Genomic DNA, 270,997 nt, shown 5'->3' with positions numbered 1-270,997 from the left:
GCTTACGCCGTAGCTTCTGCGTCGATTTAACGCGGGACCATAATTTAGGCTTTAGGGCGCGCTCCCGCCGCGCGCTCCCGCTTTTCCATGGGATTGATGGTCCTTGCTGTTGGAGCCATAGACGTATATCCGTATGTCTATGGGAGCTGCTGCTCTGCAGTCCTCCAGGTGGACACAGCCGGAGTTTAACCTGTGAAAAGCCGCTGCAAGCCGACACTCGCACTCTTCCCCACAGCACCTTTGTCATGGGTAAGTTAATGGCTGATTTTTATATAGAAAATCAACACAGACATACATTTACATATTGTATGTTTATAAACTTGGGCTTCAGTGCATGACGTTGACTCTGCAGTGATGGTATGATAACGATAGACTAAAGTAATAGATTCATTTACAGATCACACATTTATAATGTCATCTACACTGCAAAAACTCAAAATCTTAACAAGAATATTTGTCTTATTTCTAGTTAAATGTCTTATTTTTAGTCAAAAAATCTCATTACACTTACTGTAAAACAAGACTCATCACTGGAAAAAACAATTTTCATCTGTTTCAAGTAGATTTTCACTTAAAATAAGTAGAAAAATCTGCCAGTGGAACAAGATTTTTTTTGCTTGTAATGAGAGGATACATCTTGTCCCACTGGGAGATTTTTCTACTTATTTCAAGTGAAAATTTACTTGAAACAGGTGAAAATGGTCAAATAACAAGTTATTTTTCTGGTAATGACTCTTGTTTTAAGTGTAATGAGATTTTTTGACTAAAAATTAGACATTTTAACTAGAAATAAGACAAATATTCCTGGTAAGATTTTGAGTTTTTGCAGTGTATGGTCTGTAGACCCTCCTGTCTCTTGAAAAAGCTCACTACTATGAGATTGTACACACACATCACTCAGTGCTGCACAAACATTTAATTGTGACAATTTATGTACCAGGTGCTCATTGCTACCTGAATATACTCGAGCGACTTAAATTCAGATGGTTACTTAAACAGGACTTGTGGACTTTTATTTATTTATTTATTTAATTTTTAATTATTGTAATTGATAGATCAAGTTTGATTATTAACAGATGCTATTGGCCTACACTTCACAGCTTGGCTTACACTTCACAGCTCTGCAAGTATTATACTATACATATACTATACATTCACTAAGACTCATATATTAGTAACGCTTGTTTCCAAGTGCACAACATACTGTGGGGATTTGATTGCATGTTTACAAGTTGTAATGCTCTTATTAAGCTTTTCTGCTACTCTTTTAATCAGAAGCCAAGGAAGAGGTGATAATCTTCCCAGCAACTTGTTCTAGTTATGTAAACCTAAGACTGAAGAGGTGATGATATGCAGAGACACTCAGGCAGGCAGGACAGTGGGTCCAAATTAGCATGAATGAAAATCTGATACTTGCTATAAATCACTGCTGCTCATGTTTATGTTTGTTCTCAACGTGTAGCAAGTTTTTCCTTCCACATTTATTATTAGTTTGTTTATTTTTCATATGGTTGGGGTTAAGGTTAGGGTTTCACAAGCCATGAGCCCATGATTACTTGTTGGCCCAAAATACCTGATTTTGAAACAATCGATATATAAAATATGTTGAAAGTAACAGTTACTTGTTAGTTAGCTCTGATTTCAGTCCCAGGATCCACCTATTTCCAAGATTCCAAGGAGATAGTCTTGAAATTGTACTTTAACATTTTTATTTATTTTTTTATTACCTATTCATTTTAGAAACTTGATGTTGATATTTTTACCTAAATATTGATTCAAAAATAAGTTGGTGGATATTGAATATTCACAAAATGTCCATAGTGGCTAGGTGCGTGTTTTTGAAAAATGGGTTTTTAACGTGTGACCTGAGCTCTGTGGCGTCCCTCCTGCAACCAGCTGTTGCTGTCTGTCTGCAGGATGAGTCTTCTCCACTCTGGGTCTTCTTCTTTGCTGTGTGGGCGAGGTTATAAATAAGAGGCCAGAGCCTTTTTGCATGTGTGTTGTTTAACCAGCTGCTGGGGAGGGTTGCTTAAGTCCTGTGACTGCAGGTGTACTCCGTGGCGTCTAAATGTTGTTGGCTGGTTTGTTCTTCCCACCTGGCACTTACCACACAGCTTTAACATCAAGCATGCAAGTGTTTGTGTTGTGTCAGTGTCACCTGTCTACTCTTTTATTTGTGAAATATCTCAGACTAAAGAAGATGTAGCAACAAAGATTATTCTGCTTCTATTTGTGATATGGATTAAAGTTGAAAGTTGTTATGTGTTCCCTTTTCTGAAATTCCCAGCATCAAAAACACTAGCTTTGATAGCCAGAATTTTAGCTTTAGGAGAGACTCTGAATGGGAGCTTGAATCAGAGTGAAAGAAAATATGCACTAAGGAAAAAAAAACTAGGGAAAAAGTGAAAGGACTGGGATTCTGAGGTTTTCATCTCAGTTGTAATCTTTGAGCAGTTTGCACAAATTATAACCTTCAGTTGCATGTGTGTGAATGTGACTGTGCGAGTACACCCTCGTTTAGACAGAGAGAAGCGGGAAAGTGCCCTGACTTTGCCAGGGACATCACCAGAACTTAAATTGTCGTACAAAGGTTTATGCATTGACTTCTTGATATTCAGAGCATTTTACAGATTAAGGCGTCTCTACTGTGTCACGGGTAGTGTTTCCATTACTACTAAAACTCTGCAAACCTAAATATCACAAAGAAAAACCTGTAATGGAAACACCTAGAATTCGAAAAAACTATCAAATGATGTAAAAATGTCTATGCCCTTTTAAGGTGGTTTTTCAGATGTATCAATGATCTAGTTTATCTAAAAAATGTAAAGAAAATGCTTTCTTGACATTTACACTTCTCTGACATCACTGGATGTCATGTAGTCAGTCAACCCAAAGCCATTAAAAGCTAGTTACCAGCTGTTTTTGTCCTCATTTATATATATAATAGATATAATCGTGCTGTAACACTACTTAATCATTATGCATTACTGTGTTACATAAGGACTTTGTTTTTGAATAATAATTTGAATGATCATTTACTGTCTTCGTCTTCTGTTGGCAATGTTTCGCCACAGCGGCATTCAGAGTCACAATAATATGTCCAAAACTAAAGATGTTTTCGTCCACTTTCATCAAAGTTGAGATCTTCTTTTTCTCTGATTTGAACAGATGTCATGCAGGTCAAGATAGTTATGGAGATCCAGAGAGAGAACTAGAAGAGCTATGCTCATGAAAAGAAAAAAAGTTCAATGGAGACACCAGCCCCCCGCAGCTGTACCTTTGTCCTTAATTCAGAATTATAGCTCTTGTTTTGCAGAAACAAGTGTAATGGAAATCCACCTACATACAATACACAATACTTGTACAGTACTTGTAAAAAAACAAACACACATAACCAATTATTTTAATGGAATAAATCTACTCAAAATGGTTTTCATCCACACTGCTATATTTTAAATCAGGTCATAGCATGTGGTAATGTTGTGACGACGGTTAAAAGCATCAATCTTTACTTATTTAGTTTTTTACAAAACTCATTGTTTTTAAGTCCCCTCATAGACTCTATGTGAAAATGGGTATAGCTACCTACTGTCAGATATAACTACATGCCTTAGTGCAATACCACATGGCCACTAGGTGCTGACTCCAGAACATCTGACTCCAGTTAGTGAATTTCACTCCTTCTGATTTCAATAATATTAAGTCTAAAAGATTTGTTTGTGGTGCAGTAAAAGGGACCAAATTAAATCTGTTGAGCAGTTTTTTGGAAGCTATTTACTTTGTGTTGGAGAGTCCTTTTTAGTTGACGCTAGCTACCCATCAGGCACTGGAAACAGAGCAATCAGCTGCTGCAAATGTAAAAACAGTCACTCATTCAGCCTGTCTCAAAAGCAGCTATGCATTATGACACACTCACTGACTAGCATACTCATGCTGGCCATCAGTCAGCTTCACGGAGTGACCAAAACAGCTCCTAGTGATTTATGACATTGTCAGGCGACTGTCAGCGTCAGCTCCAGAGGAGGATGTGAGGAGTCACTGGGCCGTTTCGTCTCTCCAAGCTTAGAACTGTCACTGTGGTGAATCACAGAGTACCAGAGGGTAATATGATGCCAACTGAATTTGTATGTGGCACAGCAGTTTTGTTGCAATAATGTTAGCCTCAAATCAAATGCTGAAAGGTTTTTGGTGTCATGGGATTTGGCATGCCTGTGTGCACGTTTGCAAATTAAACCAGAATATACTGCTTTACAAAGTGGAATTGTGATTAGTTAAATTTCAACTAGGGAAGCCAGGCTTCCCAGGGTGTGTGGAACATTCTGCAGTTAATATGGGAGCAGATCCAAAGGGCGAAAAGAGAGAGAGGTGACCTGCATGTTGTGTGGCTGGACCTTGCCAACGCATACGGGTCTGTCCCCCACCAACTCATTGAGTTCGCCCTGGACTTCTTATTATCCCAGTCTGCATTAGAGTCCTGGTAACCAAGCACTTTGGAGATCTCCAGATGTGCTGCACCCACCAGGACGTTACAACAGGCTGGCAACGGCTGGAATTAGGCATTGCCATGGGATGCTCAATCTCACCCATCCTGTTTGTCACAGCCTTCGAGATCATCCTCATAGGGGCTAAGAAGATGGTCGGAGGAGTGAAACTGCCTTCAGGGCAAAGGCTACCAGCAGTGAGAGGCTCCATGGACGATATCACCACCCCACTCCAGACAGCAGCATGCACAGCAAGATTGCTGAAGAGGATAGACGAGCTTGTGGGCTGGGCGAGGATGAAGCTCAAACCTCCAAAATCACCAGGCTGTCTATCAGGAAAGGAGTCAGAAGCGATAGCACCATCTTTGTCGCAGGTGGTGAGAACATCCCTGTTACAGCCCTTGGCATCAATAAGACTGCGTTGAGTTCAACTGGTACAATTCTTTTATTTCTCCATCGAGTACCGTGAAACTAAAAAACAAATATAACAAATTATCAATATTTGCACATGTTAAAACACTTAAGTTTACACATTTAACACTTTAATACATTTACGTTTACATTTTCTTTAAAACCTACACACATACCTCGCTTCGCCTACCAAGGGTGCAAACTTTCCATATCTAAGCAGTGACTGGCAACAGGTACCCAAACCAAACTGCACTTGAAAGAAAAACAACAAAAAAAAACACTTCACATGAATCATGCTAGAAGCAAGCAAAACAAACCAAAACAGCATGGTAGACAAATTAAAACTTACTTGCTTCTCTGCTACCCTTTCCTCCCTGCTCAAGCTGACCTGCTCTCCAAGTGAATGTGGCCATCACAGGTGTGTGGCAATTAGCATTTATAAACTCCAGTGGTGAACCCAGGAACATGCATGATGTATACCAAACCAGCTCAGCTGGCCACTAACAATCCCATTGCTGGCAGACCAACCTGTTCGTAGCCTGGGTCGTACCTACACAGCAGAGCTCTCTGACAGGCAGATGGGGGAGACGGTGAGGAAGCAGCTCGCAGATGGCCTGGCCAGGATCAATCGAAGCCAACTTCCCAGGAAGTACAAAGTATGGTGCTACCAGTTCATATTGTACCAACGGGTCATGTGGCCACTGAAGATGGGTGAAATCCCCTCCTCAGTGGTAAGCAAGATGGACGGGCTGGCAAACTCGTTCATCAGTAAGTGGCTGAGACTACCAAAATGCCTGTCAGAGGTAGGCATCTTTGGTAGGAACATGCTACAACTACCACTGCTATCAGCGCAGGTTACAAGCAGGAGAAGGTGCCGAAGAGACCTGTCCACTTTGCAACACCGTCAACGCAAGCCTCCAGCACATCCTGTCAGGCTGCAGAACAGCGCTGTCCCAAGGCCGCTACAGATGGCGACACGACCAAGTCCTGAAAAAACTGGTGGAGGTTTCAGAGACATGCAGAAAGGAGGCAAACAGCAGACCTTCCGCTCCAGGCAGACATCCTATCCAGTTTGCAAGGGCTGGAGAAGCTGTCAAACCGCCCCACCAGCGAGATACAGCAAGACCTCCTCTCACTGGGAAAAGAGTGGACCATGAGGGTCGACCTGGGGAAGCAACTCCAGTTCCCCAGGGCGATTGTGGAAACATTGCTGTGGCCAAACCTAGTCATGTGGTCAGAGGCTCGCAAGACAGTCCTTCTGGTCGAACTCACTGTCCCATGGGAAGGAGGTTTGGAGGCTGCGTACGAGTGGAAGCAAGCCAAGTACTCAGACCTGGCGGCAGAGTGCAGGGAGGCTGGATGGAAAGCTGTCATCTGCCCTGTGGAAGTGGGGTGTAGGGGCTTCGTGGGTTCCTCAACTGCTCGCCTACTCCGTGACATGGGATGCACAGGAGCGGGGCATCGGAAAGCCATGGAAGAGCTGGCTGAGGAAGCGGAGAAAGGAGGAAGGAGGAAGGAGGAGGAAGCAGAAGAGCTGGGGGACTAACACCTAGGGCATCAGCAGGGGGTGGCAGGGAGAGATCCCTGCCATCGCTCCGCCACCATGAGACGTACTGGGGTTAAAGGAGCGAAACGTTAATGAATGGTGGTCCCCAGCTGATGACCGGTTTAGGCCCACAGAGGTTTTCAGTGAGGTGTCACAGCACACCTGTTCAAAGGCACTGGAGGAGGTGCGTCAGGCAGCAATGCCCAGCAGGAATACCAACACCTGTATCTGATATGTTTAGAACCTAAAAATAAACCTTATTATTCAAAAGCCCGATGGAGGAGAAGTGGGACAAACAGGTGGTTCCTGTCACATTGACAGCAAACTTTTTTCTTTTTTTTTTAGTTCTTGCACACACAGACACGCATTAATAATTGATGTAGCTTTAAAGTGTCAGTTTTTCCTCTTCGAAGAGAGTAAAAATGTTTCCTTGATTTTCAGAACTGATCACTTCAGGTCTATTTCCCAGGCTCTTTCAGACTGGATTTAAAAATCTGTTTTGTTTGTGAGAGGTCACTTTAGAAACAACAGGTTTTCTAGCCAGTGACTTCTTTGTCTACTGACCACAAATTATATATGAAGACACACAAACAGAGAGGAATGGAAACCTCACATAGTTTTTAAGGCTTCAGCCTCATGTTTGGTTTTGTTTTTGTCACCTTGTTCAAAATAACTGCAGCACCTTTCCTGATAAGTTACTAAACTATTTTCACTCCGAACTTGTCACATTCAGATACGTTGTAAGAACCAGTTAGCACAGTATAATGTTACAACATGCAGTGTAGTCAAGTGAAACTTAGTCCCACTGTTGGGACCCACCCAGGAAAGGGAAGGAGAAACGTGACATGACACTAAAATTGTCATTTTATCCCACATCGACAGGTTAGTTGTTTTTTCACCAACCAAAAACGTATAATATAAAAAACAAAACTCAGGTCAAACTGTTGGATTCTTAGTCCTAAGTCAATAAGATGTTGTTAAAGAATGTATTTAAACTCACAAAGGGTGGAAAGTGTGCATTACTAGATGTTGCAAAAATACAGTGGCAGAAAAATGTAAGAGTACACTTTAGGATTAAAATGTTTTCTGCTTCAAATAACCATAAATGATAACTGTAACTCATTGTACGTTACTGGATACGTAGAAGATCGTAGAACTGGTGGAAATAGCAAATAGGGGTTAGGAACTGCTCGAACCTCCTTTCTCGGCTTATGGTTCGGACTGAACACTTGCAAAAGGCAGATTTTCTTTTGCTGAAGTCATTATATGAGGGGTTTAGTTTGCTGCTACGGGTCATTGTTCTGTTGCATCACCCAGCTTCTGCAAAAACGTCAAATGGCAGACAGCCACTCTGAAACTCTACCGAATGACATTTTGGTTAAACCTCGGAATTCATTTTCTCTTCCCTGATGGGATGTGTTCCAGGGCCCGAGACAGTGAAGCAAGCCCAAATCATGATAGTCCTTCCACCATGCTGTACTGATTATTTATGTCTTTGTTTTAATTGTTAGTAAATTGTGTTCGTATTTGCACCACGCATAGTTTTATGTATTCTTCCTGAGCAGTTCAACTTCAGTTTCACCAAAACATTTTTGCAGGAGTGTTGCACTACCACGATGCTCTTTGGCAAACTTTGACAGGCAGCGATGTTTTTTCCTGTTAGCTGCAGTGGCGTCTTCCATGGTATTCTGCCATTCTGGTTCTACAGTATCATATCCTTTCAAGGGAAATTTCATTCTTCTTATTTTTTATTTATCTTACCCTTTATAGCAGAATAAACATTGCACCCAGTTTCCAGCCTGCAGCCGTACGACCTTCTAACCCTACTTGTTGTAGGAAATGCATACATAGCTACAGAATGGTGATGAGGTGCTAGGAGCCTCAACAGGGTTTGGGGTGATGCATGCCCACAGTGTTGAGGATGCTGGAGGTAAAAATAGAAGGCGGAAAGCTGCAAGTACATTTGTTTCCATCACCACCTGGGATTAACAGCTTCTAAACAGTCCCTTGCATTGAGGGAATTTAGCAGAGTGCACAAACACATGAACACATACTTTTAAAAGAAAAAAAGAGAGTACTGGTGCAGAATCACTTACAACAATTACAATTTACACTTGGTTTCTGCTGTAACTGATTTAAAGTAGTCCTAACTCACACAGATTTGTCTTTAAAAAGCATGCAGTTGATGAAATAAAAAAAAATCTATCTCCATAAAATGTAACAATATCTTTTTTGATGTATGTGACAGGCACATTGAAAGGTGCTAAAAGGTGCAGCTGTCTGTTTTTACAGGGAACCCATTTGTCACTGATGACAAATAGACACCAGACCAAACCCCTAGAAGATGTTTATAGATGCCACGCAGCCGGCGCATGCTTTAATCTCCCAACGTGGAAGACAAAATCAATTTATGATATCCTGCACATTTCAATTCGAATCATTTTAGCTGTATTTATTTATTTATATTATATATTTATAAAAATGACAACTGTCATCTCAAGGCACTCGAACAATAAAGTTCAACTCACTCCAGAGTACTCAATTTAATATAAAGCTAATAAAATAATAATAATAATTTATTTGATAAGGAAGCCAGCAGATTGCATCAAAACATTTCTTCAAAACAATCCCCCATTCTGAACAAGCACCAGACGGCTGTGGAAAGAAAAGAAAAATCCCCTTTAACAGGAAGAAACCTCTGGCAGGACCAGACTCAGGAAGGGCGTCCATCTGCCTCGACCGGTTGGGGTTTTGAGAGGACAGGAGGGAGGAGAGAACAGATCAGAGCACCTGCCGGGAAGAAGGAACACAGGTTAATAACGACAACAATAGTGTCATTAATACAGTTGAAGTAGAAGAGACCAGTGCAGGAGAGGTGCATTATGGGAGGTCCCCCAGCAGTCTAGGCTAAAAGGAGCACAACTAAGGGAAGTTTCAGGGTTACCTAAGCCATCCTTAACCATAAGCCTTATCAAAAAGAAGGGTTTTAAGCTTAATCTTAAAAGGTAGAGAGGGTGTCTGCTTCCTGAACACTGGCAGCTGGTTTCAAAGGATAGCTGAAGCCTCTACCCTCCCATTCTACTTTTAGAAACTTTACAAAACAACCACCAAGTAACCCTGCTGTCTGAGAGCGAAGAAACACAGGTTAATAACAATAACAATGATGTCATTAATAGAGTTGGAGTAAAAAAGAACAGACATACACTGCATGCAGTTGGTGTGAAGCTAACCTACCTACGGGATTAAGTAGTGAAAAAAGTTGGGAATGAGAGATAAAACCTCACCCACTGATTGCCTGACAATGGCCGGGTTTCCCAGATCAGTTAAGTAGTTCTTAACAGCGAAAGACTTCTTTCAAACCTTCTTAAGGAGCCTGTGAAAGAAAATCGCGATTCCCAGAGTCGCTCTTAGCTTAAGTATGTCTTTCATTAAGAAGGAAATGAAAGATGCTGCTGACCCAGTCTTTACAACCATCTTAGTGAACAAAGACTCACAGATCCAGCCGCGTCAGGCAAATCAATATTACACCAAGCAATGAGATATTAAAACAATGCACCCCGCACAAATTTTGATCTATTTTATACTTTAGATTTATATTGTTTAGCATTTATTGGTGACAGCAAAGGGGGGAAAAAAAGAAAAATAAGGAATAACAAGTGTGTTCCTGTATATGCTTTATGCATTACGCACAAATAAAACGATCATCATGAATATCATTTATTTGATAATTTGGCTGCTATACAGCATGTTCTCTCTGCAAATCAACCGCGTCGCCGTGCGCGAAGCAGAACTGTTTTTATGAACGCATTTCGTGCGTCAGCACTTCAGTCCCCTGGACGTGCTGTCGGACCGGGCTGTCCAGGCAGCCGGGACACCGATCCTGCCCGAGCCCGAGCCCGAGCACCTACATGTGTGATGACAGGGAAGCAGCAGCTGAAAGAACGGGATCCTTTGAATCGTTCATTACAGTCTCAAATATAATCAATGGTGTCGGTTTATATTAAAGAATCTTTTTGCCCAGAAGAAAAAAGAGCGAAGACAACGACCCATAACTATTTTCTTCTCTTGAAAAAACCCACCTGCACCGCGGGGTTTAGGATAAAAAGACGCTACAGAGTCGGGATGCAGCTGCATCAGAAGAGTAGTGGAATGCGTGGCGGGGATGATCTCTGCAATCTGAAGCCCTCTATAATTGTAAAAAGAATTTCACTTATCACGGGTTCTTTTTGGAACATAACCCCTGCGAAAAACCAGGGATTGCTGTAATTCCACGTTGCGATTTGCGAAACTCGCCTTCTCTTGGCTCATGTTTTTGAACGCACACACACGCCCACCACGTTTCCTCCCGGTCTCTGCGTGTGGGGAAAAAAAGCCTCACTGTAGCCAGAAATAACGGAGTAACGCACCGTTTGGATGAAAAAGGGTCATTGAATTATATTTATCATCTTAATTTTTTATTATAACGCACAGGCAGCAGGGAATTAGTGCGTTAGGTAGCAGTGCTGCATGTGAAAATGCGCTGATAGTGATCGGTGATCGATTTGCCTGGCATCGATTGATTTGGTTTCAGAACCGGACAGCTGCTCCAAAGAGCTTCTGAAAGAGCGAAACTAAAGGACGGTGTTAAGAAGTCATCTGGGAAACACCCGTATCTTAGGATTCTCTCTTAGTTCAAACCTTCTTTGAACCTCTCTTAAATCCTTAAGAGAGGTTGGATCTGGGAAACCCGGCCAATGTCTGTTGTCCAAAGCTCAAATAAACACCGGTCCATTTCAGTGAACCTCTGCAGGAAAGCACAGAATTGTCAGGTTTTACGGGGACATTTCTAATTCTGCTGAGTGACCGTGTTTGTGGGTGTATTAGAGGTGTTCATTCAGAAAAAGACTACAGATGAGGGAGAAGAAAGCATTTTTCACAGCTTTTTATAGCCCTGACCCCCATGCACTTTCTTCGACTGGCGGAAACACATCGTTTGAGCACAGCACAGTAAGAGGAAATGATGAAATAACACACAGCCAGATGGCAGTATCTCTCCGCAGATAAATACATCGCCGCACACACTTCGAATTGAGTGGGAATACTTTTGTGTGTGACACTTTCTTATTGAATACGCTTCTACAAGCAGCTCAGAGCTTCGTCAATTCATAATAATGATCTGACAAAGAAGCACAGGAGGGGGAGGGGCAGTTATTTAAAATAAAGTCTTAATAGTCCTGATTTCTTATGCATGATGTGCTTGATAAGCAATGCATTTGGAGGCAGAGAGAGAGGGACAGGGATAAGACAAGGGCAGCGAGACCTTTACAGTGACAAGTTGAATCAACAGCTTCTCTCCTCTGGCTAGAACACGCTTGCTCTGCTCAGGCTTAATACCACAGACATGCTGTCGCACAAACACGTGCACCCCAACCCCCTCTTCTTGATTGTTCCTCCTTTTCTCTGTCGTTCTTTGTCCTTCCGTGACTTTTTCCAAATTTGTCTCATAAACCCACTAGATATACCTTTGGCTTGGTGTCAGCTGAGGCCAAAGCAGAGAGCATTCAAATCTCAGATTCATTATGATGAGTAAGTTGCTCTCTTGTGGGGTAAAACGCATCTGTTATTTCTTTCTTTTCTGTACTTGGTGCTGCTTGCTTGTGTAAAGTGCATTTTCATCAAAAAAGGCTCATTTGAACATCGTTAACACATTAGTTGGCATAAAATCCTGGTCATAGAACCAGTTAATGCAGATAAACTAGCAAATAACTGACTCACAAAACTTACATGACATTTATGAAGTTCAATAGGTGAGAACTGATCATTACCAAAATATTCATTATGATAATTATTCATCCACTGTAACGGACGGATGTTCAGGGAAAAAAGTTTGTTCAAGACTGACCTCTGACAATTTGTAATGTCTATATTTTGTTTAAAACACTAAAAGCTAAACATTTTGATGGTAGCAAAAACAGCTGTCAGAAAAACTAACAATAAAACATATTAACTGTTGCCAATGCGTCAGTACTTAATTTACATAATTATTGAAGGGACTCGAACCAGAGTCCCTCAGATTTGAATCTTGTAAACCGTACTTAGGTTGGAGCTCCATCTAGTTTAAATGAGTCGGGATAAATCCCAAAATATTGAGTGTGTTTTTGTACACAATTTGTTTTAGTTTTGTTCTATTTTGTTTTATTTTATTGCTTTTTTTTTTAACTTTAAATCATCTTTTTTATTTCCACTTTTTGATGTTTTAATGTCTCTGTAAAGCACTTTGAATCACCTTGTTGATAAATTGTGCTATACAAATAAACTTGCCTTGCCTTGCAAGAACGCGTAAATGCGTCAGTAATGAGGTGATGCATGCTAAAGCTAAAAACAAACCCAGTCACATTTCATCTCCCATTAATCCTGCTCTCCAGTGGACTCTTGGCAAGAGTTTCAACCGTCATTACATTTATTGCTGCAGCCATTCCATTCACGTGTATAGCAAATATTCTGCTCCAAATATGTTATCTCCTACTACACTTACTATTATTTATTTATTATTTATTTTTAGATAAACAGTATTTTACATTTTGTCCTTTTTTTTAGAAAGCCATTAAGAATGTTAATGATGTGTCCCACTGTTGAGCTGAATCTCAGGAATGGATCCCAACTACACTTCCCAGAGTGCACCAGTAGCAGCAAGCAGGCTGCTGGTCACCTATCAGTCATTATCACAGATTTTGAGCACCTGAAAAAGGCTGGGGGAAGCTCAGTTAGTCAAACAAACAAACTTCAGAGTCCTATTGTCCTATTGTGTCCTATTGTGACCAACCAACCTAAAGAAAAATAAAAGTTTGAATTGGAAATTGGAATTGAGTTGTCCTTGCGTCATTTGGAGGGAAAAAGAGGTGGACTTGACACTTGAAAATAAAATACTTTCTGGCTGGAGCAGATAGTCAGCACTTCCTCTGATTGCATCTTGCATGGCCAGTTTGAAGTGGAGAGACAGGATCTTCTTCTGAAATTCAGCACCTGCATCCTCAGCTTCCTGTTCTCTACCTTTTGGACCAACAATTGACGAGCCAACTTTTGGTTCTTGGTCCGAGATGCTTTTGATCTCTGATCTTCCAGCTAAAGTCTGTTTGGAGTCCTGGAGAACAGGTACGGCAACAAGTCAACCATCACTGTGGAAATCCTTGAAGAACTGGAGAAGATGCCAGAAGTGAAGAGGAACCAGCCAAGAAAGGTCATTGACCTCATACAGTCAGTGGAGAAGGCCCTAGCGGATCACACAGAGTTAGGAAACTCTGGAGCCATAAAGAACCCACTGGTAATCAGATCCATTGAAAGTAAGTTGCCTGACTTTATTAAGAGACTGACGTTCATGTTTGAACCCAGAAATAACGTCACATCAGACAACCACTTTGACATGCTCTTGAAGTTCCTGAAAAGTCAAGAAGAAATACTAGAGAGACTCGAACAGCTCAGGACTATGGAGAAGACAGAGACATCAGATTGTTTAAACAAGAAGTATGAGAGAAAGGTGGCCTCAACAAAAAACACAAAGAAAGAAGAGCTCGATGAGGTATGTGGTGATAATGGGCACAACAACAACATCTTCTTCTGTAGAAGGTTCAAAAGAATTAAGCTACCTGAAAAGAAAGCTGTGTTGAGAAAGCTGGGAGCATGCAGAAAATGTCTCGGATGCTATGGTGAAGATGGATACTGCAGAGACTCTTTCCTATGCAGAAACAAAGACTGTAAAAGGGGAGGCGGTGCCCTAGACCACCATTTCTTCCTCTGCCCAAAAGGAGGAAAAAGAGGTGAAGAGAGAGAGAGAGAGAGAGAGAGAGTGGAAAAGACAGCAAAGGGGAAAGCAAACTAACGGAGGACAAGAGCAGATCTTATCTGAACTTTCCCCAGAAATGGCAGATCGATGCAGAAAGGCTTTCAGTAACACCAACAAAACCACAGTGACACTGGTGCTTCAGGCCAGTCTGAGCTACTGCAGAGAAATGGGCTCTCTGAACTTCCTGTCATGATGTTGATGCAAGTCACTGCAAACGCAGGGCAGAAAATTGGGACTTTAATTGACCTTGCTTGAGATACAAACTACATCACCCATAAGGCTGCTGAAAGACTGAGATTAAGAAGTGAGAAGATAACTGTAGTTGTGCATGGAGTTGGTGGAATGACCATGAAGGTGAAGACACAAAGGTATATCCTCAAAGTCAGAGTCAAGACTCCTAAAGGAACAGAGAGAGCTAAATGAAATGGTCTGCTACGGCTTGGATGAAATCGCCAGAGTGCATCAAGTAATTAAACCTGAGCAGTTGAAAAAATTCTTCCCAGAAGTCAGACTTAAAGAATTGGAAAGGCCATAAGAGATTGAACTTCTCATTAGCCACGAGAGGGAAGACTCGGGTCCATTGGGGAAGACAGTGGGTGGAGCACATCCCGACTTGTTTGAAGAAGTGGAGGTTGCAGCATATGAGTCGAAAACACACTTTGGTCGCTCCATGAGGAGAGCAGCTGTCAAATATCAAGAAATCAGAAGTCAAACAACTGACAATACCCAGTTACAGCAGGAGGATATGGCTCAGACCAAATTTACAGCTGCCACAAACTGTAAGTTCCTTGAGTGGAGGCACTGGTACAGCATCGGAGCTGCATGTGAGCCAAGATGTGGAGGATGCCGATGCGGAAACTGTCCACCAGGAGAAAAAGAAATGACCCTGGCGGAGGAGAGGGAGCTTGAGATCACTAAAGGAGGCCTCACCTAAGAAGGGGGATGCTCATACACCATCTCCACTGGGATGCAAAGTATCCTTGGACGGTAGATCCAGCCTCTATTGCAAATAACAAAGGTGCAGTCCAGGCTTGTTTCTTAAGGATGGAAAAGCAACTGAGCAGAGAACCAGACTGGAAAGTCGCATATGTGAGGATGTTAACTTTTGTTTCTGTCTTTAAAGGTTTACAACCTATTGTGATAAAGTGACCAACCAACCTAAAGAAAAATAAAAGTTTGAGTTGGAAATTGGAATTTGAGTTGTCCTTGCGTCCTTTGGAGGGAAAAAGAGGTGGATTTGACAGTTTGTTTTTTTTATTTATTTTTTTCCAACGCATCACTGACAACTTGATTCAGCAGAAAGGTACAGTAGGTCTTTTCGCTGTTGCTGCCTTTTTTTTGTCTTTTTTTTTGTAACAATATAAGATCCAACAAGACTGTTACTGTTTCAAATTTCATCGAAGCTGATACAGAATGGTGGGACGGGCCTGATCCAAACACTTGAGCTCAGCAATGGGAGCAGACTGGCACCTTTGGTACATGAAATCCATACATCTGGGCTACCTATTACCACTATGATTGGATATGTATTTTTTCTGCAATAAATAAGTGTAGTTTCATTCATACAAGTGACACGTGATTCACTTTCACCAGCCTGAGCGATGGCAAACAACAGAACAGCAAGATGATGCAAGAGGAAACACGCCAGTCAATCCTCCAAATGTGCAAACACAAAGAAAAACAAGGTGGCGACAGATATTTAGGTGGAAAATGATAACAATGATCAAAGTGAAAATACAGTAGACAAAAACACTATCACATCACAGTGTTATTAATCAGTTAATCTGTGCATTGAATATTTTGGTGTATTGAAGCCAGTAAATTCATGAACATGAATGCTTTTCAGTTTCAACATAACAATAAATACCAACAACAGCCAGCATTCATCTACAGATAAGATTTCAACTATGATGCCTGAAAAAATTGCCTAATAATGTTACGTACTTTGTCCAAAAATACATTTAACTCACGTAGTGTAGGGTAGAAATATGCTAATTGAATTTTACCTGCTAATGATTGGCCAGATGGAGGTGACCCAGTTGCTGAAAAAGCTCTGGAGGAATGAGCTGCGTGGACTTTGCCTGCCAGTCTGAGTGAAAGAGAAACGTCACTCTTTGACATGAACAGGTCAAGCATACACAGAAGATATTCTTACTACTACTTCTCAGTAGCTGCCGTCTGTATGATGTTTCAGGCAGCACCCCCTCCTCTTCCATTTCATACATGTTTTCTATATCTCTTATCTTCTGTCTCTTATGTAGTTTTAACCCCCTTTAAACCCCAAATATTCTAGAAAATATGCCCCATGAGGAAGATCCACGAGTGTCTCTGCCATGTTCCTGTGACGGATAGAGCAGTTCAGTGGGATGTCTACTGACTCATAAAGTGTATCATATTGTGTGGTTGTAGCTTTCTTCCTGTGATTACCAGTATGAGGTTATCACATATCAGAGGTTCCTTTAAAATACCTTTTTTTTTTTCTTAATTGGTGTCTGAAAGTCATCCTCATGGCAAAAGTGGTATTTGTATCTATTAACAGTCATAGTTGTGAAATTATTCTGAAATATCAAAAGTGAGACATTAGAAACTCATCTCCTTCATTAACTGCCACTTTGTTAAATATATAAATGTATTTTATCGGTTATTTGAAATCAGATTTTACTGCTAAACATTTCCACAGTGAACTTCCTCTTCACCCTCTAACCACCAAGAATCCTGCTTTTTACCTTTGCAGTCACAGCTTAAGCCAACCCTGCCACCAGTCTTGTGCAGCTCTACTTCTGCTGCTGTTGTTGAGGCTTGATTTGGATTTTCTTGACAATGGTTTTCTTGTCATTTTCAGTCAAAGTTAAGATGATGCAAAAAGCAAAAGCAGTTTTCTCTGACATTTTTTCAGTTGACTTAAACAAAATCATAGTATTGGATAACTAACACTGTATGAGAAACGTTTTTGTTGTCGTTAAGGTCGCACAATTTGATTAATGGTTAACCCTGTAATACTTGATGTATCATATTTGATACATACATACTGAGACCTCTGCGCCACTCGCAGAATAAAAAAAACAAACAAGATTTATAAAACGAAAACATCTAAGAAATAAAAAGAAAAAAGAGTTAATTAGAAAAGTGTTAAAGCCAAAATTGGAGGTGTTTTTAATTTCAATAATAGGAAGCTACTAAAATTTGGACACACCTTCTCATTCAAACAAATGGGGAAGTGTGTCCAAACCTTTCGTCTGTACTGTGTATATATAAACATATTTAATCTATTTCATAGATGATTTGTATAGTATGTATAGAATGATGATGTTGAGTAATAGAGACTATATAAATACAATTTAATTGAATTAAGTGGCTCAAATCACACTGGACCAGGTTAGGAGGCATTCTGGGAGAACTCTGGTTTACTTTAAGAACAGACGCATGGAAATACAATACAATTAGGCTTATTTTAATACAAAATAACTGATTAATAATACAGCTAAATAAGCATGTTAAGTTTAAAAAGTAAATGAAATACTTTGAATAGTTACTTTGAAACATGTTAACACCGACACTGCATACTTGAATTCACTGAGAGTGTCTGCCTCCCTCCCTCACCCTGCTCTCATCATATTTGGTCTCACTCCCCCTCACTGGCAAACATAGCGGTCAACACTTCAGGCTGTCCATGAGGGAAACAACAGACACAGAGAGACAGAAAAAAAGAAAACAGAAAGAGAGAGTGAGAGAGAGAGAGACATAGGCTCTTTGTGGACCGGCTGAGGACCTGACGAATGCTCATCAGTCCTCAGTGACTCAGCTGTGAACGAGCGTTTGAGCAGAATGGATTTCATTCTGGTTCAGCAGCCACCGAACAGGCGCAGCAGCTCTGTGGATGTTTGTCCCTGCGTCTGGGTTATTTCAGAAAACGCAGCGGTTGTGATGATCGGGGAAGGCAGCAAACAGAAAGGAAGATGGTAACGTGTGCTCTCTTCACTCTTATTCTTGTTTAGACTTTTTCCTTTTTGGGTTTTGTCTTCTGTGGTTGTTCGTAACAAGACTCGATGTTGTTTCATGTATAAAGTCTAAAATATGTGTTTATAAAGTAACGCCCCAGGCTGAATCTTTGCTGCTGTGTTTTCATCTTTCTGGTAACTTTGTGTTTTATTAATATATAAGATTTTGCACATCATGTGTTGTAACGTTTCAGGTGTCAGGAATTTTAGCTGATATATTATTTCCTTTTATTTTTCTCTCTGTGAGATCAAAGAGTAGGGAAAAAGACTTTAAGCCTGTCCTTGAGCTGTTAAAGGCTGAATAGTAGTATGATTAGTTTGAAAAATATTTTTTCTTCCCCTCATGATATATATTTGTAAGTGAATTACTTTTTGAATTTAAAAAGTTAACGAAGAGATTTTAAATTAATTTGCAAGACGGTGAAGGTCATAATACACGCGTGACTGCTTTAAACATACCTGAAGTGATTCACACATGTAGTTTCACCTCATAACATGCAGAGGACATGACAGTTGCAGCCCTGTCTCCTTTTTAAAATAGTAGCACATAGGCATTTATTTATTACGTCCTGACAAGTAAACCCTTATGCCTTAACATCCAAATACTCAGACTACATGCAGCATTTCTCCCATAGCTTACTCTGGCTGCTGCTCTGTCCCAGTTAGTTTGACTCAAGGTGAAGGTCTCAGGTTACGGCGCATCAAGGCAGGTTTCACAAACACGCCACTGTTTTCAATCTGCACGTAAGATGTGAGTCATACTATCATGCAGAGGGTTATCTTTTAGCAAAAGGGAATTAAATCTGGGCTTAAATATTTTCCCGGTTTTATCCAGTCTGCTCAGAGTCTGAATCCTTGTATCCAAATGAAAAAAATTCCTGCTTGAATGTGTCTTCTGTGTTTTTACACCTACGCGCGTTGCAGAGAGGGTGTGGCACATTTGTACATAAAGTTAATTTTCTTTGGCACCGACTGGCTGTTAGGTTGTTATGTAGGAAGCTGAATTTTGAAATGCCCGCCCAGCTCTGCAGTAGGTTTGATTTGGCAAAGCTCTGGGTGTACATTTATGCATGTGTGAATTTTTCCCGCCCTCTGCCGCCGCATATTTGCCATGCCGTTTAAACCAGGTTCCATTACCCTGACTATTCCTGTTTTTTTTTTTGCTTGTTTGTTTTTTTGGAGTGACCTCAGCGTCCTGTGTGGACCAGGTTGACACAGACCACCTTTTTCTCCCCAGCAAAAAGACATCTTGTCCTGTCCCGGTGACTCAGTGGAAAATACACAACAGTCAGTTCAACAACTCTGCTTAGAAAAACTACAAATCATCTGATGCCTTTTACCTGAGAAACTCACTCCCATGCGTCTACTTAACGTGTTGACCGAGCTGATGCTGCTCTGTGGCAGCTGTTCAAAGTATTTAACTCTGATGGCTGCGGACAACTGCAAAGTGTTCGTTTTTAGTCCTCGGGAAAATCACAGTGATCCTTCCCTGCTTGCTTTGAAGATCCAATGTTACAGGTTTAAACTTTGTTTTATCTATTCAATCAAAGATGCTCATGTTACCACACATGAATATATTCAAAAGCCCTGTAGCACCCTATAATGTAATAATTTCCTGAAAATGTAATAACGCCTGAAAATGTAATAAAATTTGCACTTAACTCAATCGAAAATGTAACAAAACCCAATAATGTAATAACTTCACCAATAATGTAATAAAATATCCTGACTGATATTGTAATAACATTTTTACCGATAATGTAATACCTTATTACATTATTGGGAATTTATTACATGGTACTCAAAGTCTGCAATTTAACCCAATAGTCATTCTGGTGTTTCAAATCCAGTGTATATAACATTCTTAGATACTTAAAACACAAAATATATAAGTGTTTCATGTTTTACTGTTAAGGTTGATAGACGTGGGCGTGTTTTCACCTGTTTGTCCTGCATGTAAGTGATTGTTTTTAGTTGTTTGTCATGAAATCTGCCAGTGTGAGTTACATTTAGCACAGCTGTGGGCTAATTACAGATGAATGTGTCAGTGAAAGCTAAGCCCCACTTTGATATAATAACATGTTTCACACACACACACAGCATAGGCATATCAACCCGGTCATGATTATTTTAGAGATGTGCTCAAAGTCTCAGTTCATTCATAATTCCCTGAGGTTTTTTTAATGACTTAAACACAGGCCTTGCCGCCTCCTGACTGCTACTTTACAGCCACTTTCAAGCCACTTTGCTGATTAAGGCCATGATGATTAGTGTTTTCCTCCCACTAGCTCAGATTCGCTGATCCCCGTGGAGCTACTAAATGTACTGTCTGATCATGTCACGGCTCATGACTGACATCTGTGTAAAATGGTTTGCACCTTTGCTCAGGTGTGTTGGAATATTGACGGACAAATATGTTGAACCGAAGAAAAGACATATGAAGATAAGACTTTCATGAGGTACCGTATTTTCCGCACTATAAGGCGCACCTAAAAGCCTTTAATTTTCTCAAAAACCGGCAGTGCACCTTATAATGCAGTGCGCCTTGTATATGATCATTACGGTCATTTCTGTTACTGTAGTCAGGGGGATTGTAGCTACTGTAGTTGGTGTCGCCAAAGTAACGGCTCTAAAAACGTCAGAATTGGTCACAGACGTTCAAGACAACAGCAGCGACGCTGACTCGCATAATGGCGACTTTGACGAGACGGAGCAAAGCTGGTTTTTATTTTGTTAATAAAGTTTGACATACGGTACTTTTCTTCTTGGTTTTTTTTTTTTGCATTTGCTGTAGGATTTTGTAGCATTTCCTGTAGCGCAGCTCCATCAGGTAGAAACGTAACTCAACCCCAGCCACTATAGTACGGTATTTTACCATATATTTAGTGCGCCTTATAATGCGGTGCGCCTTATATATGGAAAAAGTTTTAAAATACGTCATTCATTGAAGGTGCGCCTTATAATCCGGTGTGCCTAATAGTGCGTAAAATACGGGTACAAAGAGAGTGCAGCTTTCAGGCTTAAAGCTGAGGCATTTTATCTACTTAATCCATTTACTCAGAAAAAATAGAGCAGTTCTGGCAAAAGGTGGAGTCTGCTACCTTTTAACTGAGTAATCCGTCTCCCCTTTTCCAAATTGTAAAAAGCACAAACGATGAATTATTTATAAAAATATTTGAGTGTCATAGAGTGTATTTTTATCTCGTATCCTTGCTTTGGTTGTTGTTAAAGGCAGAAAAATGGAAGAGAGTCACAAACAAAACAGCCTGTACAAAACAGGCCAGTTAAGGATAATAGCTTAATGGGTTTTATCAACACAAAAGAAACAGTTAAGATAATGATCAAATGAAGCAAGAAATTTTAAGGTGGACTGGCAACTGGACAGCATGTAACCTGCCTCTAACCCTGGGACAGCTGGGACAGACTTCAACACCCCTATTACTTGAATAGGATTGAAGCTAGCTTGAAAATGAATGAATGATTGAATGAATGAATGAAAATGTGATTTATAAGTGAGTACTTTAAATGCATTTCCAACATTTTCAACAAGTTGTCTCCTCTTTCTTTCCGCTGAGGTCATGGATCAGTGCAGTCAGATCTAATTGGAAGGTCAGCAGATCAATTCCTTGCCTCAGCGTGTATTGAAGTGCCTTTGGGCAGTACGCTGAACTCAGCATGTCCCCCAGTGGAGAATGAATAAAATCACTTCTGTTTATAGAGTCAATATAGAATAGAAATGACATAGTCTGGGGGTGTCTGTGTTAATGGGTAAATGAGAACTACTTTGTAAAGTATTTTTTTTAGAGAGAAGGTTAAAAAGGTGTTATATAAATGAAAGGTCATTATTAACACCAGGCATTTTTAGATCCCGTACTGTTGCTGGTGTGATACACGGCTGTGTTTTATTGATTGTTCTGTGGTTTGTCACCATCACTGCACTGTTTCTGTTCTAAGTAATTGTTGAACAAGTGAATTTTGCTTAAAATGACGCCTCTGTCAGTGATAGATCACGTTTGCATGAGCTGTTGACATTTTCCGTGCGTGACTCATCGGAGCAGCAGACAGGAGTCCTCCTCCGAAGTGATCAGTGTATATTCAAGATGCAACGCTGTCATTCTGTGTTTTTTTAAAGTCTTGCATGGTTTAAAACTGACATCGATTGGAAAGAAGAAGGAAATCATTTGAATTGAAGCACAGCTAATACACTTTCAGCTTTCCTTTTCACTTTTTCATGTAGATTTTATTTGTTTAGCTGTTATTCGTGTACAGCTTCTCTTCTCTTCTCTTCTCTTCACTTTGACTGAGTAATCAATGACATCTGGCTGGAAATGTGTCTACACTGTAGGGATTAAAAAGTCGCCTCTAAGGCCGCGTTCAGACTGCCAGCCAATATCCGATTTTTAGCCCATCCAGATTGAAACTGGATGACTCTTTTGAAGTCTGAACAGTCCCAAACCGCATGAGATCCGATTTTTGCAAACCAGATGGAAACCACCTCCAGGAGGTAGTTTCATATCCGATCCATATCTCATTTGGGCAGATGCGTCTCAGTCTGAACAGCTCCAAACACTCAGATCGGATATGACTGTCCCAGACGCTCCAAACCACCAGTTGTGGAGCTACTCATCCTTTCACAGAGAGCATGTACAATCTCTGATGTCACGTCAAAAACTATTATTTGTAGTTTAAGTGTTGCAAATTCACATTAAAAATCATGTTTTAATAGCAGAAAAAAAGACCGCATTTCCACGTACGGTGCGGGTCGCCACGTACCCTAGCGTGTAACGCGGAACCATAAATCAGCCTTCAGTCGCGCTGTGAGCCTGAACCTGCAGCCCGTCAGCCCCTCTCCTCCTAGGAGGAGAGGTTATGGAGCGGGGCTGCCAGTTGTTCATTGCTGGTTCGTTTTGTTAACTCTGAGCTTTGTTGGTTGGTTTGTTAGTTTGCTGGTGGTTTTGTTCTGAACACTTTTCTCTGTTTCTCATTTTGCTGGGACGTCGGGTCCCTCCCTCCGCCGATCACACAACTTTTGCGGTGCGTTCATTGTTATGTCTAAAAATGATGCGCAGTGCCGACCCAATCAGAAACGGTACAGATATTTTGGGATTTTTTTATATATAAAAAAAATACATGACTTCACACAATACACGCGTTGGGTGACGCCTCCGCTCCGACGTCGTTGCTACGGCAACCCGTCAGATCAGTCAATGATGTGGCACAGTCTGAACAGAGCCAGATCCGATTTGGACACTTGCTAAAAACACTGTGGACAGTGGACAGCCCTGAAAATCGGATATGAGAAGGAATCAGATATGAATCAGATTTGTCTGCAGTCGGAACGCGGCCAAAGAATATGCCCTTTTTTTGCAGCTTCATATTCTGCTCAGGCAAAATAACAAGCAACTTTTTTTGCTTTTCCCATTAGCGGATCATCATATTTCACCTATTGATTGGGCATAGCTTTTGCCCTTCCTGTCATAAATGTCAATAAATGTCATAAATCTTGTGACCTCTATAGTCGTCACATGATACATGGATGTTTAAGCCTACTCACGAAACAGCTCCCAATTCTATAGAAAAATGCTTATTTCAAGTGAAGACTTTCTTTTTATCTTTGAAAAACACTAAAAAATAAACTGGAGCCCTTTCCTCCCCCTTTTTTTCTTATTACACTCCCCCTGACCAATACTGACAAAAGTTTAATTTTATTGGCTTCACTCGTTGATCTGATTGGTAAGTGTCAAACATCTTGACTGTTTAGAGGCAGATTGTTGCCTGTCTAGTATTTTCAAATTGTCCAAAAACTATTTTCAAGTGGTGTCCAAAGACAATGTCCCAGATTCAGGTACCATATGGTACACATGGTTAAAAAAATCAAGCCTATTGAGGACACATAATTAACATTTGTGGAGCTGGTAATTATGAATTGGAGAAAGCTTGGGCATGTTATCATGCTGTTGTAGAAGTGTGGAGGTCAAAACTGGTTCAGATGATGAACTTTACGTCACACAGGCCTCATGGGGCTTTATGAGAAGGCACAATCAAAGCTGCGTATTTGAGAGGCAACAGGAAAACCATTATCGGTTAAATTGTTTGTGTAATCCAGAAAGGAATCTGAGTGTTCTACCTCAGATGAAAAGCAGACATAAACACAGGAAATTGTTTCTTTACATGCTTGTTTAAAGGCTGCATCTGTCAAGACCTTGAAGTTTGGCCAAATTACAACAAGCGTGATTATTGTGTTTTCACATATTTCTCAGGCATTTTGTTTACATAATGCTAGTTAAACTATATATTTTAGAGCTTGTTATTTCCACTCAATTCATAATCAGGGAACATGTACTGTTGTAACGGAAATAATAGCCAATAAAGTTGGCCATGATGATGGCTAATATTTGCTGTTTCTGTCTCTCCTTCGTTCTAAAATCCAGATTAACATATCTATATAACTAGAATAGATAGTCCAAAGCATATTAGAAGCAGTAAAAAAAACGAATGATTCTGAACTGTATTACTTAATGTTGCTATGTTCTTGTAACGGCATAGTTGACGTTACCCTGATGACCTACATTCTGGTTCTTAAAAGAGACCCGTGTAATTGCAACGCCCCAGTTCATCTACAGAGGCTGTCCCGTCTCCATATATATTTCCTGCCAATCTTCACCAGATACTATCAGATCAAGAGGCTGAATGGAAAATAAAACCATACCAAAACAAGTGGTGTCACTTGATAGGGGGTTAAATTTCTCCAAAAGTAAGTCTGCCTTCCCACTTTTGTTAACAAGTCAGGCTCTGCATCAAAAATAAACATACTTACCAACTGGTTGAACATAAATGGGTTTGGTAGCCACAGCTAGATTTCACATATGACAACTGTATTTTCTAGCACTTGATCAATTATTTAAATTCCCAAATGTATGCATACATAGGGATGTGTTTTTTTTTTTTGAGTGACAGCAGTATTGCAATCTATAGTATGAACTTTAGCTCATCACTTTTCCTCATCAGAACTTGGCATTTACGCTGTAAATAAAGATGTAATAGAGCATAATAAGTCTTATTTTAAAGATAACATGGCTTGTTATGCTTTTAAATGTGCCAATAGACCAACTGAACCACATCTGGGTTTGTGTGGAAAGGTCAGATGATGAAACTTATGAAAGCAGCCGGCAGCAGCTACCGTTGTCCGCTGTGGCCCTGGTATCACCTAGAACAGCGATATCCTCCGGTCGAGACCCTTCAGGGTGGCCAGGATCCTTCACTGGCAAAGGTAGCCAGCAGTCTACCTTTGCCTGGATCTCGGTGAGTCAAAGGCCACAATTGAAGTCAGTTAGAGCTTTCAGATTCGGATGTAATCATTTCAAATGTTGTTTCAGATCAGAATGACAGTAATGGAATCCAGCGGCATGGTTAGGACAGCCTTGGATAAGTAGGCATGTTCCATCAAGTTGCCATGCTCTGTCATTCCAGTTCTTATTATACAGTGTAAAAAACAAACCAAAAAAAAAAACACGAAACATGCAGGGTGCATGTTTCGTGTTTTTTTTTTTCTTATTGTCAATTATTCATATTATTGAGGACTTCCTTGCCCACGTTGGAGCCATCTTGGCATCAGGAATGTTCAAGGACTATTTCTGTTTCATAACGATACCCGACATAGATATTCAAACTGTCTTCGGCTCCAGCACGGAGACATCCTATCCACAGTAACGTGAGCTTGCTCACTTATTTCAGTGGGTGAGTGACAGAGATCCATGTGTTTATATCGAGCTGTGTGAATCTACAGGAACAGTATTCTGTCCAGGACAGAGAGGCAGGTCCATACAGCTCACTAGCATACTGCATACTGGAGGCAGACTAACAAGTAAACACATAACTGAAAAAAGATCACTTTAATAAGCTGCTGAAGAAGTGGAATGCCTTTGCTAGCAGACATACGGCATATCCTGCTTCTCAGGTTATCCGCAGCGTGAAAAGTTACAATGTGCTACTTTTCCCATAAACGTATCACTAATGCTAGTATTCCCAGGCCAGTATCTCTTAAAAATTGACGTATTTAAGATTGATAAAAAAAAAGCCTTTTTTCCCTTAAGGAAAACATTTATTTTGGAAATTATGAGCTGACTTCAACCATCCTTGATAGGCCTCAATACTGTTTCCATAATTAACCTCATTCCCCTTATCGCGATGACCGTTACTGAATATTGCCCCAGTGGGGTGTGGCGGGAACTGACCGGAAAGATCTGAGTCACATGTTGCTGTTGCCGGGGCTTCACTGCTGGAGAGGCAATCATTTTTAGATGATAATGCAGGGGGATGAGGGGATGACATTCAAGAGAGGGTTGACGAGCAGAGAAAAAATGAGAACAGGCAGATAGAGAAAGCAAGCCTGAAGGCACTTAATGCATAGAACAAGCCTGGTAAACAGTTCACATATGCAAGTCTTAAGACCTCATGTAGAACAAAAAAACACCACATTACAGAGGAAGAGATGTACATCAGACAGTGAAGCGGTAGTGAGCAAGTGTTGATGGGAGATTATTCATTACACCCTCATGTCTCTTTATATTGATGTCTGTGTTTTTTCATCCCTCCAGCTCTGAGTCCCTGAATAACGGAGAACCAATTCACTAAAACATTTCTAATACCATGTTTTGTACTTGTTAGTTTTTGCTTAGCAAGTTCGGATCATGAGAACATACTTTGGAGGACCTGAGGATAAATTAAAACTGCTAGTTAAAGGAAATAGGCATACTTTGCAGTCCCAAATCTACACAAGCCTCTACAGCATCCTCAACATAATGAAGAGAGCAAGAATAGTTTCTAAAACCCCAGTACAGATTTTAAACCATGCTTGGTTTTTGAACTTGGCTGCAAATGAGAACATTTTGCAGAAAACACAACAAACTACTAAATTACACTAAATATGAATAATCTTTCTACTAGTCACTAATTTCCACTAATTAGTGCTTTATGTGTGTGTGTTTTTATAAATCTTATACACGAAATGACACTAAAGACTTTCCTGGAGAAAAAAAAAGCTATGTTCACATTATGTATCAACTTTTCCTGAAGTTATGTCCTCTCTGAGCCTCAGCCACGCATGTACATCCATCAACCATCCGAGGTCCACTGCTGTGGCCTTTACTGGGCTAAATAAAGCAGGGGGCCTAAAAGTGGGCTGGGGGGCATGAGTTCAGGTCAAAGGGAATGTAAAACTATATACCAGAAGCCAGGCTAACCTTGGGACCAGCCATCACATGGCGTTTACATGCATATTTGTTCTCGGACTCTGTAAGTAATGATGAACTCTGTGTGTTTGTGTTTGTGTATCCATTCTCACCACAGTTAAAGTTGAGGACAACGCCTGTCCTCAACAGCTAGAGGAGACTGACTCACTGCACCAGTCCAGTCATGTATACTTTTTTTTAGAAACTTTATCATTCCAGCTGGGCCCCAGAAATGTTTAAGTGGCAGCCGTGGTGAGAGCTGGTCGAATTCTCTGAAATGAGACAAAAATTTGATTTATTTTTTAATGTCCTATGTTACTGACTTTAACCTAGAAAAAAAAACAACAACCCTGAATTGTCATTTATGAAAGAAAAGCCAATAATTCTGTAATTTCATCAGGCTGCTACAGTTCAAAGTAATGCTTGATTATTCTTCAAGCATATTGGATTTATATAATAAAAAAAAATAATAATAAAAAAAAATGTAAAAAAAAAAAAAAAAAGCATATTGGATTTATTCATAAAGATATGACCACATGAGTTTTAGCACCATCGATGAGCAGCGACATGCAGCTGACTCTGGATCCTACAGTTATTTTTAGCCTCTTAGCATTTGTAAGTTTTACAGTGTTGGCCATGCTCACTGTGATGATGCTTTTTTGAGTGTTGCACTAGGAAAAGACTATATTATTATTATTATTTCTCTTTTTTTCAATTATTCATCTGGAACTGATGTTTTCCTGTTCATCTGAAGATTAGAGGGGATTTCAATAAATGTTTTCCCTTTGTTTTACCTCTATAGCTTACATTTAGTGACACTTACACATAATACCTGTCACATTGATTTTTACTAATCAAAACAAATTGCATTAAAGATGAGAAATGCAGAATGTAGCTCAAAGTTAGAAGTCAGATTACTAAGGTTATAAAACAACTTCATTACCTCTTTTTGGATAAAATGGAAAATGTTTGCGGTGCCTTCAGTCAGTTTGTAGTTTTGAGCAGCTGAAGGTGAATACATTTCAGATTACATGAATTACTGGAGTTCAATTCAAGTTTAAGAATGTAAGTTCTTGTCCAAGTGGCATCTGTATATAATTTAGATTTAGTCTACCTTGTAATTAGGGAGCAGAGCTTTTTTTTTTTTTTAATCCTTGCTTTTTTTCTCTTTTCCTTGCAGAACCTTGATTCTGTGGAAGGTTCGGTCCAGAACCTTCTGTCAGTGCTGTACCCGCCCTTTGAAGCCACCGCCTCCACTCTGCTCAGCCAGCTTTTCCAAATCGTTGACAGTCGTTATCAGGGGGATGCTCTCCGCTGTTTCCTGGACTTTTTGATCCCAGCCAAGCACATCTTAGATACTGTGCAGCAGGCTGCATGTGTAAGTCATGATCTGGTACAGTAGAGTTGTGTGTTGAGTTCTGAATACACACGTTTTTTTTTAAATTAAAGTCTTTACCTTCAGATTATAAAGGGGTATACTTTGTTTCCCTTTAGGCTCAGTACCCTGACGTGCTTTTCCGCTTTGAGGGCTGGCCCCTGTGTTTACGGGACCAAGTTGTCGTCCACCTCGCTCCCATCAACCCCCTGCGACTTCAGCCTGGTGACTTTTATCTCCAGGTGGCACCGTTCTGTAACCAATCAGCTCGCATCCTGATCTGCAGCCTCCTGGAAGAAGAGGGAGTAGGTGTAGGAGTCGTAGAGGAGACTCCAGTTCCTGAGACGTCCTATCCTTGCCTATTCAGACATGACTACTTAGATGGGATCAATCACGGCCGGCGTGGAACAGCTCTCAGCCAATGCCTGCTCGCCACTGAGCAAGGTTTGGTAAGATTACCATGGGAACGGGTGGCGGTGCCTGAGTTTGTGGACATCCCAAGGAGTGCTTGGAGTAGTATGGCCTCTGCTCCTCCACCGCATCCCCCTCTACCACCTCCGCTTCCTTCTTCTCCACCTCTTCCTTATTCTCCAGAAAATTGTTCATCCAGTAAATCTTCTGCTCGTTCCCCTCCAAACGAATCTGCATCTAAACAGTATCCCGTGACTGTTCAGAACTTGACTTTAACATCTTCCTCACACCCATCTGCCTTCTCTGTGCAGACGAGGATATGTCCAGCAAAGCACGGCATTGCTGTGTCCCTCTGTTTGGTGGATACTGCCACTGGTTCCTCATCACAACTGGTCAAAGTTAAAGAAACTGAAAAAGAACACAAGCCAATAGGCTGGGTATCACCTAATACATGGGACAGCCGCTTTAATGGGATGGATTTAAATACGGTCAAAGAAACAAGCACTGTTTCAGATACCTGCTCCTCTGCGAGTGGTAATATAACTGAAAGCAAAGGTCAGAAAAAAAGGATTTCTGAAAATACACTGCAAGATGAATGTCAATATACAAAAGTACATGATGTGAGCAGAAGCTGTCCTGCAGCTGTTGCTGTTGCAGATGGGGAATATATTGATGTATTGCAGGCCAGCATGCTTTTCGGTAAAGATCAGTCACTCAGTAAAGAACAATCTGATTTGAAAGTGCAACCACGTGTTCAAACTGAAGCACAACTTCAGAAATATCCGGCCGCACAACTACCACATCACACACAGCCACAAGCACACGTACAGTCTTTAAAATCCCAAAGCCACCTTAGATCTGCGGCACCTGTGTCATTAAGTCACATGTCTGCAGAAGCGGGATCCCCATCCACTCGCCACCATTCCCAAACACATCCGTCTGTATCGGACTCCCTGGAGCACCCTGTGTGTGCCCGCACTATTCACTCCTCTGAGAAGCCCTGCACCCCCTGCATGAGAAGGCGACAGGGCGCAAAAGTAACAAAAGCTCAAGAGCTGAAATGTCGATACAGAGACTCCTATCAGGCTGCTCTACAAAACCCTGTCACCTTTAAAACACAAAAAGTTGTAGGGAATATGTTAGCTGTTGTAGAAGAGGATAGTGGATTGGCACAGTGTGATGACAGACATGAACCTCTGAGGACAGAAACAGGTGATCCATGGTGCCATGCTCCTGGAATATGGTGTGATCCTGGAGTGCAAAACCAGTCTACTCTTCCTGTCACTGAAGACATTTGTAAGGAGTCTGGAGAAATAAACTTATTTCCACAAAGGAAACCAGAGGATGCAAACTCTGCTCCCTGTACGGGCTACAGGGGGGTGAGTACGTTACAGGCTGTTAGGCCACCAGATCACATATTCAAGAGGACTAATGTACCGTTCACGGACGCACCGGCTGTTAGATCTTATGGCAGCTCCCATAATGTGAATACAACAAATCCAGCAGCAGAAGAAAGGAAAAGCGCTATTAAAACTCCAAGCACAAATGGTCCTAAACATTCAGATGACTCTACCAAAGTCCATGGAGTCCCAATTAGTTCAAGTGAACTTTTACGAATACAGATGACCTTCAAGCCTCATGACAAGCACAGAAACGTTGAGTCTTTGCCGGCGTTGCCAAATAAACGGGACACCATCGACAGAAGATGTTCATCTCTCTCCACAGCGGTGGTGAACACCTCAGAAAAGTGTGAACTGGTGATTGTGGAAGGCCAAAATGTTAGGAGAAAAGAAAACAGTGACTGCTGTGCAAAGATTCCTCAGCTGCATGTGGTAAAATGTAAAAACAGCACAGCCTTTGGGCTGGTTTCACCCAAGATCAACAGGAAGAAGAACCCAGGTACAGATTTCTTAGGCTGACTTATATTTTGATATTTTTATTTTAATCAATTCCACTCTAACAATATGAAAAAAACAACCTCTTAACAGTTGCAGAGCAGGCTGAGGGCGCTTCTATAACAAGTGGGGATGGTCATCAAATGGAGAACCTGTCACTGAGTGATCCACCTCCCATGGCAGAGACACAGAGGATGTCCCAGAGGGCTTCTGCTCGACCAAGACCCGACTACCTCCCCCTGGACTCAAGAGACCCCACAGCCCACCCTCTCTATCTAGGAGTAGCATCTCTCACTGGTAATTTGAGATATAGTAACTCAGAAACTTCTGAGCCATGCACAAGCTCAGTAACAGGGGTACACATTATTACATTGCATTTAGGACACCATACTAGGGCTGGGTATCGATTCAAATGTCAAGAATCGATTCGATTCCGATTCTTAAGATTTCAGAATCGATTATCACGATTTGATTCGATCCGATTCGATATTGATTTGGCTTAGTGTTATTTAAAATGTTTTTTTGAGCTGTTGCCTGAATTATATGACTGTAAAATAACTAGTGAAATAATAATTTCACAATAATTATTGTGAAATAACTAAGAAATAAATAACTCAAACAGGCCTTTCAATATCCATTTAAAGTGCAAAAAAAGAGAGAAATTGCAACAGCTCATGCAGTAAACAAATCATTTTAGCTAATCTAATTTATTCTGCCACCACGCACACATATTGCCATGAAGCACCTGGCCTTTTTCAGAAGTGTCATGACAAACTGTGTGTCCGACTACTGGGATTAAAGTCCACCGGATAAAAATGTAATGATGGAAAAAATAAATAAATAAATAAATAAATAAAAATAAAATAATAAAAAATAAAAAATCGATCTTTAGACATAAGAATCGATTTTTAGGAATTAATATGAGAATTGATTTAGAAATGGAAAATCGATTTTTTCAACACAGCCCTACACCATACAGTATATGGAAATCTGTCATTTGTTGGTGTGAATCATCCCCAAAAAATAAATAAAGGTGGTGATTCTCAACGTTTTCCCATCTCTACTTTCTCTAACCCCTCCAGGCTGCAGAGACAGGGCAGGCAGGGCAATAGTTGAACTCTATGGAGACCACCAGGGATGGGGATCAGCTGTAACAAGCCAGGATCTCCTCCAGATGTTTCTCTACTTCCACTCTATTACCAGGTAGGGAAACAAATAAGTGAACATCAGGAGACAGCTTTTCCATTGTGTTGTCATCTATCTTCTGTTGTAGAAAATGCAAAGCACTGATTTAAGTGTTTTTGTCCAGTGTTGGGAAGCCGGAGTCATGTAATTGAACAAGAAAATAAAAGGAGATTTGTTCAAAATTGGTCATTACAAGAAATATATTACGTTTCAATATATTTGTTTTGGTTTAAGAAATCCATGAATCCCATTGCTTTGCACCATTTTGGAGCTTTTTCTGGGCTTATTTCAAGGCAGGAACTGTCCATAACAGTGTAAAATTCCAAAACAATGACTATAGAGCTGTAGTCCATCGGAAAAGACCAGAAAGGTTCTCCAGCCTTACTGTGGCGTAAAGCTTGTTTACCAAAGCTGAAAGGGTATTTTTACAGACTTTTTAGAAAAACAACCCAATGTCACATTCCATATGAAATAATTAGAGCAGTTCATTTACATTTTAGCAGAGCAAGTAGGAGCCTGTACAGTCTATTATGTTTCAAAAGTAATATTCCCAAAACATGTTATTTCTGTGTCTAGGAAAGAAATCAGAGAAGCAGGCATGACAACCCAATGTCACATCCCATATGAAATAATTAGAGGAGTTAATTTACATTTCAGCAAAGCAAGTAGGAGCCTGTACAGTCTATTATGTTTCAAAAGTAATTTTCCCAAAACATGTTATTTCTGTGTCTAGGAAAGAAATCAGAGAAGCAGGCATGACGCTCATTTTTGACGCGAGGAGGAGAAATCCTCAACCACAGTTTTATAAAGCTTTGATTGCCCTTCAGGTAAGAAGCACACATTCTTCCGACTCAACAGACGGCAGAAAATCTGAGTTTATTCGTGTTAATGTCTGGTGGTTTGAGTGCTGATGTTACTGACTTAAAATTATAAATAAAATGTCAGGATAAAAGGTTACATATGATACAAAATACAAATAACTGATCCAGGTGTACTCATTCAACAGATGATTCTCTCTCTATAAAATATATTTTTTTCCTTAAATGTTTTATTTGTAATCTAAGCTTTAGCACATAAAGTAACAAAAGAGAAAAGGTTATTTTAATTAAAGCCGCAGATTACTTTATACTACTTCATGTGTTAAGTTTCCAGTGTTGATAAAAGTCACCATTTGTTTTCAAGTTTTAAAGGTTGGATTTATTTTTCTGTGATCAATAAAAAGTTGCAACTAAAACCCAAACTCTGTGGTTGAATCAAAGAGAGCTTTTGTCACAGAGTGGTGGATTTAGGACCCAAATGCAGGAGAGACGCAGAGGCAGGAGTTCCAAAAAACAGTAATTTATTAAGTAAAAACCAAACACAAACGTTGCAGAGCACGGTTAACACAAACAGAAGAGCTTACCACAAGAGAAAACCAGAAAACCTGACAGGACACAAGGAAGGTGGAAACAGTACTGACCAGCAGAGAGCAAGGGAAAGACAAGACCAGATATACACAGAAGGGTTGATGAGACACAGTTGCACACGATCAGGGCAGATGGGAACAAGGGAAGTCAAGACATTACTTAGACAGGGCATGGGATTTCAAAATAAAACAGGAACTTATATACTAAAACTGTGAAGAAACGTGACTTTAACTAAAAAAAACAGCTTCATGAAGTGTTAACCTGTTTCAGGAGCGATGTCCCTCTGCAGCGAGTAGTTTGGTACTGCTGGTGGACAAAGAGAACCACATTCGCCCAGAAAGATGTCCTGGGATACAGGTCAGCTTTTTCACTCATGTTTAAAAGACACTGAATGTGCAAACATGTCTCTATTTGTGTTTTATATGAATGGGGATGATTCAAAATGGTTCCTGAGCTTCATTAACCCTTTTGATTAAAGTGGGTTTTATGCATGAAGGCAAATGCATTTCAGAAAGCAGTAAATTTGGATTGAACAATGAATATGCTGCACAAGTTAAACAGTTAAAAAGGACTTGTGGATTTTACTGTTAATCTGACATGCGTTATTTTGAGGCAGACTGATATGGTGACGTCGATGAAAGCCTTGCTCAAACTGGTAGACGTGAGTCAGTTGAGCCCTCGTCTGGATGGCTCTCCATCTCAAAGCCGCTGTGACTGGATGGACCTGCATCAGGTGACACACTCTCATTACCTGTTTACCTGTTTACCTGTTTACCTGCTCCTGCTTGACTCTGCATGACCTCAGAGCAAAAATAGCTTCTTCGTGGGTTCACAACTTAAACGCCGCCAAATCATTTCTTCTTTAGAAACTCTTCCCATTTGTCAATGATCTTCACGAGGCGTCCAATCTGCTGCTGAGAGCCGTTAGTAAGTTAGAGGAAGCACAGAGGACAGACACAGTTCAGGTAACCTAATGCTGCCAATCAGCTGATTTATTTATTCATCTATTTATTCAAAGCTTGAAAATTGTTTTTCCCATTGTATATAATTACTTATATGGCTATATGAATATTTTTTTAGCTGTCAAGATCGGTGAAGGCATGTTGAAGTAACAGGAAATAACAAGTTCATACTGTCTGAGGGAGATACTGCATCATTTAATTACTTTTTTTTAATGAATTTATTTTTGGCCTAAGCAGGCTGTGCAGCAATGCATGATAGACCAGAGGACTCTAATGAGAGATGTTTTGGAGGACAGCCGGTTGGTCAGCCTGCAGAGAGAGGGCGGAGCCATGCTGGCAAGGCTCAGGAAGGAGAGTGACTTGAAATACCCTCTCTGCGAGGACCTTAGGTAGAAACACCAAACAATCTGCTCTCACATCCATCAGTTATGGCCACAGAAGATTACAGTTGTTTGATTCTGGATGTTTACATCACGTGATTCTTATTGTAATTTTACATGATTAACAATATCAGTTCATAGAGCAAATCACAGTATTTTTTTAATGAAAATGTTTCAATATCACATTTAAGTGGTGGAACACATAATAAAAGAAATTTGATTTTTCTATTTAGCGAGGGGTTTATTTGAGTATCTCCAGCACTACTCTTTTTTTTTTTTTTTTACATAACCTTAAAATTATCCAGTAAGTCATATAAAGGAATATTTAAAACTAATTTTGTTACTTTTTTCCTGAACATTCAGCCTTCTTTTTCCCTCCGTACAGTGATGCGGTGGACTCGGTGACGAGCCTGTACAACCATGTGGAGGAGCAGGCTCACGTCCTGGTGCAGAGGACCAACATGTCGCTGGAACACCTGGAGTATCTACAGCAGATCAGACAGATGGAGGCCCACTTCATGGAGGTTCATTACACTTACTAACTATAAAACGGCATGTGTTGTTTGGATTAGTCTTTTTTCAAATATCAAACATCTTAAAACTGTTTGTGAGTTAATGAAGGTTTAGTTTATCTGCTCTATATGTGTATGATGATAGAATTTCATTGTTTGTTATTGCAATATATGTTTGGACTCAAGTAAAATGAAACACAATGTTTTCTTCTTTAAAATCACATTAAATAATTAATTTGTAGAAGTATTGATGGTATTCATTGGCTTATTTATTTCGCGTACTTGCACTTTTACTACACTTGTATTGCACTTGTATTACATATCAGTCTGATACTGATGGAAGGATATTTGCAGTCTGTTGCTTGTTTCTCCTACAATTGAGGTATTTTCTATAAAACATCAAATAAGTTATATTTCTATTTAGAGAATGAATCAAATTTACACATGTCAGAAAACATACTGTATTAACATAAAAAAATGTAACATACAAGCTACAAGGAAGAAATATAAAGTGGGAGAAGAAGAAAACTGACATGCTTAATTTTTCCGGCACATTGACATTCCTTATTAAAAATAAAAACGTAAATAAGTCATTCTAGATAACACAGTGTAAGAGAAATTAATAAAAGTATGCAACATGTATGTTTTTATAAAACAGCACTGTTGTGGGTCTTCCCTCCTCAGATCCAGCAGTGGTTTAAAGTAGAAGGAGAGCACCACCTGCTGGAGGCTGGATCAGTAGAGGACTCTGGAGAAAGGATGGAGCAGATCCTTAACAGCTTTACTGCTTTCCTGATTGAAGCTAACGTGAGTTTTAGTTTGTGTTTTCTCTGTGTACTTATTTGTGTTTTTCCATCCGACCAAGCCTTCTGGATGCCCTCCTTTCCCCCTGCAGGACCGCAGGCACCATGCGATGTTGCTAGTGTCTGAGGCCGAAAGGCTGCAGCGGAGCGGGCCCTCCTACCCAGAGACGGAGGCTTTCAGGACCTTAGTCTGCTCCTTTAAATCGGGCCTGGAGGACTTCCTTCGCAGGGCAGAGGCATGCGGTCGAGAGCTGCAGATCATGGTGAACGTGTGTGACTTTTGTGAGCAGGTAAGATGGGTACTAAACTTTAAGTCCAACCCTGCTTCTTCTTTTATAGCATTTGCAATGTTGTTGCACTATAGCAAATGTTTTCTGTTGTCAACCTTTTTAACTAGTTGTAAATATCTTTTGCAAACAGGCCACAATGCTGGCCAGTGAATGCGATGATTACCTCAATCACAGCCAGTCCAGAATCCTCACAATGCAAGACCCAACAAGTGACCTGCAAAACAATGAAACAAACACCCAGCAAGACCACAACCAAGACTCCAACATAGACGCTGCATCTATGTGTCAGTCTGATATCCACGCAGCATTCGGCTCAGATCCTAACAAGAGTGTTTCAACATCGACTGACGGCTTCATTCTCCAGGCGTTCCAAGAAAGGTTCCTCCACTTCAGCCTGGAGAGATTCCAGGAAGTGAAGGGTCAAGCCAGCACCCTCCGGGGCTCTCGAGGGATGCGAGTCTGGAACGTGGCTTGGCTGAGATGTCAGGAGGCCCGGCAGCAGCTCCAGGAGAAGCTGGAGGATGTGGATGAGTTCCATCATCAACAAATTAACTCTAACAGGTGGTGTGAAGGTCATTTCGTGGATGTGGTGAGCGCAGACGTCCAAACATCACCACCTGGTGGACAGAGTTTGGTGGTGCAGTCAAACCCTGGGCCTCGACACCCGCAGTGGGAAGGGATCGTGTCAGGAACTGTGGATTTAAAGAAAAGGAGGCCACCCCTGGGTGGCAACAGTCCCAATCCAAAATCTATGGTCTACTGTGAGGTTATCATCAAACCTGAGGAGAACCGTAATGCTAGAACTAAGCAGGAGTCAAGGTCCACTCCACAGTCACCTCAGAGGTAACGCTGCTTATTTGTTGCTCTATTGTTCCTTTTCATTAAGGATTCAGCTCAGCGAGATCATTCCCTGGAATTGTCAGGGCTTGTGACACACTGATGTCTGAAAAATTAGAAATGATGTTAGCGATCCACAATTCAATTCAATTCGATTTTATTTACGTATATAGCGTCTAATACAACAGATGATGTCTCAAGACGCTTTCCAGAGATCCAGAACATGAACATAAACATAAACATAAACATAAACCCCCGAGCAATTATTACATAAACAATGGCAGGTAAAAACTCCCATAGTGGGAGAAAAGCCTTAAGCCAAACAGTGGCAAGGAAAAACTCCCCTTAAATCCTCCAATAACATGTTGCATATTATTTTGCTCTATCTTGCTCTACAGATATGATACTGTTATACAAGCAATTACATTTCTATTGTATATTACATTACCAGCTTTGTGAATTGCTTTATTTAAAGGGGACCTAATCATGGCATCTCATACCTATTTTAAACAGGCCTTGACAGGCCTTCTTAAAAACAAGCTTTTGATTGTTTTTGCTAAATAAATTAGAAATTCAGCCTCTAAACCATGTCTTTAGCATCCCAGTCTCTAACCTCATTATCTATGTGGGATTCTGAGTGGGCGGGGCTATGATAATGAGGCACTGTGCTGATTGGCTGCCTGATACACGCCGATACACGGCTACGTGGTTTCACGCATCGGAGGCCAACCTATGTAAATCGCTCCGTCGTTACGTAACGACGGGAGCAGAATCTGAACGGCTCGTAGATCCACATCACACTGGACGGCTCATCCAGGCGGCTGTACAGACACTGCAAAATTTGGTTCCTTTCCTCATTCTCTGAGTTGGCAGGCTGAGGGGAGACCACTTTATATATGTTAAAGCAATAAAAAAACTTGTTTTCCATTATAGGTCCCCTTTAATATTAAATAAAATGTTTTATGTTTGGTTCTGTAAACACAGATACACTTCAATGAGGGGCCATGCAGCACAAAAGACGCACTCCGGAAACGTATTTAATTCTGGTGTCTTTTTGTGTGATTTTGAATAGGTCAGTGAGGAAGACAGAAAGGCAGCCAAGAAAGAGACAAATGAGCAGAGCGAGAAGTGAGAGGGATGCGCTGTCTCAGTCCCACACTGTGGGCTGCCAGTGGTTTCCATGGGGCCGTGCTCTTGGAGCGAGGTCAGTGAGCCAGGATTCATGCACCACTAAGGCTCCAACAGCTGGCTCTTCCACTCCTCCAGAGCAACAAGTGCGACCACCGTCATCGTGTTCCCACCACGGCCAGCCTTCATGTCGGATCCTCCAGGAAGCTCAGAAGTTTCAGATTTCCCGCCACGGCAGTTTCTGCTCAGAGGACTCGTGTTTGAGCGACCGAGGGGCTGTAGGTGGCAACAACAATGCGAGCTGCAAACACTCCAGCTTGCCCATCGGGAAATATGAGGGAGTGTTTCGGTCTTCAAGGCCTCAGGAGAGTGCCAGCAGCGCCCTGTAAGTTTATTATGCTGTATGAGGATAAGGGCTGGCTTTCCTTACTGGCAAAATGATCTGACTCTTCAGACATTCACTATTGAAAATCGTTTTTTGATACTGTGCCTTTAAATTTTGCAACTGTTGTGACTCTTAAATGCATTTCTGGACTGTTTTCTGTCTCTAAGCTGACAATGAAGAAACACAGGTATTGCCTCTTTCCTTCTTCTTTCTTTTTTCTCATTTGAGTCATGGGCATTTTAAATAACAGGGTTCTTTCATTTCTAAAAGGGCAAATACCACTGCTCATCGCATCCGTCTGTGTGTTAAAGGTGTTGTTTTCTAATTGCTTAGTGAAATATGATGTTTGGCACAGATGCATCATGATCATTGTTTTTTTTTTCAGTTTACGCCTGTATTATATTTTTTCTGCCAGTTGGCCATTATGTGTGTTTGTGAATGCATACACAGTATATATGTATTTACTTTTAACTAGAATTTCAATGTGTAATGCATGTATCACACCCTCTTTGGCGATCATGGACACTGACAAGACTTCTGCAAAGTACTTGATAACTTTTGTAAAAGAAAAAAAAGCTGTGGTTTCTCATGAAAGTTTATAACAAAAATATCTAGTATGGTGGAAAATCTTCATATCATGCTTTCGCATTTGTTTGATCTAGAGAATCAGACAGCATTTCTCTTGAAAAAAATATGGCCTTCATGAAGTTACCTTTAATTTTGACCCACAGCCACAAATACTGCACTACTTGTACCACAAGCATCAGAATTTTACGATATACATACCAAGTATCCTTTTATATGAGCTGGATTTAGCGAACAATGTCTGGACATATTTCTGCGTTCTTAAATGAAAAGTTGCACACAAGGAGTAATTTATAAGTAATTTATAAATATATAAGTGCATAAGTAATGCAATCAATCAAAATGTTAGTTAGTTATTCCCAAATATTATTAACTAATAAATGAAAAATGTATTTGAATACTAAAGTGTGGTGTCACTGAGTGTTTGACCTGAATGGCTTGTTGCTGGTGTTTTGGTGTCACCAGGCGGCTGCAGCGTGTCATGGATGAGCTGGTGTTCACAGAAAGGGACTATGCACGCTCACTGGGTTACATCCTGACTCACTACCTCCCCCTGATGGACAGGCTGGACATCCCCCAGGACCTCAGGGGAAAGCGAGGGATCATTTTTGGCAACTTGGAAAAGCTTTACGACTTTCACAGCCATTACTTCCTGCCGGAGCTGGAGGCGTGTGAGAGGGAGCCGGCCATGGTGGCCCGCTGCTTCCTCAGACATGTGAGGAAAAACTTTAATCAGCTTGTCACAGTTGTGCATGTAGTTTAAACTGATGTGTGTTGTAGTGTCATTTGGTAATGTAAAAATGCCTAATGTGTTTTAATTTTGCATAAAAATTAATGCTTTCTCTGAACTTCCTGCAGAGTGAAAGTTTTGGCCTGTACGCTTTGTACAGCAAAAACAAACCTCAGTCAGATGCTCTGATCCTCCACCGCCGCCATGACATCTTCAAGGTCAGTATTTATTTGTCTTTGCATCTTTTCATCTGTTTATATCCATTAACTGAACCATATGACTGTACACTACAAAACCTCCATGGCGTTTAAAAAAAATCTCTGTTAATTTACAATAACATTATAAACCCTCTCTTTGCACACATCTCCTTGAAAGTAAGCAATACAACAGAGAAACATTTACATGATCTCAACATTTTTGGTGATTTTTCACATCAGTAACGACTTCTCATTACTTGAACACTGTGGCATCCTTAACTTCAACATTAAATTGTAATTTTTGCATGTAACACACTTTATAGGTCCGATGGACAAACATGTCATGGACTCCTAGGACATGTCCCCTCCCGAAAACTAATTGAAGTTAATTTTTAATGCTGTATGACATCTGAGAGAATACCGGTATATGTTGTGTCTGCTGTTCTTGTCTTTCTGATCATTGAAAAGATGAACCATTTCCTGTATTAATCACCATAATTCATATTAAAAAACAAAAAACTTATTTAAATTTGAACTGAATTTGGAGAATCACATAAAAACCTGGACAAAGCCTTACGCTTTTTTATCAGAAGTAAAAATGAACGTACATTAAAGTACTGTTTTGTGTTGGGGGTCATTTTTCTGTGCAACAGACTAATCCAATTTATAATACCTTTCTTAATCCCTGATGGGAAATGAATTGACGATGTTTGGTGTCTTTAATATCTTTCACACAAGCAGAGATCTGACCAGCTCATCCACATTTATAAAGATATCCTCATCAATGGGATTGTGGTGTCCAAGACATTTTAGCAGTTCCCATGTTTTTGCAAACTGAATCATCCCAGTTTACTAGATAATCTTCTTTTCTCCGGACAGAGGAAGCAGCAGGAGCTGGGGGACATGATGGACCTTTCATCTTATCTGCTGAGGCCCATTCAGAGGATCAGCAAGTACAGCCTCCTGTTGCAGGACATGCTGGCTTTAACCAGATCATGCAGACGAAAAGCTATGATTCAGGACTCAATGTCTGCACCTGACGTATGTGCACAACGTGTATGTGACTTGTCTGCGAGTAGCGAGATGGAGAGAGAGCTGGCCGAGATCCAGGCTGCTGCCGATCTGGTTCGGTTTCAGATGCGTCACGGCAATGATTTGCTTACCATGGATGCTATCCAGGACTGTGATGTAAGATCTTAAGATGTTAAATCAGTTACATTTGAATCCCAGTTGTCATATGAACTAATAGCCGTGTAATTCCTCTCTGACAGGTTAATTTAAAAGAACAGGGGCAGCTGATTCGCCAGGATGAATTCACAGTTGTCTTTAGAAAGAAGAAATGTGTCCGTCGTATCTTCCTCTTTGAAGATTTGATTCTCTTCAGTAAACCCAAGAAGACAGACGTTGGAAATGATGTCTATGTCTACAAGCAGTCTTTCAAGGTTTGCCTCCAGAGTTTGTGTTTTCATTATATTGATCAGGATGAGTGAGGTGATGAGTCTCCGCCATGCACCTTGGGATGGGCAGATTCCTCCACTAAATTAAGTTTTTTGTTTTTAAATATAAAAAGCATCCAATAAAAAAAGAGTAAATATTGATGTTGTTTTATCAAAATGAAGAGAGCTTCATGTAAACAGAACAGCTCCCAGTTACATTTCCCTTTCATTTCTTCCTCTATTTACTGAAGTCTGAGATTCTGCTGCTGCTGTATGGAGGATTTTTTGTGCCAAAATTAAATAAATAAATCATTAATTAATTAAAATGGGAATTAAATATATCATTAATTAATTAAATGTGTCATTAATTAATTAAAATTAGAATGAAATATGTCATTAATTAATAAAAAATACAATTCATTTTAAGTAAAAACATATTTGTTATATATTTATATATTTATTATTTCAGCATTTAATTAATTAATGACATATTTCATTCAAATTTTAATTAATTAATGACACATTTAATTAATTAATGATATATTTCATTCCCATTTTAATTAATTAATGATGTATTTATTTAATTTTGGCACAAAAAATCCTCCATACTGCTGGGGTTGGGCTCATAAAATATAATTTTCTCTTTTCACATCTTCCACCTGCTACAGCATTTTTCTGTGTCTTTCATTGTATTTTTCAGACAAATGACATAGGGATGACCCATAACTCTGCTGTGAGCGGTCTCTGTTTTGAGATCTGGTTCAGAAGAAGGAAAAGTGAGGATACTTACACCCTGAAGGCCTCAAGCATGGAGGTGAAGAAAGCCTGGACCACAGACCTGGAGAGGATACTGTGGGATCAGGCAGCTCACAGTCGAGGTTGTCACAACAATGTTTCGCCATTTTTGAAGCACCACCTAGACTCTTAACAAAATACTTTACATTGGACATATTGTGTTTCCCAGAACTGCGTTTGCAGGAGAGGGTGTTCATGGGAATGGGCCACAAACCTTTCATGGATATTCAGCCTAGTGATGCTGCAATTTCTGACCGATCCGTCAGCTGTGTCCTGTCTGGGAGAAGTAAGGAGCTACACACACAACATTTCAAACCGGTACAAGCAGTACTCGAGTTGAGGGGGGATAAGGGGGGGATGGCATCCCCCCCTGAAATAAAAACGGTCAAAATCATCCCCCCTGTAAAACTGTCATCCCCCCTTTCCATCCCTTATGTCATTTCATCAATGAATGTGGTTTTACTGTTATTTCAACATTTAGAGTCATCGCCAGAAAAATAACACCAGAAAAATAACTTCTTTGACAATTTTCACCTGTTTCAAGTAAATTTTCACTTTAAATAACTAGGAAAATCTGCCACTGGGACAAGATTTATCTTCTTATAAGCAAAAAAATCTTGCTCCACTGGCAGATTTATCTACTTATTTTAAGTGAAAATCTACTTCAAACAGGTGAAAATTGTTGTTTTTTCCAGTGATGAGTCTTACAGAAGGCTGCATTTAACTGCTGCTATGTCATTTCTGCAGCTGCTATTATTTGTAATATATTATATTATTTGTAATCAGCACAAATTATCTGTCATCATATGATAAAATCCACCATCCCCCCTGAATTCTTTTTACAACTCGAGTACTGGGTACAAGCTAATGCTTTGTTTAAAAGGCCTTTTTGAGACCTGTTGATGGAAAACTTAAAATTCCCCCCAAAATAGTTTATTTCTCAGCCTTACAGAAAAAGAGAAAGACTAAATTACTTTTTGAATATTCATGATTCCCTTATGATTAAAAAGTATTAGAAAGTATATAGAGGAGAGATATGCAAATGCACACACACATCCCATCAGGTAGGAATGGGTTAAACCTTTACAGATAATACTGAAGGGAAGTCCAGCAGGACCTCACATGACCATTCAGGGTTTGTTTACCTTCCATTCTTCGCCACTGTTGTAGCGAGGCTCATTACTTAAGCTGTGAGTTTAACCCTTACCCTTTGACACTTTTGTAAATAACAACCTGTCTTCATTGATCATAATGCTGCAGGATTGATTTTACACTAGACTGCTTACGTTTCGTTAGTCCTAGTAATCTTATCGTCTCTTTAACTTTGGTAATAATTACCAGTCACTAAAGGCAGTTTCTTTTTTTTTACTTTTGCCAAAACTAATTTTAACATAACAAGGGAACTACAACAGTCCTCATTTCTCACTAAAGCAGCTCATTTCAGTGTGGTTGATGACGTCTATCTATGTGTGTCGTCAGTCCCTGTGGCGTGTTGTTCACACAGGGGTTTAGAGCATCCCCGACCGCAGTCCATCGGCTCCGGCAGCACGGCCTCCACCACCCTCAGCCAGTCGTCGTCCTCTTCTGGCCTTGGCTCGCTGCCTCCTGCCGGTTACCATGGGAACCCACCACAGACAGTTGACACCAACCCAGCTGTAATTGACAATGAAATCAACGATCATCATCTTCAGCAGCACAATTGTCGTCGCTATGAACACTGGAAAACCCGCTGTCCTCTGAGTGAGTGCATTTTGGGGTTTGGGGTAGTTTTTTACCAAATGATGACCTTGACACTGAAAAAAACGTATTAAATTGATATCATGAATGAAAATTCAACTTATATCAACTTTAATATGAATGAATATGAAATGAATTGAACCTGTTATGTTTGTACTAAAGTGGATAGCAGTGAGTCTTCTGGGGAAAGCGTGAATCCCTTCACCATCTCAGACCGCAGCTGCCTGTCGGCCATCGGTGGAGAGGTGGTGGACGACTCGTCTGTTGTATCCCAGAGTTCAGAGAAAGAATCACCACTTTGCAGGACCCCAAGCGAGAGGAAAAATGGCTCCCCAGCAGGAACAGGAAAAAAGCCAGGCGTCCCCCTGAAACCACCACATCTGGCTAAATCTCAGGTTATAAGAGCACATATCTGCTTTTTGAGGATGTCATAATTTTGCTGAGACCATGTTATTGTTGTATTTTTTTATATTGTTTAAATCAGATCCTCCAAGATTGTGTACCTTTCTTCCCTGTCTGATTTGTGTAATTTATGTGTCTCATCTACATTCCAACAAGGGACATTAAATAGTTAATTTCCTTTCGAGGATTAATACATTATTTTGAAAATATGAATTTAATTGAATTAGATAAATTACCCTATATATTTATAAAACCAGATGATAAACTTATAAAATGTATACATTAAAATAATCATGTCTTTGTATTACAGGTCAATGAAATAATAATAGGGAAATCTACAGAAGTCTAACACTGGATCTTCAGCAGAAGGTAAACGACCTACATATTTCTATGTAAGTAAGTGTACATATTTCTGAAATTAAAGACCGATGCCAAATCAAGGGGAACATCATGATCTAATGTGGCGATCCATACAAAAGGGAAAAGCCAAGAGAAGTTGCTTGTTTTGGTTTTGAAGCTATTCTTTTATTAAGCATTACATTTAAATATACAGTAAATGTTTATTTTCAACTATGCTTCTTTCTAACATTTATTTGGATTCTGCTTTTTGATGCTATTCCTGCTATTTTTATTTTAGCATAATGAAAGAGTAATTTTTGCTTTAAATTTTGTTGCAGATGAACAGTCAACAAGTTTAGCTGCAGTCACCGCACCGACGAAAGGATTACCTGGATGAAAATGTTTTTCTCTGGACTTCGGACAGCCATCACTTTTATTTTTTTTTTCATTACTAATAATGTCATCTGTACTGCTTTTGTGAGTTATTTTACATTTAAGTTTTGGGATTTTCTAGTTTTCTTGTACATCTTGTGCAGCTTTAATTTGAAGGGATCAAACAGGAAAAGCTTTTATTTATCCTGTCATGACAACAATCACCAGGACCAGCTTCTCTTTCAGTCCAGAGTGTTTTGTGCTCCTTTTTTATTAGTCCAAGCATCCCTTAAAGAAGTGCAACTACACTGAGTATAAAAGTAATGGTGTTCAAGACAGTTCATGTAAGGAGCTGTAAACTGGCCAAGAGCTCAGGACAATGAAGACTTGAAGACCTGATGGCTGGCCATGAACCGAGTCGCCCGGATTATATTCAGACAGAATAGTAAAATTATCTAATATATTGTTTATAATATACAGTTTATAAACATGACTTCTTTTCATACACCGTTATGTTTTGTTTTTAATTTTTTCTACTGTTCTGCTTATACATTTTATTTTTAATCTTTTTTACTCTGTATAGTTGTGACACTGTTGTTGATTTATTTGAAGGGACAAACAACCTGTGTGTTTCATTCATTCTTATGCTGCTGTTTATATGATTAAAGGTCTATTCATAGAGTTTGCTACAATCTGTAATCAATATTTGAGAAGATGCAACACAAAGTACAGTGTATAACCTTATACAGGATTGAGGGTGAAAACCACTTACTGTCATTAAGGGTCCACGTCTACTGATCAAGGTACCAGCTTCACATTTATGGAGATGACATTTGGAAAAATGTATTTTCCAGATTATTTGAATGTTTTTTTGTATTTTCTTGAAGGTAACTTACAGTAAAGTGCCACTTTGTATAAGCTTTGTGATTTGATTTGATTTTCTCTTCAAAATGGAAATTATACGGATAATGGCATCCAGGGCCATTATATTCTCTTTGATGTTTTATTTTAAAGTCACTGACTTTAAAGCCAATCATTGTGTTTGCTATTTTCTATCCATGTCTTTATTGTTTCCTTGCTTTTGTCTTTTATTAAAGAAAAATTATGTTGTTAAATCAATCCTCAGTCTCTTGTACACCAACTTCTTGCTACAACTGGATCGATACTTGTATATTTATGACATAGCCAAGAGTTAAATGGGGAGGCCATGGCCCCTCATTTTGTGTTTATTGACACTTGTGCAATATCAATAATAAAATTGTACAAACTTTTCACAATGTAGCAGAAACACACTTTGCTCTACACATGAAAAGTTCAAATTGTCTTGGTTTAACTTTAGGGACCCAATCTGCATTATCACTTACATAGAATGACTTGGGTCTGTCCAGATGTTTTGGTTTTGGGTTCATGACTTCTTCCCACTTCACTCAGAGGTGTTGATTGTTGATGGAAATGAGGATGTAACACCAGACTGGTGGTAGTTCACTTCCATATTACACAAACATTTCTCAGACGTATAGCTTCTGACACGTATTGCAAAAGAGTCCTTGTCAGCACTTCGGGTGCTTTTCGAGTCATGGAATTGACTTAAAAAAAAAAAAAAAACCTGAAAGCTCAATATACAGTGCCTTGCGAACGTATTTGGCCCCCTTGAACTTTGTGACCTTTTGCCACATTTCAGGCTTCAAACAAAGATATAAAACTGTAATCTTTTGTGAAGAATCAACAACAAGTGGGACACAATCATGAAGTGGAACGAAATGTATTGGATATTTCAAACTTTTTTAACAAATAAAAAAAAATGAAAAATTGGGCGTGCAAAATTATTCAGCCCCCTTAAATTAATACTTTGTAGCGCCACCTTTTGCTGCGATTACAGCTGTAAGTCACTTGGGGTTTGTCTCCATCAGTTTTGCACATCGAGAGACTGAATTTTTTGCCCATTCCTCCTTGCAAAACAGCTCGAGCTCAGTGAGGTTGGATGGAGAGCGTTTATGAACAGCAGTTTTCAGTTCTTTCCACAAGTTCTCGATTGGATTCAGGTTTGGACTTTGACTTGGCCATTCTAACACCTGGATATATTTTTTTGTGAACCATTCCATTGTAGATTTTGCTTTATGTTTTGGATCATTGTCTTGTTGGAAGACAAATCTCCGTCCCAGTCTCAGGTCTTTTGTAGACTCCATCAGGTTTTCTTCCAGAGTGGTCCTGTATTTGGCTCCATCCATCTTCCCATCAATGTTAACCATCTTCCCTGTCCCTGCTGAAGAAAAGCAGCCCCAAACGATGATGCTGCCACCACCATGTTTGACAGTGGGGATGGTGTGTTGAGGGGGATGAGCTGTGTTGCTTTTACGCCAAACATAACGTCTTGCATTGTTGCCAAAAAGTTCGATTTTGGTCTCATCTGACCAGAGCACCTTCTTCCACATGTTTGGTGTGTCTCCCAGGTGGCTTGTGGCAAACTTTAAACGACACTTTATATGGATATCTTTAAGAAATGGCTTTGTTCTTGCCACTCTTCCATAAAGGCCAGAATTGTGCAGTATACGACTGATTGTTGTCGTATGGACAGAGTCTCCCACCTCAGCTGTAGGTGACCTCTGACCTCTGCAGTTCATCCAGAGTGATCATGGGCCTCTTGGCTGCATCTCTGATCAGTCTTCTCCTTGTATGAGCTGAAAGTGAAGACTCGGGACGGCCAGGTCTTGGTAGATTTGCAGTGGTCTGATACTCCTTCCATTTCAACATTATCGCTTGCACAGTGCTCCTTGGGATGTTTAAAGCTTGGGAAATCTTTTTGTATCCAAATCCAGCTTTAAACTTCTCCACAACAGTATCTCGGACCTGCCTGGTGTGTTCCTTGTTCTTCATGATGCTCCCTGCACTTTAAACGGACCTCTGAGACGATCACAGTGCAGGTGCATTTATACGGAGACGTGATTACACACAGGTGGATTCCATTTATCATCATTAGTCATTTAGGTCAACACTGGATCATTCAGAGATCCTCACTGAACTTCTGGACAGAGTTTGCTGCACTGAAAGTAAAGGGGGTGAAAAATTTTGCACGCCCACTTTTTCAGTTTTTTATTTGTTAAAAAAGTTTGTAATATCCGATACATTTCATTCCACTTCATGATTGTGTCCCACTTGTTGTTGATTCTTCACAAAAAAATACAGTTTTATATCTTTATGTTTGAAGCCTGAAATGTGGCCAAATACTTTTGCAAGGCCCTGTAAATCAGGAAAACAATAAAATCAGGCATTTGTTTTCTTTCTTTGTAATGTTGCCTGATTTCACTATCAAAACAGCATACATAGATAGATAGATAGATAGATAGATAGATAGATAGATAGATAGATAGATAGATAGATAGATAGATAGATAGATAGATAGATAGATAGATAGATAGATAGATAGATAGATAGATAGATAGATAGATAGATAGATTTGTGGGATAAGCCATCCTGGTCACACATTGCTGTGGGATGGCATCCCATTTTTCAACCAGCAATTGTCGCAACGTCAGCCAGTTTACTTGTTTTTTTGAGCTGACAGTGTTTGTATTCAGCAGAACTTTTTTTTTTTTGCATCTTTAGTTGCCACATCCAAACTGATGGATAAAAAGGAAGGAGTGTTGTAAGTCTGTCTGCTTTCCATGACTAAAAACAGAATTACTGATGTGGGGACTAGACGGGGGGAGTGTGGGGGTCCCGGTCAGGTTTCACATGCTACAAATATCCCTCACTAGCTGTTACACTGCCGGGTCTTTGGCAGCAAGCGCAGCCTGCACACGCGGAACGAGGGACAAGACCTTCACTGCAGAAATGAGTCAAGGTAAGAAAGAAGAAAAGTTCATTCTCATATTGTGGTACTGGCAGTTATGTTTTGTATGTGCACTATACTTTGTTCAACTGAAAATGATAGTTTCCTGCAAACACAAACTTTTTTGAAATATCTGACTTAGAGTCAAGAGAAAGGTGAGCAGGAAGGTGGATGACATTAGATATCTCTGATCTTGCACATTTATAACACTGTCCACTGAAGAATGTCTTCCGGCTGATTTCTGCTATCTCAACCATGCAAAAACTGAGGTCATTGATTTTTAATGAAGTTGTCAAGCTATGATGCCCACTTTTTTGCTTATGTCTTTTGCTTATGTCATAAAAAAAGCTTTTTTAAGGACAACTCAACTAAAACCTTTAACCTCTACTCTGTCCAGTAACTTAAGTTCTAGAGAATTTCCACTCAAAAATTTCAGATATAATTTATTCCATTGCTCCCACTAAGGTGAAGGTTGTCTCTGATAAGAAGAAATCTCTGTGGGGAAATGCTGAAGTAAAAAAAGGAAGTCTGAAAAAGCCAAACGGAGGTGGCAAGAGACTGGATTCCACATTCACTATGATATCTATAAAGAGAGAATTCACAGATATAATTCAAAACTGAGGAATGCAAGGGAATCCTTCTTTTCTGAAATTATCAACAAAAACATCAATAACAGTTGTGCCTTGTTTGCGTCAGTGTCAGTAGCATCTGAGCTCCACTCTACAACGGCCTGCAATGAATTTGCCAACTTTTTTGCTGAGACAATCCAGAAGATTAGAAAATCAGTCAGTGCATCAATATCAAGTCCGGTAACGGTGCTGTCTTCAATCAAAACCAAATTGGACAAAATGACACAATTTTACCAATTCAACTCCAAAAATCCTAAACTAATCCTCCTGTTGTTTGGATATTTTACCCACAGCTTTCTTCAAGAAAGTTTTACATGTCATGGCATCTGAGCTGATTCAAATAGTAAACTCATCCCCTTTTTTTAGACGTCTTCCCCCAGACCTTGGAGACGGCAGTCATCAAACCACTGTTGAAAAAGAAAAGTTGGACAAATTGCCCATCTCAAATCTCAGTTAGATACTTTCTTAGCTCTGACCAACCCCTTTGACATCTTCCTGTCCGCCTTTCGTGCTCACCACAGCACTGAGACTGCCTTTGTCAAGGTGTTCAATGACATTCACATAAATACAGACTGTGGAAGAACCACAGTGGTGGTATTATTAGACCTCTGCGCGGCATTTGACACCATTGACCATAGTATATTACTAGAGCAACTAGAAAATTGGGTGTGACTTTTTGGCACAATACTTGACTGGTTTGAGTCTTACTGAAAGGACAGGGACTGCTTTGTGTCAATAGGTAACTACATCAGAATCAACAAAAAATACATGTGGAGTTCCCCAAGGTTCTTTCCTCAGACTCCTTCTATTTAACATCTACTAGCTCAGATAATAATAAACAACAATATAAGTTGCCATAACTGCACATATGGCACACAACTTTACATTACAATCTCACCAGGTGAGTCTGCCTAAAAAGTCAATGAGACAGCTACAGCTAATCCAGAGACAGCTACAACTAATCCAGCTAATCCTGCTGCTCGAGTTCTCATTAAAACTAAAAAGGTGACCACATTACTCCAGTTCTGAGATCTTTACACTGGCTGGCTCTGTACCTCAGAGAATAGGTATTAAAGTACATCTGCTAGTTTATAAATAACTTAATGGTTTAGGACCAAAATACATGAGAGACTTGTTCTTGCCATATCAACCATCCAGACCTCTCAGGTCTTCTGGTCCAGGTCTGCTCTGTGTCCCCAGAACCAGAACCAAACATGGAGAAGCAGCTTTCAGATTTTATGCTCCACAGAATTGGAAAAAACTGAATTAGTTAGACCCTTCTGAATTTATATTTAAGCAATGTTAATTTCAGTACTACAATGTAATTCCAGTTTAAGTCTAACTTTTCTCGATTATGTCACTGCACTATAAAACATAATTCATTATGTAAAGTACCTTCAATTGCCTTTAGTGCTGAAATGTGCTATCCGCATAAACTTGCCTTGCCTTTCTTTTCTTTCTCTCCATATGCAGTTTTGGACATTGAGCGCTGTGATCTGAACTTTAACAGCAACAGCAACAGCCATCACACAGAGCTATATGGAGAGGAACGTCTGATTGTCAGGAGGGGACAGCCCTTTGAGATTATCTTACACCTGTCATCTGGCAGCAGTGACAAAGTGGATGAAAGCAGCTTCACATTCATCGTTGAAACGGGTACTCCTCAAGACAAACATTTTTGGGTGCAGGTTGTGCGAATCAACAGTTTGATGCATGCAATTATAAATTCATCTGAAGTCATTCATCTGAATCTATATTTACTATTGGTGCCCATCTGTGTCTCTCCAGGTCCATTACCCAGAAAGGAATCTGACACAAAGGTTTCCTTTAGTCCTCAAAGCTCCACAGTGGACACTGAGTGGAGCGCTTCTGTCACTAATGTTTTCCCTGGACACACAATTACCGTGTCCATCAGTTCCTCTCCTAATGCCCCCATTGGGGTATATTCTCTGACTTTGGACCAGCAGGGACAAAAGACCAGTTTAGGGCAGTTCATCCTGCTTTTCAATGCTTGGTGCTCCAGTAAGTTTTTCTCCAATTGATTTAGAGCCAACATTTTTTTTTATTAATTTGTTTTTCTTATGTTAAAAATGTCACTCTTCTTGAATGTGCTGCGATCCATTTGTGTTCCCATTCCAACAATTTGTCTAATTTTGGTGTTTTGTCTCTGCTGACTAACAGAGGATGCTGTTTACATGAGGAGCAAGGAAAAGAGACAGGAATACGTTCTAGCACAACAGGGTCAGATCTACAAAGGATCATCTAAACGAATCAAAGGGAAACCCTGGAACTTTGGACAGGTTAACACAAGCTTTTACCTATACATACATTTTCACAGATTAATTAAATTGTTGGATTTCAAACCTCGAGTTCCCTTTAATCACATGTAACTTTATTCAAATATTATTATTTTTTAAATATTTAGATTTAAATGTACTATACGTTTTCCCTTGTACTCTAGTGATCTCCTGCCCACTCTTCTTTTTATTTGCAGTTTAGTTCAGGAATACTGGATATCTGTTTCAAAATTCTGGATGACAACCCCAAATTTGTGTCTGATGCTGATGCGGATGTCTCTGGCAGGAGAAATCCCATCTACGTGACCAGGGTGCTGAGTGCTATGGTAATGATAACTGATGAAATGCAATGGTAAGGTGTAATTAGAACGCTTTTAATGATGCAATACACAGCTCCTCCGTAATGTTAAAATGCATTCAAGTCATCCATCCATCCATCCATCCATCCATCCATTTTCTTTGCTCATTTTATCCTGGACAGGATCACAGGGGTCTGCTGGAGCTTTTCCCAGCCCTAACAGGCGAGAGGCAGGGTTCACCTGGACAGGTCGCTAGTCTATCACAGGGCCACATATAGAGACAGACACATTCAGGCCAAGAAAAAGAAAAAGAATTAAAAATATTTAGAAGAAACATTGCTTATATGAAAGACTTCAGGCATTCAAAGATACTAATAAATAGATGAAAATCTGCCGATGCAGCCTTGATCCTCTTCAGTTTAATATGTGAGGTGGAAACCGGAGGTTCCTGTCCAAGGATCTCAGTGCCATCGAGGACTCGCATCAGGGACTGTAGAGGACCAATTGTTGCCGCCAATCAATGCCGAAGGGTTCAAAAGTTATTTCCAAAAATGTTATAAACCATTCAAAAATGAATATATGCTGAAATAAAGAATATTCAAAAGAGGAAAACATTTAATATAGCTGTTGATCTCCCCAGGAGTGAAAACAAAATCCCCCCCAATCAGATGATATGCTCAGAGAAATTTCAGAAAAAAAAAGAAAGAAAGAAAACTCAAGCTAAATGTTAAGTTATTGATAAGTAAGGCTTGTTTTCAAAAGTTGTTTGGAGAAAAATGTCTTCTCTCTTAAAAAAAGAAACATAAAAACACAGCACTAAGTTTCATCTGAGCAGACATGGCTTCTGGCGCAAAATCATTAGGCTCAAATTTTTAAGCCATATCCAATAAAATGACAAAGGCCCTAAAACATTTAAACAATTTAAACGTGCAAAGGAATTAATGCAGCTGAGGCAGTAAGATATGATTAAGTTGTCACTCTCAGACACCCAAAGCTTATTTTTTTGTTGTGTTGTTTTGTTTTTGTCCTCTTGTTTTATTGATGGTCTCCTCCTTATTCATTTGTTTATGTCCACAGATCAATGACTGCAATGACCGAGGTGTGTTGGTTGGAAACTGGAGTGGTGATTTTTCGGATGGGGCTCATCCTGGAACGTGGCTCGGCAGTGCGAACATCCTGCGGCAGTGGGCCGAAAGTGGTCCGGTCCGCTACGGACAGTGTTGGGTTTTTGCTGCAGTTGCATGCACAGGTTGGACCACAGCATTCGTGTTCTGCATAACTGCATTAGAACTGATTTTCTGTGGATTCAGACATTCATGTAGTTTTCATATATCTTTATTTGATGTATCCATCAAAAGCAACCACAGAAACAATAACAGTACTTGTATTAGCTCTTATATTAGACTCGTAAAACTTTGCCAAGAGTAACATCCTTAATACCATCTACACTGTCAACAATAGCCACATTTAATCAAAAACCTGAATTTAGGCTCTTATCTCACAGCTCTGTTTAGCATATAATATAATATCGTCATTGTTTATTTTCTGATGACAGACATTATCTCAAGTATGTGCTTCAGTGTGATGGTGTGATGTTCAGTGTCTTTTCTCCTCCTCCTTCAGTGTCCCGTGCTCTGGGCATCCCGTGTCGAGTGGTTACTAACTTTGGATCAGCACATGATACTGACGCCAACCTGGTGATAGAGAAGCTGTATGATGAAAATGGTGAGAGGTTACATAGCGGGGATTCAGTATGGTGAGTATTCAATCAAGATGATCACAATGGCACCACACAAGCAACATTGTACACATTAATCAGTCTGTCAGTTCTTCCTGTTATACATATTTACTATTATTCATACACAATAGGTTAAAATAAGCATGCTGCAGCCCTCGTACTTTTCCTTTTCCAGGAACTTCCATGTTTGGGTGGATAGCTGGATGACTCGTCCAGACTTGGGGGACGAATATGATGGATGGCAGACCAGTGACCCAACCCCACAAGAGACAAGTGACGGTAATACAGAAAACGAGGACACAATCAGGGGAAAAAAGCCAGTCACCCAGATAGTATTCCAAAGATGGGTCGCAATGTGCTCCATGAACAGTATTCGACTGCAGTAGTGACAACATGTATGAGTTTGTTGTTCTGTTTTCATTGATATGATTATTTTTACAACACCTGACACATTAATTTGACCTCTTCAGGGCAAAAAATACATCATTTCATGACTATAATTCTTAAAACTAGCAAACTAGTCTAAAATAGTACTCAAATTTCTCTGATACAAAGCTTTTTAATTTCTTGGAAATCACTTTTTTGAGGTTTAAACTGGTGTATTGTGGTGAGAAATGTCAATATGACGTTTCACAGTTTAGAGCATCATTTATGCTACTGCCTCTCATTTTGGCATTGTATGCTGTCACTTTTTTGATTGAATCCCTGTCTGGATGTGTGATGCTGTTAGGTGTTTTCTGCTGTGGTCCAGCCTCAGTGAAGGCCATCAGGGAAGGAGAGTTGACCCTGAAATATGACGCACCTTTCATTTTTGCTGAGGTAAGCACAGATGTTTTCTGCAAGTGTACTGACTAATTAGTTTCATTCACAATCCAAGTCAATGATTGTAGTTATTGGCATAAAAGCAATACTAGTGTGATTAATATCTTGTGTGGTTTAAAACCAAGTAGTTGTTTTTCTACTCTTTATTGCCTGTTTAATATTAAAGTATTTGTATGTGATTCAGGTTAATGCAGATGTCGCGGAGTTGGTGCGTCTGTCGAACGGAGAGTTTGTGCAGTTTGATGGATCAACTAAATCTGTTGGATGTTTTATCAGCACCAAAGCTGTTGGCTTAAATGAAAGACATGACATCACACACCAGTACAAGTATCGAGAAGGTACTGCATGTACATACACTTGCCTAACTCCAAACCAGAAGCTATTAGGCTATTTTAATGCCAATTGGCTCAATATTTTTATTAAAATGTCATTGTCATTACTCTTTCAATTAGCTTTGACATATTTGTACTCTGGACCTGCATATGATTATTTTCCGTCTAATGGTAACATCTATGTTACATACATGTCCTCATATTGCTTTTCCTCTTCAGTAAAAAGAAGTAGTCTGGTGTCTCTGGATTTCACTTTGATTTCCAGGGGCAGAAGAAGCTACCGCTGGACACCATATAGCATACAACCAGTCAGAAAAACAAAATGTGTGATCTAGGCAGAGGAACCACCAGACTAAGTAAAAAAAAAAAAAAAACAATGTTAAAAAGGGCATGCAGGGAGACAGGAAAGCTGGTGAATGACTATTTTGCAAAAATACTTTTTTATACCAGGTGTTAAGAGCAATTCTCATCTATCTCGGTTCTTTTAAACAGTAGCTCTTGGACACTTCCGTATGAGCCATTGCATAAAGCCTCTCCTTTGACTTCAAACCTGTTACAGTTGGTTCAGTTCGTTCCATAATAGTGAAAATGCCTGTAAATAGCAGACGTACAGTAGCTGACCCATTTCACAAGAGATAATCTGAAGTGAATGGGTGGACAGTTTTGCACGCTGCAGAGATAAAGAGGACATACAATCAACTAATTGTCAGGTCCAGACTGACACCCTCAGCAACTTGGTAAAATCTGCTGGATATTAACAAAAGACAGAGACATCAGTTCAGGTTAAAAAAACTTGCGAGGAGAAAGGTCAGAGAACGTACAGTCACAATCCTCCAAACGTCTCTGCCTCCTCTCCTCTTTTTATTAATTTGGGAACGCCCTGGTTACAGCATAAAGCATAAAGTTAAGGCTGCTCATGCAAAGTGGGAAATTATTAGTTCACAATAGAAGAATACTAGCAGTCAGTTAATATCTTCAGTTCAAGATGCAGTCAGGCCTCCCCTTCCGCTGGCTGTTGCTTCCCTGCTTGAAAGAACGCTTTCACACACACACACACACACACACACACACACTAATGCTTGGTAAGAGGATGTGCGCTACTCCTACATTCCTCTGCGGTGATGTGAAACTTGCAGCTTCTGTTTCTCAGCAGCTTCAGTTAACACGTATAAAGCAATAAGCATAAGATTAAAAAAGTTATGGCATTATCATGAAACATGATAACTTCAACATGTATCTATATTTATATACATAATTATTCCAACACTAATTCAGTTTGAAAATATGCATTCCTTTTTGTCTGGAATAGTGTAAATTGAAAAAATTTAAATAAATCAAGCTTCAGGGTTTTTTTTTAGGTTTTTTAGGTTTTTTATTACTTTTTAGGGTCTGAGGAGGAGAGACGGGTGTATGAGAAAGCCAAGCACCACAACAAACTAGAGAAAAGAGGGGAAAAGCCAGGGCTTCATCTCAAGGTTTGTTTTTTTTGTTTTTTAATGTTCATTCATACACATGGAGCAGAGCAAATTACATATTGTAATATTTGTGAGACTTGGTTCACAGGATGCTTACAGCAAACTGTAAGCACTTTAATGACGATGATTAAATCATAAGCTTTGATTCCTCATGCATATTCTTTCCTCATATTAAAAAGCTTTTTTCAGAATTGAATGCTCAAACATATTTAAGAGTAAACTGTTTATATTTGTCTTGTTTTATCAAATGTTTTAAGTTTATTATTTAGATTTTTCTTACCGTTTCGATGCTTGAAGAATTAAACAAAACAAAATCATCTTTGAATTCTCATTTCAGATCAAACTGGCTGAAAACATGATCGTGGGTTCAACCTTCGAGGTGTTCGCTGTCCTCACCAACAACTGCATGGACGTGAGATCCTGCACCTTTCTCTTCTTTGCCACAGCGGTGGGCTACAACGGAAAACTAGGAGACAGATGTGGATTTTCATCAGACAGGGTGGAGGTGCCATCTGGAGAAGGTTTGAACTGAGTTTAATGTGAACTTTTATCTCTCTGCTTTGAATCAAGAGCATATCTCCATACATGTATATTCTGTATTTGTGTGTGTTTTCCAGAAAGGCGTCTTTCCCTTCAATTAGACTATGACAGTTATGGACCAGTTATCACCTCTGACGGACTTATTCAGCTGTCAGCCATTTCCATCGACAAGCAGACCATAGAGTACTGTAAAGTCGAGAAGACTATTGTGTTAGACGAACCGGATATAGAGATCAAGGTAAGAATGATCAAGATATATTACAATCCATAATGAATAAATTCTCTTTTATGCCAAGAGGGGAAAAAAATGACTTTGACAAGCAGGAATTCCCTAACGTAAGATTAGCATTTATTCATTGATATTTTTTCCAAATATTCTATCTGATTCTCTATTATCTATTATCTATTCTAACTGATTTTGATAGCTTAGTTGTTTTTTTTTTTACCTTGTCTAGACTCTACACACATATTAATGATTGATACCATGCAGGTAAAAACCAAAGGCATATATATGTGTATTATTGCTATATTTAATATATATACATATACATACATTTGATAGCTTAGTTTAAAGATTTACTAAAGCTGTTTGGAGGTCAAAGGGGATTTCAGCTTCAAGTTCATGTTTCAGCTCAAGCCATTCTCCCATAATCAATAATGATCCAGTGCATTATATTCAGTCACTTGCACCATACCCAGCCAACTTTATTCATAAAGCACTGTAAACATGCTTTAATGCACTTTAAAAATGTTGTGCCATATCATACATTCTACAAATAATATAATGTCCCACTTCAGCTTCCCCTTTGAATCACATGAATAAAATAATATCAATTTAAAAAAGAAAAAATGAAAATGAATGAAAGCACAAATCATTCAATTTAGAACTACTGTTTTGTAGTTTTGGTGAAGAAAAAGTCAAATGGGATGTTAAAATGTGTATAGACACAAATATCCGTGTTTATGTATAATTAAAATGTGAGGAAATCAAAGGTTTTCAGCATACAAATCATATTCAGATCAGTTCAATTCATCTGCACCCGACCAGTTCACAACAGATGTCATCTCAAAGAAACACAGGAAGAAAACAAATATACAACAGTCCAATTATTGTTCATCCAAATTCAACATAATGCATTCTAAGCCAGTTCTGATTTCAGTCACTCCAGGTTCAACAATTCAGATAATGCAAATTTGTTGGGGGGAAAAAAAACGTTATATTCAACTTAAATAGGTTTAAATTGGATAAACTTCATTTGCAGAGGTGGCAACTTATTTTGGAATATAAATATAGACTAATGTAAAAGGCTTGGTGAATCTGTGAAAGTAAATTATGGTTTTCACTTTCAAATCTTTTGATATATATAATTCGTAGATGTTTTCATAGTTTACCCTGGTAACTGTATAGATTAGCGAAGATCGGGACTCACAAGTCAGATCTGTTCAATAGGAATGTATAATGTAAATACTCTATCAGAAAGATTGATATGAGATATATTAGATCTGATAGTTTCTGTGAAATAAAAAATAAATGAATAAAAACTTAATGGGATTTAGGCCAGCAGTGTGAACCGAAGACTGCAGGTGCAAATGCCTCTTTCACATCCTTCAGACAATTTATTTCCTTAAAGCATTTATCTGTGAGCCTTATAACATAAATCTTGTCATTTACTGTATGCTCTTCCACTTCCAAGAATACAAACAACTGAAAATATTTAAACAAGTGAAAGAAGCGTTTATAAAGTTTCAGACTGCTTTTCTTTGACTCTGCTTCTCCAATGTCAGGAGTGAAGCCTGAAATATGAATCTGAATGTTTTTTTCTTTATTTCAAGGACACTGTGGCGTTGTATTACTGTATCATCTCTTACATAAAGTCTATTCTCTGCAGCTGGAGGGGGAAGCAGCAGTTAACCAGCCCATGACAGTAGAGCTGACCATGCTAAACTCCTTACCAGAACCGCTGCAGGACTGCAGCTTCACCATAGAGGTTACTGACGTCACAGATGGCAAACCCATAACAGAAAAGTACGTTATTTCACTTGTTATGGGAAGGTTTTTTCAATTTAATGGTTTCTGTTGATGGATTCGCGTTGCATTTTTTCAGGAGTTTGATGTACAGGGTGCCATCAGTAGAGTAATTAAATTCGATGTAGCATCCAGACCACGTATGAATAGTCAGATTTGATATGATGCTGCTCGCTTTAACATCTGCGTGATTCTTGCAGAGTTGGAACTGTGGGCGCCAAAGAAGAAGTCAAGGCGAGCATCACATTCATACCTACCACTGCTGGCCCTGGTGCTCTCTTTGTGAACTTTGATAGTGACAAACTCAACAACATCAAGAGCTTCATGGACTTTATCGTGAAACAATGATCCAACAAAGACGGTAATAACACTAACAACATTTTGCTTTGAGCAGCGTAGATGACTAACAATTTAATGATCTAAACTGCCCCAGGTACGTGGAATTACAACCTTTGGGTAATTTTGTTTAAAAACCCACTTGTGTGCTATGTCAATGTACAGTAGTTAGCTACAACAAAGCAAATACTGTTGCTCCAAACGAAAGACGCTCTGAAACGGTTCTTAAATATACAGTAAATGATTGATTAAAGTTTTGTTGAAATCTGTATAGACTACAGAATTGTGATTATAAACAAGTGGACATTGTTGTCCCTCTAAAATCATGTTTTTAATGCCTCCCTATTTTGTATGAGGAAAATACAGTAAATGTTTAAATTGTATAAAATAAAATGTTAACCTTTTCTCTTTTTTTAAGCCCAGCGTTTGTTGTTTTGTGAGTGTTGCAAACCTACAGACTGAAAGTGAATTTTGCCACATAAGGTGATTTCCTGCAGGTTTGGGCATTTAGTAAGGATGCTTCTTGAACGTTTTGGGCATGTCCAGCTAGTAAAATGCTGTGAGGTAAACCCAGGACATAACGCAGAGATTATATCTCTCACCTGGGGAACCCCTCTGTATTTCAGAGGCGACTGCAGAGAAGGAGGTCTGAGCCTCTCTGCTTAGGCTACAACCTGAACGTGTATCAATAAAATGTAAAGCAAGCTAGCTTGAAACTGTTCAATACTGTCAGAACATTTTTGATTTCAACACAATATTGAGAGTAAACCACAGCGGCATCAACATCATTGTTAGAGGTGAATAACAATGTCTGACCAAGTGTGTTCCTCGACTGGTTCTCCACAAGGATGTGTTTTGTCACGTCCGTTTTTCATCCTTTACACAAATATGTGTTGCAGAAGATTTATTTTAAAATATGCACATGACTGTTGTCACTTTGCTGAATGACAATGAAACCTGTCACCGTCAAATTGTACGTGACTTTGTCCAGTGGTGTGATGTATCCTTCCTGCAGATGAACATTTCTAAAACTAAAGACATGCTGATTTTAGAAAAAAAAAACACAAGAAATGACAACTATAAAAGTTTGGATAGTGGAATGCAAATACAATATATCTTGGTACAGTTATTGACAGTAAACTGTCATGAGGCAAATTGTGAGGCAGTTTAAAAAAAGTGTAACCGTCTTTTTCCCCCTGAGTAAACATTCATCTTTTTATATCCACAAAACACTGACTTTTTTTTTTTTTTTTTTTTTTTTTTAAATTGAGCTTTTATTGAATCGTTTTCATCCTTTTACATAGTGTCTTGGTTTGGAAATCTGTCTCTTAAAAATAAGAATAGTCTGAACCAGATAGTGAAGTGGTCTAGTAAGATAACAAGAGAGCAGCAGATGAATTTGGACATGCTGTTTTCCAGACAGATATAAAAGCTGTCTGGATCTATTTTAAAAGACATCTCTCATCCACTACAGGACCAGTTCCAGCTACTTCAGTGGGGACGCAGAAATAGAGTACCACAATGCAAAACCAAATGTTTTAAACATAGTTTTATACCTAGTACTATAACCGTCCTAAATAAATAGATACGTTTTTTGCCTTTTATGTTGCGATTATGGTTTATGTTCATGTTGTATGCATGTACTGATGGTGTCTTGTTGCTGGACTCGTTAGACCATCTTATTGCAAGGCAAATTTACCTTCAGGTACAATAAAGTTGAACTGAACAAAGAGACAAGAGGATGCACTTAATAGATAAAATAGATAGATAGATAATCAACTTTGCGCAACACCCAAATAAAACCTGCTTGTGAAATGTCATTTTGTCGATTACTGGCCCCAAACTATTGTATTTCAATATATGGAAAAAAAGAAAACTTGGTTTTGCAGTGCACTTAAAAACCCATTTTTATTGAGGAATCACAGTTTTTTTAAAATCATATGTGAGACAGCATTTTCTTTTTTGTGATCATTTCATTTGTTTGACATAAAAGTATTGCAACTTACAGTCCAGTGTCACTGATGTCAACTCTCAGGACTGCTTCACCTGAATCTGACATGGAGGCGCTAATGATGACATAGTCACCCTCATAAGAAACGCAGGCCTTGTCAGCCTTTCCTCTGGCAAACTTTTTTTCATTTCCATTATACATAAGGTTATAGAGATCGAAGTCACAGCTTGTTCCTTTGTTAAAGATCCCCACTGCACACCAGTTGCAGTACAGGATCCGGTCGTAAGGCACGGAGAACATGACTGCGGCGATGTGGCTGCAGTCATTCAAGTCGGCGTTAAAAAGGTCATAGGTGAAGACGCCGACAGAGCCAGTTGCGGTGCCGGTGGTCTTGTTGAACAGCGCACGCACGACCGAGCAGGGGCCGACCATGTCTGGCAAAGGGACCTCGCAGTGGCCACTGTCTGTGAACACCCTGTAGGCGGAGATGCAGCTGATGAAATGGGTCAAGTAAATGTTGCAAGTTGTGATGCAAGCAGATGAAAAACTACCACAAGGACTAAACACAGTTTCAAAAGACTTCAGCAGTGATTTAATTTGTAGTTAAGACAGACCACATGTCCAAACAACTAATGTTTTTAAGCAGTGTTTTCTTGAGCTAAAGTTTGTTGAACCATCTGTAGTGTTATATTGAAAATAAATGAACAGGAGAAAGCCGTTTTAATTTTTTTTTTTAAATGCTTAAAAAAAAAGTTAAATATTTCAACAATTTAACATTATAACTTGTAAAACTGTTTCAGTTATGCTTAAATTTATCTTATTACAAAGACAAAAGAAAAACACAATAAAGGCAGTTTATCACCTTGGGTTGGACAGAGTGTAGCCGTTTGAATTGTTGTGGATCTCCACAGCGCAGTGGCGATGAGGCATTGTGATGACAAGATGGGAGGTGGCAGGACAGTTACTGTGAACTCTTAACAGACAAAACATGATCAGATTAACATATGAAGAAGAAGAATTTTGATCAAGTAATCAGACTTTGTTATCAGTTACTCTGGACTAGCAACTGGGGAAACGGCTTGATTAGCTCCCACCCCATAGAAAGACCAATATTTTATAGAAATACATTAATAAAAATTTTAGTCTCACAATTTGGTTGGCCAATTATTGGCCAGATTTTTAATAGTCGGCATCAGATGTACAAAATCCCATGATCAGCCAACCGCAATATTAAAACCACCCAATGTTCAGAAATAGAATTACTCTACAAGCAAAAGACTATTTCATGTGACCTCCACCAGAACTACAGATTAAACTGTTTGAATAGTAGTCTCCATAAAAAGATCACATAGAGATGTCTACAGACATTAATAGAGTCAGACTCCTGTATTTTTTTTGTTTGTGGACAAGAAAATATATATGCATGTCCTGTAAATTTTGATAAAACAACAAGAGTATAGGCTTTCTAAGAGTTTTACGCAGTCATACATATTATCACTCAAAGAGTCATGTAAGCAACCACAACTCTTTTAAAGATCACATGAGCACTTACCTTTGTATGATATTCAAGGGTTGTTTTTTTGTTTTGTTTTTTAAAGAAAGTAAGTGAGGAAAGCCACAACTAACAACTTTGAATGGACTAACTGTTGCTCAAAGTTTGAAGAGGATTACAAGAGGGACGTCACATTGCACACAAGCCCCTTTCACACCAGACTTTATTGACTCAGGTAATCAGGACCTTTAGGCTCCAGCTGACTCCTTCCTTATCACATGCTCAGTATCAGCTTCCTGCACCTCTGTGCTGCCTGGCATTTGCAGCCACTTATCACAGGGACCAAACTGGACTAAAATAATTAAATCAGCATGTGGCTTTGTTGCAGTATTTTGTTTTAATTCTTTAGAATGGGTTTTAAGTTCTCAGAAGGCTTAGGAGACACTCGTCTTCCATCTCTACAGGTTAAAGTTACGAAACAGCCATCTCAGCGTGAGCACATACAGAAAAGACTCATATTAGTTTAACATTTCTGATCCATTGCAGCTGTATTGTATTGAGGACCTTTAAGGATAGTCTGTTTTGACAATCAGAATGGTCAGTCAGATGTCAAGCAGTTGCAAAAACTTGCTCAGCACTTGGCATAGATAAATTAAGTGAATGAAATCAATACCAAATCCTTTTGAACAGCTAAATCAATCAAGTAATCTTAGAAATCCTAACAGTGGCAGCTGTTTACTGACTCAAAAAAGAAATTAATGGCTTTTTCAGTTTTATGTTTTATATTAGGTATTTTGCTTTAATCTATTATCAAGGTCTGTCTTAATGCAAATTATTGGTTTTCTTCACTACAATATGATAATAATGGCTGCAGGACAGTATTAGAGGACATAAGACACACCAGGAGTAGGGAGAAAACCCAAGTGACATGACATTTCAATGAAGGAAAGCACAAATGCAACCCCTCACGGTAGAATGTATTTGTTTTACAATGGTGATCAGCTAACGTCACACAGGTGTAGGGAGTAATCACTGGCAAGCACCGTTTCTTCTTCTTGTTGCTCTTGTCATTTCTGGTAGTTGGCATGTAGTTTAATGGAGCATTACTGCCACCATCTGCTGTCAACTGTGGATCAGATTTTGGCTCACAGTCCACACCTTACCTGCTCTACTGATTCCTCTGTCTGACATGCCTCACACATCCCACCTAAGTGTTTCCAAACTATTTTCTGTGTTTTATTCAGTGCACAATGCCCCTTAATCATGTTAAAGCAACCTCCCCTTTCATGACCCCTGACCGTGTTTCTTGTTTATTGAGTCTAACCTACCGTAAGAGGCCTACCTTTCATCTCTCTCTCTCTCACCCTCCTTCCTGGCCACAATTGGTTTTGCTCTCTCCCAAAAGAAACAACTAATTTTTCCTCTAAATTTGTAGAATTATCATGCATTTCTGTTTCTCCTGTATCTTGAGTCCTTTGTGCCAATTCATCCACCTTTTCAATGCCATTTAACCTTACAAGTGGTGGATCCCACAGAAATGTTATCTGCCCCCTAAGTTTTGTTATTCTAATGACTGACCGAAGGACTTTATTTAAAACCGTATGTCTTGAGGACTGTTTGAATGGGAGAACGGTCAGCTTAAGACGGAATAAGAATCATTTATTCATCTTTCCTTGTTATGTTATATTTTGTATTGTACTATGTTTATTCCCTACATTACATACTGTTTAGAAATATGGGGGAGTGCATATTTTACCCATACTAAACCGATCTTTATTCTTCAAAAAAGAGCGGTAAGGATTATCACAAAATCAAATTATAGAGAACCATCAAATGAATTATCTATTAAATTAAGGGCATTTAAATTCATGGATTTAGTGGAATACAAAATAGCATTGATAATGTACAAAGTGTTCAACAGATTGTTACCTAGTAAAATTGTAAGCATGTTTAAAATAAGGGTAAGTAGATATGAGCAAACATATGATTGAAAAACCAAAGTCTAGGACTAAAATTAAAGATCAATGTATTACTGTAAGGGGTGTAAATATATGGAATGCACTTGATGAAAAATTTAAGATGTGCCAGTCGATTCATGCATTCAAACGTTTGTTTAAGTTTAATGTGTTTGAAAAATATGAAGGATCCAGTAGATGATACTATTACGAAATTATGTTCGGGATTGTGTAAACAATGTGATTTTTTTTTTTTTTGTATTATGTTTTGTATGTTGCGATCTGAAAAAGTTGATCATGTGAGAAGGGTAGGCGTAAATAAGCAATAGCTTCAGCCTATTCCTTTTCGGTTAGGTCTCTTTTTTTTTATGTGAACTAATGCTTTCAGTTGGTGTCTACATTATGAATGACCTGACCGAAATAAATATATTTTCATTCATTCATTCATTCATTTCATTCATTCATTCATTCATGTTCTTTCCGCCCATTGTATTGATATCATCAACACTGTAGAGATAACTGAATTATTATGCTGATCCTTTTTCTGGTATGTCTGCCCCAAAACCTGTTCCTCCAGTCTCTGCTTTCGTGGTATCGTTTGTTTAAATCAAAGTAAAATCTTTATCATTGTTCCCCGCATGGTGTTGAAATGCACATGAAAGGTCTACTCCATCCTTTTCTTGCCTTCTCATCTCTAACAAATGCCAGTTCACCGCTGGCCTTATGGGGGCCATAACTGGATAAACCACTAGGGACTCGATCTTAAATACATCAAATAGCTTTGCACCAGTGATTTTCAACCACTAGTGGGCAATGGGAAATCGCCATGTGTGCTGTGGGAAACTATCAAATTAAACTTAAGTGGTATATATATATATATATATATATATATATATATATATATACATATATAAAAGCAACAAAAAGTTGCTGCTTAGGTTTAGTGACAAGCCGAGTAATTAAATGAGGACTATGATAGCAAGAGGTGGCGGAGAAAAAGCAGTGCAACTTTGAATGATAGTGTGCTGCAGGATTTGTTTTTTTTTTATTCATTTTATTATATTTTTATTCATTCCTTTTTTATTTTTACCGTGTCATGAAAAAACATATTTATATATTATTTCTCTACTTAGCTTTATTTGATGTCCTGTAACATTCCTATGTTCAATTAAAATGTTTCCCTTTTAAATGAACAGCAGTAGTTAGGAACCAGTTGCTAATAGTAATATAGGAAGCAAAATTGTAGAAAGCGTGATATATTATATGATTAAACAGGAAATAGTAAGCCACGAACCCTAAATAAAGTTTGCTTTTTGTTTGTGAGTTCACAATGTTAAAGGAACAGAGTTAAAACAACCATTGTTTATTGTTAGATGGCAAGGGCTTTAATGCTTTTTTATGTGCACGTCATGGGGTCCTTGATAGCTCAGTGGGTTGAGCGGGAGCCATTTACAGAGGCTACTGCCCTTAGGAGGAAGCGCAGGTTTGAGTCCCGGCCCAAATAAAGGCCACTAGTGACACAAAAAACCAATCGTGCTGACACATATTCCAGTTGAACTCAAAGCAGCTTTGATTCTTATTGTTTTAGTCAAGAAACATTTAGTTCAATTCCAATTCTATTTAAATATTATTTATTTATACCCAAAGAGAAGTTAACTGTTGCAGTAATAATTTAAGTCTCTACAGTGGCTCTTTGAAGAGACTTCTCCCCTTTTTAGGGATACTCACTTGGTAGCAAAAGTTGACTTGAAGGTAAACTTTGTGTATGTAGGCATTATGGAAATACTTGTTAAAAACTATCTTTTGTTTTCTAAGGTTCCCAAGTTTAATTCAGTTTCTTTACAGTCCAACCTCATTGAATAAAATATTTCCTTTTTTATAATTAATAACTTCAGGTGTTGTTAGTTCAGATCTGACGGCCTCATCAGAGTTATGTTCTCACTTGAGAAAGCTGCGCTCCTTGTTAACAACACCATTAACAGACCTTTATTAATATGGGAGCGATTCAGTATTTTGTGTTTTTTTGCTGTTCAGTATTTTGCTATGTTGTATGTTCAACATTTATTTAATGCATGTTTATTGTGTTTTTGTTTTGCATAATTAGTCCAGTAGTCAGTCTTATTGTTTCAGTCTATTTCAGTTGCAGCTATATGCTTTTATTTTGAAAGGTCGTGTGCAACTTGAGCACAGCTGATTTTACTTAATTTGATTAGAGCAGAGTCAGAAGTTAGTGGGCACCGGGGAAGATGTGTGGTTTTTACCAGCTTCATTGTCCGCTTCAGGACAGAATCAGAGCAAGCATTTCGACATCATGCTGTATTGTTCTGGAAGAGGTTTAATAAATGCCACAGAACGTTGCTGCCTGTCTAGACAATCACCTCATTCCATCCTGTGGTTTCTGTCTGATCTGCACAAGAAACGTTTACCTGATGCCTCACAGTGCCACACTTGAATTTGCGGTTGCTGACAAAATAGCCAGTGCAATTACTAAACACAAAGAATCTTAATTGTGACCACAGAAAAACACAATATTGGTATTATCACTGTGAAATTGCGTGTTTACACATTATGTACATTAAGCAAAGTTGACACAGTGTTAGAATTATTTTGTCTCTTTTTTTTAATATAAGTCTAATATTTATGCGGATCATTATAAGGCGCAATATCAACGAATGTGTCTGTTTTCATACAATAAGGTGCACCGGGTTATAAGGCGCAAGATAAAACATACCGTATTTTCACGACCATAAGGCGCATATATACGTCTTATATTTTTTTGAAAAAAAGGCGCCGCACCCAATGGCGCAGTGCGCCCAATGTGTGTTGTTTTTGTAAGGCGGACAAAGTTGAGGCCTCCATGAGAACGACCAGCTGGTTTTTTCCACGCATCACCATCGCTGTTGATCTGTGACTCTATACGTGCCCATCTCACAGCCGATGTGAATAAAGAAGTGAAACAAATTAACGCTGCGCTTGCTGTTATCCCGGGAGGTGTCAGGACTCAGCTCGCCGGGCTTCATCCGCAGCCCAATCGCGCTGAGACCAGGAGAACAGCTAGAGAGTATGGTTACTGTTATCTAAAAAAATAAATAAATAAATAATTGGCAGCATGGTGGCTTGGTGGTTAGCACTGTTGCCTCACAGCAAGAAGGTCCCCTGTTCGACTCCCAGGCCCGGCAGGGGCCTTTCTGTGTGGAGTTTGCATGTTCTCCCCGTGCTTGCGTGGGTTTCCTCCGGGTACTCCGGTTTCCTCCCACAGTCCAAAAACATGCATATTAGGTTAATTGGTGATTCTGAAATTGCCCGTAGGTATGAGTGTGCATGGTTTGTGTGTATTATTATAATTATAAAGAATAATTTAAAATCAAACTGAATATGTAAACTGCATGTGCTCACTAATCGAATCTGTGTATGTGTTGAAACTAAGGTGCATTCTTCTGTCTTTTCACTGAAAGTACCATGCTGTACCAGGCACGAGATAAGAGAGGCCCCCAGCAATAAACTAAGGGGGGCCCCAAGCCACCCCTACTTTCTCAAGTGTAATAAAACATTTTCTCAAGACAGAGACCGGCAGATCTGGCGGGACGATTGACCAAGCAGGCTGCAGGAGCGCTGCTCTGCCGATCTCCCTCATGAGGCCTACTTTAATTCTATCCCAGTCTTGTGTCTTTTTATTTACCTTTTCCAGCTCAATTAAAGAACCCGGGGTGATTGAATTCGATCACAACAATTTGGGGGCGTCGTCCGGGATTGAGATCAGGAAAGAGGTAATTATGAAAAACAAAAAAACAGCTTGGTGCGAAAAAAGGCGAGGACACGGCCCGCGCGGCAAATTCAGGGTAAGCAGACCGTTTATCTGCATTGGATATACTCAAATCAAGACCGTGTCCAAAGTCTTAAGTAAACACCCAGCTGCTGAATTTAAGAACTGTTAAATTTAAGGAATGATAACGGCTGAATTTAATAACTGCTAAATTTAAGGAATGATAACTGCTGAATTAAGAATTGCTAAATTTAAGGAATGACAACTGCTAAATTTAATGAAAAAAGGACAAAAAACTGGAATAGAAGTTAAGAGGAATATTTGTTAAGGGTTTAAGTCCCAGGATGTTATTAGAAAGGGTTTATTAACGGTTAGAGTCCGAGGATGTCGGGGTTAGGCCCTTTAGAGGGACAGGATTATGGGAGAATCCTGTTACCGTAGATATTCTGAAGTCTCGGGCGTGGCTGCCCCCCCGTGACGTCGACGGGCGCACGGATTTTGCTGGGTTGGAATCCCGGGATTGAGACCACCCAAATTCTAAGAAGCTGCCAAAGAAACTTAAAAAAAAAAAAAAAAAGTTGATGGTATGCATTGAGGATGGAATAGGATTTTGGAAACTGTAGAGATGTTTTAAAAAGCCCAAGAAACTTTAAATGTTGAGGGAATTTGGCTTTGTGAAGATATTATAAGACCTAAGTTGACATGAGCCTGAAAAACAGATATAGAGATGGTAATATTGTGGAATATATGTAAAAAAATTAAGCAGTGGCTGCTGGCCTGGGTATGAGAAAGGAGGGGCTGCGCTTGTGGGTGAAGCGCCTGCATTTACGTGTGTGCTGGTGTGTGTATGTGTGTATGTGTGTGTGACAGAGACTGCGTGTGTATGTGTGTGAGAGAGAGGGAGAGAGAGATGTGAGAGATAATGTGTGTGTGTGCCTTTGTGTATTGTAGCCTATGTTATGTTCATGGAATTTTGTAGATATATTCTGTCATTTTAAGAGAAAGAAAAGTATGATTTAATTGACTTCGTAGTTGGTTTTAAAATCGGAGATTGGTTAGACAGAAAAGTTGCAGGTTCAGATGCCATGGTCGTAAAAGTCCTCTGTCAGATCATGACCTGCTTTGATCGTTAGCAGATTTTATGGTGCTTGGAGATGCAGAGAAGCAGAGATGCAGACTGTTGCTCTGATGGAAGGAGGAGGGGCTGTTTGGGTCTTTCGGCAGCACAGATAACCAGTAAAGCTTTAAAAAAGCTAGAGATTATGTTGATAATAATCTTATTTAGGGGTTGAATAGGTGACAAATTTTAGAATATATTTGGATATTATAAGATAAAATGTTAAGAAGTAAAGGTTTAAATTCATATGAGCCTCTCTCTGTTGACTTGGTTAAAATAATATGAACAATGAGCTTCTTTAAATGATACATTCTGTGTCTATAAAGGAGACTTTTTATCTGTTAAAAATACATGAGCTTCAGCTTCTCTGGTGACATTTTTTAAGATAACATTAACAATGAGCTTCCTTAAATGATGCATTCTGTGTCTAATAAAGAAGACTTTTTTATTTGATGAGCTTCGAGAGAGGACTTTTTGGGAGTTTGTTTGTTTAGGTCAAGAACGTTTGTCTGTGTACTGGAGCGCCCCCCCTCAGCGAAATATGGTGAATTGGTTAGGGGCGGCTCACATTCCTTAACTTTCAAGTGATATTAACGTCTTAGTTGATATAAAGTGTTGATGAATACAGATTTTGGAACCTGTGATAGTGGGATGATGTAATTCTGTCTGTAATTTGTATAGTTGAGGTTACTCTCATTTTTTGGGAAGTGGAAGTGCTTTTGCAAGTTTTATTTTATTTAGGAAAAGGACCAGATTGAAATGATAAATTACAGATATGGGTTAGTTTTACAATGTTATTTAGGACTATACTACGGTTATTAATATTAGGACAGTCAGTGGATAATTTACTTTTACATTTTTGAACAGGGTTTGTCACTTTCTGTTTACTGTAACTGTTGTTGAGAGAGGAAAAATAAATATGAGTAGGGCTTGTCTATAATAGTTTGCTTTATGTTTTGATTCACACCATTATCCTTGTTTAATTACCGGTAGGTTGTTCAGGATAACTCAAGTTTCCTTTTATATTGTGTTTATTTTCATGTAATAACTTTTTATAAATAACCTGCGGTTAGGTCTTATTATATCTTTTAGTATAGTTTGGTAGATTTTATAAGATTATTTTCTATTGACAAGCATTAGTTAGTCCTCCATTAGTGAATCAAGGACTTTTTAAATAAATTTGGATTAATATGAACGAGAAAGAAACCTAAGGACGCAAGAGAAATTTACTAGGGAATTTAAAGGAGTGATAACTGAAAAGCCACTAGGATAAGACAAGAGGGTCGGAAAAGATAACGAAGGAATGTAGGGGTACGGTACAGACCAGTCTTCACTAAACCATGTCGTAAACATGTCGGGTGAAACAGAAACAAAAAAAAAAAAAAAAGAGGGGAAACTTTCAGCGCCAGGCGCGGGGTCAGTGGGGTGAGGTCAAGCCAAGAGGTACTGGTAGTAAAATCAGGCATTAAACACACACAAATTTTATGAACCACCCTGAGCACCCAACCCCCACATTACCAATACGCACACATAAGGATGGGTGGACTAAAGGGGAGGGGCCCGGGGGTTTGGCGAGGGGGTTGCCATAGAGACCCAGGAGACACACGCCCCACAAAGAGACACCAAGGGACTGGCTGCTTTGGAGAAAAAACAGACTTTACCATTCACACGCCCCCTCAGGATGAGGGTGAGGCGTAAGCCCTGAGCTCCCTGTGACCTGATGGGGACAGACCAACTGATCATGTTGGGGGTGATGATTCAGTGTGGTCCCGATGGTTTGACGCTGACCTTTCTGGACGGGGGACACGGAGACAGTCAACCATCTGAGTGGACATTGCATGTTATCTCCTCAGCCAGGTCTGGCTGCAGCAGTACAGTATGTTGGACTTTGTTTGAACCAGAAACATTGGTTACTCCTGGCCTGATATACGGTCTATCAACAGTGGCGCCCCTGAGTCGACACCTGGTGTCCTTACGCTTGTTCCCCCAATCCTTTACATATCACATTATTTTACGATACACCTAATGGTAACATGATGCCTTGCACTCACATTATGACACGACTAAGGTGGTATGAAATTATTAAAAGGCTTGCCCTCATGTATCATTGGTTTTGCGTCTAGGCCATCAGGCTTAATGCCTCCAAAGCAAAATTATTATTACCACCCAATAGTTGTACGACATGGTGAAACAACTAGGCGTTAGGATTTAGAGTTTTTCTGTAACAGGATCATCAACAAGTGATCCTGTTTCAAAAGGGGGAGTAAGGTTGGTAATTATGTGACGTGTAAACACGACCCTACATGTATACAGCATGTAGCAGTTAAAAGAAATTAATCAAAAAGAAATTAAGAAAATGAAGCATCAAATATTTTGTACACACACGACGGATAGCACAGGGGGAAAACCACACAAGTGCATGCAAAGAATCGTTCGTGACGATAAAGTCAGGGAAGACTTAGTGAAAACACCATTTGACAAAGCGATTAATTTGTTTGTAGACGGATACTGTTTTAGATACTGGAACGAAGGGTTACAATTAGCATATGCGATAGTAAACGAGGAAGACGAAACATGGGTAACAGTAGATGCTAGAAGGAAAGTAGGAATTAGAATCAGAATCAGAATCAGATTTATTAGTCAAGTTTGAACATTTCCCAAGGAATTTGACTCCGGTTATTTAGTTTTCCACTCAGATTTAAAAGTAGCAACAGTAAATAACAAATGTACAGTAGATAAAAGTGTGGTACGTATTAAAATATATACGATTAAAAAGTGAAAGGTGCAACAGTATAGAGGTAGACATGGTAAAGACAGCTCTTAATAAGAAATATAAATAGTAAGTGGCCTTGAGATGGGAAACGGAGATTGGAATGAGTAGAATGAAACCTGAGACAACCTGATATATTGTACAAGCATTATGGGAGTAGTTATTGTCTTTAAGGTAAAGAATACCAGAATGGGCAAACAGATGGCGATTAGGTGAATTAAATTCAGTCCAGGAATGGCACGAGTAATTTTTCTTTTCTTTTTTGTAAAAGGTCAGATTTTTAGATAGCTGGGATAAGTATTACAGTAAATAATAGTACAGGAATTTAGATGTTGTCCAAACAAAGGTTTATAAAGAATAAGAAGAGCAGAGCGTGGAAGCAGGCGTCTCGGTTTGAAAAGCAGATAGACATTTTTTAGATTCTTAGATATTTAGTTTTGCAAAAATGATTTATATGACGATTAGAGTTTAGACAGTCATCAATGAGGACTCCAAGGAACTTTGTAGAGTTTACTTTCTTGATTTCTTTATCATTTATTTTGATCTGAAAGGCCAGATTTTCCGTATTCTTTTGTTCTTTATTGCAACTGAATGATATATAATTTGTTTATTAATATTAATAGAGGTTTTGTTCATTTTTGATCCAAATATCCACCTTAGAAAGCACATTGTTAAGGAGCTTTTGAATTTCATGAATGTTGTTATGTGATACAAGAAAGGTTGTTTCATTGAGCATTCCTAGAAAACATGTTAGTGTTTAGCCCCGGAGGCAGATCATTTTCAACTTTATTCTGTACGAAGATATGTCTTTATGTAACTTTCAATAGTGAACTACGGAGGAGTTTAATAAGAAGGAATATGATTTTCAGTTATTGTAATAATTCATTTGATCATCAACCAGTATTTTGGGGCAAATATGCCATAGTTTCATGAGAGTGAATGATTTTTACTTTTTGTTACGTAGAAATGTCACTTTTCTATAAAGGAAATGTTAATCGTGTGGACAATACTAAGTATCCCCTCAACGCGTAAAGGATTTAACAGAGTAATTTGCATGTCTGGATTGTTGACGTGGGTGTACATACAGGGCCCAAAGGGAAAGAAATCAGTAATGTTCATAAATAAGCAATTATTGCTCCACACCTATCTGTAGGAAATTGTAGGATAATGTATTGAATCATCTGGAGTTGAGTATTGTGGAGTGGGTGACATCAGGAAGGCGTTTGGGAAACGCTGGATGGGACATGCGAATATGAAGACTAAATTGGCAAAAATCTGTGCACAGACCAAAATGACTTGGGTGAATGCGGGCCACGGACTGACCCGTACGAACTACAGACTGGACGATTTTTTCTAGGGCCGCAGAATGCGCCCTACTTGAAGGAGACTGACGAATAACAATTTGGTCAGAAAGCTCACTTCTCCGAACTGCAAAGTTTGGTCTCTGCTTACTCCAAACAGGTCGGAGACGGACGGACAGACACGGACCTCACAGACAGAATGGGTTCCCCTGTGAGTCATCAAGAGACAGTGGTCGGAGCCAAGGTGGACAGGACCCAGAACGGACCTCCCACGTCATCCGACTCCACAGGAAAGGTGACACGTGGTGTCAACGATCGCAGTGGGCAACACCGGACCCCCCCATGAAGATTAGGACCCCAGATCCGGCTGGATCATCAGCGTTTATAAAAGACCTGAGCTTTCAAGAAATGGGGCAGAATAATCCCCTGAGCCGGTCCACCGGGTGTTCAGAATAGTCTACCTCTGACCCTGAAGAGGAACAATAAAGAAGAAAGAAGATACATAGGGTGATCTCTGATTAGAGATCAAAAGGGGGAATATTATAATTATAAAGAATAATTTAAAATCAAACTGAATATGTAAACTGCATGTGCTCACTAATCGAATCTGTGTATGTGTTGAAACTAAGGTGCATTCTTCTGTCTTTTCACTGAAAGTACCATGCTGTACCAGGCACGAGATAAGAGAGGCCCCCAGCAATAAACTAAGGGGGGCCCCAAGCCACCCCTACTTTCTCAAGTGTAATAAAACATTTTCTCAAGACAGAGACCGGCAGATCTGGCGGGACGATTGACCAAGCAGGCTGCAGGAGCGCTGCTCTGCCGATCTCCCTCATGAGGCCTACTTTAATTCTATCCCAGTCTTGTGTCTTTTTATTTACCTTTTCCAGCTCAATTAAAGAACCCGGGGTGATTGAATTCGATCACAACAGTATATATGTGGCCCTGGTAATTAATCATTCGGGATATCCCGATCAAACCAGCGACGCGCGGAGAACGTGATGACGCAATTAGCGTTATTTCCGCTTCTTCTTCCTGAATCCAAATTCAAAACAAATGCTGCTTCGCACAACTTTTCGCTCACCTTCTTGTAAATCTCGCTATCCCCGTACTTTCTACCGTCTAGAAATGCCAAAATGTTCATATCCTTCATTACATTTATGAAGTGATTAGTCTCCTCCTGACTCCAAAAGTGTGGCGTGGTCTTGCGTTTCTCCATGTTTAGAAGTACTTCCTGGAATCAAAAGACCAAGATTCCTTGCGAACAGAGCATGCGCAGAAAACAAATTCATGTTCCGTTTGATCAGGATATTCCGTTTGGTGTTTACATGACCAAATATTCGGGGTTTAAAAAGAGTAACCCAGGGGTCATATTCGGGTTTTTAAAAACAAGAATATGAGCAAATTCGGGTTATTCAAAGGGGTTATTGTGTTTACATGGCCGTGCAAATTCGGGTTATTGCCAATATTCGGGTTTTAAAAGGGTTATTGACTGCATGTAAACGCAGTCATTCAACCATTTTAATTGGATTATGATATAGATTTTGAAAATTGGCTTTGCACTAAAAACCTAAAGTTGGTTTGATGTCTAATTATACTAAGTAACATGGACTACATGTTGGATGATGGTTGCTTCCTGATCAATATTTACCCCATACTTTCATCATGAACACATTAGCTTGCTCAGCAACTAGACTTTAGTTTTCTTTACAATAATGTCTCTTGATAGTAAAGCTGACCCTCTGCAATGCTCAAGAATTTTAACCACCATTTTGAGCCCATAATATTCATCATTATTCACATTTAAACAAATTTCGAGATTCACAACGCTGGACTGCATAGAAATGTAACACAAACTGAAAACCTTTACAATAATTAGCATGAAACTGGCACATGTGACATTTTAAGAAGTGACTTTAATGTTTCATGAAATACAATAAGATACAATTAGATGGATTTCATTCCTCCAGCTCATCTTCATAATCAGAGCGTAATTGTCGGAACTGCAGAGGATCAAAGATGGCAGCAAAATAATCCATGTTGCTGAGTCCATACACCGTGCAGCAGCTCAGTGAACTGCGGGACATTTTCATGTCACAGGCTATGGACCAGACGCCAGTTTCATCATTGTAGAACTCCACGTCATCCACGGTGCCAATGCCGTTGTAACCTCCCACAACAAAAAGGCGGTCATCGATCACGGAGATGCCGAAGTTGCTGCGGGGCATCAGCATGGAGGGCACGCTCTCCCAGGTGTTGGTGAGGGGATCATAGGCCTCAGCGGTTTGGAGACGCTGAACTCCATTGAAACCACCAACCTACATGAGAAAATATGATGAAAAATCACTATATTAGAAATAAATTATGAATAAAGTATTAGAAATAAACTATATTTATAATACAGAGGACATTTTATAATACAGTCCTTGTGTTTCATAACATAGGTTTCTGTTTTAACTGCTTTTTTTCTTTTTTTTTTTTTTACTAAACTAGTGTTGAGTCTAATGCAAGTGTCGTTATTCACATTAAGATAAAATTGTTATTGTACAAAAGGTGAGATTTTCGTTTTGTTCTTTGTGAATATCAGCAACACTAATGATACGTACTGCAAATATTTTGTTTTCATAGACGATGACCCCGATTCCACTGCGCCTGCTGTTCATGGAGGCGATCAGGGTCCATTGGTCGGTGACTGGGTCGTAAAACTCAGCAGTTGACAGACAAGCCCTCCCATTGAAGCCGCCGCAAATGTACACCTACAGGAAATTAAAGTGAAGACAAATGTTCAATGTCATCTTACTGCGAAAAATTATAAATCTAATCAGCTACAGTTGGCAAAAAATAGGGAAATAATGTGCATGTGTATGATGCTGCATTGAGGTGGGGTCAATGTTTAAATACTTAAAAAGTGAAATCCCTGCCACCCACCCTTCCAAGGAAGGTCGCGCAACTGGCCTCACTCCTCTGGTCATTCATGGATGCAATTGCAGTCCACTGGTTTGTTGAAGGCTCATAGCACTCAGCAGTATCCAGTCGTATGTCTCCATTGAACCCGCCCAAGGCATATATCTGCCCATCCAAAACAGTTACACTGACAAAGCAGCGGCTGGAGTGCATTGGGGACATCTCCTGCCACGTCTGTGTGCCCAAATCAAACCTATGAACAGAGCTGAAGTGCATGACACTGTCAAAGCCTCCAACACAATAAACTGATCCATCAAGGAAGACAGCGCCGTGGTAGGCCCGGGGAGTTCTCTGTGTACAGGCTACATTGGCCCAGCGGTCGGTGCGGGCATCGTATGCCTCGATGATGTTGGTGGGGTTCCCGCTGGTCCAGCCTCCTATGCACAACAGCATGGAAGGGGGGACGCGAGGATGGGCCAAGCTCTTGAAAATAATTGATTTGTTGGAAATGTGTTTCACGTGGTCAAGGATGAGTTCCTGGGTCTGGAGGGCAATATCTTGATACTCCAGATTGGACATCACAACTTTGTTTTCAGTAATGTTGGTTAAGGACTCGCGTCTCATCAAAGCCAGTCTAACCTGCAGACAGACATAAAAAAGAATTAAGCTCTTGAAGCAGCTCATAAATCTCCCTCAGTGTGATAAAACAGAAAACATACATGCACAGCCATTACACCTTTAAAAAAAAAGAGGCCATGACAATAAAATCTTACCTCAGCTGGGATTATTATTAAACTGTAATATCTTAAGTAGCAAAACAGTAGACAAAAATGTTAAGCCACAATGAAGTACACCTCTAGTGGTATAAAGTGGTATTACAGGACGTGCTGGACTGCCTCCACTCAGTACTTAAACTTAAACTTAAACTTAAACTTTATTTATTTGTATAGCACCAACTCATGCAGTGTAAGTGCAACTCATGGTGCTTTACATACAAAAATAAAATAACAATCAAAAGTACAATTTAAAACTACCCATACGACCCCACCCCCCACCCCCCACACATACACACACCCTCACTCACACTCATACACATGTGCATACACTCGCACGCCCACACACACACACACACAGTAAGTGGACTGGTGACATGGCTTAGCACTAACGATCCAGGTGAGGAAAACACTACCTATGGGTGGCCGTCCACACCGATAGGCTCCACCGGCCATGACCACAAGGAGCATCGCCACAGAGACCCCCCCAACCCGGACAGACCAGGACAGACCCCACACAGAAGGTGGAGTCCCACCCCCAGCTACCCAGGCCTGAGGGACCCCCATGACGACACCCCCATGGGCGGAGCAGACACACCTCTCAGTGTGGACGACCCCCCTGAGGAAACACTGGAGCTAAAAACTAAAGGATTAAAAGAAAGTAAAAAAATGCCTAAAAAGTGTAAAATTTTAGAACAATCTATACAAAACTTAAGATGAATAATAAATAACATAAAATACAAAGTCACTAAAATGGATTAAAGGTTTAAAGATAATAAAAAAGATTTAAAAAAAAACACAATATACAATACAATAAATAGCTGAAAAGACTAGATAAATGAGATCAGATAAAAGCCAAGCTAAAAAAAAAAAGTAGTGGCTTTTAGTGTCTTTGTGCCTCCATGTGGTCAGATGTGGTATTGCTACTTACTTTGTAACAATACCACATCTGGTATTACAAAATTTAAGGTTTTTAAAACAAAAAAAAAGTTTCCCGTCAATAAGTTGTGGCATTCATGTCAATACTGTCATAAAGGTCTTCAGTGAGAAAGTTGTCTCTAGACGCTTTCCAGAGACCCATACCCAGAACATGACCCCCGAGCAGTTATTACATAAACAATGGCAGGTAAAAACTCCCCTAGTGGGAGAAAAACCTTAAGCCAAACAGTGACAAGGAAAAACTCCCCTTTAGGAGGAAGAAACCTTGAGCAGGACCAGGCTCATAAGGGGGGACCCTCCTGCCGAGGGCCAGACTGGGGGTCAGGGACGGCAACAGCACAGCAGGCAGGTGGAAGCAGCAACGGGATGACCTGGGGTGGGGACCGCAGGCCAGCATGCAGCTCCCGAAGCTCCGGCCCAATCATCAAGTCCCAGGTTAGGTGCAGGGGCGGGAAAAGGTGAAAAGGGGCAGGGCCAGGGAGAGGAGTCTTGAGGGACGAACCTTCTCCCCCGCCCAAAAAGGGGCCATTACCCTGCCCCCCTCACTCCCACACTGCAGGATCCGGTGTTTTGCATTCAGAGATGCTCTTCGCCACCGGCAGAGGATGCTGCAACATGGACAAAAGAGAAAAAAGAGAAGAGAAGGGGGGGCCAGCACAAGAAACTACAGGAGCAACTCTAACACACTAGAGTTTACACTACCTAGAGATTTACCAACACCAGCTAGAGGTTTACTAAACACTAACTATAGGCTTTACTAAACAGAAATGTTTTAAGTTTAGTTTTAAAGGTGGAGGTGGTGTCAGCCTCCTTAACCCAGATTGGAAGTTGGTTCCATAGTAGTGGTGCCTGATAGCAGAACGCCCGCCCTACAAATCTACATTTTGATACTCTAGGAACTACGAGTAAACCTGCACTCTGAGAACGGAGAGCTCTGACAGGAACATAAGGCACTATCTGGTCCTGCAAATAAAGCGGAGCGAAGCCGTTTTGGGCTTTATATGCAAGTAATACAATTTTTAATTGGATTCTGAATTTTACGGGTAACCAATGGAGCGACGCCAACACTGGAGAGACGTGGTCTCTCCTGCTAATTCCTGTCAGTACTCGTGCTGCTGCATTTTGGATCATGATAAACATCATCTTTTCAGAATGTAATCTCATCAGAGGATTATGAAACGTTATCATTTGTTTATAAATTCTGAACTTAAGGATTATTAAGCCATGGTTCAATCATGTGATATTTTTCATCTGATCACCTTTACTTTTAAATCAATGCAATTATCTATCACAAATTTTAGGAAATTTAGTCCAGGTGTTCCAGAGATATGGCATTAACAAGAACGTGATGAACGGACTCAATTACACAACACCTCCTGCACCAGCTGTCGCCAGCACGCTTTGCATAAGGACATGTGACTTCGGCCAAGAATAACCTTGTGAAAACAATCTCATCAAAATGTGAAAAGTAAATGCATTCCAGTTACTTACCTTGGACAAAAGCTGTGGGGCATATTCTCTGCGCTCCTCAGGTGCAAAGCCAATCCAGACAAGGATGGCCATGTACACACTCTCCTCCTGCTTCACAATGAGCTGATCACTCTCAATAAGTTTGACAAGCTGTTCCACAGAAAGGAAGAGAAACTCATCGGAGGTGGCGAACACCTCCTCAAAATGACTCAGCATGAAATGGAAGGATTTGTTTCTCAGTTCAGGGTAGTAGTAGATGTCTAAGAACAACCAGATCCCGATGCAGTTCTGTGGGGTTAGTTTCTTCTCCAAGAACTCGCTGCAGGCTTGTAAAATACCTGTTACATTGAAGCGATCGGCTGCTATAAAAATAACTTGCACATTGTCAATTGTCACGGGAACAACGCCAGTGTAGGCGAATTCAATAAAGAGCTCCATCATTTCAGGTGACACATCAGGAATGTCAAAGATCTGACAGTCTGGGGATGACCAGTGGGTAAAGAGAGTCCTGTGAAGCAAGAATAAAGCAAAGGATTCATCTATACATACCTTGTCAAGGCAAAGTGTAATAAAATGTAGAATGGAAATAATTTTAAACAACTGCAAAACTGCAATAAATCTGCATCCTTGTTCATATTGCTGGTCCATATTTTCAATCTACATTGTTTCTTCAGCATTAATTAACATTAATTCCTCAGTATTAGTTAACTTGTTTCCTTTATTCTAGTATGGTATAGTATAGTATAATACTAGTCAATATTAATGAAAACCACCAGCTCTATCTCATTTTAATGTATAAATTGACTAGGATCCTACAACTGACCTGAAGTACGAGCTGCAGCTGCACAGGAAGACCTTGTGCACCAGGAATTCAACGTTGTCCACTCTGATCACGGCGTCACAGAGCTGCTGCTCCAGACGGAGCTTATTAAACACCGAAAAGTTTTCACTCATCTTTCGTCTTCGAGTTGTTAAAAGGTTTTGCTTATCCCTCTCCTGATTCTCGACCAGTTTCAGAATGCTGCCGATGTGAAGTTGTACGAAACAATGAACGATTCTAGAATGAATCCCTGTGACATCACAGTGACTTGTTCTAAACAAACAACACTACTGTGACACGTATTGTACATGGAGTGCAACATTTATCCAACAGTTTAACTCTCCTGGTTTGTGTTGACAGGAGTCCAAAGATGATTTTTCAAATCCACAGTGGAAGAATTAACACCTGAACAATGTTGGTCATAATCACAGATGTATGAAAACACTCAAGCGTGTTCTTGAAGATACTGCACAGTAAAACATGGGCTCTCTGTGGGATTTATTTCTCTTTGTTTTATACACAAACAGCTCAGAAAGTGAACTATCCTTATAGATTTTAGTCGCTGGAAAATAAGTAAAAAGGGAATACAGTATGTAGACAAAAGTGTATAAAGTAACGTCGCAACTTAGCTTAACTTAGCTTTAATGAAGTTTAAGGGCCCTTTACTGTTCAAGGGCTTTGTTTAATGAAATACTATTAACCATCAATCACCAGGATTGTTTTCACACAGCGGTGCGCAAACCCAACTCTAAATAAGCATTGACATAAGTAAATGCTTTTTTAGAGTTGGATTGTAATCATATTTCTCGTTTTCAACAGCCTCAGTTCTGCAATTTTTGCCTTTTTAAATGAACACCAGTAGTTAGGAACTGGTTGCTAAAAGTAAATATAGGAAGCAAAATTGTAGAAAGTGTGATATATTACATGATCAAACAGGAAATAATAAGCCAAGAACCCTAAATAAATTGAGCTTTTTGTTTGTGAGTTCACAATGTTAAAGGGACAGTCCAGATTTAAAACAACCATTGTCTATTGTTAGCTGGCAAGGACATTAATGTTTTTTTATGTGCTATTTGTACAGGCATCGCCGTCCTTTTTATGGCATCTCATCATAAGTGTGTGCAAACAGAAAATACACGTCATGGGGTCCTTGATAGCTCAGTGGGTTGAGCGGGAGCCATTTACAGAGGCTACTGCCCTTTAGGAAGAAGCGCAGGTTTGAGTCCCGGCCTATCACTCTTTCCTGCATGTCTTCTCATCTCTCTATATACCCATTTCCTGTCAAATAAAGGCCACTAGTGACACAAAAAACCAATCATACAAAGTGCTGACACATATTCCAGTTGAACTCAAAGCAGCTTTGATTCTTATTATTTTAGTCAAGAAACATTTAGTTCAATTCCAATTCTATTTAAATATTATTTATTTATATCCAAAGAGAAATTAACTGTTGCAGTAATCCTTTAAGTCTCTACAGTGGCTCTTTGAAGAGACTTCTCTCCTTTTTAGGGATACTCATTTGGTAGCAAAAGTTGACTTGAAGGTAAACTTTGTGTATGTAGGCATTATGGAAATACTTGTTAAAAACTTTATTTTGTTTTCTAAGGTTCCCAAGTTTAATTCAGTTTCTTTACAGTCCAACCTCATTGAATAAAATATTTCCTTTTTTATAATTAATAACTTCAGGTGTTGCTAGTTCAGATCTGACGGCCTCATCAGAGTTATGTTCTCAAACTTGAGAAAGCTGCGCTCCTTGTTAACAACACCATTAACGGACCTTTATTAATGTGGGAGCTATTCAGTATTTTGTGTTTTTTGCTGTTCAGTATTTTGCTATGTTGTATGTTCAACATCTATTTAATGTATGTTTATTGTGTTTTTGTTTTGCATAATTAGTCCAGTCAGTCTGATTGTTTCAGTCTATTCCAGTTGCAGCTATATGCTTTTATTTGAAAGGTCGTGTGCAACTTGAGCACAGCTGATTTTACTTAATTTGATTAGAGCAGAGTCAGAAGTTAGTGGGCACCGGGGAAGATGTGTGGTTTTTACCAGCTTCAGTGTCCCCTTCAGGACAGAATCAGAGGAAGCATTTTGACATCATGCTGTATTGTTCTGGACGAGGTTTAATAAATGCCACAGAACGTTGCTGCCTGTCTAGAATTATCACCTCATTCCATCCTGTGGTTTCTGTCTGATCTGCACAAGAAACGTTTACCTGATGCCTCACAGTGCCACACTTGAATTGGTGGTTGCTGACAAAATAGCCAGTGCAATTACTAAACACAAAGGGCCAAATCCACAAAAGGATTGCGCGGCTTTTGCGTCCGCTAAACCGGTGCAAATGAGACAAAAAGAGAGCGTCTAATTCACAAAGCACCCGCAAAGGTCGAATTGCACCACAAACTGCGCTGCCAAGCAAATAGTGTCATGGTGCGCCTGTGCCATTTGCATGCATGTAAATTAGGTAATATTCATACATTCGGCGCAGAATTGCCACGTTTCTATGCAAATAAGCCTCATTGCAAAAACCGTCTTATTCACAAAGGCCAGCGCTATTTGCCACACGCAAAAATAGTGGAGCAAATACCGTCTTTCAGAAGCGTGTATTAACTGCGCGCAAACTCACTCCTCACTCCCCCTCTGTCTCTGTTTCTCTCTCTCTTCAATATCATTCAAGCCTGTGTGTTACTGAATGATATTAAGAAATCTACAGTCAGACATGACTGTAGACAGTCAGATCAAGTGGGGTTGTGGACTTATCTCGGATTTAAAAATAAAAATAACAGGACAGGACTGCAGGATTCATCCATGCAGTAAGGGGCTGCTTTATTACAAACAATTCCACCATATAAACATATAAATATAGAATGTGTGTGTTTAACAGCTGACCTGTAGGTGTGTGTAGCAAAACACAGAACATGAATTACCGTCAGATCCTGATCTGATCCCGATCCGGTGTTAATGAAGTTACCGGTGCTGTGCCTTGTGCGTAAATGCTTACAGCCTCTTAACAGTTGACAATTCATTAGCTTATGTCATACATGCAAAATACTAGAGAAGTACAAATACGTGAAAGTTGAGGCTGTTGTGCTCTCTGCAGTTTTCATTATAGACCAATCTGTGTGCTGAAACATGGAGAACACTGGAAACAGCTCCGCTCACTTACTCAGACAAGGGAAAATTGCACTCAGCTGCAAAACTTTATGGGTGTGTTTGCGCCAGCATATCATTAGAGCAAAATCTTTTGTGAATAGGACCTTAAAGGGGACATATTATGGCATTTAATGTATATTTTAAACAGGCCTTGAATGTCTTAAAAACAATCTAAAGCTTGTTTTTTCTACATAAATCAGAAATTCAGTCTCTGGGCCATGTTTTTATTTTTACCGCTTCTAAAGCCTTTTTCTGTCCTTCATTTTCAAGGCGGGGGGGGGGGCTATGATAATGAGGCTCTGCGCTGATTGGCTGCTTGAATGACGTGTAGCAGTGGAGGAGACAAAGCATCGCTCCGGGCAGAAGAGCAGCGGCTGCGTAGCAAAGCGTGTCCACGGTTCTGCGTTAAATCGACACGTACCCTACGCTGTAGGCTCTGCGTTGGTGTAACGCGGAACCATAAATCAGCCTTTAGTCACCTCGTCTTCAAACAGGAAGATTGAATTTAATTCTAAACAGGTACACCACGGTTATTTACTCCAATTCCTCATCATTTCACTTCTTATGTTACAAGACAAATGAATCATGTTAACTGTAAAGAAATCACAACACTGAATTTTCACAAATGGCAACTTTATTGTTAAAAAAATAAAATATGAGTTGTATATAAATAACATTTATGCACTATTGCTGGCTCAAGGAAGGACTGTGCGTTTTCTGAAGGTGTCGAACAGCTTCAGGTGCTTGGAAGATCTGAAACCAGACAGAAAAAATGTATTACTAATTTACCTAACGAGTGAATGGCTCCGTTAGGGAACACTGGAGCCGGGCCAGTCCGTGAGCAGCCCCCGCAGCTCCGTATGCGGCGCCGGGGCTCCGGAACTAAGCTAAATACTTAGCCCTGGCAAAGATCATACAAATATAAATAACATTAAAAAAAAGGAACTTACCACTGACTCGTGTGCAGTTGCCGGGTCCGTGCTGTGGGAACTGATCCTTTTATGAGGGTAAATGTCAATGCAAAATCTCATTTCTACTCTCCCTCGCTGTTCAAACAGCCACCGCTTCTAAACAATGGAGGAGCTCGAGCCGGCGGAGAGAGCTGGTTGTGGCCGTGGTTTCAGCAGCGGAGGCCGAACCTCTGTGCCTCGGGTCACGTCACCCTAGGCGCAGATTCTAACCGGCTCAAAAAAAATCATGTGACACTGGGGGATTCTGTAAGGCGGGGGTCAAAGACCTTGCAGAAATTCATGGGATTGTGTCTCCCCTCTGCTGGCAAGGTGAGGGGAGACCACTTTGTATATGTTAAAACAAGAAAAAAAACGTGTTTTTCATAATATGTCCCCTTTAAAGCGGGGCAAATTGCGGGCGCAAATTGCGGGCGCAAATTGCGTGCGCAAATTGCGGGCGCAAATTGCGGCCGCAAATGCAGCGCAATTCACAGCGCTATTTGCGTTTGCAATATATTCTTTGTGGATTTGGCCCAAAGAATCTTAATTGTGATCACAGATAAACACAATATTGGTATTATCACTGTGAAATTGCGTGTTTACACATTATGTACTTATGCAAAGTTGACACAGTGAGTGTTAGAATTATTTTGTCTCTTTTTTTTATATAAGTCATAAGGCGCAATATCACCGAATGGGTCTGTTTTCATACATAAGATGCACCGGGTTATAAGGCGCACGATAAAACATACAAAATATAAAACAAATAAATATAAAACAAACAAAAGTCAACTGAGTTTAACTTTATTCAACTCCTTCACAATAACTCAGAATATCGGTCAGTTGTAACAAATACATAAAAAATACACTCACATTTTAAATCATTCCTCCTCCACAAATCCACAAATAAAAAGTGATGGAGGTAAGCATACTACGTCCTGTTCTCTGATTGGTTCATCGTTGCCAGCGATAGCAACACCTGAAGTTAGTGTAAGGTTGGAACAACATTGTATTCAACCATTTTAATTGGATTATGATATAGATTTGAAAATTGGCTTTGCACTAAAAACCTAAAGTTGATTTGATGTCTAATTATTGTTACGACCCCCAGCCGTTACTGCTTTTGATTTAGTGTGTAACTGTAGTTATGTTTTGTTTCTGTATTTTTTGGGCGAGTGAGCACTCCTGTTTTGATCCATCTTGTTCTTCCCACTGACAGTTCAGATTGACAGGTCCCGCCTCCTGCCGCAGCCATTGGTCCTCCGCAGATGTGGCAGATGAGACTGACGAGCTACAAGCTGCTGGTCCAGCTCAAAAGCAGCACACCTCAGTCAGCATGTTGAGGGCTACTACTGTTCAGTGTGGCAATCCTCCTCGCTGTGTTCTGTGCTTGATTTGTGATCTGTGTTTGTCTGCTGTCTGTTGTCTGCTTGTGAGCAGTTCTCGCTTGTGTTAGCTGTGTGTTTAGAAGCTGTGTTAGCTGTGTGCTCGATATTCTGTGTTAGTCTGCTGTCTGCTTGTGAGCAGTTCTTGTTTGAGTTAGCTGTATTAGCTGTGTGGTTTTGTAACTGGCTGTAGCCTGTATTTTATTTTATACCGACGCAGTAAGGGTAAACCGCCATTTAATTTGATCCCCTTTTTCTCCTGTTTTTGTTAAGTTAGGAAGTTAGGCTCAGATATTGTAATTTTGTTTGATCTTTTGTTTCCTCCTAGGGCTTAGGTAGTCTGGTTGAGACGATAGTTTCTTTTGTTTGTTGTTTTGGCCTAGGTTTACCCCGAAGAGAAGCTTCATTTTCATTTTTGTCATTTTGTTTCTTTTGTGCTAACCCGGTTAGCACTGATTTGAATTTTGGATGTTGAACCTTGAGCTGTGCAACAATAAATACAGCCTTTTTGTTGTGAACCATCTCTCGCTGCCTCATTCTTATGTTGCGCCTCTGTTCCCCTAGCCTGGGACGTAACATAAAGTGGGGGCTCGTCCTCGTCCGTCTGTCGCTTCTTCTACATTCGCCCGCGTTGTGGGGTTTGGTCCATGTTACTAAGGTAACATGGACTACATGTTGGATGATGGTTGCTTGCTGACCAATATTTACCCCATAGTTTCATCATGAACACATTATTTCCCAGTAACCTAACCCTTCTGTGTTCTCTCAATTAAAGCGAAGTTTGCTCAGCAACTAGACTTTAGTTTTCTTTACAATAATGTCTCTTGATAGTAAAGCTGACCCTCTGCAATGCTCGAGAATTTTAACCACCATTTTGAGCCCATATATTCATCATTATTCACATTTAAACAAATTTCGAGATTCACAACGCTGGATTGCATAGAAATGTAACACAAACTGAAAACTTTTACAATAATTAGCATGAAACTGGCACATGTGACATTTTAAGACGTGACTTTATTGTTTCATGAAATACAATAAGATACAATTAGATGGATTTCATTCCTCCAGCTCATCTTCATCATCAGAGCTTAATTGTCGGAACTGCAGAGGGTCAAAGATGGCAGCAAAATAATCCATGTTGCTGAGTCCATACACCGTGCAGCAGCTCAGTGCACTGCGGGACATTTTCATGTCACAGGCTATGGACCAGACGCCAGTTTCAACATTGTAGAACTCCACGTCATCCACGGTGCCAATGCCGCAGTAACCTCCCACAACAAAAAGGCAGTCATCGATCACGGAGATGCCGAAGTTGCTGCGGGGCATCAGCATGGAGGGCACGCTCTCCCAGGTGTTGGTGAGGGGATCATAGGCCTCAGCGGTTTGGAGACGCTGAACTCCATTGAAACCACCAACCTACATGAGAAAATATGATGAAAAATCACTATATTAGAAATAAATTATGAATAAAGTATTAGAAATAAACTATATTTATAATACAGAGGACATTTTCTAATACAGTCCTTGTGTTTCAAAACATAGTTATCTATTTTTACTGCTTTTTTCTTTTTTTTTTTTACTAAACTAGTGTTGAGTCTTATGCAAGTGTCGTTATTCACATTAAAATTGTCATTGTACAAAAGGTGAGATTTTCGTTTTGTTCTTTGTGAATACCAGCAACACTAATGATACGTACTGCAAATATTTTGTTTTCATAGACGATGACCCCGATTCCACTGCGCCTGCTGTTCATGGAGGCGATCAGGGTCCATTGGTCGGTGACTGGGTCGTAAAACTCAGCAGTTGACAGACAATCCCTCCCATTGAAGCCGCCGCAAATGTACACCTAGAGGAAATTAAAGTGAAGACAAATGTTCAATGTCATCTTACCGCGAAAAATAATCAATCTAATCAACTACAGTTGGCAAAAAATAAGGAAATAATGTGCATGTGTATGATGCTGCATTGACTTTGCCTAAAAATTAAAAGGAAAGCTGTTTATGAAAATATAAACAAGAAACTCAGGTGGGGTCAATGTTTAAAATACTTAAAAAGTCAAATCCCTGCCACCCACCCTTCCAAGGAAGGTCGCGCAACTGGCATCACTCCTCTGGTCATTCATGGATTCAATTGCAGTCCACTGGTTTGTTGAAGGCTCATAGCACTCAGCAGTATCCAGTCGTATGGCTCCATTGTACCCGCCCAAGGCATATATCTGCCCATCCAAAACAGTTACGCTGACAAAGCAGCGGCTGGAGTGCATTGGGGACACCTCCTGCCACGTCTGTGTGCCCAAATCAAACCTATGAACAGAGCTGAATTGCATGACACTGTCAAAGCCTCCAACACAATAAACTGATCCATCAAGGAAGACAGCGCCGTGGTAGGCCCGGGGAGTTCTCTGTGTACAGGCTACATTGGCCCAGCGGTCGGTGCGGGCATCGTATGCCTCGATGATGTTGGTGGGGTTCTCGTTGGTCCAGCCTCCTATGCACAACAGCATGGAAGGGGGGACGCGAGGATGGGCCAAGCTCTTGAAAATAATTGAGTTGTTGGAAATGTGTTTCACGTGGTCAAGGATGAGTTCCCGGGTCTGGAGGGCAATATCTTGATACTCCAGATTCGACATCACAACTTTGTTTTCAGTAATGTTGGTTAAGGACTCGCGTTTCATCAAAGCCAGTCTAACCTGCAGACAGACATAAAAAAGAATTAAGCTCTTGAAGCAGCTCATAAATCTCCCTCAGTGTGATAAAACAGAAAACATACACGCACAGCCATTACACCTTTAAAAAAAAGGAGGCCATGACAATAAAATCTTACCTCAGTTGGGATTATTATTAAACTGTAATATCTCAAGTAGCAAAACAGTAGACAAAAATGTACACCTCTAGTGGTATAAAGTGGTATTACAGGACGTGCTGGACTGCCTCCACTCAGTAGTGGCTTTTAGTGTCTTTGTGCCTCCATTTGGTCAGATGTGGTATTGCTACTTACTTTGTAACAATACCACGTCTGGTATTACAAAATTTGAGGTTTGTAAAACAAAAAAAAAGTTTCCCGTCAATAAGTTTGTGTTTTTCATTCATGTCAATATTGTCATAAAGGTCTTCAGTGCACTCTTTGCTACATTTCACCTTTCATATGATAAAGATCATCTTTTCAGAATGTTATCTCATCAGAGGATTATGAAATGTTATCATTTGTTTATGAATTCCGAATTTAAGGATTATTAAGCCATGGTTCAATCATGTGGTACTTTTCATCTGATCACCTTTACTTTTAAATCAATGCAATTATCTATCACAAATTTTAGGAAATTTAGTCCAGGTGTTCCAGAGATATGGCATTAACAAGAACGTGATGAACAGACTCAATTACACAACACCTCCTGCAGCAGCTGTTGCCAGCACGCTTTGCATAAGGACATGTGACTTCGGCCAAGATTAACCTTGTGAAAACAATCTCATCAAAATGTGAAAAGTGAATACATTCCAGTTACTTACCTTGGACAAAAGCTGTGGGGCATATTCTCTGCGCTCCTCAGGTGCAAAGCCAATCCAGACAAGGATGGCCATGTACACACTCTCCTCCTGCTTCACAATGAGCTGATCACTCTCAATAAGTTTGACAAGCTGTTCCACAGAAAGGAAGAGAAACTCATCGGAGGTGGCGAACACCTCCTCAAAATGACTCAGCATGAAATGGAAGGATTTGTTTCTCAGTTCAGGGTAGTAGTAGATGTCTAAGAACAACCAGATCCCGATGCAGTTCTGTGGGGTTAGTTTCTTCTCCAAGAACTCGCTGCAGGCTTGTAAAATACCTGTTACATTGAAGCGATCGGCTGCTATAAAAATAACTTGCACATTGTCAATTGTCACGGGAACAACGCCAGTGTAGGCGAATTCAATAAAGAGCTCCATCATTTCAGATGACACATCAGGAATGTCAAAGATCTGACAGTCTGGGGATGACCAGTGGGTAAAGAGAGTCCTGTGAAGCAAGAATAAAGCAAAGGATTCATCTATACATACCTTGTCAGGGCAAAGTGTAATAAAATGTAGAACGGAAATAATTTTAAACAACTGCAAAACTGCAATAAATCTGCATCCAATAAATTGAAAGTCTACAAAAACAACTGCCTCAAAAAAAAAACACAACTGTTTTTTTTAACAATTAAGTTACAAAAATAGTGATTTCACATTAGTTTGCACTGATTTCTATTAATTAATCGATTGCTTATAAATGTTAGCTCTCTGTTCATGCTCCTTGTTCATATTGCTGGTCCATATTTTCAATCTACATTGTTTCTTCAGCATTAATTAACATTAATTCCTCAGTATTAGTTAACTTGTTTCCTTTATTCTAGTACAGTATAGTATAGTATAGTATAATACTAGTCAATATTAATGGAAACCACCAGCTGTATCTTATTTTAAAGTATAAATTGACTAGGATCCTACAACTGACCTGAAGTACGAGCTGCAGCTGCACAGGAAGACCTTGTGCACCAGGAATTTAACGCCGTCCACTCTGATCGTGGCGTCACAGAGCTGCTGCTCCAGACGGAGCTTATTAAACACCGAAAAGTTTTCACTCATCTTTCGTCTTCGAGTTGTTAAAAGGTTTTGCTTATTCTTATTCTATTCTTGCCTGATTCTCGACCAGTTTCAGAATGCTGCCAATGTGAAGTTGTATGAAACAAAGAAAGATTCTAGAATGAATCCCTGTGACATCACAGAGACTTGTTCTGAACAAACAGCACTTCTGTGACACGTATTGTACATGGAGTGCAACATTTATCCAACAGTTTAACTATCCTGGTTTGTGTTGACAGGAGTCCAAAGATGATTTTTCAAATCCACAGTGGAAGAATTAACACCTGAACAATTTTGGTCATAATAACAGATGTATGAAAACACTCAAGCGTGTTCTTGAAGATACTGCACAGTAAAACATGAGCTCTCTGTGGGATTTATTTCTCTTTGTTTTATACACAAACAGCTCAGAAAGTGAACTATCCTTATAGATTTTAGTCGCTGGAAAATAAATAAAAAGGGAATATGTAGACAAAAAGTGTATAAAGTCACTTTGCAGCTTAGCTGTGTAAATGTATTGGAAACATTTGCTTTAATGAAGTTTAAGGACCCTTTACTGTTCAAGGGCTTTGTTTAATGAAATACTATTAACCATCAATCACCAGGATTGTTTTCACACAGCGGTGCGCAAACCAAACTGTAAATAAGCATTGACATAAGTAAATGCTTTTTTAGAGTTGGATTGTAATCATATTTCTCGTTTTCAACAGCCTCAGTTCTGCAATTTTTGCCTTTTAAATGAACAGCAGTAGTTAGGAACTGGTTGCTAAAAGTAAATATAGGAAGCAAAATTGTAGAAAGTGTGATATATTACATGATCAAACAGGAAATAGTAAGCCAAGAACCCTAAATAAATTGAGCTTTTTGTTTGTGAGTTCACAATGTTAAAGGGACACTCCAGATTTAAAACAACCATTGTCTTTTGTTAGCTGGCAAGGACATTAATGTTTTTTTTATGTGCTATTCGTACAGGCATCGCCGTCCTTTTTATGGCATCTCATCATAAGTGTGTGCAAACAGAAAATACACGTCATGGGGTCCTTGATAGCTCAGTGGGTTGAGCGGGAGCCATTTACAGAGGCTACTGCCCTTTAGGAAGAAGCGCAGGTTTGAGTCCCGGCCTATCACTCTTTCCTGCATGTCTTCTCATCTCTCTATATACCCATTTCCTGTCAAATAAAGGCCACTAGTGACACAAAAAACCAATCATACAAAGTGCTGACACATATTCCAGTTGAACTCAAAGCAGCTTTGATTCTTATTGTTTTAGTCAAGAAACATTTAGTTCAATTCCAATTCTATTTAAATATTATTTATTTATACCCAAAGAGAAATTAACTGTTGCAGTAATCATTTAAGTCTCTACAGTGGCTCTTTGAAGAGACTTCTCCCCTTTTTATGGATACTCACTTGGTAGCAAAAGTTGACTTGAAGGTAAACTTTGTGTATGTAGGCATTATGGAAATACTTGTTAAAAACTTTATTTTGTTTTCTAAGGTTCCCAAGTTTAATTCAGTTTCTTTACAGTCCAACCTCATTGAATAAAATATGTCCTTTTTTATAATTAATAACTTCAGGTGTTGTTAGTTCAGATCTGACGGCCTCATCAGAGTTATGTTCTCACACTTGAGAAAGCTGCGCTCCTTGTTAACAACACCATTAACGGACCTTTATTAATGTGGGAGCTATTCAGTATTTTGTGTTTTTTGCTGTTCAGTATTTTGCTATGTTGTATGTTCAACATCTATTTAATGTATGTTTATTGTGTTTTTGTTTTGCATAATTAGTCCAGTCAGTCTGATTGTTTTAGTCTATTTCAGTTGCAGCTATATGCTTTTATTTTGAAAGGTCGTGTGCAACTTGAGCACAGCTGATGTTACTTAATTTGATTAGAGCAGAGTCAGAAGTTAGTGGGCACCGGGGAAGATGTGTGGTTTTTACCAGCTTCAGTGTCCGCTTCAGGACAGAATCAGAGCAAGCATTTCGACATCATGCTGTATTGTTCTGGAAGAGGTTTAATAAATGCCACAGAACGTTGCTGCCTGTCTAGAATTATCACCTCATTCCATCCTGTGGTTTCTGTCTGATCTGCACAAGAAACGTTTACCTGATGCCTCCCAGTGCCACACTTGAATTGGTGGTTGCTGACAAAATAGCCAGTGCAATTACTAAACACAAAGGGCCAAATCCACAAAAGGATTGCGTGGCTTTTGCGTCCGCTAAACCGGTGCAAATGAGACAAAAAGATAGCGTCTAATTCACAAAGCACCCGCAAAGGTCGAATTGCACCACAAACTGCGCTGCCAAGCAAATAGTGTCATGGTGCGCCTGTGCCATTTGCATGCATGTAAATTAGGTAATATTCATACATTCGGCGCAAAAAATCTATGCAAATAAGCCTCATTGCAAAAACCGTCTAATTATTTATTTATTTATTTATTTATTTTTTATTTTGACGGGACAATGCATATTAATGCACACTACATTAAGCAGTGTGAATACACCAGGTTTTAGCAGTAATGCTAGTTTCCACCCGCAGTCCCCCACAAACAACCAGACACACTCACACCAATCACCAATTAACCTGGCATGCATGTTTTTCGGACTGTTTCACAAATTCACAAAGGCCAGCGCTATTTGCCACACGCAAAAATAGTGGAGCAAATACCGTCTTTTCGAAGCGTGTATTAACTGCGCGCAAACTCACTCCTCACTCCCCCTCTGTCTCTGTTTCTCTCTCTCTTCAATATCATTCAAGCCTGTGTGATACTGAATGATATTAAGGGTGAAATCTAGAGACAGTCAGATCAAGTGGGGTTGTGGACTTATCTCGGATTTAAAAATAAAAATAACAGGACGGAGCTCAGGATTCATCCATGCAGTAAGGGGCTGCTTTATTACAAACAATTCCACCATATAAACATATAAATATAGAATGTGTGTGTTTAACAGCTGACCTGTAGGTGTGTGTAGCAAAACACAGAACATGAATTACCGTCAGATCCTGATCTGATCCCGATCCTGTGTTAATGAAATTACCGGTGCTGTGCCTTGTGCATAAATGCGCACAGCCTCTTAACATTTGACAATTCATTAGCTTATGTCATACATGCAAAATACTAGAGAAGTACAAATACGTGAAAGTTGAGGCTGTTGTGCTCTCTGCAGTTTTCATTATGGACCAATCTGTGTGCTGAAACATGGAGAACACTGGAAACAGCTCCGCTCACTTACTCAGACAAGGGAAAATTGCACTCAGCTGCAAAACTTTATGGGTGTGTTTGCGCCGGCATATTATGGCATTTAATGTATATTTTAAACAGGCCTTGAATGTCTTAAAAACAATCTAAAGCTTGTTTTTTCTACATAAATCAGAAATTCAGTCTCTGGGCCATGTTTTTATTTTTACCGCTTCTAAAGCCTTTTTCTGTGCTTCATTTTCAGGGCGGGGGGGGGGCTATGATAATGAGGCTCTGCGCTGATTTGCTGCTTGAATGACGTGTAGCAGGGGAGGAGACAAAGCGTCGCTCCGGGCAGAAGAGCAGCGGCTGCGTAGCAAAGCGTGTCCACGGTTCTGCGTTAAATCGACACGTACCCTACGCCGTAGGCTCCGCGTTGGTGTAACGCGGAACCATAAATCAGCCTTTAGTCACCTCGTCTTCAAACAGGAAGATTGAATTTAATTCTAAACAGGTACACCACGGTTATTTACTCCAATTCCTCATCATTTCACTTCTTATGTTACAAGACAAATGAATCATGTTAACTGTAAAGAAATCACAACATTGAATTTTCACAAATGGCAACTTTATTGTTAAAAAAAATAAAATATGAGTTGTATATATATAACATTTATGCACTATTGCTGGCTCAAGGAAGGACTGTGCGTTTTCTGAAGGTGTCGAACAGCTTCAGGTGCTTGGAAGATCTGAAACCAGACAGAAAAAATGTATTACTAATTTACCTAAGGAGTGAGTGGCTCCGTTAGGGAACACTGGAGCCGGGCTGGTCCGTGAGCAGCCCCCGCAGCTCCGTATGCGGCGCCGGGGCTCCGGAGCTAAGCTAAATACTTAGCCCATGCAAAGATCATACAAATATAAATAACATTAAAAAAAAGGAACTTACCGCTGACTCGTGTGCAGTTGCCGGGTCCGTGCTGTGGGAACTGATCCTTTTATGAGGGTAAATGTTGATGCAAAATCTAATTTCTACTCTCCCTCGCTGTTCAAACAGCCACTGCTTCTAAACAATGGAGGAGCTCCAGCCGGTGGAGAGAGCTGGTTGTGGGCGTGGTTTCAGCAGCGGAGGCCGAACCTCTGCGCCTCGGGTGATGTCACCCTAGGCGCAGATTCTAATCGGCTCAAAAAAAATCACGTGACACTGGGGGATTTTGTAAGGCGGGGGTCAAAGACCTTGCAGAAATTCATGGGATTGTGTCTCCCCTCTGCTGGCAGGGTGAGGGGAGACCACTTTATATATGTTAAAACAAGAAAAAACGTGTTTTTATTAATATGTCCCCTTTAAAGCGGGGCAAATTGCGGGCACAAATGCGGCGCAATTCACAGCGCTATTTGCGGGCGCAATCTATTCTTTGTGGATTTGGCCCAAAGAATCTTAATTGTGACCACAGAAAAACACAATATTGGTATTATCACTGTGAAATTGCGTGTTTACACATTATGTACTTACCGTAGACGACCAAATAGTCGCCCGCGCGCAAATACGCGCCTGTGCTCTAATAGGCGCCGGGGTCCGAGCCCATTTGGCATAATAAACGCCGGTTCAATTAAACGCCCGGGCGACTACCGGTAATAACCTGGTAATAACACTGTATTTGCATTGTATTGTGTACAGTATCGTTCATACTGCTCGGATCAGCTCTGTGTGTGCCCACCCGATCAAAGGTTATGGGGATTCTTTATTATTTATAATTTTATTTTTTTATATATTAAAATCCCAAAATATCTGTACCGTTTCTGATTGGGTGTGTGCACTGCGAATCATTTTTAGACACAACAAAGAACGTGTACCGCAAAAGTTGTGTCTCGGCGGAGGAACCCGGCGTCCCAGCAAAATGAGAAGAGAAAAAAGAGGTTTTCTGAACAGCAGACAGCGCACAACTGAAGGCTGATTTATGGTTCCGCGTTACACCAACGCAGAGCCTACGGTGCAGGGTACGCCGTAAGGCTGATTTATGGTTCCGCGTTACACCAACGCAGAGCCTACGGCGCAGGGTACGCGGCGACCCGCACCGTACGTGGAAATGCGCTCTTTTTTTTGCTATTAAAACATGATTTGTAATGTGAATTTGCAAAACTTAAACTACAAATAATAGTTTTTGACGCAACATCAGAGATTGTACATGCTCTCTGTGAAAGGATGAGTCAATTCGGGTCGCAGCTGCTTCAACTGTGATTCCTTCACGAGGAGCGACCAGGATTTCAAACACGCTTGATTTTTGGCAGGATTCGAGTTCGTGAGCAGTGCTGGGTACCCACAACATAGTTTTAAAATGATAATGCCAATTGATCCTGGTGCCCGTTTTTTGTTGGGCCTTGAAGAAGGCCCTCTTCTCCAAGCCCTGAGGAGGTTTGCCCATCGTAACAGTGATGCAACCTTTTGCCCATATGCAGCAAGAGACCACCGGAGGCTACTGGTGGGGCTGCTGGATGCTGCTGAGAGCTGGCTGCAGCAAGAGACCACCGGAGGCTACTGGTGGGGCTGCTGGACGCTGCTGAGAGCTGGCTGCAGTACGAGACCACCGGAGGCTACTGGTGAGGCTGCTGGATGCTGCTGAGAGCTGGCTGCAGCACGAGACCACCGGAGGCTACTGGTGGGGCTGCTGGAAGCTGCTGAGAGCTGGCTGCAGCAAGAGACCACCGGAGGCTACTGGTGGGGCTGCTGGATGCTGCTGAGAGCTGGCTGCAGCTGCTGGGATAAGGAACCACTGGAGGCTGCTGGTGGTGGACATGGGGATTGTTGGCAGGGACTGCCAACGGTAAACTGTGGGGGGGTGTCATGCTGAGTGCCAGGCTGTGTTTAATTGTTTTATTGTTTTGAAATTTTGGTGTGACATTTTATTTGCATGCATGTTTTTGTTGCTTTGTTTAGTTATTATTGTTTGAAACGTAACTTTTTCTGTGTTTTTGAGTTGGCATGCAATTTACCTGTTTTTTGAGTTGATTAGACACAGCTGAACACTATTAAGCCAAGAACTGAATCCTGACAGACAGCTGCAGTGGCCAATGAACCACTGCAGGCTGGCCCCCCTAGACCAATGGTGGACCAGGGGATGGTTCCCTTCCCCCTTAATATTCAAGGGAGATCCATTCGAGCGAGAGAGTGGAGGAACGAGAGTGGATGGACTGTGGTGGCTGGACGGAGAAGGGACTGTGGTGGCTGGACGGAGAATGGGCAGAGCTGAGGAGGATGGACTGATGTACAGAGGCCCATGGGGGCCCAGGTGGTTTGGGAGCCCCCGGCGGACTCGGACCGGGGATCCCTGTTGGCGTGGGCCTGTCTGCCGATGCTTCCAGAGGGGGCGCTAGAGGACAGTGAGCCTGGAACGGAATGACTGAGACTGTTCATCTTACCTTTTTAACCTTTTATGGATTGGCCATTTTAAGAACAGTTCTCCCATTTTTAGTGACATTTTCCCCACCCCTGATTTTATAACCGTCTTTGCACAATAAATGTATGTTGCTGCACCCCTGCTTTGTTTGTGGGTTACTAAGCGCTGCTCACCCTCGAAGAACGAACTTATTAAGAACCACCCCTTTGACAATAGCAACACCTGAAGTTAGTGTAAGGTTGGAACAACATTGTATTCAACCATTTTAATTGGATTATGATATAGATTTGAAAATTGGCTTTGCACTAAAAACCTAAAGTTGGTTTGATGTCTAATTATACTAAGTAACATGGACTACATGTTGGATGATGGTTGCTTGCTGACCAATATTTACCCCATAGTTTCATCATGAACACATTATTTCCCAGTAACCTAACCCTTCTGTGTTCTCTCAATTAAAGCGAAGCTTGCTCGGCAACTAGACTTTAGTTTTCTTTACAATAATGTCTCTTGATAGTAAAGCTGACCCTCTGCAATGCTCAAGAATTTTAACCACCATTTTGAGCCCATATATTCATTATTATTCACATTTAAACAAATTTTGAGATTCACAACGCTGGATTGCATAGAAATGTAACACAAACTGAAAACCTTTACAATAATTAGCATGAAACTGGCACATGTGAAATTTTAAGAAGTGACTTTATTGTTTCATGAAATACAATAAGATACAATTAGATGGATTTCATTCCTCCAGCTCATCTTCATCATCAGAGCTTAATTGTCGGAACTGCAGAGGGTCAAAGATGGCAGCAAAATAATCCATGTTGCTGAGTCCATACACCGTGCAGCAGCTCAGTGCACTGCGGGACATTTTCATGTCACAGGCTATGGACCAGACGCCAGTTTCATCATTGTAGAACTCCACGTCATCCACTGTGCCAATGCCGCAGTAACCTCCCACAACAAAAAGGCGGTCATCGATCACGGAGATGCCGAAGTTGCTGCGGGGCAACAGCATGGAGGGCACGCTCTCCCAGGTGTTGGTGAGGGGATCATAGGCCTCAGCGGTTTGGAGACGCTGAACTCCATTGAAACCACCAACCTACATGAGAAAATATGATGAAAAATATCTATATTAGAAATAAATTATGAATAAAGTATGAGAAATAAACTATATTTCTAATACAGAGGACATTTTCTAATACAGTCCTTGTGTTTCAAAACATAGGTTTCTGTTTTAACTGCTTTTTTTCTTTTTTTTTACTAAACTAGTGTTGAGTCTAATGCAAGTGTCGTTATTCACATTAAGATAAAATTGTCATTGTACAAAAGGGGAGATTTTCGTTTTGTGCCTTGTGAATATCAGCAACACTAATGATACGTACTGCAAAGATTTTGTTTTCATAGACGATGACCCCGATTCCACTGCGCCTGCTGTTCATGGAGGCGATCAGGGTCCATTGGTCGGTGACTGGGTCGTAAAACTCAGCAGTTGACAGACAAGCACTCCCATTGAAGCCGCCGCAAATGTACACCTAGAGGAAATTAAAGTGAAGACAAATGTTCAATGTCATCTTACTGCGAAAAATAATCAATCTAATCAACTACAGTTGGCAAAAAATAAGGAAATAATGTGCATGTGTATGATGCTGCATTGACTTTGTCTAAAAATTAAAAGGAAAGCTCTTTATGAAAATATAAACAAGAAACTCAGGTGGGGTCAATGTTTAAAATACTTAAAAAGTCAAATCCCTGCCACCCACCCTTCCAAGGAAGGTCGCGCAACTGGCATCACTCCTCTGGTCATTCATGGATTCAATTGCAGTCCACTGGTTTGTTGAAGGGTCATAGCACTCAGCAGTATCCAGTCGCATGTCTCCATTGAACCCGCCCAAGGCATATATCTGCCCATCCAAAACAGTTACGCTGACAAAGCAGCGGCTGGAGTGCATTGGGGACACCTCCTGCCACGTCTGTGTGCCCAAATCAAACCTATGAACAGAGCTGAAGTGCATGACACTGTCAAAGCCTCCAACACAATAAACTGATCCATCAAGGAAGACAGCGCCGTGGTAGGCCCGGGGAGTTCTCTGTGTACAGGCTACATTGGCCCAGCGGTCGGTGCGGGCATCGTATGCCTCGATGATGTTGGTGGGGTTCCCGCTGGTCCAGCCTCCTATGCACAACAGCATGGAAGGGGGGACGCGAGGATGGGCCAAGCTCTTGAAAATAATTGAGTTGTTGGAAATGTGTTTCACGTGGTCAAGGATGAGTTCCTGGGTCTGGAGGACAATATCTTGATACTCCAGATTGGACATCACAACTTTGTTTTCAGTAATGTTGGTTAAGGACTCACGTCTCATCAAAGCCAGTCTAACCTGCAGACAGACATAAAAAAAGAATTAAGCTCTTGAAGCAGCTCATAAATCTCCCTCAGTGTGATAAAACAGAAAACATACACGCACAGCCATTACACCTTAAAAAAAAAAGAGGCCATGACAATAAAATCTTACCTCTTACCTAAATGTTAAGCCACAATGAAGTACCCCTCTAGTGGTATAAAGTGGTATTACAGGACGTGCTGGACTGCCTCCACTCAGTAGTGGCTTTTAGTGTCTTTGTGCCTCCATGTGGTCAGATGTGGTATTGCTACTTACTTTGTAACAATACCACATCTGGTATTACAAAATTTGAGGTTTGTAAAACAAAAAAAAAGTTTCCCGTCAATAAGTTTGTGTTTTTCATTCATGTCAATACTGTCATAAAGGTCTTCAGTGCACTCTTTGCTACATTTCACCTTTCATATGATAAAGATCATCTTTTCAGAATGTCATCTCATCAGAGGATTATGAAATGTTATCATTTGTTTATAAATTCCGAATTTAAGGATTATTAAGCCATGGTTCAATCATGTGATACTTTTCATCTGATCACCTTTACTTTTAAATCAATGCAATTATCTATCACAAATTTTAGGAAATTTAGTCCAGGTGTTCCAGAGATATGGCATTAACAAGAATGTGATGAACAGACTCAATTACACAACACCTCCTGCAGCAGCTGTCGCCAGCACGCTTTGCATAAGGACATGTGACTTCGGCCAAGATTAACCTTGTGAAAACAATCTCATCAAAATGTGAAAAGTAAATGCATTCCAGTTACTTACCTTGGACAAAAGCTGTGGGGCATATTCTCTGCGCTCCTCAGGTGCAAAGCCAATCCAGACAAGGATGGCCATGTACACACTCTCTTCCTGCTTCACAATGAGTTGATCACTCTCAATAAGTTTGACAAGGTGTTCCACAGAAAGGAAGAGAAACTCATCGGAGGTGGCGAACACCTCTTCAAAATGACTCAGCATGAAATGGAAGGATTTGTTTCTCAGTTCAGGATAGTAGTAGATGTCTAAGAACAACCAGATCCCGATGCAGTTCTGTGGGGTTAGTTTCTTCTCCAAGAACTCGCTGCAGGCTTGTAAAATACCTGTTACATTGAAGCGATCAGCTGCTATAAAAATAACTTGCACATTGTCAATTGTCACGGGAACAACGCCAGTGTAGGCGAATTCAATAAAGAGCTCCATCGTTTCAGGTGACACATCAGGAATGTCAAAGATCTGACAGTCTGGGGATGACCATTGGGTAAAGAGAGTCCTGTGAAGCAAGAATAAAGCAAAGGATTCATCTATACATACCTTGTCAGCGCAAAGTGTAATAAAATGCAGAACGGAAATAATTTTAAACAACTGCAAAACTGCAATAAATCTGTATCCAATAAATTGAGAGTCTACAAAAACAGCTCCCTTTTCAGTTTATAATAAGGGTTATATCCTCATAAGACTTTCAAATTGCTGTTTTTTAACAATTAAGTTACAAAAATAGTGATTTCACATTAGTTTGCACTGATTTCTATTAATTAATCGATTGCTTATAAATGTTAGCTCTCTGTTCATGCTCCTTGTTCATATTGCTGGTCCATATTTTCAATCTACATTGTTTCTTCAGCATTAATTAACATTCATTCCTCAGTATTAGTTAACTTGTTTCCTTTATTAGTCAATATTAATGAAAACCACCAGCTGTATCTCATTTTAAAGTATAAATTGACTAAGATCCTACAACTGACCTGAAGTACGAGCTGCAGCTGCACAGGAAGACCTTGTGCACCAGGAATTTAACGTTGTCCACTCTGATCACGGCGTCACAGAGCTGCTGCTCCAGACGGAGCTTATTATACACCGAAAAGTTTTCACTCATCTTTCGTCTTCGAGTTGTTAAAAGGTTTTGCTTATCCCTCTCCTGATTCTCGACCAGTTTCAGAATGCTGCCGATGTGAAGTTGTACGAAACAAAGAAGGATTCTAGAATGAATCCCTGTGACATCACAGTGACTTGTTCTAAACAAACAGCACTTCTGTGACACGTATTGTACATGGAGGGCAACATTTATCCAACAGTTTAACTATCCTGGTTTGTGTTGACAGGAGTCCAAAGATGATTTTTCAAATCCACAGTGGAAGAATTAATACCTGAACAATGTTGGTCATAATCACAGATGTATGAAAAGTCAAGCGTGTTCTTGAAGATACTGCACAGTAAAACATGGTCTCTCTGTGGGATTTATTTCTCTTTGTTTTATACACAAACAGCTCAGAAAGTGAACTATCCTTATAGATTTTAATTGCTGGAAAATAAATAAACAGGGAATACGGTATGTAGACAAAAGTGTATGAAGTAACTTCGCAACTTAGCTGTGTAAATGTATTGGAAACACATTTGCTTTAATGAAGTTTAAGGACCCTTTACTGTTCAAGGGCTTTGTTTAATGAAATACTATTAACCATCAATCACCAGGATTGTTTTCACACAGAGGTGCACCCAACCCAACTCTAAATAAGCATTTACTTATGTAATCGCTTATTACATTACTTAAAGGAGCTGTATGTAAGAGCAATAATAAAACGAATCATAAAATGACCCCGATATGTCAACAGACATTTAAAAATCATGTTCATTTCAAATACTTATGTCACTGACAACAGCACTCAAGCCAGGATATTCCAGTTTAAAAAGAAGAGTTGCAGCCCTCAACTGATTTCATTTTTTGTTTTGGCCTGAAGCTCCACCCTCCAACTATCTCCCAATCACCAAGTCAGTATTGTTTCGGCATCCGGGTTGCCAGCTCGGCTCTAATTATCGCAGCCATGGCAGCCTACGTTCCTGCTGCATTCTGCAGCCTACCTGGCAACCTCTGGTCGGGGGGAGGAGGGGGAGGGTACACCCCGCTCAACAATATTTTGAAAGTGACTGCAGTACCAGTTTTGGCCATTTCTTACAGACGGCTCCTTTAAGTAGAAATTTTGGTTATCTATACTTCACTGGAGTAATTATTTTTCAGACGACTTTTTACTTTTACTCCTTAGATTTTCACGCAATTATCTGTACTTTTTACTCCTTACATTTTAAAAACAGACTCGTTACTCTATTTCATTTTGGCCTTAAAAAAAAACTATCCAATTAAATTGCTCCATCCGGATAGAGTGAATTTGGTTGTGGTTGTTTCAGATGGTCTTGTCCAGTTTTGTTCTTACATCCGTTGCCCTCAGATTCCTGCAACTAAACTTGGATGTACATTCCAATAAAGGTTAGGATAAATGATAACATGCCTCTGAAGTTTGACTTTTTTCACCATTACAATACCTATAGGCAACTAGTCATCATATCTGCTGCTCTCTGAAACACATGTTAATGCTCAATAGTACACATATATGGTTCTTTAATATACTTGCATTATACTAAGATGCATTCATTTTCAATGGCTTTTTTCCCCCTTACATTACTTTTACCTTTATACTTTAAGTAGTTTTGAAACCAGTACTTTTATACTTTTACTTGAGTAAAAAACTTGAGTTGATACTTCAAAGGGAGTATTTTTAAACTCTAGTATCTATACTTCTACCTGATTAATGAATGTGAATACTTTTGACACCTCTGATTGTAATCTTATTTCTAGTTTTCAACAGCCTCAGTTCTGCTTCAACCACACTGTTCTTGTGACTGAAATCTGAACTCCCTCCACTCATGCTGGTTTTCCTCCCCAATAATCAGTTCTTTTGTGTCGCAGTCTGGACATTCGTACTTAGTCTTTTCTCCCATACTGTTTTTAGCAGACGTGGAGTGTTCGGTGTGTTCTGGAGAAAAAGCATATCTCACTTTATATTGACATAATGCAAAACGCACACATTTCATTTGTTCCAGTGGTTCAGGTTTATTGTCACTCATTGAACCCCTTTTTATTTTTTTGTATTTTCTCAGAAAAACACTACCCCTACCTGTAGCGCTCTGGTAGTACAGAAAGAAGCACATACCACACAGCCAGCTGATAAGAAAATACCTATAAAATATAAACAAGTATGTCAGAGTTAAAATGTTACTGAAATCGTTACCGGTGTACAGCAGTTGAAAGGTCAAACATTGGATTGGTGACCTCAGTGATAACTCCAGATCTACACCTCTTCTTTAAACAACTTTAATCACTCCTGTTTGAAATATTTGGGGTATTTAAACAGCCAGAAGAGACCAATGTAAATGTATTTATCAGGATGTGGAGAAGTCTTTTCTCACCTCAGCAGGTTAAGTCGCAGCTACTTCATTTCTCTTATGAAAATGCTGTTCTTACCAATGGCAGTAACCATCATTTGCTTCTTAAAGCTTTAATAAATGTAGTAGCATATCTAGTTATGGTCTTTGATAAAAGGTCAGTTTTCTTTGTTCAGAGGGAAGTCATGTCCTGGCCTGACTATTTAATGTTTCTTTTTTCTCTTATTGTTCTCTAAATAACAATAATTGTAGTTTTCTTCACCATTTTCCTTTTCAGAACACATTGTATTTTTTTTTTTTTATCCAGAAAAGTACAAATCTAACAATTTCTTTGAAAGGAAACTTTCCGTTACATATTCAAATGTCCTGGATCTGTTTTGAACAAACTCACACTTTGAACAAACTGACGAACATAATTAATCTTATAATATTGCCGGCATCGGTCCGAAGTACAGCCTGAGAACCGATACGCTCGAGGACTTTTTGCCATCTAAAATTTGGGGAGCGGTTTACAGATAGGAACACAATACCAGAGAATGTCTCTCGACTTAAAAAAAGATGTGCTATAATCAGTCTACAAACTGTGAGTGAAATAAGGGTTTTGTGTAACAGCTGACAAAAGAAACAAAAAGCAAACCAACACTGAACCTGATCTGACAGCTTCTCCAACTGTACACACATAAAAAATATCCTATTTGTACATGTGTCATTAAAAAGCTACCAAGTGAAAGACAAAACAAAACAAAAAATTAGCTAATGAATGGTACATCCTCTTCACAGTGTTGCCATCAGCTAAATAAAAAGAAAGAGCACAAAGGCCCACCTGAATTGAAAAATATATCACACAGGGGGACACTTTAATTGACATGCTTTTTCCCAGCACATAAAGTAAAGTAAAACGAAATAAAATCAAACAATTAGGGAAACAAACTTGCAAGCTGGTGGACTAGAATCTGTAAAGATCAACCCAGGCGACACAGTCTCAGTTCATCTCCGGAGGGAGTTTTGATTTCACCAAAAACCTCCTGGTTAGTCCCTTCCTCCTCCGCGCCCTGCAGGTTCGTGTGAGCAGGCGTGCTGGCAACTCTTCTCTGAGAGGTTCATCCACGTGTACTCTTGGGCTGGACGCGCAGCTAGGAGTATGTGAATCAAACATGGGACAGAGTTTTTGCCGGGGAGGGGAATAGTCATAGTTTGCCTGGGCGAGGAGCTATCAATCAGTGGAGAAGAGGTCGCCGGCTGAGGGAAGCGGGGCGAGACCCCCGGTCACGTTGGGTAGAAGGGACAGATCAGGGAGGCTCTGGATGTGAGACTTGAGCTCCTTTCTCACCTGAGTTACCCGCGCCAGTTTCTGCTTATATTCCTGCAGAGAACAACAACATACTCCGTAAGAATGAGTTAAATACTACAATATTTCAATTCCTGACATCCAAAAACATGCAGGCAGGCGTCAGAATTTAACATCAAATAAAATCACTGTATATTACATAAAGTAATTATGGACAAACAATTTCAGATGGAGACAAAGGTCCTTTGCTCAGATTTGAGTGTATTGGAGATAGGCCTGTGTTGAAAAAAATCGATTTCCCAATTATAAATCGATTCTCATATTAATTCCTTTTATTTATTTATGTTTTTTTTTTCATCATTTAATTACAACTTTTGGTTATTTTTTTGTTTATCCCCAAAAAAGGAATATTTTGTTGGACACGAGAATAACTGGTGCCATGTTTTTGCCTTTAAATATGTTTAAAGGTATGAAAACATTAAAGTGTTATGTAGAGGGTTATAATTGCATAGATTGTCTATATTTCATTACTTTATATACTGTCTTGGGGTTACATTTGCGAAAAAATGCTAAAAACCAAATGCTCAAAAATTAAAAACCCAAATAGACCAAAAATTGAACAAATAAAAACGGAATGTGGGAAAAAATAAAACGGATTTCCTCCGTCTCTGTTTCTTCCTTGGATCTGTTTGGTAATTCTGCACCACAATGTTTCTGAAAGCAGTTCTATCAGCATTCTGGGAGCTGATATTACTAGTAGTAATATTTTGCATAAATACAGTCATATAATTCATGCAACAGCTCAAAAAACAGTTTTAATAATACTAACCCAAATCAATATCGGAATCGAATCGAATCAAATCTTGATAATCGATTCTGAATCTTAAGAATCGGAATCGAATCGATTCTTGACATTTGAATCGACCCCCAGCCCTAGTCGGAGACACCTCACCTCCAGTTTTCTCTCTCTCTCCGTGAGCGCCTCCTTTTGACTGGTGATGTACTCGGTCAACATGCGGGCCAGCTGCCTGCGGTCCTCCAGCTCTGCGGCCAGTCGCCCGTTGTACTCCGCCAGCAGCAAGCAGGCTTCATCCACCGTTTTGGACAATTTGTCTGCTGCTTCCTTGTCTAGATCATAGCAAGAGGTTGTTTTTTTTTAGGGGAAGTCACATAAAACTTTTCATTGAGAATAAGGCAGTAAAAGTCTGTGCTGGACAAATGTAGAACATCTCTTCTATTTCCAAGTAAGAACTGGTGACAATCAAAGTATTTACTATCATCCTAAGATGTGCGGTTATGTGCAGATGTATATTTAGGATTGAACTTTTGAAAATTGAAAATATAACTGGTCATATTATGGTTTGGATCACATTTAAAAAATATGTTGATTGTTTTACTTTTGCAGTTAGCGCATGTCTTTTGTTTTCTGCTTTTCTTTCTCCTCCTTACTTTCAGCTGAATCAAATCTCTTTTGTGTAAAAAAGAATTAAAGAATTTGGCTTTTTGCAAGAAAGCTGGAAAAGGGTGCCAATGTAAACATATCTAAAATCAAAAATATCAAATTAAGCAGACTTGTGAGGTCTTACCAGTGATTTTCTCCAGCAGAGAAACATCCTGGACTTCTTGCGGTAGGGAGGCAATCTTCTGACGAACGGCTGCGTCTCCTGATGCAGCATTCTCCAAGTCCTGTAAAGCTTTCACCAGCTCCTCAGTCTGGAAATGTGTGTCGGTGTGCAATAAAAACAGAAAAGAAAAGAAAAATCAGAGACACAGATGAGATCATGAAACCAAAGAAAATACTGAGGGCACAGGGGAGATATTTATTAAACCATTATTACTAGTTTAATTCTGAAACATATCTTAACCTGCAACTTCAAGCCTAAATGCACCTTTCTGCAACACAGAACAAACCTAAAAATGAGGCAAAGTAGCTGAAAGACTCTTCAGATGTGAACTTATTTCCCATGAAGCAAACGCAAGTTAGGTGGAGAACTTTAATGAACCCTCCTGAGATCCATCAGCTCCACCTGCTGGCTCCAGCTCCAATACTTTCAGACCAATGAAAGACCAACATAGAGCACTACAGCTAAACACCTCCAGTTTGGTCTCTTCTGACTAAGAGGAATTTCTGTCACCATTGGGACAGACAATAAAGTATTCTATTCTAAAAAAAAAAAAAAAAAAAATTCTTCTATTCTAAAAGACATTGTTCCTAAAGCCGGGCAGACACTGTGCGATTATCGGCTCGTTTTGAACCGATTTTCCACTCGTGCGACTATTTTTTGGATCGGGCCAGATGTCGACCCAATCATTGGTCGTGCCTCGTGCAGTACACGTGGGGTAACGACGAGAGATTAACACCTCACGTCGAGCTCCCGATCACGAATCGTGCGCACGCAAGAAAATCAAATGTGTTTGAAATCCTGGTCGCTCCTCGTGAAGGCATCGCACAGTTGAAGCAGCTACGACCTGATTGGCCTCATCCTTTCGCAGAGAGCATGCGCAATCTCTGATGTCACATAAAAAAAACTATTAAAGTGTTGCAAATTCACATTACAAATCATGTTTTAATAGCAGAAAAAAAAGACTGCATTTCCCACATCTGCCCAGCCAATTCCTTGTCTAATCACAGCGTTGTCTAATCTTTTTTCATTTATCGCCACACAGAATGGCAAAAATTGCTAAAGCCTGATTTATGGTTCCGCGTTACACCAACGCAGAGCCTATGCCATCGATTTAACGCGGAACCATAATTCAGGCTTAAGGCAGCGCGTTTGTTTTTGCTGAGCATCTTCGGTGTCTCCCACTTCGGGGTTCCTCCTCTTCCACTTCTTTTTGACGTTGCAGTTCCAGTACACAGAAGTCCGACGTGAGTATTATGAACGGGACGTACAGTGTGAGAACATAAATCGTGGGCTGTGAACTTTTTAACTCAGCGATCTAGTCGTGCAGTGTGAGATGGGTCTGAATCAAACGATTGAAAATATCGCACAGTGTATGCCCAGCTTTAAGTATCTTAAACTTTCAACTGAGCTGTTGGGCCAGGTTCTGATTAGAGAAAACAAGCTGACTCATGACAAACAAGCCAAACTTTTGGAGTCTTTTTGTATTTTTTATGTCATGTAATGGTATGATATTTAACATGGAGTAGCTCTTGACTCTTTTTTAGCAGTTGATTTGAACGCTGCACTGTCTGACCTTGAAATGAACTTGCTGAGACATATGCTCCCAATGTGCTCAATATTTCCCTGAATACCTGAATATTTTTCACAATGTAGAATGATGGACTAACGGTTGTTCTGGAATTGGTCTTATAACCCTTCTTGCTCTGCAAGAAATTAAACTTGTTTCTCTAAGATCATCGCTGATGTCTTTCTTCTCTGGCATTGTGGTAACACCTTTGAACGCTAAAGCCGAATCATAAAGCGAATCATCAAAACTTCTGCTTTTATAATCATGCTCACGCTTGCTGATAATCAATGAATCAAGTGTTATCATGTGGCAAGAACCAGACAATCTTATTAAGTTTTCCCTGATAAATGAAACCTTAAATTAACAGAAAGCGATGACCATTTTCAACCCAGAAACCCATTAATTTGCCAAATATGTCAATATGTCCACCAGCATGTGATGCGTGTGGAAACATTACTGTTAATCTGTTGAAAGACATCACGCCTCCAAAGGCGGTCGGTCATTCTTACCAGATGAGTCGCAGAGCTGTCCGCACTTCGTGGAGAGATGTGGCTTCTGTAGTCGTTGTCTTCATCGTCTTCATCTTCCTGGATCTTCTGATAGCTTCGTTTTATAGGTTTCTTTTCCTCTGTAGGCAGGTTAAAAAAAAAAGTTGTTTTTTTTTTAAAACACAAACCACAATATGTAACATGGCTAGATAATTGCATCTTTATCATCATAATTCAAAAATATTTTGGTTTTTATTTCTATTTTTATATTCAACAACCTCTCAAATCTTAGACTAGTATGAAAATCAATCTATGAATCTGCCGTTGTGGCAGAGAAAAAAACAAAAGAATCAAAACAAAAGAAACAGTTAATGTTGTTGAACAAGAGTTTCCACTTTTTTTTTAGTTTGGAAAAAGCAACACGCCTAAAAAACTAAACCATTGTAATTTCAATGATGACCAAAATAACATGGATTTTTTTTCTTTACATATCGAGTAATCCTAAATGCAGTGCACACATTGATATACAAAAACAAGATTACGACGTAGCTCTCCAACCTGAGGGCCGGGGGCTGTTGGAGTCTTCTATGGCCAGTTTGAGCTGCTGAATGAAGTCGGCTCTGTAGAGGCTCCTCTCTTTCCAGATGTTCAGCAGTCTCTCCATGTGCTTTTTACAGCCATCGTCTGCTTCACTACAGAGCAGTAGAAATACAGTAAACTGAAGCACCATGAAAGACATCTTTAAAAAGGAGACATGATGTCTCTACACAATATGAAATGATTCCCAGAGGTATTAACGAAATATCTGACTTATCAAAATACAATACAAAAGAAATATGGTGCAAAAGCAACCTTTTCAGTCATGTCTTTACACCTCTGTTCATAACAGATTGGTTTAAGGGTTGGAGGAAGCATCATAACTCTACTACACCCTCTTCTTCCCGGGGTTGTACTTTTTCTGAAATTGGTATGACAGATCTGCTCTACTAATTTGTGAGGTACATCAAATGCAGAGTTTTGTGATTAGAGATAAAGACAGAGAAGTTGGACTGCAGTCTGATCAGTCTGTGATGTTAAAGCACCCTGCAAATCTGAATGGCAGATTTTCACACTTAGTTGGCCACAAACAAAGCAACAGGTTTGTGATCTATCAAAATATGCCAGTTGATTGTAACTTCAGAGAGCCAACTGCACGCTCTCAGGCACAAAAACTGCAATGAAAACCAATCTTATTTCATCAAAACTTAAAATCCGGTGTGGAAGACACGGTGCCTTCATGCAATACTGTATTGCAAAACCTCAGATCATGCTCACATTCAAACATACCTGGCGACATGAGAACAGGCATCCACAAGTACGGACTCGAAGTCTTTGGTGAATTCTGGTCCTTTCTTCTTGCTGTTCTGGATTACATCATTCGCAAGATATAGGAATGTCAGCTTCCTGTTGCTTTTAGCTGGAAGACACATTAAAGGAAAGACTTTATGACTTTTTTTGCAAAAGCTCACAAAATTTAAAAGTCGTAACAAAGTGTTTGTTACATAATGTGAACGCGTGAGATATACCCAGTACAGACCAAAGGTTTGGACACACCTCATTCAAACTAATGGGGAAGTGTGTCCAAACTTTTGGTCTGTATGTATATATATATGTATGTATATATATATATATATATATATATATATGTATGTATATATATATATATATATATATATATAAAAACAGGGTTGTGATATCACTTGAATAAATTCCCTCAAGCCCAGACATTTTCACATATGCCCTCTGGCTTGTAAACAAGGGACTGATATTCATGAACATCACTATAAACAGAATTTATAAGAGCAGTTTTGACCCGGATTCATGATGTGTCTGGGTAATAATGAAACACACAACAAAATCAACAAACTGTAGTGGCCACTCACTAGCAGGACACTGTTTAGTTTCAGTAGGTTAGAATTCACAAGAATCAAGCCGTTATTAATGATGAGTTTTCAGTTAGTGTTCTGTTACCGTTGGTTACGGGCTATTGAAACAAGAGAGTGGAATAAGTTTTTCCTTCATCCACAAAAAGAGTTCCTCTGCTCATTTGTGGACAAAGGAAAAAGTTGTGTGGTTTATTCCAGTCTCTTGTTTGTTGTTTATTCCAGTCTCTCGTTTGTTGTTTATTCCAGTCTCTCGTTTCAACAGCAGGTAACCAACGGTAACAGAACACTGACTGAAAACTCATCATTAATAACGGCTAGATTCTTATGAATTGTAACCTACTGAAACTAAACAGTGTCCTGCTAGTGAGTGGCCACTACAAAACATTCAAACACTTGTTTTCAGAATGAACATAAAAAAGATATTATGAATGTTTCTTTACACGTAAACTGGACAATATTCACAAACAAAACTGATGGTTGGTAAACATTAACAGTTTGTCTACTGTTGCTTCCAATATAGAATCAGAATCAGACGTTTAACACACACAAGGGATTTGTTGTGGTGATTGGTGCAATGCAAAAGGGCAAAACATATTAAAGGGAAAAATGTACAACAAGTTGGTTCTAAATATAGGTGGGATGTTTACCAGTATAGTAAGATACATCAATTTATATCTAAGAATACCAGTAGGATATGTAAATGAAGATATATCATAACAGATTTCCTGATGCTCACATTGGGGAACTTGGCGGTTCCTTAGGAGACAGATGTGGAAGCAGCTTTACCTGTGCAGGTATCCCGTCTACTTCTGTACAGTCTCATATCCGGCACTTTAAAAACCTCCTATTGTACATTTCTGTTCATACATTTTATCTCTTTATATATTGTATTGTATTGCACCAATCACCACAACAAATTCCTTGTGTGTGCTAACAAACCCTTTTCTGATTCTGATTCTGCAGATTTACCTGTGCAGGTATTGTGTTTTTTCACACTACTTGCTCTTGCACATGTACTGGACTTTTATTCTTTTTAACAGTTTTTTTTAACAACTAATCTACTCTGCTTTTTTAACTTAACTCTTTTTAACTTATTTTAACTCTTCTTAAACTGTTCTGTTGCTGGCTGACAAACCGAATCTCCCTACAGGGACAATAAAGGTTTTTCATTCATTCATCCTTTCTGCAGCTTTACCTGTGCAGGTATCCTGTCTGCTTCTGTACAGTCTCATATCCGGCACTTTAAAAACCTCATAGTACATTTCTGTTCATACATTTGATCTCTTTATATATTTGCTTTTATATTTGTATTGTATTGCACCAATCACCACAACAAATTCCTTGTGCGTGTTTAACAAAGTTGGCAATAAACCCTTTTCTGATTCTGATTCTGCAGCTTTACCTGCGCAGGTATCCTGTGTGCAATACTCTTCCATCCTTTCAAGTGCAATATTTTTCCACTCATTCATGTACCGTACATTTTTATCCTCCCATTCACTATTTTTTATAGTGTGTGTGTATATATTACATAGTCTTTGCATGTGTGCACTTTTACGGAGCTGCTGCATAATTTCATTGTACCAGTATAATGATAATAAAGGCTTTCTATTTTATTCTATTCTTCTATTCTGCAGCTTTACCTGTGCAGGTATCCTGTCTACATCTTTACCTGTGCAGGTATCCTGTCTGCAGCTTTACCTGTGCAGGTATCCTGTCTGCATCTTTACCTGTGCAGGTATTCCTGTCTGCAGCTTTACCTGTGCAGGTATCCTGAACTGTCTGCAGCTTCACCTGTGCAGGTATCCTGTCTACAGCTTTACCTGTGCAGGTATCCTGTCTACAGCTTTACCTGTGCAGGTATCTTGACCTGTCTGCAGCTGTACCTGTGCAGGTATCCTGTCTACGTGCATGTGTTGCAGGAGTCTCACCTTTCTTCAGTTCGCGGTGCCAGACTTTGACGATGAGGCCCGAGTGTTTGCGGTGGTGGATGATCCACAGGGACAGAGTCTGGACGCTCTGCTGAGAGCTGCTCAGCTCCGACAGCTTCTTCTCCAGGGCTGACTCGGAGAAGGACGACATGCCTGTGTGTGTGCGTGTGTGTGTGTGTGTGTGCGTGTGTGCGTGTGTGTCTCTGCTTCCCCTCACACCCGCAACGTCATACAATCTGAAGTTTAACAAATATGCAGGATCATATCTGGTCGTCGCAGCTATTAACCGATGTTAATACTGAGCAGATTAGTTTCCTCGTTGTTTGTTTACAACACCTGCTAACGTTTCTAGCGAGGGAGTGCAGCTCCCCTGCACATCGAGCCGGTCCCGCTGGAACTAAACTCCCGAAAGATTCCTCTTTAGTACATCTCACAGCCCGGCGTTTGGAGGAAAACTATAAATGGTTGACGGTAAAAGTCAGACTATAGCTCTGTGGACCTGAACTCATGAAAAGATATTAGTGGGGGAAAAAAATGGCAGCTTGCACTTTCACCTCGACATGTGCGTCGCGCACATATGACGCAACCGGGACGGGCGCACATAGAACTATGTATGTAGACGCGTCGTCGACGAGCCGTGGGGCCGCCATCTTGGTGCGGGCACCCTGAGTGGAGTGGAGCACTCAGTGTCACGTCATTTATGCCGCGTTCCATTTGTCCTCGGAAGTGGGGATTTCCCAGTTCCCAGTTGGATTTTTCAACTGGAACGCCCCTCGAAGTGGGATTTCCCACTGGGAAAGTGGGAGAGTCTTCACCACCCCCGAGTTCACATTCCAAGATGGCTGCCCCGGTTGTAAACAGTAGAAGAGAGCTCTGTAAAAATTCGTAGCACTTCATTCTAGTTTTGGTCACACTAAATCAGTCATATACAAGTATTGTTCAGCATTTATATGCTGCTATAGTGTACTTCACATTTTTCATGTGGTATATGAGAACTACAAACTTGTTTTCCTACTTTGTAACTGGAACGCTGATAACTCGGCTGTGACGTCATTCCCAGTTCCGAGTTCCGACTTCCGAGGTAAATGGAACGCAGCAGCACACAAACATCTATGTATTTCTATGTATGTATATATCCATGATCCATCCATCGATTTTCTAAACCCGCTTTATCCTGTACAGGGTCACGGGGGTCTGCCAGTCCATCGCAGATATATATATATATATATATATATATATATATATATATATATATATATATATATATATATATATATATATATATATATATATATATATATATATATCTGTATATATCTGTAGTCCAAGGTGGACATTTTATTTAAAAACATTTCTTTTTTTTGTGTGTGTTATGCTAAAAGCCCTGAAGGAGGACTGCTTCTTCTGCTGCTTCTTTCTCATGCTCCCTTTCTGCAGGTCAAAAGAGGTGAGTTAGGCAATGTGGTGTAGCCTTATTTTTAGATTTTTTATTTTATTAAAAAAAAAAATGTGTTAATTATTTTTATCCCTGGTCGCAATTGTTCGCCGATTTGTACAGGAATACGCGGCACAGTGCTCTGGCATCTTCAATATTGTTCTGTCTTATGCTGTCATATGGGTAGGATGACCGGTCCAAGATGGCGGCCGTATTTCTCGCGCCCCAGCGGTCGATGAGGGGTCTATGTTTATATATCTATGCTTCACAGTCTTCAAGTTTGTCTACACTAGAAATAAGCCAACTCAAATTATCAAATGACCAATTCTCCCCAAAGTCAAGGAAACCCATTTTAAATTGATCATTAAAATGTATCCAACCTCTGAATTTTTGAGAAAAAGATTTAAATTTGAAGTTGACCCCTGTGCTTTTTCATATGTTCCTATTGTGTCCTGTCACACAAACTTTTTGCCCTGAAATTAAAACATTGTTTATCTTTAAAAATGAACGAAATAAGAAATCTCAAATATTATTTTTTACATGACATTTATTTTACATTTACAATTGACAAATCAGTGTCTCTTTTGGTTAATGTGATTCTTTTACTGGCTAAATATCATATACACTGTTGTAAGTGGAGAAAAAATGAAGCCCTCTTTCCAATGTTTTTTAAATGATTTCAAATGATTTTTTGTCTCTATAGAAAAAACTAAGTCAAAGAACTGCAAAAAAATTATTAGCTGATATATCAAAGTATCTTTTATTTTAATCTCTTTCTGAAATGTTGATGCTATTTGCCTTAAAATGCCTCACTGTTTTTGTTATTAATTTTATTTATGTTTAACTTATTGTTTGTGTGTATGTCTCTTGTCCATGATACCTCCCAGAATATGTTCTATTTTCTTATATTGTATTGTATTTCCTCCACAAGCAGTTTGTATAAATGTGTGTTTTTGTTTACAAATTCAGTTTAATAAAAAAAAAGATAATAAATAATAATTTTGCAGAGGAAAATAAAAGTTTACACCATGGTGGAGTTGGCATGACTATGCCTAGAATATTTTATCGATACGTAACCTTGGCCTCAGGGAGAATCCTGCTTTTCAAAATTTAGTGGAATTAATTGGTATGATATGTTCGAGACAAATATCGTCTAATGCAGAAGTTTAACCTTCATGTTAATATTTGCATTTGTGTATTTATTTGTATTTTGTATTTATAGGTTACTAAGATATTTTAAATGTATATCCAGCTTTATATTATAGTAGTAAACTACAAGCCGTTCCACTTGAAGACAAAGACATTGTTCTATGTTAGAGACTTAATGTTTTGGTTCAGCTAATACTCTTGTTGGGGAAATCCGACATCCATATGCAGAGATGGCCATTCTCAGAACCAAACTTCAAATAATTCAAGCCAGAGCTCAAATACGGCCGCACAAATATATTAAGAATAATAGAAAAAGACAATTAAAACAAACTTACAGTAAAGACAGATTCAGAAATTCTTTTTCACATTACTTATATCTATGCAATATGTAATCTCGCCATTATTTATATATTGGGCCCATCTGAGATATAAATTGGCCGAAAAATGGCCCAACCACACAAGAGAATCTGATAGAGAAATTCAGATATATTAATGTAAAACAAGCTACCACATACTGTAGTGGATGCTTATACATACTAATTTCACTCTTAACAATAAATGAGCATCATGTAAAATTGACCCAGAGTACAGTACGGTACTTAAATAGTTCCAGGCTGTGTTCTGTGTTGAAGGGACATTGCAAACTTTCTGCAAGACAAGCTGCAAAACCAATGTTTTTCAATTCATAGTGAATAAGCAAGAGCATGCTGGAATAAGCCGTAAAGCAAAACAGTGAAACATAATGTTTCTTCTTTAACCCTCCTGTTATGTTCGTTCCTCAGGTACAGCAATGCTGTTCCCGGGTCAATTTGACCCGGTGCATGTTTAAATACCCAAAAGATGTCAGAAACTCAAAAAAATCCAAACAAACATTGTTAATATGTCATTACTAACTCCATTACTAACTATTCTATCAATATTTAGTGCAATGGTGTTCCTTACCTCTGACAGGTAATGGTCCAATTATGATATGATTCACTCGTTTTTCATAAAAAATACATGTTTAAACTTTTTTTTTAATGTTTCACCACTTTATTACTTTTGAAAGACCAACATATAAAACACAATAGTTTGCATCACATGCTGCCCAGATTTTGATGCCATATTTAGCTGGTTTGGAAGGCATGTATTGCCTAAATGGGCAGCGACCTCTGAATGCCACCAGCCTTTCATCCACTGTGATGTTAGGGCCTGGGTTATAGAGTAGTGGAAGTTGCTCTACCCACTTGTCCAACACTGTCCTAATAGCTGCCAGCTTGTCTCTCTCTCGTCTACCAGCCCTTGTCTCTCGATTATCAAATCGGATTACTCTGGAAAATGTGAAAAGTCTCCAGAGACATTGTCGCTCGAAATATAGCCCTGCCTGTCTCAGCATCCCAAAGACTGGCTGTCGAATCATCCTTTGACTTATAGACCCCAGCCAGGATGAGGACCCCCAAATACGCATCGAAATGTGTTTTGTCCAGCTCCTTCCACTTCTCCCCCAACACACGCCTCCCTTCTAGATTGGTCATTTCCAGAATTATTTTCTTTATTGAATCTGGCATGACCAGCTCAAAAGCTGACTTGATGTCAGTCACACGAGTCACTGCCATCCTTGTGGGCCCTGGCACTGTCTTTATTATGTTTTCTGCATACAGTTGTGCCTGACGCACATTTGGGGATGACGACCACTGTATTTCACCATTTTTTGACATGAATGTCATGCTTGGAGGAATAGGAACAGCAATTCCCTCATCTGGTTCAAAATCAGAATCATTAGAATCAGAATTCAGCTGGAGACAGTCTTCATCTTCAGACACATCCTCCTCTATTTCACTGTCATGATCAATGATGACTTCCAGAGCCTCCTGGACTGTCAACCTTTTGCTTCTGCTGCTCATTTTGTAAATGTCTACCTGACAGAGTGTAATGTTGGTAGGATTCCCATGCAGAGAATCTTTTATATGTTTTGCCCCTCCCCTGTTGAGTGTCCAGTTTGTGTGTGTGTGTGTGTGTGTGTGTGTGTGTGTGTGTGTGTGTGTGTGTGTGTGTGTGTGTGTGTGTGTGTGTGTGTGTGTGTGTGTGTGTGTGTGTGAGAGAGAGAGAGATTGGGGTGAAACATGTCTCACAGTTGCAAAGAAAGAAATAGTCTGACATTTCTGACACCCTTTTACCTCCGGATTGACTGCCGGGTCAACCTGACCCGAACAGTATCTATGTTTTATAAACATGCAGGGGGGGGTTGCAAATATGTGAGATGAACTATTTTCATATTATATGTTGATTACACTAATTAAGGCAAGCAGAAGAAGTTTCATACTGAAAAAATACTTTTAACTATTTTTCCCAGATCTTCAAACTTTAAAACGGGTCAATTTGACCCGGAACATAACAGGAGGGTTAAGATTAAAGATGGTGGTGTCAGATCACTGGGAGTTAGAATGTCGAGGACCTTGCCATATCCCAACTCATATGGTCGTTCTTGCAGCAATAGATAAACTGAGTATAATCACCTCAGATAATGCACAAATATTATAGTTACTTTAATCTTGGATGTCACATGATCTTCATGATTTGGCTTGTTGTTGCACAAGACTTTGCCAGAGTGAAATAATCACACAGAAATGACTTGTCATCATTCTTATAGATAGCCTGTCATGAAAGGTCAAATTGTCTTTTGCTGTTCCAAATATTACACCATCACTAATAAAGCCAGTTACCTTTTGATGCAAACACTTTAGGTAACTCTCCTTAACAAACAAAACAGTAATAAAATCAAATGTTTCTCTTATCCACCCATTACCCAATACTGAAAAGCATGCACAATGCAAATACTTTCCCTTGTTTGAATAGACAGAGTTCAATTTCATTGGCATTTGCCTCCATGACACTGTGGTTGACAAAATACACACTATTCCAGACAAAACTTTGGTTTTGGGCTCTGCATGCAGGTGAACATCAGGCAAATTGTTGTATCAGTATCACAAATGGGTTTAGCAAATTGAAGCTCAGATATCAACCAGAAATTCAAATCCTGCCACACCTTTACCGATCTCTTCATGATAGATTTCTTTCAGAAAAACGTGAGGAAAACAGACAGCAATCAGTAAAATATGAATTGAGCTAATTACACTAACCAGTTCACTTTTTTCTTTTTTACTTTTCCATCAAGCCAAGATACTGAGTCAGGACTGACATTGCTAAGGTGACAGAACCAACAATAGCAACTCTGTGTGTTAGTTTCCTTTAAATGGGATACTTTGAAGTACGTTATTGTACAACATTCAAGAGTAAATTAACCTTTTTACTGCAAATGTATATAGCACAAATAAAAAAGTCTTACTGAATCGTAGCAATGATATAATGATTTAGACTACAGCTCCAAATCATTTGTTCATTGTTTATTGGGTGTCTTTTCAGGAGCAATGCATATTAGGAGAGACAGGAGTTGAGCATTTGACTATATTGTTCAACAATATCTTGCAAAGTGAAAATAGATACCTGTGGAGTGGAAGAAAAGTATACTCATGCTCATTTCCAAGAACAAGGGTGATGTCCACAGCTGGAGCGATGGCAGAGGTACAAAGAGCTACACAATGAAGATCTAGGAAAGGGGTTAAGAAAAATGGTTTACGATTTCTGTATAGCCATATGACTTCATGCCAAGAAAGAGCCCTGCAGATACAGTATTTGTTATGAGTTTAAGCATTTTATGGAGATGTACAGGGATGGTCAAAAAGTGTTGCCCTGTGTCTTTGTAGATTTAGAGAAAGTATATGACAGAGTGCCGAGGGAGGAATTATGGTATGCAATAGGAGTAACAGATGGAAGTGTGACTGCATCAGGTGTCAGCTGTGAACCCCTTCTTGTTTGCTATGGTGATGGACAAGTGACAGATGATCAGACAGGAGTCTCCATGAACTATACTGGTTGCAAATTATATTTTAATCTGTAGAGAGAGGAGGGAACAGGTGGGAGAAAACCTGGGTAGTGGGAAAAGAGATTTAACAAAAGTGTACGGACAGGAAAGAGTGGATGGAGGAAGAAAACAGAAGACAGGATAAGGTGAAAACCTTAACAGAAAAGCCAAAAGAAGCAAATGAAGATGATAAAGCAACTGGTTTAATGTTCACCTGTTATCCCTTGACTCCAAGTAAAAAAATTGTGTAAACACTCCACTGTAATAAATTATAAACAAACTATATATTAATATAAAAATATCTAAGACTGAAAAAAAGATGAAAAGCATGAAAAAAAGAACTTGATGTAAATAATTAATCAACTAGAATGCAAAATATTTACAATACTAAAACCAGTTGATATAAAACACCAGAATTAGAAGCACAGAAAAATCATGTCATATGGCAGCCATTGATCCAGGTTGGACACTAACAAGTACACACATAACAAAAGAAAACAGCAAGCACACTGCAGTCAGACGTGGCTGCCCTGGGTGAATTTTAATTTAAAAGTTAAAAGGATTACATGTCAAGCAGATAAGAATGATTGTATAATGTGTTCGATGGAATCGTGTTTCTGAATTGGGGTGCCCCTATAAAGGTTGTCTGTTTCACAGTCATTACAGTGTTATGTTGCGTGTAAAATCTTTTTTCAACTTTTAATATGGAAAACCATTAGCTAAAAAAGCTAGCTTGTTATTATTGGTTCTTTTGGTTTTGGTGTTCTGTCCTGGGTTCGGTTTAATGTCGATGTTCTTGGGTCTTGTTTTCTTGCCTCTGTCTTCTTCCGTTTCTGTGAATTTCACTTCCTGTTTTACTTTAAAGGCCTGTCTTTGTCTTTTTTTTTTTCTTGTTTCCTTGACCTCATCTCCCTTATTGTTTTCACCTATATCTCTTCAGTCCTGCGAGTATATCTTGTCCTGTCTTTCCCTTCCTCCTGGCTGGTTCTTCTGTTTCAATGTAGCCTATGTGTTTCTTCTGGTCTGTTTTTTCAACCCGTCTGTTTGGCTTTCTACCTGCTTTGTTTTTTTAGTCTTTTTTTGTGTGTTCTGGCATAGTAGTGCTTTTTGTTGAATAAAATCTTCAACCTCATCTCCTGCACCTAGGTCCTCTCCACCTAAATTCATAACTTTTCCAACCAGATACCACACAGTTACTCTCATTTAAAAGCTACTTTACTCACACGCTTTTTGTTCAGAGAAGAATATAAGGTTATATGCCTCTTGATGCGTGCTGCAAGAGGCTCTAGCCTCCATGACCCTGAATATGATGGATGGATACATTTTTTGACCATTAAAATGGCTATCATAGTAATAGGCCAAAGACTGACTGCACATGTTTAAAGTTGTGCATCACTTAATAAGTAATTAATGGTCATTTCATGGCTTATCACATCCATGCAGGTCATTTCAATGAGGGAGAAACCCAAACAAATTCAATATGCAAAGAAGCTTCTATGAACTAGTGTTACCCGGAAAGATGCAAAAACCACCTCTCAGTCAGTTTAACCAATCAAAAACAGTCCCTGGGCATTTTTTACTGGCCACATTGACTTTCCACGGCAGATGTGTGCAAACTGAAGTTGAAATGTTTGTGATTATGTTTCTCCCCCTTAGCTGGCTAGTGCTGCAGTTAACTGCTGCTGAACTAGATTATACCTCTCAGGGGCAGCGAATGCAGTTGCAAGGTGATTATTCCTTCGCCGGACTGTTTGCTCTCCACTACACTAATCAGCCACATGATGGTTTACCTGCTTTGGTACGCTGTGATCAGTAAGTTTTTGTTTGCCTTTTTTAATTTTTTCTATCCAAATTATCAAATGTGTTGTTATTGTTTGTTTTTAACATGTTATGTCTTGCACATTTCTCCAGAGGTAGACCCAACAAACACGCATTTCACCTGATGCAAGCAATGAGATTCGCTGTGGAAGAAATCAACAATGGGACCAGTCCACAGCCTCTCTTACCAGGGGTGAAGATTGGCTACCAGATGTATGACATCTGCTCAATCCCGGCCAGTGTCCTTGCCACACTGGACTTGCTTGAACAGGAGTACCAGAACACTCCCGTTGTGGAAGGGCACGCACACTTAAACTCCAGCAAAACTCAAAAAGCAGTGGCTGTAATTGGACCGGACAGCAGCAGCAAGAGTTTCACCCCTGCTGCTTTACTGGGAGCCTATCTAATACCACAGGTAAGATACAAGCTTTGGTCATGCCATTGAAATATTACATATTCCTTGTCATTCAAACAAATTCATGAGACATAAAGTCATTCCTGGCACCCTTATTTCTCCCTGTAGATCTCCTATGAAGCATCAAATGAAATGCTGAGCAACAAGATCCTCTATCCAGCCTTCTTCCGCACAATCCCAAGTGACCGGAACCAGGTGGCAGCTATGATCCAGCTCCTGGTTCGATTCAACTGGACTTGGGTCGCTCTCTTGGGCAGTGACAATGATTACGGACTGCAGGGCATGCAGAGCCTGGCGGTGCAAGCACCACAACATGGTATCTGCATCTCCTACCAAGGAGTCATCCCAAGCGCAAATGATGACACAGTCCAGACCATGAGGAACATGGTGGAGAACATAGTGAACACCCAAGTGAACACCATTGTCGTGTTCTCCAGCAAGACAAAATTCCATGGCTTCCTCCCCTTTATCTTGGAGAGGAACATAAGGGGTAAGGTGTGGATTGGAACGGAGGACTGGTCCCCTGCTACTCTTATTTCAGGGATGCCTGGGATCCAGACTATTGGCACGGTGATTGGTGTGTCTGTTAAAAATGCAGCCATTCCTGGTTTTCAGGACTTTCAGAGAAAGGTAGTTGAGGTTTCAATGAAGCACATGGAGGAAGACTCGAATGTTTCCCAAAGTAGTGACAACGACTGTCTGCAGAGCACAGACTTGTACAGCCTCGCCCGCCACAATTACTCCATGGATAAATATGACATCACCTCTTCCTTCAATGTGTATAAGGCGGTGTATGCTTTGGCTCATGCTCTTCATCAGGCACTTGGTTGTGATACTGGAGAGTGCAACAAGAGAAGTGTAACCCCACAAGAGGTGAGCTGAATTAAACTTGTGTTTTTTGCAGAACAACATCTTCTATCATCTGCTAATGTCTCTGTTTTCCTTCCATTTCAGCTTTTATTGAAGCTTAAGCAGGTGCAGTTCTCTGTAGGCAATTCATCTGTGTACTTTGATGTAAATGGCGATCCACCCACAGGATATGATATCATTTCGTGGGTTTGGAGGGGGTCTGAGTGGTCTCTCAGAGTGGTGGGTTCCTTCACACCGGACCCCGTAACTCTAACTGTGGATGCTGATCAAATCGAATGGCACAACAACGGAGAGTCGGAATCAGTAAGACCAATAGTTTATCATCTCTTTTAGCGGAAATAAAGTAAATGTTTCATCAAAAGAGGGATTTCAAGGGAAAAGAAGACAAGAAGACACGGAAAAATTTGGAATAGATTGCTGGTAAATTTGCTGTGGGGATATTTCAAACAAACCACAAAACGAGGAAGATAAGATAAGATAAGATAAACCTTTAATAGTCCCACAGAGGGGAAATTTGCAGTTAATTAATCAGAACATTAATCAGAAGTGGAACTGCACTCATTGTAAACCAACTTGTGATACTTTGCGGGTTGAATTAGTGATGACTTAACATAACTTAAACGCAAACATTCCCGTCCCGGTTGGTTGTATCTCACCTTTCATGTTTTGTTACTTATAAGGCTTGAAGTTACAGTACAGTAAAATGACATGAAGTCATTTACATGGTTTCCTCCTCAGACGTTGCTGTGGGTGCCTCCGTCTGTTTGTTCTCCACCGTGCCCAAGAGGCCACAAGAAGCTGCTGAAAGGGCAACACGCATGTTGCTTCGACTGCCAGGCCTGTCCTGCTGCCACGTTCCTCAACAAAAGTGGTGAACGGGAACACAAGGAAAATGAATAAACATACAAACAAGTGTCGCCTAGGTGCATGACAGAGAATATCAAATGTGTTACAGGAGTCTTTGATTCCACTTCAAAACATGACCAAGAGTCCAAATTAGAGCACATTTCATGCAGCTATTTTAAAGTTTTAAATTCTGTAACTAAAAGTACCCAAAACATGGCCTGAGTTTGACTAACAGAGACAATGTCCAAATGGTTAGACACATAAACAAGTAAGCACAAATCTAATTCCCTCAGTAGGATGATACAAAAATTATATGAAACATATGATATTTGCTGCACAAAATAATATGTATGTGAAAGAATAATAAACTAAACAAATATGTATTTATACAGAAATGAAAATCTGTAAAGAGACAGACAAATAAATGAGGAAATGTAAATGCAATTGTTGAAACATAAAAACAATATTACTTTTTCACCAATTTTCACATATATATTTCAATATTTGTTCATTTATATTGATGTAATTACTTTATATTTTAAATAAGTATATTTATAATTTATTTGTTAAGTAATCTGTAATCTTTTTAGATGTTTTTGCATTGTTTCAGTTGTATAGTTTTAATATTGTATTTTTTATTCCTTTATTCAATGATTCCTTTTTATTTTTCTCATTTGTGCTCCCATACATCTGTATTGATATCAGTTATTTTATCTATGAAAATAATTGTCTTAATGTGAGTAATAATAACAAATTCAGCTCAGTGGTTACATTTATTTGTAACCCTGTTGGGAGCGTGACCTCAGTTAAGATTTGTTTCTCAGGGTACATTCAAAGCTTTCACCTTAAACTTCCAATCAGAACCTTTAAATATTGTTAATGTGAACAAAATGATCAACACTGAAGCGTCATCAGTCTTCAACAGTGTTTGAGCTCCGCCAGCAGGTGGCGTACTTACCCACGCTTTATTCATATTATGATGCTGGAACTAAGACAAGATTAGTGTCGTTGTGCAGTACAATGACATTTGGATAGATCAGTCCTGCAGGTGCCAGCAAAAGATTTAAATAGAGTAAGCAAAAAAGTAGAATTAAAAAAAAAAATCACTTTCATATAACTATAAACAGGAATGTACAACTAAAGCAACACCAAGAGTCCTTAATGAAATGTTGCTTTCTAAAACATAAACAAAAGATAAAATAAAACAGAGCTTAATTTCTGCATCATTTCTCTTCCTTAGATCTGACGGCCTGCCAGCCGTGTCTGCCGGAGGAGTGGGCTCCCCGGAGCAGCGAGCAGTGTCTGAACAGGACCGTGGTGTACCTGGCCTGGGACAACCCTCTCTCCATTGCCCTGCTTTTCTCTTTAGCCAGCTGCCTCCTCTTGACCTCCAGCACTGCAATAATCCTCCTGCTGAACCTGAACACACCAGTGGGCAAGTCTGCTGGCGGCCGCACCTGCCTCCTGATGTTGGCAGCCCTGACCGCCGCTGCCTTGAGCACTTTGTGCCATTTTGGCAAGCCGTCTCTGCTGGCCTGCATCCTCAAGCAGCCTGCATTCACCATCAGCTTCTCTGTGTGCCTGGCATGCATCGCTGTGCGCTCCCTCCAGGTTGTCTGCATCTTTAAATTTGCATCCAAGCTGCCGCCGGTCTATGACAAGTGGGTCAAAAAAAGTGGGCCTGAGATCACTATCTTTCTGGTGTCTGTCACCATCTCGTTCATTTCTGTGCTCCGCGTATCGCTGGACACTCCACAGCCGTCACAGGATCTGGAATTCTACCCAGACAAAATTGTGTTGGAGTGCAGTAAAACGCTCTCAGTGGGCTCAGGCATTGAACTTGCCTATGTATCACTGCTCAGCATGTTATGCTTCTCCTTTAGTTACATGGGTAAAGACTTGCCCGCCAATTACAATGAGGCCAAGTGTGTCACCTTCAGCCTCATGGTGTACATGATCTCCTGGATTAGCTTCTTCACCTTGTACCTCATCAACAGAGAAACCTTCACCATGGCTGCACAGGTGTTTGCCACACTGCTCAGTGTTCTGGCCTTCCTTGCAGGATACTTCCTTCCCAAAATGTATATCATTGTCTTGAAGCCACAAATGAACACGACTGCACATTTCCAGAACTGCATTCAAATGTACATCATGAACAAATAATGATGCGTGTAATGATTTGAGGCAAGGCAAGTTTATTTGTATAGCACAATTCAACACATGGTAATTCAAAGTGCTTTACATCAACATTAAAAGCGGCAAGACACAATTAAACAGTAAATAACCAATAAAATGAAATAGAATTATGAGAAAAGAAGGTAAAATAATAGAAAGCACAAGTTGCTGAAAACTAAGGGCAGTAGAGTACCGCAGGTACACACCTCATTCGCGGTTTTCAGAAAGTATTTAATTTAAGAGTACGCTTAAATACCAAATAAATGAAATAAAATTATAAGAAAAGAGGTAAAATAATAAAAAGCACAAGTTGTTAAAAATAAGGGCAGTAGAGTACAGCAGGTAAGTATTTAATTTAAGAGTACGCTTCAGTAAACAGTAATGTTTTTAGTCCTGATTTATAGGAGCTGACAGTTGGAGCAGACCTTAGGTCTACAGGAAGTTTGTTCCACCGGTGAGGAGCAGAATAACTGAACGCTGCCTCACCTTGCTTGGTTCTGGTTCTTGGGAACCACAACAAACCAGATCCAGATGAACCTCAGGGGTCTGGGAGCTTCATAGGAACTAACAGATCAAGCATGTATTTTGGTCCAAGACCATTCAGTGCTTTGTAGACCAGCAGTAAGATTTTAAACTCTATTCTTTGACTCACTGGAAGCCAGTGTAGTGATTTCATGACCAGTGTAATGTGGTCCTGTTTCCTGGTGTTTGTAAGGACTCTGGCGGCAGCGTTCGAGCGTTCGATCAGCTGCAGCTGCCTGATAGATTTCTTGTTAAGGCCTGTAAAGATGCCATTGCAATAATCCAACCTACTGAAAATGAATGCATGAATACGTTTTTCATGTCTTGTTTAGACAGAATCCCCTTAATTCTAGCAATGTTTTTTAGGTGGTAATAGGCAGATTGAGTGATAAACTTTAGATGGCTGCTGAAGTTCAGGTCTGGGTCAATAATTACACGAAAATTTCTGGCTTGATTTGTAGCTGTCAATGACATGGAGCCAAGGTGAGCGCTGATCTTTTCCCTTTCATTTTTAGGACCAAAAATGATCACCTCTGTCTTTTCTGCATTTAGCTGGAGAAAATTCTGGCACATCCACTCATTGATTTGATGAATACAGTTACTCAATGAGAGTAGGGGACTGTAGTCATGTGGTGACACTGAAATATAGAGCTGTGTGTTATCGGCATAAGTATGGTAGGACATTTTATTTGAATATACAATGTACACCTAAGGTACTGAAATGTTTTAAGAAATGCATTAAAGTTGTCTGATTGTATTCAGTGGGTACGAATAAAGTTTTATTAGACTGGTTTCACGAGGAGTGTTCTTCTTAACATTGGTCCCATGCACTGCCAGACAGATCAATCAAATTTCACCTGCTGATCAGGTAATCTGACAGAAAGATGTAGCTGCAAAAAGCTAATTTAAATTTCACTCTCGCGGTACGTCTACATTTCTAGGCTAGTAATCTGGCCCTCAGAGAGATTATCAAGATCCTCCTTGAGGGTAAGTAAAAAAAGAAAAAATCTATTTCCTCAAAGCTTGAAGTATTTAAACTAAGAGGATTTCAGCACTATGTGACTGTCATGTGTTGATGCACTTGCTGCTAATCAACCTGTTCTGCGAGGATTTAGTTGGAGGGCAAGACACAGAGGAACTGGATATTTCACATCCATTAGTCCCAACATTTGTGTTTCAGTTTAAATTGAATGTCATCGTGCCAAACACAAGAAATAAATCCGAATGCAGTCCACCACAGTCAGTAGTAGCATAATACAATTTTAAAGGACCCAATGCCAAATTTAAAATGATGAATTTCTTTTTAAATGATTGTATAATCCTACTGACAGACGGAGGGAAAGACAAACACAGAAGACCAATGATTCTTTGGATTTTCATTCCCTAAAGGAAAACATGGCAGCTTGTGATAAGTTTAACCTACAAAAGTTCAGTGACATAAAATAACATAAAAATAGGACAAATATCAAGCTCTTCTTTATATGTTTTTAAATTATTTTTCCTCACTTTCTGTATTGGGATTATTTTCGTTTAACACAATCTAATTTCACATTTGAGAAACTTTCACCTTTGGGTGAAAGTTTGAATTTGTCACAAACACCACCAGTATCTATAAAGTCAAGATAATATTATATATGTTATATATGTTATATGTTTTATATATATATATATATATATTGTTCTTTTAGTTGTTTTCGAGATATTTTGGTTAACAATAGGTGAAATATTTCCAGTGACTCAGAGACAAGCAGCAGCTGGCTGCTGAAAAACTTTGAGAGCTACAACATTATCTGGCTTCACAATGCATGAGTGTCTGCGTGTGTGTGTGTGTGTGTGTGTGTGTGTGTGTGTGTGTGTGTGTGTGTGTGTGTGTGTGTGTGCGGGAGTGCGAGTACACACACACACCAGCACGGCTGCTGGGCGTTGTTTGAGAGGAAAGATGAAAGAGCCTTTTGTAATGAGGAGGTCAGCTCTATTGACCACTAGATGTGTGAGTAGAGTCCGAGCTTGGCTTTCCCACAGTCTCTCTGTCCACTCACAGTCGTATAGCCTCCGTCAACAACCGAAGTGTGCCATGGGTGAGAAAGCGGGAGTTTTATTGTGCACAAAGCGACAAAGCAAGAAGCTCTAGAGCTCAGATCTTTTATTTCACTTTTTTTTTTTTTTATGAAAACTTAAAAATCTCCCAGTGATAAACAAGTCAAAAGAAGAGATCACATGAGTTACACTCTGTGAGATCCAAGATTTGTAGGCATGTAAACTAGACCTTTCTTAAATGCTTCATTTATTTTTTTTCCTTCATTTCAAATCCAAATCAAATACTTCATTTGATTCACAAAAATACGTACTAAGAGATTCTGAGATATTATAAAGAAAGATAAAAGCAGAAATGTATATGATATGACACTGACATAAATAAAACCTCTGGATGCAACCAGTGCACTAAGCCCTGAATAATGACTCCCTGGGTGCTCATATCAGGAGCTTCACCGTGTTCCCCAGAGGGACTGGAAAATGAGATAAGCAACATCTCCTGATAAGAGGTGGACACTTCATCACTTATAGCCTGACCTGTGTAATGGTTATGGGTTTTTCATCACTTATAGCCTGACCTGTGTAATGGTTATGGGTTTATCTCTGTTGGTCAGCTTGAGAGTGTTCCACCTCTGATTTATTAATTCCACTTGGTTATAATATGGTATTACTGCAAATAAAATTAAAAGCAGCTTCTCTGGAGACAAACAGCCCACACTGACACACCAACTGCACACAGATGGGTCCTTGCCCCACCAACCAGTCCTCTGTTCACCATACCATGCAGTCAGAGAATTACCATATTGAAGTGACTACTAATGGGGACATTTTTCTTTCGTATTCATATTAAAATATGTGTTTGAGTGAAAATAATTGCTATTGCAGGTCTGCCTCCCTTCCTCAACTGAGAAAACCTGCTGTCAGGACAATGCGCAGAGATTTCATCAACAGCTGTACTGAACAGCTCAATATCATTCTGGAGAAGAAAGTAGAGCTCGACTCCGAGCTGGAGGAAGCTGACATCCAGGAGATGACAGTGATCTTTCTGGGGCATCAGCAGTCAGGCTGCTGTCACAAGGACTACAAGCAGTGATGAAGGGATTCTTCTGTACAGTTTGGTCTGTGCCAGCTCCAACACAGCTCCCTTCTGCAGCCCTTCTGCAGCAGGAGCAGATGCTCCATCAGCCCAAGGCAACCAGCAACTCTCCAGTCTGCTCCAACTTCATGGCATCCACGTTGCAAGACAGCCGCAGGAGAAGGCTCATGTGGAGGTCTCAATCATACAGCGAAATCTGATTAGTCCTATATATAGAACGGCCAACAAGATCTATGCCCTTTCTAGGACTTGGCTCTTGTTTCATGTTGAGTGTTTTATCCCGACAGTTTTAATTGAAGATGTAATTGTATTGTTTTAATTCATGGAGTTATATTACATAAGACTGTACAAGCATTTAATCTAATTTTATAAAGTATAATGCAGTCCCTGTTTTATGTTTTTGCTACTTTAAGCACTGGTTTAAATGAGCTAGATAAATAAAGCTGACTTGACTTGAATTCTGTCATTCTGAAGGGGAGATTTTTCCATCCTGCATGGTTAGTGTGTTTCTGTGTATTTTTGGCATTTTCATCATATTGATGAAAATGCTAAAAAAAAAATGCTGATAAATTCAGAGTCATCATTCTGGCCTCAGTAATTCAGAGGATGATGTCACCTCCATGTGTGATCAGGCCTCACAGTGGGGTGATTGTCCTACAAGTGGAAAAGAATAATTCAATTTGTCCTAAAAGTACAAAGTTATGTTTAAATATTTCTTAAGCTTGATTATTTCTGAACAAGTCTGTTATGCTTTTTCAGTCTATGATGGCAATTTACAGTGCTGGTAAAAAGTTCACACACCTTTTCATTCTGGGTAGGTGTGTCAAAACCTTTTAATGATATTCTGTTTATCTTTAACAAAGGAGAAAAAAATATTTGACAAAATGCCAAGAGACAGCAGCTGCTAGGCCTGGCCATTTGTGTGTTTTGTTATAATAGGATGAGTATAATATAGTATACTATAATGTCAGTAAATACTGGGCATTGGAAAAAATTATTTAACAGTTAAATACACAACATGTTAACTTGAAAGTTTGGCTGTTAAAATTGCTGATATTTGCTCTGCAATTTGTATTCAATTATATTCAACAAGAAGACAATATTTTTGCTAATAAAAAAACTGCCTCTTAGTAGGTGGGGAATACTTTTGTTCATTTAGTCAGTGAGGGGATTTAATTCGTCTTTGATGATAAACAACCTCTTAGGGAGTGCTGGATTGCTTGTCTACTTGAACAGGCATGGAGGCTACATTCCTTACTCAGGTCTGAGTTTTGACAGGGTCTGTTTAAATCTCAGAAGCTGGTAGTGGCAGGTTTTATGGGTTCATTTAAACATTTTCTAAAACTGTCAGTCCGACCAAACGCAGCGTTTTCAAAAATGATGGAGTCCAAAATTGTTGGAAGCCACTGGGTTAAAGTTCCCCAAGGTATTGTCCTTAAATTCTTGTTATTTGTTACTTAAACTCTTTGTTTAGTTAATTCAGATGTGAAATAATTACAGATTAGAAACTGGATTATTTGTTTCTGAGGTTATAAAGAAGCATAACATGCAAATATTTGAGTAAAATACAAGAACTGTTTTTGATCCATAAACATGGATTGAATGTGGAAACAAGTCTTTGGCTTCCTGGTTCAAAAACACTCAATGATGATTTAAAAAAAAGTGGTCAAACACAGAACTAAATTATCATCAATGATTGTTTCTTTTTATTAATTGTCATACAAATATTCAACATTTGTTTTAAAAGCCAAAATTTGAAAGCACAACATCAAATTCAGCATCCAATCACATAGTGTCAATAAATTCATCATGTTTCACTGACGGACAGAAATCTTCATCAAACATGGCATTTAGCATAGATAATTCCAAGGAGAAGAGAAATATTCTCAACAGCGGCTGTCAGTAAAACACAGTACCCCAGGCATATATTGTTACATGAAGCAGTCCAAAAATAAACTCCACTGGAGTAAACAATTACAAGATTCAACAAAATCGCTCAATTTTAATTTCCTGCTTTAAACCCAAATGAAGAAACATCATAGTCAAAGATCCAGGGAGTGATAGCTCATTGTTCTACTTGTCCATCAATATGATGAGACGATAAGGAAACCCAGGCTGAATGAGTGGGCTGGAAGTGTCTTTCGTGCATGAGGGAGAGATCTCAGAGTGTCTGAGTCTCTACCAAGGCCTCCACACGGACCCTCTCCTGCTGCTGTCCTGCAATGTGGAGGGGCTGAAGTTGGAGCAGACTGGGGAGGAGATGATGGTTCTCTGGGGCTGATGAGGCATCTGTTCCTGCTGCAGGCGACCCTGGAGAGGAGCTTTGTTGGAGGCCTCTGTGTTGGAGCCGGCAGAGACGAAATGCAAGGAGTCCTCCCAGCAGTGAGAGTAGCCCCGGTTGTAGTCTCTGTGGCCGAGGCCCGACTGCAGCTGATGCCTCAGGAAGCTCACTGTCATCTCCAGGATGTCAGCTTTCTCCAGCTTGGAGTTGGGCTCCTGCGTGTGGAACTCCTTCTCCAGAATGACTTTGAGCTGCTCAATGCAGGTGTTGATGCGATCTCTGCGCATTTTTTCCACAACAGGCTTTCTGAGCTGAGGAAGACAAGGCAGATACGTAAGAGACATGTTCGCTTGGGATACAAAATGGAAATTTGTAGTATAGAAATCGATTCAAACAGTGTTAAAAAATATGACAATACTTACTTTTATGTTTTCCTTCTCAGAGTTCCTCAGGTGGTGAGTCGATGAGTAGCTGGTTATGCAAGGGGCCATGTCTGTGCAGGTATAGAGAGATGCTTCTTCTTAACAGCTCTGCTGGCTCTGGTGTCTCTGGAGGAGCTGCTCCTCAATTTATACTCCCGTGATTAGCATAACAAAGCCATGTGGCTGAGGCAGGGCTGGGGTTCCCACACTCTGACCAGTGGGACTCTCATCACAACAATAGAAGACATGTCAATAACTCAGAGAGAATGTATCCGTGCCTGGCATGTTTCCCAAGATAAGCAAGAGGTAATTAACACTTTATCAATGGGTCATCTAAGAATTTATCTTTGACTTGCAGTCAGAGATAGATTTTAAAGATGCATAAGAAGGGGAAGTGATACAGACAAGAGAGCATCATCTGAAGAAGCTCACCACAATAAAGCACCAAATGCTTCCCTGCAATAAAACAATATAATATGAGCCCTGATTGTCTCTTCAAAGAAAGCTTCCCTTCCTGAACAGCACTTTGCTGGAGAATGTGGCCATGGGAACCTTTTTTTCTTGTCTTGAAGGGAGGATAAACGACTTTTCTTGAAAATCTTTTATTTTTCTTATCTTATGCTTTTTTGTAAAAAATGTATGACAAAAGAGGAAAGATGACAGAAAAAATAAAATTACGTCAAAAAGAGAGATGTCTTACGACTAAAGGGGATATGCTGCATTTCATTTCCCTCACAAACAGAGAACTGTTTGTTTAAGTTTTCTTTCCTACCTGTTGATTTTCTAACATCGCGCATGCATTTCACCTCCTCGCCACACACTTCCAAACACCGGGGTTTCTCACAGGGATAACGGGAAAGTAAACACTGGGAGCAAGTTTATCTTAAGAGACCTGTGTCCCACACACGTGTGAAAGCAGCCACATCCTCTCCTGTGGATCTAATATCACAAGTGCTGAGTGTAATTAATGAAGCTGCACAAAAGATCCTCCGCTCACTTATGTATATCTGTAAAAGAAAGTCAATGCCAAGATTTTACATACCATTGCATATTGGGAAAAAAAACTATCTAGTTCTTACCAGGTCAGCATAAGTCATCAAATGAGTAAGGCACAATATGTTATGTTATGTTATTTTGACAACAGGAGAAGGCAAAAGAGAGAGTGGTTGATTTGTCTGATTTTTGCTACTTAAAGCAGCTTCTTCAAATAAAAAATGGAGAATACTAAAGGAAAGGCGCTCAACTGGGAGAACTTAAATACCTCTGCCAAGCAGCAGCATTTTGTGAAATGCCTTGAGCTCAGTAACATTGATCCATATGACCTGTTGGACAACACAGCAGTGTCATCCTGGCTTCAATGAAATTGAACATTCAAGACAGTTTTCAGTGATCTCAGCATGCTCAACCCAAGATCAGCAGCTACATCTCAGACTCTAAGGGACTATTAGCATGTTAAAAGGTAAAATTCATGACAGTATAATTAAAAAGACTGCACAAATATGGCCTGTTTGCAATAACTAATATTAATTAGCACAGGTGAGCATTAAGTCACATGTAGACTTTTAAGGCATAAGTTGGCATGTTAGATGTTTGGTAGGTGCATTAGTTCATCATTAGTTTGTAACGTGCATGTAGGCTTGTAAGGCATCAATTACCATTTAAAATTATAACAGTACATTTAGATAAATACTGCAAAAGCATGGCTTGTTAGCATATGTCAGCATTGTCAGAAGTAGGTGCATAAGTTAGCGCAAGAAGGCTCGTAAGACATTAGCATGTTGAATTTTAAAATCAAAGATGCACGTAGCTACAGTAACAGCTACAGCTTGTTAGAATTAGTTAGTGCAGGTAGGTGCATTATTTAGCATTAATCAGCTAATAAGCTTGAAAGACACTCGTTAGTGTGTTAAAATTAAATGTTACAACTGGATAATTGTTACAGTTACAAACAATTAGACAAACACTATGATAACCTCTTCTCTCTAAAATGAACATGGCAATGCAGCTTAAAGTTGAAAAATATATCCGGATCAGCCTTTAGCAGCAGTGTCAGATGATACCAGGATGGAGAAGTGTGGCTATAATGGAAAGTGTTTGTTTAACAAAACACTGAGATATCAGCACAAGCGAGGTTAGGCCTCGAGAGCTGCACATACACAAGTGATCGTAAATCTTGAAGATAACATTGTTAAAAATTCTACATTTAAAAAAATTCAACCAGTTTTTTAGGCATTGAATTATATATTTAGCCATATGATAGAAAAAAGATAGTGATAGAAAAATGATAGAAAAAAATTATAATCTAAAAAGACATAGGCTAATCCCTTCAAAGTATAGAGAATTACTAATGTAAGAAAAAATATATTTCACTTTTATTTATTTTTCATTGCACACTGCTGGATCAACTGTAGACATCTTATAATCATGATCTCTTGTCTGATTTCCCCTGAGGGTCTGCTGCAAATGAACATGTCAAATTAGCATCAAGTAAATGGGATGGAGAGAGTCCCACCGGTGCACCTCTGAGCCCCAGATGTGAAGCTGGCTCTGCAGCTTCAGTGTGAGGAGTCCCATCATCTCGGTTTCCCACAAGCCCCTGATACCAGGGTAAATGAGCTACAAAAGCCATGTCGGTCCTCCGACCTCCATAGGGAATGTTAAGTGATCTCCTGTTGCAGGACAAACAGAAACTGTCCTGGCCCATCTGGGAAAAATCAAGTCCACTGGCTTCATCGCCTGGTTCAGAAGGCTCTGAGTGGCTTTGGTCTGTGTTGACAAGTATTTCCACCCTTTCAAAAGCATCAGTAGTAAATTGCAAAAACAAATGTTTCTCTTTTGAATCAGGGGATTGGAGCTTTAAGTAAACTCATGCACAACAGGTGCCTGATAAACTAGTGACTACTTAAGACCATATTACATCTTACTATTTAAAATGTACTAAATGAAGGTTGTTATAAAACTAAAATGTCCCTCCACGAAACTACTTTCATAGCAGTGTAAGATTCACAGGTAGATTTATGAAGGCTTTATATCTTGGTGCCATATTTGTTGTTCAAAATTACCATCAATGCACCTGCATCACACAGTAGTAGTAGATTAAACATACACACCCCCGAAACTAAATTTGCTCCCTACATCTCCCCTTTTCGCTTCAGTCTACAGAAGCTTTGTATTCATTGTACATTTTGAAATGAGGGTAAGTGCCTGTCCAGTCACATTCACGCTTAGCTTTACTATCTGTGCTGACATGTTTGTGTGAATTTGTGCCTCCCCCTAAAGTAAGTGTGCGCTACATGGCTGCAGGGGTCTTTGTCTACAAGTGTGTGGGAAGATGAGTTCCCCTCCCACCAGCCGCCTGAGAGCCCTGAATTCCTGCCATAAAGTCTCGGCCACTGCTCAGACCTGCAGCAGCGCAGTGCTGCTTCCCGTCAGCCATCTCTCTGTGAGTGTGGTATCTCCCGTTTCCCACACTCTGCGGCTATTCACTGGTCCCAGGATGGGGAGAATAGAAGTGTGTCTTGTTACACATCACATTAGCTACGGTGTTTGATCTCCTGTTGAAGGGGAGGGAGGGCAGCTTCAGCCAGACCATCTGGCCTGGCAAACTAGACCCTGAGAAAGTCCCGGGCATGCCACATTCTCCACAACTTTTTGCACACACACAAATAGTTGTGAAAGACTTAAGGTGCACTTGAGATATAATTCAAGCACGATAGACAACACACCATGACCACCGCGACAGGACATGTGACCTTCAGGGGCATCACCCTACCCAGTTTCTCAGCTTTTTTAAGCACCTGCTCCCCAAGGTTACATCAGATGAGATGTTTATAATCCCAGTGGGAAATAGTTGATCAAGAGAATAAAAAACGTTAAAATGATCTAAAGTTAAGTCAAATATTTGCTCGAATGAAAATCAGTAAAATGTGTTTCAAAACTTATGAATGAAAACTTTCAATGCACAGCTCTAATAACATTTTAATGTGGAATAAAAAAAATAATTAAAAAAATTGAACCAAAAATTTAAAAAATAACCTGTAAAGTGGTGGATTGTCCTACTTTTAATAAAGTGGACAGATATTTAACTCAAGTTACCATTCAGTCTGTTTAAACTCAAGATTATTTCTCTCATTTCTTGACTGTGTGTATATAAACCAAAAAAACTAATATTTCACTGAGAAACTGTGAACACACTGAGTGTTGTTGGAGCTGTGAAAGCCTAAAGGTTAACATGTACAGTTAACCATCCTGACCTGATAAACTGACAAATGTTAACTATTTCCCATAAAAAACTAATCCTCTATATGAGCCAAACCTTTGATTCATATTCAGACTTCAACAAAACTGATGCTCATTGAGTGTGCTGGTGTGAATGAATCTGATTAAATTATTTCCTAACCTTGTGCTTTGAATGGGTTTAATTTTCTGTCATCCATCCAATGTGCAGACTTTGAAAATAAATACAAATAAAAGAGAGTAAAGCCAACCACGGTGAATGCTTGAAAAACTTCATGGGAAGTTTTATTTTTATTTTTTTACAAAAGGCAAACTTCTCAAGGAAGCAATACAGGATAGTCTTTTACTAAAGACTGACGTCAGTGTAACATGCCTTTATAAAAGGAATTCATCAGAAGATGAAAAACATATAATACCAACATCACAAGTGGACACATAACACGGTATAGCAGTAAATGAGTCTTATTCACACATACGCCAAATAGTGGTTACATAGTCATCATAAACCGTGAAGAATAATCCTAATAGGATTTACAGTAAAGGTGGATCCATGGGATCCTTTTATGGTTCTTTTTGAATAATCAACAAAAAGCTGAAGAGACATCTCAGTCGGTGATACACAGTATCAAAGATAGACCTTAAACACATCATAGAGTGCCTCAGATATAGTTTAAAACCAATGTGGTAAATATAATAAACTGATGTTTGTAAAACAAACAGGAACTGAGGGTTAATTTTCCCCACAGGAAACAGTAAACAAAATCACAGAGTAAGAACTCTGATAAATAACATTTCCAACGGCTCTACACATGGTGCACATAATGTGTAAAAGCTTTCCTCGGAAATACTGGCACATTGTGCCAATTATGCCAAACTACAAATCAGCAACACTGATATCCTGCTAAAGCAAACAGAAACAGATTTCAGTGAATTTTCAACGGGTCTTGTCCATGACGTTCACAGACGTAGTTCTTTCTCCGTGCGAAGGTGACGCGGGCTTCTTCCTACCAGGGCCTCCACAGAGTGCTGCCACCCTGACCCACACCCTTGCTGGAGCTGACCCGATGGGCAGGGGAACCAGGAGGCGAGGGGTTGCAGCCACTGGATGTCTGCAGGCCCTGGAAGTGGCTGAGCAGCCGCCTGTGGGCCTGTGTTTGGACCTCGCAGTGGGACAGGAAGCTGACGGCCTCCTGGACGCAGTGGGAGTAGCCGTCACCGGCCACCAGCAGACCAGAGCTCAGCCGGATCTGCTGCTGCTGCTGCCTCTGCTGCTGCCAGCTTCTCAAATAAAACACGGCCATCTCCAGGATGTCGGCCTTTTCTTGCTTAGAGTCGGGCTGCTGCCTGAGGAACTCGGGACCCAGCAGGGATTTCAGCTGCTCGATGCTGGTGTTGATGCGGTCTCGGCGCAGTTTCTCCACCATGGGCTTTCTCAGCTGGAAAAGGGTGAAAATAAAAATATTTTAGGACCACTTGAATATTTTTTAAATGCAATTTCTTATTATGAGAAGTCAAGAAAGTACACGACTTTAATGGAAAAGAAGTTTACCTTGTGAGCTGGGGCCAGGTGCTCCTTGGTTGCTTGTCCAAAAACAGTGGGTGCCATTGCTGTAGAGTTAGAGTTAGAGCGCTTGTGCTCGGTTTGAAGAGCCAGTTGAGTCTGAGCTGTGGTCTCCACTGCCTCTGGCCTGTATTTATACCCCCAAATCTCCATATGAATGTGTGAGTCTTTGGCTTGTTCGAGTTTCTCACAGTCCCTGGGCCAATGAGAGTGATGGGAAGGGCTTTGGTGAACGCGGGGCTGCCACATGCTCAATGAAGTGTTTATAGCCACGGGGACAATGAGTATGCCTCTGGGGAGCAGGTGGAGGAATAGACTGCGAGAGAATGAGCCCTGGGTGGAGTGGGCAGGGAGGGGTGGAGGGGCTGGAGCCCGGAGACTGACCCAACGCTTGTGCTGATATGGGAAAGTGGTGACCCCGGAGGGAAGCATGCCGGTGTCTCATGTCATCTCCAGCACCGTGTAATTGAAGACAAAGTGCCTCCGCCACAAGGCACACGTGGGTGTTACATTGGGCCAAATGCTAGAAAAGACCAACACGAAGCCACTTCCACCTGTTTGAAGTGGCAGCCTTCCCGCGCAGAGCTGTGCAACAGTTGAGACGTCTTAGAACTGAAATGAGAAGGAGCTTTTTCTCCATGTGTTGAACCTTAAGTCAAACCTGTTTGAGTTAAAAAAAATAAAAAATAAATAAATAGATGAGTTTTGTTTGCAGTTTTGGCTCATCCAACCAACATTTTCTAAGAGAGGGCTCAATAAAAACTTACAGTAAACAATAATTGATATGTTATGGAGATTGAAAGAAATAAAGAGAAGGATGCATTTATTTTAAACTTCTGCTTTTTTAGGTATTGAATTATTAAGCACTAAATTTGGACTCAGTTGGCATGAACTGGACTGAATTTAAAATACTGGAAGGGCATGAAGTGTCCAGGGAAAGGGAGGTATGAGACTCTCCTTATAACCTGATCTATGATGGATGGATGGATGGATGGATTGTTGAGGAGTGTATTTAACTGGACTGTATTTATCTTGTTTTATTTCTGCATAAAATGCCTTAAGATGACTGTTGAGAATAAGCACTATACAAATAAAGTGTGGTGAATGGAAGACCTCACATTGCATTGTTACCCCACACAGCACTTCACTCTGACAGCAGGTTTATTCTGGTTCTTCAAGTTTCTAGGTGCAGAAAGTGAATCACAGTCTTCTTTTCTCTTTTTGAACAGCTGTCAGTTTATGTTTAACAGGTATATAACCGACTTGTAAGATTATGATTAAGACTTTCTCTTTGGTAAAAGCTACTAGTGGCATTATTGCATCCATTAGTTATGTTGTTAAAAGCTCTGGCTATAGGCTCTGTGCCCTGTTTCTCTCTCCATGCATTCATGTTCCTATTGCACTGTATTGTATTATGTCTTCACTCTTGTAGTTTGTGTTTTTTTTCCTCTCAGTTCTTTATTTCCACATATATTTCTTGGCTGAAGGCCCCAACAACCTGCACACTATGTTTAATATTGCTACCTATGTAAAATCCTATGGGATCATCTATCTTGTGATTTGCAGCTATAAAAGTAAAACAGAACTTTTAAATTGAATCCTTTTAGACCACAAGTTCACCAATTGATGTCAAGTGTGGAGGAGAAGCATGCTTCACTTGTTGGGTTTCACACTTCCAGCATGCTTCCACACATCAGGCAGACTTTCACATACCCATACAAACACACACACACAGCTGGCTGAGGAGCCTGCCGCTGGCCACGTCTCAGTCACACGCTCCTTTCCTGTCTGTGCGGAACGTGGGAGCCGCTGTGGTCCCAGGCTTCCCACACTTCAGTGTTAATGACTCTGAGGGCGGCTGCACAAAGGAAGTGTGCCCCATCCAACAAAGACAGAGTGACCGACCCCCCCACCGCCACCCTCTCACAACACACGCACACACACCCAGGAAGACAGGGTTGTCAACAGGGCTTCCAGGCACACCATCTGGATGGATTGTATGCTTTTTGTGGGCCAATCAAGCAAGGAGACGCTCACCGTGAGAATTGGAGCGACTGAAACAGAGAAAGTTAAATAAGAAAATGTAAGGAGTGTGTGGGTGTGCGTTTGTGTGGAGGCTGGGAACTTTTCTGGCTAAAGTGATAATGTTTTTTTCAGAAATTGCGTAAAGAAAAAAACAACATATGATTTGTTTGTGAAATAAAGAGGAAACTAAATTTAAAAAATGTGAACACTGACATTATAGCACCGCTGGAGGAAAAAAAAGAACCTAAGAAAAAAATTATGTTAAGCTATGAAAAAAAAAAAAAAAGTACAAATACACAAAAACTGTTACTATATTGTATTTTAATGTAGCCATTCCTAGACAAAGATGTTTTTTTTCTTAACATATTTCATATCTAACCCCACTGAAACCTCAGGCCCCGAAACACTCACTTAACATCTCTTTCCTCATATAAGTTGTTCAGTGAAGCCACTTGTCCTCAAGCAGATGTTTCTCTCCACATTCCCACCACATATCACTCTCTATCAAGACAATAACAAGAACTTCTCCGTCATTGTTGAGGGTGGCTGGCAAAGGTCCCCTCCCACCTGTTTGTTTGGATTGGGGCCATTGTACCCCCAATGAATTGAACCGATTCACTCATATTCTATTGTGGAAATGCCGCTTTGTGATTGGCCAAACACTGTGAGAACCAACATCACATCAAATTGATGGGAAAGTTGGCATAAGTATATAAACGAGGGAGGTCTTGTTGGGGAAAGTCACAACCCTGTGTGCCTCTTGCACAGCAGAAGGGCCTAAGAGAGACATCAGACGGCATCCATCATGAGGAATCAGCAAACAACGTAAGCAAGATTCAACTTCATTCTGGCTGTTAAGTTCAACTCCAAGATATTACTTAAGTTTGATCTTCAGGATTCTTTGTGTGAAAAGTCATAGTGAAACTGCTAAATTAAAGTCTGATGCATTTATTCATTTTTTCTCTTCAGCATGTGTAAGATGAGCATTTTGGAAAGGAAGTGCACAGACAGAGCTGTGATGCTCCGGTCAACTCTGGAGAGCCAAGCCCACACTGGGATGAGCACTGCAGACATGTGGGACAAGACAGTCTCCTTCTTCACGGTCAAGAAGGCCATCATTTTCCATAACGGCTACACCAAATCATCCAGAGAGGCCATGAGACTATTTCAGTCGCCTGCTGAGGATGTGGCACCGTTATGCTGCCAGTGATGACAGGATAACACAGACAGTGGGAACAATAAGATACCTGGGACAAAGCCTTCAATTTTGAATGCCTTGCCTTGGAAAAGACTTCTCAGGTGGACAGCCAAAAAGACATTATAAACACACCGCTTTATAACTTTATGAAGTTGATTTTTTCTGTTTTAAACCTCAGGTTAAGTGTTGACTATAGAAAAGATGAATGTGATCTTTCTGGTCCACAAATAGTCTTTAAAAGTGCATGTCATGCCTGTGATCCTTTTAGAATTGGTCAAAATGACCATGTTATCGTTAAAGTGAAAGCCATATTCCTTTGTATAAAAGGTTAATGTTTATGCTAGAGCATATTTTCAGTAAATGTTTGAGACATTGTTATGTATAAAAAGCCTGAATTGAAAAAGGTGCAATATGAGCCATCATGTGTCGTTTTAAATAAACTGATATCATTTAAACACTGTGTAAGAAAGGATTTTCTAACATCAGTATTGTAAACATTTTGGACAGGTTTTTCTAGTCAAAAGTTAGAACAGAAATGTTCTATTTGTTTAACTTTGTGTTTCATTAAATCGTTTTTACTAAAATAGCTTTGGGGATTTAAGTATTTTTAAATTTCATTTCATTTGAATTTGTAAGTACTGACCTCCTAATCCATGGTTTATACTGCCCTCTAGCGGTGGTCGCCCGATAATGCATTTAGGATCTACTGAAGATTTTTTCAGTCCTCAAACACTTTTTATCAGAAGAATATTTCCATTACCCTTTAAAATGCAGGCGCACGCACAGAACTTTGTTGCAGGGTACTCATAGACAGTTAGTTGCAGCCTAACAGCTGGTACCAAGAACAAATGCTGCTGTTTATCACTCTCGTTAAGGCATGTTGTGTGTTTATCTGCTGGTAAAAGTCATGATTATAGGCTTGGCAAATCAGGGAAAAATTTGCGATAACCCAGGAGAGCAAGTGACGCTTCAAATACTTCAAATGAAACTGATGAATGAATCATTCCACGCTAATAATAACAGCAGTCATTCTGCTCCAATATAAAAAGGGAAATAAGTAAACTTTTGAAAATGTATTTCAAATATTTGTATTTTATAAGCATTTTCAGATACTGGTAGAAGGTAAGATGTATTTGGCAAACAGTGTTTTTTTCAAAAAATGTGAAGAGCATAAAAACAGAAGAGGCTGCCCTTTATCAGATTTGAAATTATTACACTTTATTAATGATCGGCTAAATTCAAAAAGCAGACATTCAGCAACAGTTCAACATTGTAGCAGCGGGAACGGACGAATCAACAATAACCTGGGGAAGCTTCACACCATGCATTCAACTCTGAAGTACAATGACACCGTTTTGGTCATGTGCAAGTCAAAGAGTCGATCAGCTGTTAAGAGAGAAAGTCAAATCTATCCTGTTTCCCATAAATCTGCTCTGGTAACGGATGTGTGTTTTATCAGCAAGTCTGGGGGAAAAGGGAGTGTAAATTAAGAAGTGCAGAGAGGCAGGAGAAATGAACACACTGCTGGGCAGAAACCAAACTGCAACAAAACCATTAGTCAAAGAAAAGTGTTGTAGGATACAATGCAAGTTTGTTTTATTATTAATTTAAACAATACTTCATAGCAACAGATGGAATCTTTTACTAGTTCAAAATTTACTTCAAAAGGCATAGCTTTATGGTAAATAAAGCAAAAATTTGTTCAGTTCTTCTCCCCATTCTGCTTGTGAAGATAAAAACAAAACATTACACACTCTCACACTACATTTTTTTCCCAGTCCATCTCTCAAAATCCAGTTAGAACCCAAATGTAGACAAAACAGCACGAGCCCGGAGAAAGAGCAGGATCTTGCAACCATGAGACCTTCTGCCATTTAGGGGGGGAAAAAAAAGACCAAAAACAAACTTAAAGCAAACAAAAAAAGGAAAAATGGGTAAAATCTAATGCCACTCTTAAATGTGGTGGGTCACATACCAAAATATTTAATTTACCTTAACTTTGTACCCCAATATCATGGATGAGGGGTTAAAGCCAATACTATGATCACCCCAAAATATAATTTACAAGTTAACTCATTAACCACATTATTGTCATTTTGACATGAATAACTTAATTTTCTCAGCCCTCCAAGAAAAACAGAACAATGAAGTTTCAGCCTTGATGGTGACGGTTGTAAACTGGAAAACACACAAAATGTCTCTAAATGGTCAGCTGACTTTCCTTTCAAGCTTGCTGAAAACATGGATGTCGCCTTTAAGTGTAGAGTGAAGCATTTTAAATCAGTAGGGGAAAGTGTGACTTCTGTTTCAGTTTCAGTGTGGTGTCCGTCAACCTTGAGTAGAAAAATGGATGATTTTTCTCTTCTTCTTCTTTTTTTTTTAATATTCAGCCTACATATAGATTTCTGTTAAGAGCTAATTCTTGAGATGTCACATGGGGGTGGGAGTTGGATTGGAAGCATGGTGTATACTATTTGTGTGCACTCTGTGCCAGTGTGTAAACAGAGTGATATTATTTTGTTGTTTTTCAGCTGGTACGTGTCAACTTTAATTGCAGGGCTATCGTGTGTCAGAGAGGTGCAGATGGATCAGGGCAAAGAGTTCAACAAATCCTGTAGGAAGAGGTCTGGATCTGGAATCTCAGAGAGGAGACCTGAAAAAAATAAAAAATAAATAGTTTAGAATTTACCACTGCAACAATTAAGAACCGAGTGTCGCTAAAAATAAAGTAGAGCTAAAACAAAGATGAAAAAGTAAAATCTTTCAGCGGAGTCTTTAGAAATTTGCAGCGTCTTCCAAAATGTCCTCCCCCTTCGAGTACAACAATCATCACACTTTTTGTCGGCGTGCATGTATACTGACCTACAACGTCAAAGAACTCTGACACGGACTCAGCAGGCATGAGCTCATCCTGGAAGGTCCTGAGCACGCGCTCCGAGGCCTCGTAGATGGGCATGTCGTTGTGACGGATATATTCTGCCAGTGAGAAGGACCAGCCCCCCTCGGTGTTGCTGGTGGGAACCTTCTGTAAAGACAGGCACCGTGGTCAGTTTCTGTAGCTTTCATGTCAGTATTCCATCTAAATATGAATTTATCCATTTTAATTCAAATGAAATTCCTTTGAAAGATCAACATGCACTGTGGTTTTTAATTCTGTTGGATATTTACCCTGAACATGTCATAAACAAGGTCCACCAGGCCCCAGAAGAGAAGAGGTGAGCGGTAGACTGCATATTCCTTTGGTGTTTTATCTGTTACTCTGATGATAAGACATAAGAAACCAAATCTTGGTTATGAATACTCATTGATAGATTTAAGCTTTGAACAAAGAAACAAACAGGAAAAGGAAAAGTGCCGTACTTGTTTGTGAAGACAGCAGAAACCTTGCGGGCATGTGCGGCAACCAGGAGCCTTCTGAGGAAGTACAACCGTGAACTCCTCCACTGTTCAGGTGCCATGACGTGCATCCCCAGGATGGTGAAGTAGTGTGGTCCTTCCACATCATATGAGCTTTCCACCCACTTCTCACACGGCTGCTCCTGGAAACTCTGCAGATTCTTCTCCTCTCGGGACGTAGCCCTTGTACTAACACACAGAATCAGCAAAATATAATGCATGAAAAGTTCAACTGAAGACACCTGCTACGAATCTGCAAGATCCAGCAATGATGCAGACTAACCAGTTGTTTCTCTTATCAGATTTATGTTGTGAAAAATAATATGAAAATACATACGTGTTGAGGACATAGAGCACAGTGTGGATGACATAGGGAATGAGGTGGATGTTGCTCTCTCGACCACCGCCTCCCGTGTCCACGCTGAAAGACTGCTCGGTAGCAAAGCGGAGGAAGAGCAGTTTGGTGTCGTGGATGTTGAGTTGGTACGTGGGCTCCCTCTGGCCCGTGCATTCCTGGAGATATGTGTTGTGTCTGCACGACAAAGACATATCCGGTCAGAACGCTTTGTGGCCCATACAGTAGAGAAAGGGCTTGTTGTCTGAGTACTGATGATGTGTACTAGAGCCCTGCTGTTTTCTTCATCCCGCTCCTCCCTGCTCCCGCTGCATTTCTGACCATTACCGCCCGTAACCATAACGCGTGTTACACTCCCGCCCGCTCCCGCAAAATTCGGAGAATTCATGCCCGCACAATAATAGAGACTTTTTTTATGTTGTGTCTTCTCCCGTCCCAAGAGAACTGTCCGAGACAAATCTATCTGATTTAATGTCAAATAACACTAATACATAACATTAAATGAACAAAGTTAACGAATGAAACATTAATTTAACAAATGGTAAATGGTTTAAACTTATATAGCACTTACCAGCTGTACTCCTACAGCCCCAAAGCGCTTTACACTGTAGACATTCACACACCGGTTGTCAGCGGAGCTGCCACACAACCTGACAACCGGGAGCAACCGGGGATTCAGTGTCTTGCCCAAGGACACTTTTGTGGACACAGGAGCCACTGACCTTCAGGTTCATGGGCGAACGCTCTACCAACTGAGCCACCTTCCCCACTAATGAATCACTTGGTCATTATATTGCTGTGGAGGAAGAGAATGATGCTGACCGACTGCAGTCCCGATCCCGTGGTCTCTCTTCCAAGATGCGCCACAGACACTAAACGTAGTTTCTCCAAATATCTGAATTGCCTTGTCTTTGTTTTGTAAAGACCTTGTTTGAGGTTATTTTCCACGTCATTGATTTCCATCTTGTCGCTAGGCTACATCCCGATCCCACAGTGTTTTTTTTATCTGCCTGTTCCCGCCCGCAGCAAAGTTCAAACCGCCCGCTCCCGCAAGATTTAAGTTGGGTCCCGCCGGGTGCCAACGCAGCCCTCTAATGTGTACCTTGCTAAGCACGTAGCAAATGCTGATTCTGGCACATGTGGCCCCCAGACAGGAAGCAGTCCATTGCACTTGGTGTTAGCATTCTGGAGAGCAGCACTGTCCCACTCCTCTCTCCCACGAGCCAACCTGGTTCAAGAAGAAATTAATAAAAAGTTGTCAACGCAAGAATTGCAATGCAAGGTGACATGACATGAACAGTATGAATGAATAGTATTTTTCTCAGCATGGGTGTAAATGACGTTAGCTGCTACCTGACAGCTGCCAGATGACAGTCGTAGTGGACTATGTTAAAGTGCGATACAGTGCTGTAGCCCTGCTGCTTGCGAGGCTTGTTTTCAAAGTCTTCCAAGGCCACACGCTTTGTGAATGTGTAAATACCCAGGACTTTGGTTGGCTGGTGAAACAGAAAAAATAATTGAAATGTTATTTTAAAAACGACATATTTCAACATATTATGAAGAGCATGTTGTCATTTGTACGTAGGGTTTTAGAATTGCCTCCAACTGCCCCAGAGCTAAATCCAATCAATCAATTAATCAAATATACAATACCTGAAACTTGTAACCCTCTCTGCAGATGCAGCAGGTCAAACCCGGCTCTTCTATCAGCTCCTCCATTTGCTTCAAAAGTGAAGTCTTCGTAACCACCTGCCCCTTCTCATTGGTCTTATTGGCAAACATTAAAAAAATAATGCATAAAAATATTCATGACAATTTGTTGCATAAATTGTTGTGAGAGACTACTAAAAACTAAAAAGAAAACCTACCGTCATTCCCAGAGTTCCCAGGGCCTTCTGTCTCATGGCCATTGCCATGCGCTTCTTCTCAGCTCTGGTTTCCCTACGAGCTGCTTCAATCTTCAGATTGACATCACTATTCTCCCTCAACGCCTCAAGAAGATTCTCCGCTAGTGTTCCGATGCCTTCATCGCTGGATACCTGCTCCAGCTTGTGCAAGTTCGTTATTGAATCTGTGCCTATCAACATCTTGACACAAAAGAGGAAGGAAAAGACGCTCAAGTTAGATAAAAAGATTTCTTTGCCAGGGTCAATCCACTACACATAGAAACTGTCCAGAGGAATCATTTTGGGTATAAGACAGTAGAGATTTAAGGTATTTTGTACCTGTGTGGGTGGATGCTGGGTTGCCAGACCACGGAGAAGTCTCAGAATGAAGGGTAGAGCTGGTCGAGAGAGGAACTTTTTCCACACGTCTGCGTCCAGGCTGAAAGTTCAGGGGAAAAAAAAAACATCTTTTTTCTTTCCACTTTCAAAAATCTAGCACACACATGATCATATCACAGATTTTCAAAGAGCATCTTTAGGTATTTAAAGCTGAAGGAGACGTACTTTTTTGCATTTGGGATATGTTTCTTCATGTAGTCTAATGCACTCTGTGTGATTCCCTTCTGGAGGATGAGATCTTTCAGCTGATGGCCGTTGCTGTTGTTTTTGATTCCAGCAGCGATTTTACAGAAGCAATCCAAAAAGACTTTGTCATCTGCACTGTGTTCCTCGTCGTAGCTTCGGAAATAAACACAAAAGTAAGTCTTAACAAGTTAGATTAAACACTCGGATACTGAAAAACATTGGATCATAATCTGATTTGACAATTTCACTTTCAGTAATGGTTGTTTCGTATATTTAAATACATGACCATCGTTCCCCTTTAAAAGCTTGATACAAGAGCTCATTTGTGAGTGAGAGCAGAGTGATTCTCACTTGTCAAAGCTGCAGTATGGTTTGAAGCGCTCTACTAAAATCTTCATCTTCTCCAGTTCACCAAAGGATAAGTATGGGATGATACGCAGCAAGCCCTGCAGCACGCTGGGATTGGAGCGCACAAAAGGGGTGTTGATCTGATCCAACAACATGACGAGCTGATCTTTGTCCCCCGTGAGCAGAAGGTTGCTCTGTAAATGAAAAAAAAAATTAATAAATAAAACGTTTGCGATTACATAAGACAAGTGAAAAACTGTTCAAAGCCTAAGTGGTCGTTTTTAATCCAGGGAGTGGAATCTGATTTATATCCTCACCTTGTCCTCCGAAATCTCTGCATTGGCTTCATCCAGTATGATTTCCATTATGCTCAAAACTTGTTCTGCTATAGAGGCTCCACCACTGTCCTTGCTCTCCTGTTCAGCCACCAAAGCCTGAAGAACAACAACATTAAAACTGAGCCTTTTCAAAACACTCAATGATTAAAATAAAAAATATAGACTACAACAGCATCAGAATTTTATTGAATATCAAATTACTATTCTCTATTTAAGACCTACCAGGTTGAGAGTTCCCAGCATGACATTGAGTGTGTTCATCTCTGGTTTGACGAGCTGCTGTCTGTTGATCTTCACCTTCACACAGTAACTGAACAACTTCAGCAAAACCTGATGGAGAAAGAGAACCATAACTATCCACTCAGTAAACAATTGAGTCTCGTGGGAAAAAATACAACCAACTCTTTGGAACAAAGCTTTTCTTACGTGATAAATGACTTAAAATTAAAAGATGCAAATTTATTGCAGCTATATAAAAATGTTATTATTTGGACAAAGAAGATGTGGCTTACAGTGAGCAAATGTCTTCCTTGTTTGAAATCATTGATTCCAGACAGCCGGTTGAGCATACACTCCAGTCCTCCACACTGAGCCATGACTCCTGCCATCTTGTAGACTTCCTCATCGTCTTCCTCCTCATCTGTAATAAAGGGAAAGACAATATTTTTGTCATATTTCCGACCAAAAAAAACAACAAAAAAAACATCTTGTGCAGTGTGATGAAGTCTTGGAATATGAAGAGCAAACAAAACAGCATGTTAAGGGAAAAAACAGGAAGACAAGAGGATCTCGTACTGACAAAACATGACATACAAAAAAAATAGATATCAGTAAAGGGTCAAAGTAAATTACACCGAACCTGTGGTTGAGTCCAGTGACTCTATGAACTCCTCAGTAGCATCTCCAAGGAGACCTCTCATGCGATAGATGATTCTCATTGGCTCACCCTTTGAAAGATAAATGGCAAGTAGGCTCAATGACAAACAGTAACTACATTACAACATCGCAACAATACTTCCGCATTTTCCTTATTTCATGAGGCTCACCTCGTTTGTCGGGCACCACACCTTCTTGTAGACCTCTGCTACCGACAGATCCAAACTGATGATTTTGTTGTTTACCAAGAGCTGAAAATAATCAGACAGGTATTTCATACGGTAGGTGTCTTATAATATATCAGGTACTAAAATGTCTTGAAGAAACTGAAGAATGCGATAGTAAAAAATGACTAAAACAAAGTATATTGCTTCTTTACCTCCATGCCACTGTCGTCTTCAAGGAGCGCCACCAGGTCGCAATCTTGACAGATCTTGTTCTTGATGTCCCTCATTAAAGGTCCGATGCCAGGCTCATTACTGCTGTAAGGATTTCCTGGCATGCGGCCCTGCAGGAAGTCCTCCTGCTGAGGATCCTTTTCCAGAGTTACAAAGAATTCTGTAACCTCATTCTCCTCCTTGAAAAAGAAAAACAAATCGATTTTAGTCAATTATCTGGTCAAGTCAGTTGTAGAGTGTTAACTTCAGAGACTTTCCTTGATGAAAATGTATAAGATTCGGGCTGTTCATTTCAGCAGATAAAAACCTCGAGAGAGAGATATTGGTCTGGCTTCAGAAGGTGGAGGCTAGGTTTACTGAGTCGCATTCTTAAAATGCAGCCTGTTTCTGCCTCTGGACCGCTGTGGTTTAAAACCACATTACGGTACATGGAGAAGGTGGCCCCAGGTTTCAATGTCCTCTCGAGGAAGATTCACAACCATTAACACCTTCATTAAAAGGGACTTATTTTAATGAGTTTTGTCTTGGGGAGCATTATGCCAGAAACCTCTAGCTTATATGCGTTTGCAATTTCCTGCTCTAACCACGGCCCATCGCTGGTATTAAGAACCCTTTTACTCATGCTCAAGCAACTAATTTCAGACCAAGAAAAGCAACATTTCAAAGCTTTGAATCAGAATGTGGTTTAGTCTTTTTTTGGCTGCATTTAATTCAGCAATCAAAATTGAAAATATGTTGGGTTTTTTCATTAAATCTATAAACTATTGCATCTCTACTCAGGGTAAAGGTAACTTACCGGGTAGATTATGCTGCAAAGTCTCTCAAAAATGAACACCGGTGTTCTGTAGTCATCCAGGTTGTACCGTTTTGCAGTCTCTATGCAGACGGCCATGAAGGCTTTGGTTTCAGACTCAGTACCTGTTGAGTTCAAAGGTTTAAATTTCTGATGTTAGGCACACTCAAAATGCCATCTTTGCAGATATAGAATTTTTTTTTTTGGTAAAATGCACAACTTAAATTTAAAATCTATCCTTTTATTGTTGTATGTGGTAAAACACACCTAAATTAATGAAGTTTGTACCAAAGTGACTAACTCAGAATGATTGTTATAAAATTTTACAACAAAATTTGTTATGATCAGTGTCAGTTGCTAAGCAAAATTTTACATCTGTGGAATTCAGCTGTGGAGTCAGTTCTGACCTGTTGTCATGTCCTCCAGCATCTCTAGAAGCATGTCCTGAGTCTCGTCGATGAGCTTGGTGCGCTGGACCACCAACTTCCTCAGACACAGGTAACCATTAAGCACCGTGCCAACCAACCTACTTTTGAAATGCCGCTTAATGGACTCCACCTCCACAAAAGAAGATAGCAATCCTACAGTTCCAAACACACAAACATTTAATGTTATGGAGTCTTAGTCTGAAAGTCTTAGTACTTGATCCTCCTGATCATCTCTAATTTTGTGTTGAGATGAAAGCACACATACCAGTCAAGCTCTTGAGGGCGTAGCCTTGCTGCAAGTCTGTGCTCAGTGTAGCCTCCTCCAGAGCCAGAAGATTGGCTATTTCCTGATAAAAAAATAGAAATGAATTGAAAGATTATACAAAAATAAGATGTATGAACTAATTCTAACATTAAATATGAAAAATATTGCTATTGTAACTATTTTCATTTCAGTATTTAATTTCATCACATCTAACAAAACTTCAGTTCATTTTGATACATTTAAAGATTTGTTAGCACCACAAATATAAAAAAGCAAACTTACAATAGCATAGAATCATGTTTTAAGGCCTTACCTTGGTAATCAGGTTCCCAATGTAAGGCAGAACTCCCCGCGCAGCCAGGTAGACCTTCCAGTGCGTTGGCTTAATCAGCTTCTGATACAGGCCCAGATACTCCGCTGCACACTCTCCAGCCACACTCAGTTCATCAAGGTAACTGGCAGCAAGAGGGGAAATTTATGAGGGAAAAAGTGAGAGGATTCCTCTTGCTGTTCAAGATGTTTACTCTTTAATGTAGTTACAACCAGGTAACTTGCTTGAAAACCAGCTAGTGTTTATTGTCAGCTTTCACAAAGGGATTTCAGTGACATATTCAAACTCTTTTTCGCAGAGGTACATTGCTGGTAACATGTTTGCGCATATGGTCTTTGCATTAATGTGCGCAGCGGTTTGCGCCATCAGAAAAATTCAATTTTGAAGGCTGGAAAGCTGCGTCTCACAGCCAATGTGTGGTTATTATAGTAATGCCACTTGCTCTGTTGCAGGTAGGCAGGGAATATTGCCTGAAATGCTGCATTTAAGGTATTTTTGTTGAGTTTCATCATTGCTAACAATGGTTGCAAGTAATTTCAGTACCGTTTCATTTCCATGCCGTTACTTTTTTTTGTTACGAGGAAAATTCGTACCTGGTAAGTAGGTCAAGAACTTGTTGTTTGCGGCTGGGGATTGTTGTAAGGGCCTCTATAATAGTACAAGCTGCCTGTCTTGCAGCTTGGGTGGCAGGTGTGAACAGAACCTAGAAAGAGGATTTCAGTTTCAATTTTGCACACTAATCAGTATTCAATACTTCAACTAAAAACCGTCGTTACCTGCCGCAGCCAGTTGTTATGGCTCAGTTTCAGAAGACGAGGGAAAAGGCCTTCCCCTTTCCTTGACCTTGTGAATAGTTTCCACTTCCATACATACTTTTCGAGCAGATACTGCTTCCGCAACTCAGCTTTTCCCTGAGGCTTTGTTGCCGTTTCCTGGCCTGTGGTCACATAAGAAGCGAAAACAGTAAGGGTCTTCCTAATGGCTTAATGTGACTGAATACTTTATGTATTCAGACATGCTACTTACATCGTGCTAGAAGGCACTTTTTCCAGGCTTCGTAAGATGCTTTGGGGTCTTTCTTGAGCCAGAGCTGAGCCTGAGCATGAATTTCATTACTGTAGGGCCTGACTGTGGTGAGGGACTCAATAGCAGCATCCTTTAAAACAAAGAAAATACCAAGACAAATCAGTTTGGGAATGTGCACATTTGCCAGATATATTAAAGAGCAATTCGCTGGATGTAGGCATTAAACAGACAAACACCAGGGAATTAATTTAACATCAATATGAAAATATGTTCAAAGTTCACTGATGCTGACAGGTTTTAAAACTAATTCCCCAAAACAATCCCTGACTCCAATGAAAAAACTTTACTAATATGTGGGAATATTAGTCAATCAGCTGAACGCCAGTTTTTGTAAGTATTTTAATTGTAATTGCTTGTTTTATAGCTCCTATGGAGCCTCTGAACCTTTTAGAAGCAAAATACTTAAGTAGAAACTGCTTCACTGCGACCTAAAACTTTCACAAAACAGATATAAACAAAGATACAACCATAACTAAATAACCGATTTGCATATTTACCTTGTTCTTCTTGCTTGTTGGTGTAGGGGGCTTTATCAGCTTTTGCAGGATTCTCAGGCACATGAGAGTGATGTTTTCCACCACTACAGGTGTCTTGATATTCACTGACATGAGGAACAGACTTAGAGCTAAAAAAAGGAAAGAAAAAAATCTATTAGAAACAGGGTCATTTAGACCTACATCAGATGACATTTTCATAGAAATGACTAATCTTAAAAAGAAATGTCCTGTCACCAATAATGACCACAAGCATGGCAGTGTACAATTATTTGTGTCAAAATGTAAGACTGATGTGTGTGACTGATGTTACGCAACTATTAAAACAATAGAGAACTAATCTGGAAATTAAGTCTGCACCTTAAGTTACTCCAATTTCAATTCACACCTCCTACAAATAAGAATATCAAACGACTGATAAAACATTTAAAAAAAAAAAAAAATGTTATGTTTCAGAATGAGTGTGAGCCTTACCACAACGCAGCCGTAACTCCCAGCATCCACCCTCTTTGGAAATGGAGTCGGTCAGCAGCAGCATTTCATACTGCAAATTACTAACCTGAAGGGGCACAGCATTAAGAATGTTTGGATGACGAATGAAAACCGGACAAAAAAGCTGAACTGCTTAACACAGTGACTTTGTAGCTTAAAAACAGAATCATATTCCAGGAATATGTGACATACCAAGTCAGGATTGGCCCAGTGACCTTTGAGGGCAGATGACACCTTGGCAATGATAAGATCATTCATTTGCTGAGTGGCTTCTGGATGATCTCTGAATGAGAAGTACATGAGAAAATGACTTTCCAACACTTCAACACATTGCATATTAGCAATTAGCTTTTTATCACTATTTGACATTCAAGTTTTTCAATTTTGAGTTACATGATTTAGCCACTAAAATGGAAGTTAAATATCTTATTTACTTTTACTGTGTCTCTGTAGTTTGACAACAAATTTAAAAAATAAAAATAAATGAATACAGAAATGAGGAACACACCTTGTGAGGAGACAGACCAGCTGACGAACTTCATCCCTCATGGCTGCTGTGCCTCGTCGTAAGTTATACTCAAAGAGCTCACGGATGAGACCCTGAAGGACGAGTATCTGCCGAAGGGCTGGATTAGTGGCCAGTGCACGGAGTAGCGTGATGCAGTGACCTGTGACAGCTGAGGCACAGCCGTAGCATTTGGTTGAGGATGTGTGGCCACAGCCCAGCACAGACAGAGCACGGTACTGGCTGGCGGTGAAAGTGGGCTGGTGGCTGCTACTGCTGCGAGATGACTTGGTGGCAGCCTCTCTCTGCTGGAGATCATACTCCAACAGCTCTTTTCGGGATGCGAGCACTTTCTGTAAGGAAATCATTTGGGGTGCAATTACATATGAGCATGAACATTTTTGGTTTTCTAAAACTAAGAAATTACAAAGTGTTTTTCCCCCCTGACCTGTATGATCTTTGAAAGCTCATCAAATGATGTCTTGCAGTCTCCACTGTACTCTTGAGCCAGTTGCTGAATGTATCTGTTTACATTAGCAGAGGACGCACCAAGTCCTGCACCTGCTCCTGTGTCATCCTATCAGAAACAACAGAGACAACACATAAACATCTTGAGAAAAATGTTTATTCCAACTGGTACAATAAGATATCAATATAAACTCTGTATCAGACGCATTCCAGTAAGTGGCAAGCATGCTGAAAGGGAATTTTGTTAACGTTTCATTTCTAATACTTAGTTTCTTACTTTAAATGCACCGTTCAGGCCTCTTGTGTGACTGACCTGAGGTTTCTCTGGTGCTGCCTCATTGACTTTAGACAAGAGGCTCTCCAGCTGTGGCCTGTGGCCCATCAGCTGGTGGTAGACCCGGTCTGCTTTATCCAGCAAGGTGTTGATATTGGTCACAGCCTGAAGAAGAAAAAAAAATGCATTCAAGATTATTTTTTATAGAAATGGTCAGCCGACGTCTTATTTGCTTGTAGTTCGTTTTTGTCAAATAAGTATATAATTACTTTTTTCCTGTCTTCTTCATTCTCAATGGGATCCACTGCACAGCATGGTTTAGCATACAGCATGAAGTCAAATCTGGCATATTTGCAGAAGCCGCAGGCATTGCAAAGGAACGGGTCTTTTTCATCATAGTTGATAGACCTGCGGAAAAACAAAAAAAGAAACACCTTGTAAAAAGAGAATTATCTTTGAAGGTTTGCTCTAAAAAGCTGATATATTAGAGTAAACACACTGCTCACCTGCACTTGTGGCACTGATAGACGTTCTCACCACAGTTGCCACACACCCCGGGGTTGGCAGGCACAGAAGCGCTGCAGCGTGGACACTGCAGGGTCTCAGTGGAGGCCTGATAGTTCTCATAAAAATCTGAAAACTCAATCATCAGGTTGGAGGCGACAATAGGTAGAGGAAGGTCAATCTTCACCTCCGTTTGGCCAGGGGTAAGCTGAACTTTCTTGGCTTTGTGCCAACGAGCAGGCCTAAATAAGTCAAGAAATGCATGTTAAAACAGGCCGAGTGGCCACACAATATAAAGACAAACCTAACCATAGCTCTTTGCTGTAACATACTTGTTCTTTAGTTCCACAATAGCTTGCACAGTCCTGTTGTTGTAGTAGAGATTGATGGTGCGGACCATTTTGGTGCGTTTGAGGTCACCGATCTTCACTGTGACCTTACTGATGGTGTGGCTGCCAATGAGCTTGACAACCTGCTGCGTGGTGGTGTAGCGGGTGTCGACTTTAATGGATGACAGTTTGATGTTCTGTAGGGAAAAATGAGGACAAACAAAAAAAGTTTAAAACTTTATATTTGTTATCATAAAGATGCTTTATTTTGGTTTAACCTTGAACTAGTACTAGAAAGATTATCACCCCCGATATCAGCACAGTGCATTAGTATGCTAAGCTCAATATCTTTTATCCTGGGTATTTCAATTAGAGAATGCTTGATCTAATACAAAAAGCCAAACATGTATAAAAGTACTTGTCTTACTGAGAATGGAACTTCTGGATTGTTGCACACCAAGCAAGGGTCACTCTCCAGATAAAAGCCGTCAAATTCCACTAAACCAGAAAGTGTGCTGCAGGAAAAAAAAAAACAAGTGCAATTTAATGTAAATAACGTCTCATTTTTTTTACTTAAATACGGAGCAAGCATGCAACATACTTGTAGATGTTGGAGTTGGGGTGATTTGTCAGGATGTGGTTCTGTGCCCTCAAGATTTCCACAGCTTTCTGGGAATATTCTTTCAGCTAGGCCAGAAACACAACACACAATTATTTATACAGACTTTCTATAATTAACAATGTGCTTGTTAGGTTCTCAGATGAAAATATTCACAATAACTGGTTAGGAACATACTCCAGGAAAATTGTTTGATATGGGATGTCAAGTGAAGTGGAAGCTGCTTCAAAAGGGAGTAGAACACACAGCAATGCAAGGATTCAAAATAACACAAACACCTACAGACCTTTTTCTCAGTTTGAGGGGTTTTGAGTGAGAAATATCCAAGTAGGTCAACAAATTGGGCAGCTTTGCGTCCATATGCAGGAAGCTCTGGCCATATAGCCCAAATCAGTTCAAGGAGCAGCTCCTGCTGAGATTTGCTAGAGTTCCTGTAGAAAATTTCATATAAAAGCACAGGTTTACAATTTTACATTTAAATCAGTTCATCTTGATTTTTTTTTTCTTTCTTACAAAATCTTTTGCTTATCCATACTGTATGCATGGGACATTAGTGTTGATCCCAAGCACATTATGTAATAGTGTGTAAACAGTACCTGTAGATGTGCAACGCCAAGCAGTGAGCCTGCCAGCGCACAGCAGATGAGTTGGACTCCAGGAGGAAACAGCGCAAGAACTGGATCAGTGTCTCCTTATCTGCAAATTTGTTAAGCTGACTGACCAGAGCCATGCACAGCTGATCTTCCTGGCTGCTGACGCCATCCCCTGTGATCAGTCCACACAATACAATACAGTCAGAATATCAGCATCTCCCACCTATTTTTCTATCAAACCTCTATCCCAATTATGGTCAAAGACCAGAGCAAATCCAGATCCAGTATAACCCTTTATAAAACCAGAAGTAATAAGCAATAGTGGAAACTCCAAGTTCATCATCTCACCCTCTTTATCTTTCTCTTTTTCTTCTTTTTTGCTTTTCTTGCTGGAGGATTTGCTCTGAGAGGACTGAGAAGGTGCTGCCTGTCCCGCACTGCCAGAGCCTCCTCCTGAGACTGATGAGGATGTAGAGGAGGAGGTGGCGAGCACCTTGCTGCCACACAGGGCACACGAGAGGAGTTGAAGCAGAACTGGAGAAACACCTTCATCCACAAGAAAGCTAACCTGGAGCAGGAAGTACAACACGGCTGGCCAGCGAAGAGTACGATGGATAAGAAATAGACAAAGAAACAATGTTAACAAGAATGGGTTTAAGTCTTGTTTCCAATTACATTTAAAATAAAGTTAGGAACTTACAATCATCCTTCATGCAGAATTTCTGCCAGTTGACCGTCCTTTGAGTGGCGATTTCAGCACATGCTTTCAGATGTTCCATCTGCAGCAAAGAAAACTATTTACTTTTCAGCAGTTTTTGTTCCTCAGTGGGAGAAAAATAAAATAAAACACCCCTTACAACATCTGAGTGTATCAACATAAACCAAGGAAACAACACAAAAATAATGAATACGTTTATAAATGGGGGTTATGAAGGAAAAAAATATACCTGATATTTGTACACTAAATTACCAAGACACTATTTTCGATTCTATTTTCTTCAAAGAGCACTCACCAAATTGATGAGTGTGTCGTACTGTAGTGCTGAACCAGATGTGGCAGTGACAACACCAGCACGGAGAAAGATGCCTTGTTCCTCCAGCAGCTTTTTGATGCTCCTTACATGCGAGTCAAGTGTGTGCAAATCTCGCAACTGGCGATACTTTTCCTTTGAGCCGCAAATAAACAGCAACAGCTTTCTGACTTGTCTCCTGACGAAAGGTGTCTGTTGAATCATCAGATACTAAGAAGACAACAGACAGAAATTATTTGCAAATATCTTTCACAAAAACCAGAGACTGATAGAAGAAAAAATGTGTGTGCAAGACTGACAGGGAGTCCCCAATAACTTACTTCAGATAGATAATAGAACCAGGAATGGTCAAAGACAGGAGGTGAGATGCGAGGGTTTGTGTCGGCAATCTTTTTTATCTGATATGGCAACCGGAGCACCATTTCAGTCAACAGCTGGGAGTAGGCTTCAAACACATCAGCAGCATGTCCCTGATAACAGATACAATAAATTGTTTTGAAATTTCTTTCAACAAGAATGAATGTTTCAAGTTTAAAGGTAAGCGTTTTTCTGTCTCACCTTGACATACTGGCGCAGGAAAAAAGGGCTCATGTCAGGGGGAGAGGAGGCTGTGTGTGTGCGGAGGAGCTGGCTGGCGGCCACAGGCTCTTCTTCGCCCTGCTGGCTCTTCCAGAACTCCAGGAGCGACTTCAGGACATGAAGGCAGTAGTCAATGGCACCCAGGTTGAGCAAGGCCGTCGCTGTCGCATTGGAAATCAATGATGATGACTGCAAAAAAAAAAAAAAAAAACAGAGAAACGTTCAAGAGCCAAAGTTATTAAATTATATGTTGTAAACCACATGGTTAACTTCCTAAATGTTCATGAAATGTTGTGAAAATGTACTTGTCAAATTAATTTGCTGTTTTTCATGAGAACAAATATAAAAGTAATGCGTAATATAATGTATTACCATTATAATATATAATAAAACTATAATGTATCATGAGGTAAAGCAATTCAGTATCTAATATTTTCAGCTTCTTAATGATTTTGGCTTTATATTCTTGTATTTAACTGAAATAAACATTTACTTTGTGAAGCCTGTACTACTATGATACCTCAGAAGAAGACTTTGAGCCAGACTTGGTACGAGACATGAAGACACTTAGCAATCTCATGATGACCAGGTGAACTTCATTGATGGAGCTTCGTTCATTCTTTTTAGACACATCCTGCAGAAAAAGGACATGGAATTAGTAAAAGAAATGGTATTTTGAAGTCAATTCATAAAAAGACAGCGATTACCTTCTTGTGTATGCCAAGCTCAGCAATGAGCTGTGCAAGCAGGTCATCCAAGGCACCTTTATCCTTTTCATCTTCACCATCAAGGTCAGATGTCAACATAAGAATGACTTGCATGTATGGGATGGCTTGAACTCCACCCACATTGTGGAGCTGTGAAAGGTGCTGCAGTAAGCGCTCCAGAAGCATAAGACGAACCATGTGCAACCTAAAAACAAACAAAAAAGTAGTAAGAGGGGTTTCATCTTTTTACTGAACGACCCATATTCTTTTTATCTTAGTATCTTCCTAACATGGCGCTGGGAAAAAAAAACACCCCCAAAAAAACCGCAAACCCTTACTCAATGTCTTCATACTCATGTCAATTGTGGTACTCGTGGACATTAGATATCAAGTTAAATTTCCATTACCCCTAGATTTGCACAAAACCAAATATCGAAAAAGTAATCCTGTATATCGCTTAGGAGTTTCCAGGATGTGTTTTTTCAGGTGATTTGATAGTCCACTTATTCGCAAAGGTGTAATAGAAAAGCTTGAACTTGAATCTTCTATATCAACCAAAACTCTCCTGCATTCAGGACTGACCTGTTGCTTGTGTGGATGTCTCCTTCAGTCTCTCCCTCTGAGCCATCGCCCTCCTGCTGGGCTGTTGTGGTACTGATGGCTCCAGTACTGGAACTTACACTTCCTGGACCAGCAGGGTGGCCTTCCACTGTAGTGTCTCCGTATGCACTGCTGCGTCCTGACACTGCACAAAAGGATGCAAAAGATTGTCAAATCCAACTGGGAACAAACACAATAATATAGATAGAAAAAGTATTAAGACATAGTCACAAAGCGAAATATGCTTTTTCATAATAACGGTGGCCCTGAGGACTTTAGCTACACAGCATAATAGTCCATAGGTTTATGCAAACCACAAAATGGGGTATGAGGAAAAATATATGTATAACTTGTACAACTAGTTTCAGGTATTTTCGAATATTAGACTGGCTTCTTTTTCTGAAATAACCCACCACTGTGTTCCCCTGCAACAGAGTCGATAGCTGAACCCCCACTCTCTGAGCCCACGCTGCCTCCATGTTCAGCTGGCGAGGTCCGCAACGTAGAGCCATCAGTAGCAGCCGTGCTGCCCTCATCATCTGATGCCGGGGCTGAAATTATAGCAATAGCTGTAACAGTAAATACACCACAGTCATCTGGCCAGGATATGTAATCTTAGTTTATACTTCTTCACCAAGCAATGCAATAAACCATTTACATAAACAAAATAATTCCTTCTATTATTGCTTATTTTTCTGGTAAGCCCATTATGGACACAGTTTATGAAATAGGAAATTGTAAAGCTAAGATTTAGATTGACAAGTGATAACCAAGAGGATAAAAAAATAAAATAAAGTAAAGCTTTATTGTCAATTTAAGCAAAACAACAAATAGCACTCATTATGAAATGATGAATTTCCGTTTTGGAATTTACATGTATTAATGTGGAGACTGTGTTATTACCTGATGCTGTGGTGTCTGACAGAGTCCCTGCATCAAGTGAAGAAGAACTTGGGGCCTGACCAGACAGGCCAAGGCTCTGAAGGCCAAGAGCACTGCTGCTGCTGCCTATAAATGACAAAATGTATATTATAATTGAATTATAGTTGAATTGTATATCTAAGCACTGACCCAAAGTGATGATCCAGAAACACATTTAACTCAAAATCTTCCATTTGTGGTACATGTCAGAATAGTTTAAAAGTTTGTTTGTTCATTTATTCATTCGACCACTATCACAACCTGAGTATTATAACAGCCTGGAGTTCCAATAAAACTAAATCTTTGGGTCTGAACAATAACTCAAGATGTGAAGAATGTTTTACTTTCCAGTAATTATTGCCTTATCCCAATTCTTTCTGCTTACCTTGTTGATCCTGCTGAAGGCTGAGAGCAATAGCCAATTCTACCATAGTTTCATCATCAGCATCAGGAGGAATGTCGAGCATTGGGGGGAAACCTTCAGCCCCGGCAAGCAGAGCCTCCAGAGGAGAGGGGTTTCCATTATTAACATTCTCTGCCGTTTCCAGGACCATTGATTCAGACTAGAAATGGCATAAAAATTATTACTCACAACATACTAGTGACATTCAGAGATGACATTCAAATGACTGGGGAACTTTTGTAATTTTTAGTTCAGCAAGTCACATGGAGTTTATAACGCTTTTATGACACAAACACATGTTCTTGTTTAATTTCTTGCTTGGAGAAACTCCCTCTTTCATATTACTTTAACTTAGTCCCCCCTGCAATGAAATTCATTTTAGCTCTGCGACTATAACTGTAAATGGTGAATTATTATACTGAATAATACTGAACCAATAATTATGATCCCCAAACTGCAATATGGAGCACGCCATTGATTTGACTAACTGTTTCACCCTAATGATGTCAAATACAGCCCAAACAATTTATTTGTTCTCTATTCCTCACCACCATCTCGAAGTCGCCATGGTCCACTTCACTCTGTTCTTGGCTCTCTCGTCGGCCTTCCTCTCCCCGAGTCATCACCGATGATTGGATTTTGTCATCCGCGTCGTCATCATCATCATCATCCTTGTCTCCTTATTACATAAATAAACCACATATTTTCTGAGATTGGATACTGACGTTCTGGGATTTGTAGCCTCAACACTCAAAACCTTGCCTCTCAGTACTTATACAAACGATATAATTGAGTAATAATAACTAAACAACACAATATTACTTCCTAAAATGTAAAATACAATGTAAATGCAAATCCTTTGTCTAACGTCTGATTAAACTTACCTATAGGTGTGTTGGAGCGTGGGGGAGATGGAAGTGTCACGTGACGACGTTTGTTTCTTGGTCGCAGCACTCTGATAAGAGCCTGCTTGCAAGCAAAGCTCACAGCAGTGTCCTGGATTTTTTTTTTTTAAACAGGATGATTTGTTATTGTCATAATTCCACATACGTGTGCAACAAATTATATTATATATAAAGTTGCTATATATAATATATAGCAACTTTAAAAATTTATATATAGCAATTATTTAAAATGCCACTCTTTTAGTGATTAATAGATTATTTTACTTACAGGGCACAGCAACATTTGCATGTAGATCTTGGATGCCACATTGACGTAATCCAGCTCACATGTGCAGTATGCATGGATAATGTCCACAAGTGCATTAACTGTTGCTTCCACATGAGTCAGGCCTTGTATAGAAGAAAAAAAAAGGATTTAAAGACTTCCTTTCAAAGTTATAAATCCCTTTTTATACTTTTTGGCTGTATACATGCGTTTATGATCAACTTCCCATGACAATATGAATCATATTACTCAGAACTTATGTAGATTGTCATAAGACATAAGACAACATACTTAGACCCAGGTTTTACACTTACCAGGCAGGCAAGCAGGAGCAAGAAATGCATTCTTTGGTTTCTGGGCGTGAAGCTTCCAGAAGTTATTCATAAGTTGTGATATAAAGTTACAACTTTCACTGTCCATATGTTTTAGCACATCCTCAGTCACATCTGATGAAGAAGAACATGATTAAGTTTGAAACTTTTAGGTTATTTTTCTGCTGCATCAAAATTCATTTTAAACAACAGCTGCTCTGAATAAGTTATCTTAACCTGATTATCTAATCGTTAAATAGGATTCAAATTGTATTTGTGTAACAATGTAATGTCAAAAATGTCTGTTTCATAATCCTGGTAAACATTTGTCATTAGCAAAAGAGAATCTTACCAGACTCATAGTGCAATAACTTATTTTCAGTGAAATGCACCAAGTTGTTGGGTCTCATGATGGCAATGGAGCGGGCAGTGATCACGAGCCTCTGGAAAACATCAGGGTCCAGCTCCTTCCCCTCACGGCTACAACTATTTAGACACTGCACTGCATTACTTAGCAAGGACTGGTCCTGATAACAGAAGGGAGAGATTTGTGTTACTAGATGGAATACCTAATCCAACCGCCACAGCAAACAGCAGGCTTATAATTCAACTTTAATTTTCAGTTTTCTCCTCAGAATGCGTGTTTTACTAGTTCATAAATTAAAAGTGAAAAAAAAAGAAGAAAACAAATGACTGATTAAAAATAATCTGTAATATAAAGACCTTGTGGTTGTGGTAGGCAGTGCGGCTGGTGTGAAGGCTTGCTAGAAGCCCCTTGGTCTGCTGCTGCACACCTGCAGGAGTCGGCATGGACAGGAGTAAGGTGGCCAACTCCAGTGCAGAAGCCTTGTTTTTCTCCTACAAAATTAAAAGTCATGGATTAACAACAATGTCCAAATACAAATTAAAAAAACACAGATTTTCATACTAACTTGTTATTGGTTTACAAGGCAACAAAGAGTAAAATCTTCATGTTTACCTTTTCAGTGGATGAACCTAATGCAAAGCAACTTTCCAACGCTTCAAGGGAGCTGACTACCAACCTGTAAAAAAGAGGAATGATTAATTTTCATTCATAGATTTATAGACCAAAAAATAAAAATAAAACAAAAATCACATTATTAATTTTTGGGGAATTTGAGCTAAGCTAAATGCCAAACAACACTGAATGCAAGAATAATGTGAGAAAACATGTCTATTTTCATGTGCAAGTGTGAAGATGGTGCGTGACATGTTGAGAGTCTAAGGCATGGACACACAAAAGTGGCACACGTGCAGAAAACCATACAAACAAGCAGAGAAAGGGCAGTTACTAACCGGTCCAAGGTTGATAAGGACTCAGTTTCACAACTTTTTATTGTATTTGTGGGAGCAAAAGAAAAAGAACAAAAATAATTGTGAGGATCACAGAAAGAAATAGGTGAAATTAGATGATTCAGTTGAACAAAGGAGAATCATGCAATAAAGATGACCACAAGAGCCATGCAGTAAAGGCTATAATGAACCCAACTGTGTCTGTATAATTCAGGCTTGTACTTCTATTACATAACTGAAATGCTAAAAGGGTGTAATGAGCAAGAGGGGAATAAATAAGTAAAACAAACAAAAAGACAGCTACTTGTATAACCCATTTGATGCATCTTTTCAGAAATCAAGAGACAGCAGAAGTCTGAGCATTTGTAGATGAATCATTTTTGGCTTATCCACCAAATAACTGCATCATTTCATTAAAAAAACAACATAGCATTGTTAAATGTCTATGGTTAACATAGTAGTGATTACTGTGAAAGCATATTAATGATGGATCTCCCAACCTACATGAATTTTACATGGTTAAAAAGTAGTTTTAAATGACAAAAATCATGCTTTCTCATCGTGAATCCTGTTAATCCAGAGAGGGGTGACTTTGCAGAGTAAAGACTAGTTACGTGCAGTGATTGCATCAGCTACAATGTGCAAGGTGCATACCTCTCCAGCACGGTGCCACTTGTTGTGGCAGGAGTGGCGATGTCTCCGTCAGAGGTACCGTTGCCCTGGTTGAGGCTGGGACTGCAGACATTATTAACTGATGCTGAAGAGAAGTCTTCTGGTGGATCCTCAGGCCAGCCAAACTGCTCCTTGGTTTTACCATATACCTTGATTGAATCAAGCATGGTGACTCCAGCTGGATCAACTGATGCTCCAACTTTGAAACAATTGAGTAGAAACCACAGTGAGGAAACAACACTAAACAAAATGAAGCCAAGTCAATGTGATCATATGGTTATCACTTTGGTCCACTAACGTACAACATGTTAAAACGAATTATATGATGTTTTGCACTGCAACAATGATAGTTAGTTGACCAATAAACTTATTAAAAAAAGGTTTTCATCTTACTGAATATGGATAGTTTCTTGTCAGCCTGGAGAGCCTCCTCTCTGGTGAAGGGGAAGTCAAACCAACGGGCTCTTGTCATGTTGATCTGCATGGTGCGGCCAAAGACCTCCACATACGAAGGAGCTCTCTCGATGGCCTGAGTGCCCACCTGAACACGCATGCCTGTCATCACCATTGAACTGTTGTTGTTTACTGCGTCCACAGTGAATCCCCCAGGCTACAAGGAAAATAAGAAAGAAATGATGACCGAGTGGCAGACATTTACAGTTGCAGTTTATCATATAAAAAGGTGAAAGCAAAGTGAAGACTTGGACTTTGGCACCTTTTCATCAAATTAAAAGATCTTTACCTTAGTGTTGGCCACATACATCCCTGTGGAGTTGAGCCTGTGTTTTATCTGCTGTCCATTGTAGACCTGCAATAAGTCATTACCGCCAAACTCCACCTCTGTCAGTTGTTGGTTGTGTTCAAAGAAGTCCACGGGGAACGTCACCTGACTGGAGGTCCGAGTTGCTTCAAGTAAAATCATAACATTGGAATTTTACAATTATTTACAAAATAGAAACTTTGTCAAAACAGACATTTCCCATTAGTGCATTCCCTCAAACTTCTGAGACTTTTGAATTCATGACAATATTTAGTGGCAAACAGGGTTCACTGGTAATAATCCCAGAGAAAGTAGTAAAATTCTTTATCAAAATGCAAAAACTAGAATGTTTTTTTTTTTTTTTTTTGGGGGGGGGGGGGGTCATAAAAAAAATGGAGATACGTTTTTTAAGGGAGGAAATTAAATTGACAAAGATGATCAAATGTGTCATTTCGGTAAATAATACACTACCGAGTAGTAACAATGACCCACAATGCCTTTGCTTGTGAAGATCTGCCAATAACTGGTCTAGAACTCACTTGCAGCTGCAGCTTTGCGCTTGCGTACTGGTTTCATGATACTGATTCCACAGCTGGGCTGCAGCGAGGGTTGGAGCCAGTATGAGGTGTTGTCAACATTTGCCATGTAGATTCTTAGGCTTCCATCCTCGCAAAGGAGAATCATTGTTGTGCGCTGTTGCTCATTACTAGCAGTGTGTCGGATAGCAACCATATCTTGAATCTGGGGGAAAGGGACAGTGTACAAAGTCAACCTCAGCTTTGTGTAATTTTTGCAAAGCTTGTAATGTTTACAGGAGGATTATTTTTATTGCATATTAAGTACAAGAGTTCCTCAATTACCCAATGTTATTTTCTTAACTCAATTCCCATTTCACATATTGTCACCACTTTACACAAACTGTATCCTTGTCTTATGGCAGTACAGTGCCCTTACCTTCGCTTTAGCCGGTAGAGTTTTAATCTCCTGGATGAGGAAAGTGTCAGGCTTGACCATGATTACAAGTGGTATGCCTGTCGTCTGTTGCACACAGCAAACAAGACCGGGATGGTTCATAACCTCTGACCACTGGCACAGAGCAGGTGACATCTTACTGCTGCCACCATTTGACCTAAAGAAAGAAGGACAACAGAGTCTCAGTTCTCCCATCTAGTCTTTACATTTCAAGAACTGGGTCTGTATTGTGTAAAGAAAAACAAATAAATGCTATGATTTAAACAGTACCCTTTGATGTTGATGGGGAAGAGCCTCTGCACTTCAGTAGTGCTACGGCTCACTGTGGCAGCAAAAGACTTTCCTTGGCTGTAGCTGAAGAAAAGCATCTGAAGGACATGGGAGTAATAAACGGACACACCACCGCCAGCCACCTGCCCATTGGAGTCCTGCAATAACAGAACAAATTTACGTCAATGTTATTCTCTTGTAGTGCATTATTTTCAAAAATTCGGCACGGATTTTTGACTGTCGACATGATCTGACAACTACAAATCTTAATCTGTAGAAATTCCGTGTTGGGATACAATAGTGTTGATATCTTTAGCAAACATTCAGGTCTCTTTCTTTAGGTGTGACAACAATCCGCAAAACACTGTCATGTCGTTTTCAATGGGTGTTTACATCATAATTGTTTTTCTTTTGTCAAACCATAAATTCAACTTGCCTTCAAGTCCTCATGTGTTATCTCCAATACATTGGTAACATAGAAAGGGCCATGTTGAGCGCTGCTAGATTCTTCCATGACCTGAGTGTACATGTAACCTGCTGAGGACATGATTACAATGATGTTTTTCCCCTCCTCGTTGAAAAGGAATGTAGCGTCGCGGATCTTGGAACTAGGGAGGAGGAAGTAGTACATGGGACTCAGGGCATCCACTGACAAGTCATAGATCTGTTCCAGAGGAAGACAAACAGAAAAAATAAATTATCCAAATGATGATATTACTTCCAAAAAGCATAAAGATTCATTATCACAATTATATGAACGACTTTTTTTTTAACCATATTTAAAATCAACAGACAGTTGACAATGTAGAGAACTATAGCTAAACTCTAAAATACCTTGACAAAGTCAGCAGTGATGATGGCAAGCTCAGTCTGAGAGCCCGGTAACCAGATTGCTTTGATGATGAAGTTGCCTGTAGCGAGTTGGGGGTGTAACACCAGATGGTCTGACACGGAGCCTGTACTGCTGAAAGTTAGCACGTGGCAGTCCTGGGAAAAAATGGATGAAATGTATCTGATTACCGAATTCTTACAAAAAACTTCTACATAGCATTAAGATATTAAATGTGCTTGCTCAAATACCTTTTAAAGACACTACAAGTCTGCTATCAAAAGCTTATCCCCTATAAACATCTAGAGATTGTTTTTTTTTCTTCCCATAATTATGGGAGAAAAGGAAACCTTAGATTTTCTCACCTTAAGGCCACACACTGCCAGGTAGTCTTCATTGCAAGGGTTGCCTGTGAGACTGAGGACAGTAAACGGGACTGGAGCAGAGGCCAGGCGTGTCAGTGTAAGCTTTCTTTTACTGGAATCAGCTTGCTTCAGGAGAGTGGACAACTGCAGAACTGTTATCTACAAGCCGAGAAATAAAGTACATAATGTGTCATGTGGTTTTACTAACAGAGAAAAATCTCTGCAAACTACTGAAATAAGTTAATAAGTATTACCATATGTATGACAAACAATTTCAAATATAAAACTGAAATAAATTCAAATTAATCTTGAACAAAATAGACATGTCAATTTGCAATGGTGCAATTTTTCTCTCCACCTTCCATTTCACAATGATTGATTTACAAAGCAAAGATGGTTATATAGGGACAAGTCTTTCAGGTTTCCTTTGCACAAACAAAACTCATGGATTAAACTTACTTTTCCTTTCTCATGGCTAACTGCAAGGTGCTGACGGCGGCCATGAGGTGAGGACAGGACACACATGGCAACACGGCGCAGTACATGCGCACTGATGAGCTGACGTATAGTTTGCCCCTGGTCACCACTATAGTTCATCCGCACATTCTCAAAAGCCCCTTCCTGAGACCCAAGTGTGGGTACCTGAGGAAGAAAAGCTCAAATTAACATTATCAAGGAATTGAGACATTTCCCAACCACTCAAAGTCATTTATCTCATACCATTAACTGGTCAGTCATCTCCACATTTTTGTCCTGAGTATGCAGTTCATTGAGGGCTTGCTGAGCCCTGCTACTGCTTCCCACCACTGATGCCTGCTGAAAGTTGGCCTGGATGGCTTCCATGAGAAACATGAGCATATCGAGTATGACTGCAGCAGTGGATGATCCCATCTGCCACGGAAAGAGAGCCAGAAATAAAAGGTCACACAATGTACAGTGCAAGGAAAAAAAAAAAAAAAAAAAAAGAGTCCAAAAAAAGACACTGCCATTAAAAGATCCTGAGGAGATAAAGAATATTCTAACCACTTGTGTTTGCAACTCCTCCTGGCAGCCTTCAATGGTCTTGCACACACTGCTCTTCTTAGGTTTGTCTTCATCAACAGATTTGCCATCACAGATGGTGACTTTGCTTTTCTCGGATGGTGAGGAATTCTGATGGCGGATAGCGCTCTCAGGCATTCGCAGTTCATTCTGGAATGCTGAAGATTCTTTGAGAGTAGAGCTCATGCCACTGCTGGGACTGCGTTTGACCAAGGCCTGTGGATATAACGACACACAACGAACCATTTGAAAACGATGATGTGACATTAATATTACCAGTAGAACGTTTCGGATACAGCCAATCCTGTGTAATGAATAGCTTTGATTGTCCAAACTTTTAATTGGTAGTGTATGTCAAAGACAACAGTTTAATTTAAGAGCATTAACGTGACAATTTCTTTTATTATTAGAGTAATTCAAGTTTGTTTTCACTTTCCTAGCTCCTCCACACTTCAAAGTCTATAGTTAAAAATGGTCAGAAAAATTGTTTTTGATGAAGACACATTTTATCTAAAATGACCCTAATTGCAAACTAATATGATAAGAGTAAGTTGTTGCATGCCAATATCACTTAACCTTACAGTGTTATCTTCTTACAAAAGATTGAAGTTCAACTTATGAGCACAGCAGCAAAAGTGAATTTGTAAAGATAAACTACTTTCCTAAGTGTATAAAACTATCATACTATCAAAATCACAATACTGACACAACAAAAACAATGTCATTCAAAGACTGCATAATGAAAACCATTGCTCACTTATTAAACATTAAATGGAAGTTTTATGTAGTTGATGGTGTTTTTCACATGCAAAGAAAAAAAATGAAACATTTAAAATTTACTAGGGAAACTGGCATTTTCTTTAAATAAATAAAAAATATAAAACACGGCAGGCAATTATAATGTGGTTTTACTTAATTTCTAATCAAATGTTTGCACTAGCTATAATCCTTATCAAATGAAATGACTGGATGAAGTCAATGGGGGAATGACTTGCAAGCCAAAGTTACCGCTGTTGTTCTCTTCCCATGATGACCTGAGGTATTCGGTCTCACCTGGCAGCTGCCATCCTCTTTGGCACCGCAGTCACAGAAGAAAGAGCCATATTTGGCATAGGAGATCTCATGGTCTTTGTGACAGACCTTGGCGCACACTGTGCACACACCTACCCCATCCACCATCTTACAGGTGTGACAATGGTACCTGCAAAACGATAAGGATATATCATGGCTATGTAGTGTATCAGTCTGACCTAGACTGCATGAAAATTAAAAAAAAAAAAAGAAAACCATTTTTTTTTTTTTTTTAAATCAAACAAACGCTAATCTCATTCAGGAGTAAAACAAACTGGAAACAAGATCCTCTTTACCAGTGCTGGTTCATAAACTCCTTCTGAGTTATGGTAAAGGTGCAGAGTTTGTTGCACAGGGAGTCTTCATCCTGTCAAACAGAAAAATGTTCAAATTTGTCAGCGTTAGAAATACATTAGGCAATAACCAGGTTAATGTATTAATTTTAATCTCCCTACTGTGTATGCATTTAACTGATTAATGCACTTTTAACAAAGAAGCATTATTCAGTTGAGTTGAGTTCCAGTTGCATGAAGAGGTGGAAAAAAATTAGTAGATTAACTTTAATTAAGTCATGAATTAATTTAACATGTTTGTTGCAGTTTCTTTCCTGCTTCGAGCCGTTAATAACCCCCCCACCCCAGAAAAGAAATCAAAATTAAGGTTCTTGGATCAAGAAAAAGTTAACCAAATCAAAAACAAACGTAAAAACCAAATATATATTTATTTAATACTTTCTACTCTTTTAGGCAATGACATGGTCTCCCAGCAAGCAAAACATACACCTCAACTAGAATGCCCAGTGACTCTGAAGGTTAGTTGTTTAGTCAAAGGTTTTACAAAAGTTTTAAGTAAATAAACCACGCCCCCAATATACATATACAGTACAGACCAAAAGTTTGTACACACCTTCTCTTTCAAACACACACACATTAACACACATATAAATAAACCCACATGGTATACAAAAGAACAGTAGTAAATCTAGCACAGTGAATTCATGTTCTTGGTTTTCTCAAGGCCTTAAAATTCAAAAGCCTTTTAACAGGTCGTATAATGTGGATTGGAAAAGATGGTTCGTTTGATTAGACAGGAAAGGAAGACAGGAATCTTACAGAGTCCTCTGCCTGGGAATCGTCGTCCTCTACTGCAAGTTCCTCCACCCAGTCTGAGTCAACTTCCATTGCCTTCTCATCTCCCTCCACGAGCAGTGATGAGGTACCCTGGCCACTGCTTTGTCGCAAAGCATTCATGACATCAGCCAGATAGGAGATGATGTGGCAAGAGCATTCCAGCATGCTGGCGTGCTGATATCAAACAGAGAAAAATGCTTATTAATTGCCTGACAGTTTATATTATAAATACAGTCATGTGAAACAGAAAGTCTCCCACAGTAAATTAGGCCCGGATGTGTTAAATCTTTGTGTCTAGAATACCAATTTTAGGTATTGCTGGATGATGGATAGTTTCCTAAATCCAAAACAGAACTAAATTTCCCCTTTGGATTAAACTGCCAACTTAACATCAGGAAGATCAACAAGGATGTTACCTTTATTCTAAGTTGAATATTATAGGTCAATTAGTAGCTTTATGTATGGGGAACATAGTCAATATTCACATAACGTTCTATTCTGAAATCTAAATGAACTTTTCTCACGGTCACTTCTGGTACCCACTTTACTTGGGCAATGTGGACCCTCAAAAAATTCTAATCTGCTGCAGTTTATAAATGCAAGTGTTGCAGTCTAATAGGAATAGAAAAAAAAGATATATTTGGAAAGGAATGTAGTTGTACCTACTCACTTACTGATTTGCTCTTGATTTACCTGAAATGATTTACTTAGAGCAACGGTGGACAAAAATGTACAATTCATTGACCAAGAGGACTAGCCTCTGTCAGTTATTGAACATTTTGGATGCGACTCTGAAACTGAACATCTGGAAACACAGTCCTCTTTCCCAGATCAGAAACCCATCTTTGAAACCTGCTCCCTTATAAAATAAAACACTGGTATCTCGCTTGGTGGCGCAGTGGGTTATATACTTGTATATATACTCATATCTCATATACTGAGGCTACAGTCCTGCAGTGGTCGCAGGTTTGAATCCCGGCCTGCACACCTTTGCTGCATGTCATCCCCATTCTCTCTCTACCCCCTTCCTCACTGCAACTTGAATAAAGGGCCACTAGAGCCCCCAAAAAAAACAACCAAACACTGGTATCTGATCAGCACTCAGCCCAAGCACACAAAGCCTAGGTCTCTGAATCTGAAAGAAAAAGGCATCACAACAGCTCTACTGTTCAGCCCATTTCTTCTCATGCACACAGCCCCAGTCAACAGGGAGCAGAAGAAGGATAAAATTGCTAAATTTAGAGACTAATGTACAGTTAGAACAATTACTTTTTATATATTTATATATATATTTTTATCCCAGATTTTTTTTACCCATTTTATCACCTAATTGACAGTCCTGGGCATTGCTCCCTCTACCAACCCCGGGTGAGCCCACACTGAGCTCAGGTCTCCTTCTTAACTTGAGGAGTGATCAGGCCGCTTCTTTTTACCAGACTCCGGCCGGACGTAGCGCGTGGAAGGATCACGTTATTCCGGCCAGATCCTCCCCAGCTGGCCAGCTGGGACGCCAGATCTGGCGTCCCAGCTGGCCAGAGGGGGCATGTATAGCCCAGGACTGTGTGCATGTTTTTGTGAGGGTAGCTCACATTGCTACCCAAGGGAACACGGGGAGAACATGCAAACTTCACACAGAAAGGCCCTTTAACCAACCCCACCCAGGGTGTGGGCGCTGAAGTCATGGGGGAACTAACACAAACTTCAGCGCCCACAGCGTATTGAACCCAGGACCTTCTTGCTGTCAGCCGGCTGCGCTACCAGCTGCGCTACCAGCTGCGCCACCGTGCTCCCGAGAACAATTACCTCTATCCAATGCTGATAAGTGCATCTACAAGGCAATGAATCACTGAGTGTACTTTTTTCACACATCATTTTTAAATTTTCCACTTAGTGTTCTTCAATAAATAACAACGTGACATCTAATAGGTGGTAGTTAACTGAGTTTGTATTTATGCAAATTGCTGAGGACAAAATGGCGTTTTTATTATTTTTACATCATATACAAAACTGTAGAATTGAGAGAGGGTGCATTACTTATTTCCTCATGACTGTGCAAGTCTATCTTAAACAAGAAAGGAAACCCATGTGCCAGAGTTTACAAAGGAAATACACTTTGTCAAAGTAATGGGATAGAAGAAAATTCACCTTTCCATGGGACAAATTTGTGCTGACTTTCTCCACAACATTCTTCTGTGTCAAATACTTTTTACTGCAAGAAATGAGAACACAATAACATTGAAATTAAAAAAAATGGTAAATGTTTTGTGAATATTAATGTTGATGAATAGCCCAAACTATTGGCTTTTAATAATTACGTTTTTCCATTGAATTTAGCATCATCGAAAACAGCCCAACCCACACACTTGGAAATGTTTTTTTTTTTTTTTTAAATAAACAGTGGATTCTTACCATCTGGTCAGCCAGTCAATAGATGCCCTGTGAAGTTGTAGGTGGCCTGCCCCCTGTCCAGCACTCGCAAGTGTAGCCATTATGACCATAAGCTCAGGAAAGCCTGTTCCATCACCATTGGCCAGCATGTCTGTTGCCATGGGAATAAGCGTGCTGAGGAGGACAGTGCACACTCCTTCCCCCACTTGGCTATTGTCGCGCACAATATGAGTAGTGAGCACCTGGAGAAGCTGTCGGTTTTCTTGCACTATTTCCAGTTGCTCCGAGTCTTTTGGTGGGGTGGCAGTCATACGTGTCAGCCAGGACTGCAGACGCGATGGCTCCACACAGGCTAGCTGGGCCAGAGAGCCACACAGACACAATAGGCTTGGGTTTGGACTCTTCTCAGCTGGGGATGACAGGATAAGAATGTGAAGCAACTTATAGAATTATATAATTGTAACTTGCAGCTTTTACAATGACATTGGCTAATTTCTTGTGCCCATTTTCTATTTAACAAACAGAAACTATACTTTTTCATGTTTAAATGAGCACCTTTGAGCTTTGTGATGTTATTTGCTATAATATGAGACAGAATATGACAGAGTTGAACTTAAAGTGTTTGTACATATCAAATTTAAAAAACAAAAACACAAAAATCAAGACGCTCAGATAAAGTAAAATATCACTTTTTCCTAGAGACCTTTACAACTTCACAGTCTCAGTAACGCAATCAAACCTTTGCATGTTTTACACAGCTGTTTATCAAGCGTAAACATATAGAAGACGTGCTTTACACAACCAGTGCATACTTGGCATAATATTATAAATTGTTATCAGGATAATGAGAAACCTATTACTTGAATTTAGTTGTACACATCACATAATTTAACATTACTACATTACTAATGGTTCAATTTCAAAACACTGAATGCAGTTTGGTGCTCCCTTTCACAAGTAGGAGAGAGGTCAGAGTTCTGAATAAAGAGGAGCATTGATTAAAGAAAAAAATCATCAATGTCTCATTTTAAAAGACTGATGAAGTGACTCATGTTCATGCACTTTTAAATAAGTGTCAAATATGGCTCGAAAATGTGCATCTAAAACCGGGAAAACAAAATCAGTGACAACAAAGACACTGGGCTCTGAGGAACAATTATAAAAATAACAAATTAACAACTCAGTCAAAAGTCAAAAGTCAAAACTCTTGTGAAATAGAAAGCATCAAATAGGGTAAGCAGGTATTCAATTCGAGGAAGATTGTGTTTTTGGTGTAACTGTGTCCAAAATTTTGCCTTCTTTGTAATACCATACAAATTTTAGGTTATTATTTCCCAAAGTGTGTACCACAAAAAAATTATCTTTTAAACATATGATTTGTTTGATTTTCTGTTTGTGAAAACATTCATTCTGATAGTCACGCATCCGCAAATATATGACTGTTATTTGACACTTAACAAAAAATGAATAAAATGTAAAAAGATATTTTTAGAGAGTCTCATCTACTTGTGATTGGGTTTTAGTTTTTATTGTGATTTAGATTTTGTGTTGATGTTTTTGTTATCCCTCTTTACTAAGCAGACTTTTCACACCAGTTTCAAATGTGATCACATGGATTAAATGGGGATCAATCAACATTTCATACTAACTAGTCCGTTTTAATCAGCTTCACATATACCACAAGATAAAGTTGATTCAAACAATGAAATGTTAAGAGCAGCTGACTTACTAAGCTGGAAAAGCTTGGTGAAGAATTTCAGCACTCTGTTACAGAACTTTGCAGACAGGTTTTCATTAGCTGTTGCCATCATTATCTGGACAAGTTCTCCACTGGGGGGAAGAAAGGTAAAAAAAAAAAAAAATGAGACGATGAAAGTGTAGAAATTGGAAATGATGGTTCTCCAATGTCAGTTGGGCAAATACCTGAATGAAAAGAATTCCTCCATTGCCTTTCGGACCTGACTGTTCTCCAGCTGTTTTTCAAGATACTGGAGACATTCTTCAAGGACAGACTCATCCAAACCACTATAACAAGAGAAACAGCATTGTAAAACAAAACAGCAAAGCCTAACAATAAATATGCAGGGCTGTGAACAGAAACAAATGCTGCTCTGCTATGCCAAAATTTAATCAACAAATGTCATTACACATTTCATACCTGTTAGGGTCTGAGTGACTGGCAATTATGTTGTAACATCCGGTCACCAATCGCTCATAGATTCGGGCTAAGAAGGCATCCGACTCTGCAGGGCCAAGGATGCGCTCCAGCGAGGTGCTACTGATCTCTCCTACACTCTCTGTACTGCTCTCAAGGAGGAGGGGCAGCAGAGTGCTCACAACCTGCGAGGGGTTCAACTCCTCTGTGCTGAAATGGGAGACAGCAATTAACATCTGACAAACCAGATTTTTAAGGAATATAATTTATCATGTACAGTTGTTTTGATTTTGAACTGGATAAATACAGTTACGAATTAGTACTCACACAATGAGGTCGCCGGTGAGGCGAACCAAAGACAGAAGGATGTGCTTAAGAGAAGAAGCCAGAGGCAAGGACTGACAACTCAGTGTACCCAGATGAGCGGCTTGGATGGCACTGATGTAGCTCTCCGATGGGATGGTATCATTGGCAAAAGCATTTCGCTGAGAATGAAAACAATTTTTAATCTCAGTTAATACATGACTTTGTTTTAATGACCTGTTGAGTAGGTGAGAAAGAAAAAATAAATTCAACATTTATGAATATACTGTTATAAATAAATGCTTATGTACAATACAGTATAATTAAATAACCATTACAGCAATATAAGTAACATTCAATTTTCTGGTTTATTCAGTTATTGTCTCCGATATTTCACTCTGGAAAACTACAGTATTATGTTTTCTATATTATTTGTTAAACATGCTTTTAATGTTTAGGGTTGATTTTGATGTGTTTTGTACAGATTTGATTGTACATTCCTAACATTAACCTAAAAACCATGCTTGCATTAATCCACCTTTGTAAATTATTGCTCAAGTATTTTTTCCATATATACAAAATGTCATCAGTTGCGTAATGGAGTCCATTATTCTCCACGAATGGCTACTTACAAACAAGTATATCCTTTAACTGATAAACAAGCGACTTTATTTACATACCCATGAACCTATGTTGGGAAACTCATTGGTGTTGATGCTGTTCCAAGTCTCACATGTTGTCTGTACAGCTGATGGCAAATTCTGCATAATACTGTGACCTGTAAAGTTGAATTTAAACATGTAGGTTGAAAAGCAACAGTACAGAAATGCTGCTAAAGTAAATGTACTGCTATCCAAGATGTTTGGATACATCTTCAACATACCCAATGTGTTGGCCTTGCACCTGGTGGAGCCAATGGAGAGTACTGCAGCATAGCCTTGGAGTTTAGCCTCAGTCAGCTTGTTTTCTCCCTCCTCTGGGATGTTCATGAGAAGGTAGGATCTGGTCAACAGTAAAAAGTGCCAACAAAGCTTAGAAAACAATTTTTTTTTTATTTTTTTTTTTTTTAATTAAAGCTTACAAAATAGAAAAGTGTTTTACTCAACAGACATGTGTATCAAGTTGGGTTTACCAGTAAATGTTTGGGCATTCTTTTCAATGATATCTATTCATAATATTTTTAATGACTGACCCTTTGATTAACACATTAAAAAACAATTACCATACATGTTATTCACATCCATGCGTTTTAATCTACTACATAAAAAAAATGTATTTAAAATTGTTCCTTTTCCTTACCTTGTGAAGGCAGTGTAACTGTCAACGAGCTGTAGCGTTGCTGGGAGCAGGTTTTTTGTGATATCAGAGGATTTGTGAGAGTCTGCCTCAATTGCAACCTTTGATAAATGTTCATCTAAGGAAACCTGTACTTTAGAAAGTACTGCATCCAGGGTGTAAATGGATTGTAGAGAGGGCAACTGATGAAGTTGAAGGACAACATTTGGGTCTACACTTGAGAAAGTAGAAATCTGGAAGGAGAAGGAAAAAAAAAAGAAAAAAAAAAAAGAGGCATTTCAAGGGTGACAGGTAAGTATAAAATAAAATTAGAATTATGCACGCAACAGCTTTTCAACTCATCGTTGTTAAATTTACCTGTCTGGCAATGTACTCTTCTGCAACCTCCACATCATATTTAACAGTGCTGCACTTTGCAGTTGTCATCTCAACAAGGGAGGCTGCTTGGTCCGTTTTCATCCCCTGCTTCACCAAGTGCTCCTGTTAATGATGATATAGTTATGCATCAAAATAAACAATACAAAGATAGATTCATACAGCCTACAATATACACTATATTATATATTTGAAGTCTAATATAAATTAAGTGTATTATTTTGGATAATCAAATATACAACAATCAATTTAAACTATGAAGAGCAAAATTACATGATAAAGTGACCTTGAATCAAAGTCAAATGCAATATGCATTTCTCTGACAAAAACAGAAAATGAACCCTTCATGCTAATAAGTCATCAACCAGTACTTTAATGTTTCAATTTACCTTAATCCAGTTCACGTAGGTAGGCACTCGTAGACGAGAAGACCATCGCAGTGTGTGCAGAATGTCACTTTCACTGGGGTTGCTGCAACCATTCTTTAGCTGCTCCATGAAAGCTTTTGAGGGTGGTAAAACACCCAAGATTCTCCATAGCACCAGAAAATAGTACTGGAGCGAGCAGGCCTCCTGTGTGGGAGTACATTTTATTTTATTAATATATGTTTAACAGGAAGAAACACTCACCAAGGATATCATGTTGATGACTTTTTAAAATGCAGATTTGCCTCACTAATGACTACAACTGGCTGCCCAAAATAAACCTCTCCTTGCCATGAGTTTAATGATTTTTAAAACTTGAAGACCAACACTAACAGGCTCTAATTTTGAACCATGATGGCTCTACCAGAAAGCAAGAATGAAGGAAACGGGTACACACTGGTATGTGACAGATGAAACCAGCAAGACTATATATAATATGTAATGTAATGTTATTCAACCTCTCAAGGCAGAAACTACATGTATAAACATGTTCAAGGAAAACACACCACATACCACACACCACGTAAGTCAATGACTTACAAAAAAATCAGAGAGTGTTGGTGCCAAGATCAGTTTTAATTAAAGGGTTTAACTGGACAACTTTAAGCTATTTAAAAACCACCTTGAGTTTTATAGGGCATTTTTAAACAAGGATTTATGTTGTAATGAATTAAGGCTCCTGTGGAACCAGGCGTCACATCACGGACATCACAACCAGCCTCCATGTCAAGTATGAGACTGTAAGGATCACAATCATCCAGTGGATAAAAACAAAGGACTGTTGCGGCAGATGGGGAAACAATAGCTGCTTTAACATTGGCGGATACGCCGTGTTTAACACTCAAATCTAGCATGTCCCATGTCCTTTTTACATTAACTGGGACCGGTTTGCGTGTCAAGCTGGCCACGCCAATAATTTGAAGGTAACCAGAAGGTACACTTAATCGCGGGTCAACAGAACTGTTATGTAAACAGAACTGACATGGGGGGGCGGGTCATGGGTGGGACTTGTTAATAACAAGACGAGGAGGTCCGCCAGCTCCTCACCCTTATAGCATCGGACAACCTAAATTGGCTTAAAAAACCTTAGTCTGCAACCAACTACTAAAATGACAGTCCACAGCTTTGAAAGATACAAAACTTGGCTCATTAACAAACTGAAGAGCCTTAAGCCTGGGATATACTTGCAGTTCAGACCGTTTACGCATCATGGTCGCCATGCGTATCCTGCGTTCATTTCAAAAAGACAGTTCTCGCTCTGGCCGCGAGTGGTGCTGGTCCCAGTCTGATACCAGCTGGTCACAAGTGACGACGCGGAGGTCGCTGGCACCATTTCCTCGCAACCAGAGATCGCAACCAAATGCAATGTTATAATCTCCTACATCCTCCAATGGTGTCATGTAAATTTGTTTTTTGTTCTAATCTGCTACCCCCGCTACTACTAAATATTTTATCACTTTTCCAACTGTTGCTCTGCTTACTGCCCCCTATCGGTCACCGCCGGTACGACGCGCTCTCCTCGCGTACTACGCGAGCAATGTTGTGGTTGGTGGTGCACTCGAATGGACGCAAACGCATCACAAACAGCAAGTATATCCCAGGCTTTAGAAAGAAGTTCTATACAGTCAACAAACAACAGCAGAATAGCAGAGGGAGACTGCTGGTCATACTTGTGGAGCTCGATTTGGAAAAAGTTAATACGCAAATCCCGTTGTTATTCAGCATGGATCCACCAACCGCTCCATCTCTTGCTAGTCTTCTGATGTTGGTGAAGCCAGTGAGGCCAACCAAACAAACAGCGGGCCATCATGTTAGATAGTACCACTCGATAATGCCACCCGACTCATCTTCCCTCTCCTCAGCTCGGCTTTAGGCGTCAAGGGGGCAATAACACGCCTTGCATTTACATAGCCCAGCACATCCAGGGATAATAACCGGCTCTAATCTTAAAACACCAAATGAGGCATCTACACCGCTTGGAAAACAAAGGAGGGTGGGTAACCTTAAGGCATGGACCTTCACAAATTCATGAAAACATGCAGGAGGACCAACCTCACGGATTTGTTACCTCGTTTTAACAACTCAGTGGTTCATATGGTATGTACTCACCAAAGACGTAATAGGCTTGTTTTCTTGTCTTCTTGCTGTGTCAAACTGAGAGCCTGCTGCCAGGAGTGAGATCAGCCATGCATACAGATCATCATATTTAACTGCTCCGCTGAACAGCTTTGGAAAAACCTGCCAAGATGATGAACAAGCAAATACATTTAAAAAAAGAGAGAAAATAAGAAGGAAAAACATGAATAATAAAGAAGCATGGCAAAATAAACATAGCATAAAGCAAACAGGATACTTGTATTAAATGTATAGATAGAAAGAAAGATACATACATGTATTTCACATTGACATTGATGTAACAAAATCATTGCAAATTAAATTAAACAATAATAGAGTGGTCAAACTCTCACCTTGCTGTCTAGTCTACTGATATCATCTTCGGATGCTTCAGGTGACAGCACACAGTAGAATTTGGGCTGCACATTTGAATCTTAAAAAAACAACATATAAAAGAGATTCATAATTTTTCCTTCACTAAGAACAAACAAAAAAACAATTTTCACACATAGTTAAGAGCACTGAATTTATACTGGAAATTCATGTGTAGGGAAATAAAAAAAATTCTTTGAGTACTTTACCTGGCGAGCAATGTTTACTCCAGTTTTCCTCCACCTCTTTAAATCCATAGTAAAGCGGGAGGCCGCTGCCTTTGCTTCCTTCCTGAACCGAACTTGGCCCAGTGGTTGGTGGGGTGAGAAGATTGTACTGCACCTGTCATACATTTTCAAGATTGAGAGTATTTTAATTCTCAGTTATAGTTGCAAATACACTAACCTCTAACCTAGCAATTCACAAAAATCTGAAATAAAAACCAGGGAAATCTGCTAGAAAATCCTAATGTGAAACAGAGACAACTCAACTTAACCATGACATCCACTAAAATGATTCAACAATTTCAATGTAAGCACCTACCTGTTCAAAGAGGTACACGGGGGCTTTGGAGTAGTGCCGCAGCAAGTAGTCAAAGATCAGCAACAAGCGAGCCAGGTTGAGGGGTACGGATTTCAGCTGGGAGTCTCTGCTTTGTGCCACTTCAGTAATGGCCTGAGTGACCATGGTGAGGACTGATCGGCCTCCACGTTCTGACAGATTGTGGAAAAGGAGCAATAAAAGCTGAAGGTGTTCGACATTAAGGTCATCTTCTCCCTGAATAGAACCCTGGATTGTGTGTTGTTTCAAGGTTCCTATAAATCTGAGGATAAAACAGGCAAGATATAAGTAGGGGTTTCACAACCTACAATGCATTACATGTTTAGAAACAAGCTTGACAGCCATACCTTTCCCACACTTTCATACACTCAGGTACATCTGGCTCCCCCTGGAGACTAGCTTTGTGCTGCCAAATAAGAAGAAGTCTGGAGAGGACCGATAGCGATTGAGGGTGAATGTACAAAGGCCATGGACCCTCTGAAAAGGGAGCAACCCCTAACTGCTGTAGAAGAGTGTTCTGCAAATGACAAACATTTTTTTAAAGACATTAGCATTTGGATTGTTTATTATAGAATTTACTGATTAATTTTGTCGAAAGATTAAAAAAAAAACGCCACCTGCAAGGCTGGGGATGGAAGATCTGAGGTTACCAGGGTGTGGTTGAAGTGGTACAGAGCCAAGGAAAACACTTCATCTGAGGATCCTGAGAGACAAAAAAAATATGATATGCTCACATGTTCTGTGAATCACCTAAAGGAAATTGGTACACTATCGTTCAAACTTTTTTACTCTATTAAAGCAAACCTTTGACATCTTTGTCCACATCTTTAATAATGCTGGCTAATGTAGCCATGTGTTGCTCCGTCAGAGATACACTCAGATAGTTGCGAATGAAGTTGTTCCGGGACTTCAGCATTGAAGTGGTGATGAAGTTCAGTATGCAAGAAGCCAAGCTGAGGAACTGCAAGAACAAGCAATTGTAAGTTGATGGATCATTGTGTGACCGGACCTTTAGAAGTTGCTAGTTATATGATGACATATTTGACACATACTGAGTAAAACCATGTATGCATTTTTAATATGTTCACACAAACATTATTTACCAGTTCTGGATCCTTACGCCCCGCTAGAATGTTTCCATTCTCACTTGGATTCTGTTTGCTGGGACTCTTGAGTCTCGGAGAGGTCTCTAGGGGTGGGGGTGGTGGAGGCGGTGGTGGAGCGACTTTATCTTTGGTGGGCGAAATTGTTTCTTCAAACCACAGCCCTAAGATGGGTTCACTGTCATCATCTGCAAATAAATAGGAGGATTTAGATGGATTTCATAGAGTGGAGGTGAGAAATTTGTGATTGTGCAGTCTTTGTGGTTTCATCAACAGGGAGAACATACAAAGCGTCACACTGGTGCAGGACACTAACAGCACGGTGCAGGAAGAGGACAAAAGCTAAGGACTGCAGTCTATAACCAACACATACTTCTGTACTTCTTGTGAACAGCCAAAATCTTTACACAACATTTTCTCAAATGAGTTGCTCTATTTTTGTCACTGATGTTTAGATGAAGCTCATTTAAAAACAAGATTTTGTTTTACAAATAAAAAGCATGAAGAGAAATGCCAATACAAACAAAGTCGATGGTACTGTACGTTTGTCACCATAGTACATATTCTCAGTTCTTTCTCAAAATAATCAAATACTGTTATGTGCACAACGTTACATGGCACCATGTATTGGAAAAGTAATTCCCTTCAAAATTCTGATTAATCTAGCTTCTTCCAAATATGTTGGACTTAATTTTATGTACTGCCATGGTGAAAATGAGTTAATTAAAACTGAGCCTTTTCAAAAATATGTGTTCCTGCATGCAACATTGAATTCATAGTTGTCTCTATGTGCATATTTCTTTACATGCTTTAGTGATACAGGCAACAATTAGACAATACTTGGCTCATTCACACTTGATACCACATAGATCGTATTCTACAAATAATCTGAATTCTGAAGTCCTCATTCCTGCTGCATTACTGTACAGCCGAAATTCTACAGTATTACAGAAATTAGATTTTTTAACATGTATCAGCAGATGTTGCCATGCTTCTCAGTCGGAAAAGGGTGGAGTCCCCTCTCAGGGTTGGGAATCCGCCCCAAGTGGAGGAGTTCAAGTATCTCAAGGTTTTGTTTACGAGTGAGGGAAGAATGGAGAGGGAGATCGTTAGGGGGGGATCTGCCCGGCGTCCGCAGTGATGCAGACTCTGTATCGGTCTGTCATTGTAAAGAAGGAGTCGTCTACGTTCCTACCCTCGCCTATGGTCAGGAGCTGTGGATAGTGGCTGAAAGAACAAGATCGCTGATAGAAGTGGCAGAAATGAGCTTCCTCCGCAGGGCGTCCAGGCTCTCCCTTAGAAATACGGTGAGAAGCTCGGTTATCCGGGAGGGGCTCAGAGTAGAGCCGCTGCTCCTCCGCACTGAGAGGAGCCAGACAAGGTGGCTTGGGCATCTGGTTAGGATGCCTCCTGGAGACCTCTCTGGTGAGGTTTTCCTGGCATGTTCCACTGGGAGGGAAGACCCAAGACACTCTTGAGGAACTAGGACCATTTGATACCGTTTGACTCGCCTCAACTCTACTCAGCTTCAGTCACTTCCATTACCGTTCAGTTCCATCTCAATGCGTGAGGGGCCTTCAAGGCAAGGCAGCTCAAAACGTGTTGCCCCACGGGCCCCTTCTGGATGAGGTTGTTGGCCTTGAGGCACAGAAACATGTGCACCTCCCCATTGCACCACAGAGTGAATTTGCTTGTAATTTTTCACCGTCCCAAAAGGTTTAGCTGTAAACTGAATACTGCAGTGTGGGTTTTAAATATGGTGGGTGGGAAGGACTGGCTCTCAAGTATGGAGCTAGAACAGTCTCATAATTGACAAATGCACAGGACAAGTTTTACAAATGCACAGACCGATGTGCAAATACACACACCGTTTCACACATGCACAGAACAATTCACACGTGCGTAGGACAAAATATACAAATGTATTTTTGATGCACACACAAATATAACCTGATTTACAGGTTACGTTTTTTTGTCTGTGAGCTGCACTGGATTTGCGTCTGACTTTTGAGACTCCCCTGACGTGACTCGATCCACAAATAGGTTTTTTTTTTTAACACGGAAGGATCTGCAACCAATCAGATTAAAGGGGCGGATACACCTGCTGTTTGAACTGCGTTCGCTTAGAAAAGTGATTAATATTTCGAGTTGGTGGAGTAAAGACAAATAAACAGCAACAGGAGATAAAAGATAAATAAACAGGATGGAGAGGAGATCACTGTTCTGATTTTTTTGTGATCTAAAGAAAACAGCGCGATCTGAGATGGTTTGTCGGGCTGTTCAACCAGAGCCGTCGGGAGACTGCACTCCAAGTCCTGCCGATGCAGCAACTGATGATGAAAAACAGCAGAGATATCTATGTATTTGCTCCGTTTGGTTTGACTACGTGTTACATGGGATTGTCCCGCTGATTCAGAACCAGACAGACGCAGCAGAGAGCTGCAGCGCTGCCTGATGGGGACGAGCAGCAGCGGCCAGGTGGAGCAGCACGCATATGTCAGGAGATTAATTTACCGAAATATCTGGAGTAAAGTCGGTATCAGTCGACTGATAACCGAAGAAAATCTGTATCGAGCTCAGATGTTTGATGATCGGTGGACTAAACCCCAAACAGTATCATCACGGCTGCATTTTCCCATGAGCCTGACTCTGTACCGGGAATGTGTTGATCTGCCACCACTGTTTTGACATATTTGTCTCTGTGTGGTGGCGATGCCACATCATAAATGTGAGGATAACAGCTGCTTGTTTCTGACCTCCATGTCTGGTCACTGTGGTCACTGGTGTCTGACCGGGACCAGCGCCACTCGCGGCCAGAGCCAGAACGCGACTGCAGCAATATTCACCCCCGTCATTTGACGCCTCAACAGGCTCGTTCTCCTGAAAGACACCTGTAGTTCAAATACATAAATATCTCCGCTGTTTCCCATCATCAGTTGCTGCATCGGCAGGACTTGGAGTGCAGTCTCCTGACGGCTCTGGTTGAACGGCCCGACAAACCATCTCCGATCGCGCTGTTTTCTTTACCAAGATCACAAGAAAATCAGAACAGATCTCCACTCCATCCTGTTTATTTATCTTTTATCTCCTGTTGCTGTTTATTTATCTTTACTCCACCAACTCGAAATATTAATCACTTTTCTAAACGAACGGCGCTAACGCAGTTCAAACAGCAGGTGTATCCGCCCCTTTAATCTGATTGGTTTGGAGTAAATCGTGTTTTATCCACTGCTCTGCGTCCCCCACGTGGGGTGCGCTCTTATGATTGGCTGGAACAAATGAAGACATCTGATTGGTTGCAGATCATTCCATGTTAAAAAAAACCTATTTGTGGATCCAGTCACATCAGGGGAGTCTCAAAAGGCACACACAAAGCCAGCGCAGCTCACAGACAAAAAAACGTTTGTAAATCAGGTTATATTTGTGTGTGCATCAAAAATACATTTGTATATCTTGTCCTACGCACATGTGAATTTTTCTGTGCACGTGTGAAACGGTGTGTGTATTTGCAAATCTGTATGTGCATTTGTAAAACTTGTCTGTTCTAGCTCCATACTCAAGACTCAGAGACGTTGGTCTCTGGCCAATCGGTGGCCGGTGATGTTGTATTTTCATCCAGACTCAGCTCGGTTAGAACCCCAGCAGAGTAGGTGCAGAAGAAGGAGGTGCTAACTGGTACTACCCTCTAATGGAAAAGTCGAGCGGAGCCGTGCAGAAAATCTACTAGTTGAAATGACCTATACGTCTCTTGGCTGGCCTGGGAACACTTTGGGATCCCTCCAGATGAGTTGGACGAAGTGGCCAGGGAGAAGAAAGTCTGGGCTAGGGGGAGGAAAATGGATGGATGGGTGGAATCAGCTACAACAAATTATTTAATTATACCTGGATACGTTTGTTTGAATTGAAGGACCTTCAAATAGTTTTCAATAATGGATGAAATTCAAGCCTAAAAGCAACTCCAGATTTGACTCACTGCCACATATTTGTATATGATTATAAGTAACCTTGCCTGTACTGAATCAACATGCCAAATTTAAGCCAAATGACTATACCCATCTTTGTAAAGTGTAATGGAAATTTATTGAGGCCTGTGAAAAAAGCACTTCAATACAAAATCTGATTTATTTACCTTTTTCTCTGTGCACGCATCCAATTAATCAATAATTAAAAACCATCAAGTATCAAAAGATTTCTTCCTATAGCTCAACATCCCACTTTTTCAAGGGTAAAATAATGGCCAACATCCACATTCGTCTGGTCTCATTAACAAATAAAACCAATTAGCATCCACAAGAGTGTTTCTACTCTGTACTGAAAAAGCAAATCATCCAAATTTCACCATAATCATAATGTATCTCACAGCCACCAATGCTCACTGAGCGGGCGGGATGAATCTCACACACACACACGCACACACGCATAGCACACGCACACACAATCTGCTGGTAAAAGTCATGATTATAGGCTTGGCAAATCAGGGAAAAATTTGCGATAACCCAGGAGAGCAAGTGACGCTTAGTGCAAGTACGTCATCAATTAAGCCTTTTCAATCCCCGTGACACTCGCATTCAAGCAATTACAAACTGAAACTGGATGAATCAAACATTTCCGGTTTGCATGTGCTGATCTTGCCGAAGTAGAATAGGTGCCATAGGTAACCTTAACAAAATTTTCAGTATAAAATGTAAACAAACTAATGCGGATATGATCAAATTGTACCTTGTCTGAAAAGATTGCACTGCCTCAGAAGTGTAAATGCACCTAAGGCCATTTAGAGCCCGCCCGTACTTAAATTGTATTGTCATCACCAAATTGGAGGGGAAGTTATATAAAAAAAGTAAATAAATTTAACAACATCTGGATTCCCAGTTTGTATAAAGTTATATAAATAAGCTGCTTATTTGTTGTTGCTGTTGTTCTGTCAAACTGACTCGGGGGGGGGGGACACGACGACTATCTGTCTGCCCAGTCTGGTATCAAAAGTTATGCTCGGAAGTTGCTTTAGTGCATGCATCAAGTGATAAAGAATAAAAACAACTATAAGGATATTGAGCACATTTAAAAGACAATTACTTTTTAAATTTATACTCAAATTGACTGGTATTACTGTGGCAACTGAGCTGCGTTATCACTTAGCAGCAGCAGATCCTTTAAAAAAAAAAAAAAAAAAAAAAAGAAATCGATGCACCAACACCCGAGTTTCCATTACCCCTAGATTTACGCAACACTTGCAATGAAACAGCTCTAATTTAAAATCTTTTTTTTTAAGTAAACCCTTTTAAAAAGGTGGTTTTTCAGGCGATGTGATAATCCAGTTTATGGCAAATGTGTAGTGGAAACGCTTTTTGCGCATTTTCATGGCTCCAACAGCACTGGATGTCATGTAGCTGGTCAACCTAAAGTAACCAAAATCTAGTTTCCAACTATTTTTGGCCTCATTAATACATTGTATTTGTGCTATAACATTACTTTATCATGCATTAGATAAGGGATTTGCCTCTGAATAATAATTTAAATGATCATTCATTTCATCATCTGGCTATTTTCTCAGCAATCACAATTATTTGTCAAAAACTAGAGATGTTTTTGTCCATCTACAAAGTTACGGTTTTCTTTTTTGTTGTTTTGAAGAAAACTCTTGCCGAACAAGATGAGTTACAAGAATGATGCTTATTTGGAAAACACAGTTCAATGGAAACACCAACTTCCTGCAGTGATACCTTTATCGCAAATTCAGAGTTTCCATTTTCTTTGCAAAAAAGTGTAATGGAAACACGACTACTGTGCAGATTTTCCACACAATGCACAGCAGCAGCAAATATTTGCAAATAAATCAAGCTAAATAATAGCAAAAAATTGGAGCGCAAATAAAAAGTGAGTAAATAATTTGGTAGTTCAGCTAGCAAAAAGAGGTTTTAAAACATGTATTTCAGTTAATTCTACCACCTATATCAAATGGGTCTGCCCTGACTGCTCTTCCGTTTAAAATTTGTAGCCAGATTTGGTGCAACTAAAATTGGTCCCAATTTTGTCTATCATCCAAGTCACAACAAACAAGCCATTCACACCTATCAGTGTGGGAATTACCTAACTTTAGTGAGATAATTTCAAGTAAAAAACCAAGACACCCTTTGTTTTGAAAGATCACATCAAGTTAATATTCACATTTGCATGCAACATACAAAAATCAAAGTTTTCAGGTGACAGCAAGACATAGCATTGCAGCTTTAAGCCCTTTAAGCGTAATGTGAGTTCATTTATGCAAGAATGACACCAACAGTTTGAAGTGGGTCCTACATTATTTTTACATTTAAAAAGGTGAAGTCACCAGGTATTTCTTCAGTGCTTATTGAAAGGCATTAAAACTTAAAATTAAATTGAGATGAGGCTAACAGAATGGGTAAATAAAATAATGTAACCACAAAATCTGTATCAGTACTTTTTGAAACATCAAGTACAAAGAAGATGTATGCATGATGTCATTTGCATAGAGATTGGAGCAAAGTAGTGAGTACTCTTTTTAATAAATAATGTTTAATATATTTACTTTTCACATCTGATATAAAATGAGACAATACCACTTGTATTTATTTCGTTTGACGCTGGATTTGACAACCTATTTCTTTTTTAGCACTATCCCAAATAACTAAATATTAATATGACCAAGATGAAGCATGCGCAGATGGTGTCCATGGTTATGACCGCTACAACTGCTGGCGCTGGATCAGTATGCAGTACAGACTAGGGCTGGCCAAATGCCATTACTGTATATAGGGTCTAAGCTTCGGCAGAAGATTACAACAATTTTGTTTGTTTTGTTCTTTTTCTGTGAAGAACAAACAAAACAAACATAGTTGCCAAACAACTATAAGGGAAGGCCGCATTTTCAGGACCAAGTGAGTGCGGACCAGGAGGATTTTGTGGACCGCACACGCCACAGACATGCACGGGACCAAACACGTTACTGTGTGAGACAAACTGAACGTGCAATAGAACTGCGTAAGATAGTAAGTAACTTGTATGACAGTGACATTTTTTTTTTCTAACACTAAATGCAATGGGGGAGTTTCTAATTTTCCAATTCATCACGACTCCATGTAAAGAACCCAACACAACTGATGCCTCTGGCACGTTGTCATTCCCTCGAAAAGTGAAATGAGCTCACTGCAGCCAACTTTCACAAGCATCAGTGAGTGAGAACGTTGCCTTTTGCAGCTGGCAAAATGAATAGATAAAATAAATACAATCAATCTGGATACATAAACTAAAAAGCAGCAAATGTTTTGGGGTCCAGCCCTAGTACATACTGCACACATGTTGGATGGATGAATGAATGGACAAACGGACAAACTGATGGTCAGGTTTTTTTGTGGTTTTTTGTTTGTTCAATAGTAAAAAAAAAAAATAATGAGCACCCACACATCAACAAATCGGCATCATCCTTTGAAACAAAAAGGAGCCACAGATGAACCTTTCAGCAAAAAAGAATTATAATTTTGTTTACAGAAAGAAATTTTACTTTTATTAAGCTGTTCATCTCTGGCTTAATCATTTTCTATGCTTTTAGGTTCATAGCTGAGAGCCTAAACTGAGTGACATACATCAACAAAAATGAATCTTGGACAGTGATCTGGACACCAAGTCTTTGACCTGAGGGACAGAAAACTGCTGACCTGAGACACAAGCTGCATTTGTCTTCTCCTGTCTTCTCTCTGCTGAAATAGTAAACACTGTCAACTACACTGTCATTTTGTGATGACGGGACAAAATTAATAAATGCATCAACATATGTGTGTATACACGCACACACACACACCGAACACACACACACACACACACACACATACATATTGCTGTCATTACCTTACCAACTAATGTTCACTAATGATTCACTGATACACAGCTTTGCCCTAAGACCTGACAAACAATTACAACTTTTCACTACTGCACTCAGGGACCAATCTGAGGTATTCTATGTAAACACTACAAAAAGCTTATTGATTACTATGGTCAGTGTATTCATTCTATAATACAAATATTCCCACTACTTGGGGACACACTAAATTACTGAATTTATAACAGTAATGCTGTCAGTTCTGGAGGTAGTACTGAAAAGCGCAGAACTACAGTAGTCAACATTTGAAGAGGATCAAAACATTTCATCAATGTTTTCTTAAGACAATAACCAATATTGTTAAAAGTTTGGAACATAACATGTGTTTTTGATCCACTTCAGCTGTTGACTACTGACCAGTTTAGAACAGGTTCTTGACACCCTTCACTTCTTTCGGTGTTATTGGAATGTAAGCAACAGTAATTGAAAATATCAATAAATGACACGGAGTCACACCAACACAAGTATAATCTAACTTCATGAGAATCACTGCATTATACAAAGTCTTGGGCAATTTCATTTTGTTTTGTTCTAAACATAAACTCCTATATAGACACATATTCTGGCAAGAAGGATAAGGGCTCTTTCTAAAACCATGGTTTTCAACCATTTCAGCACCTTTTTTTGGAATAGAAAAAACCTGCGCCACACCCCCATCCAAAAATGCGTGGTTTGTCACTACTACCGTTTGCAGGCAACATTATTGTGTTAAATGAATAAGGTCATTAGGGCACCATATACTACTTTATGCACAATCACTCAACAGTGGTAAATTATTGGCAGTCATTTTTAATGACACATTAAGTGAAACTGAATAATTCCCCATGGCACAGCTTGAATCAAGAAATATAAAGTACCTTGGCTGCTGTCCTCCTCTGTACTACTGAAATCATCCTCATAGTAGGTGTTTGAATCAGTTGAAGCACTGGCGTCACTGCTCACTGATCCCTTCCTTTGGCGCTGAAGAACACAAGCCTGATGGAAGGAAAGGTAAGAAACAGCCTCTAATTACACTATTAAAATATATAAACCCACTTCTCTATTCAAATATACACCCAATCTGTAAGAAACATTGTTCGTAATGTTTGTCTTCAACATATTTAAAAAAAAAAGGAGCTTGCTTTAAATGCACACAGAGCAGAAACTCTTGTCAATCCCATTTTGTTTTTGTTTGTTGATATATCACACTACACCACATCATGAAAAAAAGGTAAAAATGATGATTGTAATTATTTACACACCTTTTTGTAGGAAGTGGAAAGAAGAGTGAATAGCAGATTGGTCAGGGGCACTGAGTCGATTAGTCTTTGCACCCTTTGAATGGAAGTGCTCTGTGCCATGATGTTGAGCTCAGCTGGTGGTCCATCACTTGCCCAACCCTGCAGTTAGGTGGAGGGATTAAAATTATTAGTTTTTCCAAGGCTATCTTAAGATGTGTTTACATTAAATGTTGTAACTTAATATCTTGTACAATGAAACACATCAAAATGGGAATTCATAAAAGCACACCTAACAGGTTTGAAAACATATGCTTTTGGTTCTTTACCGTGAACTATGTGATGTGATCTACCAAGAATATTCTGAAGTCATGTGTAGTTTTTGTGACCTCAAAACACAGGGTCATTATGGCACTTAATAAAATCAATTCAAAGACAGTTTGTCTCTTCAAACATTCAACCCAGTTATGAGATGAAAGGAGTTTCCTCTATTACCACCAAATTCAATAGATCTGGGGCCTCATTTATAAAGCTTGCGTGCGCACAAAACAGGGCTTGAAAGATGCGCACGCCACCTTCTACGCAAAGGTTGGGATTTTAAAAAAAACAACTAATCTTTACGCAAACTTTGATCCTAGCGTACTAACATTTTGAAGATATGGGGAACTGGCGACGCAGACAGTGAGGTGGTGAAATGAAGCCAGATTCATGTCATACTTTTAATGTCATCACATATCAGACTTGTAATATAATAGCGCTGATCGTGTCCCTCTGTGTTTGAAGCACAGCGTCAGTCAGTCGGCCACTTCCAGCTGCGTCATGCGCTTAGATCGCCCTGGTGCTGCCGGTGCTGCAGCCGCGGCGCAGGACACACCGTGCCGGTGTTGTGCCAAAAAGTGATTGCCTGCCAGAATCTGATTTCTCCCCTGAAAATGCGTCTTTTTACCTGCCAAAAATTGATTGAAGGCCAAATACAGTTAATGAAAAGTTGTTTCTGCCTAAATATGACTTGATCTCATTCTTGAGCTTCATAATCTGAAAGATCTGAAAGATCTGCCGTGGCACTCACAGCGTTTACAGCAGCAACGACGTACTGCCACTCACTCACTTTATTTTGATTAGTGATGCCACTACTGTGACCACCAAACAATGTGGTTTTCCTGGCCTCCACCTCATCCACAACATCTCGATCTCAGTCTCCATGAAATTTAGTGGCACGGTTGCCTGGCCCGACACGTCTCATTCATCCTGACGCACAGCAGAAACAGGCTGCAGGCAGGTGCTGCGCATGCTGAGGCAGGCTCATTTATATGCAAATACAGTCATCAAGTAGTTTGCATTGCACATTCATGGTAGAAAGTGGGCGTGTAGAGGGCGGGATATGAGGCAAATTCACGTGCGCAACCTTCCAGCTGGACTGTGATTTATAAAGAGAACATGTGTGCGTGCAAGTGTGCGTGCACACGGTTTTATAAATCAGGATTTTTTTGTGCGCACGCCATTTTCGGCTTTTGAGCGCACGTACACTTTTAGTATGAATCCTACGCACTCTTTTATAAATGAGGCCCCTGCAGTTCTACAGTTCTGTAATGTTATTTATCCAGAAAGAAATTTAAGTAATAAAAATGTATGATTGAAAAACTATTAAAAAAAGAACGACTTTTTTCTTTTTTTGATGTATTTTGATCAAAAGTTTTTGCTAATGACAACATTGCTGTTTGTTAGTAATGTTATCTGCTACGCTTTGTTTGTTGCTTTTCTTACCCGATGCAGAGCCTCCACCTGCAGGTCCTGGAAAAGTGAAGTCAATAGTTTGATGGCATGATTGGCCAGAATGACGGACAAGACTCCAAATCCTTGGTGCCTTTGAGAAAAACATAAAATAAGACAACTGATGAATAAATCACAATTCACTGATGTCTTTTTTTAATGATACCTGATAAGCAATGTCAGAAATAGGCTATGGCTTTTTTTTTAAATGTGCTGAGCCCCAAGTAGTCTAATGTCAAACACAGACCCCTCCTGTGACTTATATGAGATATATATATATATATATATATCTCATATATATATATATATATCTCTCTATATATATATATATATATATATATATATATATACACACACATTATACATATATAAATAAACGTAGCCCCCCTTGAAAGTAAACAATAAATCAACATTTTTATATATAAAATTCCAAATTACCCTTTGCCAGGACCGAGTTTGGGCGATCCTGCACCATCCTTGGTGCGGGAAGCAATATCCCGAACACGCAAGGCAGCAAGTGGATCCTTCTCTTTGCCTTTATCTGCCAGTGCAGTCGGGCTCAGGTTCAGTATTAGGTACAGGCTGTTTAAGAGGCACCAGGCTCCGAGCAGCTGGAAGTTCTGATAATGCTAAAATGACCAGAGTTAAAGGAAAAACAAATGCATTTACATTCTAGTCTTTTAGTTTAATACCACTTATGAAAGAAAACTGACCAGGAAAATCAGTACACACTCTGTTTGTTTTTTCTTTCAACTATTTCATTATTTCATCCAAACCAGGTACTCACCTCTCCACCAGCTCTCCGAGAGTTGCTGATTGCTTGTCCAATCATTTCATAGATCTCCAGCTGTTTGAGAGACACATTCTTACTCATTATTTTTAGGAACTGTATGTCTGTAGGGTACACATGATAAAAACTAATTTGATTATAAAATCATTAAGACAATCTGATACCACAAACTAGTGTATCCAGATGCAGTAAACCTTTTCAGGAAAGGGGAAAAAGGGGATTTTTATTCTATTATTTTTATTGCTGTTTAATTTTAGTCTAAAAGGCATGCATGTCAAGTGAAGAAAGTACACCCCTCCCACAAGCTTTCATAGTTATGCAACATCCATTTGGAACATGGTGTTGTACAATATGATGGAAAAAGTGGCTTCAAAAGTACTCTTCAGAAAACCTATGGGGGATGTCACAGGTGGTTTGTCCAGTTGTTCTTATACAGTCTACGGTTCGGACATATAAATCTGAATTACGCAGTATCAGATGTGGCATAGTAGGGCTGGAAGAAAGCGTAGGCCAGTGTCAGTCGCTGGAACGATGGGGTTGGGTTAAATCTGCATGGCCCGAGAAATTGAGTACAGGGGAAGGGAGCTAGGCATCTTAGATTCTGAAATTAGCAAGATTAACTTGTATCTTAGGAGAGATGTGAGTGAGCAAACAAACATTTTTAGCAAATCTCAGTGATTTGAAGCACTGTTGTAAAGACGAGCAAGGCAAAGTTCATCCAGTGATTTGAGAGACAAATGATTACTTCAAGTTACTGTTACACTAAACCGTTTTTAACTATTGATCATGGAGTTTACTTAAATTTTTCTACACATTTCATTTTGACTTTGTTTCTTTTAAACAAATTACAGTGTAACTGATGTTTTGTTTACTTCATTTTAAGGCCTAGACTTTTTCTTGTGTCCCAATATGCAAACCCTTATAACTCAAAGTAAATTTGTGTTTCCCCTCATGATACTCACACATTTCTGAACAATTGTGGCAGCATCATTTTCATAGTCCTCTTCTTTGGTCCCAGTGGAAGCAGAGCGCAGCTGCAAGCCACTGCCTACCTGTAAAATGGCCATGCAAGTGGCCACGCTCACACCTAAACAGGTAAAAAAAAAAAAAAAAAAAGATGTTTTCCTTGATCAATTAGATTTTAGATAACATGGAGGAAATGTTTATAACACTGTCGTATTTAGTTATTTGCTGAATAAGTTAAGTAAAATTAGGTGCTGTTAAAGTTATAACATCTCAGATGACAACATTTCAATATGATTTACTGACTGTAATTCAAACTTACTGCTTATGTAATTTATTTTACCCTCAAAGATTCAGCACATACCAGCATAGAGACAGCTCAAAGCAAGAACAGTCATGTCCAGTAGTCTCCCTGGTGTCAAAGGTTCCAGAACAGGTAAAGAAAGTGTGTCCAGAGCCATGGTGACGTCTATCACCAATGAGTGAAATCTAAGCAAGAATTTCAAATATGCAATGCAAGATTTAAAAGAGTTACTTCATTTATTACAAATACAGGAAATGTTCTACATTAAGAGTTAAAAATTAATAAAATTTAAAAAAATCATGCAGTACGACTTGGAATGAAAAATAGATACCCATTGCGGACAGCAGTGGCATCAGCCACTGTGGCAGGCATGATGAAGAAAGAGTTGGCAGACACAGCATCCTGAAAACGGTTGATGTAACGTAAGAAGTAGGGCAGGTTGAGGCAAACTCGTAGCAACTTCTCTGATCCGCCTACAGAGAAAAATGATAAAGAAAGTATTGTAAATTACCATAACTATAAACAGGATGAATGGCATTCAAAATATTTTGAGTGTAACTTTTCAATGACTGCTTTATAAGCTGCAAAATAACATTACACGGTAACCCGTGATTCACTTTAAAATTAGTATTTTAAGTTATATATTCTATTGCAATACAAGGAATGTGACTCAAGGAATTCACAATTTTACAGCATTTGTCAATTTTTGTGCCTGTTTTTACTTTTCCATTTGTGTGTTGTTTTTTTTAAGGCAATCTGCAAAATAAATGAACTGTTTATGTATTTTAGCACTTACAGCTAGGACAAACCAAGTAGTCCCAGTTCCGAACTCTCTTGCAAAGCAAACTCTACTCACCAAGTTCTTGTAAGCTTGACACATTCTGAGAGACGAAGGCATTTTTCATTTTGGCCTGAATAGCTTGATCTGTGGCTTGGTCATCACTATCACTCTCAGCCTACAATGTGGGAGAATTTAAAAATTATTATTATTTAAAAACAAAGCAATTGTATTAGAGTGCAGTTAACAAGTATTTTTAGAGATATTTAAGGGTGCTTTCACACCTGTCCCGTTTGGAGCAGTTGTTCCGGAACAGGGAGCGTTTCCCCCTAAAGATCGGATCATTTGGTGTATCTGAACACAGCAATCGCGCTCGGAAGCGGCACAAAACAAGCGAGCCGAGATCACCTAGGAGAGGTGGTCTCGGCCCGATTCCATTCAAGACCTGAAGCGGTTAATTTTTTTTTTTTTTATTTGTAGTGAGAACATAATCGACACAGCAACCGACACAACCGATTCATGTGTATGTGCGACCGCGGCGCAAGGAGAAGAGTCGGCGCAGCCTCCACCACCTTCTCTCTCTGCCGAGATGTCACAGCACGGTGAAATTTTTTTTTTTTTATACATCCTTTTTTATTTTTTCCCATTATATCACCCAGTGCTCCTACCTAAGTGACAATCCTGGGCATCGCCATCCTCTACCAACCCCGGGAGGGCCCTGCACTGAGCTCAGGTCTCCTCCTTAACCTGAGGAGTGAGCAGGCCGCATATTTTCACCAGACAGGGTGGGGCTTCTCCGGCCGGACGGCCCCATCTGGCGCCCCGGTTGGCCAGAGTGGGCATGTATGGTGTATGGACTGTTGCATGCTTTTGTGAGGGTAGCTCACATTGCTACCCAAGGGAACACGGGGAGAACATGCAAACTCCAAACAGAAAGGCCCTTTTGCCAACCCCACCCAGGGTGTGGGCGCTGAAGTCATGGGGGAATTTAACACGCACTTCAGCGCCCACAGCGTCCCCGGCGGGAATCGAAACCAGGACCTTCTTGCTGTGAGACGGCTGCACTACCAGCTGCGCCACCGTGCCCCCCACGGCACGGTAAAATTTTTAAAAAAAATTCGATTTGGGCAGGGTTTGCGCGGCGCAAACGCCGCGGTAGGCGGCCTCTCGCCCGCAGAGCGGTCCGCTCTTGCGCTGGGAGCACATAAATGAATGGGAAAGCCGGCGGCAGTCTGCGCTTCGCGCCCTCTCCGTGAAAGGGGCTTGTTGTTTATCCCGGGGGGCGGAAGAGGAAACTCCTTCCGCGTTCATTTCTGACCAATCAGAGAACAGTTGGTTCGCGCATGGCATTTGTTAGACGCTTGCCTTGTGAACACAAACCCCACAAACGAGAAACAAAACAACTATCGATTTAGCCCCTGAATCAGAACAAAACAAACGGGCCACAGGTGTGAAAGCACCCTTATTTTCTGCAAAAAAGATTTGACTTAGGAAAGATAAGACTCCAATGATGATGCTGCAATTGTGTTTGTAACACTTGCCTGCATGTGGGCTGCTGATGGAGAGGCCAAGATGGTGGTGAGGTCAGGATTAAAAACTGAAGTCAGTTGATTGAAGAAGTTCATTTGTACTTCTTTTTGTCGAAGCTCTGGATTCACAGTACTGGGCAAGTCCTTCTGATCTTCCACTATAAAATATGAAAAAAAAAAAAAAAAAAAAGGACAGATAATCCCTTATTATACTTCAAAACTTTGACAACATCCTGCTTTGCACAAAGATATGAGATCCCCATCAATTTTCACTTCCAGTATAGTATAACTAATCATATCAAGCAATATAGGAAACCATTAAAAACTTAATGTGCTAAGTCTTCATCTGCTCCAAGAGTCACAGTGACATACAGTATATCTCAAAAGTGAGTACACCCTTTAGATTTTTGCAAATATTCTGTCATATCCTTTCAGGGGATAACATTATCCTACTGAAACTTTGATATAACTTAAAGTAGTCATTGTGCTGCTTGAATAACAGTATAGATTTATTGTCCTTTGAAAATTATTCAGTATACAGCTGTTAATGTCTAAACAGCTGGCAACAAAAGTGAGTACACCCCATAGTGAACATGTCCTAATTGTGCCCAATGATCTTATTTTCCCGCCCTGGTGTCATGTGACTCGTTAGTGTTAAAAGGATGCAGGTGTAAATGATTAACAGGGCTGTTAAATTTGGTGTTTTGGGCACAATTCTCTCTGAATGCTGGACAACATGGCACCCCATGGCAAGGAACTCTCTGAGCGGCTGAGAAAAAGGATTATTGCGCTTCCCAAAGATGGCCTTGGCTACAAGAAGATTGCCAACACCATGAAAATAAGTTGCAGCACAGTGGCTAAGATCATACAGCGGTTTTCCAGGACAGGTTCCACTCGGAACAGGCCTCGCCATGGTCGACCAAAGAAGTTGAGTCCACGTGCTCAGCGTCATATCCAGAGGTTGGTTACCAAAAATAGACGTGCGAGTGCTTCCAGCATTGCTGCAGAGGTTGCAGAAGTGGGATGTCAGCCTGTCAGTGCCCAGACCATACCCCGCACACTGCATCAAATCGGTTTGTATGGCCATCGCCCCAGACAGAAGCCTCTTCTGAAACCGATGCATAAGAAAGCCCGCAAACAGTTTGCTGAAGACAATGAAACCAAGAATATGAGTTACTGGAACCATGTCCTGTGGTCTGATGAGACCAAAATAAACCTGTTTGGGTCAGATGGTGTCCGGCGTGTGTGGCGGTACCCTGGTGAGGAGTACCAAGACAAATGTGTTTTGCCTACAGTAAAGCATGGTGGTGGCAGCATCATGGTCTGGGGCTGCATGAGTGCTGCCGGCACTGGGGAGCTGCATTTCATTGAGGGACACATGAATTCCAATATAAACTGTGACATCCTGCAGCAGAGCAGGATCCCCTCTCTTCAGGAACTGGGCCGTAGGGCAGTTTTCCAACATGATAATGACCCTAAACACACCTCCAAGATGACAACGGCCTTGCTGAAGAAGCTGAAGGTTAAGGTGATGGACTGGCCAAGTTTGTCTCCAGACCTAAACCCAATTGAGCACCTGTGGGGCATCCTCAAGAGGAAGGTGGAGGAGTGCAAGGTGTCCAACATCCGTGCGCTCCATGATGTCGTCATGGAGGAGTGGAAGAAGATTCCAGAAGCAACCTGTGCAGCTCTGGTGAATCCCATGCCCAGGAGGGTTAAAGCAGTGCTAGATAGCAATGGTGGTCACACAAAATATTGACACTTTGGGCACAATTTAGACATGTTCACTATGGGGTGTACTCACTTTTGTTGCCAGCTGTTTAGACATTAACAGCTGTGTACTGAATGATTTTCAATGGACAATAAATCTATACTGTTATTCAAGCAGCACAATGACTACTTTAAGTTATTTCAACGTTTCATTAAGATATTGTTATCCCCTGAAAGGATATGACAGAATATTTGCAAAAATCACTTTTGAGATATACTGTATATCTAAAACATATACGTTATACCTTTATCCTACCAGGGATGCAATATCAAAGTGAGTGAAGTATACTTTTGTGTGTCTTTCTAATTACACTTACCGTCTGAAAGCGTTTTGATGGTTTGAGGCAACTTGGCAGACTTCATCATAGCAGTGAAAGTAATGATCTCTGTACGATCTAGTCTGCTGCAGCCTGTGCAAAGTCCTTTTATAAGAAGAATGAGGTGTTTCTGTAGAGAAGAGGGGGAAAAATAATATTGCTCAACATAAGCAATCAACAATCCCTGTTTAAACAAAAAAGCGCAGCTGAAAACCTATGTTAATGGTCAATTGATAAGGATGGGAGTTAAAATATGCCAAACTCCATATTAGGGCTGCAATGATTCCTCGAGTAACTTGATTACAAAAAATAATCGAGAAATTTCCTCTGCCTTCGAAGCCTCGTTCAATTAAAAAATAAATTTAAGCTCACGTTTCACCGATTCTTGTTAGTGTGACACAACGTACTTGCACGTATGCATCCCCTATCAAGTGGAAGAAGACGATGCTTTTCTTAACGTGTGTGAACAGACCGAAAAAACTGTGACAGCAACAATGAGCAAACGCAATAAAGCAAAAGTAATAAAACGAAGAGACGGAAGATGTCGAAGGTGCGGGATCATTTTAAACTAAAAATGAAGGCCCTGGTCCACATTGTGTGAGACTCTTTTGTTCCAAGTCTCGGTCCACAGCCAAGCATTTCTGTTTAAACATTGCACAATTTAAAAAGCAGTTTTTATTTTATTTATATTAAAATTTTATGTCTCAGGAAATGTTAAGTTCGAAGTAATTTTATTTATTTTTTAATTGGAAAATTTTAACAGTTTACTAGTTTGCATAATATTTAAATAAATGGCACATTTTTTCAAAAAAGGCAACCAATTGTTAAGTGATCTGTCTTGTTTTCTATTGTATATTTATAATTGGGGTTTAGTAACGCAAAAGTAAGTTTTATCCGACTAATGGATGGAATATTCGATAGAATAATTGATTACCAAAATATTCGATAGCTGCAGCCCTACTCCATATGCCTAAATAAAGCGGCTAACTGAATAAAGCGGCTGACGAAATAAATCATCAAAAACATCCCATTAAATACAGATACACAAATTGCAGACATTGAGAACCTGTGTAATTTGTTTTCCTCACCTGGGACACTGCGCATGCTTCATCTGGGTTCTCCAGCCGCAGCAGTGAGAATTCAATCAATATTTTGCATGCTGCGGCAACAGACAACAACTGATTTCTCGGTACTAGAAAAAGAACAAAACTCATTTATTAGTAGGGAGAAACACAATTCCAGGTTTAAATGTTTTGTTGTTTTTTTTCAAAGAGAAAAAGATGCATACTTTGTCCGCATACTGTTGTGATGTAATGTGCAGAAAGAGCCACAAATGATGAGTAGAAAGGCTCATACTGTTTGTCGTGGTGAAGGATGTCGGATTCACTGCAAATGAAAAGTAGATTATGTCACACAGTGTCAAATGTAAATTGTCATAAAATTGACAGCATTTTTTCCACTCTTAAAATAGTGACAGTAGATGCATTTCAGTCTGCTCTGGTATCTCTGCCACTTCCTGAACTTCCAGTGGGTACTGGTTGAGGGAACTGTATTCACCAGACAGGACAACCTTGTTTCCTCAAGTGATATTTTGAAGAAACACGAACTAATGTAAATTGAACAAATAAAGGAATTACACCCGAACACAAAATGAGCCAAGATGAAAAAGAGAATACAAGCATAGCTGAAACAATATTCATTTACGATTCCAGTAGTACATTTTTTCCCCCTATTCTTTTTAGAACTGGAACATGAGTGCAGCAATTACTATTGTGATTTAGAGTTGTTTCATACCGAATACTGCATTTTGGCAAAAAAAAAAAATCAGTACTTATTGATAAGAGTATGTGATTTAAAAACTGCCACCTTACTCTCTCCCACACACCAACACGCAGAGCTTACTAGTGCTACAGAACTGTTGATATCTGCAACTGCAGTGTTTCAGGCCAAAAAAAAAAGAATGTATTTTAAATACAACACCATATTCCCACATAGCGTATTAGTATTGGAGCATCCATAGAGTAGTTAACTTTCTATAAACAGACTCAAATGAAACCTATATAGAAATGCAAATAACAGACTCATCCGTTAATGAACTTGAACTGTAACCACAAACAGCATTTAAAATCATCAGTGCTGATATAGGACTTGGAAATGCCTATTTAAAAATCAATTTCCTGGGAAAAGTTATCAACCAAAGTAAAAAAGCATTATTTTGACATAAAGGTTCTGATAGATGCATATATGTTCCCAATCAACTACCTCCACGAGACACCCTGTATGCGTGTTGTTTGTTTGTTTTTTTAAATGGGGTTTGTGGTGTGAGCGCAGGTAACATAGTAACATGTTTAATTTACAAATGGGTGGGTGCAGGATTTCAAAATGTTCGAGTCTACAAACTAGAACAAAGGTATGTGGAGGCCAAATTGTCTAAAATGCATTTAGACCAGTTTTTTGTCGTAAAGTCTTAAACAGTTTGACAACAAAAATAATGATGAATATTAAGAAAGAATTATAGCAAAAAAATGAATTATACATCAGTGCAAACAACTGTTTTTCAGTTCTATAAATCACATCATTATTATGTAAAAAGGTCTTCAAGTTAACATGATAAATTGTGGTAACGCCTCCCACTGTGCCTGTGGCTCTAAGGTTATGCTTCCTGCTTGCAACAGAGCGGTGGGGCGTATGTCATGAGGCAGTCACACCTGAATTAACTTCTGTTGAGTTATTTAACATAGCCAACTCCATTTTCTCTCCTTTGTTCTCCCCACCCAGCAATTGTTCTTGTTTTTTTAGATTATAATTAAATTGACAATTACTTTTGTGGACCCTCTCGTTTTTGTCTTAACTTTAAAGTGGTAAAAAAAGGGGGGGGTTGTGCACTCTTGCACTTTTTTTCTTGGTGGCATGTTGGTACAGCCTCAGTTATATGACCTATTTACTACTTCTGCATATGATGTTTTTGTGCCTTGTTTATGGAATTGTAAGGGATTCACACAGGTATTTGTTTTTGGTTTGGAGGTGGAGCTTGCTGAGCTTTTTCTCTCTTTTTTTGTTGAAAGGCTGGTGCTGAATGAATATTAGCTCTTTTTGGGGTTTCTGTTCCCTTGTCAGATTTAGGCTGTTTCTGTCGTAGCGTGATGACAAAATAAAACTGTAGAAAAATCAAACCTTCAAGCTTAAGCTCATAACTTGAGTTTTGGTTTCATTTCATGTTCATGGGGTGTTTACATACATTGTAACGAACCAGCTCTGCAAGGTTTACGCAACTAAAAAGGAAGAACCCTTTTTCATAACATTTCTACTAAGGATCCATAAGATACAAAGATAATGATATAAAGTTATTGAAAGGTACATTACAGGTATGGAACAAATGTAATGCTAAAACGATAAGTTAAATCAGCAGCAGGACACCTGTTTGCTGAATGGGCATTTCTTTGGAAAATGAAACTAAGACACTGCAGGAAGCTTTTTACTTGAGGGCTCAGGAGACTCTGCTTCATCAGGAGTGACAACCAAGCTGCAATTTTGAAATTTCTGAATTTATAATCATGGTGATCCCTGTAAGCATATCTGCTATATGGAACAAATGTAATGCTAAAACTATAAGTTAAAATCAGCAGCAGGACACCTGTTTGCTGAATGGGCATTTCTTTGGAAAATGAAACTTAAACACTGCAGGAAGCTTTTTACTTGAGGGCTCAGGAGAATCGGCTCATCAGGAGTGACAACCAAGTTGCAATTTAGACATTACTGACTTTATAATCATGGCAATCCCTGCAAACACATCTGTTAAACTAAAACCCTTAACAATAAACAAACAAAACGTTCAAAGCGATCCACAATCACCACGGAAAAACCCGCCGTCACCCCCCCCCCCCTCACCATCCTCAACAGCACTGTCTCCACCACAGACTCCTTCAGGTTCCTGGGATCCACAATCTCTCGGGACCTGAAGTGGATCACCCACATTAACTATGTCCGGAAGAAAGCTCAGCAGAGGTTCCTGCGTCAGCTCAGGAAGTTTAACCTGCCACAGGATCTGCTGACCACCTTCTACACTACCATCATACAGTCTGTTCTCTGCACGTCCATCACTGTCTGGTTCGGATCAGCTACCAATCTAGACAGGCACAGACTGCAATGGACAATTAGGTCTGCGGAGAGGATAACTGGGACTAAACTCCCATGTATCCAGGACCTGTACAGGACCAGGAAACGGGCAGGTAACATCTCTGCAGACCCCGCACACCCAGGACACAGTCTGCTTGAACTCCTCCCCTGTGGACGGCGCTACAGACCACTGTACGCTAAAACCTCCAGACACAAGGACAGTTTCTTCCCCCAAGCTGTTGCTCTGACGAACTCTCATCATTCATAGAGTCTCAGAGTAATCAACCACTTATTATACTACTACTACTACTACTACTACTACTACTACTACTACTACTGTCATTTAGCAGAAGATTTTATCCAAAGCGACTTACATCTGAGACAAACACACCATGGAGCAATTAGGTTTAAGGGCCTTGCTCAGGAGCCCAACGTGTGTTTTTAAACTACTGTACATGTGCTCGTGTTTTTAAATTATTACTGAAGTTGTTGTTTTTCCTACATGTTACTGTAGTCACCACTACTGCACTTTATTTGCTAAAACAGTTTGCACTCTCATCTTAATGTTTATTTTGTGATTGCTGTTATTTGTGTGTTATTTGTTGATGTGTGCTGCTGCCTTCCTTGGCCAGGTCACCCTTGTAAAAGAGGTCTTGATCTCAATGGGTCTTTTATCTGGTTAAATAAAAGGTGAAATAAAATGTGGTTCATCTTGGTTGCCATTCGGGGGCTTGAACCCCAAAGAGTTCATCAGAGCAACAGCTTGATTGTGGTTATTATTTTAACCTGTGTCCTCCAGACCCAAGCCCACCTCTCCACACTGGAACACCTCCACCACTCCCGTTGCCAGAAAAAGGCCCAAAATATAATAAAAGACACTTCACACCCCGGAAACTCGCCGTTTGAACTGCTGCCATCTGGGAAACGATACAGACTCATGAAAACGAGGACTAACAGACTCAAACACAGCTTTTATCCAACAGCAATAACCACCCTTAACAAAAACAGAAGCTAATATGCAGTAACGATAACAAAAATGATTGTATGCTGATGAAGGTTCTTGTGGGGTCCGTGTGTTGATGTGGAAGGGTGAATGTGTCTAGAGATATATATATTTATTTTATTTGTTTATATTTTAAATTACATTTTATTGGATTATTTTCAGTTATTTTATTTTTTTTATATATGATGCGCTGACTGGAGAGCACTTTTAATTTCGTTGTACATAAGTTATAATGACAATAAAGAACTATCTCAGAATCAGCTTTATTGGCCAGGTTCGAACATTGTCCAACAAGGAATTTGACTCCGGTAATTTCGCTCTTTCGCAGTAAAATAAACAAATGTGGTATTTTTGACATATGTACAGATGTACAGAATGTACAGAATAAACATCTAGGTGCAGCAGTTTGAGGTATGGAAGAAGAAAAAAGGACAGCTGTGAATAGAATAAAATAAAATAACCTATTTACAATTTTACCATTTTCATTTCATTTCATTTCATTTTATTCTTTAATTCAAAAAACAAAACAATCAATACAAACACAAATACAAATGTTCCTAACTTATGAATGAAAAGGGAGCAGAAAGAAGAAGAATCTTATCTGATCTGCCCCTTTCACAAATAACATAAATAAAAAATAATAATTAAAAAAAAAACAACTAAGTGAATAAAAACAACTAAAATAAAATAAAATTAAAATAACATTTAAATAAAATTACCACCACCTACGGGTATGTCAATCAAACTCAACATTTTTCGTTATATTTCCTTAACATACAGGCTTTAATTGTTCTTTTGAATGTAATGTTTGATTTGGATTCTTTGTTTTCTTTATTTTACAATTTACTACTACTAACTATCTACTGTGTAGCCACTAGACTACCATCCCCATAACAATAATAATAATAATAATAATAATAACCACTAGGGCTGTTCGATTAATCGATTTTAAATCGTAATCGCGATTATGTAATTAGAACGATGTTAAAACGTGAAACTCGTAAAATCGATTTCACTTTTTTTTTTTTTACCTTGTCTGCACATATATTAATGATTGATACCATAATAATGATTGATGGAAATACCTCTCAATACCTGCGACAAGTGCCCCATGGGAGAGGCTCTTTAGTGTAGGAGGGGGCGTTGTAACATGCCAACGGGCATCCCTCAAGCCAGATGCCATAGACCGGCTCGTGTTCCTTGCAAAAAACTTGCAAATGTGAAAAGCAAATGTAATGACTGACACTGACATTACACACTCTCCACTCTACCTCCTTCATGGGTTGCATTATTATTTAGCATGCAAAGACCCAGTTTAGTTTAATTAGAAAATGTCTTGTTTTATTTAATTGGAAATATAACTTACTGTTTGTTTGCAAGTGCTGATTTTTTTTTCAGAGATAAAACTTTATATTTTATTATTATATTTTTTTTAAACTTTTTTTCAACTTATTTTACAGAGCTTTGCACTTTATTCATTCATTTTTGGTTTAATAAGAGCAAAGTTTGCACTTAAAGCCCAATGGGGCAAATGTTCAATAAAAAAACAGCATACCCGGTATTTGAAATCATTTCTTTGCCTTTTGTCAATTCACAAAATAATCGTAATCGAATATCGGATTTTGAGAGAAAAAAAATCGAGATTTTATTTTTGGGCAAAATCGAACAGCCCTACAAAGAACTATCTACTAACTATTTTATTGGATTATTTTCAGTTATTTTATTTTTTTTATATATGATGCGCTGACTGGAGAGCACTTTTAATTTCGTTGTACATAAGTTATAATGACAAAGAACTATCTACTAACTATCTTTCTATCTAATGTGTAGCCACTAGACTACCATCCCCATAATAATAATAATAATAATAATAATAATAATAATAATAATAATAATAACCACAATCATATGCTGTCACATTTCAGTAACCATGTCTACCTCATACTGCTGCACCATTCACTTAAAAACAAAATGTATACATGTTAATGACAGCTGTCATTTGTCTATTTACTGTACATTGAGTGAAAATAACCTGTAAATTCCCTGTTTTGGCCAATAAACCTGATTCTGGTTCTGAGAAATAAGATCCCCGCCTACTTTTGGCCCAAACATAACCTAAAAGCACATTCTGCCTGTGACACTGGCCCATCTCCCAGCCAGCCAGTGCATACACTTGTAGTGTCAGGTTAAGCCCCTGATAAGTGATGTTTTGAGGTGAATAATGTTATTATTGCTCCGACAAGCAGGGGGGCTTAGTTAGCTCCCAGGCTACAGCTAGGTAGCTAATGATGAAGCAGTTTTCCAACTCGTTGCACTGCGACGGTGTCAAACCAGAGGGAGTTGCTCTAAAGGACAGGTTATGTCGTGCTTTGCTTTGACCTCGTTTCAAAAGAAAGGTTTTGTAAGTCACCGCCTGCATTTTGAACACGTTAGCAAGTGTTAGCACGTTAGCCACAGCTGCATAACTTGCTCCAGAAAACACGGAGTTTCCGACGAACAGCTGCCCGAAATGTGCTGACAGGTGAGCGTTTACCTGTTAATGATGGATCCGATGAGCTGCGGGAGCTCTTTCGTCTCGAAAGCGGTGTAGGAGGCTGATAGCAGAGGCCGTACAGCCGCTGTCCATTCGTGCTCCCCATCTCCTCCGCTGGACGCCATCTTGAAATGTAGAGGAAAAAAAAGAAACCAAAAGAAAAAAAAAAAAGAAAATACCTTCTGATGGAGGAATTAGAAAACAGGGGGCGCTCTGTGACAACCCAACTGTAGGCTTTATTAGTGTGTAAGCACTAGGGAATAGATCACTAATGGACTGAAAATAGGCTACTTTTAAGTCCATTTAAAAACTATGTTGGTACATATTTGATTTTTCTTTCCTTTTTGATACACAATACTCAGAGGTGTCAAAAGTATTCACATTCATTACTCAGGTAGAAGTATAGATACTAGAGTTTAAAAATACTCCTGTAGAAGTTGAAGTATCAACTCAAGTTTTTTACTCAAGTAAAAGTATAAAAGTACTGGTTTCAAAACTACTTAAATTATAAAAGTAAAAGTAATGTAAGGGGGGAAAAAGCCATTAAGGACAAAAGCCATTGAAAATGAATGCATCTTAGTATAATGCAAATATTTTAAAGAACCATATATGTGTACTATTGAGCATTAACATGTGTTTCAGAGAGCAGGAGATATGATGACTAGTTGCCTATAAGTATTGTAATGGTGCAAAAAGTCAAACTTCAGAGGCATGTTATCATTTATCCTAACCTTTATTGGAATGTACATCCAAGTTTAGTTGCAGGAATCTGATGTAAGAATAAAACTGGACAAGAACATCTGAGCCACAACCACAACCAAATTCACTCTATCCGGATGGCGCAATTTAACTGGATAGTTTTTTTTAAAGGCCTAAATGAAATAGAGTAACAAGGCTGTTTTTAAAATGTAAGGAGTAAAAAGTACAGATAATTGCGTGAAAATGTAAGGAGTAAAAGTAAAAAGTTGTCTGAAAAATAATTACTCCAGTGAAGTATAGATAACCAAAATTTCTACGTGAGGTAACAAAGTATTTGTACTTCGTTACTTGACACCTCTGGGAATAGATCACTAATGGTTTGACCATGTAACAATTAGAACAAAGCCAAAAGAAACATGTATTATTAATGTGTTGATTATCCTTGCAAAATTCCACATCCACAAATCCAAATTCTTACGCAAAAAACCCTCTTTTTTTACTTTTCATTGTGAATTAAATCAGTATCTGGACTCTATTAAGTTTTCTACTAATTCAAAAGCAATCAAAACCATAAATGTATGTAAATGTTTTGGCTTTCTGTTATAATGTAATCCCCCCGGCTGGTTATAATGTGTTGTGCTTTTTGTTTTGTTTTTTATTTGAGTTATACTCTTTATATATTATAATTCAACGTGAAATAGCATAATGTGAAGTTTTGTTATCATTGTACTGTTTGGAAATGTTAAATAAAAAAAAATAGATCTCTAATGGTGGTTGATGGAAATCAAACAGCCTGAAAATAGGCTACTTTTAAGTCCATTTAAAAACTATGTTGGTACATATTTGATTTTTCTTTCCTTTTTGATACACAATACTACATCTCCTTCAGTTACCTGAATGTTCTGTATTTTTATGTTATGTTCTCTATACAATTTTGTAGCTATTCTAAAAATGAAAAAAAAAAAAAAGTTAAAAAAAAAAACACTGTTGGTTCACATAGTAGTTGTGTTGATTGCTGAAGCCTGTTTTAAAGGCATCAAAATGATTACAATATTAACCTGGAACACAAAAAACAAACAAACAAGAAAACAAACAAAAAAACAATCTCAGGGCAAGAGAGAGGTTTGTTACAGAATTAAATTTTTGGTCTCTAGGTCAACGTATCCTGAAGAAGTGAGCTCTCAAAGACCACAGGATTTTTCAAAGATTTCTGATCAGTGTGCATTTGAAATCCATTATAAACGCTGAATTGTTCATAAAACTTAAAGTATAATATTCCACAAACGTAAAACATATATTAAAAAGCTGATTCCAGTGGTAAGATTTTAAAGTCTCGTGACTGGTTTAAAGTTTGAATCATATCTCTAGCTGAAAGTATGCTGAAGACTAAGGTCTGCAAGAGGTGGATGTTTTTCAAGGATTTGAAGACCATCCTAGGTCTGATCTGGCGGTGGAGGGCCTGTGTCAACAGGGGCTGTATTGTGATAAAAGGTCCAAGTTCAAGTGCACAACTGATAATGTGTCAAAGGATGGCTTTGCTCTGTTGCCAAGGCCAGAATGCACAAGGGAATAAATGTGCTTAAACGTCAGGGACTATAAGATCAAGTCCTAATTATGAATCAACACTTCATTCTGGAAATTAAATTGAATTAAATTTGGCGTCAGATGGTTTATTATATTTGTCATATACACATATATAACGTGTATATATATATATATATATATAATATAATATACTGTATATGTATTTATTTTTAAAAAGTATATATGTTAAATATCAAATTGATTATATATAAAAATGCATATATATATATATATATATATATATATATATATATATATATATGCATATATATATATATATATATATATATATATATATATATATATATATATATATATATATATATATGCTTTAGGTTTTTAACAAATTGGTATTAACCATTAATATGTATGCAGACAAAAAATATATATATTCGTCGTTATCACATCATTTCTGTCTACATTTATACCTCATACACATACCCCCTGCTTTTTTTGCACTACTTTTTTTTTGCACTACTTTTATTTTTATTATTTATTGCACTGTATATACTGTTTATATTTTGTAATTATATATTTTTTACTTTTGATCCCTCTTTGGCTGCATGTGTGTCTCGTGTTTACTGCTGCTGATCTAATCTAATCTAATCTACAAACCAAAATCATTGTATTTTTCATGCACGATGCACCGGTTTGACCGGCAGAGGGCAGCACCTTCCTTTTGCGAGACAAAAAGGAAGTCGGTGAACTTCCGACTTCCTTCTCCTTTTGAAGCCAGAGCCACTGCTGCAATGGCAAAGCTAATTTTACCTTTTCTAAAATTAATTATTTTGTGGAGCACTGTCGAGGCTGTGTTTGAGGATCAAGTAGGGAAATTTGACTGGTAAGAACCTACACCGAATCCGACACGTACACGGTTCATTAGTGTAGTTTAACGATGTAGACATGCCATTGCTAACACCTGTCACAGCGAGTCGGCTGTGCACTTTCTAAGGACACTGCAAGTATGTCTTCATGAATGAATGAAGAGGTTTTTTCGTCTTGGTTGCATATTTCAGGTCGTTTTAACATGTTCGCCGTTATCAGATTGTCTTAGAAAATCTAATAAATTCGGAATCTTACTGAGTTGACGTGAACGAGGCTGATTTCAAAGCATTTTTAATCCTAATCCTTATAGCCATGCTGATTATATCAACACGACCTCCCACCAATATTTTCAGTTTAAAAAAAAATAAATATTTATTTATTTTTGTCTGCACACATATTAATGGTTAATACCATGCTGGTAAGAACCTAAGGCATATATACAGGACTGTCTCAGAAAATTAGAATATTGTGATTTTCTGTAATGCAATTACAAAAACAAAAATGTCATATTCTGGATATTCTGAAATATTGCAAGCCTTTTATTATTTTAATATTGCTGATTATGGCTTACAGTTTAAGATTAAGATTCCCAGAATATTCAATTTTTTTTAGATAGGATATTTGAGGTGTAAGCCATGATCAGCAATATTAAAATAATAAAAGGCTTGCAATATTTCAGTTGATTTGTAATGAATCTGGAATGTATGACATTTTTGTTTCTTTAATTGCATTACAGAAAATAAAGAACTTCATCACAATATTCAAATTTTCTGAGACAGTCCTGTATGTGCATTGTTAATATAAAATACATATGATATATATATTTTTTAATATATCACATATATTTATCTCTCTCTCTCTCTCTCTCTCTCTCTCTCTCTCTCTCTCTCTCTCTCTCTCTCTATGGATGGATGGATGGATGGATGGATGGATAGATGGATAGATGGATGGATGGATACAAACCCAGTTAAAAAAAATTGTTTTAATATATTTTCAGTTTTTTAAATTGAGCTACGTTTCATACAGCGTACAGATTTTCTCTTTCCCTTTGAAAGAAACACGCAAAATTGTCATTTAAAAAAATGCAAGGCAAGTTTATTTATATAGCACAATTCAACACAAGGTAATTCAAAGTGCTTTAATTAACATTAAAAGCGGCAAGACAATTAAACAGTAAATAACAAATAAAATAATAAGAAAAGACGTAAAATAATAAAAAGCACAAGTTGTTAAAAAGTAAGGGCAGTAGAGTACAGCAGGTAAGTATATAATTTAAGAGTACGCTTCAGTAAACGGTAATGTTTTTAGGCCTGATTTAAAGGAGCTGACAGTTGGAGCAGACCTCAGGTCTACAAGAAGTTTGTTCCACCGGTGAGGAGCAGAATAACTGAACACCTATACTTTTAATGTGTCTTGGTTTTCACAGGAGGCAGCAATATGTGGGCAAAGTTCGTTTTTCTCATTTTGACACACAAATGCAATCATCCAAGAAAGTGCTTGTGGCAACAGAGAGTAACGTTTTTGCTGCACTAAATACGAGAACAGGAGAACTATGTGAGTATTTTGTCATTTGGAAAATGCAACACAGCTAAGATGATTTTATTTACCGGTAATCGTTTAACCTGCCCATATTGTCTTTTCTCTGTCTGTTATAGTCTGGCGACATGTGGACAAGACTGGACCTGAGGGAAACATTGATGCTCTTCTACAACATGGACAAGGTACTGCAGCTGAAATTCAGAGTTTTTAGTATGGTTTTTGAGATGTAAAACACATTTTTTTTCCCCCCCCTTAGATGCAGTGCTAGTCGTTGGTAATGGGCGCTTGCTGCGTTCCTGGGAGATTAATATAGGTGGTTTAAACTGGGAAATTGTGCTCGACTCTGGCAGGTGACTATCTCCCTGAGTTGTTTTCATCAGAATTAAAACTAATTTTGTTTTGATCAAATTCTAAATGCTTTTTTTTCCCTCACATTTATTTTAGTTTCCAGTCAGCCTGTTTAGTTGGACAACAAGGCACGGTTAAAAATGTAGCTGTTTTGAAGAAAACTGCAATCTCTCTCCATTACCTTTCTCATGGACATCAAAAATGGATAGAGAACCTACCAGATAGGTAAAATGGCATGGTTTTCATTTTCTATGTTTCTGAGTCAACAGTTTAAGGCCATTTCTCTATATTCTGCTTTCTCTTGTTTACCCTGGTTCTTGAAAAACCACACAAGCATGAATTTGTGAAATAAATAAAAACAACATTGAAATTTGACAGTTTTTATCATTGTACTTTATTCTTATCTTCACAGTGAAACGGTGGATTACCAATCTGTGTATTCTGGTGGAGATGGCCAAGTTTATGCATTGGGAGTCGTTCCCCATTCTCACATTGGTGTTGTTGTTTATAGCGTGGAGGATGGAGAGATAATTAAACAGGTAATCTAAATTTTTTAAAGCAATATAAAAAAAAACACATACAAAACAAACTTGAGTGACTTGTTAAATATGTGGAATAAACCATTTAAAATATCTTAAGGAAAAGCTCAGCTCCAGCATTTTCCTGAGGAAAGCACACGTGTGTTTTTTTTTTGTTTTGTTTTTTTTATTTTAATTTGTTTTTTTTTTTTGGTGCTTCCAGATCTCAGTTGAAGCTCCTTGGCTGTCCAACATACCTGCCAGCTGTGCAGTGGTTGGCCAGGACATGTTGACATGTGTAGACTCTACAACCATGTCCCTTTACATGCTTGACTTAAACCTACAGCCACAGATGACCCAGATCCCCCTGCAGGTATCAAGCAAATAAAACAAAAATTGCTTTGAAATGACACTATGATTTTTGCTGTAATTTGTGTAGCTCTGTGTGAAAGTTCATCTTTTTTTTTTTTTTTTAATTATCTCAGTCACTTGCAGTTGAAGTGGAGTCTGGCTTTCAGCCGTCCCTGGTGTCACACCAGCCTAACGCAGCTCTTCGCCCGCTGTCAGAGTTCTTCCTCCAGGTCGGCCCTGACCAGTATTTGCTTCTCCAGCTCAACGATGGTCAGATAGTCACACTGAGGGACTTCAAACCCGTATGTTATTGTTCCTCTATTTGTCATTTATGATGGTTCATTTTAAGGAATGTTGACTTATTTTGATATCCAATACATTTTACTTTAAAGCTACAATAAGACCAGTTCTCAGAAGCTGGGGACTTGTGGAGAAACCAGAAGTCCAGAAGTTTTTTTTCTCTAAAATTAGTCTACTTTAAATTCAAGCTACAACATTTATTTATGTCACCACTTAAAATGGTTTTTCTTTGTATCTGGAAAGTCATCATGGAAGAAATTGAGATATGTTTGGTCAAATTTGTAGGCTCCGCTGGTTTCATTTGCAACAACTGGTGAGAAGACTGTTGCTGCTGTCATGTCACCCAAGAATCAAACTGTAAGTTTATTGAAATTTGCATGCTGAGATTTATTGACTTGTGCTTTTCCAACCTGTTTCTGTACATTTTGGTTAGTTGTAGCTGCTTTGGGACTGTGTTACAAGCAAAGATGTGCTTTAAAAATGTTTGTGATGCACATTTAGTCTTGTGAAAAACTGTCTCTCAGACTTTTATGTAACATGTAAGATGATGGAAAGCACAGGCCTGACTTTCACTTGATAATCCTAAATGATTAATAATTATTATTATTATTACAATCCGTAGGCTTCCACTATTAACCTCTTTAGTGCTGAAACGGGACGCAGGCTTCTTGACACAAGTCTGATTTTTAATATGGATCCCAATGGAGGAAAACCAGAAAAGGTGAGTGTTTCATTTGGCGGCTTTTTCTTGTTAAGCAACTTATGACCTTCAAAGTTTAATATCGCTTTGAAAGTTCAGGGAGATATATATTTTTTTTTTCTTGTTGTAGGGTGTCAATAATGGTTTAACATCTCCATTACTTTTGATTGTCTTTCAGTTGTATGTACAAGCGTTCCTGAAGAAAGATGATTCTGTTGGCTACAGAGTCATGGTGCAGACCGAGGATCACACACTTACTTTTATACAGCAGCCAGGTATGAAGTCAGTCCTGGGCAGATTTAAGCTGAGACTTCTGTTCAAGTGTATCGCCGTATGTTCTGACATTAGTTCTGACAGTATTCTCATGAGACCAAGTCAGCTGCTAGTTTCAAAGTCATAACTGTACTGACTCATGTCATAATGGGTAATTCCTGGTTCGATGTCAACACTGCTAAAGGGTTTAAAAAACATGAATGTTTTGGATAGATTTTTACTTAAGTTAATTCTGCAAATTCAGCTAAAGGTTAGCACTTTTTTTTATTGAGGTGTATTTGTCACGTAATGAATATATTATTATTGGCTGTCAACTATTTACACCAAATCATGTTTTTAGCATAGTGTTTATTAACATTGGATTAACATATTTCTTTAGAAATTTAGTATAACTAAAAATGAAGATCCTAAAAATAAAGTCTGCAGGAGCACTGACATAATTAGCTCTGCTTCTCTTATTTATGTCTTATTTATATCTACAAACTGATAATATGGTGCTTTATATTAGAGTTTAGGTACAACAGAAGTTGTTTCCTGCGCAGAAAAAAATAAACTGCCTGTAAAATCCTTTTAATTGGGCTGTATAGAACTACTCAGATGTAAGGAAGGAAGTCCTGGCTTACTGTGTAGACTGGAGGTTGTTGGAAACTGTTAGATTTTACTTAAGATTTAGTCTCTTCTACCTGCTGCTTTCATCCCTTTTCACTACGAGTGAGCACGTCGTTCATGGTACCGGAGGCGCTGGCTTCCCCTTCTATGTGCTCTGGTGCAACTAATTCTACCACTAGATGGTGCAAAAGTCCCATCTATGCAACTTTAAAAAAAAAAATGCAATACAATTAATTAGGAGATCTCACAGATAGATGTTTGGATGTCTGTTGGTTTTTTGTTCGTTTTTTTTTAAAACAATTTTTCTTATGCACAGGCCATGTGGGATGGGCAATTGAGAACCAGAATGTGGAACTTTTTTCAGTAAATGAAAAGTTCCTCACTCATTGTGTTTACCGTGGAGATCTAGTATATCTTTCCAGAGTTCATTAAAAATACAAAAAAAAAACTTGTGCGGTGACTTGCCAGATCGGTTTGCTGTATCCCGTTTCTTATTCATCACAATTACTGCCAAAATCAGACCACGGAATGAAGCACAAACAGAGTTGGATTTCATGATGTCCACTTATCCTTTCCAACAACACGAATGGGGAAAATATATATTTCTATGTTGTAATAGATGGAAACCATCAACACAAACTGTAGGCTGTTGCAGGGTGTGGAAGGTGGAATGAGTGATTACAGAACAATAATGACTCTTACTTTCCAGGGCGTGTGATGTGGACCAGAGAGGAGGCCCTGTCAGATGTGGTGACGATGGAAATGGTGGATCTGCCCCTCACTGGAACACAGGCTGAACTGGAGGGAGAGTTTGGCAAAAAGGCTGGTAACTGTCAAACCATCCTGATAGTCTTTTGTTTGTGTATTATTTCAGCTTTTGATGCTAGTAGCTTTTAATTTCTTTTGCATATTCTAACATCTTGGGTCTCTTGCAAAAGTATGTTTCACAATTTTGCTGTTTATTTGTCACCATTTTGAATCTGTAAGTAGATTACGTTTCAAGGAAATGCTTGTATTTAAATAACTTCTTTTCAACATAAAAGTTACTTTCTTTAGATTGCTTATTGAAACAAACAAGTCTTGGGTATGTTGTGGTTATCTTTCACTTTGTTTCTGAGTTTCAGTGTCTTGTTTTTCTTTTCCTTTCTGTTTTTATTGCTGCATATGGATACAGCCATTCAAGGTAAAAAATGTCTTTTGAAATGAAACTTGACCGCCCGCCTTAAGGTTAGCCCACATGCTGTTGACAGAAAGTAATTTTGAACAACCACTAAGTCTTTGTACTCAACAAAGTAATGTTCTCCTCCTCCCAGAGGGACACATGTGTTACTGTCTTCTTTCTTCTTGCAGTATAGTATCAAAAATATGAGAACTTTGACATCTGCTGAAAATTCCTTAGCAGCTTGTGCGCTCTTGCTGTGATTTGTCTAGATGGGCTGATGTCCATGGTGTTGAAGAGGCTCTCCTCTCAGCTCATCCTGCTGCAGGCCTGGATCGGTCACCTCTGGAAGCTGTTCTATGATGCTCGCAAACCCCGCAGTCAGGTCAAAAATGAGATCACCATCGAGAACCTCTCCAGAGACGAGTTCAACCTGCAGAAGATGATGGTTATGGTCACGGCGTCTGGGAAGGTACACGATTAAAGCTCGCCTTCAGCTTCAGGCACTCTGTTATTTCACAAGGCATGAGCTGGGTTGTGGAATCGTGGTCAATCTAGTTTTGGTTTATTTAGTCTGAGATCAGGCAAGCCTAGAGTTGGAGGAAATATGAGGAGCTTTATTGAGACCTCTCACTTTTTCCATATTTTTTTTCATTTTCCTGTTGCCGTTAAGCTTTTTGGGATCGACAGCAAGACTGGTGGTATTTTATGGAAGCACTACCTTGAGAACATCCCTTCTAATGCTGCTTTCAATCTGATGGTGCAACGAACGACTGCACATTTCCCTCATCCCCCACAGTGCACACTGCTCATCAAAGACAAGGTACCTAACTGAACATTAAGCTTTAAGTGTTTCAGCTGTGGTGTCACTTCATCCTAAATTAAAGCACAGCCAAGCAATGACTGAAACATGTCTATGTATGGGTTTATTCAGTCCATTTAGAGCCAGAGCAATCATGTGTGTTCATTTTCTATGATTGCTTATTTATGCCATTTTATAATAAATGTCTGTTTTGTGTTTGGTTAGGATACAGGTTTGGCCACACTGCATGTGTTCAACCCTATTTTTGGGAAGAGGAGTTATGTCACTCCACCTGCTCTACCTCAGCCAATCCTGCAGTCCCTCTTGCTGCCCCTCATGGACCAGGATTATTCCAAGGTCCTACTTCTGATTGATGACCAGAACAAGGTCTGTAGCAAACATTTCCTCCGTAAACCAGATCAAAATGTTCAGATTTTTTTTTTTCATTCACTTTTTCGCTTTTTTTTTTTTTTAAAGCAGCAAACTAGAAATAAAATGATTCTAGATTTCAACACCTTTTTATTGAAGTTATTTAAAAAAGATTGATAATCATTAGCGTCGGCTTACTGACTTTTTTATTTTTTAAATCCAGGTTTCTGCCTTCCCTTCTACTAAAAACGTGCTGCAGCAGCTCCAGGAAACGGCCTCATCCATATTCTTTTACCTCATTGACTCCAATCAGGGGAGACTTTCTGGTTACAGACTGAAAACGGCAAGTGAAACTTTTGCCCCCCCTACCCACTCTAAGGTTCTTACAGTGAGGCTTTATGAAATTATATTTAAATAACACAGGAAGGAACTCATCTGGGTGACTCTTTTGCTCTCAGGACTTATCAACGGAGCAGATCTGGGAGGTAATCCTTCCAACTGAGATTCAGAAGATCGTTTCTGTCAAAGGGAAAAGACTTAATGAGCATGTGCATTCACAAGGGAGAGTAATGGGAGACCGCAGTGTGCTCTATAAGGTACGGTAACATTGGTTTGGAAAGAACGAAGACAGCTAAAATCATTTTGCTTTCATTTATGAAGGTTTCAACCTGTTATAGCTCGTCTTTGACACTTCAGTTGGAGAGACAAAGTTGGTTCTCATCCTTTGATGAGAAGAGTTTGGCACTGACTCTCATTCCTTCTACTTTCTCAGAAGAAAAATTGACAAAATTCTTTTTGTTTATACTTGGGAAAAATAGTTTAGTAATTTTTTTTTTATTGATTAATTACAATTATGTAACATCTCAAGTGTTGATCATCAATGCTGTATTACTGGTAAGGACCAGAACATTTGTGATGTAGCCTAGAAATCTATACGTACCACTGGCAAATTTAAATTTGTTTTCCAGATACGTCTAGCTAACATCCGTGGGGGCTCATTTATTATGCCCAAAAACCATGTGGAGCCAATCAAATCGGTGTATCTTTGTAGAAAGAGTCTCTGAGTGGCGAGATATTCTTAATGTAAACAGTGTAGAATGCTGCATCTCTTTTAACTGCCATTTTAAATGAATTTTGGTATTGACAGGTAAAGATTCAGACTTTTTATTTGAAAATTGAACAGAAGATGGCATTCAAATTATTCCTTTGCTAGGTAGATTTATTTGCTGTTTTGTTGACAGGCTGCGGCAAAAAATGTACTCTTGTAGACAACACACTCTCCTGCTGACTCATTCCGTCAATCTGATACGTCACCTTGTTCGTTGCTGTGACTGAGTGCTTGCAAGGACAGTTTGATAAAAAACTGTTGTTGGATTGGGAGGCCCTATTTATCATTTTCAGACCCTTCTTTTTAGATAGGGGTCTGATCTATCAGACTATTTTTTTGTTACTTATTCTGTAAAGCTTTAGAACTTAAAGGGGGTGTACTTTACTTTAAACATGACTATATTAAATACTACACCTTTTTTCTGGCACAGTTGATGGTTGTTTTAGATTGAAGATGTATTGTTATTCTGGACAGTCAGTCCACTCTAATTCCCTCTGTAATCTTGTGATTTTACATTTGATCGGTCCAAAACAGTTGAAATGCATCGTTATAAGTATTGAGGTTTTTTTTCCTCCAAAGATTGTCAGATCCACTTAATTTGATATATTATGTATTTGACATATCTGATGAATCTTTGGCAGTCAGGGTTGGCATTGCACATGAAGGTGAGCCAGAATAACCACCTTTTTTAGAGATGGAAGATTATCTTTCTTATAAGTGCAAAGACATTTATTTCGGCTATAATTGAAGTCCTTCATTGTTTTTTATATTTCGTAGTACTTAAACCCAAATCTGCTGGCCGTTGTGACTGAGAGCACAGACACGCATCAGGAGCGCAGCTTCATTGTGATTTTATTGATCGATGGCGTGACTGGCCGCATCATCCACGAGGCCGTGCAGAGGAAAGCCAAAGGACCGGTCCATGTTGTGCACTCTGAAAACTGGGTTGTGGTAAGACTGACTGGTTTTTACAGTTGTTTTTTTTTTTTTATGACAGTCAAAAATAATTCTTACCTGATTTGTTTATTTTTTTTATTAGAATAAATTGCGCTATAACATGCAATTTATGAAATGGTGATCTAAGGCAGTTTTGTCCTGAGCGTTGCGTGATCTGTCTGCTCACTTAACTGCCTCCCTCTGTCCGTCTCGACAGTACGAATACTGGAGCACCAAGTCACGCAGAAATGAGTTCTCTGTAATTGAACTCTACGAAGGAATGGAGCTCTACAACAGCACCGTGTTCAGCTCGCTGGACCGACCACTTGTTCCTCAGGTGCTTCAGCAGTCGTACATCTTTCCCTCCTCCATCTCTGCCATGGAGGCCACTCTGACGGAGAAGGGCATCACCAGCCGCCATCTGCTCAGTGAGTTCCAGTGGGATATGTTCCCATCTGTCATTTATACCTTTAGAGAATAACTTCTCTGTTCTCATTATTAAAAAAAAAATGTCTTTGAAATGAATATATAACATCTTTGGGGTTCCTTAACCACAGTTGGCCTGCCATCTGGAGGGATTCTGTCGTTACCAAAGATGTTCCTGGACCCACGCAGACCAGAAATGGCGTCGGAGCAAAGTCGGTAAGTCAGACTTGGTTTAACATTTTTGCGGATTTAAAGTTTTAATATTGGCTACTACCACCAAGATCTGCACCCATTTATCCACATCTGACTTGTGAACTTGGTCTCCAGTGAAGAAAACCTGATACCATACGCACCAGAGCTGATCATCCGTACAGAGTGGTTCATCAATTATAATCAGACTGTATCAAGAGTACGAGGTATTTACACATCCCCTTCTGGACTGGAATCCACCTGCCTGGTGAGTTTCGCATCCCACTGCCGAAAAAATTAATTTCATCATGATTACAGTTTAATTGAATATTTTGTCAATTATTTTGCAGCTCATTTTCTAAAATTAGTTTTAGACTTTCTTTTTGTTATATACAGTGCACATTCATCATTATTGCAAGAATTGGCAAAAAAAAAAATCATCCCACAACCCCTCTTCTTTCAGTTAACTCAAACATGAAAATTAACTTGATAAATGTTTCTTCTCCATTGTAGGTAGTGGCATTTGGTCTTGACATCTACCAGACACGCGTTTATCCCTCAAAGCAGTTTGACGTACTAAAAGACGACTACGACTACATGCTGATCAGCAGCGTACTACTTGCCCTTTTCTTTGCCACCATGATCAGCAAACGCCTGGCAGAAGTCAAACTGCTCAACCGGGCCTGGCGGTAAAGTGATCGTCTTAGTCCAGCACCTCAAAGCCCTGCGGCTGCACGAAGAACCTCGGTCCGAGGAGATGAGACGGCGGAGGCCGTGCCTGTAGAAGAACACAGGCCAAAGTTCAACAAGGCTCTTAAGGAACTGCGGGGGACAGAGGGGGGAGGGGGTGTAAGGAAGGGGTTAGGTTTTATGTGTTTGTTTTTTAACTTATTTTGCACAACTAAGAAATTATTACGTAACTGAATCAATTTTCCTTTGTGCCACGTCATTTTTGCTTAAATGTTTTAACACAGAACTAATTAAAAATGAATGAAACAGACATGGATTTAATAAACTGTGGAGTTTGAAAGCCCTTCACATACGGCATTTAGGTACTTAATGAAAGTTTTTCCAAGATGACTTTTGCGACATTTCTGCATCGTCATACAGTTCTAATGGAGAGCAATGATAAATCTGGAGGTCAGAGACTGGACACGGAGGAAGAAAAAAAAAAACTCTAGATATACAGTATAAGCCCAAATTGGTACAATACCATATTTGAATGGTTTGTTTTTTAGCCTGCTGAATCGCCATGATACTCCTATGCCATATTGAGTTGATGGCAAGTGATCTGTGAATAAATGTGAGATGATAATGTAGCAAGGACAAGAAAACATCTTTTTTTCTTCTTTGGGCCGTCCTGAAGACTTCCTGCTGAATGCACTGTCGCCACCGTCACGTGTTTAACCTGGAAACATGGTCGACCTCATTTCGTGGTTTTGATCCATTAAAATTTCTTTCAAACTCCAGTCTGACTGTTTTCTCTTGTTGTCCAAAACTGAGTTGATGCAAAAATCAAACATTTTGGAGATTTTGAGATTCAACAACATTCGCCAACTTGTGATTACAGACAAATAACAGGTTTTTGTTGAGACACAAAGAGAAATGAGCCGATTAGAGAAGGAATAAGTTATTTATTTCTACAAATATATTAAAAGCAATTTATAGTTATTAACTTTTCACAAAATAAGAGTCTTGCAGCTTTTACTCAGGCTGAATCTGATGCAGAACCATCATGAGGGCTCCCAACGGGTCGCTGTAACAGGTTGTAAACAAGGGCCTGGACCTCAACAGTGTAAACGTAACATGCTTTCCATCCCATCCACAAAAAACAAAGAAAAAATACATTTTTACTTTTGTATCAGTATTGTTTTGACTGCATTAGCGCTAAGTTTGCATACAAATTGTACTTGTTTTTTTTATTTATCCCATAGTGATCAAAGCTACCTAAAACTTAACAGATTCATTGCTGCCATTCAAAATCAGTGAATTGTTTCTCAGAAGTCTATCGCAAGACCGTAAAAGTATGTGTGGTGAATGTAGGTTAAAATCAAGTTTTGAATTTTAATGATGGCTGATTTTGATGAATCTTTGAACATAATAAAATGCATAAATCAGTCCTCGTCATGACGATATGAGTACTTTGTAGGTACACATCTGTTGGACATAACTGCCATTAAAGGTCCATTCTTAGTTTAAAAGAAAAAAACAAAAAGCATCGACAAAATCGGAATTTTAAAATACAACACAAAAAGTATCAGATATTAAAATCACATTTTGTGTTTCTAATATTGACAATAATTTTCACTGTTTAACATAAATCTAACCATGAAAACGATTGGTTAAATGTTGAATCTATCAATATATTAAACTTTTCAAGCAGCATTCATATTGAACAGTTTGGCACAAACCCAGCTTGTGCCTTCAATTATTTTCTCTCTTGTACAAAAAGAAAAAAAATACAGAATTAGCTCAGGCTGGTTTTAGAGACACGACCACAAGGCCCTCAGGCTTAAAGACATTTAAGTGGTGAAACGTTTTACTTGCAAGAAAACTAAAACATGTCAGTCGACTCAAGTATAAATGATTACAGGAGGTAAATATTTCTCCACCATTAGTGAAAATAATACTGTGTGCTGCGTTGTGGGTTTAAATGAGAGTGCATCCCAAATACTGACCAGTGAAATGTTCAGTCGACAACCGTACAGTGGCTTAACACAAAATACATCAGTCACTTGAAGAAATAAAACCCCGTTGTGACGTCGGCTGTGTCTGTTTTATCCTTCTGTACAATCGTGTTTCAGATGATGTCAACAAGTTTCAGACTATCGTCTCTGCCTGACGCTGCTGCTTCCTGTCCTGTTGGGTTCACTCAGGATTCTTCCTCGTCTCTGTGCGTGCGCCTGGCTGCCCGGCGGCAGCAGGATGTAGTGCGTGGCGCTGGCCTGCTTGCCGTCCTTCAAGATGGGAACAATGCAGGGAGAAAGTTCTGATGAAGCTGCTCTCCTTTCATGTTGCTGTCTCTGCAATGCCTTACTCACATAATTTGGGTTAGCAGCAAAACTCTGTGTGACAGGCATGACTCCGTTGATATAAATGGGAAGACTTTTGGGGCTTGGGGCACGTGGTGGGCACGGGGGGACTAAGGGGACCCTGGGAGGGATTTTGGGTGGCTTGTCTTCCTCGTTTGCACTCTTTGAAAGACCAGGGGGTTTGGGAGGGATGGGGATACGAGGGGGGATCTGTGGCTTTTCACTGGAGCAGGCTGTGGAGCTGTCGTGCGTTTGGGAAGGGACACCTAAACAGGGAAATCGTTCTCGGGACGAAGGCTCTTGCTCCATCAGTTTGCTCCCAAATGAATCCACGGCAGCAGACGCAGCACACTGGTTGTTGTCCCTCTGGAGAGAGAAGAACCAGTTGTTGGCTCCAAACCTGCCTCCTCTATCCGCCTGTCGGTCATCTCTGCTCGGCCAAGAAAACGCAGTACAGCCAATCCCAGCGGCCCCGTCCTCCACTGAACTTTCCTGGTAGGCATAATTGACTTTTCCAGGGTCTTTATTGCCGCCTCTGGTTATTGGCTTTGGGCAGCTTTTGGGCAAAAGACACCTCCGGTCGCTGGTGAAGAACTCAACCTCACTGTCAGCTGCTTCATCTGACATGAGCTCCTCAGGGACCGGCAGAGGCGGGAGGGGTTTAGCCCCTTTCCGACTGCACTTGAACGCTGCACATCTCTGGGAGAAAGGGACCACCTGGTCTCCCTCGCTGGGAAGCAGTGCGTTGTCTGGCGTTAGGCGGTAGGAATCAGAGTAGAAGGGAGGCTGGGAATGGGAGACGTTGGCTGGGAAAGGGAAGAGGTATTGTATATTAAAACAACGTGAAATACTAAAAACCCCTTTAAACTGATTAAATAAATACAAAATGAACAAATTCTTCATTGCATTAAAGTAAGACTGCTGTAGCTTTCTACAGTGCATTAACAATCCACTGAGGTAGAAACGTGCAAAACAACTTGCAATGAAAACGCGTCACTTTCTGCAGATGCAGGGAGCGGAAACAAGTCTGAAAACCTGTTGAAAACATTCACTTAACCTATCACCCTCTGCGCCAAACATCAGCCACAACACACTGATTAACACAGGAATTGTCATTATCTGCAGGACAGGCCATAATCTTAACTGAGCTTCCCATAACCTTCTTCGTGGAAACATCCGTTGTCCCCCAGACTGCGGGAACAGCTGGTGAGCAGGGAGCGATAGCTCCCCCTCCTCCTTCACCCTGATCTCCCGACTCTGACCCACAGCTCAGCCCCGTGATGCCAAATTCAACAACACTCTGTCTACAGGCTGTTTTATGAGGAACACTGGGTTACCTGGTGTAAATGTTTCTTTTATAACTTAACCTGAAAAGTTTAAGTTAAACTACTTTAAATTGGTCATTTCATAATGGCAACTTCTCAAACTATTCCATGGAAAGACTAAAATAGTCACAGCAGCCATAATCAATTTTAAAACATGTTTGCCAATAGCTGTAATTAGAGATAAATATCACTTACCACCCCTCCCCCTCATAAATTTTAACTTAAATTTTGTGAAATTACTGAAGCTTTCATGTTGAGGATGAGCATCCAGCTTCGGTAACACGCGATGTTAAAGTAACATCTGAAAAGAGACTCACAGTTGTATTCCTTAGCGGTTTGCTGTCGTTGAAGCTCCCTCATGCTATGATCCATGTCCAGGCCAAAGCACACTCTGCAAAGGAGACGAGATTGAGAAACCATACAGGGTTGGACAAGCGTGTAAATCATTCCTGCACATAACCTGTCCTAAGTCAGTCATTATTTTCTAAATAACTACCGAAACGGATGCTGTAACAGAATATAGGCTCTGAGCTGCTTTATATCACGCAACTGATGATCTCTTTTCAAAAACTATACTTTTTAAAAAATATTTTAATCTCAATTTATCCTACAAATGCCTTTAAAAAAAAAAAAAAAAAAAAAAGTAATGTTAATGTTAAAAAATGCTTCAGTAAATTTAACTGCAGCATGAGCTGGAAGAGGGATCGCTGCTCCTCACAAGATTTCTTTGTTTTTCTTTTTGTAAATCAAAATACTGAATTGTTTATCGTTGTCTTTATCTGCTCTATATTAAACAAAAATATTTAAAATCCTTTCATTTCCTGTCAAACATTTGTCCAACAAGCAGTCTAGAAGATATACAAGTATAAATTATGTTGCAAAAATATCCTGCTGATAACATCCACTTAACCTTGGATTGTTGCCATGATCTCATTATGTACAACTGACTTTTGCAATATGCAATAACGAATGTGGATATGTGTCTCTTAAGTTTGTTTATTTTAACTCCCTTTTTTTAATTTGGCTCCAAGGATGGTAGTTAAGTGCTATTGTCCAGTGTTACAATGGCAATAAAGATGTATTATTCTTAACACTTTTGCAACGTTTGCTCTTTATATCTTTTGATATTTTTAAGTGGCAATCGTGTACCTGTTCAGGTTGGGCTGTCCCCAGTAGTTATTCTGACTTCCATCCATGTTGTGGCAGAAACTGTGTTCTTACAGGTCACAAAGGTCCGTCGGCCACTGATCTAAAACTCTGATACGAGTCAGCTCCATCATGCCTATTGCAGCATCTTCTGAAGCGGAGAAAAACTGTTGGAGACATACAGAAACATGTAAGAGCTAGTGAAGCTTTCGAGCATTATTAACATAAAACCATGACAAAAATAAATAATATTTTTCTTTGTACCACTGCTTTCATTTGAGTCAGTTCATAACAGCCAAAAGCGCATAAACTCGGTACAAAAACACAACATCTGGACCACAACACGATCTAGCACAAACAGCTTCACACCAGGCAGATCCAAGGACAGCTAACAAACTGGAAGAAATACCTTAAGAGAAGCAGGAATAGGCACACAAAAATATCGAGTATATGTGAACAAACTTTGATCTAAATCTACGTGTTTACTCGTTGTAAGAGCGGTTCACAAAAGCACTCTTTCAGAAAGGTTCAATTAACAATGAATATTTACGGTGGTGTAAAATTTCACACCAAGACTTCTTTGACAAGCAGAAACATGGAGGGACAGAAACGCAAGTTTGCTCTGCAAGGAACCCTAAACAAAAGAAGCATTTTCAGAATAAGACTATTTTATGGTGACTGACTTGACACGCAAGGCACAAAAAGAGAAATAGACTATGTCTTCTTAATATGCCTTTAAGAAGCAGTAGTTACGACAACAGGCCAGTAAATTACTTCAATCTGTTCTGGCAGCTGCTGTACATTATGTATGTCTTTGTAGTTCCAGGCTATTGCACAAGCTCTGGGTCAGATGTGGGAGGGCGGCAGACTCCTCACCCTCCTTTTTCTCTTTGACCATGAAACACGGCAGTATCCACCCTCACAACAGGGACTAATTGTATGGCATTCTTGTGATGCTGAATGACAACACCATTACAGAGACTGCTCCGAGGCACCGCACTCATACTTGAAGAAACACTCACTTTAATCTGAGAATCAGTCGAGAATAAAAAAGCGCACAGCACGTCACACTGACAAAGAAAATCCTTACTTCAGAAAAATGGAAAGAAAAGGCACATTTTACGTTCAAATGTAAGCACTAAATTTAACAGTACACTTGACTGGATGCCAGTGCAAGGTCTACATTGTACTATCACATGGCCATCTCATTCTTCAAAGTCCTGCTTTGTTTTATGTCTAATGGTTCCCCGGTTGAAGTAGGAGGTAAACAATGCAGGGCATGCAAAGACAAACCCACTACAAACAAAACAGTGGCTCATGAGTGCATTTGAATATTAATGTCCCCCTAAAACCAACCGTCTGTGGCGTCATTTTCAGCCGTGAGCCTCGGAGATGGAAGACACTGACCAATTATGAATTCTACCGGCAATTACTCAGTGTCCATGAATGGCACCACTCTCAGCAATGAATGGGCCTTTGTGCCACTTCGGCGCTGAGGGAAGCAAGCCTGAAAATACAAGTGAACTCTCCCATGAGGTTAGAACTAGAGATACGCCATGGTGACAAGCCGGCACTGCCAAAGCATGAGCCGGAGCGGCACATCCCCTGCAGGAGGACTCTGTCTGTTGGCATATTTGGAAGGAAGAGCCACAGGCTTGAGAACACAGTTTGTTTAGTTCAGGCAGGAACCTTGATGTGTTGTCCTTGGCAGTCCCAGCGTCCATTTTTTCAAGCTATTCACGTGACAGATCATTACAAATAAGCTAATTAGTGCATGATGTCTGAATGAATGCTTACTTTGACACCAAGTAGCCTAATAGTAAAAGCCTAACAGTTTGTACCAAAAACTTATATTCCTGCCAGGAACATTTTTAGGCTGCCACAGACAAAAATAAAGTATTTAGTGACTCACTTAGAAAAACTGTTGTCACAATTTAACCTTTAACAGACCAGTTTGTTTGAGGCTTATGATGCAAAAGAGATTGATTCATCATTTAAACACCATAACAAGCATGTCAGGTATGCAAAGGCAGAATAAAAAAGTGACATCAACCAACAAAAGCAAAAAATATGGTTTGTATTTAGAAAAAAGACCATATAGTAAAAATATAATACTACATTCACATTATTTGAATCCTTGAAAATATTTACTTTGTATATTTTTTCTTTTTATAAATATAGAATAATACTTTAAACATTTATGAAAAAAACCCTTTGTGTTATAAATATTTCAAGATTTTTTTTAACTTTTGTGAGTTCAACTGAAAATTCTTAATTTCATCTTGATCCAACTAAGTTGCATATTATGGCTCTTTTACTGATAAAAGGATTCAAACATGTTTAAATCCTTTATCTCAATAATTGTAAAACAACAGGGATACAGCAATATTTTTTTTTAAAAGAATTTACTTATTTGCCGTAACAGGAAAGTGAATAGGCCTACTACTCATTTCTCTCTGCATCCAGTAACAGTCTGACCAGCCTAGCTCAGCAGTCACTAGAGATGAATTGCAACACGTAGCCTAAGTAATAAAATGAACTTTATAATGTTAAATGAGATGGAACAATCTTATAACCAGGCACATAAAAAGGTTAGGGTATCCTGGCATAGAACCACCAGCTGCGCAGACCCCAAAACCCCAATGTAACTTTTGTCAACAAGCCAGTACCATGTGGCTAACATGATTGCTAACTATGGCCAACTTTGTGAGCGTGCAGCCAATATAAGATGATGATGATTACTTCAGGCCAAATGATCTATAGCCAGATATTTCTGAACCAGAATACACAGGGGAAGAACTGCAGCGAATCAAATTGTAAACTATGAGCTAGCTAATAGACTTAACGTACTTCCCCAATTCTTATAAGATTGTTGCATCTTATCTTACAGTTATTTCAACACAAGGTATATGTAAAAGTCACAACACATTTTGGAGTTATTAAATTTTATAGGCTACTGTCATTAGGCTAGAAGGGACTTGGATGTTAAGACCAGATAATGTTTTATACTATAGACTATATAATTACTTGAGGAACCCTGTGACATCACAAATAAATGTTTTTTGTTCCACTTAAAGATAATTTATATAAAGGAATCAATTTATTTCTAATATGATTGATTGACAGTCGACTCAGCCAATGGCTAGTTTCTACTAACCCAGCTTTGGCAGCAGTAATTTTCAACTTCACCCTCAAATCAATACGTGAAACGGGATATTGCACTATAAACGTCTCTCGGCAGCTCTGTACTTATTTCGGGCGATTGAATCTGCTGAAGGAGCTGATAACCAAAGCTAACTTTGTTTGGCATATGTTGGGCGTGTTCCCGCCCAACATATGAGTGATGAGTAATGAGGACATGATGAGGACAGCTAGTCATTGGCTGTGGTTTTTTTTTTCTTTTTTTTTTTTCATTGGCTAGGTTAATCACCAATCAAAAGTCCATGTCCCCAAAAATACATAAATATACTGCTTTATACAATTTTATCTGATGTTGTACACCCCAACTCTACCCCCAAGAACAGTTGCCATGGCAGCAAAATGTAGCTATGGAGACCAAAAAAGTTTTCTGTACCAGGCTGTATGTTAATTTCAAGCTATTAGAAAGTTGGACATTTTAAAATTGGGGGTCGGGGGGTCAATGGAGATTGTCTCGCTCTTGGACCCACGGCCGGGTCAGTCAATGAACTGCAATTTTCTTATATCCGTGTTGGCTTCGACCAAGAAGTTCAGACGCGTGTACATGTTGAAATGTTACCTTAAGCATTAAATTTGTGTAAAAGACTAAATGGAGCAAAAGAAGACTATCGGTGCGTCCGAAATGCCATACTAAACAGTATATACTAAAAAGTATACTTAAGTTCGGTACACTTTTAAGTAAATATCAGTAGTATGCATTAATTCGGACGTACTATTCAGAGCACACATGTCCCTTCCTGCCGTTCGGAGGAAGTGACGTGTCACAGCAGCAGTAGCAGCACCGCTCCGCTATTTCCCGTTTATCTTGGCCCAAACAAGATGACATTATATAATGTTATTATATAAGAATATTATAAATATGAATATTATATAATAATATTATTATACTTCATATTATATTTATGACATATACGTATCACTTAGCAACCAAACACCGCTGCATTGCATTGTGGGAAGTTTCTGCTTAGCTAGTGTCCATCAATCCACACTAATAAATTTCTCCGGAATGAGCGCATACTATTGAGTACGTACTTACGGAGCCCTGGAGGTGACATGGAAATTATTATTTTTATCTCGTGCGCACGACTTTTTATCTCGTGCGCACGACTTTTTATCTCCGCTATAATGTGAGAAGTCTTTGCAAGTCTAACTTTTTTAATAAATTTTCACTTTTTCAAGAAACACTATCTACAGTAAACATTTGGTAGTTCGTCGAAGTAAATTCTCGAGGAACTCTTATCACAGTTGATGTTTTAATATCATAACTATTTTTCGTGGCGGATTAGCCAAATTAGTGCTTCGACCCGATCATGTGATCATACTGGACAAATCACGGTGACTCCCATTATCACTGTTTCAGCAGGTCTCTTAGGTTTATAATTCAGATTAATTTTCGTTTACATATAACATTGTTTGTAGTCATTTTAGTGCAATTTAAAGCTTATTTCTACAAATAAAATCAGCACTGTAGGCAGCGATCTTGGACCAGCGGCCACTCTGATTGGTCAAGCACGCTCACGTGACAATGTCGAAGCACTTTGTGTCAACTCTCAATTCTCACTGACCGCCTTCCTAACTCACGCGAGATAAAAAGTCGTGCGCACGACTTTTTATCTTGTGCGCACGACTTTTTATCTCGTGCGCACGACTTACTGAAAAGTCGTGCGCACCAGATAAAAAGTCGGACGCACCAGATAAAAAGTCGTGCGCACGAGATAAAAATAATAATTTCCATGTCACCTCCAGGGCTCCGTACGTACTAATGTTTCGGACGCACTAAAAAATCTCACATACTGTTTTTGCATACTCATTACGGTGGAAGTATGCAATTTCGGACGCAGCCAATGGGTTACAAAAGGGGGAACAAAGTAACGCTTTAAATGAATAACGTTGATAATGCTTAAAATTACACATTTGTCTCCGGGCGGCTCCTCAGCGCCCTCTACCGGCTGGCCGAGTGCGGGGCAGCAGTCAAGCCTCAATTATGGTTCAGCGTTAAATCGACGCAGAGCTTACGGCGGAGGGGTACGCGGCTACGCCCACAGTACGTGCGCGTCGCAGCGTACCCTACGCCGTAGGATCTGCGTTGGTGTAACGCGGAACCATAAATCAGCCTTCACTCATCCTGCCTGAACGCGCTTCAGTCCCGCCGGAGAAACATTATGTGAGTTATTGGAGCGAATAACCCACACAGACGAGTAAAGCCAGGCATAAAAATTCAACTATTAAGATTTAAAATGAAAGGAATTAAGAAATAAGTATTTTTTTCGCCCAAGTTCCTATGAGGCGAACTATTTTGACTTTCTAAATGAAGAATATATTCTCTTTACTAAGATTAGTCCATCACATACGTGAGGAAATACAACAGTCCCGATCTTCCCCGTTTCAGTAGGCTACAGTTAAAACCAAATATTCCGAAAATGGTCCTATAAAAGCCACTGGCTGAAAGCTGGAGAAGTCTTACCAAGAAAACTCAGACGGTCTCTCAATCACGTGAAGTCGCCTCGCTGTCTCGCTGTCTGTCCACTGAGAGAAAACCTAACCGTAGTTTGATCCCGAGTCCCATCAGATCTCAGCCATGTGCAACATCCTTCCTCTGTCAACAACACTGGGAGGTGAAACTGATTTTGTCAGAGTGACGCGTTTTTCCCAAACTCCATATAAATGGATCCAACACCCAAAGCACGTTACTGTAACTCCACCCAGGCCTGCCTTAAAGGGGAACAAAAATCTCCATAAAAGTCAAACATCACCTAATTTATGTATTTGCCAAATACATCACACACCAGTCACAGAAGAGATTTGTTCACAGGGTCCTATTTCATTTTAGGAATTGCGTCATACTATAGCCTATACAGATTATTCTTATTATCATATATCTCAGTTGTAAACAGTAACTATTCTTTTACAAAAAAGGGAGTCCAAGGCACTGTTCTAGTGGAAAAATATTAAAAAGCCTTTATTGAAACATGGCTAATAAGTATAAAAACATGGGAGCAGAGAGCAGAGAGCAGAGGTTGGTCTCTGCTCCCATGTTTTTATACTTATTAGCCATGTTTCAATAAAGGCTTTTTAATATTTTTCCACTAGAACAGTGCCTTGGACTCCCTTTTTTGTACTAGATATTGTTTTTTTCCCCAACACCAAAGAGCACCTTCAAGATTTTTTTCTGAACAATTCCCTGAGCACTTCGGATTTTCTCTTCACTTGAGTAACTATTCTTTTTAGAGCTTTTTATTTTTGTCATAGAATGCATAGTAGTGATAAAATCTGATTTAAAGTAAATCAGAATAATTAATATCAGTCTTTTAGTTTTCAAAATAGTATATTTATATTTCATACAAGACTGATTTCTGGAAGAGTTGACCCCAAATCAGGATCAGAATCAGAATCATCTTTATTGGCCAAGTTTGAACATTGTACAACAGGGAATTTGACTCCAGTTATTTTTCTCGCTGTAGGTTACCCAGATTTAAAAATAGCAAACAGTAAATAAACAAATGTGGCACTTATTAACATATAATTAAAGAACTGAAAGGTGCAGCAGTATGAGGTAGAAAAATTACGGCACAAAATAAAATGCCTCTACTAACCTAGTTGTAAACCAAAGATTAAGGTCAGCTTCAGAGAGTTGACAGTAAAACCTTGTGTCAAAATAAGCCTGCAGTCACACAAAATACCAGTCCAAATATGTACATCATTTATCTCCATCAGTGGAAGAAACAATTCGTAAAATATCAAGGCTCAAGGCTCATTCTGAAACTGACAAAACGTGAATCATTTTATCTGCGTTGTGTAATAAGGGTATGAGGAGTTTTGTTTGTGAAGTAATGAAGAAATTTGATTTGACCTGCAGGGTAGACAGAGAGTCTGTGGGTGGACTGTGTGCTGTGTAATACTGATAACGAGAAACAAGGTGATTGGCAGCTTGGCCATGGTGACAGAGGACTTCTTTTGAAGCCTGCATGTCATACCTGACTGTCTGTGCGTGTGTGTGTTCACCCACGCTGAAAAGAGGCTGAAGGACAGCAGTGTGCACGTAGCGAGGGACGTGAGGGCAAGCCATTCCTGCTTTTACCAGAGTCCAGACTCCAAATCATATTTTTATCTATCAGAGGCAAATTATGCACTAAATATTGTAAGTCATCACGTAGAAAGTGAAAGATGCTAAACGGTATGTGTGTATGTGTATGATAACTCTTTTATAAGGTTGTACAGAATCATACATAGATTAAGGACTGACTTAAACCTGTGTACCCATTGTAAATCATAAACCCAGAAAATAAATACGCCCTGTGAAATGGTGAAATCCGCCCGTGTTGATGCAATCACCAACTGTCCCCAACGAAGGTCCGTGTTGTTTGCTCAAAAGAATACTCACTGCTTTTTAAGTAAATAAGCAATTTAAACCGCTCACCCTACTGCATATTTCATGTTGTGCAACGAATTCAGCGGTAGTACGTGTCTTCTTGAAGTTACAGAGATTTGAATCACATGTAAAGGATACAGTCATGTTTTTTCAGATTAAAGAAAAGCGTTACCACCTAGGGTTGCTTTCAAAATCTTTACCAAGTTGTTTATCTTTATTTTATTGTAGAAAGATGACCACACACAATAAAAAAAGGTTGGCCACTTGGAAGAGCAGTTGTGAGGCTGCTCCGTGGCCCTCTGTGGGCGCATGTGGTGACCCAGGATGCTCAGAGCTGTGGGAGTCGTTGTCGGGGTGGGCCAGTCTCCCACAGCGGAGGTCAAGTCATTTCCTGCTCTGAGAGACCTCTGTCCCTCACAGCTGTCAGTGCAGTCAGAAGTCCACCTTCCACATCTGTAGCAACCCCACCAGCCCACACACTTTTGTATTATTTTTTTTCAAAGATGTGGAAGATTGGACTTTTAAAAGGCAAAGACATGTGCAAGAATAATGCAAGAGTTAATAGTGACATCTAAAAGCAACCCTTTAGTCAAGAAGCTTCACATTTCACCAGGAAATGTTGTGAATCGAAGATAACCTCCCAAAATCAGAAAAATCTCGGAAGGCATCTCGGATAAATGTTTGTGCAGCACGTATTTAACGATGTCTTGAGCTGGAGCAGGTTATGAAGGAAGTAGGTGTCAACATATGTTTTCTACGGTTTTTATATATTTACGTAGGTGGACGTGGTGATACAGGGAATTCTCTTATAGAGGAACCAGCTGCGTACAACCATGTAATAGTAATTAGAGCACCGTTACAGACCACAGACAGACATGCTGCTGTTTTCCGAGTCACGGTTGACCTGTCCTGTGTTTGAGTTTCACATTCCTTTCTGTAGTAATGCTGTTTCTGCAGTGAAGCTGTGTTAGATGTTGTAGTGGCTAAAACCAAACTAAAATATGCACATTGAAATCTGATTATATGAATATGAATAATCCATTTACTGTGACTACTTTTGTAAGAATTTAACATATTCATGTATGACAGCATGAGCTTTTTTTTTTGAAAAATGACTAAATGTTGTGGGAGGCCAGAACTTAAAAAAATGCAATTGTCATCAAACTGTGAAACTAGAGCAGAGAAACTCTCTCGTCTCTTTGTTCCTACCCACCGCTTCCCCTCAGGCCAACGATAAATATTAAGGTTTCTTTTTCAAAGCAGAATGTCGATGATTAAGTTCTTTTGTGCTGTTCGTCATGTGTGGCTGTGGTCTTCAGAGTTACGGCCGATTTGAAACACACACCCTGTGCTTAATCTTATTAATCTGACGGATTTGCCGTCGGCTTTGATGAGTTGGAGGCGTCAGGAAGGACTCTAGATCCTCAAATGTCTGAGTGGGCTTCCCGTCGCAGCCTTTGGCCTCATTCTGTGAGGGAACAGCTCAGTTATCAAAGAACCAGCAGCTGTCAGGAGGAAGAGGAGGCAGAGCTGACGAATGATGTTTGGGCTACCATTGATTGTAGTATAGTTCAGTGCGACCAAAGAAATCAGAAACATTAAAGACTGCTAACGTATAAATGGATTTGAAGTGGAAAACACACACACACGGTCAGAACCACAGCCTTAAGAGTGCTGGTGCTATCTGTATATAAAAAAAGACCCATAGAGGTTTTTCTTAGACACCAGCAGAGGAAAACAAACCATTCTCAGCTGGCAAAGTGTTTGAGGAACTGGCCAGTTACACCGTGGGATTTGATTTCATGGTGACACCTACAATGAATAGCAGGGAACTCTGAGTGAAAAGAGGCAATTCTTTGCCCTGGATATAAAACTCAAGGCTTGGGCAGTTTCCCGACTTGTCGTTGGAGTTTCCGATCTGGGCAGAGGGTCTGAAGGCTCCGCAGGAGTTCCTCTGCAGGACTCTGACGTTGTCCTTTCAGTTGGAGTTTAAATGCCAGTGAAAAAGGATAACAGAGGGGGGGAAAGGAGTTTACACAGTCGAGTAGAGATGAAAATAGCGAGTAAAACTTTAAAAAATATTTTGTAGAAAGTACAGAAATTGTTGTTCATGGGTACAGACACAATTTAGTTAAACGGGAAGTGTATTTCATTTTAGGTAAAGGGTTGAGGCATAAGTCAATATTTGCATGTTTTACTGTGTTCACATGTTCTCCTGAGGTCAAAGTCTTTTTGAATCACCACGATAGGCAGTCAAGTTGGCAACGGAAACCAGTGAAATAGATATAGTAATAGGAATATTAACATTGTTGTTGGACCAGTGATGATCATGATTTAGTTGTATAGTGTGCAGTGGGTGGAGGGATGATGAGGCTACTGCCCACAGATGTCCTTCCCACACAAAAAGCTCGGCACTCTGAGGCATGACAGTCAGCTTTTAGTTTTTCCCCCTCCTTCCTTTCCTTTTTTCCCCCCTTCCAACTCCAACCTTCCTCCTTTTCCTTCTTTCACCTTATTTACACTCACTCCATCATTTCCTGTTGAGTCACAGACAGAGCCAGACTGCACCCAGAGTTCACTCCTCCTCTCTCGGCTTTCCTCCTCCACTTCCTTGTTAGCAGATTCCCGTCTTGTTAAGGGGGAATAACACTGTGGAAGTATAGAAAAGCCCTCCCAAATAAATCACATGTGGAAGCAGGTCAAGCTGGAAAAATGTAAAAGCAGAAGTACTAAAAGTGTCTCTTTTTGGCTAAACGACCGGTTCAGTAGAATTTAGAGAAGAATATTCTCATGGCCGCTTCACTCACTACAATTATGTCACCAGTTTATACTAGAAATGGATAAAATAGTCCTTTAAGTAAAAAAAAAAGAAAAAAAAGAAAAGGCAAATGTCACAGTAAGGCATCCTTCCTGACATTTCCTAAGAGTTAAATATCTCACTTGGAAAATAGTTCTGGGCTGCTGGTAGGTATTTGCAGATGTGGCCTGGTAAAGTGGGAGGAAGTGATGCTGTAGTGAGGTAAGGGCTTGTGTTAAATATATTAATTACATGCCTGTGTGGGAAGCAGGGTTTCAGGCAGGGCACGGAGAAACAAAGTGGCTCAGGGGTGGACTGGTTGAGTCATTGAAAAATATGGCTGCTGACTCAGTTTGGCAAACTTGTGTCCTGGAGCGCGTCGACATTCAATGTGGCATTTTGTGAACATGCCAAACCTGTTCTTGAGAGGATGAAATATCTACATTAAGATAAGTGGCGTCCTTCAAGGTGATCTTCATCACGCTCATAAAGAAAAAGGGACAGTAGTTACGACTTATGTATCAGAAATACATACTTGTTCTTTCTTTCAAAATTACTAAAAGGTTCAAGCAAAAATTACTACAAGTGGAAAACAATGCTTTGTTCAAAGGAGGTATGTCTATTCATACCGTTGCTGCAATCCCATTCTGGCACCGGGTCAAAGTTTGACTGTGATTCAATCATTTCGTCAGTTCTCTTTACACACCCTTCTTTCCAAAGTAATCTTACAACTTTGACAATCCAATCACCAACAGCATGCGATCCATCTGAGAGCAAAGACCGTGGGATGTACTACAGACTTAGTCATAGGCGATGTGTTGCAAGGTCCAGGAATTGGGTCCCGTTGTTGACATATTTTACGTTCAAAGGGTAATGAAGGACACCTCCCTCCATAAAGGAATGTGATTGCCTGATAAAACCGGAGAGCTCTTCTTCAGGCCCGGATTGTAGACCGTCTGTGATTATTAGGCATTATGAGTCACAATGATCTGGGAACGTGGTGTGTATATCACGTAGCTTCAAAGACCGGACTGCATCAGTTCAACAAACTCCAGTGTAATTCCAAGATTCACTGATGATACATCTATCATATTTTATTGATCCCCGAAGGGAAGTGTTCAAGGTGTTTATTGCTAATCTGCACAGGTTTAATCAAATAATGCTTCACTTGCATGTCAGAAACACATTTGTCATCTTCTAACCCCCACCCCCCCCTTCTAATTTTTGTATTCTGCATATCTACAGACATTTTATAGCAAGAAATTGTTATGTTGATATTGATTATCAACTTTCCTGATATTCCGGATAATCAATGGAAATGTTTCATGGCACTCTTTATTTATATAGCTATTTATTTCTTTACCATAAGTTTCAGGAAACTATTGATGAATACAAATTAATGTGATTTTAGAGTTTATATCTCAAAGGTTTTTTCTTATTTCCAGTTTTTAGTCTAATAAACATTCTTAATGTTTTATTGTATATTATTGGATTATTTGATAGGTCTTTATCATTCATATGTGTATCAGTGTCAACAGTGTCGATTTGTCTGTAGTTAATTACATTTAGTCTCTGATAGGATAATTGCGAGTTTCAGTTGATTCGAGTTTGATCGGATTGGAGACTCTCTGTGGCTTTGGATTGGATCAGTTAGACCTTTCAGAGTGATCAGAGTGACCCTTCGGTTCTTCGGTGATAAACCATGACAAGCACTTCATTACTGAAACTGTAGATCACACGGGTGATTACTTATGCATTTTGTGTCATCGTTAAGTTTATTTAAATCCAAGGCAGCAGGAACGTATTTCTAGTTGTCTGTAGGTGATCACTGATATCTTTTTGACTTTCTGATGTATTTTACATTTTTAGACTAACTACCTAACTCACTAATTAGTCTGAGTCATTGACAGTCAACTCAAAACATCCCTTAAAAGTTAATGTCCTGTTAGTCATGTATGATGACTAATAAAAGTAATGTTACCAATATAATTTAACAATCTCACATACAGGAAATGCCTCTTTTTTTTCAACTCATATTCATGAAATATTAAACAATGGTTCTAAAATTGCTTCAGTTAAATTTAATAAAGATCTTTTTATCCTAGTGAACATATGACATTTTATAAACAGTTCATATCTGTACATTTGTCTCTTTATAAAATAAACCTTAAATAGTATTAGAAAAAGTATGAACCAAGACATTTTATACAAAATAATTTACTTACTTATTAACTAACTACTTTTAATGTTTATTAAAATGCATAATGCAATAGACTTTGTAACACCTCCCATAGTTTTGGGTTTGTACGTTACCCAAGAGATCCATCAACTTCATCGTGATCCCCTAGAGCTCTCACTCTGAAGATCCCACAGACGTTTTCACTGATGGATTGTCTCTCTAAACCACCAAATCGATCCAGACCAACTAGATAAAGAAGCGGTGCCATGTTTTGAAAGCCCAGGCTACTGTTTCCTGTGAATTGCTTCCCAGTTCAGTCCTCTCAACTTCATTACTGAACTCTACAAGGCTTTTTGCTCCTGAAATGGGATGGGATGGAGCGGGAACCACCAAAGTTGGAGATCTAATAACAACAAATCTAACTTGAAATCATGTGACTGACAGGATTAGTTTTACACTGAAAATCTCCTTTCACCTTGCATTTGATTTTGATTTTCTTTAAACAGTTTCACATTTCAGTTGTCGGATGTCCCAGCAGTGACACCATGTGTTTAAAGGATGTCATCTCTTTCTTTGCTGGACATGGGATCAGACCTTAAAAGTAACGTTGATTCATTTATAGATAATATTGCTGTTGATTATTTCATCACAACGGGGAAGCTCACATATACTAATTTCTGTGGTTTCGATTGTCTTAGATAGTTCATGAAAATCTGTCTTAGTCTGCTACTGAAACTCATGAATCAATATGAAATAAGATGAATAAACAAACACAACACAAATCTTTTGAGTTAAAGTTCAGACAGACTGTATTCTTATTGTTGTTGAGAATGTTTCACCTCCCTCAGTTCTAGTTGACGACATGGAGAGCTAGGTATCTAAAGCTTTTTATGGTCATTGAGCTGGTTACACGTGGGTATTGGACGAGATGAAAAATAAAAAAGATGTCTCGTTTCTTTCTACTTCTGAATGAAAGAGAATCAACGCCGACCGAAACATCATGTGATCAGAGCGGTTATTAAATTAACATAAGGGATCAGGTTGAGGAAAATAGGGATTTAGTAGCGTATGTGTTCCACATTGATTTCACTTGTGTCATCAAGATGTTGAAGGGGCTGTCACAAATATCCTTACACAAAACACAGGAAGTGACTTTTTAAAGAAGTAAATTCCCATGACAACGAAGCAGACCTTTACTGGTTCATTTGGTAAGATAGTGTTATCTTTGTATTGATGAGTAGAGAACAGAAATAAGAAGTAAATATGTTGGTGTGACTTATGTAATGGAGTTAACATTATTTTTTTATTTTTAAAATGAGGCAGGTATCTTTGCAGCTGAAGAGCAGCTGCAACAATGGCATCTTCTAACATGTCAAATTTATTGAGAAGCTCTTAGATCAGGTTTTAAAGAAAAGTACTGGATGGAATTGTGAAAGAATTGATTTAACAGAATTTTTAAATCTTGTGGATTTGTTTTTTATGGAAGGATAAACTAAGCAGTTTAAAAACTGTTCTGAAATAATCAACAATTTACTCTTTTGATTGAATCCAGAAAGGAAAATATCCACCAGCACCTGAGGACGGCTGAGGTCACAGTCAGTAAGCCTTTCATTCTGTTCTTCCATCCATGAAAACCTACGCTGCTGCCTCGTGGGCTCTTTATGGTCTGTGTATTTTTACTGCATTCACGCAGCCAGATGGTATTCAGAATCATGAATCAACTGGATCTGTTGTGTCTTTTAAATGTACCACCTAACACGATCAATGGCACCGATTTTAAAGCTACTGGTCGTGACTGTTCCATCCTGATTCAAAATAATAATACAAATTATTTTTCAAAAAATGGGAGCATTCAAGACTAGGACCACATAAATGCCATATTTCTTTCAAATATTCTTTTTTGATTTATGAACACCAGGACACCAGTAACATCAGTGTTGCTCCAGAGCTTTTAAAAATCAACATCCAAGTGATCAAAGTCAAAACAAAAACATAAAAAATCAGCAGTCTAATAAGTTGTTTTACATTTTCACATTCAGTCTCAAGAAAAAAAGAAAAAAAAAGCACAATTTGCTGTAGGACCGTGGCTAACTGAGTCTTAACCAAGACTCGGTGAAGCTGGCGCTCGACTGTCCCTCATCAAGAAGAAACCCGCATTTATTCTTAACAACAAAGTGAACAACATTAATCATCAATCAAAACATGTAAAAATGTCACATAACATCAGCATCCATCTTTTTTTTTTTCTGCTTGGCGTTTATAGATGTTTACAGATGCTACAGTTCTGTGGAGCAGACACACACATGTCAAAGCAGAACTAAATCAAAAACCATGCTCTCCGTCAACACTTACATTTAAAAAAACAAACAGCGGCAGAATGGAATTAATCAAGGTCCTCTTTCCAATGGTAAAATCATTAAGTAAAGTAAGTAAGTAAAATGTATTTATAAAGCACATTTAAAACAGAGATATTACTGACCAAAGTGCTGTACATGATAATAATAATTAGGTTACTGCACTGGTTGTTTAATCCCTGAGTATCTAAAGAAACTGTTCAGATTAACAGATTAAGTAGCACATGATTTACAGATACAAAACTTATTCATACCGTAATTACAGTTGAGCAGCAATTAACTTGGTGATATAATACATTCACCTTCACCTAAGTACAGATTGTAATCAAACTATTAAATTCAAAGTAAGACTTGAGCCCTTCCACTTCTAAATCATGTCAGTGTCATTGTAAATGTCCACTTTTTACGTTTTAACGGCATATTGATTTTTTGCAACCTTTTCTTCTTCATTAATGTCCCTTCAAGGATTAATAAAGTATTTTAAATTTAGACTCTAGCCCCGAGTAGCGTCGCCGCAGAACACCACCCTGCTCTCCAGTCGCGAGCGCTCGGCTTCGAACACAAGCAAATGGCTCATCAATGTCTCCTCAGGACCTGATCGAATCAGGGACGGATCACTCTTCTACACGCACAAATGAAAATAAGAGAAAGTAAACACAGTTTTTCAAAAAAGAGCTGTTCGGGTATTACAACCACCAAATTAGCTGTTTCTAAAGGGGACAACATAAAAATATTTCCAAGCACTCACCTCTACAGCAGATATGAAGGCATGAATGAAGTGGTAGTCCGCTACGCCATGTCCACTCAGGCCGAACTGGCAGGGGACGTCGCTGCTTGCTGTGTGCTTTGTGGATCGCTGGCTGAGAAAGTCAAACACACGGATCTCATCGCCGTCATATGAAAGCTCGCCCTGTGAACAATAAGAGTTTATTGGACAGAGGGTCCATTTACTATAAAACGCTCCATTTCTGAGGTAACCTAGGCAACAAATAGGGATTCACTAAAGATTCATTTCAGCTTTAGTTTTAATCAGAAAACTATTCACAATGTTGATTAACCATGTTTTCATAAGGAGTCACGCCACTTTGTTTTGAAGTTTTTTAATGACTACCTTATTCTGACTGCAGAGAAAATGCCACTTGTTCAATTAGAAGCAACCCACAGGGTAAATAAGCGAATCGTCTCAATGCATTCCCGCTTTTTCCTTGTCATTTTCTCTTCACCACGTACTTTAGGATGTTGGGAGGAAAACCCTGCAAAGACCACCACACATCTGTCTTCCAGATGCACAGACTGACTTTTAATGAGGGCGCTAGGTTGCTTACAGCTGGAACTCCTTCTCTGTGGCCTGAAGATGACCATTAAAAAGAAGAAACTCACCTCATTATCTTATCAAGTTATGACGTGGCCTACAGAAAGGGTATGATTCCATCTTTGGACTGTGTATTGTGGTAGTGCCCTTGCTTCTGTTCTGGGAGGCGATGGTAGTTACTGAATATAACTCCAGTTCTATGTACATTGATGCTCTCAATGCACTTAGAGTAAACATACTACTGGAAAAGGCGGGAGACTTAAACAGGCAAAATCCAAGATCTGCTTTGAAATACATTACAAGTGTTAGAGACCGGTTTATTGTAACAATTATGCTAAAAGACTTCAACTACCGGTATGTTGTAATGATTCCTAAAAAGTTGAGCATCTTTTCTGTTCAGGATTTTGAGGCCTCGTCTGAAACCTTCAAATCCAGAAGAGTAGGTTTTTAGTGCCGACAAATAGCAAAAGCCTTACAATCTTGATCTGTAATCAAGATTGTAAGGATCTGTAATCTTAAAATTAGGCCCACTAAGACAACCTTAGACAAGTCAGCTATGTTAATGAACGCATGTTTTCTGAATGCAAACATTTGCAGAACTTAAAAAAGGTAAAAAAAAAAAAAAGAAGATGAAGATTCGTTTTTATTAAAAGAAAAGCTGAAACTTAGTACTGTACATGTTGGAGGGGTTACACACCAGTTCAGAAAATAAGACTTATGGTAAGTTAAAGATCCCATAGCAGTGTATATGCCAGCTGTTATTGGTGTAACACCTTGGATCAATATTCTGAGGAGCTAATGCTGCACTGCAGGGGATTTCATGCAAAACCACGGTGATACGTTTACAAACAACCACTGCCAAACTGCTCTCACTTTTCACCAGATAGTTTTAGAGATCTTAACCAGAGACAGGCGAGATTAACAGATGCATCACTGCTCAGGTTTAATCACAGCTGACTGACTCAGCGCCTCACCCAGTGGCTTACTCACGCCAACAGCTCAATTCCATCAATGGGACAAGATAATTGCACCAGGACAGCATAGGTTGCAAGATGTTCAAACAAATTATTAAATGTCTCCAAAGTTCATGTGGGACTTCAGACTAGAGCAGTTGATTAAGTTAAAATGAATTATGTTTCACTCTGAGAGCAAACAGCACATTTTCTCTTTTTTAAATCCTAATTTTATGTATTTGGTTTAGGATTTAAATAAGAAAACCTGGAAACTCAGTAAACATATCTATTTCTGCTGTACTTTCACTTTAAACACTTTAATTATGATGTAAAAATCTTTTTGCAGTCCTACCCTGCTGCCACAGATCTTGGTTTTTCTCTTGCAGATCTCCTCTGTGAACGCCACCATGGAAAAAGCTGCTGTCAACCCCCCTTCAAACTCCATGTTTACAACCTGCGAAACAAAATAAAGAATACAACGTAAAAGACGATGAAAATTAAGAAAAAAAACAAACTACATTACAAATGTATGAGCTACAGCAGCCATCTGGGACAAACGACTGATTATCTGGCGCATGCTCCACATGGTGTGATACAGATCCCCATCTCTGTCCACAGCAGGTCTTCAAAATCCATGTGGGTGCCTGGGTACAACATGAGTGGAAAACTCATGCTTGAATTACTAGCAAAACAATCGTCCCCCAGCAATGTGGAGGCTCACTTCGTGATACTTATTATAATGGTTATTGTTGTAAATGGACATTGGCGGGCTCATTTCCAATTTTCTAAGCCACTATTAGCACGACTGTATGGATATTGAGTTTTCATCGGAGAAGCTCAAGAGGTTAGAGAGGGAAAGTACTGAACATTGGGCTGTGGCGATTGAGATACTTAAGGAAAATTAGATTGTCAAAACATCCCATCTGTCTATATAATCAACTTACATTATGTTCTGACACACATACTTGACCAGACATGCCACTAGAGGTTGTTACCAACTGCCTAAAGCAAAAAAGGACGCTATGCTACGCAAAGTACTGTGTTGTATCGAGCCATGTCATCAGGGAATGCACTGCCAGAAACCATCACCAAAGAAAATACAAAAATCGGTTTCAAGAGGCTACTGAAATGTCATCTGACAACCCATAGGTAGAAGGCACACGACGAGGGCACGAGCAGAAACACATACACACTCACAGATGATGATGATTAAGATTGTTGTTACTGTTTTATTTTGTTTTATTCCTTAAGTTGATGTATGAGATAATTATTTCTGTTTCATTTTATTTATTTATTATTATTATTGAGTACTATTTTTTTTCTTATTGTTTCTGTTTTTTTGTTTTGTAATTTTACTTAATTGTTATCATAATTTTAATTATTGCTGCAATGGTTGCTGTCATCATTAGTGAAAGCTTTTCCTTATTATTATAATTTGTATTTTAGTTGAACTTTTTCATCACTCTATGTGAACTTACGGGTGGACCCCAGGAAGATCAGTAGCTGCTTTGCAGCTGCTAATGGGGATCCAATTAAATAAACAATTAAACAATACTGTGTGTTCAAACCTGATTAGTGCAGACGTCATTATCGCATTCATAAACGCAGCGGCCATACGGTCCGGTCCTCAAAGCCTCCGTCACTGACTCGATGTCAGGGAATGAGCTGGGACAAATGACAGATACAGGCCAGCCAGTGTGACCCTGGAACACAGAAGCAACAAACACTGCATATTTAAAGTATATTTTTGCCTGGTGAAGAATTATTTTCATAGATGTTACGGCAGATTCTTAGTGATAAAAGTCAAACTAATAATATTTACTTGTTTTACTGTATCCAGGTAGATTTTGCATGCAGAGTACGGACAGTCTCGTTCTACTGGACAATCAAGGCAGCGATCTGCAGCACCTGTTGGCTGACAACAACAAAAAAAACTACAGAAATGTAGAAATGTAAACAAATATAGCTTCACTCTTCCTGCTAGTATTAATATTATCATTTTGTGATTACGAGGACAGATCATAATCAATACCTTCTTTTTCTTTTGGAAGTGGCTGACTGATCCAAATGATGATACTTTGACACACCTGCCACGAACAAGAGTTAATCATTTATTTTCAGGATCTGCAGCAGACATCCCCATCCACCTACAGTACGACAGCTCCCGGCTCAGAGGGCTGTGTGTGCTGCTCGTCTCGTCTGGATCGCAGCATCAAAACATAACAACACTTGGCTGAGACCCCGTTAGCATTGTGATGAATTTATTTCAGAGCTCATTTCAGAGATCTTCTTACGTGAGCACATCAAACAGGGCTGGCCGATCAGCGACTGCTTCCTGATAGCGTACCTGCGCGCTCCTGCCCAGTGATGTATGAGGTCAATGTCATGGCACGACTTGCTCAGAAGAGCGAACGAACTCTCCGCTTCATTCCTCCAGTTCCCTCGAACAAATGAGTGAGCGAAGTGATAAAATCCAACCTGGAACGAGAGTTTATTTCTATTTTTAGACAGAAAGTAAAAGTGTGACACTGCATTGATTTATTACTTTTCACTGAATGATTCTAAGCTGCATCAGGAAACAATGTCACAATGACATAAAGTGAATCAGTAAATGCCCTTCATAACGATTATCCTTGTGGTATTACAAACAAGAGGTACTTGGGTTGAACATTGATGTACAACTGTTTACAGTGCACATACATGGGTAAGAAAAAGTATGAGAACCCCTTTGAAACAACTGGTTTCCTGAATGAATTCACCATAAAATGTGATCTGAACTTCATTCAAGTCACAATTACAGACAACCACAAAAACCTTCAGCTGATAACACAAAAACAACTGTACTTTCTGCTGTTGAACCCATCCGTAAATCATTCAAAGAGCTGTTGGAAAAAGTAAGTAATTCCACAACCTAATGACGTCAACAAAAGCTAAATGAAGGAGGCCCGGTAACAAGTTTGATTAATAACAGACAATTAAGAAGTTTAAGTTTGCTGTTAAGAAGCATTTGCTGATGTGAACCAAGACTTGCAAGTCTAGTCTTGTCCTACATATTGGCCTGCTCTGAGATAAATGTACATATTAGTTCATTTGTGGTTAAATCAGTATGGTAATGAATGAGCAAGAAAATATAAATATAAAAAAATATCTCTCTATATATAAACAATAGATATGTTTTTCATCATTAAAACAATACTACAACTAATAATCATAGATTTAATTTATTAGGCACCTTTCAAGATACCCAAGGTTTCAAGGTTTTTGCACCACGTAGAGGGATTTTTTGTGCAACAGGGTCCAAAATGAATGTGTCTGCAGATTCTTAGAGCCACAAACACCATCATGATGTTTTAAACTCACCTACAGGAGAAGGTTATCTAATGCACAGGTTCAGGATTTAAGGCTTCATAATAACATGTTAGTAACAATAGGTCTTACCGGCTCCAAGTGCTGAATATGAATCACTTCACCGAGGTCTCCAGCATCAATGAGCTCCTAGAAAAGTTTTGTTTATACTGATAATTACAGTAAAAGAAGTCATCATATGAATGTTCTATATTTTTAAGCATGGCTCAATTTAACAAAATTTCGTTAAAAAACAAAAAACAATGTTTTATTACATTTACCGCCTCATGTGACTTACTATTATTATTTGGCATTATTATCCCTTTATTATTGACAATTTCAATATCTACGAGAGAATAATCATTCCTTTTACTGGAATTCTAACTTTACAATACAAAACTCAACATATCACTATTTTAACATCCTATCAATTCTGGAAGTCTGTTGCTGATTCAAGTGTGGTACTAAAGTACTTAAACTTTGCTCCTATAACCTCATGAACTCATCTGAACAAGGGTTCACCTTTATCTTGTGGATAACTGGATCGTATCGAAGAACGTGACCAACAGACAGCATCACACCACTCTGGGTGCAGGCCTCCACTATCGCTGTGCAGTCCTCGGGAGTTGTCTGAAATCATCCGTACACATTAAAATGTGAGGGAGAATAAAAAAATAGGGAAAACATGATTTCAACAGGTAAATCCTATTCCAACCAAAGCATTACTATGAACAAACAACAAAAAAAGTTAAATCAGCCGGTGGTGATCTCAATTAGCCATATCAAAGTTATTCCCTTTGCTTATTTACAAACACTCACTGCCAGTGGTTTCTCCAGAAGAATATGGTAGCCCTTCTTTGCAAAGGCCACAGCAGGATCCTGATGACAATTACTTACATTAGCTCAATTACAACATCGGTTTACTTGAAGAAAAAAAAAAATTCTTATTCATGCATTATACATATATTGTACACTCAATGTTTTACCTTATGAAGGCGATCTGGAGTGCAAATCAAGACGGCATCTGCAAACTTCTCTCTTTCAACTACCCTTGGCCAGTCTAATCAGAATAAGAAGAATAAATCTGAGAAATAATAAGGGGCTTGCCAATTTTTTTCATTTGCACCCCTTAATGAAAGAGGATTCATTTGTGAATTTAATGCAAGATTAGTAACAGTTAGAAATTTCCCTTTTTTCTAATAATAATTACCTTCAAATACATTTTCATTGTCAATTTTGTGTTGTTGTTGAAGTTTGGTGCGGGCAAACTTTCTTGGATCAGCCACGGCAACAACCTGAAAAGATTAAGCTCATTCAATGTTTGAATAATTGACTAAACCAATAGATTACCTATCTAAATTCCATTATATCAATATGTTTTATGTACTGTTTTGTCTATTTAATTAAGCAAAACATTAATGTTTTTTAAATACTTTGTAAGATCATATGAACATGTTTATTAGTTTGTTTAAATCACAAAAAAAGAAAGACAAAAATGTGCAGAGTTGTCACAAAATTTGAACAAGCTCTCCTAACCTTCATACGTGTAGGATGGATGGATGCAAACTTGGAGAGTATCTCCCCTCGACAGCCAGCCCCCAACACGATGACATTTACTGGAGAAGTCATTTTGCAAACCTGTGAACTTTAACATACAACCATCAAAGACTGCAGACACACGTGGCACAACAACAGGGATAAACTGTAAATCTTAACACTTGCTTTCGAGGAAACTACAACTCCTCAAAATATACATTTAAAAAAAAAATCTATCATTTAGATCAGAATTTAAATAACAATTGCTTTCACAGATACTTAATATCAGTGAAAGCTATCGTAGATTACCACAATGTTCATCAGAATTGCTGGAAAGTCATATGTTTGCATTACCTGTTTCGTCATAAGTGCCAAAACCTGTCAGCTGTCTTGCAGCTTGGTCTCGACATTTGTTAATAAATAACTACAGACACATCTAATCTGAGTTGAGGTTAAGTGCTGTAAGCGTCTACAACCCTGCTAAAAAAATAAATAAATAAAACGAGTGGTTTCTTCTTGTTCAAAAAATAAAATAACCCTGGCAGTTGTGTGACGCCACCAGGAGTCTGCAAGAAGAAATTCTGCTGCATTCATGGACCCTCGTAAACGGCTGTGTCTTACGATTAAAAGCGTGACATGTTCCACAGAAAGGAAATCCCGACTACAGTCTTCAGTATAACCACATATTTTTGTAGCTACCTTGCAGGGTTTTAAATATCTTGAACTGGTATCTCTGGAAAGCCACACGATTCGTGTTTGATTGCTATGCCGGCGCAGGTCTTCGGTACAGCTCGTCCTCTGTTCGGCCATCTTCGTGAAAACAGCCGGACGTGAAGTTGGATCACGTGACCTGATTCACCGTAGCATGAGCTGTGAACATGAGCTTAGCATACGATTCTGCAAACAAACCTGCCATCACCGAATTCTGATTTAGCATGTTCAAATTGACTAAAGTAGATCTAAATTAACGAGCTCAGTTAATCTAAGGGTTTATATTCCAGCTATACGACACGGAACTGTTTTTTTTTGGGTATATTTGGACTTTTCCTTGTACAGGCTAGCCAAGATTAGCACGTTAGCTTCCATTAACATAAGTATGGACAACGTGAACCAGAATGTTACGACGGGAGTTCAGTCTACGACGTCTTCAACTTCAAGTAACTGTATCGCGAATGACAATGCGACAACCAACGTCAGCAGTATTCCCTCGGTCACGAGTAATGGTAACGTTAATGACAATGTTGCAGAGCAGAAATGTCTTACTTTACTGTGGAAGTTAAGAGCAAGCAGCTGTTTTATACTCCAAAGCACTTAATAATGACATGTACAATGTCAGTGCGGGGTTGTTATTGTTTGATTGTATTAAAATTGATTATGATTTGAGAACCTGTCATTCAACTTTCGCATGCAAAAGTCATTTTGTGCTAAACCTTGACTACTTGCAGACAGGGCTAGGGTTGCCACCCGTCCCTTAAAATACATAATTGTTACGTAATTGGGAATTAAAAGTTGTGTTCCGTATTGAACCAATACAGACACATATTATGCTCTTATTTATTTATGTCATAATATACAGGTGAAGGTCTGAAAATTTGAATATATTGCAAAACTTCATCAGTAGTAAATTCAACTCAAGGTGAAACAAATACATTATTTCCCACTACATTCAAAGTGAGATATTTCAAGCCTTTATTTGTTATAATTTCAATTCAATCATAAAAATTATAACAATTAAAGGTTTAACACATATTGCTTTGCATGTAATGAGACTATGTAATGTATTAATTTCACCTTTTAAGTTGAATTATTGAAATAAATTAACTTTTACACCATATTCTTCACCTGTAGGCTATATTCTACATCCTGGCTGATGTGGACATACATATCATAGGAGGATATTTCAGTTACTAGCATGGTTGGCTGTCTGTACAGTCATGCAAGTTCAATGCTATTAAGGCACTTTAAACTTTAAATCAAATCATTTTGTTTTATAAAATAAATACATTTCTATGCATTTTAGAAGTTTTGGGGATGTCCCTTTTTTTTGTCACCTGCGCTGCTGAAATCAGGGCATCCCTTATTTCTATTTCTGAAAGGTGGCAACCCTAGACAGGGCTTGGGCTTTGGATAAAACTGCCAAACTCCTGGCATTAAAACAAATGACTGTTATTAATAATGATAGAAATGAGATTGTGCATTTAAGATCTTTTTTACGAAACAATTTACTTGAAGAATGTAGTTGTTGTCTGTAGAATGGATGTCAGAATCAGATTCTGATATCCATTCATATTTTTTTATCATTCATTCATCCATTCACCCATATACTGTTTGATGTGGTTTTTGAGTGATGTATGTTGTATTGTGGATTGTATTGCTGCTGTTGTCTTGGCCAGGCCTCCCTTGCAAAAGAGATCTTGTATCTCAATGGGACTTCCTGGTTAAAGAAAGGTTAAATAAAAAAATAATAATTGTGCTGATTCACAGCTACAGCCTCTGCAGCTATAGTGGCACCATCAACAGACACATCAGTCTCCAATGGCGTCTATGTTCCCAGTGGCATCACTAATGGGGATGTAAAGCCAGCTGTCGCCACCACACCTCTGGCTGATTTCCTCATGCAGCTGGAGGATTACACTCCCACAGTATGTCAATCAAATCTGATGATTATTGTTTAATTGATGAATGACAGTGATGTAAATGTCATGTATTCGTTTTCCTTCTGTCTGACCAACACTGAAAAGCAGTGAATGTGGCTTCTGTTATTTTTCAGATTCCCGATGCAGTTACAGGCTACTACCTCAACAGGGCTGGCTTTGAGGCTTCTGATCCAAGGATGTAAGTTGTGTGGACTACTTGCAAGTGTCAGGTTCCATCCACAATAACTCAGATATTAAACCTGTCTCAGTTCAGGTGAACGTTTTAGCATTGTTACAAAAATGACATTGCATACAATTCGTATGCATGTAGGCATGTATGCATGCATGCCTGCATGCCTGTGCTGGTGTCAGTGGGAATCAGAGGATCGGTTTATCAGTTGTAGGAAAAAGTCAGTGCACTGGTGGAAAATCAGACTAGAGATTTATTTCCTAATGACAAAGTGGAACAGATTAATGATAACTGTTTGTCTGTAAAGGAGTTAAATAAAAAAACAAATGGGTTAGCATTGCAAAGCCAATATGGTGACATTTTTGTAGCAGTATTAGTAGTTGTCATGGGGAAGCCATGGAAATTATAAGGAAGTCATTACACAAATGGGGGGAAAAATCACACACAAAATTGAGGCTACATGTAATTTTCAGCTTTAGTAGGTGTGGGGTAAAAGTATCTGTAATTCTTTTTTCCCATTACTGGGTATTACCATTTCATACTGAAATCATAGAAATATAAATGAACTTACACTGTGAGTTTGTCTAGCCTGTACTCTAAAACTAAATGACCTAAATCACGCTTGAGCATAATTTATAGTTGCCATACAAGTTAATCATAAACCCTCTTTACATTGGATGATATTTAACACTCAAATCTAGCGTGTCACATGTTCTTTTCATGTTATTCAACGAGGTGTCGTCAAATTGGTCCGGCAAATAACTCGCCTGGTTATCGCCCGGGTGGCGGGTCGTGGGTGGGATTTGTTGATGACTAGATGTCGACCACCTCCTCCTCTTCAGCACTGTGTATGTCATATATCAGCAATTGCAGAATTGTCATCTGCAACTGGCTGCTAAAATGACAGACTGCGCTTTGCAAGAAAGGGAAATTGTGTAGTTAAACTGAAGAGCATCAGATAAAAGTTATTTGCATTCAACGAACATAACAGCAGGAGGGGCAGAGGTAGACTGCTGCGCATATTTGTGCAGAATAATTTGGGCAAAGTCACAACACATATCCTGTTGTTATTCAGCATGGATCCACCATCTCCTGCATCAGTCTCTGGACTCGTCATCTCAACTCAGCTTCAGGCACCAGGGAGGCCATAACACGCCTTGTGTTTACACTACGCACGTTAAACACGCGTTCTTCATCTAGGTATAATAACGGGGTTGAATCTAAAAAAACCTACTCAGAGTGGGAAAAGGGAAATGTTAGACATTACTTGTCAGTTCTTAGCTGCACCATTGAAAATATAAATGAAATAAGAAAGCTTGCTAACATTCAAAGTACAGTCTTAATAAGGACAGCATGGCCCCCTGCTGTTTGTATTACAGATAACCCTGGACTAGATGGGGCACGCCAACGCCTTTCACTTGAAATAGTTAAATGCACGACATTGTCTTACAAAACCTATAAATTATGATAGTTTCATTCATGCTACTTAGGGAAAAACTGTTGGCTGATTTCTTTTATTTGTTTGTTTGTTTCAGCAGCTTTTAATCAAGCCATATTCTTTGTGAAATTCTTAGATTTGTTGCGTGGGGTGTCAATATACAGGTATTGGTTGTAAATTGTCCAAATGTATAAATATTAATGTACATGAAAATATCCCTTTTCCTTTATGGGCTGTAATTGGTTCTTGTCGTCTTTTTCACTAACCTATAAATGTAACTGTTCCGTACATGTGCCTCTACGGTTGTGTCGCAGATTCTTTGTGCCTCTTGGACTTGTGTTTTGAGCACATTTCATACATTTTATTTCATTTGTCCTAAAAGGTTTCAAATATATAATATAGAAAACTAAAGATAAATATAAATTATACAATTGTTAGGATAATTGTTTTTTTTATTCTCCAAATTTTCTGTTGATATTGTATCGATGTTGTGTAAATTTTGGCAAAATAATTGTGATGCAAAAAAGTTTTTTTTTTCTTTAAAAAGCAAACAAACATGGGTAAAGACACTGATTTAGGGGAAAAAAAATGGTTTCCTTTTTGTTTTTCCCTACAGAATCCGTCTGATCTCCCTTGCATCCCAGAAGTTTATCTCAGATATTGCCAATGACGCGCTGCAGTACTGCAAAATGAAGGGAACGGCTTCAGGAAGCTCCAGAAGTAAGACGAAGGTGAGTGTTGATCTAATTTTAACTGGTTTTAAGTCTCATTACTCCTTACAATAATTTAAAAGTGTGAGTGCTTTGAGAGTTACTTGAATAAATTATATATATTTTTCCCTCCACATAATATTTATCATAATTATTTATAGGACAAGAAGTACACTCTGACGATGGAAGACCTAACTCCTGCACTCACGGAATATGGTGTTAACGTCAAGAAACCTTATTACTTCACATAATACACCTTTCTTCAAAGTTTTGCTTTGCATTTTGCTTGCAACGACCCCCTCTGCTGACCCTGTAGTTTTTCACCACCTTTGTTGCTGTGTTTTTTGACGATGATTTGCTGCAGCTTTCATGAATCTTTATGGCCACCTGACTTTTTTGTGGAGCTATCTTGGCATTTTGTTAATTTGTGAAATTTAGTTTTATTGTGAGAATAAAACCTTTAACAAAAACATTGTTCTTTGATGTGTTGAGTTTGTTTTTTTTTGCTGTGTTGGAGTGTTGGAGGTCGTCCAGTCTCTCTAAAACTGTTTTTACCCTGTGTTTTGTACAGTACGTGGAAAAATATCAACTCAGGTTTTCTTAAGACTGTAAGCCTGTTTTTTGGATACACTTCACTGGGATGTATGAATGTCAGCCCCGTCTCAATCTTTCTGCATCTTTGCGATCCATGTGTTGGCATGTTCCAACCTCCATATTTCATGTTGGCAATATGCCCTCGTGAGGGTTTTTCTGCCACATCTGCTCAGACGGGTTGGACCTCAAATGAAGTCAAGCATTGTGATTTGACTTATTTATTTGATGTCACTATGATGCTGATTTGCTAAATTAATTAGCATTTTTATGTCATTTTTGATGGCAGTTAGATTCTTGTAGAAAATGACTTCTTATAGGACCCTCGCTAATTTCTGATATATCACCAAAAGTGATGTCAGTATAACCCTGGTTAAATCTGAAAAGGTTATAACACTATATTTTCCTGTTATATTGAATATGTACTTATCCTCAGATGGAAGAATTTATGTGAATGGTGGAAACAAAGCATCTCTTTGTGTATGACCTTTTTTTCTTTTCCAAATGTACATAAAGTGATTTAATCATACATTAAAACAGGTTTCCATTTAACTGTCCATGTAAATTGTACAATATCCTGTGTTAACTGTAATTTAAAAAAAAAAAGTTTGATTGAAAGTGGAAAATATAGTGCACACCTAGTCTATTAAATTTGAAACTATGAACAGTTATTCATCCAACATTGGAAAAATCAGATAACTGATATTAAAACATGCTTAGGTGTGTTTGTGTCTTGTACCATAATGATGAGCTGTGAGGCAAGAGTTCAGTCAAAATTCTGTAACTGCAGGGAGAAATGAATGGGTGCATGCTGTGACAAAGTTGGGTGAAAGCATACATTTTCTTGCAGAGGCATTGAAGATGGCAACACATGAACAGAAACAGAGAACAATGGTACTAAAGATGATGCATAATGAACAAGAAGCTGGTAGTAAACAAATGATAGGGAATTATCTTTTACAGTGGGAGTCATTGCAGCTTCTGATTCAAATCATTGTTAAAGAAACAATTCATCTTGGCGTGTTCTGGTTAAAATGTGAGGAAATAATAGTCATTAATTATCAAAGTAGAAAAGACAAAGGAAATTATGAGAAAAAACTTTTGAAAGTCTACAAAAACACCTCAGAGTTTATTTTATATGGAAGAATATGTCAAAAGATTATTGCAGGACACATCACTCGTAAGAATGGTGGATACATGTGAAAAAAGAAGAAAAAAAAGAAACGAAGTGTCCTGCAGGATATAAATAAATCACCACAAGCCGAGACTCCTTAATGATACAAAAATGTTTTGTGAAAATTAATACAGAAAAACAGAAAAATTATAGTCAATAGAGTCTCTATTTCAAGGTTATGCAGTGATGGATCCGGTCCCAAGCGCAGGACTGGATAAGCAGCCCTTTACTCTTGAACAAAGGCATCTGGCCTTCCTTTTATTTGTCCTTGAATACATTTGATCTTGTCCTGAAGATTTCATTAGTGGATGTGAGTAAGCTTGATCAGTAGATGGCAGTAATGCAACTCCGCTGCCATTAAAGACCTCAAAGAAGAAATCGAGTCGTTCCTTTATTGTCCCTCGCAGGCGACCGTAGGTTGCTTCTGCGCATGTGCTGGCTTTTCAAATCACTCGCGTGTAATTTTCTTTCCAAACTTCATCCTCCGGTCTTAATAAACTGTTAAATAATGTCCGTTCAGGCATCAAACCCAAATAACCCCGTTGTCTTCTTCGACATTACCATTGGAGGACAGGTAAGTGGGAGACGGAGGGTTTTATTAACCGGCTAACGTTGAGTTAACGTTGCAGCGGTCTGGGTTTCGCAAACAACAGACTCGCTTTTATTGAATATTGTGATTTAACGAGCACCATTATTTGCGTTTAATCGGTATATATTTAAGTTTATGTATATGATATACAAATATATATAAATGAAGAGTTTTCTTTACTCACTGAGAAGTTTATGTTGTGTTGAGCAGCGTGTGAAGTTTTGTTATTACTATGAATATGGTTGATATAATGTCAAACCTTAGTTACTATTCAAAACATGAGGTTTGCATAGTTATTCATGAGATGCAGTGTTTATAAAAGTATCTGAACCATTTGATAACCCCTTTTCTGTTCATTTCACAAAATGTAATCTCATCTTTTTTTTCAAACTTTTTTTTATTAACATTATTTCTTCATTACAACATGTTTGCATCAAGTAATACAAATTTGTGCAAATAATACCTGCTTTATAATTTAAGAAAAAGCAAAAACAAAAGAAAACAAATATAATCAACAAAATAGGAAATATAAAAATAAACATAAAAAATTGCATGTATATATGAGAACACATGCCAGCATATGGTTCCAAGAAAATAAGAAAGAAGGAAAATGACAAATAATAAAATAATTATCTAATCTCATCTTTATCCAAGTCACAATAATATAAAAACAGTGCGTTTAACCTTTATAGCGCATGGTTATATATTTTTTGCCATAGCTTCCTACACTTGTTGCAGCTTTGGCAGCATGTATAGCTGACACATGACATGTGCAGAACTGAACAGAACTGCTTCATTGTTTTCTGAACCAGTTATTTCCTGGATTTAAATGTCAGACCCTATGTATCAATACTAATGTTGGATTGATGTATTCCTAATACTCGGCCCTGGAGTTTGGCTGATTGGACTCAACATAATCCTGCGTTATGAGTTTGACATGTACCAGGGACTTTTGAACAAGGCCCACTTTAAAATCATGTTGGGAAAAATTAGACCTTTTTGATTTCTCTCTTTGTAGAAACTGATGTTTAATGCAACAGTGGTTTTTCTTAGTCAGATTGGACGGAATAGTAGTCGCATTGATTGTTCAAAGTCAAATGCTCTCATTCTGCTTTACACAACTCATATATGGTTCTTATTTATTGTCGACTCACATTTGTCTTTGGATTGATTCTCTCCCAGAAAGCTAGAGGGCGCCATGATCCAATTTACTTTATGTGAACTTTCCTGTGTAGAAGTATCTTAAACTTTGTTTTAAGTCATTGGGACGGTGTAGTTTGACAGTGGACCACACCTTCGTCTGTCTGTGAACACGCATCTGTATTTAACTCATTGAGGTTGCTGTTTGTTAAATTTGCTATCAGCTTACCGGTAGTTCTGTTGTACATAGCGGTGAGAATTTAACCAACCAGCTCCACCTCGGTATATCAAATATCATGAGAAATTGGAACCATACTTCTTTCTCATTAGATTAGTTGACTAATCGATAAAATAATCACCTGATGAATCATTTTTTTAAATAATCGTTTACCCCCAGCCCTATCCGATACCAAATCTTGTTTCCAGCTGGACTTTTGAGTATCAGCTAATACTGATTACTTCTCTAAAAGTAATCAGACAAGTTTGTCCTCAAGTGAGGGGTACAAACAAGTTGAGAACAGATTTACAGATTTCATAGGTCATTTTGGGAGGAATTTTCACCAATGTCAAGAACAGGTTTTGATGCTTTTTGAATTGTGCAGCATTTTTATTTTCAATGTACTGTACTGTTCATATTTTGTAATTATACATATTTTTTACTTTTTTTCCTTTTTCTTTTTTTCTTTTTTTTTACCCCTCCCGTGCATGTGTGTGTTAAGTGTACTGCTGCCAACAAAGTGAGTGTCCCCACTGAGAGAGAAAATAAAGGATTATCTTATTTTATCTTATTAAGGAAAAAAAGACAAAACGGACTCTTTTTAAATACGTTTTTGAAGGAAAAGCAATATTCAGTGAATCAAACACAAGAAAGGGTTTTTTTTATTGTTTTTATTGGAAACAGATTTATAAATTGCCTTTATTTACAAAACCCAGCTTTGCAGTGTCATTTTAAAGTGACATGTTAAGTCACAACAGCAGCATCTTGGATCTGCAGCGTGTGCTGTTTGAGAGGTCATCGGTGCATTTGTCTTTGGCTATTCACCCTGTAGTCAAAGGATCTGAAGCAGCATTTATAACAGGTGAACCATTCGTCCATGTAGTTCATTTGCATGCTCTCTTGTTTCATGACACATTACCCCTAGGGCAATGCCTCTCTTGATATGACATATTTGCTTGGTATTTCCTTACACACAGAGATGGAGTAAAGTGTTTCCTCTTCTGATGGGTTAAAGATAGCTGCAGAGAGTTGTGGCTGTCCTACGCCTTTGCTCAAATGCCAGTAAACCTGCCATGAGCACAGGTTTTCAGGTAGATTGCTGTATGGCATTTGTGACTTGCTCTTCACCCAGAATGCCACACCTTCCAGGAGGCTGTTAAAACACTCCAACCACAATAGGTTAACGGAGATATAAGCAGGCACTGCTATACCACAGATCAGACAGGCTACAGACATGACAAGATAGGGCATCCAGAACATAAGAAAGGCCAGTGTCAGGCTGAAACACATAGGTGGCCGTGGGCTGATATTCTCCTGGTAATTCTCCTCGCTGCTTTTTGTTTCAGCGCTTTGCGTGAAGAAAAGGTCGCTCCTCTGGTTTTTTTGAGCCTCTTGGGCTTCATATATCTTGTCAGCCTCTCTCACCCACCGAGGAATACTGGACCAAAACGGCAGCAGTGCAAAAAGTGATGCAGTGAAAAGTCCCAGAATGAAGACTTTGGTCAGTGTTGACTCTTCTACCTCACACACAAGTGCCTTTCCTCCCAAATAATCCAGTTCTTTTTGCTCAGCAGTAACTGAGCCAAACGAGTAGATAACCCCGTACATCCACACCAGCAATGTCAAGACCACATTCCTGAGCAGTTTGCAGAATGCTGTTTGGTTTCTCAAACGTGTTTCTTCTGAACAGTAATCTAGTAAACCCAGGCACATCATTGGCAGTGGCAGTGCTCCGTATATCGCCGAGGCATTGGCCAAGAGGTAGCAGGGCGACACGAAAGATCTCTCAGCTCCAAGAAGCCACACAGCTGCCAGTAAAAATGTCAAGAGCAAATCAGCAAGCGTAATGGACAGGCTGCACATGCTTGGAAAGTGGGTGTACTTTTTCCGGGAGCATACAAAAAACACTACTGTGTCCAATCCTGACTTGAAAAGCAAAAGGGCAAAATATTTCCCAATGTTGCTTGTGTGGCAGCCAGAAGCATCGTCCCACTGTTCCAAGACGGCCAGCATTTTGTCCCCGAGGTTTATGTCTGTCGATGACGACGACGACCCTGGCAACATTTATGTTGAGATTCTAGAAGCTCTGGATAAAACCCTTTTAAAGATAACATGGAGTTAGCAACTTATCAATACAAAGATTACAAGAAAAGTTAATTTCTACATAAAAGATATTACAGTTTGTACTTTAAGCTACTTTCTTCATCTGGAACAAGCATTCTCGGATAAGACTCTCATGACAGCAGACCAACACCCCCCCTAATCACTTCCCCTGTTAACTGAAGGCAACTGTGTTTCCACTAGTGGAACTCCGGCTAGATTTTTCGGGGCCGGGCCGTGTGCGTGCGTTTCTGTTACCAGGAACAGCCATGAAACGTGGCCTTCAGGAACCTTTTACGGGGCCAAAAACGGCCCTGTAGTAGGAGAGGGGCGTCTTTCGGGCGAGAAGGGCTACCTGGTGGGTCGTGTCTGCTGGGTGGGTGTTCTAAAAGCAGGAAATTACATTCAGCCCTCTCACAGCAATTTAAATCATGTGACCACAAATCATTTAAGGATTTTGACCAGAGAAATTTTGCTATGAGTACATTTGATGAAGTTGGTTCAGGTCTTGCTGTCATATTACACCAATATAGAGGTTGGACGGGGGATTCTTTTTAATTTCAATTGCAGTATAATAGAAACGCGCAGCTGAAGAGGCCGAAGAGACGGCCGGCCCTGTTAAGGTTCCTGTCTGGCAGGTTTACCCGGAATTCCCGCTAGTGGAAACGCACCTTTAGGATCTGCTCCAATGTTGTTGCGCATCTGAGCTCCTGTTTGCTTATGCAGTTCAATTAAATATTGCTTGTATTCTGTACACTAATAATCGACCCATCTGGATAGTATTGCAGTGACTGTTGGCAACTACCTGCATTTACCATACCTAGAAAATGAAATATACAAATCTATACACATTTATATCTAACCTCTGCTTTTGTGATTTCCTCCAAATATTGAGGATCTTTTTTTCTTCTTCTTTGGATTAAAAGGATAATTGAACACAGTCACTCCATAGCAACCTACTAAAACACATTTATTAAGCTTCTGCAGATTGAAATGACATTGTTAGACATTATTAACCAATTTATGTTAAGAAATGTATCTTTCTACAAAGAGTTGATTTAGAAACACCATTACAACCAAATTGTATATCGATTTATATAATGTAAGAAATTATATGTAAGGAAAGAAAAAGCAGATTTTTTACTACAAATCTATCAATGATTGTACTTTGAGGTCGTCAACCGGGTTCCTGGATTCTGTTTTTTGGTGGGTTTATTTTGTGTATCTTACTGGCTGTAACTGGCTGTTGGGTAAAAAGTAGATCCTGCTGACATATTTCAGGACCTTCTTTATTTTTCTGAGTAAAATGGAGAAAACATAGATCTCCAAATATGTGCATATGTTAACCTCTGAACCTGCCATGCAATTTCTTAAGACATTTATCATTTTCTTCTCACTTCATTATTTTATACAAATAAAAGTGATACAAATAAAACTGAACCACTTCGAGTGCATACTGCCAAGTCTCATGCAAACTACTATCAACAGATGCAAATGTAGGAGAGTTTATATCCTCTTCTTTTGATATTTGTTCATAAATATGTTATGTGATAATTCAGTAATGAGTAGCAGAGGCCATGCTGGAGTAGTTTTTGTAGTGTATATAACTGTCGTCAGATTTTCCTCCTCGCTGCTTTTTCCTGTGAATCAAGAAAAACCTCTACATCATCTTTGGCAGGCTTGGAGTTTAATTCTCCTTCAAAACCGTGTAGCTCAATCCCAGAAACATGTGACAGACGCTGTTATCTGCCGCAGGTAAAACAAACCCTTTTTAAGAGTAACATTAAGTGGCGAGTTGGGAGATGACAGCAGGATGTGTCCCTGAGTGACTTTACCTGTCTGTCCAGTGCTGCTCCTGTCCAGCGAGTTTCAGTGGCGCGGCCTGTAGATGAAAGCCCCTTCAATCATTCATCTCTGAGAACACGGCTGCTGTCGGGTGATTTGGCTCCCTTCTCTGCACTTTTATGACTCCAGTATGAGTGAATCGCCTGATTAGACAGGACACACCCTCTGAGACTTCTTTGTATGTCACATAACAGGTAACTCAGCTGAAAGTGGAGCATCTTCTTCTGACAATAGATTTGGATAAAAGCACGCCCTCCTGTTGGTTTCGGTTTGCCTGCACAGCTGCCGTATACTATTACACCATATTTCAGGTGTTAAATATTTCTTCTGAGAAATATGATCCAAGTAATAGCTTTAAATGAATTTGTTTGTTGTGTGGCACTGTTTGCTCTCATTGAGGATATTGGTCTTAACTTTGAAAATGTGCAGGAGAGAGTGGGGGGGTTGACTGTGGCAGTAATTGTGGAGTTGAACTCTTTGAACGATTGTTGTATCAAAGCTTTTGTTTTTGTGTGTAAATTGTTGAAACAGATACCTTTTTTTCTCAACTTTTTTCAAACATATTTTCTTTGTCATGTCAAGAACAAGAGGGCTAAAAACATTCTGAAAAACGACTCAAATACATTTTTAATAAACAGCATTAACAAAAGCAGTTAATAGTATATATTGTTTGAAAAGTGACACGTGAAGCCGTCTTACCTCCTGGTGAACGTCAGATTCCAGCCTGAAACCTTCCCCTCGCAGAGCGTATTATGGTTGATGATTGTTCTGTGTCAACAAGCTTATCTTCTGTATTTCGTATCTTTCCCTGGAGCCTGTGAATACACTGTGCTCTAAGTAGCAAAGAGAGCACAACTAATGGCATTTGTTGTAGTGCGAGTATTTGCATGAGGCGACCGAAGAGTTGTGCAGTGACGTCGTGATGACAGACGTCTCTTTGTACACCACCACTTCTGTTTGCTTGCACAGACACACACGCACACACACACACGTGCTCGCACACACACACGTGCTCGCACACGCTCATATTGTTGTATCACCTGCCACTTGCTGTCTCTCCAGTGTTTTAGATGTGGAAGAAGAGACACCCAAGTTGCCCAACGCACGCAGACACACACATAGATCACTTTTTCAAATGAATTGTTGTGTCACGATTGTGGTTCAGTCACATTTCCATGTTTCAATTATGTATGCTTTTACTAGAAAGCCATTTCACAGGAAAAGATAAAAGTTTTGATTGTTTTCTGCTTCACATATTCAAGAACTAGGAGGAATAATTATGCCATTGAACTTGAAGCCAGTGCTACAAAGAAGAATGACAGAATTCCTGCATCAGTTAGTTGCTGTAGTGCTGGAAATACTCAAGTTTGAGTATTAGGCAGTTTTGATCACCATGCTATTGGGAGCATTCACTGTAATATGGTCACTGGAAAGTATAGAATAGGTCAATTAAGCAGCAGAGACAAAGTACAAATGGTTCCACTGAGTCTGTGTTGTCCATCCATTTTTTTTATACCCGTTTTATCCTTTTCAGGGTCACGGGGTCTGTTGTAGCCTATCCCAGCTCATCATTCACCCTGGACAGTCTATCACAGGGCCACATATATAAACAGACAACCAGGCACACTCACACCTATGGGCAATTTTGAATCATCAATTAACCTAGCATGCATGTTTTACGTGGAGAAAACCCACGAAAGAACAAGGAGAACACGCAAACTCCTCACAGAAAGACTCCCGCCAGGCCCAGGAGTCAAACCATGAACCTTCTTGCTGTGAGGCAACAGTGCTAACCACTAAGCCACCGTGCTGCCTGTCTGGCAGCAATATCCTGTCTGCGTTTTATGTTTTGAAAATGTGCATTTACACAGCTTTTATGGTATCTGCAGAGAAAGATTTTAAAGCTGCAGTTCATGTTTAAAAAGGCTTCAGCTGTGGAGACCAAGTCATCTTTGTATTTTTATACCTGTTTATAAAAGTTTTCTTTTTCTTTCTTTTTTTACCAGGATGTTGGACGGATGAAGGTCGAGCTGTTTGCTGACGTGGTTCCAAAGACGGCCGAGAATTTCCGGTAAGGGACAAAACCGCGACATGTTCTGCTTTTACAATGGTGCTTTTTTTTTATATTATTCTGTATGTGTTAAAAAAAACAAACAGATAAAACTGGAGTTTTCCAATAGGTGCTAACATTTCTCCTGATCTCTTACAGGCAGTTCTGCACAGGAGAATTCAGGTAAGCCAGGAAAACGGGACCAAACCCTGTACAAACACCAGTGAGAGTAAACATGGCCGGCAGTTACACAATAGACAAGGAAGAGTGATTGAACTATATTTACTATTTACTTTAGAAATTGAAATCACAACGACCTGCTTTAAAGTAGATATATAGTTGTTATAAGATTCAGGATCTTGCCATTTCAGCAGGCTTTGTTTATTTATCTGTCTCCACCCTCTGGCTTGCAGGAAGGATGGTGTTCCTATTGGTTACAAAGGCTGCACATTCCACAGGTACAGAACATTAAGTACTTTGTTTGTCCTTGAACTCTAACCTGCTGATGGTGAGAGCTACAAGTTCACACCCTCAGGTTATTTACAGAAACCTGGTCTTCTTTGTAAGTTGGCTGATTCAGTCATCCTTTGTAAAAAGACACATTTTCCAAATGAATGAAATACAAATTTAAGTATGATGTGTAAGAAGCTCTTATGAGGGACAATCAGACAAACTCTTTTTTTTCATCTCTGAGAAGGTGAATATCATACTTTTGGAATAGATTTTCCTACATCTTATCTATTTTGAGCATGTAAGGAATCTAATCAAGTTGCAGAAGGAGACTGATCTCCTGAGGGACGTGTCAAATCTCGTGTTTTACAAATGTTCTGACTTATCTACTTCAAGGCCGCAAAAGTTGTCACTAGCTACTTTTGGACCAACATTTATTTGTTTTAGGTACAAATGTTTGCCAGAGGCAACATCAAATCATCCGTTCAAGTTTTCTGATGATTACTATTGTGTTTTTCTAGTGAGCAAGCGCCAAGAAGTCTTCTGACATGGATTAATCAGTAAAAAAAAAACAATCAAGAATTCACTTCAAGGCCGTGTTGAAGCATCTAGCAAAGTTAGAGGCGTGTCATTAAATAATCAGAATGACCTGTACAAAGTCAGAACTTTAAAGAAAGCCCATGCTATCGTGGCTGACACGTGCCAACCGCTTTTAAAGAGTCTGAGCTGCTTCCGACTGGTGTACCGAGGTGCCGGACCAACAAACAAAAGGACTCTTTCTGTCCCTCTTGGTGTTACCCTCCTTAATAACACATAGTGAGGTTTTTTTTTTTTTTTTTTCTTCAACATTTCCAACAGAGGAAAAGGCATAAAAGACTGAATGGCTGCTTTCGGACTTAAACCTCTTTATTCAACGCTTTGCAACACAGCAGGGAGGAAAAAAGTGAGCATTTTAAACAGACTTTTGAATACTATTACCCTAGCCAACATTCAAACTCACTTGTGCTCAGGGAGTTATTAAGAACATCATGCCTCTTCTTTCCACTCAAGTCCGCTGGCCACTCTGAGGGCTTTCCAATGGCAAATGAGCAATCTTTAGTTGTACTTTTTCTTTCTCGGTTGCAATTCTGTCAAATCAGCGGCGCATCAGTCTGAGTGGGGGAGGCGGGAGTAGCCAAGATCCAGTAGCACCTCGTATCAACGTCAGAGTACCAAACACTTGCTTGTCGTGGTTTTGGAGATCATATATGATTGATTATGAATCCTGACTAATGATCAACCAGATCTGGGGCCTCATGTACAAAGAGTGCGTGGATTTCAACGTGAATGTTTGCGTGGAATTCTTGCGTACGCAAAAAAGAAAAATTCTGATTCTCAAAACTGCGCGTACGCCCAAATCCACGCACGTTTCTTTGAACATCACAATCATCGTGGATTTGAGCGCACATGCAGGAGCAGAACACTCCGCCCTGTCTCCTCCCTCAAATACATACATTTGAATATGAGAATGAGGATAATTATCCATTAAAAACCGCTCATGTTAACAAGGAACTTGCAAAAACAAGTAAAACAAACGAAAAGTTGAGGCCTGGAAAAAATCATTTATTTGGGGGCATTTGTTCCGATTTAAGTTGCATTGCATTACGGGTATTGTTCTTTGCTTTGTGTTGCGTTCCGTGAAGAGTTGTGGTTTTATTATGATCATAAGGATTTGTGAGTGTTTGTGGGCAGCGTTAATGTATCATTACACTCTCCTTTTCTTGTTTGTATTTTAAGAACCGACACCAGAACTTAAGTTGGTAGGATGAAAAACAGCTCCTCGTTCCGCTTTATTGTCACGCGTATTATATACTAACGGATTAAGACCAATGTACACGTTTATTGAGTCTTACACATTGTGGATGTCTGCGATCACCTCTACAATGTGAACAACATGAACTTTATATATAAAACATGAAACATCACGATCTGATTCCTCTGATGCAGAAAGACAAGTTGTGCCAATGGGATTATCGAGGTGCAAACGTGAGAAATAAAGAGCAAAGTTGCTGTAACTCGGAGTGTTGCAGCCGCAGGAGGAGAGACCGGTCTCGTCTCGGTCCCTGCCTCCATCACCGGAGAAACACTTTCTGGATCCTGCAGCCCCTGCAACTGACTCGATATCAGACTCTGAAAGTTGCCTAAACATTCAATAAAAACTTAATTCATTCAACTTAATTCATTCATTGCTGAGTCACATCAGTTCGTACCAACCAACCTTTCCGTGACATCTTAGTTTTATTTTAAAAGACAACTTTACAGAACCGGTTTTTCGCTGCAAAATGTATTTTAATGTTTTAGGATCTGGCTTTTATCTCGAGTAGTCGTCCCATACGGTCGTCATGGCGACTGAGATGTCCGACCTGTCAGCAGCTCCAGCTGATGCATCATGTTGGTCTGAACCGGAGCAGCTGGTCCAGTGCAGGGCAGAGATCCAGAAGGATCCTCTTGGTACCTAAACCAGCTGCTGATCCAGTCTTCACCCTGGACCAGCAGATCAGTGTGGTCCCTGAAGACTCGCTCCCTCCTGATCCTGCCATCAGCAGGTTCCTCTAACGGAGCCAAAGCTGCGATTGGGATTTGCGGGTTCCATCATTGAGCTCCTGCCTTTAGTTGTATGTTCAGATCATGTGGTTGATTGTGAGATTGTTGCAGCTTCACTCTTGTGTAACTTATTTGGTAATGCTGAGACTGTCGTGTCCTTCATGTGTGGTCGTGAACTTATTGTTGACGTCACGTTTCCTCATATTCTGCACTTCACTGCATCCCCAGCGAGTGTCACCAATGGACAAAACCTCAGAAAAGTGTGTGGAGGACCGCAACTTTCTACATTCAAATCACTTTTCGAACATACGACCGCGAGCGTAGAAAGTGGCGTACGTACGTTTTTTGTGCGCCGCACGTTTTTTGTGCGCCGCACGTTTCGTACATGAGGCCCCTGGACTCTCTCCCACCGTCCCGCTTTGGGATGAGGTGGTGCTGATGTGACAATTGTTTCAGAATTGAAAACTGAAAAAGACTGTTCAAAGACTTTGAGTTCTTGGTTACAGATTCTGTGTTTTGATCATGTAAACAAAGGAGTTTTTATGTCTGGATTTTAAGAACTAAGTGCTCAAACATGTTTAGTTTATTTGTTCCTAATAGGGAGAGCGTCTCAAAGCAGACCGAGCCCAGATTTTTTAGTAATGTGGAACTTTGAATCCTATGGATTGAATTTTCTTTATTTAATTACCATATACAAAATATTGAGGCGTTCTTACGCCTCTTTTTTTAATGCAGTAACAACTAAACATGAACATGTTGATCTAAGTTTCAACTGCACCAAACATGAAAAATTTGTTAGGATTGTTCATATGAATGATGTTTGGCATGAAAGGTGTGTCTTGTGGTTCTCATTTTAAATGAAAGTCTATTAATGGAGTTAGTTTTTACTCCATTTGTCCTTTTAGTTCCAGTTTATGCTGCTGGTGATATCAGGAATTAATATGATCCTCAAATATTTGCACAGGTCTCATTGTCCAGAGTTGCATTAATGGGAAGTTTTTTGTTGTTAATTTAACTAAATTTTGAGAGTTATGAACCAGTAATGAATGTGTTCTTTTATTTGTCTTACCAAGTTTCTTTTGAAAACATAAAATTGAACTTGTGCTCAATGATTAAGTTAGAATAGTTTCTCTGTTTGACTTCCTCCCTGAATTCCCTTAAAGGTGCCAGTTAACTAACAACTAAAACTACTTACCGTAATCTTCATGGTCTGGTTTTCGTTGTTCATTTACAGGGTGATCAAGGACTTCATGATACAAGGAGGAGACTTTGTAAATGTAAGTACCGGTACTTTAACTCAAAAAGCCATTATTTAGGGAAATAAGATGAAAACCAGCTTGCAAGTCATTCTAGTTTTGATTCAAGAATTTATAAATGTGTGGAATAACGATTTAATAAAGTTAATTTTATCTGTCTTACAATTACATGTCGGGTAATAAGAAAACTAAATTATTTGTTTGAAAAAAAGAACTAGCAAAGTGATTGTGGAATAGAAAAAGAATAGCTGTTCATTTTCTGCAGTATTGTTCATGCTAAACTCATTAAAGACTCCACAGAAGCTCTGTCAGGGTTTCCGCAGGGTTTTAAAAAGTATTAAAAAGTGATAAATGAAAATTGCCAAATTTAAGGCCATTAAAAGTGTTAAATTCACTGTCAGAGGTATTTTTTTTTTTTAAATTGGTATTATTTTTTACCATTTACATTTTAAGCAGTCTATTTTATTGTCATTCACAGAGTGAAATAAATGTCAAACATCTGGTCAATATCAATGAGTATAAATCTGTTCTGTATAGTGTTCTATAGGTCAAAATCTGTTAATGTTAAAAGGTCCGTGATTAACACTTAATGTTGTGACAGTTTTTTTTTTTTTAAATCTGAAGGTAGTGAAAAAGGTATTAAATTGGTATTAAATTTAACATAAGTATTGCTGTATAAACCCTGTCTGTGATAAAAGCTGTCAGTTGAGATCCAAAAACAAAAAAAAATCTTACAAAAAACCCAAGCAAATCAATTTCAACCATTTTAAAGGGAAACAAGTGTAGAGTGCTTCCTGTGCACAGATGAAAAAGAAATAATGCAGAATTCAAAATAAAAACACTACTGCTCGGGCCCTGGTCAGCTCAGTGGATTGAGGGGGCACCACTTACAGAGTCATGTTCAAGTCCTGGCCTGGTGCTCCTTTCTGCGTGTATTCTCCCACACTACGGTACTCATTTCCTGTACACCTACTTTCTGCGGGTATTCTCCCACACTACTCATTTCCTGTACACCTACTGTCTGCATGTATTCTCCCACACTACCCTTTTCCTGTTAACCTACTTTCAATAAGTGCCACAAAATCTTCAGAAAGAAAAAAGCTAGTGCTCTGCTTTGTAGTGGTGTTCATAAGGTCAGGTCATTTAAGTTGCACAACACACACTTCTTGTGCTGTCTGGTTCAAGTTCCTTTCACTTCTTGGATTGGTGTTAACTAACGTCAGTGTCAGGGTTTCCCTCTCTCATCATTTGTATTCATAAAGTTAGAGAAAGACAACTGAACTTAAAATGCATTAACCGGTTTATAAAATCTGTTTAGTACAAAATAATATGACAGCAATAAGGTCCCAGTTCAGATCTGAAGTGAGCAGGTGGACACTGCGTTTGTATCGCCCTCTTGTGGATATAAAGCGAATTACACATTACATTTTTTTTTACTCCTGCTGTTTACTGTTTTTTGTGAAGGGCGATGGGACCGGTATCTGCAGCATCTACAGAGGTCCATTTGCAGATGAAAACTTCAGACAGAAGCATTCTGCCCCTGGTCTTCTTTCAATGGTATGAATGTTGCTGAGTACACTTGAATCTGTAAAGGATGTACTTTTTCCAATTCCAGGAGGGGTTCGACTCTGTCGTTTTGGACATTTATTGTATACTATTGTTAATAGACTGTGATATTTTATACATTTTTGAATTGTATAACCTTGACAAATATTTTTTGTCCTCAATCTCTCTTACAGGCAAACAGTGGTCCAGGGACAAATGGCTGTCAGTTTTTCATTACCTGTACTAAATGTGATTGGTTAGATGGAAAGCATGTTGTTTTTGGTGAGTACCACAGCATCATGAATTATGTAACAGTTGTTGTTGGGTTTTTTTCTCAATTTATTTTAAGTTTAGTTTGAGTTAAATTTCTGTGTTTTTAACCGTTTCAGGAAAAGTGGTCGATGGGTTGCTGATCATGAGGAAAATTGAGGTAAAAAGCAACTTCACCATTTATTATTTTTGTTTAAATGTTTTGAGTGTCTTTTCGCAAAAATAAATTTGACATTTTTACACACATCACCATGTTATTCAAATCGTTGCAGTACAGATTTTGTAATAGGCAAAAAGTGGAAATGAAGGATAACATTATTTTTGAAGTAAGTAGTAGTATAACTAAATATTGTACAAACCGTTTAAAGTTTTCAGCAACATGCATAATCTCTATTGACTCTCGTGTTCAAATTCCAATTTAAGAACAGAAATTAACATATTGACACAAGTACTTTTCTTTTTTCTTTTTTTTTTTAAACAATGCCCTGAGACTTAATATAAAGCAATATATTTATTTCAAATATGACTTATTGACAGTCGACTCAGCCAATGGCTACCCATTATCACTTGAAGCAACCAGCCGTTTGTAGTAACCCAGCGTCAGCTAAACGCAACAGTAATATTTGATTTCACTGCCAAGAACATGTTTAACGGTATATTATGCTGTAAACATCTGCCGGCAGCTCTGAAATTGAGCTGAAAGAACTGGTAGTTAAAGCTAACTTTGAATGATATACGTTGGTGTTCCCATTGGTTTCCTGCGCAACATGGCTAGGCCTCATAGTAAGAAAATTGTGCTTCAAAACAGCTCTTCAGAAATCAATGGGTCACGTTGACCCTTTTTTTTTTTTTTTTAACAGTCTGGTTAATTCAACCATAAGACAGAAAAAGGTGCGCCTCCAGTAGTACAAGATGTACCAGAGCATCCTCAGTTATTAGCCCAGTATTATTGGTGGCCCTTTTGTTGATATAGCAACTCTGAAGTGGATATAAAGTCTCTTTATCCTTAAATTTTGCAGATTTCTGAAATATAAAGATAGAAATAAATCACGACAACATAACTGCAAGCATTGTCCAGTCTTTAATGTGGTCTTCCAACAAACAAAAATCAAAGGGGAAAAAGTGGGCTGTGGTATCATCATGGATTGGAGCAGCTTCTGTTCAGCTGGACCAGGAGCCATCTCTCAGGATCGATGGGAAAATGAACAGCTCCATATACAGAGATATTTTCCTGCAAAACCCTACATCCCTTGTGTTTAGAAGGGGAAAACATGAGCTGAAAATTAAGATGAATTTCACATTCCAATATGACAGTGATCCAAATAACACATCAAAATTCTCAAAGAAATGGCTTCAGAAAAGGAAAAATCAAAGTCTTGGAAGGGCCCAGTCCGAACCCAAACCTCAAAACAATCAAAACCATATTAAATTGCCTAAAAAAAAATACTGTACACAAGAGATCTCCTCGCAAATGTTTAAAAAAGATTTTTGTGGCTTTAGTGGCCTTTATTTTGTAACTTGGTAGACTGGAAACTTGGGTAGAGAGAGGGGGAGGACATGCAGTAAAGAGCGACAGGACAGGAATCGAACCTGCACCACCTGCATGAGGTTGACAGCCTCCGTATACGGTGCCCGCTCACCCCACCGAGTTATCTGAGACCCATCTCCTCGCAATTTTTTAGTATATTCAACTTTTTTGTCAAGAGTGGGATGAAATTCCAAGGTCTACATGTGAAGTTAGGTTTATTATTCACAAAGATTTGATGCTGTAATAGAGGCAGAACGTCTTTCCAAGAAGTATCAATTGGGAGGGGTGTTCAAAAATTTCAAGATTACGGTATTTCAAATCAATCTGTGGTAACTTTTATTTTATATTAAATATTTCAAATAAATATTTTTTCCCCTCTGGATTTCTTTTTATTGGAATATTGCATTAAAGATGTAAATCTCACATGATATTTCTGTCTTTGTATTTTAGAAACATTCAGTTTCATGAGGTTGCCTAAGCTTTCTATAACTACTACTACTACTACTACTACTACTACTACTATGCCCCCGTGATGTCAGAAGTGGTATTGCTACAGAGTAGGTTTAAAGCTGTAATGCTGCATTAAAAATAGAGGGATTTTCAATTTTTTATTTTACATTTTTGACTTTGAGCATGAACCCTCCAAGGATCTCGGAGGTTGGAAGTCAGGTTTTAAATGTAATTTAAAATGTATAATCTTATACTTCTTCTTCGAACAGAATGTCCCCACAGGACCCAACAACAAGCCAAAACTCCCCATTCTCATCGCTCAGTGTGGAGAGATGTGATCCCGACAACTTGGTGTGCCATATAAGGAAAACCGAACCTTTTTAAAACATTAAGTGGTCTCCAGATTATTACTTGATAGTCATCTGCTAACATCAATTCTTTTTTTTTTTCTGTGGGAATGCTTTTTCCCTGCAGCTGATTCAAGGACTTCTTTGCTGCACATCATGGAGACTGGTTCTGATTTACATCATATTCTGTTTGTGTTTTAACATTTGATTTTAGAATAAATTCTATGAACATTCATGTTGAACATTTTTGTTTGAGGTCTTCTTTTATACAAGTTGAGATATTCCGGGTTGAGTAAAGAATTTGTTGGCAGTAACACTGTTTTATGAAATATGACCAATAAATTGTTGTACATTTGTATTTGTTGCCCCTTTCCTTTTTTGTTTTGGTCTTACAAAAAAACAACTTGTGTAAATGGCATCATATTTCCAAAACTTTTCTCATTGTTCAGTTTGAGTAGTATTTAGTGAAAAGGATTTATAACTGCTTTTGACTGTAGTGGCACAAGATACAGCTGTTCTTATTCTGCTCAAAGTTGATCATGTATCAGACGGATACAGTCTACACTGTAATCTACAATCTCTCAGCTGATTTTGCTTTTAAAACCTAAAGTGACAAGTTAAGATCAATGATATCTAAGATAACAGGATGTTATCTCATTATTTTTTTAATTTGAGAACTGAAATGTATATTTCAGCCTGGGTCTTTTGTGTTTCCATACGCGTTAGAGGA

The 270,997-nt window shown here is 39.3% G+C and overlaps 17 protein-coding genes across 30 annotated transcripts; 6 read left to right on the top strand and 11 right to left on the bottom strand.

Moving 5' to 3' along the window:
- Positions 1-17,930: 17,930 nt before the first annotated feature.
- LOC133457353 (uncharacterized) lies at positions 17,931-46,766 on the top strand. Of its 3 annotated transcripts, none has more exons than XM_061736534.1 (25): positions 17,931-18,216; positions 28,666-28,863; positions 28,980-31,170; positions 31,260-31,463; positions 32,249-32,369; positions 33,085-33,178; positions 34,028-34,114; positions 34,374-34,490; positions 34,624-34,722; positions 34,957-35,108; positions 35,485-35,623; positions 36,296-36,418; positions 36,507-36,704; positions 36,835-37,547; positions 38,614-39,054; positions 40,105-40,354; positions 40,498-40,587; positions 41,446-41,754; positions 41,838-42,008; positions 42,703-42,880; positions 42,967-43,083; positions 44,277-44,537; positions 44,697-44,929; positions 45,247-45,305; positions 45,614-46,766. In XM_061736534.1, the coding sequence occupies exons 1-24, from the start codon at positions 18,214-18,216 to the stop codon at positions 45,283-45,285; spliced, it is 6,528 nt and encodes a 2,175-aa protein (XP_061592518.1). In that variant the 5' UTR covers positions 17,931-18,213; the 3' UTR covers positions 45,286-45,305; positions 45,614-46,766. The 3 variants fall into 3 exon arrangements, with proteins under 3 accessions (XP_061592518.1, XP_061592519.1, XP_061592520.1); XM_061736535.1 differs by having other exon boundaries at positions 45,247-45,328; XM_061736536.1 differs by lacking the exons at positions 44,697-44,929; positions 45,247-45,305; positions 45,614-46,766 and having other exon boundaries at positions 44,302-44,441.
- Positions 46,767-49,354: 2,588 nt separating this feature from the next.
- On the top strand, positions 49,355-60,035 carry LOC133457352 (protein-glutamine gamma-glutamyltransferase 2-like). Its single transcript, XM_061736533.1, has 15 exons — positions 49,355-49,488; positions 51,579-51,761; positions 51,894-52,127; positions 52,287-52,405; positions 52,600-52,728; positions 53,779-53,950; positions 54,325-54,457; positions 54,615-54,718; positions 55,170-55,258; positions 55,446-55,599; positions 56,980-57,068; positions 57,406-57,589; positions 57,686-57,846; positions 59,498-59,634; positions 59,835-60,035. The coding sequence occupies exons 1-15, from the start codon at positions 49,380-49,382 to the stop codon at positions 59,980-59,982; spliced, it is 2,145 nt and encodes a 714-aa protein (XP_061592517.1). The 5' UTR covers positions 49,355-49,379; the 3' UTR covers positions 59,983-60,035.
- A 1,829-nt stretch (positions 60,036-61,864) lies between these two features.
- LOC133456529 (DELTA-stichotoxin-Hmg2b-like) lies at positions 61,865-63,621 on the bottom strand. The gene is made up of 3 exons (XM_061735025.1): positions 63,474-63,621; positions 62,784-62,894; positions 61,865-62,396 (listed from the first exon to the last, which is right to left on the bottom strand). The coding sequence occupies exons 2-3, from the start codon at positions 62,849-62,851 to the stop codon at positions 61,973-61,975; spliced, it is 492 nt and encodes a 163-aa protein (XP_061591009.1). The 5' UTR covers positions 62,852-62,894; positions 63,474-63,621; the 3' UTR covers positions 61,865-61,972.
- Positions 63,622-76,277: 12,656 nt separating this feature from the next.
- Positions 76,278-81,359, bottom strand: LOC133456398 (kelch-like protein 10). The gene is made up of 5 exons (XM_061734873.1): positions 81,229-81,359; positions 80,427-80,913; positions 77,248-77,862; positions 76,926-77,075; positions 76,278-76,637 (listed from the first exon to the last, which is right to left on the bottom strand). The coding sequence occupies exons 1-5, from the start codon at positions 81,357-81,359 to the stop codon at positions 76,278-76,280; spliced, it is 1,743 nt and encodes a 580-aa protein (XP_061590857.1).
- Positions 81,360-87,772: 6,413 nt separating this feature from the next.
- Positions 87,773-91,317, bottom strand: LOC133456396 (kelch-like protein 10). The gene is made up of 5 exons (XM_061734872.1): positions 91,187-91,317; positions 90,223-90,709; positions 88,791-89,405; positions 88,413-88,562; positions 87,773-88,132 (listed from the first exon to the last, which is right to left on the bottom strand). The coding sequence occupies exons 1-5, from the start codon at positions 91,315-91,317 to the stop codon at positions 87,773-87,775; spliced, it is 1,743 nt and encodes a 580-aa protein (XP_061590856.1).
- Positions 91,318-98,630: 7,313 nt separating this feature from the next.
- LOC133456395 (kelch-like protein 10) lies at positions 98,631-102,144 on the bottom strand. The gene is made up of 5 exons (XM_061734871.1): positions 102,014-102,144; positions 101,055-101,541; positions 99,652-100,266; positions 99,274-99,423; positions 98,631-98,990 (listed from the first exon to the last, which is right to left on the bottom strand). Exons 1-5 carry the CDS (start codon positions 102,142-102,144, stop codon positions 98,631-98,633), a joined length of 1,743 nt encoding a protein of 580 aa, XP_061590855.1.
- Positions 102,145-104,129: 1,985 nt separating this feature from the next.
- On the bottom strand, positions 104,130-113,866 carry rprd1b (regulation of nuclear pre-mRNA domain containing 1B). Its single transcript, XM_061736532.1, has 7 exons — positions 113,308-113,866; positions 110,781-110,910; positions 110,013-110,146; positions 109,476-109,594; positions 107,361-107,487; positions 106,727-106,902; positions 104,130-105,849 (listed from the first exon to the last, which is right to left on the bottom strand). Exons 1-7 carry the CDS (start codon positions 113,456-113,458, stop codon positions 105,700-105,702), a joined length of 987 nt encoding a protein of 328 aa, XP_061592516.1. The 5' UTR covers positions 113,459-113,866; the 3' UTR covers positions 104,130-105,699.
- Positions 113,867-121,407: 7,541 nt separating this feature from the next.
- LOC133456528 (taste receptor type 1 member 1) lies at positions 121,408-125,904 on the top strand. Its single transcript, XM_061735024.1, has 6 exons — positions 121,408-121,604; positions 121,704-122,025; positions 122,134-122,898; positions 122,980-123,198; positions 123,634-123,766; positions 124,982-125,904. The coding sequence occupies exons 1-6, from the start codon at positions 121,420-121,422 to the stop codon at positions 125,902-125,904; spliced, it is 2,547 nt and encodes an 848-aa protein (XP_061591008.1). The 5' UTR covers positions 121,408-121,419.
- Positions 125,905-131,275: 5,371 nt separating this feature from the next.
- On the bottom strand, positions 131,276-132,514 carry her12 (hairy-related 12). Its single transcript, XM_061735022.1, has 2 exons — positions 132,272-132,514; positions 131,276-132,160 (listed from the first exon to the last, which is right to left on the bottom strand). Exons 1-2 carry the CDS (start codon positions 132,338-132,340, stop codon positions 131,747-131,749), a joined length of 483 nt encoding a protein of 160 aa, XP_061591006.1. The 5' UTR covers positions 132,341-132,514; the 3' UTR covers positions 131,276-131,746.
- A 4,328-nt stretch (positions 132,515-136,842) lies between these two features.
- On the bottom strand, positions 136,843-138,160 carry LOC133456526 (transcription factor HES-5-like). The gene is made up of 2 exons (XM_061735021.1): positions 138,057-138,160; positions 136,843-137,943 (listed from the first exon to the last, which is right to left on the bottom strand). The coding sequence occupies exons 1-2, from the start codon at positions 138,111-138,113 to the stop codon at positions 137,512-137,514; spliced, it is 489 nt and encodes a 162-aa protein (XP_061591005.1). The 5' UTR covers positions 138,114-138,160; the 3' UTR covers positions 136,843-137,511.
- Positions 138,161-142,469: 4,309 nt separating this feature from the next.
- Positions 142,470-207,002, bottom strand: ubr4 (ubiquitin protein ligase E3 component n-recognin 4). 8 transcript variants are annotated; one of them, XM_061736537.1, is made up of 106 exons: positions 206,878-207,002; positions 200,514-200,611; positions 200,314-200,417; positions 199,226-199,355; positions 197,151-197,296; positions 195,688-195,787; positions 195,163-195,304; positions 194,892-195,016; positions 194,527-194,651; positions 193,562-193,621; positions 193,213-193,403; positions 192,769-192,868; positions 191,029-191,166; positions 190,645-190,762; positions 189,567-189,608; positions 181,894-182,081; positions 181,595-181,751; positions 181,408-181,493; positions 181,138-181,307; positions 180,773-181,052; positions 180,439-180,571; positions 180,211-180,290; positions 179,852-179,980; positions 177,707-177,889; positions 177,300-177,422; positions 176,946-177,175; positions 176,530-176,648; positions 176,327-176,424; positions 175,671-175,828; positions 175,347-175,553; positions 175,112-175,213; positions 174,918-175,018; positions 173,210-173,597; positions 172,946-173,009; positions 170,783-170,974; positions 169,967-170,037; positions 169,608-169,800; positions 168,582-168,815; positions 168,279-168,449; positions 168,018-168,200; positions 167,559-167,717; positions 167,199-167,351; positions 166,801-167,028; positions 166,365-166,522; positions 166,077-166,251; positions 165,662-165,863; positions 165,105-165,268; positions 164,756-164,972; positions 164,345-164,561; positions 163,694-163,726; positions 163,356-163,419; positions 163,100-163,234; positions 162,729-162,903; positions 162,380-162,511; positions 162,069-162,190; positions 161,780-161,891; positions 161,444-161,574; positions 160,878-161,055; positions 160,475-160,579; positions 159,985-160,122; positions 159,554-159,716; positions 158,972-159,176; positions 158,785-158,898; positions 158,244-158,453; positions 158,006-158,155; positions 157,668-157,895; positions 157,355-157,433; positions 157,003-157,245; positions 156,658-156,826; positions 156,348-156,492; positions 156,044-156,129; positions 155,870-155,957; positions 155,446-155,639; positions 155,116-155,355; positions 154,879-155,017; positions 154,649-154,774; positions 154,316-154,444; positions 153,871-154,220; positions 153,555-153,645; positions 153,345-153,429; positions 152,874-153,001; positions 152,317-152,446; positions 152,067-152,227; positions 151,884-151,993; positions 151,273-151,414; positions 150,960-151,041; positions 150,674-150,847; positions 150,270-150,391; positions 149,455-149,652; positions 149,246-149,326; positions 149,059-149,146; positions 148,712-148,839; positions 148,422-148,529; positions 148,179-148,295; positions 147,865-148,055; positions 147,493-147,666; positions 147,268-147,367; positions 146,911-147,129; positions 146,696-146,809; positions 146,396-146,538; positions 146,145-146,270; positions 145,025-145,219; positions 144,652-144,876; positions 144,460-144,550; positions 144,154-144,316; positions 142,470-143,944 (listed from the first exon to the last, which is right to left on the bottom strand). In XM_061736537.1, the coding sequence occupies exons 1-106, from the start codon at positions 207,000-207,002 to the stop codon at positions 143,880-143,882; spliced, it is 15,591 nt and encodes a 5,196-aa protein (XP_061592521.1). In that variant the 3' UTR covers positions 142,470-143,879. The 8 variants fall into 8 exon arrangements, with proteins under 8 accessions (XP_061592521.1, XP_061592525.1, XP_061592522.1 ...); XM_061736541.1 differs by having other exon boundaries at positions 144,154-144,313; XM_061736538.1 differs by having other exon boundaries at positions 161,444-161,571.
- A 2,864-nt stretch (positions 207,003-209,866) lies between these two features.
- Positions 209,867-221,081, top strand: emc1 (ER membrane protein complex subunit 1). The gene is made up of 22 exons (XM_061736529.1): positions 209,867-210,001; positions 211,412-211,539; positions 211,641-211,706; positions 211,781-211,874; positions 211,969-212,097; positions 212,285-212,411; positions 212,614-212,763; positions 212,876-213,043; positions 213,327-213,398; positions 213,664-213,762; positions 213,920-214,016; positions 215,333-215,449; positions 216,055-216,254; positions 216,456-216,605; positions 216,810-216,971; positions 217,177-217,296; positions 217,412-217,549; positions 218,839-219,012; positions 219,215-219,425; positions 219,555-219,639; positions 219,751-219,880; positions 220,126-221,081. The coding sequence occupies exons 1-22, from the start codon at positions 209,910-209,912 to the stop codon at positions 220,303-220,305; spliced, it is 2,889 nt and encodes a 962-aa protein (XP_061592513.1). The 5' UTR covers positions 209,867-209,909; the 3' UTR covers positions 220,306-221,081.
- A 145-nt stretch (positions 221,082-221,226) lies between these two features.
- On the bottom strand, positions 221,227-230,956 carry LOC133457350 (ERBB receptor feedback inhibitor 1). Its single transcript, XM_061736531.1, has 4 exons — positions 230,778-230,956; positions 225,119-225,282; positions 224,287-224,360; positions 221,227-223,450 (listed from the first exon to the last, which is right to left on the bottom strand). Exons 2-4 carry the CDS (start codon positions 225,163-225,165, stop codon positions 222,438-222,440), a joined length of 1,134 nt encoding a protein of 377 aa, XP_061592515.1. The 5' UTR covers positions 225,166-225,282; positions 230,778-230,956; the 3' UTR covers positions 221,227-222,437.
- An 8,582-nt stretch (positions 230,957-239,538) lies between these two features.
- Positions 239,539-247,999, bottom strand: zgc:154075 (uncharacterized protein LOC556929 homolog). Of its 2 annotated transcripts, none has more exons than XM_061736526.1 (14): positions 247,858-247,999; positions 247,159-247,267; positions 246,833-246,917; positions 246,609-246,682; positions 246,442-246,501; positions 246,145-246,252; positions 245,716-245,772; positions 244,625-244,755; positions 244,310-244,364; positions 244,100-244,192; positions 243,846-243,980; positions 242,630-242,731; positions 240,761-240,922; positions 239,539-240,634 (listed from the first exon to the last, which is right to left on the bottom strand). In XM_061736526.1, the coding sequence occupies exons 2-14, from the start codon at positions 247,249-247,251 to the stop codon at positions 240,506-240,508; spliced, it is 1,284 nt and encodes a 427-aa protein (XP_061592510.1). In that variant the 5' UTR covers positions 247,252-247,267; positions 247,858-247,999; the 3' UTR covers positions 239,539-240,505. The 2 variants fall into 2 exon arrangements, with proteins under 2 accessions (XP_061592510.1, XP_061592511.1); XM_061736527.1 differs by lacking the exon at positions 247,858-247,999 and adding an exon at positions 247,513-247,777.
- On the top strand, positions 247,995-252,605 carry taf10 (TAF10 RNA polymerase II, TATA box binding protein (TBP)-associated factor). Its single transcript, XM_061736528.1, has 5 exons — positions 247,995-248,381; positions 249,643-249,800; positions 249,929-249,993; positions 252,039-252,153; positions 252,294-252,605. The coding sequence occupies exons 1-5, from the start codon at positions 248,255-248,257 to the stop codon at positions 252,381-252,383; spliced, it is 555 nt and encodes a 184-aa protein (XP_061592512.1). The 5' UTR covers positions 247,995-248,254; the 3' UTR covers positions 252,384-252,605.
- Positions 252,606-254,309: 1,704 nt separating this feature from the next.
- ppih (peptidylprolyl isomerase H (cyclophilin H)) lies at positions 254,310-270,625 on the top strand. Of its 2 annotated transcripts, XM_061735020.1 has the most exons (10): positions 254,310-254,471; positions 261,795-261,859; positions 261,998-262,021; positions 262,252-262,296; positions 266,106-266,148; positions 267,592-267,684; positions 267,867-267,954; positions 268,062-268,102; positions 270,190-270,271; positions 270,395-270,625. In XM_061735020.1, exons 1-9 carry the CDS (start codon positions 254,406-254,408, stop codon positions 270,256-270,258), a joined length of 534 nt encoding a protein of 177 aa, XP_061591004.1. In that variant the 5' UTR covers positions 254,310-254,405; the 3' UTR covers positions 270,259-270,271; positions 270,395-270,625. The 2 variants fall into 2 exon arrangements, with proteins under 2 accessions (XP_061591004.1, XP_061591003.1); XM_061735019.1 differs by having other exon boundaries at positions 270,190-270,625.
- On the bottom strand, positions 256,507-260,674 carry si:dkeyp-100a1.6 (probable G-protein coupled receptor 160). 3 transcript variants are annotated; one of them, XM_061736524.1, is made up of 3 exons: positions 260,488-260,674; positions 258,807-259,931; positions 256,507-257,941 (listed from the first exon to the last, which is right to left on the bottom strand). In XM_061736524.1, exon 3 carries the CDS (start codon positions 257,905-257,907, stop codon positions 256,765-256,767), a length of 1,143 nt encoding a protein of 380 aa, XP_061592508.1. In that variant the 5' UTR covers positions 257,908-257,941; positions 258,807-259,931; positions 260,488-260,674; the 3' UTR covers positions 256,507-256,764. The 3 variants fall into 3 exon arrangements, with proteins under 3 accessions (XP_061592508.1, XP_061592507.1, XP_061592509.1); XM_061736523.1 differs by having other exon boundaries at positions 259,779-259,931; positions 260,488-260,673; XM_061736525.1 differs by having other exon boundaries at positions 259,779-259,825; positions 260,488-260,673.
- Positions 270,626-270,997: the final 372 nt, after the last annotated feature.

Source organism: Cololabis saira, chromosome 12, assembly GCF_033807715.1.
Source record: "Cololabis saira isolate AMF1-May2022 chromosome 12, fColSai1.1, whole genome shotgun sequence".
Lineage (NCBI taxonomy): Eukaryota > Metazoa > Chordata > Actinopteri > Beloniformes > Belonidae > Cololabis > Cololabis saira.
Note: the sequence above shows the minus strand (reverse complement) of the source record. Positions and strands in the feature narration are given on the sequence as shown.

Excerpts from the sequence above, each read along its gene's own strand:
- LOC133457352 (XM_061736533.1), top strand. The coding sequence starts at position 49,380 with ATGCTACAAATATCCCTCACTAGCTGTTACACTGCCGGGTCTTTGGCA. Across the intron at positions 54,719-55,169 it reads CCCACAAGAGACAAGTGACG|GTGTTTTCTGCTGTGGTCCA; the intron begins GTAATACAGAAA and ends TGATGCTGTTAG. Across the intron at positions 57,590-57,685 it reads GGAGGTGCCATCTGGAGAAG|AAAGGCGTCTTTCCCTTCAA; the intron begins GTTTGAACTGAG and ends TGTGTTTTCCAG.
- emc1 (XM_061736529.1), top strand. The coding sequence starts at position 209,910 with ATGGCAAAGCTAATTTTACCTTTTCTAAAATTAATTATTTTGTGGAGC. Across the intron at positions 212,412-212,613 it reads ATGGAGAGATAATTAAACAG|ATCTCAGTTGAAGCTCCTTG; the intron begins GTAATCTAAATT and ends TGGTGCTTCCAG. Across the intron at positions 215,450-216,054 it reads AGAGTTTGGCAAAAAGGCTG|ATGGGCTGATGTCCATGGTG; the intron begins GTAACTGTCAAA and ends TGATTTGTCTAG.
- rprd1b (XM_061736532.1), bottom strand. The coding sequence starts at position 113,458 with ATGTCGTCCTTCTCCGAGTCAGCCCTGGAGAAGAAGCTGTCGGAGCTG. Across the intron at positions 110,147-110,780 it reads GCCTGTTCTCATGTCGCCAG|TGAAGCAGACGATGGCTGTA; the intron begins GTATGTTTGAAT and ends ACTGCTCTGTAG. Across the intron at positions 105,850-106,726 it reads AGAGAGAGAGAAAACTGGAG|GAATATAAGCAGAAACTGGC; the intron begins GTGAGGTGTCTC and ends TGTTCTCTGCAG.
- taf10 (XM_061736528.1), top strand. The coding sequence starts at position 248,255 with ATGGACAACGTGAACCAGAATGTTACGACGGGAGTTCAGTCTACGACG. Across the intron at positions 248,382-249,642 it reads TCCCTCGGTCACGAGTAATG|CTACAGCCTCTGCAGCTATA; the intron begins GTAACGTTAATG and ends GCTGATTCACAG. Across the intron at positions 252,154-252,293 it reads GCTCCAGAAGTAAGACGAAG|GACAAGAAGTACACTCTGAC; the intron begins GTGAGTGTTGAT and ends AATTATTTATAG.
- her12 (XM_061735022.1), bottom strand. The coding sequence starts at position 132,340 with ATGGCCCCTTGCATAACCAGCTACTCATCGACTCACCACCTGAGGAAC. Across the intron at positions 132,161-132,271 it reads CTGAGAAGGAAAACATAAAA|CTCAGAAAGCCTGTTGTGGA; the intron begins GTAAGTATTGTC and ends TGTCTTCCTCAG.
- ubr4 (XM_061736537.1), bottom strand. The coding sequence starts at position 207,002 with ATGGCGTCCAGCGGAGGAGATGGGGAGCACGAATGGACAGCGGCTGTA. Across the intron at positions 168,450-168,581 it reads AGGAGTTGCAAACACAAGTG|ATGGGATCATCCACTGCTGC; the intron begins GTTAGAATATTC and ends TTTCCGTGGCAG. Across the intron at positions 165,864-166,076 it reads CTCTACCGGCTAAAGCGAAG|ATTCAAGATATGGTTGCTAT; the intron begins GTAAGGGCACTG and ends CCTTTCCCCCAG.
- LOC133456398 (XM_061734873.1), bottom strand. The coding sequence starts at position 81,359 with ATGAGTGAAAACTTTTCGGTGTTTAATAAGCTCCGTCTGGAGCAGCAG. Across the intron at positions 77,863-80,426 it reads CCCCACAGCTTTTGTCCAAG|GTTAGACTGGCTTTGATGAG; the intron begins GTAAGTAACTGG and ends GTCTGTCTGCAG. Across the intron at positions 76,638-76,925 it reads ATGAAAACAAAATATTTGCA|GTTGGTGGTTTCAATGGAGT; the intron begins GTACGTATCATT and ends TTTCTCATGTAG.
- LOC133457353 (XM_061736534.1), top strand. Across the intron at positions 34,491-34,623 it reads ACTGGATGGACCTGCATCAG|AAACTCTTCCCATTTGTCAA; the intron begins GTGACACACTCT and ends TTTCTTCTTTAG. Across the intron at positions 36,419-36,506 it reads CTTTCCTGATTGAAGCTAAC|GACCGCAGGCACCATGCGAT; the intron begins GTGAGTTTTAGT and ends TTCCCCCTGCAG.
- LOC133457350 (XM_061736531.1), bottom strand. The coding sequence starts at position 225,165 with ATGGATGGAAGTCAGAATAACTACTGGGGACAGCCCAACCTGAACAG. Across the intron at positions 224,361-225,118 it reads GGACAGCCCAACCTGAACAG|AGTGTGCTTTGGCCTGGACA; the intron begins GTACACGATTGC and ends TCTCCTTTGCAG. Across the intron at positions 223,451-224,286 it reads AACCGCTAAGGAATACAACT|CCAACGTCTCCCATTCCCAG; the intron begins GTGAGTCTCTTT and ends TCCCTTTCCCAG.
- LOC133456529 (XM_061735025.1), bottom strand. The coding sequence starts at position 62,851 with ATGCCTCATCGCCACTGCGCTGTGGAGATCCACAACAATTCAAACGGC. Across the intron at positions 62,397-62,783 it reads TACACTCTGTCCAACCCAAG|GGTGTTCACAGACAGTGGCC; the intron begins GTGATAAACTGC and ends CTCCGCCTACAG.
- LOC133456396 (XM_061734872.1), bottom strand. The coding sequence starts at position 91,317 with ATGAGTGAAAACTTTTCGGTGTTTAATAAGCTCCGTCTGGAGCAGCAG. Across the intron at positions 89,406-90,222 it reads CCCCACAGCTTTTGTCCAAG|GTTAGACTGGCTTTGATGAA; the intron begins GTAAGTAACTGG and ends GTCTGTCTGCAG. Across the intron at positions 88,563-88,790 it reads GCGCGACCTTCCTTGGAAGG|GTGTACATTTGCGGCGGCTT; the intron begins GTGGGTGGCAGG and ends AATTTCCTCTAG.
- LOC133456395 (XM_061734871.1), bottom strand. The coding sequence starts at position 102,144 with ATGAGTGAAAACTTTTCGGTGTATAATAAGCTCCGTCTGGAGCAGCAG. Across the intron at positions 99,424-99,651 it reads GCGCGACCTTCCTTGGAAGG|GTGTACATTTGCGGCGGCTT; the intron begins GTGGGTGGCAGG and ends AATTTCCTCTAG. Across the intron at positions 98,991-99,273 it reads ATGAAAACAAAATCTTTGCA|GTTGGTGGTTTCAATGGAGT; the intron begins GTACGTATCATT and ends TTTCTCATGTAG.
- si:dkeyp-100a1.6 (XM_061736524.1), bottom strand. The coding sequence starts at position 257,907 with ATGTTGCCAGGGTCGTCGTCGTCATCGACAGACATAAACCTCGGGGAC.
- ppih (XM_061735020.1), top strand. The coding sequence starts at position 254,406 with ATGTCCGTTCAGGCATCAAACCCAAATAACCCCGTTGTCTTCTTCGAC. Across the intron at positions 266,149-267,591 it reads AAGGAGGAGACTTTGTAAAT|GGCGATGGGACCGGTATCTG; the intron begins GTAAGTACCGGT and ends TTTTTTGTGAAG. Across the intron at positions 268,103-270,189 it reads TGATCATGAGGAAAATTGAG|AATGTCCCCACAGGACCCAA; the intron begins GTAAAAAGCAAC and ends TTCTTCGAACAG.
- LOC133456528 (XM_061735024.1), top strand. The coding sequence starts at position 121,420 with ATGTTTGTGATTATGTTTCTCCCCCTTAGCTGGCTAGTGCTGCAGTTA. Across the intron at positions 122,026-122,133 it reads GAGCCTATCTAATACCACAG|ATCTCCTATGAAGCATCAAA; the intron begins GTAAGATACAAG and ends TTCTCCCTGTAG. Across the intron at positions 123,199-123,633 it reads ACAACGGAGAGTCGGAATCA|ACGTTGCTGTGGGTGCCTCC; the intron begins GTAAGACCAATA and ends TTTCCTCCTCAG.
- zgc:154075 (XM_061736526.1), bottom strand. The coding sequence starts at position 247,251 with ATGACTTCTCCAGTAAATGTCATCGTGTTGGGGGCTGGCTGTCGAGGG. Across the intron at positions 245,773-246,144 it reads CAGTTATCCACAAGATAAAG|GAGCTCATTGATGCTGGAGA; the intron begins GTGAACCCTTGT and ends AAACTTTTCTAG. Across the intron at positions 242,732-243,845 it reads ATGACGTCTGCACTAATCAG|GTTGTAAACATGGAGTTTGA; the intron begins GTTTGAACACAC and ends TTTGTTTCGCAG.
- LOC133456526 (XM_061735021.1), bottom strand. The coding sequence starts at position 138,113 with ATGGCACCCACTGTTTTTGGACAAGCAACCAAGGAGCACCTGGCCCCA. Across the intron at positions 137,944-138,056 it reads ACCTGGCCCCAGCTCACAAG|CTGAGAAAGCCCATGGTGGA; the intron begins GTAAACTTCTTT and ends ACCCTTTTCCAG.